We start from the raw sequence: 203,668 nt of genomic DNA on the forward strand, positions 1-203,668 counted from the left end.
TTTTTAGAGCCAAAAATAGCTATCTGGGTAACGGTGCTGCTAACTGTCTTCAGAAGACACCGGTCACAGCTTTACTGTAGTGAAGCAAAGAGAAAGACACTCCTTACCGTGACTCTACAGCAAAGCCAGACATGCTGTACATACACAAAACCTGGAGCTAGATGCTAACATCTGCATGCTAACACACTCACAATAACAAAGCTAACATGTGGATGTTAGTTTAGCTCAGTTTAGCTTGTTAGCATGCTAATATTTGCTAATTAGCACTAAAAAAAAGTATAAATGAGAATAATGCAATGTCATTAGTTCTGTAAGCATTTAATCTTAAATATATTTTAGTTGTTATTACTCACCGTGACTGGGGGACGGTATTGTTGACTCTGTGTGTCATCATGGTAAACATGGTACTGGTGTAAAGTAGTGGGAACTATCACAGAGGTGGTTATGAGTCATTTTGCCAGTTGTTTGTATGTCTGTCTGTGGAAAGATCTTATCAGCGTAATGTGCAAGATCAGTCATTAAATTTTACAGGTATGTGGTTGGTGGTTTAAAGATGGGTGTGGTGGTCCGAGCAAGGGGGGCATAAGTGAGGGGGGAAGGAAGTAGGAAAGGGGCCATTGCTCTCAACACTTTACGCCCCTGGATCACTAAAGTTTACAGGTGTGTTGTTGAGATCACAATGAAAGCTCATTTTGAGGATAGGTGTGGTCCGAGAATGGGCGCTGGAGATGCGGGGTTAGGAAGCAGGGAACTGGTCATTGCCCCCCAAGGAAAGAAGGCAATGAGCAACTTAAAAAGAAATTACCCTGAAATTAAAAAAGAGTAAAAATTTAAAAGAAAATGACCTAAGTTAGCCAAAAAAAAGACAAGTAAAAAAAAAAACGAAACTGAACAAGTAAATGACCTGAAAAAGTGATAAATCTTTTTTTAATAAATTATTTCTTTCCGTTTTTTAGACTACTTTAAGATTTGTGTGTATTTTATGAGTTTCTTGCTCATTGTCTTTTTTTAATGTTTTCAAAAAAATAAAATAAAATAAAAGATTTTTGAAAGTTTTAAAGGTTTTAATGCTTATGAAAAGCATGTAAATGCAGCACAAAAAAACCCCAAACCAAAACAAAACTGATGTCAACCCAAGTTTCAAAGGGTTAAAGGTCAGAGTATTTAAGTTATAGCATTTTATCCTTTAGGGATTATGAATTTGCAAGCCAAATTTCCCGGCAATTCATCTCATTGTAACCGCATGCTCCAAACTAAGGAAAAGGGGACAAAGAATTGTCAGATATCCTGTTATTAGAATTCATCCTCTGAATATCTGTAACAAACCACAAAGTCACTGTTTACCAGCTTCTTAAACTTTAATAGACTTGAGACAAATTAAAAAAGAAAACACAGTCCCAAATTGTGAAACACAAATATCAAAAACCGTAAGATAGAAAAGACAACAAATCTGAAAAAAGTCTCAAAGCTCTTGCATTGTTGGTTTAATAATAAAAGACCTGATATACAACCTGCAACATAAAGCGATAAAAATATAGTGTCTGTTGTGTTATAGGTTACACTGTAAACTCAAAGCTTGCATTCAGCTAGATTTATGTATCCAGTACAATAAAACAGGAGACTCTCCACAGTTAAATATATTCATCACACAGCAGTACTTGGGCAAACTAACACTTTCTTAATCACAATACAGTTAATACTCCGAGTCAATTTATTAATTAATGAACATTCGTGCATGGTTGAAATAGTGAAGTATTTACATGTTTGTTAAATATCAACACGGGCAGGTAAAAAAGAAAAACAATGGACACACCAGCATGTTTTTTTTAATCTGATCTACTGTGATGGTCTGTTTTCCAGCTTGGAGGTTGTTCTAGTGTTGAAACACAAGCAGGGCGTCCTCGGCCAGGATAATGTGGCGGGACACATTATGAGCTGTTGGATGAGGAGCTGCCATTATTGCCGGGCCACACAGTCACCAACGTGAACTCTGGGGTGCTCCAAAACATAATGCCGTCTAGTTGGGGGGAAAAAAAGGGTTACTCCGCATCTTTGTCTGAAAAGGTGTTGATGAACTGCCAGAGGAGGGAACCGTGGGTGTGTTGTGACGCTGTGTAGCCCTTTAGGTTTGCTGGTGAAAATGAGTAACCCTGCCTGCTTTCAATCACATTTGTGCTGAACTAGAATCATCAGAAATTTGTACAAAAATTGAAGATAGTGGTGCTTAAAATCATATAAATGAAAAAAAAAAAATCAGATGCAATTGTGGTTCTGGTTTGTATCAGTGCTCGCTGTTTTTCAGAAGTCTAATGCACAAAAGGAACAGTTGACAAAATCTAAAAACCACACTTTCTCCTGAGAATCAAGCGTAGTCATTGCCCTAATTTTAAGAATACAAATCAAATTAATTTAAAAATGGCTTACTTGAATCCTTAAAATGGCTTGGCCAAAAGATTTTCACAAAGCAATGTACAATAGAGGAACTAAAGGATGTATCAAAGACAGGACACTTGAAAGGGAAAACTGTGCTGATGAGGTGTAAACTGGGGCTTATGGTGGGGCGGACGTCCTTACTGTTTGAAGTAGCAAACTCAGACATCGCCCGTTCAAAGGTCTTTTACACACCTTTGATCTGAATCAAAAGTCATAAGCCAGGGAGAATGTAAAAAAGCCAACGAGTTGTTTATTGTAGGTCTATGGAGTTTAGGTTACAGGTTTGATACTGGGAACAAAAGACAAAATCATCTTGTTGCTTTGCTTTAAACTGTTTGACAGCAGACTCTAATGACATGTAAAGCCTAACAATATAATCAGCTACCATGCGTCTCGCTATAAAGCCAAGTTTCCTTTCAATCATTACCGTTTTTTGAACTTCCCATACAAACTACGCGAAAGAAAAAAATATTTACAATTTGTAATTTTAAAAAAAAGCAACAAAAAAAAAGCAAAATAATAATTAAAAAAGAAAAAAAAAGAAAAAAAAATCACAGCACAGATAAAATGCACAACCCTGAAAAAAAATCTCTCAACATCTGCCGGGAAATGTTTCTGTCTCCTGATATTACAAACATGAGATTTCCTTTTAAAAGCACGTCATTTAAAAGTGGTGGAAAAAAAATTAGAATGAAATATACAACAAAAATAAACTGATGATCAAATGAGACCGAACCCACGATGTACACGAGTATATTAGATATATAAAGCTTCAGTTACACTCAGGTCGTCTGGTCTCCCCCTCTGATGTGGAATGTTGTTGCTCCAAATCGTGTTAGTCGTTCATTGTCAGTTGGTGGGTTTTAGATTGTTAAAAGTGGGTTCAGGGAAAAGAAAGAAAAATCAAAAAGCGGGGTAGAGGGATGTTCCGTGGCTAGCGGTGGGTCTCAGTGTCGGCCACCAGTCCGTCACAACAAGTGTCTTAGTAATATCCAGGCTGGTAATGCTGGCTCCATGGCTTCTGGTTCCAGAACTGCACAGACACAAAAAAGACAAAGTTTATACTTGTCCACCTTCCAAATATTTACACAAGATTTAAATGATTTCAAATCACTGGCACTTCTACTCATTTCAGTAAATTCAAAATCTAACTGCTTTGTTTTGGAAAATGTTTTACACTGGTCATGTAGGTTTACAGTCTTACAGTTTTTTTAATACATTGTAAGGACCAGAGTGCTACATAAAAAGCTCTTTTTGACCTGATTGTTTTTGTTGGGATTTTAAAGGATCATGTGGAAAAATGATGAAGACTTTTAATCACAGTAATATAATCTTATTGTGCTTTTCCCAGAGGATAGTAATATAATCATTACTATCCATGCTAATCGTCTTTTCCATGTGCCCTGCAAACCGCGTTATAGGCAACTGAAATTTTAACTGAAATTTTCAGATGCGGGCAAAAATAGGTTACACTCAAGTCTGCGTTGTCTTTTGTAGTCGTTGTGTAATATCTAGTGTAATGTGCAAAAACTTTTCAGCTGCAAAGCAAATACTGACCCCTTGCTGCCAGCTCTGGTTGAAGGCTTGGGCCTTGTCCATGCCGTTCCTGTTGCCATAGTTACCAGCATTCCTGTTGTTACCAAAGTTACCATTCTTGTTTCCATAGTTGCCAAAGTTGCCACGGCTACCGCCTCTCGGCTGAAACTGTTGGGGGAGAGAGGCGGGAAAATGACGACCATGTAGCAGCCCACAAACGTCAGTATGCATCAACAGACTAAAAAAAAGAGTTGCAATAAAAATAAAGACTTCAGCCTTCTAAGAGCTATCGCAAACTGTGAGTTTAAACCCCTTAATACAAGAACAAACCCCGAAATACAGCTAATTCGTAAGAATGAGATGTATGCACGGTCAAAGTGACATTCGACCGCCAAATTCTTATCAGTTCATCCTTGAGTCCGAGCGGACGTTTGCGCCAAATGTGAAGAAATTTCCCACAAGGTGTTCTTGATATCACATTCTTGACAAGGGGACAGACTTTCCAACCAGATAACAGGATGCACAAGTGTCATGATCACACCCACCTGGTTGTGATGTCCCCTTGCTCCGCCACGATGCATGTTGGCTGCGCCTCCTCTGCTCATGTTCCCCCTGTTCATTGGGCCACCTCTGCTCATGGGTGCCCCTCTGGGTACCATGTTACCCCTCATTGGTCCGCCCCTGGGGGATCCGCCCAGGCTGGGAATGGGGCCACCACCCCGGCTGAAGTTTCCACGGTTATGGAAGCCTCCTCTGTAGGCTGGGGGAGGCAGGAAGCCGCGAGGTGGTCGGCTGAAGCTGCCGCGAGGGCCAGGAGCTGCGAATGATCAGAAACAGTACAAGTTAGCATGAATGCTAACTTATATATCATATATATCAACTGATATATATATCTAAACAAGAACAACATTTTAAATAAAGCTGCATAGATTACACCCCAAAAACGTCAATGCTACCTCCTCTGAAGTTGCCTCTGTTCTGGAAGCCTCCACGGCCACCACCTCTCTGTCCAGGTCCACCGCCACGGCCAAACTGGTTCTTGCCTCCCCGGCCACCACCACGCAAGCCGCCACCTCTCTTTGGTGTTGTGCTTCCCTGGTTGGGTTTCTTCTCAGCTGGCAGAGCGGCCTTGCTTTCTTCTTTGTACTGTTCCAGCAGCTTGCCGGCCTCCTCTTTCTGCAGCTCAGCATAGACGACTTCGTTGAAGCTCTCCCCCTCCTCAGGCAGAGAGTAGAAACCTATAATGGAGGGAAGACAAATCGGAACAAGATTTGAGATGCAAAAAGGGAAAGACCTGATTCTGAAAGAAAAAAGTTGATGTCTGAACTATTTTTACTGTATGAATGCGTTAAGACCCAAGGCATCTTTCTTACCTTTCATTTTGAGGACAGCGTGCTCAGGCACTTCTTTGCCGTCACTCTCAACCTTCTTCTGGACTCTCTCCTGGTAGCTTTCGTCAGAGGGGCAGACCACCACAGCTTTACGCTGGTAGCCTGCAAACAAGCACATTTTCCTCTTCTGGCCCGGGGCAGACAGGTTGGTCTGGAGGAGAGGAGGAGAAAGGAGCTCAGTGATACTGTCACTTATATTTTATACTAATCTGTGTAATATCACTGATGAGATTCAGCACTTACATGATCCAGGATGTAGTTTCTCTTCTTGCGGGCAGCAATCTCAATAAACTTTCCCAGGAAAAGTGGTGCTCGCTGGGAAATGGCATTCAGTTTTGTAATGTCCTTGGACTGGCGTTTCAGACTGTTGATCTGTATTAAATGAGGATAAAGTACAATTACAAATAAATCAATAATAGGACAGAGACAGTAAGACACAGTATGTCCAGGGTTCCAGAAAATATCGGCAGTACTGACCATCATCTTTTCCACAATGGTGTCACTACCCAGGATGTAGTATTTTCCAGGGTTCTCCTGGACATGGTTCTTAACCCATGTAGTCTTCCCTGAGCCTGGCAGGCCGACCATCACAATGATCTACAAAACACAAAAGGCAAAGAAAGAATTAGGATCACAGTTTAAATTCTCCTGAACATTATCAATTAAAGAAAAAAAATCGCTGCAAAACTAATTATAACCAAATGTCCACATTACTATGCTTACCTCGCAGTCAGCCTTGGTCTGTGGCCCCTTGAGTCCCCGCACTCTGTCATCCACAGGGATCTGCTGCAGGAAGGTGTAGCCCTGGGGCTGAGGGAAGTACGGAGTCTCCATCTGGCCAAAGTTGAACTCCACGGCACAGTTGTGGCAGATGACGTGTGGGAAAAGGGCCTGGCCGTTCAGAGTGTTCTTGTTGACTTGGAAAGCGACAGCCGGCTCGCCTCCATTCTTGGAGAAGGACATCACCACCTCATCCCCCTCAAAGTCCTGCGCAAAGAAAGCAAGATGCAATAACAACAAATGTAGCATACAAAAGTACACTTTTCAAAATAAGGGTGGAAGTTCATTCACATTTTAATTCTTGTACCTTTGTACTGATAATTACCATGTTTCTTCTTGTTTTGGGCATACAACAAATCAAGAGCTTGTAATATAGAGAATAATCCCTCATCTCTGCAAGCATCTTCAATCATTTAAAGTCTACCTTTACTTCGGCTTTCACCTGCTTTAATAAAGTGACAAAAAACAAAAAGCACTTATGTCTTACAATAAGGCAGCAGATGACATCATTCTCCTCATAGGTTTCTCCAAAGTCCTCTGTCACACAGTTGGTGGTCTTCTTGCCTTTTCCAGAGTATGCATAAGAATGCTCCTCCTCACCTAAACATTTATGAGAGAAAACATCAATAGACAAAAACATTTTGGGACAGCAAGCTGATGAAATTACATGTCTGAATCCAACACACAACAACTGAGTCCCTGGGACTCTTTAACGGTGTGTGAATCATCAACTTTGGCAACAGGCCAGCCACCATTACCATGCTGCAGCCAGAGCTGGAGCCATTTTAAATGAACATGTCATGCTGCTTATCAACCTCTAGAGGGAGCTGTTACGACCGCCTGCCTTGTCATGGAGGATTAGTGTCATTGTATTTGGCAGAACTTCAGGCACAAAACACTTAGTACAGTAAGTGTTGTTCAAGTTTTAATACAAGAGTTCACTTTCTCCCATTGAATGCAATGCACCATTAAGTCCATCCAAGATACTGCACAGTATGAGTTCTGCAGTATTCTGCATGAATGAATCATAGAGAATGACTGCACTGACTGATTTTATGTATCTGGGAGTTACTGATTTTAAATCATTATTGCACCTCAAAGGCTAAAGTTTGCTGTTCACCGCATGTGTGACGTGACTGGGCCAAGTGGAAATTATTCTGGCACAGAGTGGAGCGAATGCTATGGGTAAATGGAAAGTTACTGCTGCCCTCAACACTTCATTCCACTGATACCGAATGCCTGAATGACGCAGCCAACAGTCTAATACACAGAGGACTGTTGACCTAGAGCATGGAAAAAAACCCCACAAAAAACTGACCGAGGAGGAGGTTGCCAGTGGACAGGGACCAGCCGACCTGCACGTCATAAATCTCCATGTTCTTGTTGGAAATGTGCTTCACCAGGATTTTCTCTGCAATCTGTTGACATGAAGCAACACACATTAACTAATGTAGCTCCCAGTCCAATGTGCGTCTCAATATTAGCATTTTAAACACTTTTTGAAACAGACAGTAGTTTGAAGTTTTACCTCAGCTATGTAACATCCATACCTTCATCTCAAAGCAGGCTTTCCCTTTGTTCACTCCGTAGGTGGCCTTGCCTCCGGACCAGAGGTAAGCAAAACTCTCCATGGTGAGAGATGAGGCACTGTAGCGGTCCCGTGACACCTTAAAGTGCAGGTCGCAGTTGTCTACGGCAAAACAAACAAAAACCTTCAATACTAGATCCATGTATATGGCAATCATCACTTTGGATGTGAGATACCATCAACTTGTCTTAAAATATAACCTTATTATGTCGTTTTATTCTGCCATTCTTTTATTTTTCCCCAAGTCTCCTTTCAACGCTTACCAGAGTTTTTATGTGTATGTTTTATCTCTCCAAAATTATACAAAGTTCTTAATTTAAATGAAAAACAAACAACACTTACAGGTATCCAGGCAGACTTTTGTGTCATCAAACTCCTCATCTTCTTCCTCCAGGGGTGGCACAGGAGACTTAAATGAGGCCCTGAAAAGAGATGCCAACCAGTCAATCAGAGGATTCACACGTCAATGCAACTGCATGGAACATATAGATGCCTTTGGGTACCAGTGGCTGAAAAATATTTGGGGAGAAAAGTGGAAAGACAAACTAGGGGGGTAAAATAATACAAAATAGAAACAGTATTTTGAGAAAACGAGCCTCCAAAGTTTTGGGATTGTCAGCTGTGCTGTGGTTCTTGGCAGACAACACTTACCTTGCAGTATCCAGCGAAATCTAAAACGTGAGAGATACACAGAAAGAAAGCACCTGGGCTATCCCTAGCATACACGGCTATCCAGTGGTGAGAAAAGACCTCTCCCCTTTCAGATCAGAGTGTTTATGATCTCCAGGGTTGCTGTGGGGTAAGTCAAAGTGATAGCGGCTGCAGTTATATTTAACTTCTCATATGTGGAAATTGAAAGGTCATGATCAACTCATACTGATCTGTGCAACTATGCAGTACAAATTGTCACCATGCTTGGCTGCTTGAAATGAGTAATCACAAGATCCCAAGAGCTACAGCAACTTACCAACTCTGTAGCTGGAGATAAGGCACCCAAATCTCTCAGGTGACGTTTAACAAACTAGTCAAAATGTTGTAAGTAAGGTAAAGGCAATGATCCAGTAGCATCGAGTAATTAGTAAGAAGAAACAGATTTGGAGTCATCATCTGCAGCAGTCTTAACTTCATCTCCAGAGACATCTGTCATCGTACTCTTAAACAGCCATAAATGCTGGGCTGTGGGGGGAGATTTGTAGGGGCTTGGGAGAATTTACAGTCTGAGTTGGAGCATATGGTCAGTAGGTCACTGGCTGCTGCTCTTTAGGCCTGTTCACATAAGATAGCAAAACGCTCTGAAAAAATGTTGGGAGGAAAATCTGAAAAGGGGAAAGCTGGTCTTTCAACTGGAATCAAATGAACAATTATAATAAAATATTTGGCTGATCGAGTTGATTGGTATGATCGTGTACCAATCATTTTGGCAAAAGGAACATCCATGAAGATTCTCAGAATTTCCCCCAAAATACAAAAAATGTCCCCAAAAAAAAAAAAAAAAAAAAAGTATTCCGTTTTCTCCTGGTTGATCCTTAAAGTTGTGTCAACAGCGCAATGAAAACAAAACACTGAACTAGGAGTAGGTACATGTATGCACACACATGCGCTCACAAACACCCATGCACACCATGCATGATGTCACCTGTGCAGGGGAAGAATAGTCTTTCCAACCTCACACACATCCACACCATGATAACACGCACACACAAGACATGATACATGAGACAGAAATAGCATTTTGACGTCATACAACCAGTGAAATATAAAACAAAACGTAGGGAGAAAAAAAAAGAGAAAAAAAGACCATTGCGAGGCAAAACGATGGACGGTCAATAGCGAGCTCCTCCGTGGACGTTCCAAACACTTTTGGGGAATTTTGCTATGCATCCTTGTGTGCTACCCTGCAGCAGTGGACCCCTCCTCCCACGCCTCTCAGCTATTCCTCCCCACCCTCCCTCCATTCATTCAAAAGTGCACATCTGCTACTTTCTTCTTGGTTCTCTTTGAGCAGCCTCGATTCACCTTGAGGACACAAATGGGCTTTCCAAAACAATAAGTGGCATGAGGAACAGATGTGAAAATTCATAGAGACTTGATCGTTGCACTTCTGCTACAGAATGCAGTCCATTAAAAGACACAAATGTGAGTGGGCACTGTAAAAAGGTCAATGGTAAGGCTCTTTAAGTAGTCAGGGATGACCCTCAAAAGCATGTGTGAAAGTAAGGTTATTAATATATAGAATAATACTTGAAAATGAGGGTTTTCCTCATGCTAGTTATATGTGCATTGGCACTTAAAGCCAATACAGTTCAACAAAGCTATGGATGGCGCTTCAGGGATGCTGAAGGCCATTTTTGCTCTGTCCCATCCTTACCAGCTGTATTTGTTCTCTTCAATAAATTCAAAGTAGCCCCTTCCATGTTCCTCCCGGCGTCTCTTAACACCCTTCTTATTCTTCTGATCAGCATTCGTGTCTTTGTCCGCATCCCCTTTGAAAATAGAACAAAGATATAGAATGAGGTGCTCCTTTTTGTGTAAGAGAGAGGTCGGACTGGCAGTGGGGTTCTGGCCCACAAAGCCCGTTCATTAGTTACATTGTGTCGACCATAATCAGCAATATTAAGGTAACTGAGAGGCAACACCTCATGGTTACACTTAAATAAACACAATCATACTGCATGAATTGTAACAACTCTAATGACCAGATAGTAATTACAATGTGGGCTGGTCCAAATAAACATAGTGAACAGTGTTTGCTGGGGCTGGAAAACAAGTCTCTGCAAAGTAAAGGGATATTAACCCTGCAATAAAGGGCTTGGAATATATTGTTTTCAGTGTTATTGAAATATAATTAAAAGTATAAGTCTACAATTGTCTGGGGCAAATGCTTCATGCAAGGAAATGGGAATACCTACCTAAATTAGCCCTGAAGACCCCTCCCCTCCCCCGTGTCTTACCCTAAATGACCTAGGTGGCTAAGCATGGTAAACTCATATGTTCTATGTTCATCCAACAAGATGACAGTTTCTATTCAACGAAGGACAAACTAACCACGTGCTAGACAAGCAACGCCTGCCCCGGCTTCCGCACACCTTAAGGTCAGCTAGTTCAGGTGTTTCCAGTGCCGGCGGCCCTCAAATACATCTGGACTTTTACACAGGAGACCACAGTACTCCCATGAATAACTCTATACACTTAGTCCTAAGGAATTTGAAATTATAGTTTAATTTGCAAGGACAATGCTGAAGTCAGCCTCCCATTCAACAGTTAAGGGGAGCGTTAACATGCATTGCATTTTCACAAACCGAATAAAGGGTTTTACAAATCTGGAACAGTGTTTTTACTAACCCTGAGCCTCTTTGGGATAATCTTGTTCAGGTTTGATCTGTCTAAATATAGTGATTTATGACGGAGACCATGTCAGATGTGGTCTACTTTTGAAGGGGGGAAAAGGCTGATTTTTTTTTATTTCTTGGCATAGAATAAGGCTTTTACAAATCTGAACTGTGTTTGATCAACTTTTAGCCTCTTTTGGATAACCTAGTTCAAGTTTGACCTGTCTAGCTATAGTGATTGGCATTTATTTTTTTTATCTGTTACTATGCTGATATGGTCCACTTTTGAAAATCAAAGTGAAATCTCCATTTTTGCATTTTCACAAATAGAATAAAGGTTTCACAAATCTGAAACTGCATTTTTCTCACGTTGCGCCTCACTGGGATAATCTGGTCCAGATTTGACTGTAGTATTGACTATAGTAGTTTTTGACCTGGACCTGGTCTAATGTGGTCACAAACAGATTCGTTTTCACAAATTTGAAACTGTTCCAATACCATTTAGTTTCTCTGGGATAAACTACCCCACATTTGGCTTGCTCAGGCATAGTGGTTTATAGATCTAGCCCTGTTTTAATGTGGTCTACATAAAATGCAAACAGCAGAATCTTCCTTTTTTGAGCTTTTGCTGTTGGAATAAAAGGTATCTGAAATTTGATTTTACATATTATTACATATTATTTAGCCTCTTTGGAACAATCAAATCCAGATTTGACCTATCCAAGTACGGTGCTCATTGATCTGGACCTGGTTTAATGTGCCCAGTGTGTATTATAAACAGTGAAATCTACCTCTTTTTGCCTTTTCACAAATAAAATTGGCAAATGTTACAGTGGGCTTCAAACAGCGCGAAGGCTTTGCCGTAAGGGTCCGACATGGTTTCACCAAAGCAGGGGGTGCAAAAGGCCGAGGATCGGTCGTTAAGCAATGTACGTCAATTTCCTGTAACTCCACACATAACGGCTGAAGCTGAAGCTACGAATCGAAAGCTAACTTCAGCATTGTAAATCACAGTGCCATCGCTGCAGTCATAAAACCTTAACACATATTTCAAAGTTTTTAAAATGCAACGTTGAGTTATAAAGTAGTGCTAAAACATTACCTTTACGCACGTCCAACCTACAACGTGGAAAACCCTGAACTAGCTAACACGCTGACCTGCTAGTTAGCACTGCACCACAGACACAAAGAAAATGACGTTAGCCGGCAAGCTAACACGCTAACCAAAGCGGAACGAAAAGCCGGGTTAACCTAGTTTAAATAAATAGCTTGTTTCTCACTTCACTCGCGTATTAACTATCGCTAATGGCATTCAACTATTGACTAACATTGGTAAAGTTAAGATTTGTGGACTGAACTATCGATACATGGCAAACTACGGTGGTGACCGATGCTAACTTCAAATTAGCATGACCGGCTAATTTTTTTAGGCTAACGCTCGCTAGTTGAGTGAGGTCACGCTGTCTAGCTGAACATGGACGCCATACTGTATGGCAACGCATTCAAATTTAGTCATCCCCAGCCGGCTCCCTCCCTCTCGCGGTGGCGTTAACGCTACAGCAAACTCCGACACCCAGCCACAGTCCATACAGCCAGTCACGTTTTCTTTTTTTAAACCAGTCCAGTCGACTCACCCTCAGCAGCCTGGTCCGCGGGCTCACCGTCCTCCGTATCTATTTTCTCCATGTCGTCGACATCTCCTTTGAGCATGGGATCCATCTCGTCGTCCTCGTCTCCATCCTCTTCCCCCTCACCCATCTCTTCGTCAACGCCATCACCGTCGCCCCCATTTTCCGGCTCGTCTCCCTCCTCCTCCTCCTCCTCTTCCTCCTCGTTGGCCTCCATGCTTTCTTCTATCGGGCCCTCGCCTTCCTCTTCCTCTCCCATGCCCTCCTGGTCGGCTGCATGGCCGGCACCGTCGTCCGTCCCGGCTTCTTGGCCCAGCGAGTCTCCGGCCAGGGCCTCCTCGTCCAGCGCGGCCTGCAGGCGGTCCATCAGCTCGGCCTTCAGCCCCTTGTCCGAAAGATTACGCTTTTTCAGCTCGTCCTTCAGCTCGTTCACTTTCAGCTTCTTGACGTTAATTGAGCTCATGGTGAAACGCTTGTACGGCAAAATGTATCAAATAAAACTCACAAATGCGACGGTAAATAAATAACTGGGCGCCCTTTGTCGACGGATGTAGCTCAATACTGCGCCAAATGGCACCCGCGCTGTCCGACCAAGCTTTCACCGGCTAAAAAGCTGAGCTGAGCCCGGGGTGTGGGGGAGGAAGAGGACGTCCCCTACCGTAATTACCCACAGAGCAGCGCGGCGTGGTTATATAGCCCGCCAACCATCTGTCGCTGGCGTAACAACAAAACCAATCCCATAGAAAGCGGTGATGTGGAAAAACTGGGGCAAGATGTGAAGTAAAAAAGTGACTACACACAACAACAAGAACGGCACCCAGGATAATACGCAGCTTTTCAGTATTTAGCGGCACAATTCACATGTGTTTGGGGAAAAAGGTCAACATGTTACATATAACATTGATGATAATATTCGTCATAGTAGAAGTTTAAAATAGGCCAGAACTGCATGTTTCTAGCACGAGTATAGGACGATGATGACAGAGGCCTAGAATACCGTAATACACAATAAAAAAGCTATTAACCAAAATGTGGGAATAATGATCCTTGCGCAAACTCACAATATGTTATTTTGATTGATTTTTAAGTGTCTTCCAGGGGAAAAAAAGGAGAAATACACGATTTAAAAATAAATATGTATTAAATCAAATGCTGTTATGATTTTGAATAGCTTAATAGAATATTAAATCAATAAAATACTTTTCATTATTATATTTTTTAAGAATACATGGTTCTATTAGCTAGGGTCTACATAGGCTAATTTATATGTGTTTGGAGAAGAAAAGGTTAACATATTGCATATTGCATTTATAATATTCATCATATTAGAAGTTTAAAATAGGCCAACACTGCATTTCTAGCAAAACTATAGGATGATCATGTGAGCAAATATGGTAATGTTCAATATTAGGCTTTTAACCAGAATGTTGTAGTGATGGTCCTTGTGCAAACTCACTTTAGGTTACTTTGTATATATTTTTTAAATGTCTTCCAAGGAAAAAAAAAGAAATTATTTTAAATAAATATTTAGGTAATTAATACAGTTAGGATAAATAGAGCACTTAAGGTAATCAAATGATAATTTTTCTGAATATATGGTTTTATTTAGCTTGGGCCTACTTAGGCCAATTCATATGTGTTTAGGGGAAAAAAATGTTAACATCTTGTATAATACATTTTTGATCATATATATCATAATAGAAGCTAAAAATAGGCCAGCACTGGTGTTTCTAGCAAGAGTATAGGACGCTAATGAGATTAAATACAGTCATATTCAATATTAGGCTATTAACCAGATTGCTGGAATGATGGTCCTTGTGCAAAGTTACTATGGGCTATTTTGTTTATTTTTAAGTGTCTTCCAGGGGAAAAAAAAATAGATAAATGATTTAAAGTAAATGCTTATATAATTAAATACTGTTAGGATTTAGAAAAGCTAAATAGACACTAAGCCAATCAAGTAAAACTTTTAATTAATTGTTTTGAATACACATGGTTTTATTTTCATCTGCTCATACTGATAACAGAATAGTTGAGGACTTTAAAAATCTTCATATCTACAATGGCAACAACTTTGACACAAGAACAACTTAACAGCACAGCAACAAATGCTGCCATTTTCAGACGTCAGTCAATGTTGAAAATGTTCATGTTCAGCTCTCATCTTATGATGTGTAATGTTAAGTTGTGTAATGTCTTCAGTGGCTGGGAAGCTGTATTTTAATCCTGATGATGTCAGCAGATGTAGAAATATAGGTTCCTTCATTTATATATATATATATATGTGTGTGTGTGTGTGTGTGTGTGTGTTAAACTCCTTTATTCAATGTGTGAGATTTCAGAAGATTTAGTGGCATCTAATTGTGAGAATTGCAAATTGACAACCAGCTGAAATTTCTTCCGGTAAAATTTCCCTCAGTGTTTATTGTTCAGGAGGAATTCAGCGTGAATTGATTATATGCAGAGGTCTCCTTCTCTCCAAAACAAACAGACCCAATGATTTAAACTACTATGAACACTGCAAAAAGCAGTTTTATGTTAAAAAATGAACAAATAAATAAATAAATAATTTCAGAGTTTTTCTGATGTACTCATCATGGAGAGGCCGCTAACCACAGTGGGCAACACAAAACATTGAGAATGGGTCGATCTATGTTTGTTTTGTCTGCTTTGGGCTACTGTAGAAACATGGTGGTGCAGCATCTAGGCTATGTAGACCAGAACTTGCTCCATTTGTAAATATAAATGGCTCATACTAAGTTCATCAAATGTGACAATTCTTATTTTCAGGAGATTATTTACTGTATAAAACACACTTGTTATATTGTATTCAGTTTCAACCAATAGGCCTATATACCCCTAAATCACAGAGTCTGTTTGTTTTGTAGAGAAAGAGACCTCTGCGGATAATTCAACTCCAAACAATTAACATTGAAGAAAATCAGAATCGGAATACCTTTACTGCCATTTTACAGGTATACACAATGAAATTTAGTTGCACTAGAGTAAAGCTCAACAAAATAAGAATAAAAGACTAAAATCAATAGTAAAAGGTGAAAAGCGATTAAGTGAAAACCCCCCACATACTCTGATGCTCACACACCAGTTCAAACGTACATGCACAGTACCTATATATGCATAGATATGAAGCTATATACACAAAATAACTTAATAAATAAGTAATGCACATAAAGTGAGAATGTTGCACGAATTTAAGAGTCTTTCACAGTCAGGAAAGACTATCCTGAAGTCTATTTATGCATGCTTTGACTGACCTGTCGCTGGGAGAGGTTTCAGCTGGTTGCAGTTTGCAATTCTCACTACCAGATGCCACTAAATCCCCCTAAATTTTGCACATTGTTCCTTTAATTGTATGACTGAAATTTTCTGCAGTTCACTATAAAAAACATTCCTTTAGTTATAGTTACACTTCTATTTTTATCTCTTTTAAAAAAAAAAAATGCAGGCTACTTGGTTAAAATTTCTTCATTTTTTTAATCAAAATATAAAATGCACCCTCACTTTCTACAGTAATATAGATAGATAGATAGATAGATATACTTTATTGATCTCAAAACTGAGAAATTGGGGTGTAGCAGCGCCATACAGTAAGAACAAAGAGAATAAAGAGCAAACAATATTAATAGAATATAAAAGGAATACGCTTAAAAAACTAAAAACTAAGAGACTATACATATATACATATATACAAGTGTAAAGTGCGGAGTGACTGCAGTTGCAGAGGTACAGTAAGCTGAAGGTATTGTTATAGTGATTGCCTGTTTCCACATCCATGTGGGCAACTTTGTCTCAATATTCTGTTGCAATAACACTTTTACATTTGGATCTGTTATGGGGGATAGATATTTCTTCGAAATAATGTTATGAAATTAAATGATTTCTTTAAACAAACTGTGCAGCAGCCTGGTCATTTCACTATGTGTGAGCAATTGCTCTTTACTGCCTCCCTGAGGAGGTTTTAATAAATAGCCCAGTGGGTTCATGAAGTGATCTTCAGTGCGCTCACTCCTTCTCCACTGTGCCACTGTCATCAGTCCACCTCTGAGACAGTGTCTCCAGCCTCTTAGTTTGTCATATTTTTTATTTCAGCCTACCATGAGTGAAATATTTTTGCTTTTTATCCACAGGAGTTGGGCAAAATTAAATAAAAGTGCGCCCTGCCTTTGTTCGGATATCTTTTTAAATATTAACAAGTTGTCATGTCATCTCTGACTGGAAGAGGAGAGAGATTTCCTGCCTCTGTGCGAGGAACACACTGGGTAAGTCAGATATATTCACATTGAGCACATTGATTTCAAATTTTGCATGATTTTTACAGAGTTTTATACAAGAATAATATTGTTGCAATGCAAGACAAACATTAGGGTGTGGTTACAGTTGTCCACGTCGATTGATATCTAATTTCCCGCTGCCAGAGCCCACATACATCCTTCTGCTAATGATTTATTTCTTAGAGCTCAGAAGTGCAGCATCACTGTGAGTCTCTCGGCTTTTCTGCGAGTGTTACCGGGAAAGACTGCAAGGAGCGCCCCACTCCTGAGGGTGCCGGAGGGTCCAGAGGCGACCCACATCGGAATATGTGCCAGAGAGCAGACGCTGTCCCGTCATACAAGTCTCTCCCTGGATCCGTCGGAGATCGCATCAGGAGTACCCTGTCCTTTGGAAGTGGGACAATATGTAGAGGCACCATGTACGCGAACCCAGGCTTTGGGAGGTCCGACAGGAAAGTTGCGTGTTGCGAGAAGTGCTCAGCGACCCTTGTTGCTCTGAAGAAACAAGCGCTCACCCTGGCTGTGCACCATCACTTCTCGTGCAAGGTCAGTAACCACGGTGCTGTGATGGAGAGGCAGAGATGCGCTTTACATCAGTCTGCTTAATTTTAAGTCTGAAAGATATATTTGTAAGGGAAAACATGTTAAAGTGGGTGCTTTGGGGCAAATATAGATACAAGTGTAGGCTGACGTAAAGAACACATTTTGTGGCTTTTCAGCAGGTGGTGGCATAGGGATACAGTTAACAGATAATAAAAATATTTAAATTAATTTACAGAGATGTAGTTTTTTTTTTCTTTTTTAAACAAAAACCACCAATATTTAATGGTTTGAGCCAGTGCCGCACCTAGCATATTTGGCACTTTTATTGTTATTATTATTATTATTATTATTATTATTATTATTATTATCATCATCATTATTGTATTTATTACTAACAAACACTAAAATGTAATAGTTTGAGCTAGTGCTGAACCTCGCTCATTCTGTGACATGGACAAAAAAAAAATCCCAATTTTATTTATTTATTTATTTATTTAAAGTAGGCTAGTAGGCAGCAATTAAATTTAATGGTCTGAGCCAGTGCCGAACCTAGCACATTCAGCAAGGTAGGCAAGACCCCCCCTCACATCTTATTTAATGATTTATTTTTTATTTTGGGCTATTATTGTTATGTTATATGTATATAGGCTATTGTATTTAATACTAACAAAAACAAAAGCTTATTAGAAATCAACGTAACAAACAACTTAGCGAACAAACAATGATAATAAATCACAGTAACATAACTTAGAAGCCTATGTGCAAATTTGTTCATCTCCTTCTTGTTTTTATACCCATATACACTTCACTGCATCATTTCCCATGTGTTTGATTTCATCAAATATATTTTGAAGGAAAGGATATTGGAAAAAAAAGGAGGAGAGGGGGGTCTGCTCCCCTACCCATCTTCTGGGTGGTGGCACTGCCCATGTCACCTTTAGGAAGATCCACCACTGGTTTTAGCCCCTTAAATGTGAATATTTGCTGGTTTTCTTAGTCTGCTACATTATAAATTGTAAACTGTCTTTTGGGTATGAAGTGTTGGTCAGTCAAAAAAGCAATATGAATATGCCAGTTTGGGAAATTCTTTGGATTTTATGAAATAATTTACCAATTACTTGAGAAAAAAAGGTATCAGCAATAGAAATAATTACTAGTTTCTGTCCTAATATAATCACACACATGTGGACTTTGTTAATAAAGCTGCCACTTCTAACACAGTTTCTTTGGTGCAGTATGTGTAAGTCAATTAGATAGTGTTTTAATGTTTGTGTGGGCACATCAGTCTTTACAGTGGTGCCTGTGGGAGGAATGCACACATACTTTGCTGCAGCCATCTGTACATTTGTCACCACTAACATCCATCAGAAACACTCCAATCGACAACCAGTGCCATTCCTACGTGAGTGGTTCCAAATGGGCATGAATATTTCATCTCGACATCCCTGTGTCATCTCCACAGTCCTCTCCATTGAGAGAAGACTATTTATTTTTGTCCTCCTAAGTGGGATGGGGCACAGCTAGCATCATGTTTTTAGAGAGAGGCCACAGTACGAGCAGGAGAGAGATGGTATCTTGTGGCCATAGACATGGTCAGAAGAAATCTGATAAGCTGGCTAGCTCCTCGTAGGTTTATTGATCCGAGCATGATTTTTCAAAAGCATTTGGCCTCTGTACTGTCATCTTTTTAGATGGGCTTGTAATCTGGCTAAGATGGAGAGTTGAGTCATCCATCAGAGCAGATTCATACCTTTATGTATCTATGTATCTGTCATTATTTCTATTTGTGAAAAGAGACAGAAACCCCCCCCACAAGGAGACACAAATGACACAAACGGTCCAAAAAAAAAGGTGAAAGAATACCTCACAGAGACACAAAATTTCCCCAACAAGAAAAATTATTTTAAAGAGACCCAAATGACTACAAAAAGACACAAAACAACCTCACAGAGACACAAAATGACTACAGAAAGACTTGTAATGACTAAAAAAAGACACAAAATTACCTTGATGAGACACAAACAACCACAAAGAGACACAAAGAGGTGCAAAACCACTACAAAGTCTGTATATCTTGCTCCTAATTAAGAGCAGTGGTGGGGCTTTTTGCATATCTGTGTCCAGGGGCCCACTGTTTCATAATCCGCCATAATGGTCAGAGGCCAATATAGGATTTGACACAAGAGTGTATTTGTCAGGATGAAAAGCAAGGTGATGGTTTGATGTTTGTTTTGTTAGTTTTGCCAGCCCGGATCCATGTCTGGGAACTTTTTGATTGGTGTTATTAAAACTGTTTCATACATCATTCTGCCACACATTTTTAAAATTATTCTTGATTATTATTGTCTAGCTATATAACTGTCAATAAAACCAACACAGTTTCTAGACATGTTTCTACAAAGCAATTTCTAGCATTACTTTACAACCTGTGTTGTGGCCAAGAAGCAAAGAAATACCATTTTTCCTCAGCACTGAAAATTAAAATTAAATGCGGCGTGGTGACATGTTGTTCTTCCTGAGTTGGTGGTTTGCAACAGAGATTGATTGTATTTTCAGTTAATTTTAAAGGTGCCGTGAGTATTTTTTTTTTTGCTTACTGCACTTTTGAAGATGGCAATTGTAGTATTAATCAATACTACCGACTCAATGAATGCTGCACTAAGTGCTAAGATTGCTTGCAGTGCCTTCCCACAACTCAGTTTCCATAAACTCAGTGATCATTCATGTAATCCTCAAGCCAGAAATCAAACAAAGCAAATTAGCTTTGTTATTACATCTTCATCAGAAACCTGTGCTGAATCTCTGATCTCATTAGGTAGGTCTCTTTTGTGAAAACATAATTATAGTCGACTTCAAGTAACTTAAGCAAGAACTCCTAACACCTCACGGCTAATTTGTGTGCAATTTGTAAATGTAAAATATTTTTGCTTCTTTTTTTTAATTTTACAGGACTCTAGTGAGCTGTCTGTGTTTCTCCATGACAATCTTCGCGTCCACGGTCGGTCCACCCATGAATCCAGGGACAGAGAAAGGGATCAGGGCGAGTGCGGAGCCTGTGGTGTGAACCTGAACCAGCTCAAACAAGAGGCCGTCCACTTGGCTCTGAGCAGGGGTCAGTCATTAGCTAAGCCTCCCTTTGAACACAGCTTTAGCACCGGTACACTGCTGGGACAAAGTGAGACAAAGCATGGAGACAGAGCGCCAAGGGAAGCTGCAACGGCTGTGCATCAACCACGCAGTCGCACCCACAGTCCTCACAGTCCCAGAAGTCCGAGGACGCCTCAGAGGACGCCCCAAACCATCAGACGGAGGGGGCCCAAGCTCCCAAACCCCGATATGGACCGCTGGGTAGAGGAGCAGCAACAGCTGACCACCTCTAAATCTACGTCCAGCACTGATGGTGTCACCATGTACTCTTACCATAAGGTACCCCTAAAAGCCTTCTCTTACCACTAAATCACACATAACACATCCCCTAGTGTGCCTTCCCCTTTTAATGAGCTATATGGGTGAAGTACGTCTTTTACGGGTGCACGTGTCAGCAGAGCAATGATTCATAGTGCCTAATCACAGCCTACTTAGATCCCATGGCTGAGGACGTTGTTTAAAAGTACTTTTGCTAATGGAATGGAATTGGGTCATGATTTACCCCTTCATAAAAGCCAGCCAGTCAAAAAAAGCACTTGTGATCAATAGGGGGATGGTCATATTTAACAGGGCGGATGGTGAAGTGTGCATTACTGTGATGGAAGTCATACGTCCTCCGCCAAGTCCCCAATGAAAACGATTAGAAACCTGAACAAAGTGATTGTAAAAGTGTTTCAGTTGTGGTGTTGGATAAACTTTGGTGGGATTTTACTCCTGATCCATACGGACAAAGATTAATATGAATATCCATTGCTTGATCTACTACTTGAAGATATGTCACTTTGACAGAGAATCTTGATAGACACATCGCAGATAAATATAATAATAATAATTAATAATTCAAGTTGTGCAGTTATGACTTAAAAATGGTCAAACGATGTGTATGGTTTAAATGCAACACTGATACGAGGTATCCTAAGAGTCTGGAGAATGGAGTGTATTTTATCCTGTTCCCTAAACCTCACATAAACAGAGCAAAGTGTCTCCTTTGGATCAAACTGTGTGGCAGATTACACAGACGATGAACGAAGATGTCTACATTTTTTGTTTTAAAGTAAGGCAACATAGTGACAAGTATATATATATAAATATACACACGCACACACACACACAGTATATATATATATATATATATATATATATATATATATATATATATATATAACCTTATAACCTTCTACATTATGTCGGCAACATCGTGCATAACGTCACCTTGCAGCAAACTTTGCTAGGTAAAATTAGCTTGCGTTAGCTAATAGCAGCCAATGTTATGGCCGACTTTAGCTTCATAAAGTTAGCTCATCATGTCATCTGTTTAACTTAGTGTTGTTGTTCTCAGACATGAACTGTTAATAATTTTTTTGTTAAATATAGAAAAAGGTTGTAGTTAAGCCCACCAGACTGAAAACCATTAATGTTAACTTAGCTGTAAAGGCTGGCTAACGCTAACACCACAGCATAGTGAAGGACATTTTGATGGCTTTTGCATGAAGTATGGAACATCTGTCCCCAAAAGTTCTGCATAGCATCTTTAGATATGTCTTTGGCACTGGCAGGCACCATTGTTATTTTATGCAGTGCGCCGCTTGTTTGTCTGAGTGAGCTAAGGTGGCAGGGGGTTAGCGATTGGTCAATTAGCTATAAACTGTATTACAAGAACTCCATAAAGATGCTGACTTGTTCATTCATTTGTATCATGTGTAGAGCCGTAACGTGCATATTTTAGCGGGATCACAATTTAAAAGAGTCATCTTGAAACACAGAGTCAGCCAAAGAGCTAGCATTAGCTTAATTAGCCAGCGACAGCCGGCAAAATCAATGGTCCCCAAATGAGAAGCCGTCTATTGTCTAATACCGTCTGAAATTCAAGTACTCATTGATTAAAAAGGTACCAAGAATTCAAAGTGGTTTTTAAGCTGCCACCATTATCATTATGTGCTGCGTGAGAACGGGAACCTGGACAGGCCCAGCACCTGGAGGGAGTGCTGTTTTCTGAATGGCCACTTGAACTGGAAAGGCCCTGAGATCAATAATACCTGACATTCTTAATCGACCTGTCTAATCAAATTTGACTGTAACAATGCAACATTTTACTCAAATGTGCTTTGCAAGACTGCATGAGAAATTCGCCAGGTGGGTCCGCTACAAGAGCAGATCAATAGGTTTGTGCAGCTGAGTAGAAATAATGTGAAGGTAAAGAACGAAGAGTAAGAAGAGAGGAGACAAAAAGGAGGGTGGAGGACAAAGGGTTTGCAAGAAGAGAAAGGGAAATGGAGTGTTCAAGATGGGAGGCAGGAGAAAGGGCTGGAGAGAAATGATGAAGGAGAAGAGGGCGGAAGGGCAGAAAACAAGATATAATGAAAGACTACAAATACAGAGAGAAATCAGAGCAGAGAGAAAGATAAAAAAGGTTACGACAGAAGATATAAGTCAACAAAAGGACAAAAGGAGGGGCAGGGGAGTATCTATACGTAATCCATATTACCTCTGACTACATTAGCGTAGCCCCTGCCTTTTTTCTCCTCCCTGTCTTCTTCCAAACCAACGGCTCCTGCAGTTCTTCAATGGCACTAATTGGCAGTTTATAGTTGGACGTTATTAAAAGAATTGAGCTGGCATCCTGGCCTAAAAAAAAGACTGAGACACTGACGAGATTTGGAGCTTGAGAGCACTGTTATACAAAGATGTTGGCTTTGTGGCCTGCGGCGAAGCTTGCTGATTTCATGTTCAGCAGTCGCAGGTCTGCACTTCGAATAGGTCATGTTGCATACACTCAACACAGTTATGAATGAGTGCAAAACTCACGCCTCGCAGCTTCAGCTGTGTAAGATTTGCTTACATAAAGCTGCTTGACTGAGGGTGTGTGTGTGTCAGATGCAGTGACAGTATGTTTACTGGACCGCTCCAATTGAGTCATGTTTTGAGCCCAAACAGCAGTCACTACAGCCATCACAAACGATTCTTCACACTCCACATGCAGCTAGCCAGAGCTGTAATGGTGCATGTTTAACCCACTGTGCTCTCAGTCTAGATGTCCTACTTAGACAGACGCACCCAACAATTGTCCCCAGAGTAATTCCCATGATAATAGCCCCTTTTGGAGTGGGTGCAGGAGTGCAATTACAGATTTTGATTTTTATAATGAGCTTTCTCCCCGAGCAGGCTGCAGATGATGCTGCACTGAGCTGTGGTAATGTTGGGACTGTCCAGACAAGCTCAAAGATCCCTCACATATCCAGAGTAGTGACCATCGCCAACACTGCTGCAATGTCCCTTTTAGCCAGGTAAATGTATCTTTATTAATGTAAGTAATGTGTTTTATCTAAAGCATGTTTGTACTGGTTACACCATAAGTTTCACTGGTGTGACATGTCACCTCCCTTCCTCCCTGTAGGGCAGCCGAGAAGCTCAACCTGACGTCGAGGAAAAAAGGCCAGGCCTCTGATCCAGCTCCCGCTCATTTCTCCACCTGCTTCAGGGAGATCATCCAGAAAAACCCACCGCCCGTCCCCTCCTGCCTGCTCCAAGCTGCCACTAGAACCAAAGACTCGCCCAATGTTGGCAAGGTAGACCATTTGGGTTTCAAATTCCTGTAGATTAACAGAATATAAAGTCATTTGTTATAATTTCAAGCAATTTCTTCACAAATGATTCTGATTAAAATTTGATGAATGATTAATTGTGGAAGTAAATTTAAGTGCTCATAAAATTATACAAATTGGTTAAAGTGTTCCAGTTACAGATCAGTATACAGTGAAGATTTTACCAGTCAACATTTGCAATGCTTGTAACTGTCAAATATTAAGAAATACTTTGACATTTTAGGAAATACACGTTTTAACCTTGGTGAAGGTTAGATGGGAATATTGATAACACCCTGCGTAGGCTACAGTAAGTATGAAGCTACAGTTACTAGCGAATAAGCTTAGCATGAAAACTGCAGGAAAAAGCTGCAACTAATTCCCCTAAAACACACAACTTGCAGGTTTTATGTTTTGATTTGTTCATGGATTAAACAAAAGAAATATGATGTTTACAAGTAAAAGTTAGAGGTGTCAGGTAGATTCTAATCTCACTTTGGACAGATGTAGGCTAGCTAGTCCCCCTGCTTTTAGTCTTTATGCTAAACTAATCACCCACGGTCTCTAGATTAATATTTAGTGTACAGACATGAGAGTTGTATCAGAATGTCAATTTTTACACAAGTTTTAGCTATTTGCAAGGTGTTAAAACCATGGATATATTATTAAGTCTGGATAATGGACCCCATGATGGCACCTATTTACTACAATTAGAATTGCCTGTCTGGCACATACACCAAAAATGATATAATTTTTTTCTAGCTTCCAGGGTTACTTCTAGTGTATGCAACCCACTGAATATGCTATTGTGATGTCACCCAGTGGTTTGTGGACTTTTCATTTTGGCCGTTGTCATCTTGTTTTTTTGGAGCCAGAGGTGACCATATTTGGATGAGAGGCTGGTGCTGTACAGAATTGGGGGTTGATCTGACTGAGAGCCTGAGGACACTATCCGCATTAACATGGGGTCTGTGGGGATTGACTCTGTTTTGAAGCCAGCCTCAAGTAGCAAATTTTGGCACTTGTACAGAGAGCTGTACAGACAACAATGTTAACGCCCAGAGGAAAGGAAAATTCAAAATAAGATCTCTTCTTTGTCCATCCCGTGCCTCCTAGGTATAACTGAGCTCAGTGTAACATCAGTATGAGATTTTGACCATTTTCTGTTTCTCAAATTCGGCTCTTGTGAAACAGCCTTTTTCACACACCCTTGTCCCAGCCCAATCCAAATTTAAGAGTTTAAAATGCTTTTCTTTCCTCTAAATAATCTCCTCTTGACATAACAGTAATATCCAAAAGATAAATTGATTAGCTTATAAGTGAGCCCGTGCAATTCCAGAAATTTGTCTTAATGATTTTTTGCTCCTAATTTCTCAGAAACAGGTTAGAATTTATTAATGTCCAAAAAAGAAGCTCATTAATTTCTGATGAGACAAAGAAAAGACTATAATGAGCGGTAAATTTTTCCCGAGTGTTGCTAAGAGTTGTTACATCCCTACAACTGTCACTAAAAATGTTTTAATACCAAACACAATCCTCAAACTAAAGGTTAATATTTCACGACTAATTGGATCTAGTTTCAATAAAAAATGATGTTTACTTTCTTATAGTTATGCTCAGAAACATAATTTATACATTAATCCTCCATCTTTAATCACAACACAAGCAGTAGCCCTCAGCCATTAGCTGCACGCATGAACATCAGTGCAGCTACAGGGTTCAGAGTTCAATGCACTTGAACTCTTGACTGTGCGGCTCTTTGTAGCACGTCACATTGATCAGCGCAGGACAGTTGCAGGAAAGAAAAACACACCACATGCTCAATAATGGAATGGAAGAAAAGGCACATAACCTGTTTGTCTGCTATGATTTGTGTCATAAAGACATTTTTGTGACATTTACATTATCTAGTGTGCCCTTCACAGTGTACACATACATTTTATATAAGGGACTGGCAGATTATCGGCCTGGCCAATTATTAGGGCCGATATTTGGCATTTTGTCGCTTATCTGTATCAGAGTCTTATTTATTGATTAAAGTTTTGATTAATATTTGCTAAAGGCATTACTTTGGTGTTGGAGTTTGTTTTGTTCCAAATTTTAAATTGCGCCAGAAATAATTTCATTTGAATTATGTGCATTGTGTGCACATTGGTTCCAAATATTGCTTATCAGTATGGGTATTGGCCATAAGAAAACAGGTTGACCGCTATTTTATATCCTAGTATTTACTGATTGAGAAAATATACAGTAGTAATACTGTTTTACCAACATCATCTTAGTTGAAGTGTATCCTGAGACAGCTGTACAAGTACTACCAGAAGACTGACATGAAGATCATGTGTAAAAACAGAACAAAGCTGGATTGGTGGTGTATCTTTGAAAAATATCATTCTTGCCCACAACCACCACCTTGGAAGTGTTTTTACCACCACTGTTGCAGAGTAAAGAGATCACAGCCAATTTGGAGGAGATCCTATATCACGCCTTCTTCTTGATACACTGTAATCTGTTGCTAATGTCTCCATCTTGCTCCTCCCCTCCCCTCCACTCGCCTCCTCTGGGAGAGACTGGGGAGATCAATATGGCTGCCTGCCCTCCCCTCGTCTCAGATAGATGGACTCTTGGGTTTAGTCTAGAGTTACAGATAAGGGCTCAGATAGACCCCGCCGCCAGCCACACCTGCCCGAGCACTCAGCCCCGCTGTGTGCCTCTGCGTGCCAGAATACACATGTGTGTGAGAGCGAAGGAGGACTCTCTCCGCTTGTAAATGGGTCTCCTGAATAATTTAACCCTCATAAATAGAGTTTGACACATGTTCAATAGGGTTAGGGAGCCACTTCTTGCATAAGGTATTAAAATTATGATAAGGGGAGAGGAAAAAAAATCTTCACAGACACTGGAAACTTGCATAGCAGATGGAAAATGGCTTTCAGATATTCAAATTGTCAGCAATGATGATGTCATTGTGGTGTAATGCAGTCCTGGACAATTTCAAGAAAACCGCATTTGTCTGGGTGTCATGGTGCACAGGGCTATTTGCAATTTAGCAGAACTGAATCCTGATTAAGAACCATTTTATAATTGGTTTATGAACCTTAATACAGCTTATTGTCTTTTGTGAGGTAAATGTTGCAGCGTCTTCCTGCAGACTAAGACCTATGAGCCTTGTTAAATGGCTGTCAGTCAGACTCTAACTTAATTTAAGACCTTAAAGCCTCTAAATCTGAAGGCTTCCTGTAGAGAACTGCATTAAGGAATTAATGTCATGACATGCAGAAATATAGCAGGAGGTATGCATCGCCATGTAAGTGCATGTATGGTTTCTGCATGAACTGGATCAACTGACCAAAACACGTCATCAGTGTCAATTTAGCATTAAACAGAATATGGCTCATTTGGTATTTAGACAAATCATTTGATGGTTATGAAGCAAAAGAAGAGCTAGCTGGATAAGTTAAAGGGATAGTCTGGATTTCTGAACATGGGAGCTGCAGATCTACTAATGCCTCAATTAGTAAGTAGTTTGTGTTTTTGTGTGACATAAGTGAATCCAAAACTAGCCCTTTGTCGTGTCAAAGTCACAACAATAACACAAAGTAACTGATCAGGGCAGCTCCTTTGTTCAGCAATGTTAAATCACCGCTTTTCCCAATGGAGTCTGGCTTAGAAGAAAGCAATGACACGACTTCCGTTTTTTGTCAGAAATCACTATCATTAAGATAAAGCAGTGGAAATACTCACAATATAGCATACACTTAAACTGATATTGATTTTTTAAAGTTTTTTTAGGTGGGACTTTTTTTAGATAGCTAAAACGTGTTTTTTGTTGCTGGCCCCCATCCACAGCATTTCTTAGCTTCCATGCTGGATTCCAGCCTGCTTCTCCAAACTGGGGGGCATGCCAATTGAATCTATTATTTGTAATATACTGTCTGTGGATAACAACCCCACTTAAAAAAAATCTGAATTATTCCTTGAAAGGTACAAATTTCAGTTATGTCAGTTGGAGACATTTACAACAAAAAAGTACACCATCTTTGGCTTGCCATCCCAATGCTCAAACCTAATCATTTTTGACAGTTACCTCTTTGTTCTGCCAAGGCTTCCCATTTCCAGCCCAGGTGTCTTGCAACCTACATTGCATAAAATAGTATCTTGGCCTCCCGTGGCTGAGCAGCAGGGGCTCAGAGCTGAACAGCTACATTTGATGCCAGGTGTCTGAGGTAAAAACCCTGTTTTGGTTCACATAAACTTTTCAAAAGCAAGGTATAAAAAGAACTGCAACTAAAAGGCAGTGTGAAGATTTTGTGGCATATATACAGCCTGTACATATGTATGTTTTAGAGTTTTTTCACTCTGTGTGCTCATGATTTCGGGATGCAAAGACTCCATCATGGCTAAAACTCACTGAATTTGATATGAGGATATTTTTGAACCCTGTTGTTTTGAGACACATTCTTTTTTCATAAGTTTGCTACTGGCTTTTTTCATTTTCAAACGTTAAAGTTATATGCATGCCGCTCACATTTTTAGCTAAAGATCACAGGCGTTCTCTGAAATCACTTACATGGTTACACGTTGCCCTGTAAAAGCAGAGCACAGACTGACTCCTTGCATTTGATAAATAATAGAGTTTTCTTCCCAAGGTGTCTCGGGGTAGTCTAAAACGTTTACCCTTTTCCTGTATATATATGTATAGTTTGTATACAGGGTTAAGTGAAATAGAAGTGTACACTCAGCCCATGTAAAAGGCATTTTATCTTTCAGCCTGTATATGCTCACCAGCTAAGTTAGGCCGGGTACACAGTGGACACAGAAGCTCCCCGATGTTAATTGTTGTGCAGCCACCTGTCAGCAGGAGCACATTTCTCTGCTCCAGTCAGCGACTCTTCTTTTCTGCTCCTTTCTAATCACACGGAGAGTTCTGTCCCTGTCTCTCTGTCCGTGCTTGCTTCTGTGTCTGAGTGTGAGTTTCTGTAGGTGTCTGTCTTTGTCTGCTCATCCCTCTACGTCAAGTGTGAACCTGGCGTGAGAATAAGCTTGGTGCACTGGTATGCTAGTAGGCTAGTGGCAGGATAAGTACTGGAAACATAATTTGTTCTACCTGGTGATGCCAAAAAAGTAAAAGGTCTAGCAAAGATGTTCCAATTCATCCCCTGGGAACCATGAAAATGCGTACCGAATTTCTTGGCAATCCTACTGATAGAGTTATGGTTAGGAATGAGTCCTAAAACGCAGAAATGAATTAGCATTTCTGCACTTCCTGTTCCCTCGTCTCAAAGTCAAAGGAATTTTTGAAAAGGTTTTTGGTTTGCTGCCTGAAATAAGGTCTGTAGAAAACATTAGTGGAAGAGACTTTCACTTTTTGTCCTACAACATAATATACCCAACTTGTGAATTTTAAAGCTTTTATGTGTTTTAAAAGTGTTTTTTGCCAACAGTTGGCAGGATGAAACTACAGAATGTAAACATGCCAAAGATGGCTTTACAGCTTCATTTCGGTGGCGACAATAAGTCACGCAATCTTAGTGTAGCTCGTTTATAGTCTAATGTAGCCTTTTACATTTGGCGACTGCATTTATACCACAAAAATCCTAAAAGTGGTGTTCATTTGCAAAGATTATCTTGCTAAATAAAACAGTCAAGTATCATAGATGTTTGTTTGCCACAGAGCTTTTTTCTGCAATGATGCAAAATCCAATGGAAAAGTCCCATAGGCTTTTTGCCAAGGGAACCAGGGTATCAATAACCTAATCTAACCTAATCTACGAAAAAATAGTCATCCCAGCAGCACTTTATAGTTGTCAAGGTATTTCAGACTGAGCCAAAGTGGTTGAACAACAGACAGTCTGACACTGCCATCCCTAGAGCCAGGCCTCTAAAGTATGTTTACCCATCAAGTTTAAAATTTCAGTAGGTATTCAATCATTTATAACATACTGTGCTTTTCAACATGTGATCCATCCCCTTCCGCGTGCAGGTCAAAGTCGTGCTGAGGGTGAGCCCAATGCGGTCAGAAGGCCACGGCCATCCACCTGCTCTCCAGATTGACCCATCCAAGAAAAGAGTCACCATAATGGAACCAGTGAGCAAAAGCCAACAACATGCTACGATGACGCTTGGCAGAGATGGCAAAACTCATCTGAAGACCGTCAACTTCGACGCTGCCTTTCCTCAGGAGTCAAGCCAGGTTGGGTCTTTATCCTGATACTGACTAACATAATTCAAACATGGTTTTAAATAGGGTAGTACCCGACTCAGAGTTATGCCAGGTGAATCAGATTTGGCTGTTCAATATATTCTATGATTTGTTTTGTTTTCCATACAAAGTTTTCAAGTTTCATCGGGCTTCAGTGTGACAACAGCATTCACGTGCCAGCAACTATGAACAACATTTTTTTGCCAATAGTAGATATCAAACAATAGCTAGAGACTGTGCAGTATTTAGTTTCTGTGAGCTGTAAATTCAGTATTTCTAACCAGAAGCTCTCTCCTCCTTCATGCCGCTGCCTGCATGTCTGCAGCTCCTCTTTGTCAAAGGGTAGTGTGAAAGTCTACATTACTCACCCCACAGCAAAATCTGGGGACCAAAATGTCCCAGGAAGAACACTGCATAGAAAAAAAAGACCAAGACTGTTCAACTTGAAGCAATCTAAGTCAACTGCGAGTCTACTGTACAACAGATAATACGAATCTCTGAGTTTCAAGGGGCAGCCCTAGTTTGATATGCTTTTATTTGTGCTTGCATAATATTGATTTATGTTGACAGATACTTTAATAGAGAAATGTTAGTCCCACACATTCTGTTTTCTCAAGTAATAAAAGCATACTTTCCCCCTACGCACCACAGTTAGTTTGCTCTGTGTGTCTGATGACCTGAAAACTGATAGGGCATGGATAGCCACCACAATTACACACTCCATCAATTATCTTCAACCTTCTCCAGGCTCTGCTTACAGTATTTGAGCCCAAGGGAATCTACAGAATCAGTATGCATCTTTCGTTTCATTGGATGTACTATTTCAGTGCAGAGATGAATCATAAGATGCTCGCTGTCCTTTGTTCTCCCTGGCCAGGCCGAGGTGTGTGCAGGCGTCTTGGCTGATGTCATCCGCTGTGTGCTCAGCGGCAGCGATGGATGTGTTCTGGGTTTGGGATGTGCTGATGTGGGTGAGTAATCGGTCGCTGTGAGAGGGCACGGGTTAAAATCTTAAGACGAGAGTGGGACGCTTTTATCTGTGCTAAGGGGCCATCCAGCTCCCCCTCCTCCTGCTTCTCTGTCCCACTCTGGCTATCATTCACTCGTCCTTTATCACTTAAACTCCCTGTCTCCGTGTTCTCTCTTACCTATCTCGATACACATGTCCGGCCTCCTCGTTCTTTTGCCGTCTGTCTTTTACTCCATTTGTCTTTTCTGTCTTGCTGCCATTTCAACTCTTGCATTCATCTTTTACCTGTTACTTTGTAAATAAAAGCCTGTTCATTAATTATACAACATATGTGCTTTTTCAGAGGCTTCCCATTTTGCCTAATAGACATGTCACAATATTGCACAGAAAGACACAAATATTTTATTTTATTTTGCTGTAGTGCTGAGCTCAGAGGGGACTGTAAACAAAATGGACTGTAATACGTTGCTATTAGAGAGATGGAACCCTGCACTTAGCATCGGTGAAGGGGTTTAATAGATTTGCAGTGCGCACACACACACACACACACACACACACACACACACACACACACACACACACACACACACACACACACACACACACACACACACACATACGCACACACACATGCGTATACACACACAGGGTAAGGACAGGGTCTCCTTGGAGCTGCTTTTTCACATGACGCCACTCTCCGTAAATCTGATTGAATTAGTTGGCCAATAGAAACTACATGTGGCCCACAGCCAGAGGATATCAATCTCCTCCACAGAATACTATTCTCTCTGAATAACGGCAGGCAGCTTGGCCTTTAATTGGAGTAAACCAATTCTCTTATCCTCATTCAATTAGAGTTGGGCTAAGACAAGATATGGTAAAACAGGCCCATAACTCAATACCAATGTGGGGCAAAAGTGCACTCGGAGATACAGTATGGCACCAGTCCATGAAAAAAATCGGAATCTTTTTTTTTTTACGGGTGCGTTTCTGTAAATCCGCTCCATCTTTGTTTGTGCATTTTTCTGTATTGTGTCTTCTGATTTGTGTAAGCTAGAGCACTTTAGTTATTATGTACATTGATTTATCTTAGCATGAATTTGCTGCATGTGCTATATTGCCCCATACATATGTGTTCATCTAGAAGTGTAGCATGTGTGTGTGTATTTATGTGTGCATACCCAATTTTCCATGCACTGGAGTCCTTGTCATTGCAACTATTGAAACAAATAAAAAACAACTACAGTCTCCAGCCACACTAGCATGAGGTTGTTCTTAGGCACAGTGGCATTTTGAGCTAAATGCTAATATCTGCATGAACAGCTAACATGCTAACATTTGCCAATTAGCTCAACATACTGCTGAGTTGGGACATGTCATTAGTTTTGCAGATATTGATAGTGCTAGATCAGAGATGAAAGTCCCTACAATTCAGCCTCATGGGACCATGAATATCTGTAGTGCACATTTTGGTAATCCATCCAAAGTAAGTCAAAATATTTTGCTCTGAATCACAAAAAGTCAACCTCATGGTAATGCAAAATGAATAGTCACTGGATGAGAGTAATAAGGATTCACTCTCTGAATATCCCCATGAATATCTTTACAGAATTTCGTGGCAATCCATCCAGTATTTGTTGAGATATTTCAGTCTGGACCAAACCAAAGGTGGAAAAATCAACTGACAGACATTGAATGTCATACATAAATTATATAAAATTGTGGTTCTCAAAGTGTACATTGTATATGTGTTGATGGGGTGCCCATGTGTTTAAAGACTTGCGCACGTACTATACTGTATGTCTGTTGGTATGTAATGTAACATACATATGTTGTCTGCCCCAGGCTCCTGGTCCAGCATGGTGGGGAGTGGTGAGAGCATTGAGAAGCTCGGGGTGGTTCCCTGTGCCATCTCCTGGCTGTACAGCGCCATTGAGCGGCGGAGGGAGAAGACCTGGACTGATCTGACAGTATCGGTGTCTGCTATAGAGCTCTGCTGTGGAGAAGAGGACACGCTGAGGGATCTGCTGGGGGAGGTTGTCCCCTCATTAGGCAGTGTCCAGGACAGCCCAAAAGCCCATATTAAACTCCAGGAGGACCCCGTCTATGGGATACAGGTAGAAGGAAAAATGGGGCTTGTTGAATAAACTGCTGCATCTCTCTCGCTCTAAGCACAAGCACACACACTCACCCAAATGGTTGTTGTAATGAGCCTTTAGAGCCAAATTAAATTCTTATGATGATGTACAGTCTAAATACAGTCTACAGTCTTTGGAAACAAATAAAAGACTGTCGCAGATCTGGAAACCAGAGAGCCAAGGCTGCATTTTTTGTTGCTGACAAGTGACCATTTCTTGGCTGGGTTTTACTGGCAATGAATCAAAGGTTTTAATTCTTCACACACAAACAAGTGTTATTTTACAGTTGTCTTAGCAGCTCTGAACAAGAACAAAGGACCATAATACTAGAAAACCTGTCAGGTTATTTTCATTGTGGATAAAGCAAATTAATGACTTGTTCATTTTTCAGTAGGAGGTGTCAGTGATATAACAGATACTTTTATAGATATCTTGTTCGGGACATTACATTTTAGGCTTTGTCCTCTAGATGTATTTGGAATTATGTTAACATGTATTTAGATAGTTAGTCAGGATAATAATCTACACTGTATGTGTGAAAATGATTAGATGGCATCAAAAATTACATCTGATTGCATTATGATAGTGCAGCCGTCTCCACCCTCGCACTATTTTCCTATTGTAAGCCAGCTCCTCTCTAGTGTAGATGTGCATTTCTTAATGGATTACTAGAAACATGAAATATATTATATTAATGGAACTGTATTCCAAACATTCCCAAATGGCAGATATTTTAAGAATATTTAAAGTAATTTATTTGATGATTCCTATGAGATTCAATGACTGTCCTGTTTCCTCCCTTCAGCTACGTAACCACAATCGGGTGAAGGCCCCCACTGCTGAGCGGGCAGCCTCCCTCTTGGACGCGGCAATTGCAGCACGTCGACACAATGACTTCATAACATACCTGTCCCACAGCTCCATAATGTTCTTCACTCTCCACATCCAGCCCCCACGAACAGAAAGCAGCACCACTGGCAAAGGTTGTAATGAATTATTCAATTACAGCTTGTCCCTGGCGAATTCAGTGTTTCCACATGAATCATTTTCCATGGCTATCCCTAAATTCAATACTGATTTAATGCAGTTGAATATTTATCTTATAATTCACATTTTCTTTAAAACTTGCTTAACTTTTTTTGCATTTACACCCATCTCTCTGACTTCCATCCTTAGGTTCACGCGGTGCCACTAAGTTGACCATGATAGATGTGTGTAGTGGTATAAGGGGTATGAGCAAGAACAAACCTCCATATTCTGAGCTGGGCCCTGTTGTCTTGTCTCTACTAAGTGGACATAAAACCATCCCCAACAAGTAAGAGTATTACTCCAAAATATTGGTGTAAACATGCTGGCATGCAGTGCTGCAGAGTGAACTGCATTAATATTTATACAGTGAGCTAAAGTTGATTCTTGCTTTTGGTCTTTTAACTTTGTTTCCAAAAATAGTCCGATTTTTTTTGCTTGCAAACCTATTTTATACCAGCTTAAAACAAAGAGGCTACAATAACAACAACACGGAAATTAGTAAATTGATAGATTAAAATGACTGAAACATCCTTTCATTAATGTCTGAACATTTGCACTGTTTTTGCATAGGGGCAGTAAGTTGACTATGCTCCTTCGAGAGGCCTTGGGCCACGTGAACTGTCATACCACAGTGATCGCTCAGGTTGATGATTCATTGGCACATCTTCAAGAGACCCTATCCACCATCCAGCTGGCTTCTCGCATTCGCAGGACACAGAAGAGAACAAAGGTACCGCACATATACTGTAACATTTTTCTACCAATTCACCACCTTTTAATGGCGTCAGTGTTGGTGTTCATTTTATGAAGGAAGTGAGAGTGAGTAGTTCCAGTGCACACCAATGATTAATTAGATGATTTGTGTGTTGAATAGTCCAGGTCTAGAACTAACTCCAGAATTTATCTTTGTCCAACAGCAGTCCTCTTCATGTTCTCCTTGTGGAAGGAGTTTGAATAAAGAGAAGAGAGAGCCTCCATCTTTTTCCCTGCGGGCGTTCCACTCCACTGATGAGGTAGATGTCGATGTCCCTCGTTTCCGTTTGCGTGGAGAACTGGATGAGCGCTCCAGCAGTGACCAGTCCTGTGACACAGTCATCCAAATAGACTCGGATGGCTTGGTCCAGTCCAAAGGAGCCTCAAGACTGGCACAACCTGAATTTGTGCCCATCATACCCTCTTTGCATCCTAACAAGGCTGACATGGATGACCCAGAGTTTAGTGCTCTGCTCCAAGAGCTTCTGAGAATTCCTCAGCTGCAAGGAGAGAAGAAGAACGAGGAAACTGTCCAAGGGAATACTGAAGTGCTGAAAACAGACGTCAAGAAGCCAGGGAAGGACTGTCTTAAATGTGACACATTTGCTGAACTTCAAGAGCGCTTGGGGTGTATTGATGGGCGTGAGGCAACAATTGATGTGCTCCGGTCTACCTTAAAAGGCCGTTCTGTTAACAATGTCCCAGCCAAATCACAACCTCAAAAAGAAACAGGGAAACAGACAGACCCCGGATCAACTGAGAAGCCACAGACATTTTTAAATCAGGGGTTAGGCTGCAGTCAGACCTCTGTTGCAGAAAAGCAAACAGATGGTGCCTTCCCTGGAGACAGTTTTCAGAGAGAGGATTCAGGCCTGTATGACTGTGAGGAGTGCAGTGGAACCAGTTCCAGCGAAGAACTGCTAAATCAAACTCTCAGTCGTAACATGACCTGTCGACCCGATCAACCTAAAAATGCAACCCTTAAGTCAGAAAATAACCTCAGTTCTCAGGATTTTGATGTGGATGCTCAGGGCATGAATGCCACCAATTCCCTTGCACTTAAGCCTACAGGTAAACAGGAGTGTCCTGATGCTGCTGATTGGTTCAAACCAGACAAAAGGACCTCACCGGTTGGCAAGAGCTCCCCCATATCTCCTTCGTCCTCCTGCTCCTCTTCAAACTCCATGGCTAACAGTGTTATACTTGGTGATGTCTTACCTAATCGCCCTGCAGAGGACATTAAGGAAATGAAAGCCACTATCACAGTAACTGTTCAACAGCCATTGGACCAAAAAGGTCAAGATGAACTTGTCTTCTCAATGGTGGAGGAGGTGACCATCAGTGGAGCACTGGACAGAGGGAGGACAGGTGGAAACATTATTTGTATCAGAGACACCGCCCAATCACAGGCACATGTGCAAGGCTCTGCCAGTTCTCAACCAATCAGGATAATTAGCAATGTCAGTGAAGAAACTGGAGCCACAGGTTCCTCTTATACAAACAAAAGCTCGGCAGTTCAGTCTGTAGTCACAGAGGCTAGCACTGACAAGCCCCAGCATCAATTCAGAAGGGAAAAGAGGTTCTTACCTTCATTTATAAACCCCATGTTGATAAATACAGATGTGGATTGTGAATTGGATGGTGCAAAAGAAAGTCCCCATGGCACTTTTAAAGGAGTCAGGTCGCCGTCTGAGCTCCGACAGAATAATGCCAAATGTCCAGAAGACAGAGAGGCTCTTGAGAAGAGGAGTGGGGCTTTTGTTTCTGAGACAAATCCCAAAAAGTCTAACAAAGTAAACTCACCCTTTAGCCAAAGTTCTTATGGCCCAATGGTCTTGAAAGACTCAGCTTTCTGTTATGAAACTGCAGAAAATAAAATGTGTGGAAAGAGACAGAGACATTCAGACAAGACTAGAGAAAGGGAGCATGTTTATTCCACTAACACTCCAAAGGGCTCAGAGGGGGGGGGGATCAGTTCCAGACGTGTTGGGAATACCCCCAAGAGAATTGGTATTTCACCTGGTTGCCAGGAAACCGCCCCTGCTACCTTTAAAACAGGTAGTCTGCCTAGAGGCTGGCAACATGCCAACCACCAGGACAGTTACCATGGCACTAACATGGCAGACAACCACAGAGACCCAAGGGGGGTGACATCATCCACCCCGTGTAGCCCAAGAGTAACTCTAGAGAGGCGGCATGGCAGACAGCACTCTCCTGGGAACCACAGCCTCCATGTCTCTTCTCCTCGGAAATATGGATCCGAGTATAAACAGCATGCTAGTAGTGCTCCCAGAAAGGATGTTGAATCTTTGTTTGAGATGCCCAATCCAAGAATGAAACACATTAATATGAGTGGAAGGCCAAAGTCGCCCGTTGAGGACAGTAGCAGGCTTTTCAATGCCAAACTGGAGCAGCTGGCTACTAGAACTAACTCCCTTGGGAGAATTCCAAGAGACTTCCCAGCCCTGGACAGAGGCAGTAGTAACACCTCCGTCAGCTCGAAGGGGAGCTCCAAGGGAAGTATTGAAGGGGCTTGTAAGGGAGGTTATAAAGGAAATAATGAGGGTGATTGTACCTTGCCAAGGGCTAGCAGGAGCCCCAGGAAGAATCCTCGGACTGACCAGAGCCATCACTTCTTTATTTCTGAAAAACCTGCAACTCAGTCTGCTAGGCATACCCATTCCAAGCTCTCTGCTGTGGGGAAACTTAAGATGGCTAGCCCCAAAGTCCGTCGACTGTCTGCTCCCAGCATCAAGAACCTCAGTCTTCCCCACAAAGGCCTGCAACAGTCCCTCAACCGCAGCGCCAGTCTTTCTCCAGATAGTAAAACCGTTAGCTTTGAGAGGACATCGTCCTTTATGTCCTCTTCCCCTCCAAGATCTTTTTACTCCATTAGTCGGACTCCGAGCCAGAGCTCCACATGCTCATCCACAAAATCTGCCATCCAGGGATTTGTCAATGGCCGGTTCTCAGACCTCCTTAAGGAAAGGGCCTCCAGCCCTACAGCAGGAGGACTGGACCAAATGACTGCAATTCCCTCACCATACAGTCAGGTGACTGCTCCTCGCACCCCTGATCACCTGAGTGGGCATGCAAGTGACACCACCAGTGTGTTGAGTGGAGATTTGCCACCAGCTATGGGGAAGACATCGCTGAATTTCTCAAACAGGAACAGTATGGTGAGCAGTGGATATGACAGCATGGTGAGGGACAGTGAAGCCACAGGCAGCGACAGAAGCAGCTCTCTTCTCAGTGTTGCTCGAAGCACCCGGTCATCTCGGAGGAGAGGCAACACAGGTAAAACCTCCAGGAATTGGACTGTTATGAACTGAGCCGGATGACTTTCTCTTCTGGAAAGATCAGAATCTCATCCAAGTGTTGAGTGCTCATGTGTTGTTGGTGTTAGATGGTAGTGTTGCAAGTGTAGTCTGAAAGTCTAAACCTAGCATGTTGAGCATCTTACCTGTCAGTGAACATTTTAGATTAAGTCATACATTTTCCTTGTTTTTAAAGGATGGCCCAAAATCAAAAAAGTACATTTTTTTCTCTTACCCGTAGTACTATTTATCAATCTAGATTGTTTTGGTGTACGTTGCCGAGTGTTGGAGATGTTGGCCATAGAGATGTCTGCCTTCTCTCCACCTCTCCACCATAAAGGAACTAGATGGCACTTGACTTGTGGTGCTCAAAACACCAGAAAAAAAGCCAAAAAAACAAAACATTTGGAAAACTCAACAGCAGTGTTCTTTCCAGAAATCATGACCTGGTTCCTTCTGTGCTGTGATTTGTTTGACGAGTGTGTTTTGTAAAAAAAAAATGGTTCCTACATGAAACTGCTCACAACAAAGTCTGAAGTCTGACAATTATCTTGAGTAACTGGGTCATGATTTCTGGAAAGAGATATTGCTGTTGAGTTTTTCAAATGTATTTTTTTGGCACTTTGAGCACCACAAGCCGAATGCCATCTAGTTACATTATATTGAAGAGAAGGGGATAACTTGCACCAAAACAGTCTAGTTTGATAAATAACGCTACAGGTATGAGGGAAAATATGTACTTTGAGTGTGAACTGTCCCTTTGAAGCAACCTTATTTCTATTAATTTTAGTAAAGTATGATTCCTAGCTGGTGGATATTATAATGTATGCCATGTATTTATTTTATTTTTGTCAGTAGTTTATGATTGTTGCATGGTAATGCTGTTAAGTGCAAACGTTTATAATCTGATGTTTTGAAACTGCATTCCAACTAAATGCAAAAGTAAAATTGTCATTAAAGTGCTGAACCACATGTCATTTGAAATAATCTAATAGTAAAACCTATGGAAACTTCGGTCCAGTTTAGTAAAACTTCTTGCAATAATCTGCAATTTAATTTCTTCTCTACAAATGATATAGAATATGTTATTTCTAAACCATTAACCACACAATATTTATGAATCATAGCTTCATCATCATATCATTTGGTTTGTAATCTGACCGCATAACGTATTCATGTGACATTACATGGAGATGACACATGTCTGTAGAATGCATTAGAAGCATGATTGTGTAGGAGGTCACATCATTAATATATGAACTCAGTGATGGCACTCACTTAATGCAGCACAAGTGCAGAAAATGAAGAGGGTTTGGCTGGTACATTAAACTATAAAGATGTGCTTGTGCATTCCAACAACATTCTCTACAAGACTAATCTACATTGAGACATTTCAATAGCATTTTATTGAAAACGTGGTGAACGCTGGATATCTGCTAAGAAAAGACAGGGGACAAAGCTTTAGCTGGCTGAGTATATAAATTTAAAGTTCCTAAATATACACCACTGTTAACTGGGAAATTAAATTCTGTCTGCACTTAATCTCTCCTAAAGTGTTCCCTTACGTAATTTACTCCTATACATTTTGATTAAAGCCATATCTGTATCAGTGGAATTTAAACACATTCTAAAGGTTAGAAAATCCCAGTGACACAAAGTCTAAATATTTTTTCCTGTACTGGCAAACTGAGTTAATCCAGAAAGTTACAGAGACAGTGTCTTGACTTTTATGAATAATATGGTAGCTCTTGCAAGCTGCAATTGCCCTCAGGCAAGCTGTTTTCCCTGTTTCCCATTAGAGCACATGGCCCGGCATTAAAGGACACTTAGGGACACCAGCCTCCATTTATCACACATTTACTCCTACTGTCAGGTGTGATGCTTTTAGAGGAAAATGTTAGTTGACAACAGAAATGTAGCAGCTCAGGAGTAGTCTTTTTTTCAAGCGAAGAAGGATTGAGAAGGCTTGTACCCAGTAAATGTTTTGTTCCTTACATTAATGTACTTATTAATATTAAAGCTGTTTATTTGTCTATTTAAGGGAAGGGACAACCAACCTATGTGAAAATCAATAAATTGACCAACATATAAAGAAACACAAGACATTACAACAGCATTGTTGTGGAACCTGAGATGTACCAGTGTTAGTCTATACACTTGAGATAATTAGTAATACTAATTGTCAAATATAAGAAACCAAATTATGTATGTGATTACTTACCTGTCCAAACTGACATAGTTTTCGACTTGCCTATAGACTTAAACAGCATAAGCTTATTCCCGAAATTCAGTACTGGCATTTGGTTTTAGTGTTTCACCCCAAGATTTTCAGTGATCCCATCTGGCCACCCCTAATAAAGAATTCTGGTGATGCTGCTGTTTATAGCATTACCCACCTTGTAGATCCAGGATTCAACTCATTCCTTTGTAAAAAAAAACCAAAAACCTTTGAGCAAATCAGCGTAATCTTAGTCTGTTTCGTTGAATTTAAAGTAATGTCATGTACGGTACACCTATCACAAGAATAGTTTTTAAACTGGGTGTCAGTAAGCAGAGCCCTCTGTCTGACAAAACACTACAAGTCAGCTAAAATACCATCCTACATTACTACCTTGATAAGGGATTATTTTATTTTTTTTGTTGAACGCAGTAGAGTGTTTCAAAAACGAGAGGAGAGAAAGAAAACAGCTTGAGATATGCATTTCACTGCACTCTTTGCCTTACTCCGCTGTAGGTACCCACCAGCGTCGTCTTTCCCATGATACACCACTGTCCCTGAGATGCTCGACTAGCGGTCTACGGTCTGGCTGGGTGGATCGGGGAATCCCAGAGGCCTACGAGATCAAGGTCTATGAGATCGACAATGTGCAGAGGATGCAGAAAAGAGCAGGTGCTGGCAAACAGGTGCTGGGTTTATTTTGATTTTTAAGAGGTCAAAGGGCAATATGTTGTGGCATATGACCTTTATCAACCTCTATCGGCAACCAATGGTAATATTAACATTGGTTGAACATGTATGCACCCAACCTCCCTAAAGCCTCTTTTATTATATCAGTATCAGGTTTGAAAAAGAGTCAGTCCAGACAGATATTAGCCCCCTAGATTAGCAATTGTAGCTGACATTAAGGGATCTACTACAGGGGCGCTTGCACGCTAAAAAAACTAGTTTATAAGCTTAATAGATTAGCACATCCTAGATCTGGAGCATGACATGTAGCTTGTAAAAATGAAGGTGTAAAGTTCCCAATAAGTTACACTTTTTATTTCAGTGTATCAAGTAGATTCATGAACATTTCAGACTTTCAGCTGCTCAACTAATTTTAAGGTTGTAGCTAGCTGCAGATTTTGGACATTGGGTAGCCCCATGCTTTAGCTATTATAGCTAACTGTATTGAAATCGAAAGGAGCAAATTACAGGCTAAATACAAGAGCTTTTGTGCAAACTTCAGTGAAAAATGAGGTATAAATGATAGTAAGATACACCTTTTGTGTCAGTGTGCTGATCAGCATTTCAGATTTTGTGCTGCTCGTCTCACCTTCAGGTTGTAGGCTATAGGTTGAGAACATAAATTAGGCTAGGCCCACCACAAAAAAACTTTTAGTCATCAATCCATTAATTTATGTACTGGCAATTTGAAAGTTAAACCTATATTGATTTACCAAGGAATTCAAATGAGATTCAGTGAGCGCAATTAACAATTAACATTTCTGCCACGATAGTGAATTAACCCATCCACATTGCTCATTTCATGTTTAAAACGTCTTAACATGTTGATGAGATGGAGCAACGGAGCAGGTAATTAAAACTGGTTAAAATAGCCTACTGAGTATACAGCTGTTTCACTTGAAAATGAGTGTTTCTCTCAAGATGTTCAGCTCATTGCGGAGGGGCTGCTAGCCCAGCTTCTGCTTTGTTGGCTTACCTTTTTTCTCTGATAACTAAAGATTCAGACTTTCAGAGGGTCAGAGTATCTGCAGTGGTCTCCTCCTCTCTAAAACACACAAACCATGTGATTTAAACCAGTAAAAACACTTAATAAAGCAGTTTTATTTTAAAAATGAGTGTTTTTCCAATGCTGTTTGGCAGAGCAGCGGCTAAAGCCGAGCTGCCGCAAAGGTTTACTCAACTTGTTTCTCTTATCCTGATGTTTGATGTCTTAAGTTCTTCATCCAATAAAAAACATATTTAAAAACTACCAAGATCCCATTTGTATTGTTAAAATATGACTTAAAATTGGATAAAAAGTCAATTTATGACAGACAACCACAACCCTGACACTTGCACAAAGGAAATACTACACAAAAAAAAAAGAATAATTTGACTTACACTCTTGATTAACTTGGCGAGCTTCATTAAACAGACTTCAGATGAGATTTCATGGTTTAAACACTGATGGAAACATTTGTGATAAAGTAAGTACACAGCTGCAAAATAGATAACATTGGTCTGGTTCTAGGCTTTTTAATGAGGAAAGGTACACATTATATCTTTATGTACTAAACAATAAGATAATATAGCTTTAAAAATCTTACGGCTACCAGGTTTATATGTGAGATATAAGTAGATGCAGCGTGTTGCTGAAATGCTCAGTGAACTGATCTTGATTCTACCTTGCATTCAGAGTTGAAATGTGCTTGAAAACAAAATGTGGTGCTTGTGCTGACGCAATGTCCCCATGACGAGAGGTCTGGTCTCATGAGACTATATTCCCCGCCTTCACTCGTCTTAGGGACGGCAACTTTGATGCAATTTTAATGACCACATGGGGGAAATTGGGTCAATGCTGCAGCAAAGAACAAAGAAGGACATGGGACGTAAAACAAACAGATGTTAAAAGAAATAGCAGATTTATTATTTTCTTGAATTGTTTTTTTCATGGGGCATCATTGGAGGGAAAATATTAGTAAAATATAACAAGTTGTAAATGTATAGTAAAGGTGGTGTACTGCTGCAGCACTCCATGCCTCAAATTTTTTTGTCTCCCATTAAAATGTGCATGTACTGACCTTTGAAAATGCCCCTTATGTGTAATAAGATTAGTATAATATAATAATTCTATTTAGAAGCCTACAGACCTGTCTTGTCTCAATCCCAAGAGGTGTCGTCCCTGCCCTAACATGGTGTTTATGAGTGTGTGGGGAGGTGCTGTTGTTCATCCAACCACCAAAATACAATCTGTGTGTATGTGTGTGTGTGTGTGTGTGTGTGTGAGAGAGAGAGAGAGAGAGTGAGGGGTGGAGGATTCAACCAGACGCTGTGTTGCAGCCAAAACACCGCATGTTGTTAATTTTAATGAGAGCAGTAGCAACGGAAGTATTAAAAATACAAGCTTTTCGTAAATGATTACGAGCTCTAACATAACATAAATGAAAGTAGTGAAATTTGTGTGCATGTGTGTTTGTGTTTTCAGGGGCCTGCATGCTTCAGTGCCAAGCTAAAGTTTTTGGAGCACCGTCAGCAGAGGATCTCAGAGGTGCGAGCCAAATACAGCCACCTGAGGAGAGAGCTAGAGAAGGCCAAACACAACCTCATGCTGGAGCCTACCAAGTGGAACCAAGAGTGTCAGTCAAATTATTCTTTATTAGAATAAACAAGCATGCACAAAAAATATTTTTATGCTTTTTGAAAATCTCAATAAATTATTATATAAATGTTTAACCATTTTCTTTATACATTCTAAAGATAGTAAGTGGAGGATGTCACAAAAGCTTAGCTCAGAAATAGAATGTAAAAAAAATCTCTATGTATTAATTAGGTACAACAAATGGTTATTATAAATGATTTTTTAAAAATCAATTATTGATTAAATAATTATGGTATTTGCCAATGGCAACATCTTCAAATAGCTTATTTTGTACGACCCACAGACCAAAACCCAAAGATAGTAAATTCCCCTTCAGTAAATGGGGTGTTTAATAAATCATTCTGCCATTACTCTGGCGGTATCTGCAATACCTATTACCATCACTATTATCTTTACCAGCAATTGTAATTTTCCATTCAACGTCATCACAATATTGTCTACATATAATAACCGTTTACAGTAATAACTGTTACCTCCTCCTCCTCCAGTCGACCTCTGGCAGACCTTCGAGGTGGACTCCCTGGAGCATCTGGAGGCCCTCGAAGTGGTGACAGCCCGGCTGGAGAACAGGCTCAACCTCTGCAAGGCAAATGTCATGATGGTCACTTGCTTCGACGCCGGCACAAGGAGACGACATAAGAAGCGACGCCGAAAAGCTCCAGAGCATAGAGCCTTGAAGGGAATCAGAGTTGAATTATAGTGAGAAATGGTTAAAGCACCTATCAGACTCTTTATCTGTCGCACCTGGCTACCTATCACTGTGTTTTGGTTGATCAATTTAAAATGTGCCACACACTTTAACTAAACGCACACGTTATCTTCTCAACCACCACATTGCCTCCAGTCCCTTTAAATTAAGGTGCTAAAGACTGGAGTCTTTTACTGTAACATCTCACCTGTCTTTGCATGGAGGTAGGGGTCAATAAAGCCTGTTGTGGGGCTTCGGTCCTGCAGCTGGCAGGAGTTTTTCAGACACATTTAAAGGGCTCATTCCCAATGCAATTTGTGAACATTCTTTCAGACACATTTTGGAATCTCAAAAAAAAAAATAAAAATAACATCACCTTCTATAGCTGCTTTTGAACTTGCTGAAAACGCACCGTCCCAACTGACCCCGTTCTCCCCTTCTCTTTTTCTGCTATCTGTCATTAATCACACTACAGACATTAAAATTCTCTATTTGTCATTTAAGTAACCTAAAAAACAACTTCTTCAAGCTTTGCTTTTGTTTTTTTCACCATTGTACAGTATATGTATAGCAACCAGCTCAGTGCAGCATCTAATGCTGACAAGACATTTCAGTTGAGCTAAAGGTGCAAATATTGTAACTTTTCCTCTCCTGGCAAGGAATCTGCTGAGTATTCACACCATAACACTTTAGCTTTAAGGTGATAAAGGTGCAGAGACACCGCATCATTGATGTTGGATAGAACTACTATAGGAAACTTTTGTGCAGGGGTACTTATTGAGGTTTTCTTTTTAAACTAATGGTCTTATTTCACTCTTTTGAAGTTGTCTAATTCGTCCTGGAAGATTTAATGCATACCTTGATGTCTTCCTAACAGGCACTTTTTGGTCACATATAAATGTTGGAGCACTTTGCATTATCTAGAAAAGATTTCACCACACTAGTGTGATTTTTATATATTGTTTAGTAATATGTTGTAGTGACTACTGATTTGGTGATCAAATTACGTAGCAAAACTTAAAAGATTTCATTTTTATTTTTTATCTTTGATTTAGAGAAGGTTTGGCCATTGCAGTCATTTACATTTAGAGTGTTCAAAAAGAAATATGCCATTTTGTATATAGATTTTGGTGCTGAATACATCTATGAAAATACATTTGTTTATTTTAGACATTTTGACACAAATGTAAAAATGTGTCCAGTATTTTGAAGGAAATTATTTAGCAGGAAGCAAATTAGTTTCTTTGCGAGCTGTGGAAACAGTGACTGTCTGAAAAAATAAGTGAAGGACAAAGTTTCAAGAGGTTGTTCAGATTTTTGGAAGTGGGGTTGTATGTGCCACTTTTCCACAGTCAGTGTATTACATACAGTAGTTGGCACATCCCCAGTTTATAGAATCAGGCTGGAGACCGACACGGAGGCTAAGAAATGCACTGCTGTGGATGGGGTCCAGCAACAAAACATATTTTAAGCCCAAATCTATATCTTTCTGTATCTAATCTATATCAGTTTAAGTGTGCACTATATTTAGAACATTTTCATCAATGAACTTTGCTGTCAGACAGCAAATTTCTAACGCGAAAATGAAGCTGTTATATTGCTTTCTTTGCAGCCAGACTTCACTGAGAAAAGCAGGGATTTAACATCACTAAGCACAGGAGCTGCTGGTACCGACGCCTCAATCATTTTTTTTTTGTGTTATTGTGTGACTCTGGTGCTTAAAAGGGTAAAATGTGATTCACCAAAATCACCCAATAACACAAACAAACTAACTGATTAAAACAGTGGTAGACCAGCAGCTCTTGTGTTCAGTGTGCTAAAATGAGTGTTTTTCTTAATGGAGTGAGGTGACTTTGAGGACAACATAGATGGGCCATTAAAGGCTTCCCTATTACAGCAGGCTCTCTGACAAAAAGGTAAAGCTGTGAAAATATTCTCAATATCATGTTCACTTAAAATAATATAGATTTTTTTGTCAGTTGTGACTAATTTTAGGTGGCTAAAATACATTTTTTTGCTGACCCCTCCACAGCAGTACATTGTTTCCATATCACACTCCAGCCTGGTTCTCCAAACTGGGGGTGAACTGACTTTGGATGAGCTCCCCATACAACCCCACTTCAAAAAAACCCAGACGCTCCCTTAAGTTCTTTGAAGTTGCTGCCAACAGAAACACCATTGTGAATGTTTTAGTGTCTTCAGGGGTTGAGTGGCTGGCGATCAATAAGCTAGCTGCTAGAACACATTAGGAAATGATTGGCGGCAGAATAAAAATGTGGATTCTACTCTCGGTGTAATGGAGGAGTAATTACATTAAAGGAATCACGTCATCGTGTCTGAAGAGCCTCGTGAAGTCACTGAGCCAACAAGAGAGGCTGGACTGATGCAAAGCAATCGATGGAGGATGTTAGGTTTTCTACCTAGATCAATATGTATAAACGTAGAGGAAGGACACACACATACACACACACACACACACACACACACACACACACTGGACGTCTGTGTTGTGAAAGTTATTACTCAGCATGTTGTATGTCACTGTTAATAAATGACCAGAGCTCTCAGTTATTTTGTGTTTGTGCAAAATGATTAAAATCATTATGCAGCTCCTGCTCATGCTTCTGTCATGTTTTCTTTCATTATGTTTTGTTGTTGCATTTATTTGCAAAGAGAGAAAGATAATGAAAATGTTCCTGTTACGTTGTGATGCAATGTAACATCAACAAAAGGATGACTTTTCATGCCGTCCACAGCAAGTGAAAAGGTAATGAGAGCAAGCAAGAGTTGAGCCCTAAAGCAGCCCAATTATAAAGACACACACACACACACACACACACACTTCCTTCCCTGACTTTTCCCTTCCTCTCTTTCTGCTCCACTTCCTCATTGTTTAGCCTCATTTCAAGTTCCAGAAACCTCAACGCAGAAGTGAAAACTGCAGTCATGATTGATCTTCATGATCTGTGTGTGTGTGTGTGTGTGTTTGTGCAGCCTACTGTTATAGATGCTTCTTCTGAATAAACCCGCAGAAAGTCCACGGGTCATTTAAACCTGAATAATGCATGTGATTATATTTGAAGTGTGTGACGAGCTTTTCACTTTAATTGCGAGTATTTTCTTGCCACAAGGCTTACCTTGGAAATCATATCAGATCATATTTTGTGATTGGCTGCTAATATCTAAAGAGGCTCAGATGTAAGACCTCATTAGTCCCACATTACCTGATGTCCCACTTTACCTGACTTATCGCTTTCCTATTTTGTTTACGTAACAGTAACAATACAGCACCAAGACGATGCACGTTTCTACTATTTTCCTTGTAATCCGGTGCACGGTTTATCAGTTTAACACTCCATCATATGACCGCCTCATCTGCTGTTACATAACCGCTGATTCACAACCAGCAGCCAGTGCGACACATCTGCCACAAGATGGCAGGCTCCGCCACATGCTGTAATAAATAAATAAACATGCCTTAGAAGAAATGCATGGTTTGCAGCGAGGGGAAGCTGAAAAATCCCCGGATTGGACCGTAAACAAGAAGCATGAGAGAGTCCCGGAGACGGACAGATGACAGAGGGAGGTCTGCGAGGATCCAGCTGTGGACGGAGGAGGACAAACACCGCGACGCTGTTTCAGACGGCAAACTGTGAAACAACATCCAGCGGTGAGTGCATCCCTGCAGCCCAGCTCCCGTGCTCCGTGTGATCGTGTCACGTTAACTGACAGGACATATAGTCGCCTGTAGAAGCTTTGAATATAATTCAGCTTTGCCAGGAGGACCTACGATAACCACAGGGCAATTTTAAAATGGATGTCGCAGCAGAAATATAAGGTTAACAGGAGGAAAATACGCGGTGAACTCGATAGCTTATCTCAGACACATCAACATGCTAATGGTGTTTTGTATTTTCAGCTCAACATCTTTCCACCGTTAATGTTCGTGTGATTAGCAGCTTATGATAGACAGAAACAACCAAAAAATGTGTATATTTAACGTTCTGTTGAGCGCGAGTATACGTAGTGCACGAGAGCGTCAGCTGCACGCGCCCCTGATGCACATGTTCACTTTACCTAGCGCAGGCACGTGCACACGCACGCACGCACAATCAGCCACCCACTTGTGCGACATTAAACAAAAAAAAAAAACAAAAAACAGAACAGACAGGGGATGAAGTGAAAGCCCCAGAGTGTTAACACTGGAAACAAAATCTGTCTGTGTCTTTTAAAGTTGTAATTTAGTGTTCACAGTACAAGGATGTGCTAGACTGGGTGTGATACCTGTTAATGATGGGCTGACTGTAGTTGACAAGCTGGACTCTGAGCTGCACGTGGTTGATGTTACAGTAAGATAGCATAAGCCCCTGTTGTTAGGAAGTATTCACATAGGCCTGTATAATGATCACATTGTTCTGCTTTGCAGTACAATAAGCCTACGCTGTGAGGCAGTGGCGTGTTTAGACTTTTTTTTATTGGGGTGGCCCAAGTGGGGCACCAACTTAAACAGGGGTGGCATGTTTACCTTTTCTGCTCTTCTGCTTTTTATTTACATCATTAATTCTGTTCTCATCTGTCTGTCTCTTCTTAATTATATTTTTATTATAGCCTATACATATATTTAAAACCTCAGGAAGAGCGGTAGAGGATGATGAGGGATCCCTCTGCCAGGATGGACAGACAAGCAATAGATGTCGTAAATGACAGTTGAAATACAATGCAAGTATCTCCAATACCCATACCTACTTTAATTACAAACATTGCAGTGTCTTATATTCCTGTTTATAGTTTTGTTCAACAGATGAATAAATCTAACAATCAAATCACAAGAGTGACACCACACTGTAAAATTAAGCTTCCATACTTAAATAAAGAAGTTATACCGCCAAAAGTAAATTGTACAATAGCAAGAATAAAGTACCAACTAAATGAAAATAAATAAGCCTGTGTGAGCAACATTTTTAACAGTTATATCAGTTTATTTTTATGTAAAATTAATCAGGCTAGACACTGTTCTGGCACATTACTGCCTCTCGTGTAAGAATTGCACTTATAAAAAAAAAAGTTTATTTTCATTTATATCAACATTTCAAACTGACTGATAAGCAGATAGCCCAGGGGTTAAGCTGCTGAATTCAGTGTTTTTACTCATTGAAATCACCAGGTCACTTTCTTTTGGAGGAGAGCTCTGCGAATAATTCAGCTCACACTAAAAACCTCTTAAACATCTGGATCAGATAAAAGATGAGCAAACATTGGCATGTACTGGGTTAGTGGCTAAACACAGGGACTGATTTGTAACATCTGTGGATAATTTGACGACACGCTATGGAGAAATTTCAGCTGGTTGAAGTCTCCAATCATCACCACTAGAGGCCACTAAATCCCCCTAAATATGCTTCGCACACAGGAGACGTTTCAGTTCTGCAGCCGCACGGCTAGATGCCATTACTTTCTACACACTACTTTAAGTTGATCCATTATTGTTTAGTCTTTATGCTAAGCTAAGCTAAGACAAGCCTATTTTCATGTCTGAGCTATCCCTTCTCTGCAAGTCTCTGCACGTTTCCTGTCTTAAAGGAATTGAGACCACTGGAAAATGGTCAGCACTAATTTTAAATTTATGTAACTTGTAAATAGTATGAGAAAATACCAACCACCGAAAGAATCCACATGATTCCAAGGTACTGAATTAGGTAAAAGGTAAAGGGCATGAAACAGAAATGGGTTTAAATAGCATTTAGCAATTCACAGGAGAAACCTCAAAATGTAAATGCAAACCCAGTTCTGTCATAAGTGTTTTGGTTAAATTTACAAAGATTTTCATATTTAGCCTCACTTGCATATGAATCTTATACCACATCCTATGAGTCACTGTCCGCTCCCAGTGTTTGTACTTTGTGTCACATTCCATGTTGCAGAATTCACATCGTTCACATGACTGCTAACATGCTGTGTGAACACATGGCATCACACAGCTTTCATGCCCTCAGACCACTCAGGCTGAAAATGTAGGTTTCACGAGGCAGAAATATACTTATCCACAGCATGTCGGCCATTGTCTATCCAACATCTACCAAAGAGGTTTTGGAGAGGAGCTTGTGTGTAAGACTGAAAACCATCTCTGAAGCTATAATGCAGACTTAACTGAATACTTCACTATTTTTATATCAGCCACTCACACCATGTTATGTTATACGCGTGAAGAAAACTGTTTTTCCTCACATGCCTCCACGGTGAACGAAGAATCCAAAAAACGGAGAAAACTTCACGAATTAATGTCCCATAAAACACATTAAACAACAGCAAAGCTGTATCAAAACATCTGTATGCAAAGTCTCACTCAAGTCATGCAGAATAATCCAAGTCTTCTATATCCATACATATATGGATATATGGACAAATGCTCAGTACTTGCCAAACAGACAGCCCTTTACAACAAGGAAATAAAAGAAAAGGGATACTTTTCTGTGCTCCATACCACTGCCTCAGTCAGTTTGTTTCTTTTTGTTATTGTTTGATTTAGGTGTTTCAAAAGTAGTTCGGATTCGCCTACAGTTTTTGTTGTAAAGTGCTGTCTATTTGAGAAGTTCTGAGTGTTTCACTGGATAAATGAGACTTGGATTATCGTGCACGAGTAATGTGAGAGTTTGTAAACAGATGTTTTGATATTGTGCTTACCCCTATGGCTCCAACAACACATTTCCCAGTTTTTGGGACCCCCCCCCATACAACCCCACTTCCAAAAACCCCCATTTCGGGGGTTGAAATATTTCTTTAAGTAAAATATACATATAAACATAAGGACTTGACACCATGATGTCAGGTATCTCTATAATAATTACAGTGATAGTGACTGGTTATAGGTTAGAGCAACTGCCCTGCAAAAGAGCATTGATCTTGCTAATGTCAACCTTTTGTCGTTGGCCACATTAATTGCCCTCTTTGGGATCAATAAAGTTGTCTGAATCTGAATGTAAATCCTTGTCAGCTGCCTTTAGGGAAGAAACTAAATACCTTGTCAGGCACTGTCAGTCTGAATGAAAACACCAGCTCAAGACCTGTTAATGAACTCTTTCACCATCATATAGCCTACCTATCTATTTTATACAATTTATAGTATAAGACAAGGTTAAAAGTTTACTTTTTGCATCATTAGGTGCTGGATTTTTTGAGATATGAAAATAGGAGGTTTCTGCAACATGCAGAGAAAACTACCTACTTACAAAACTAATGACAGTCCCATCATCCTCAGCTGCATTGTTTTGTTGGAAAATGTTAGCATGTGAAGGTGCTAAACTGAAATGGTGAACACGGTAAACATTAAACACGCTGAACATTAGCATTTCAGGATTGTCACTGTGAGCGTGTCAGCATGCTGATGTTAGCATGTAGCTCAAAGCACTGCTTTGTACAGTGCAGCCTCGCAGAGCTGCTAACTTTTCTGTAGACTCTTTGTCTTGTCGGCTACAAGGCGGCATCTGTCAGAAGGGAAAATATATGTAATTAACATAAATGAGTGAATAAAATAAATGAATACATTTTAGTTGCAACATAACCCCCTCCTCGGTTGAAAAACGTGATAGTATGTTGTAGGAAATGCTGGAAAAATGTTGACTCACTGCTGGTTGATAGTGTCGCTGTCTGTCTGCACTTTAACATACTCATTACAGATTACTCTACTCCAAAGACTACTATGAAGTTATTTTCAACCCGGGAGTTATTCGGGATGGAGCACTCTGCCATGCCTCAATGAGCAGTCATGGTTTAGACACAAAGACGACCCTTTCAGTCAGTGACATAACTGCCATTTCACCGGAAATGCTGCTCCTCTTTGCCTTCAGTCTCTCTTCTTCCCCTTTTTTTACATGTCCTCTCCTTCTCAGGAGAATGCACGAAGGATCCATAATGTTATCTTTTTAATTTATACCTTTTTTCGACAGCTTGCTGGGGACAATGCAAGGAGGCTACACTGAATTGTGCATGTAAGAGGGAAGAGGAAAAAGCACAATACACCATACAGAGGACTGCAGAAAGTCTGCAAAGTCTGAGGGCATCATCCTCCGCTGCACAGCCTTCATAGACTAAAGTGGACATTTCAAATCTCCCTTTTCTTGACCACCCAGGAGAGGCGATGGAGGATTAAATCACATGCTCCGTCACGAGTGATAACAAACTGAACCTGCCGAAAACCTCATTCTCCAGCGCTCACCCTTAAATGCTTTCTGGGAGCTCAATGCAAAAGCACAAACGTCAGAATAAAAGTCAGAAACAATTAATGATTCACCAGTGAGGGGCTTGAAACAAAAGACCCAGCCACGGCCAACTGGAGGGTCTCAGACAAGCTTTTGGGAAACGCCAACTTTGAGGACACAACTGCAGCAGTGACGGAGGTGATGGGTAACAAGAACGCCATCCCGCCGAAAGGTGCGGACACTGGGGCAACGCAGAAGGAGGAAGGGGTGTGCAACGACAGTGTCACAGGTAAAAATAATTCCTCTCCATCTTGTTTTATCCAATATATGACTGCTGTGTGATTTTATATGTTTGCACACCACTGGAATTGTTGCTTTTCCTGCAGTATCACCTGATGTGGATGCTAATAATACTTCAACCTCTGAAATCTCAGATAAGTGGCTTGATTTCTATCAAAAAACATGGGCAATGAGCAACGAAAGAAGAAATGACCCCAAAAAATTGCAAGAAATTAATAAAAAGTACATAAGTAAGAAAATTACCTAAAAGTTAATAGGAAAAAAAGACAAAAAAAAATAAATAAATAACGTGAAACAACGTGAAACAACAACAACAACAACAACAACAAGGAAATGATCTGGAAAAAAGTGCGTAAATATTCCAATAATTTTGTAACATAATTTAAAATATGTTATTATGATAATTAGAAATATAGTTTTCTCCAGCTTTTTTCTTTATTCCCAGACATTTTTCCCTAGCTTCAAAGGTGTAAATATTGTGAAAGGCATCTGAAAGCAGCAGCACAAAAAAAATGCATGTCGCTTCAGGTTTCAAAAGGTTCATATGTACAGCTCATTGCAGCTCATTGACTAAAATGCCTCTCAGAGAGAGTTTATTGTCTTTAAACACACCAGACTGGCAGCAGACAGACACATTAGAACGATACCGCACATTATTCTGCGGACAACTGCTGATTGAAAGCTTTTCAGAACGACTCAAAGCTCATCATCCATCTGCAGACCACAAACTGCTGCGGTGCGACCAGAGCGAACAGAGCTTAAGTTGATCAGGATGATGTAAGGAAGCCGCGGCAAATACTCTTGGATGTTTGCAATGTTCTACAGAGCTGGAGCTGATACACTATGTTACATAAGAGTTGCACGATACCGCTGCAGTTAATAGTGACTAATTGTCACGGTAAGGCTGCAGGCGGGGGGGCTGACAGGCTGTCACCAGTAGCAGTCTGCTGAAGTGACAGCGTTTTGTCAGGTAGCATCAGCATCTAACTATGTCCTCAGGGGTTGCCATGACACACTCACACACACACACACACACACACACACACACACACACACAAGGTAAATACAAGCACATTGACATACTCTTTGCCAGTGTTTTCTGTCTTAATGCTAAGCTAAGCCAACTGGCTGTTGATGGCAGCTTCCTGTTTAGACAGTGGTGTCAATCTTTTAACTCTTAGCTATTTAGGCTGACTGAAAGTGCTTGTTTTTGCCACCGACAGGGTCAGATTGTTATTCTAAGTGTCTGACAACATTATGGAAATGATCCCTACAAAAGTAGAGCTTTTGTTGAGCACTACGATCTTTTTTTTTTTTTTTAACCAGAAACCGCCCCGAAATTGTTATCTTCAAACCCACGAGGCTCTATTAAGATAAACATTATAATAGTAAACTATTTTAAGATCAAAAAACGAACTTGATGCAAAGTCAGCTGAGGCAAAATAAAACTCACAAAAAAGCTGTTTTAGTTATTTTTTACAATTAAAAACCTTTTTTTGGTTGAAATTCACCCAGGTAGATATGAAGTCTGATGGGTTTGGCAATTGTGATGTCGGGTCTGTTTGTGCATAAACACAAAGGAACTTGCAACAAAATGTGTATCTCTAGGGATCCTTTCTGTAGTGTTGTCAGATGCTTAGAATTAAAACCTGAGTCTGTCGGTGGCAAAAACAAGCACTTTTAGGGGGCGTTTACACCAAAACGCGTCGCGCCAGATGCAACCGTTCCTACAATGCTTCGGAAGTGCAAAAGTGACATTGAGGAGCGAAGGGACTCCACACCTTGAGCGTAAAAGGTAAAAATATTTTATCTTTGATGTGCACCCAAAAACTGTCAGAAAATTGCGTTGCACAGCAGCTAGAGACTATTCTTGATGTTCGGTGTGATCAGCTCCTCACTTTTATGGTGCTCAGTTGTCTGCTGTGATTATAATACAGCCAGTTTCACGGCTGCTGGCTGCAGAGCTCCTGCTCAATACTAGACCATTTTAAAAAAAGAAACAACCTGTTATTCGAAACAGTCAAGTAGTCACTAAAACATAGGAAGATAATTAGAAACATTTCCCTTTAAGTTATCATTTCTGTCATTGATTATGTAAGAAATCCGGAGCAGAAACACCACAGCAAAGATACTGTGATCAGAATTCAGACATCAAGGCTGCACCATAACCACTCAAGCATTTGTTTGTGTTGTTTGTTTCTAGGAAGCATCTCCAGAGATGAACTGTCGGGCCCCAGCCCTGAGCTGCTGGCCTCCCTGCAGTCCCTCCGAGAAAACAGTGACTACACACTGCTGCCACACTCCCTGCACCAGGTGTGTGTGTAATGTTCAAGAGAAACTGGGAGGCTGTTCTTCTCCCATATCCAGAGGGAATTTGTGTCTTTATTTAGTCACGCAGAGTGCCTTTGTGTGGGGATGTGTATGCATATACATGTCACATCTACTGTGTGTGTGTGTGTGTGTGTGTGTGTGTGCGTGCGTGCGTGCGTGCGTGCGTGTGTGTATGTGTGTGTGTATGGCTGGTCCTCTGTGTGACCTGATTCCAAAGACTCTGAAATCCAAGTCTATTATTCTCCCTCCTGCCGCCTCCACTCCCCCAGATCTCAATTATGGGGTTCAAACAGGCATGCTAGTTAGAAGTGTGATAAATATAGTTTGATTCGGTCTTGGCGCAGTTGAAAAGGATCACGGCAAAAGCCAGAGGTTTCATGTTGCTCGTGCAACATTTTGTATTCCACTGTCTCCCAACAACAACAATATGATTAATTTGTCTCAGAGAAGCTTGTAGTTTGCCTCACTGCCAACTCCATTAATCACCAAAACCAAGGCTGTTTTTCCTCAAATACTAACAAAGGAAAGGAGAGGCGATACAGTGCAATCAGGCTCATTATTCATATGGCAATGATGTGTTACTGTAAAAGTCATGCACGATCAGTTATTATTTCATTATAAAAACACTTCAGATCAGAGGAATTTGGTTTCAGCTGCATTACACTCAACAGATATCTACCTTCAGCATGTGGACCCACTTTTAGTAGAAACATGATCCGTGTCTCTCATACTCTATCACACATGAAGGTCCATATTTGGTCATATCTGCGAGCACCTGCTTTAGTGCGGTACTAAATATTTCCTGATCTAAAATTCATTTGTTAAAGATACCCAAAAGAATACATATACATGCTTCTGCGGAGCGATTCGGTTAGTGGGTGTAGTTCGGTAGAAAGAAAATAGTTCCTACATGAAACTGCTCACAACAAGGTCTGTGGATTACCTGAGTAACCGGGTCATGATTTCTGGAAAGAGACATTGCTGTAGAGTTTTTTTCAAATATATTTTTTGGTGCTTTTAGCACCACAAGCAGGTGCTTTCTAGTTCCATTATATTTGAGAAAAGTCAGACGCCTCTACTCCCGATATCGCCCACATTCTGCAACTCATACCAAAACAACCTAGACTGATAAAAAGCACTACGGGTAAAAGACAAAGTATGTGTTTTTGATTTTGGGATGAACTGTCCTGTTAAGAAAACTAAACGAGGCTGATTATTTGATTGATTGATGGAAAATGAATCGCAGTGATTTTGACAACAGAATAATATTTTTTTTTTCACCAAAAAATAGCGCGGTTTTGGGTTCTCAAATGCTTGTCACATGATTTTACATTAAATATGAAGAGGTTAGAGACTAATCAGATAAATCTGAATAAGTTGTGTTTCGCTCTTGGATATCATATCGGGCCTTTTTAACAATTTTGCCATATTAAAGCTGTAATCATTTGGGCTAGAAAATCTAGAAAATAGTCAGCAGATTGATAATAATAATAATCATTACTTGCACCTCTAACAATTATGACCTATGACCTCTCCACACAACATCTCATTTCCCACAATGCCTCAGCTACAGTGGGGTGGTGTTACTCTCTGCATTAAGTACAGACCTCACATTAAGGTATTACACTTTTTAAGAAAACATTTTAAGGTTGTAGGATGTATCTTAAAGCAGTGGATCAGTGAGAGGCCTCCCTCAGTCAAACAGTGGCTTCATGAGACCTATAGTATCTTACCATTGGAAAGACTAACGGCACATGTAAAGGGCGATGATGAACTGTTTGAGAGATCCTGGTCAGCCTTCCTAAGGTATTTGCCTCCATCCTTACGTGACATCATTAAAAAGGGGAGATTTACACTGGATTGGAAGACTCTTTCTATCTCTTAGATCCTAGATTGTTTCTGTGACTTATCTGGTGTAAAGTGTCTATGCCTTATCCGTGGGACAGGATGTATTTATCTATTTATTTATTTATTTATTTATTTATTTATCTTTCTTCTACCTGAGGAGGCTGGGAATTTAGGAAACAGGTCTTAAAGGGAGTGTGGATTCGGCTGGATGAGTTACTTGACAGCCCATGTAAAAACTTGGAAGTGGGTGGTGGTGTTTTGTTTTGTTTTCCAAACAGGCATTTTATTTTCTTTATCATTTTTTATTACTTTATTTGTCATTACTAAGAATGCTGGGAATGTAAATGGCACTATGTTGTTAAATCTCATTTATGTTGAAAAGTCAATAAAAATATGTTTAAAAAAAAAAAAGAAAACATTTTAAGGTATCTTTGAGACACTCTTTTTATCCGACTTTTTTACCTTATTTATTACATTTTAAATGATCTTCTAATGACTTTTTGAACTTAAAGAATCAGTCATTAATAACTGAAACATATACGGTAACATATCAGTTAAATTGTGTCCGAGACAGTCACAGACTCGGTGTTGGATCTTAGCTGCTGCTGCTTTGTTAGCTCGTGCAAACTGTGCAGACGTTGAACTGACCGTTCGGAGTGCAGCTCTGGAGACGGCAGCAACAGAAAGTTGTTAATCCGGCAAGAACCCGGGATGGGTTAAACTCAAAGGCTGCTATGGTTATCTGCATACACTGCTGCTAAAAAGATGTTGGCGGTCCGGTGGCAACCACCACACAATCTTTCCATTCAACAGTGGATTTATTCTTTAATTGAGATTTTGTCTGTGGAGCTCTCTGTTGCTCGGATGAATGGTGCAGGACATGTTATGCTTGAGGCTATAGAGAACGCACTCACAATGTGATATAAATTTATACTCATTCTTCTTTGTTAAATCTGTTAATTTATTTATTTTAGAGTGCACATGTAAGAAACTGTATATGTATAATGGAAGTTGGAGAAAGACCCATGGGGAAGGGGTAGGTTAACTTTGGAGGAGCTTTGAAAAGATGCATGTGTATGTTATTTATATATTTATTTTGCCTCTTTGTATCTGTTGTTGTTTCTGTCATAGTAGTAAGTCTGTATAATATTTATTTAGATATTCAATTTGTCAAGGGAATGTAAAACAGGTATTTCATTTGGTACTATTGATATTTATATCTGTCATATTGACAGTGCTCATTGCTTGATTTATACCTGCAAGTTGTTTTGAAAATAAACTAAACAATTTGTCTAAAAAAAAAAAAGAACCCGGGATGATTCGGGATCAGACCCTTGACGCAGAAAAGACATTGCTTGACTGGAAAAGTTTCGGCACTACTTGGCACTTGCTTATTTTGGTTGATACTGTGAAAGTGTAAATTATACCCAGCTATAGTCGATAGTAGTCAGCGATATAAAAACCTGGCGTAATACTCAAAACTGAAAACAATATGAGCTATCTACATTGTAAATATCTGAGGAGGTGAAACTTCCATATATTCATATCATATATTGGACTAGTTGTGCAGAGTAAGGTATGAAGTGAACGGGGGAATAAAGCCCACAGACACACGTTAATCCGAACCATAATTGGTTTCATGTGACTTTTTGTCTCACAGGGTGTCTCCATGTCTCTGCCTCTTGGTATGACTCCGTCATGTGATCATCATCTTTGAGGGAATTTGGAGAATTGAGAAAAAAAAAATCTACATTTGGTTGAACACCCTAATTAGCGTTTGAGGACATCATTTTCAGTGCACGGCAGAGTGGTTTAGGGTCACATGACTTGTTTCACATAAATGGTGTACAGTTAGTATTCTGTGCTAGTATGTGTGGACGTGTTGTACCTCCTGTTAAATCAGTTATCTTTCTTTTTTCAGATTGCAGAGGCCTACTCGCTCAAAGAGGACTGTATCCTTCTAAGTGCACAGTGACCTCACGTGTTTCTGTTTTTATGCCTTGTGACATTTTGCCAGTCACTAATATTTTTCAGTCGTAACTGAGCCAGAAAATAAGAGCGTATAATCAACTCTATGGAGTCCATTAGAGGCCTGTGTTGGTCTGATGAAGGCAAAAGCATCACCCTAAAGGAACAAAAGTTTGTGTATCTTTTTTCCCCTGCTTTTTTGGCAGTCAGTCAGTCACTTCATTGCCTGTCTCATTTTTGTTTTCTATCTGTTCATTTGACTCTCAGTAACTGGGTGTTCCCCTTACTTTGGCTGAAAGCCCTAAAGGCTTGCAGGAGTAGTTTCCTCTGGCTCTGTTTGTGCTGTTGTTCTGGCAACAGCCGTGCGCCTGTCTTGCTGCGTAGAGTACAGTGTGTGTTTATGAGAGAGGAGAGGGAGGAAGAGAGGCGGGGAGAAAATGAGGATCCGCGCTGGAATCGGTCATGGCTTTTGTTGTTACTGCATTTAAGTACTTTTAGAACAACCTGTTTTGGTTTCTTGTTTTCTGTGTTCCTTTAGTCTGTCTTTTTATTTGTTATGCATAATCATAACATGGATACCTTCACATTTTGTCTGGACCTAAGATTTATCCTTAGTCATTAGTTCAAGGTCCACACACAAGATAAATAACCACATATTCAGTTTTATTTCACAAAATGTAAACAACACGCTGCCTTAGAACTCATTTTTCATACTGAAAAAATAACCTGAAACTGGACTTCAGTATAAAAACTCTGCAGCTCAATTTCTCTGCACTTCAAGATAAAGTTTTTTTTAATTTTTTACAAACTTGACACATTCACAAGTCACTTGCGGTCCATTCAGAATGGATTCGCGACCCAATTTGTGACTGCGACCCATCAGCTGGGAACCACTGCATTAAGGGACTTTTCGCTATCAACTTTTCACGATGGAAATACCAAAAAAAACCTCTAAAAAACTGAACTGAACTACCAAACTTAACTGAACTGAACTAACAGAAACTGAATGCGTGTTTTAATTCATTAATATGCTGTACAAGTTCTCAGTCTTTTGCTGCTTTACCCCCCCTTTTTTTTGGGAATAAGGTCTTGTGTGTGTTAACCCATCCCAGTCCATCCTCTCTAAAACACCACTAACTACATTCACATTTAAACTGGGAAGGCCTAATAGGCCATTTCCTCTTTCTCTGTTCTTGATGCTATCTGTCAAGTGGACATGTCCCTGTTTTTTCCCTCTTGACATTTTTGACGTGCATTTGCCCTCACTGACATAAAATGAGTGAGCAGGTTGATGTGTTTCACTCTTTTAACTTAACTTTTCATTATGAGGATCGTTCTAGTTGTTGATAATCTCAGTTATTGATTCATTTTCCCATATTAAGTAACAGACCAAATTTTTGCCATTACATGCTTGATGGCAGATAAAAGTTTACAAAAACAACAGACTTTATGGAATAAAACCAAAACTGCAAAAAACAGAAATGAGCGCTGTAGTTACTCAGAAATGTTAAAACTGAAGTTGGTGTCTTTTACTAATAATGCTACCAGACCAGTGGGCTATCCAGTTCCTCCAGCTAGAGAAGCTCTATCATGAACGTCTGCTCTCCAACATCACCGCCCTGCAGGAGAACTGGGGTACTGCATGCATGTCTTCCTTTTTTATATCATCTCTGATAAAATAAATACATATAAATATGAACTATTAAAAAAAAACATGAGTATGTGCATTTGTTTTGTGTGTGTACTCCACATGTGTTCCCAGAGAGCCAGCTGAGAGAGAAGAAGAACACTGAGAGCAGTTTGCCCGCTGAGACAGACGGCATCAGTCAGAAACACATCGAGACCCTGAGCCAGATCTGCAGGACACACCTCAGGTATGCTACAACACTTCAACATTTATCAGTTGAAATCAGGTGGTTATCTCTGGGGCCTGAACAGTGAAACCAGTGCAAAGGTGCCTTAAATATCCAACACATTGATAATGTAAGAAGACACACTGAGGATACAGACACACATGGGAATCATTTGGGAAAATCAATATTTCTGACAGGGCTTAAAAGATTTCCGCAGGATGGGCATTTCCATGAGACGCAGACAAATACCGCAGGTCTGCATGCCATGTCCCTCCAATCCTGTCCTGGTATGTTATTGCAGCCCACAGTCATTTGACGTAGGTGGATTTGATTTTGGAGAGCACAAGCCAACTCCTGCTGGAAAGGCTCTGAGAATATTTTAGCTTTTTAATATGTTAAGTGAGACTATTAACCTCGTCTCATCTTGCTCTTTTTGTCTCTCTCTCTTTCTCCTGTTGTCCGTCTGGTCTTCCTCTGTCTTGGCTTTCCTTTATCTCAGACCATGCATCAGTGTGGAACAGGTATGTGAAGCCCTTCTTTCGTTATTTATTTTAGCTCAATTTCAAAATGTTCAGACATGAGAAATGATTGTTTTGTGTTTTTGATTTCACAGAAGAAGCTGAATGCAACATTGAAAGACATTCAGAGCAAGAACGAGACACTGCAACCTTGTCACGATAAAGGTAAACGTGTTTCTGTGTAAATGGCTCACAAGTTGGGTTTCCATTAATGCTCAAATTGCTCAAATTGAAATTGCGAATGTAAAATACGCCTAATTGAATCATGCCAGTTTAAAAAAAACTCCTATTTATTGCAAAAAATCCTTTGAACTCCCATGAGGTGGTATTTGAAGCGATTCAAAAAACCCATATTTTGGAAAACTGCAACAGAAACACGTTTTTTCTCATTTTTATAGGTCAGATGATGCTATGGCTATGTGCTTGTTAGTAGGTACTGGCTCCCTCGGGCATGATGCAGCAGGGGCTACAAGGTGTAATCACATCGCATAACTCATACGTGGCTGCTCCCACGTATAAGGGGCTTGCCTTTCCATTATCGCTCACATAACACGCCTACGTCGCCTTTGAATAGAAAGAATTTCTTCAGTGTTTACTTATGTTTAAATGTAAAAACCTTGACCTGACTAGCTACCTAGAAGTCTGCAAAAGGAGAATGTACAGACTGGTGAGTTGATGTCCACATCCAGATGAATTACTTGCAGCATAATGCATTCACTGTCCAACGGTGACCATAAAAAGCATCAGTGACGAATGAATTTAACACAAATTTAGCTGAGCTGCGGGAGAGATGACTGGAAATCCTCTGAACAGAGTGGAGTTAGCACCATTACCCTCTACTCCACTCATGGACACAGAACCTCCATATCAATACACTATTAAAATTCACAGACGGTAAGGATTACGTAATAATCCATAATCAATGATCAATGTCTTGTGTTCTCCCACATCAGCCAACAGGCCTGAAACAACACACCAGGATGAAGAACAAAGCATGAACTCCGAGTCTGGGCTTTCCCCACAGGAGAGAGGTGAAGAGGAGAGAGAGGAAGAAGAGGAGACGTATGAGGAAGGACAGGAGGTAGAGGAGGAGGAACCATGTGAGGAGACGCCAGAGGAGGAGGAGGTGAAGGTGGAGTGGCCGACGGGAGTCCCTCAGGCTTCAGACAAGGACCTGGCCAAGCTGTCTCACACAGAGGGGGTAGGAATACACTTTGTTGGCCTGTTGTTTTTGGCGATTTTAATTATGTGTCCGTGCCCGAGATAGCAGAGGCCGGAGGTGTGATGTTTTCAGGTTGTCCGTCCATCCGTCCGTTTGTGCGTTGTCTGTTGTCTGTTTTTTCGTTGTCCGTCATTCGTTGAAGAGCACTTTCAGGGAATTTCTTCAAATTTAGCACAAACGTTCACTTGGACTCATTGATGAGCTGATTAGATGTTGGTGTTCAGAGGCCAAAGGTCAAGGTCATGATGACCTTGCGTCTGTCTCATTTTCCTGAACGCAATATCTGAAGATGGACAGGCGGTAGTTTCCTCAAATTTGACACAAACATCCACTTGGACTGAAGAATGGATTGATCAGAATCTGGTGGTCAAAGGTCAAAGGTGAAGGTCACGGTGACCTCATAAAACATGTTTTCAAACATGTTTCTCAAGCACTGATATGCTAAAATTTCAGACAAATGTTTAAAAGGATATAATGATGAAGTTCTGACATTCTGTATCCAAGAGGTCAGCTGTGACATCATAATGTTCTGCAAAAACACTTTTCTGGCCATAACTCAACGTCACAGGTCAAGAACAGAAGGAGAGACGTATAGAGACAGAGAGACAGATAACGAATTGTTGACTCTAATCTTGAAACGGTGCTGATTTCCAGATCTTGTGTGTGTGAAGCAGATACTTTTACACAGATATTGAAATAAAATATAAGTGCAGACTTACCGGTGCACGGAGGCATACAACCACGCTGCAGTATTTGTAGTTTTTCCAGAGGAGGTGATTTAATAACCGGCATTTTAGAATATGACATGAATGTATAAAAGAGAGTTGTTGTTATGAATACAGAAGGGTTGTGAATATCTTTTGGCAGCCCTTTGGCCCTTTCTTGATCTTTCTCATCTCCCCTTCCTGCCTTCTTTCCTTTCTCCTTACCATGCGTGTGTCATCTCCCGCATGCATCTTTCTTTCCTTCCTTCCTCTCTCTTATCTCTCCTTTTTTATTGCCCATTACACTTTTCCCCTCTGCATAGTCTGTATTTGTTCCATTCTCCAACCTGCAGCTCTTTGTCTTTGCTGGGACACTCCCATGAATGATCTCTGTGGTCTCATGGTGAGGTCATCACCAACTTCTCCATGTCCAAAAGCCTCCACCCATGTTCACTGGTGTGGCCTGACACTTGGGATGTTTACCAAATGTGCTAGATTACTGCGCCGGGGCCCGAGCCAAGACTTCATGTTCTGGCTCAAACGCTGAGCGGAGGGGAGGGCTGGTTCTTCCTAGAGGTGGAGATGAAATCAGAGCTATTCCAAACAAGCAGTACAGGCTGAAGGCCTCGCATCGATGGGCTCAGGTTCATGGCTGTTATATAATCCAGTGGAGGATCAGATGGGTGGGGCATGGGCGGTACTTGTTTTGCAGTGAGACACATTTCATTTGGGTTTTAGGCTTTGTTCTTTTACCAAGAAAGTTTCAATTTTTCCAGTTGATATTGTTGTTGATGATGTGGTATGACAAACTTCTCTTGAATTTAGAGGGCTAACTTATATCCCCTTAAAATTTAGCAGCGTTGGTCGATCTGTTCGTTATGAGCTGCCGTCAGATATAAAAGAGTCATTATTTCATTAACCCTTTAAAAACTGAGCAAATTGGTTTGATTTCTTTCATAAACATGGGGAAAAGGCAATGATCAGCTTGGTACAAAATGTCCTACAAATTGCAAGAAATTAGTGAAAGGTGAGGAAGAAAATCACATGAAAGAAAATTAGTTTCAAAAAGGAGGGAGGCTTATTAGAAAATTAGCAAAAATCAGGGAAAATTGTCCAAAAAACATATATATAATTCATATCATTATAGATTTAAAATTGTATTACAGAAAAAAAAGCAGAGGTTTGTTTTTTTTTTTTAATTTCTGCACTTTTTTCCAGGTCATTCTCCCGTGTGATATTTCATTATACAATCCGAGTTCTAGGTTTGTAGTGTTGTCGACATGCTACTGACCCACTGAGTAATTGACCTGTAAATGATGGCAGCAGATGAGGCTGACAGCTTGAGAATTGCATGCAGTCAGCATGTGAATGTGCGGTGTGTTTCCATGTGTGTTTAGCGATTAGGATTAGGGAGTTACTCTTGTTACTGACCTCTGTTGACTGTACAATGTAACTGCAGTTTAAAAATATCTCAGACATTCTTAATGCAATGCATCATAATGAGCACAGTGTCAGTAATATGTCTGTAGCTGTGGTCTGTCTAAATATTGATTTTGTCAGATCGTGATGAAACACAGAGGAATTTGTTTGTGCTTCTGTGTAGTTGCACCTGTGCTTCTGCAGCTCTGTGTTTACTTGCCTCAGCCAAGCTTCTGTGGCTCACGCCCAGGCCGGTCGTCTGTTGACTCATACAGAACATGATGGAGCCTGTTCACCCCTTCAGACTTTGAGATAGACTTTTAGTGCAAGTCAAATCTCGCAGTTAAACCAAATATTTATATTATATTTTATATTTAATGTATAAGCCTATTCTGTTCCTATCCCAACTATACATTTGCAATGCATTTGCATCTCCCAACCCCTTGTACCAGAGGACTTTAATTTTGACAGAATTAAAAGGAGGAAAGATAAAGTGACGCAGAAAAAGCATAAATTGGCATAACGATTCACCAGAATGCAGGATATTAAGTCTTTGACTTTGGAAATTTTCTGGCAGAGGACTAAAACCCCCCCTTGTTTTATATGCACCCCCATGCTGTAATTAAATTGTCGCTGACAGACTTTAAGCTTGCAAAGTATTTTGTAGGTATAGTAACCATTTTTTTTTACTGGCTAACCTCAATTTATGTACTTTAGTACATTTTTCTTTCATGCTCATATTGAAATGTAATATATGCACATATATTGAATTAGCATATATGAAAAATGCATGAATTAAAAACTTAAATGTAGAAAATATATATGAACTCTATGAGAAATTTGAACAATTTCATAATACATATTGACATATATGCTGAGCCTACTCAAGTATGTTTATCGAGGTATAACAAATTAATTGCAATATGTCACATATACAGTATAATTATTTATACATTTAATATATATGTATTTTTAAAATCACAAATCACACACACATGTATATACATTTTGTTAATAAAAATATGATTAGCACATGTTATATTTGGGAATCCAGAGACATCGTGCTGTATATGAATGTAATGCTGTATACACAAAATATTTTTGCAGTTATGAAGGAAATAATTCACAAAAAAAGGACACTTATCGTACATTTAACATGTATTCACTTCTTTATGTTGTATATATGATTACATATACATTTACAGTGTTGCAGTGCTAAATATATATTACACACGGCATGCCTTGAGCCTTAAATGAGTGTGTGTAGCCAGAAATTAAACCTCCGATATGTACTATTTTTATCGAATCATTTATCATTGACCTATAAAAATCTCCTGTGTAAGCTGTTTCATGTTAACACATATAAGAGATGCTTCTATTGTACTGCATATATGTATTCATCCCAAATCCCATCAATATATGTTGATACTATGTATGTAGACGTATAGATAGACATGCAGATTATATTAAAATGTAAAAGAAAACCATATACGTGCATACAGATTTTTTTTGTATGTATATATTCATAAACTTGCATATATAGATTAAATATATGTTGCTAACATGTATGTTAGCAACATATAACATTGCATGAAAATCCATCATATATATTCTTTGGAAATTACTTCACATTTACAAATGTTACTGTGGGTGTTTCAGATATGTTGTAAACTTGTATCCTCATATATCCAGAGGATGTAGCCTGTATGTGATAATTATATATTGACTTATAGGAAACATATATTGCAGTCTGGGTGGCTGTTGCCTATAGGAAGATCTGCCACTACTGCAGGTTCTGAGTATAGTGAGCCCAAAAACTTCCTTAAAACAAGAGGAAAACATTAGTGGTCATTTCTCTTGTTTCTGTGTCTCCTTCAGAGTTCCTCCCCAGATGGTCTGGTCTCCATCCTGAAGAGGAGGAGAGCGTCTCTGGATGGACTGCCTCCCCCGAGCGACATTGTTACCAAACAGAACTCCAAACGCAAAGTGCGCTTCAGTGAACCAGAGGACGGCATTGAGCAAGGTACAGTAAGACACTGGGGCGTCGTAATTGGGGGGAAAGGTGGGACTGATTACCCAAGGCCCCAATGGGAGGGGGGAGCTCAAAAAGCTTGGAATGAAAAGTTTGTCTCTGTTTGCAGTTTTTTTAAAATTATTTCTAAGAAATGACTTCCACAAATAAATAAAAATTATTTGAATAAATCAGTGGAAAGACTGAACTTTGTATTTTAAAAAAGGTGGCTTTCTGAGGCCCCTCTCCCCCAGGACCCAGTATTTGGTGCTGTGCCCATGGTTGAACTCATCAGTGAAGCTCGAGGACCGATGTCCAATTCCCACATTACATTTGTCCATTTCTTACTTGTAGAAGAGGTGGGCGGAGATTCCTGTCTGATCCTGCTGCTGCTGTGCCTGGTTACCGTGGTGATCAGCATAGGCGGGACGGCCCTGTACTGCACTCTGGTGGACACTTACTCCAACATTTGCACCGACTTCACTCACAATGTCGACTTCTACGTCATGACCGTGCGGAGGTTCTTTGAGGGGCTCGCACACTGGCTGCCCCTGCGGACTTAGACACGCTGTTTCAGACATCTGTACTGTGACGGACTGTAAAATAGAGGGTGAGGTTCCTCCAGTCTACAGTTTGGAGTCATTGTGACAGGCATGACATCTACGTGTGTTAATCTGATGCAGCCACCCGGAGCGTTTAAAGCTTTGATTTCCTCTCCAGTGACTGGACTTGTGTCAGAGCAGAGGAGCTCGGGTCCTAATGAATCTGAGCTATCAGCCTAAAATGTATCTCTAACTAACGGGTGCTTAAGGCACACTAAACAGTGACAACTGTTAAAAGCGTGCATGTTGTTGGATCAGAGTTCAAAAACTCCCGTTTACTACTGTCTTGTGTGGATATTTCCTTCGAAGCTGAACCTTACAGACACGAGGGCTCACAACTCTCAACAATATTTATATTTTAACAGAAGGAGTAGACTATCTGTGTACAGTTGTTTCCTTGTGCTGTGTGTACATTTGTCTTTTTTCCACTCTTGTTCTATCTGTTATATTTTGACTCATGCAGAGAAGCTGTCTTTAGAATTAAGGATTGTATATGTGTGTGTGAGTGTCTGTGTTGTTTTCTGAATTTCTGATTGGACAAAAGATGACTTTTAAATTCATGTTACCATTATCTTTTCCTCCGTTGACTGATATGTTAAGTTAATACAAATGCTTTACACCTTTATCATGCACATCATTCAGCACAATGACAAATTTATTATTTTGAAAAACCCTGAATCCAGATGCAGATGAGCCTTGATGATACTTTCACAGAAAAAGATAATTTTATGACTGTGTGTTTACCTCAATACAAGTGGTTACTCTCAACATTCCTCTTATCATGTTCACGTGACCAACTCAAAGAGAAACATTGTAGGGGAGAGTGGGGTCATTTGGAACGTTTCTGGATCAACATGAAATCCATCTCTCACAGACTACTTTGACTGTAATGAAAATAACTTGATTCCTAAACAGAAACAGGTGTTTACTCGCTGTTTATTACATTTATAGAGACCAACCCAAATGTGAAAGGAAACATTTTGTAAAATGCACAATGAGTGTATTTTCCCAACATTTCCCTGAAAGGTTAGGACAGTGGGTAGGGTCAGTTGGAACACCTTTTTCTGGGCTAAAAAAAAATTTTTTAATTTGAAAACAATTTGAGCACCTTATATTTACAGTTCGAAAAAAACATTTGTAAAATTGTTATATTTTTGTAAATTAATTTGCCTGTCCTCTGAGTATTTATCTTCAGTGGGACAGTGGGAATAAAACATTTTAAATAAATTATTAATTATTATAATAATTACTATTATTCTTATTATTATTCATTATTAAAATTCATATGCTAGCTATCAACAGAAATTCAGACAGCTAACACTAGCATGATCTAATAGGCCAGAAAATCAGCTTTACAACAATATATCTATATATATATATTTGTATACACATATATATAAACATTTTTATGCATGCTTCAGATTTCAGATCTGTGGATAAAATGTAAGGGATAGTCAGACAGTCTCCACTTTACGGCTGAAGGTGAAGCGGTCTGAGTATGATGAATGGCACAGGAATATTTGCTTTCTCAGTTGCTAAAAAGGCACTGTCCCAACCGACCTCACTCTCCCCTACTGTACGTGATACTGGTAAATGTACAAAGTGTCCTATTAGGCACAGCATCCTAAAACAATCTGCATGAATGGTGCTGTATGTGTAGATTCAGGAAGTGTGTTGCTCTTGGTTTAGAAATATCAAGTCTATAACACAATACATTTCAGTATAGTCATGGTTATCAGTATGCAATACAATAATTTAAGTCCACAAACTCAGGCCTTACCCTTTGTTTATACCTTTGGTGCTTAATGTTTTCATGTCAGCCCTTTAGTGAACTGTTAAACCATAAAATTCTTGTTTTACTTCTGGACTAATGATCATATCTAGACTCCTCCTGCAGTGAATAAACATCATGATAGTAAAACCCCAATGCAGAGATCCAATCTCCGCTATACATTTGGATCATGTGATAAAAGAAAAAGCAAGAACAAAATATCCAGCGTATGTAGATCATGCTGTCTTTGTATCATTTTGTCCAAAAGCAGAGCTTTATGGACCGACAGTTGTGTTTCCTGTCTGGCACAAGTCACACAACAGAAAATATGCCTGTTACTACATTTTATCAGACAGACAAAATGAAATTGGATCCGCATGTTCCTTTATTTCGTTTATTTGTATCGATGTTTTTACTGATTTTTATCTTTCCTTCTAAACTCCCGATGTTTGCAAAGTGATGAATGTTACTTCTGTATTGTCACTGTTGATATTGCATTATGCAGTCTACCTTTGTTTCAATATTTATGTTCATTTATGTCCACAAGGGAATACAAAAATATGTTGATTAAGAAACATATGCCATTGTGTTTTCTTTTTAAAGCATATTCCTATTTGAACTTCTGCTTGGCTGGTTTTAAAAAAAAGATTTTCTCAAGTGAATTGTGTCCCATTTCATTTTTGAATTATTTATTTTCATCTATTGATTTACTTTGACTAAAACTCAGTCAATCTGGCCACAAAAGTCCGAAGAGGTAATACCTCAACTTTTCCACCGGATGTCATTGAGTGCTACAGAAACACCAACTACTTTAGAGACATACTGCTGCAGTCTTGCCAATCAAAACAAACAGCGCAAAGCTAATATCTGAAAATTCTTTTTATTTTTTAATTTGTTTTTAATACAGTTTCTGGCATGACAGATAGTGTAATTTTGGTGATTGTTAAAAAAAATCCCATGCCTTTCAAACCCGCCTAGGGGATTGTCAGTTCAGAGACTATTTAAATTGAAATACAGTCATTTAAAGTTGTATGTAAGCAAATAAATAAATAAATAAATAAATATATATATATATATATATATATATATATATATATATATATATATATATATATATATATATATATATATATATATATATATATATATATATATATATATAAATCGAGTGACTGAAAAAAACTGAGTGGAAGATTATTAGATTTTCTCCAAAATAAAGGTGAGAAATATCCTAAAAAGCAGATTCATAATTCTTACAGTCATATATTTCAAATTTTGCTTCAGAAAAATATTTTTTCTTTCATTTTATTTTAGCATTTTAGGTAATTTTCTAGTCTATTTTTCAAACCTTTCTCCTTTTCTTTTTCTATTTATTTGTTTATTTATTCTTTTTTGTGGCATATTTTCATGTGATTTTCTTGTAATGTTTTCTTAATTTCTCGATAATTTTGGGGAAGTTTGTTGTTGGACTTTGGCTCACTGCAGTTGCTCATCGCCCTCCTCTTTTTTGGAAGAAATGAACCCCCTTTCATAAATATCAAATCACGAACAGTTCCTCATGTGACCTACTCATGTTTGCTCAATAAAGAATTAAGAAAAAAATGCGTCTCCAGCCAATCAGCTGACAGAACTGAACTAACGCGTTACCCCGCGGGATCCTGAACTAACAACGCAACAATGGCGGCTGTAACCTCCAGCAGACCGTACCATATCATCATTTTCGGCGCCACAGGGTTCACCGGACAGTTCATTGTGGAGGAGGTCGCCCGGTGCGCCGCAGAGAGCTCCCTGAAATGGGCGGTGGCCGGGAGGAGCAGACAGCGTCTGGAGGAGGTGCTGAAACGAGCCGCGGAGAGGCTGTGTGAGTGACTGAGACTGTTTCTGTCAGACTGTTTCTGTCAGACTGTTTACTGTCAGACTGTCTACTGTCAGACTGTTTCTGTCAGACTGTTTCTGTCAGACTGTTTCTGTCAGACTGTTTACTGTCAGACTGTCTACTGTCAGACTGTTTCTGTCAGACTGTTTCTGTCAGACTGTTTACTGTCAGACTGTCTACTGTCAGACTGTTTCTGTCAGACTGTTTACTGTCAGACTGTTTACTGTCAGACTATTTCTGTCAGACTGTTTACTGTCAGACTGTTTCTGTCAGACTGTGTACTGTCATACTGTTTACTGCCAGACTGTTTACTGTCAGACTGTTTACTGTCAGACTGTTTACTGTCAGACTGTTTACTGTCAGACTGTTTCTGTCAGACTGTTTACTGTCAGACTGTTTACTGTCAGACTGTTTCTGTCAGACTGTTTACTGTCAGACTGTTTCTGTCAGACTGTTTACTGTCAGACTGTTTCTGTCAGACTGTTTACTGTCAGACTGTTTACTGCCAGACTGTTTACTGCCAGACTGTTTACTGTCAGACTGTTTACTGCCAGACTGTTTACTGTCAGACTGTTTACTGCCAGACTGTTTACTGTCAGACTGTTTACTGTCAGACTGTTTCTGTCAGACTGTTTACTGCCAGACTGTTTCTGTCAGACTGTTTACTGTCAGACTGTTTACTGCCAGACTGTTTACTGCCAGACTGTTTACTGTCAGACTGTTTACTGCCAGACTGTTTACTGTCAGACTGTTTACTGTCAGACTGTTTCTGTCAGACTGTTTACTGCCAGACTGTTTACTGTCAGACTGTTTCTGTCAGACTGTTTACTGCCAGACTGTTTACTGTCAGACTGTTTACTGCCAGACTGTTTCTGTCAGACTGTTTACTGTCAGACTGTTTCTGTCAGACTGTTTACTGCCAGACTGTTTACTGTCAGACTGTTTCTGTCAGACTGTTTACTGTCAGACTGTTTCTGTCAGACTGTTTCTGTCAGACTGTTTACTGTCAGACTGTTTCTGTCAGACTGTTTACTGTCAGACTGTTTACTGCCAGACTGTTTACTGTCAGACTGTTTCTGTCAGACTGTTTCTGTCAGACTGTTTACTGTCAGACTGTTTCTGTCAGACTGTTTACTGCCAGACTGTTTCTGTCAGAGTGTTTACTGTCAGACTGTTTCTGTCAGACTGTTTACTGCCAGACTGTTTCTGTCAGACTGTTTCTGTCAGACTGTTTCTGTCAGACTGTGCGTTGTTATTGTGGTCTGTGCTGGTGTCATGGAGACATTGAACCTGACCCATATAAACAGCTGAAGTTCGTGTTTTGCTCAGCTGGTCGGGTTTTTGAGGAGGTGCAGCTCCAGCTAAGACGCAGCCTGACTGACCAACATGTTGTTTTTGTTTACAATGAGAAAAGAGGCATTTTGTGTTTGTGCTTTAGTCACAGTAGTTCACAGTATTTGGGTAAGCTATACTTCATGTCCCTCTCACGTTAGCACCAGAGCCCTGACACAGGTGACATGCAGCAAAAAGCATTAGGAAATAATTATATTTATATATTATTAATACCCGGTGGTGGAAGTATTCAGTAGTATTCAAATCCGTTACTTCAGTAAAAGTACTAATACCACTCAGTAAAAATACATTAAAAACATAACATAACATAAATTATTTTATTTTACTTAAGTAAGAGGAGGTAAGTATATTCAGGAAAAAGTACTTAAAGTATTACAAGTAAAATTACCCAATACAGAGAAATCTAAAAAACCAAAAAACAAGCAAACAAAAAAAACATGCAAACAAAGCACCCCAAACACTTAAAAATGTGAAAAAGAGAGAGAGATAAGGCAAAAACACCCCCCAAAACTCAAAATTCTTCAAAAAAGAGAAGAAAAAGAAATATTATAGGAAAAAACAGCCAAAACCTCAAAATGATTTAAAGGCAATCCTTTTATATAACAGTGGCTCAGAAATGCAGATTTTAGTCTGATATGAACACACACCCCAGATCAGGTTAGGGCTGTGTGTTAGAGTTACCCACTGTACAATTTCTTTTTTGGAGGCTTTTTTCACATTTATTTGATAGGACAGAGTTTACGAGTCACAGGGGGAGAGAGGGAACGACATGCAGCAAAGGGCCGAGGCCGGAGTCTAATCCGCGACCGCTGCAGCAAAGAGTCAGCGTCTGTACATGGGGCGCCTGCTCTATCCACTGAGCCGCCGCCGCTCCGTACGATTTCTGAAAAATAATCTCTTCTCCGCTCTTCTGTCAGCCATGCCAGAGCTGAGGACGGACATTGAAATCATCGTAGCTGATGTGACCATCGAGGAATCGCTAGCCATCATGTGCCAACAAGGTCTGGTGATTCTCAACTGTGTTGGCCCTGTAAGTAATTCGGACTCCGTCAGGGTTTGAAACAAGGGAAACCTTGACGTGACGTTGACACAGTTTTTTATAGTGGTTTATGTTGAAGTATTCTCTCTATGCTCTGTGTACTTTCAGTACAGATTTTACGGCGAGCCAGTGGTCAAAGCTTGCGTGGAGAATGGAGCTCACTACATAGACATCTGTGGGGAGCCTCAGGTAGGAAAATAAACGTTCGTGTCTTCATGTCTTCATGTCTCTTATTGTGTTGATTGATTCTCTGTGATGCTGTCCTCATGACTCTGTATCACTGTTCTTAAAGTAGACCGACTACATCAAATCCTTTTTTTTGCTACAGCTGTGATGTATGTTGTGTGTGTGTTCAAACAGTCAAAGGCCTTTTAATGGCTATCCATCCTCTGCAGTTCCTAGAGCGTATGCAGCTGGAGTACCACACGAAGGCGCTGGACAGAGGAGTGTATGTGATTGGAAGCTGTGGCTTCGACTCCATACCGGCAGATTTGGGTATTCTCTACACACAGAGGCAGTTTAAAGGTAGGTACCATAACACAGGCTGAGTCAGCCACCGGCAATCAGAAATCTGTTATTGGGTCAGTCACTGAAGAAGGTATAAAGTTTATAGTGCTGGCGGGTTGTTTGAACCCTCAATATATCAGAATATATATCGAATATATCTGCTTTTTTCAGACCCCTTTCACAAGTATTTAAATTGTTTTTTTTCCAAAAATGGAAAAAAAGGCAATGAACAACTTGGACAACTTAAAAAAAAAGAAAAAAGCCAGGGAAAAACTCTATTTATATTACCATAATTTAATATTTAAAGTTATGTGACAGGATTAAACATTTTAAGGACTTTTGCCAAACAATTTCCCTGTTTTTTTTAATTTATTTTTTCTTTTCTTTTCTTTTTTTTTTGTTTTGTTTTGTTTTGTTTGTAGTAGCACTAATTTTCAGGTAATTTTATCAGTCTCTCTACTCAAGTCTTGCTATTTTTTAGCTTATTTCTTCGCTCATTGCCATCTTCCCATCTTTTTGAGGAAAATCAAGCCAATTTACTCAGGGTTCAAAGGGTTAAAACCTGTTGCTTATATATTAGATTGTCAGTTTGTTTGCAAGGACTTTGTTTTGGTATGTTCTCACAATTTACACAAATAGGGCAAATTATGGAGAATTCAGTTTTAATAATGACTCAATACAACCATAAACGAATAAAATATTCAACTAAATGTATCAGCTGAAAGTGTCATTTCATTGTACAGCAACTAGAGAGGCTCAAATCTGTTTTGCTTCAATCTTTACAAAGTCTAACAGTGTCAAACTTAGTTGAATGAAGTTTGTTTTCTATACTGATACATTTGAGCTGGAACTTGGTCTGTAACATTGTCTGATTTCAGGAACGCTGACGGCTGTGGAGAGCTTCCTGATCATCAGCAGCGGGCCTCAGGTACCTTCAACAATTACTTTTTCTGCAGTAGTACTCTGATACTCATTCTCCAGCCTTTTACAAAGTGAAGCGATGTCTGTTTCGACTTTAGTTTACATAATTGAGCAATTAGTTTAAAAATACATTTGGTAACTTAAAAGAAATACCTTTTTGGTCGTATTTGCTAAAACTTTCTATAAGCACGACCCTAAATGAGACAGATAACGTGTGAAAAAGATTCTCGATGGCCTTGTAGCGCTTCTGTGTTTTTAGGAGAAAATGTCATAAAAACTCAGTGTGGGCACAGTGTTGTTTACTGTATTTCTACTACACATTGTGGAAAAGCAAAAACATATTCAGAGCAAACATTGGCTATTTTTAATTTCTTTTGAGAATAAATATGCTGATATGTAAGTGAAACGTGCTACTGGCTGTAGCAACTCGTGAAACTACACTGCAGTCTTAGTCATAAGTAAGTAGATCGAGAAAGAAACTAGATGCACTGGCGCTGGCTTTCTGCAGAGTTAAAAGCTATCTCAACCCTCGCAGGGCATGTCCGGACACGATGCCACGTGGCAGTCTGCTGTGTATGGTTTCGCAGACAGTGGATCGCTGCGCCAGCTGAGGAAGAAGTTTAACCAAAAGCCGCTGCCTGTGGTTGGAGCGAAAGTCAAAAAAAGGTTAGGCTAAAACCAAGCAAATTACTGTCTGGACTAAACACTTTAGTTTAAGTAATGAGATTTGTTTTGTACTGTGGGGCTCAGCAGAAGTTATCAAAGAGGGTGTTTTTCTTCAGTGCACAGCAGAGAGGGATTCTCCCAATTAAAAGCGATACTGTACTTACTTTTTTTTACATTTGGCCTACACTTCAATACTTTGATTCTAAATAGAAAGATGGAATATTTTAGGGATGCAGAGTAATCTGCAGGACATTGTAATAGGCTGATATTTGCCACAGATTCACAGATTTTTCTGATGTGTCTCAGTCATTTTGCTTAAAAGCAGGCTTTGAAACAAGCTAAAAATGTGTTAGGGACAAACACATAATATTAGCGATGCCTTTGGGACGAAAGATTCAGTAAACTGACCATAGACACATCAGAGGACACATATGTATATCTGTTTTTTCCCTGATAATGCTACGTTTTGAACAACAAATTATTTTTTTTAAATACTTTATTGTGTCATTACTTTACAAATCACAGGTACATTTACAGTTATTTATGTATTCTGACACAAACCTTCTCTTTTTAACTTTTTTGTGAACAACAAATCTGTGTTAAAACTGGCAGGATGAGAGCTTAACATAAGCTGCTGGTGGCCAGAGCTAACAGCTAACAGAGGTATGCTTTGAGTTACAGTATGATGCGTTCAAGCACTATTCAGTAAAAACGTATATTTCATGTATTAATATTAGAAACTTACATACAGTTGCCTGAAGGAAATAATGTTGATGTTTCCATAGCAACATTATATTTATATATATAATTTTTCTTTATATATGTTTTTCATGTGAAAAATTTTGTGTAAATGAATTTGTGATCATTCATTTTGAAACCGTTAATTTTTTTGTATCGAATATTTCTTTGTTTTACTGGCACCAAAGGGGAAACAAGTAACAACAAAAACGACAACATCCCCCAGCCCAGAATTTCACAATTGGTGCACCTCTAATTTTAATAACAACACCTTCATTTTTGTGATATTTAAGCAAACGCAGTCATCACCAAACAAATGTAATGTAATAAACATGTGGTGCAAACGGTATTTATAAAAATGTTTGGAATAAAAGCTCTGGAGATACAACGTTTCAACAAGATAGGTGTGTTTTGCAGATCTTCACTGCGTCTGGCAGACACACTCATGTTCAGTATAGCAAGGTCTGATTTTGGGCAGATCAGGGATGAAGGGACAAATTTACAAGTCCATCAATGGATGAAAGGTGCTCAAATACTGTAGTGCTGATGTGATGAATGTTAGCGACATTAACATGGTTTGTGTGTGTGTGTGTGTGTGTGTGTGTGTGTCCAGGGGATTTTTGTTTTTCAGCAAAGAGGTCGAGCAGTACGCCATCCCATTCATGGGTTCTGACCCCTCAGTTGTCAAGAGAACCCAGCGCTTCCTTTACGAGGAGGATCACCAGTCACCAGTAAGATTATATCAACACGATGACTGACATCCCGTTATTGATTGCAGTGTTGGTTAACAGCTTTTTAAACACGGTTACAGCTGCTGAATGCATTTTCTCCCTCATAAAACATTTGCGAAGCTCATTCTTTTTAATATCTTAAATTCCTCCTCACCTTTTTCTGGTGCATTGCTGACGTTTCCTGGCATTTCCGTCCACGCCACACATTACCTTCCCCCTGCAGGAGACAGGAATGTGAATCATGTCACTTGTTTTTAAGTAGTCAGTCTGCTTCGAGCTAAATGTCACAAAAAAATATTCCTCTTTCAGATAGAAGGAGGATTTCATAATTACTGATGAACCTGGGAATGTTTGACGCATTTTACACACTTTTTGTTCTTCTGTGTTTTAAAATTTTGGCAAGATTGTGTATTTTCCTTTAATCTTGGAATTTCCAGTTCAAACTGCAATTTTTGATCCCACAGCCATCAAAGCATAAAAACAAGTGTTGTATTATTTCTGGGTGTCATTCTTTGCTCTTGCCTTGGAATTTATAATCTTGACTATTATTTAGTCAAGATTATTTGACTATATACTATATTTGGCATATGGAGAAAAAACATGCTATTTCCACTAGATGCACTGTCACAATCAACCGTTATTTATTTATTTATTTATTTATTCAATCTAAAAAAAAAAGAGTGGGATCATGACAAAAAACTTGCACATAAAGGCTTAAAATTCTGAAAATTAATGAATGTTTGATATTTATGATTAGAACTTATGTTGATTAAAATAATTAACTTGATGAAAGTAGAAAATGATGTAAATGTATAATATTTTGTATTGTATTTTGAAAAGCGCATTTTCTGTGTAGAGCGGTGTGAGTGCGAGTATTTGACACTGCACAAAAAATAATAATGCATAAAAATCAATGTTGATGCTAATCATTGACATATCCCTGTCACTGTCGTTGACTGCCATCATTTGAAAGAATCTACTTAGCATGCTGTATATTGAAAATAATTAAATTTTTATGCATTTTTTTTTCTTATCTAAAAGCTTGGTGGCATCATGACTAAAAACATGGCATAAAGGGCTAAAATTCTGAAAATTAATGAATGTTTGATATATACGATTAGGACTGATGTTAAAAAATAGACTCCATAAAAGTAGAAAATAATACTAATACTCACCTTTAAATTCCCTTTTTATCATTCACACTGAGCCTTTAATGCTCTCTCCTCCCTCCATCCACAGGTGCAGTACAGTGCATACGTCGGGATTGGTGGCCTCTTCTCTGTGTTTAAGTTCCTCTGTGGCGGCCTGTTGTTCTGGTTCATGGTCAAATTCAGCCTGGGCAGGAAACTCCTCACCACGGTTGTTATATTGTTCATCAACCAAACTCTTTTTGTAACATCTACCCTTATTTGTATTGATATTTGCTGTCCAAAGCAGATTATTCGAGTCCCTTGTTAGTGGAGCTTATTTCAAGGAAGCTAAAGCTTCAGTACTCTTCAAGACTTAAGATGCTTTATCCAAGCATTTAAATGTGGATGAATTTTAAAGTCAGTTGTGGATATTTAGCCAAAAGGCTTATCCACAGCTGCCCATCAGAATCTGAATCAGAAATAATTTATTGATTCCTCTGGGAAATTTGTGGTTTTGTTACATTCACTCTAATGCCAGCATAAGGAATTATAGCAAATAGAAATAAGTACCAGCACAAGTGTATGAAAAGTAAAATAAAAAATGGAAATTCAGTTATACTGAAAAATTAAAATAAAATAGAATAAAATCAAATAAATATAATATAAATAAATTGTAAAGAAATGCAGTAATAGACAGTTAGCACTAGTGTGTGAATAGTATGTGAATATTTAAATTGTGGCAACAGTTACTACGTGATGCTTGAGTGTAGAAATGTTGCAAATCAGCACAGATCATACTGTGCTGACGCTTCATTTGTCCGCACTGCGATTCAAGAAAAAGCAGAGTCATGAAGTGCTTTTCCACTGGCACTATGGGTCGCTCCAAGTCAAACCATGCTGCGCCGATATGCGTTTCCTCTGTCAGTTTTAACATGCAGTGGAAACCTGAAGGCTTCTGATTCCAAAATCTTGTCCGGTAGCCCACAGACACCTACAGACTCTGCAATCATATGAAGACATCTGTTTATACAAGATATTTTGCTGTCAGCACAGTTTTGTGATAACTGCATGTAGATGATTGACATGTTTTTTTTTTTTTTTTGTCTTTCCCAAAGTTTCCATCATTCTTCTCCTTCGGCTTGTTCACCAGGTCTGGTCCAACCATGAAACAGGTAACTCAAATACTGTATGAGTTTTTTTTTTGTTTGTCAGTTTGTTTGTTTACAGGGTTAGGGTTAGGGTTAGGGTTAGATTTATTGTCATTTTTCTTAAATGTGGTTTAAGAAGAAACTAAATTAAAGTCTGTTCTAAATCCTGCTATATTATATATTATATATTGAATATATTTGTGTCATTTTTGCACAAGCTTGAGATGAGCTGAAAGGCAGCATGTGAAATGACTGTCAAACATCATCAAGTGATGTATCTGGTGTGGGAGATTTAGTTTGTGTTGTAAAAGTCCCTGAAAATGTGTTTCCTTACTCATCTTTTTACTATCAGTGATGTGGTCCAATAAAGAAGAGAAAACAATCTGCCAAAGTTCAAACATTTTGGGTTGTTTCTTACGAGACATTTCTGTTTATAGATTTGGGAGCACTGCAGAGGTACAGTGGGTTGGTACTGCCGCCTCACAGCGAGAGGGCAACAAGATTCAAGGATTTAGCAACATATAAATCAGTATACTGACAGCTGTCCTTATGCATTGGATCAATAGATCTTTGCATAACTAGAGTGTTCACCTCTTAACAAGTAATACCTTAGGACGTTCTTTTCAATTATCTTTTGTTATTTAGTCATGAATACTTAATGTTACAGAAAAAAGTAATAAAATAAAATAGAATATAAAAAAAATAATTTTAAAAATGTGACATCATTTTAAATATGAAATTATGAGATTTGCAAATAAAGTCTTCTGGACATATTCCCCTTTTTGATAAGATCTAATAATATCTAATCTCCTCAGAGCTTATTTTCATTTCATTTTCTTGTCACCTTATTTTTTTGCAATTTGCTGGACATTTCTTGCCAAGTTCTTCATTGCTTTTCGCCACATGTTTTCAGATGAAATCAATTCTTCTCAGGTTCCAGATGTTTAAATTGTGACACGCATCTGAATGCAGCACAAAAATTTTTTTTAAAAAAAATCAAGGTTTCAAAGGGTTAAAGCACTTTTTTCAAAGTTTTGAAGTTACAGTAGTACTTCATTAAATGCATTTGGATAACTATGAGATACTGTGAGTGATACAAAAACCTCTAATATAAGAAAACATATTCCAGTGCTCATTTTTTCAAGAAAAACGCTGACCATGAGTAATCTCTGATGCAGTTTGACTAAATATTCTCCAGGAAATTCCATTAAAATACCATGAAACTGTCTGCGAAAACTGTGACCAAAACACAAACTACACTGACTACATCTTTACTGCCACAAAACAAAAATAACAAGGCTAAAATGTGACTTTAAACCAACGACTGTTTTCAATAAAAGACTTAAAAACTAAATCCAAATTTCTTGTCAAACACTGATAAACTCTTTCTGTCTCCTACTTTAGTACTTATAAAGTAAGTTTTGCACTATGGTCATAGTAGATATTATGCACAGACTTTCTCGCTACATTGTGCTTACAACAAACATTTGATTCTGGTGACCTCAGCCATGTGCACTCAATATTTATTTTGTCAGAGTTTTGTGTCATTGCACAGTTTGTTGTGATTATTGTGTTTGATCATTATGGATTAGTCCCCTTATGGAGTTCCTCTCTCGTCATTCATTCTCTCCTCTCAGATAGAAGACACCTGTTTCAGCTTGACACTTTTTGGGGAGGGCTACTCTGAGGGTACAGACCCTGCACAGGGCCGACCCAACGCAAAGATCTGCACTCAGGTCATCGGAGCAGGTAAAATGCCACAACTACAGTCGCCTGGTGTATAATGCACCTGCAGGCACCAAGTTGTGTCAAATATGTAGGGATAGCGATCATACAGTTCCCTTGTAATTATTTTTCATTATTCATATTTTGTGTCACTACTTTGTTTTTTCTACTATGTAGTAGTGCTGTTAAAAAGACCAATTCAAATTTTAGCATCAAAGATTTGTTGTGTCTAAACCAATTTTTGACTGTTGCTTGTATTATATCCACATCTAGTCAGTCGTTTTAGTGATATTTTTTTTTTCTGTTGCGTGTGCGCGTATATGTGAGCATGTGTCTGTCTGCAGCTAATCTCTACTGGATCAATCAGCCTCATGTTTTGTCTACACATTAATGACTGTATGCTCAAAGAACCTCTCATGGTTGCAGCTGCTGTCAGTTGTTTAAAAACCTGTTTTAATGATCATCATCAGCTGCTGACGTGGCAGCGACCGTACATTTTCTGAGAATCAGCTCTACTAAAAACAATATTGACCATCTGTTGCTGCAGTGGCCAACTGGATTTTTTTTCACACTGCGACCAACAAGAAAATTAGCAACATATTGAGACAATCACGGAAAACATGAGAAATATATTTATTATATTGTAATTCATTCCTATGCATGCTTCCCAGAGTAATCACCATTCACACCTCTTCTGCTAGCAGTGTGGGGTGTCTCCCTCTTCTCTTGTGCCATGTTTATATATTATATATTGTTTACTTTATTGATGTATGCCATTGTCTATATTCAGTTTTTATTTGTTTTTAAGTTTTATTTTTTTTATATTCAAGAAAAGTCACTGTTAAAAGGACAAGTTATCTTAAGAGTTCAATCAGTGCATGATGTTTCCAAAGTCACAGAGAGTGATGCGTTATATGATTTTGTTGTCAGTATCGACCAAAACAGTGCTGCAGTTTCTGCCATGTCAGTAGGATGTTGTTGTTTTTTTAATGCGATTTATTGAATGTAAGAAAAGTATAGAACCTCACCAGACTTGCCCTTAAGGACTTGAACTATCAATGTGTTTTTGTGCTGTAAACAATGCTTTGCAACATTTAGACTCTGCAGCCTCTTATCTCAATATTTGTGTCTTTGCTGTGTTGACAGAGCCTGGGTATGTAGCTACAGTTTCTGCTATGGTGCAAGCAGCCGTAACGTTGCTGAATGAACTGCACTCTCTCCCCAGGAGGTTAGTTTAACCTGTTTTTTCTTTTTTGAGCCTTTTATCTTCTCTGTGTCAGTCTTTCCTTTTTCTTATAGTATTATCCCACATTCTCTCCCTGTCTGGTAATGCTGTTAACAGGGGAGGGGTGTACACACCAGGAGCTGCCTTCTATAAAACCAGCCTCATCGACCGCCTCCATAACCACAGCATCAAGTTCTCAGTCAGAAACTAGTCCTTTAACAGTGACACTACTGTAAAGATCACGCCACCTTTCAGTTACAGTGTAATGGTTTTGTATTGATGCTCACTAAAGATGTTGGCCAACCTTTCATCCAGTCAATATTACCACATTTTATGAGTGTCGCTGTAAAATCGCTGAACCCTGCATCTATTGCTTGTTTGTTAATTGGTTTATTAATAGTGACAGCTGGTAAAATAAATACTAAAACCTCGAGAGTTTCAATTTCCCCTTTTTTAAAACATCATATAAAGTTAAACCAAACTTATCAGGAAAAATTAACCCTTGAACCAAAATCTGAGTGACAAGAACTACTTAAATTGTCAGACTTTTTTAAAATTTGACTTTATAAAGGGGATGGGGGTTATGACCTATACTGCAGCCAGATAACAGGAGATTGAGACGTTTTGACTTCACATCTGTGGCGCTATCATGTCATCTGTCTTTGTCAACATCTTACGTTTTAGTCAAATTGGAGTGAATTCAAAGATCTCAGTCAACATGTGAATTTGTAATTTAAATGTAAAAAATGAAAAAACCTTATGTCAATATTCAAAGCACTCTATTGCAAAAAAAAATATTATTGAAAAGAAACTTTTAAAAGTACTGTGCATTTGTTTTGTTTTATATTTTGAATATTGTTTATAATCAATAATGTAGTAAGTACTGTTATGACACATGATAAAGCTCCTGTTCAGCTGCTTGACAAAGTCTCTGTCTATGATCCATGTTTTCTAATTTTTGTATGTAAGAGACAAATACCTCTAAGTGTTCTTACAAGCTGTGGGGAAAGGACATTATTTTCAGTTTTCTTAAAAATGTATTATTGTCTCAGTAGAGTACCAGAACCACAACTGAAAAAAGTCCCCGGTAAATGCACTATTTACTGCTGAGTAAAACTGGTAAAGACCACAAGAGGCATTTTTGACCCCTTTAAAAGAAAATTAAGCATTATTAGTGGGAACCAATATAATAGGGTAGAAAAGTCTCTAAGGACTGAGTGTTTTTGGCCTTTTCATGTGACTTGTTGAGTACTTTCAGGTCTTTGAACTTAATGTATAAAGTTAAATGCACAGAAGAAAAATTTAAGATTGTTTATTGATGGATTTTTTGTGTACATTTAACCAGTAACTGCAATTCAGTACAATTTTGAAGTAGTTGTGCTTTACTTGTGCATTTATTTATTAATATATTATACTTATTATAGTTATTATACCTATAATACAAATTGAATAAAATCAACAAATGACTGATGTATTCCTATGGATAAAGATAAGACTGCATTAATACCTTCTACATTGGAGCATGTAATTTAAAAAAAAATGCAAAGCAAAACAAACAAAAAAAACAAACAGTATAATACTATTATTAAGTCCCTTAAAAATAATGTACATATGAATGCATCTTTAATTATAATTTAATCGCTTACTATACAGTAAGTATGATTGTGAAATGGGCCAGTCTAGATGATGTATACTTTTACTTTTTGTATCTTACATATATTTTGATGATAGTATTGTTGTACTTTTACTGAAGTAAAATTTAATATGCAAGACTTATTTGTAATAGAGCACTAATACACTGCAGTTTAAATATGTGAGTAGTTCTATCAGTCCATTTTTAAATTAATTCAATTTTTAGGAGGTGGATATGGTGATCCTGAAGGTCAAAACATGACAAAATTTAAGAAAACTACAAAATTTCACAAACACAATATTTTATTAAACTCAACATATTTTTTGAGTTATGTGGTTTTTTTTTTTAAATGTTGTTGGCTTCTGGAAAGTTATTTGTTTTAAAATATTGTCTTTTGACCACCAGGGCCGCTGTAGTTTGATGAATATGAGCAATGATTTGTCAGCCTGATAGCAGTAATGGGTATAAGATGATGGAAAACCTCAAAGTGAAGTTTCTTTTGCATAAAGTCTGAAGCAAACACATTTCACATGCAAAGCTGTCTTTATTTTTCAAGCAGGAAATGTGCAGAATAAAGTGATACAGAGCCTCAATATTCAATACCTGATTAAAATCATTGTTGAAGAATAAAAGGGCAAGGAGCTTTATTGTGAGCAAATTAGTTTGAACAATGTATCCATGACATTTTATCTATTACTTTTTATTTTCTTGCTTTGGGTTTCAGTTTACTGTGCCCCCCCCCCACCTCTTGTGCTGCTTTTCCTCATTTGTTCATCTACACACCTGTCCTGCATCAGCCTCCTCAGTCCTTCCTGCTCCTCTGCTCCTCTCAGCCAATCAGCTCCCTGCCTGCTCCTCTGTCCAATCACCTTATTCTCCTCAGCTGAGCCTCTCTGCCTTTTTTCTCCAGCTGCACTTCATCCCCTCGTCAGTCTACTTTGTATTTAAGTCCAGGGTTTCACTTCAGTCTTTGTTGCATATTCGATTTGGTTGTGTGATTTTCTGTTTGAGTTTCTTAGTCTGATCTAGATTTCAGAATTATCTGTGTGAGTCCCAGTTGTCTGCCGTCACTCCCAAATTATGCAGGTTTTGAGTGGGCAGCAGAGAAAATAGGCCCAATACTTTGCATTATCAGGGGAAAGAACTTTTCTGGAGAACCTCCCTCTTTATCAGCATTGAGATGTAGGAAGTTTTCTACTGTTTTAACACGTATAGTGTTGAGGCAGTCGAGCCTATAACCTGAAAGATTTGATAAGATCAAATAAAACTTAATTAATCCCACACCAGGAAACTCACACGTTACAGCAGCTCAAGAGTCAGAATCTATAGAAAAATGCAAAAAGTGTTTGAGTGCTAAAAAACAATAAAACATTACAAGAAATATAAATTAGATATATACACATCTATATCTATACACACCTTATTTGACACTAGATGTCCATGGCTGATCATTGCGCAGAATAACTGAAAAACACACGTGGTGTGTCATATATTCACTTTTAATACCTATAAATTTAGCCCATAAACATTTTTGCACAGCCAGTGGTAAAATATTGTACAGCAGGAAATTGCACAGGCATGTCACACTGTAAACATAAGGATGCATATTTACATATAGATGACAATATTTATGATCATTGTTGAAATGAGCAGCAATAGCAGTTTGGTCGTGCAGATTCTTTTTATTGTGCAGGTTTCAGTAATCAGCAGTGGAAGAATGCAGTTCCTTCACTTGAACAAAGTACTAATTCAAAACTGTGAAAATACTCTGTTAGAAGTAAAAGTATAGTCAGAAAAAATTACTTCAAGTATTAAAAGTACCTTATGTAAGTAAGTGTCTAATCGATAAATAAATATAAAAAAAAACATACATAACTATTAAAAATCCAGTAAGAAAGAAGAAAATGCCTTAAACGTTTATTAAAATAGTTGGCAGTTCATTTTCTGTCAGTTTGCTACCTGCGTAAACTGTTTGGTGAGTTAATTTTTAACATAACACATCATATTTAATTAAAAAAAAACCTACGTATGACATACAGAATAAAATACGCAGTATGTTATGAATACAGTGAATGCACAGTGGACAAGATGTATAGATGGTAGTATGAATGTGAAAACAGGTGATACAGACACGAGTATAAAAAGTTAGGGTATGTGAGCATCGTCAGTACAACAATGTTGTACGGTAATATAATTCTCAGAACCCTCAAAATATTTACTGATATTTTCCAAAAGAAAACAAAAAGAGGCAGAGTTGTCTTTTAAATCCTTCTTTATTTAGTATAAATATACAGAGAAAACACATGTTGCCCAGACGAGCTGAGACGGTACCCAGTGTAATACAAAATAAACCTATTTAACCGCCTACAACTTCAACAAGAATTATGCAATCGGCCTCTGTATTACATACAGCATCGTAGTCTGAAGTAAGTGATTCCCAAATACAGCCTCTGATTAATAATTTTGCTGCTGAACACATGTAATCCCATGAAAGGTTTTGGTCAGTTCGGTGGAAGTCACGCCTCTGCTCTGAATTATAGAGATAACAGTGTGATTATCAGGAGGCAAAAACAACAGAATTTGGACACACACACACACACACACACACACACACACACACACACACACACACACACACACACACAGACAGAGTTTTATATCAAGTTAATCAGTTGTTACAGAATTTCAAAAAAATACTTTCCTTATTGCTGCATGAATTTTCTTCACATTCTGGCTTTAAAACTAATGAAACATCATTTAAATGTTTTTTTGATGGCTTAAACATTAATTTTGTGCCTTTGAGTGTGTTGGGTTGAAACAAGGCATCGGTTTAAAAAAAAGACCTTACACTTCAGAAATGTATATTAAACAAAGAATAATGCTGTTACATTTCCCCCTTTTTCATTCATTTAAACACAAAAATAAAGAATTAATCAAACAAATAATGTGCACTATCGTGTGCACACACAGTTTTACTAAATAGTTTCATTTATGTGGAAATGTGGGGCACGAAACGGGCTGTCTGGGGCTTTCTGCCAAAACACTGTGAGAGTTAAACACTTAACTTCCTGCATACTGCTGGATTTAATGCACCAATTTATTGTGTTGATGTCTACATATTGAGGAGGACATGTACCCTGCGTCACCCCCGAAATCTACACCTTTGACATTGTCTAATAATCTTTGACCAGTCATAAAAATCTGTCCTTTATGGGTTAGCTGACAGGACGACTCTGACTATGACCAGAGAGATATAAGTGTAAAGGCACTTCCAATTACATCACATATATATAACACAAGCATAATTTCATCAGATTATTTCTCTAAATGAAATTTGAAGGTTTTCCTGTTCAGGATGAGCCTCTCAATGTTTATGTCAAATATTTAAGTGATTTCACTGAAGAAAAATTTAATGGGAAAGTCACCTCAAATGACATCACTCATAATGCCCTCATATTTATCATAATCTCCCTTTGATTTTATCAGCTTGGGCACAATGACAACAGTATGAGGCAGTCTGTTGTAAGAGTTCATGTTATACTCTGTTTGAATATGAGCTGTTATAAATCAGCAGGTTAATCTGTAAATGATGCTGGTTTTTATAGTATTGTTTCATGTGTCCCCTCTTCAGCTTTGAGCAGCTGCCCTTTAAAGGTCTCTGTACGGCCCTGATCAATACATAAATGATGATGTAGTGTTACAGACAAAGATAAGACTTTACTGATCCCTTGCTACTTGGCAGTATAAAAAACTACAAAACAATATAAAACTACATTAAAGGGATATATATGTATAAATGAATCAGTAATTAAAATATAATCAGATAATATATTATTCTGAATTGGGCCATCCTTTATGAAGTGTGCTTTAACTTTTTGTACTTTAAATATATTTTGATACTAGTACTGTTGTACTTTTCTTCTGAGTAACTTAAGCACTTTGATAAATATGGGCGCTGATTTGTTGGCATGACAGTGATGGGAATAAGATGATGAAAACACTAAAATACTACAGTGAAGTTTCTATTGTGTAAAGACTGAAGCAAACACATTTCGCATGCAAAGTTGTCTTTATTGAAAAGCAGGAAACACTCAGAAGAAAGTGATACAGAGTCTTAATAATCAATCATTCATTAACATCATTGTTGAAAAACAGCCATTTGAAATTATTTGATTTCATTAACATGTTTAACAATAAATCCCATTCACCACTGATACTTTCTGATATTCCCAGTAGTATTACTGTACTATGATTAATCACTTTGTTTAATGTATTGAAGAAAAAGAAACAAAAGGTAAAGAGTCCATCACCAAAGCGATTTGACAACGTTGTTGGATTTGCTTTGTGCTTCAGAGAGTGTTGATAATTCTCAGCTCTGCTGCCATGAAGACGGCTTTCTCAGGCTTTACTTGAAACACAGGAACTCAGGGAAGCCTGAATTGCCTTGGTTGAGATTTCTTTCGATAACATTGAGACCAGCTTTGAGGTAATCTTTCATCAAAGCTTGGTTGAGAAGCAGAGTGAGGGTCTTGATGGGGGCGCCGCCTCCTTGCTTGAACCACAGGGTCACCTTGCTGCCTCCGGTCCCCTCGTTGAGGTTAACATTCACCGACTGGTAACCAACCGCTTGATAGTGCTCAAAGTCGTTGTTGGTGGTGGAGACAGCCAGATCAGTGATGGCACCCTCTTTGTCGGTGGACGGCAGGTACCAGATGAAGACTGGGTCCACTCCTGCAACACCCCTGTTGGTGTTTTCATCCACACGGATGTAACCTTCCTCGAAGAGGTCGGTGTCTGATCCGTACGAATCGGTGGCAAAAACTTCAGTGATGTAGGTTTTTTGCTTTCTCTTCAGCCAGATGTGGACCCAGTCCCCAGTAGGTCCACGGTTCAGATCACAGGACACTCTCTCATAACCAAATTTAAACTTGCTGGCTTCATTGTCTGGATCTGTAGTGACATTAATTCTGTCTATGGGACTGTGGTTCTCCCCCTCCCCTCTGAAGTACCAAAGGTAGAGGGAACCACGGGTGACCGATCCTGCATTGAGATTTCTCTCGACCCTTGTGAAACCTGCTCTTCTCAATCCATCAGCCATCTCATCATTGAATGAGACTTGAATCCTGGTGATTGCGCCCAGGCCAGAATCTTCTTTGTACCAAAGGAGGACACGATTTCCTCCACCTCCTTTGTTCAGATTCACATTGATTATTTTGAACCCTTTTGCTTGGAGATTATCCTCATCGGTTTGATTAATGGACACATCAATTTCTGAGATAGGCATTGTGGGTAACTGTATTAAAGAGAGAAGACAAATCATGAGTAAACGGCTGCATGACTGTGCCTTTTCAGGTGAGCTCCAATATAATTATGATTCATTATTTAATCAGTTGTCACACCAATGACAGACCACCAGAATGACATACAGAGTAAATTATATTTTGAATGTATAATACTGCACCAAAAACACTATTTACTCTGAATATAATTCATTCAGATGTGAAATAGACACAGGTACAGTTTCCTGCAAGAAAACTATAAATTCTTGAACACTTACTTGTCTGCTGACAGTCAGTGATCGTCAGTAAGAAGTCGAGTGATCTGCTGATGCCGGTCGTGCTTACCACAGGTAAGCTGCCTTTAAATAGAGAACTGAGATGCTGTAGCTCATTGCACAATCACTGTCTCTGAGGAGTCATATTCCAAAGAATTTTGTTATTCCGATTAACTCGTCAATTCAGACGAATGTGCTGATGGTCTTCGATTACATTTTCTCACACACAGCTTATTTGGCTCTTGGCCCATGTGTGCTTCTTATGTCCATGGCTCATTTCCACATAGCTTTTCAGAAAGGTGGGGAGAGGAGTTTTCAGATGCACTTTGACAATAAAACAAGCAACTCAATACTTCAATATGTGATAATACCACAGTTTCAAAGGAGTGGATTTGTAGTACAAGACTTTTATTTTGATAAAATCATAGATATTTACATCATAAATGGACAAAATAAAAATGACAAAATAACCAATTATATATGGTGTGTCAGATAACTGACTTGACTTAAGTTTCCTGGTTTGGTTTTCATTATAACAGTGACTCTCTCTTTGTCTGCTGGTAGTATGGTTACTTTTTTTCCAACCTCTAAAAAATTTTTTAGACATGATTGAATTATGATAAAATGTAGAGCCTGAATAACCAGTTAGTAGCAAAATGTCTGTACAGAATAGAATATAAGGTTAAAGACATCTTTGTATATCTGTACTGACCTCACATGTAACTACACTGATAGACAACTAAAACACCATAATCATGTGACGCTGCATTAACAACAAGAAATACAGCGAGCAGAGGCCAAAGTCTCTGTAATACATGCATCTTTGTATGGATGAAACCCACGTAAATAATACCAGTAAAGGTAAGATGAAAAATAAGGATAAAAATGAAATGCACGAAATGCATAACATAAGATGGAAATAAAACCCACTGAGACTATATTAGTAAAACATAAGGCTAAAAATAGAGTGTATAAAACACATTAAATAAGGGAAATTCAATATTTAAAAAAAGGCTTTGTACATGTTCTGTTTTAACCCATGAAAGACAAAAGTATTTCTTGAAATGAGATGTCAGGATACAAACATACAATACTACAGAAATTTAATTTAGTCATTTATCTTGAACATGTAAATTCTGCTTCATTCTCATTCTGAAACGAAAAAGTCAAAGCTGTGTGGACAAAAAGTCAGTGATGTTTGAACGTATTAGTACTTATATGTTGAGAACGTATGTTGGTGATGTACATACATCACTCAGGTTGATGATGCGTTACATATCTATTATGAACCAAATCATGAGATTTTTGGAAAAAAAAAAAAAAGTTTTGTTGCTTAACAACTTTAACCCTGTGATACGAGTTTACGAGGCTGTATACGTGGCAACGGTTCTTCCATCAATCAGTGAAGTTTTCCTGCGGTTTGGCCTTTCAGTCATACGACAGCATTGTTTTGGGAAATCTTAAAATACTCTTAAAATAGTTTTTTATATGTCTGCATTGTGATCACATTAAATTTCACAGATAGAAACCCAGAACGTAAACGGTTTTGTTGTAATCCTGCGTTAATCACTTTAACTACAAGAAATAGAGCGAGCAGAGGCTGAAATATTTGTTGTCTACAAATCCGCTCTGTGCCAGGTTTAACAGGCGAGAGAGGGCAGGGGATGTTTTCATATGTTTCTTTCACTTCTGTGGAAGTCACACCTGCACAATAATAACTGTTTTGTCACGACTTGACTTTGAGAAAGAGCAGCCTGTTTTCTTTCCAAGGTTGTCAAAAACGGCAGCTTTGTCACACCCCTGGCTAGTGATACGAACGCCAAAGGCAGCCTTTTGGCATCTGTTTGAGGCTGCTGGGAGCGGTGGTGGATGGGTCAAACAAACAGACTTTCAGCTGGGCTGTTTGTGACCTGTGTGACTCCAAAAGTCAAAGCTGTTTTCATGTAAAGTTACATATAATTTGAGGTAGTTGTATTGGGTTGTATATAAAACTGGGATAGTTGTCCATATCGTAACAAATGTATCTAAAATTTGGAAATTCGTTCATGTAGAATGTGAATGTATATATGGGAGTAGGAATGATTAAGTGTGTATTCCTCCTACTTCTTTTTGAACATGTGATATTTAAGCGGCATGAGTATTTGTTTTTTGATGTATAGGTTTTGTATAGGCCTTCTTTTTTATGATCTGTCTGTTTTTGTTCATTGCACTTTACTGAAAAGTCTGTTTGCTTTTATTTTTGTTTTGTTTTGCTTTGTTTATTTTAGATTTTTTTTTGGCATTTTTGCTGTTATTAGATGGGACAGATCAACAGTGTGAAAGGGGGGGAGAGAGGGGATGCCATGCAGCAAAGGGCCGCAAGCTGGACTACTACTACTACAAACCACAACTGTCTGACAACTTTAACCAGCCTTCAGTGTCAGTGTCGAACTACGTGACAAAGAAGAATATTTGATATCCTGGGATGAGAATCCGTTGGAACCACAGACTGTATCTAAAGATGGGTGATGCATCTCAAATATCCACAACTGTACAAAAATCAAGCCAAAATATCCAGCTGCTCACATCTTACGTCATTTGGATGCAGAGTCTACCACATGGAGACTTTTCCTGACGTGGCCCCTTCCTCTGGAATAACCTCCATGCTGACATGAAATACTTGAGGCCTTCAAATCTCAACTCAAAACTCTTGTAGCTGTTGGCTTCCGGCAGGTCGGTTATTGTGCAATCACTACGTGTGAGGAGGAATTTTTCTTCATCAAGGTACTGATGCAACCCGGTTTATGTTTTGATTACCGTGTGAAGCTCACCCTCTGGATTTCTGACACAACAAGGTACAAAGTAAAAATTAAAGTTGACCCTAAATCCTGCTGCATCTTTTGGCGTCGAAGGAGGAGTCGAGGAGTCTCACAGCCTGGGGAGAGAAGCTGCTTGGTACTCTGGTGGTTTGGCAGCGGATACGTCAGCATCTGTATCACCCACCACCGAAGCTATTTCTGCCCATTTGTGGATTTTACATCTATGACTCATTTTCAGGTGAAAACAATACGATGGGTGCAGCCACCCCAAATCTGTCACCAGATAGGTGTGGGTAGAGGAGTTTTCACATGCTGTTCAATGATAAGCCTTATGGGTTACATGAAGCCTATGGTTATCATGCTGAGCTGATCAGTCTCACTAAAATGAAGAATTGGATGATAATCAAACTCCATACCTTAAAAAAAAGTGTAAACAAGTCCATCCATCCATCCATCCATCCATCCATCCATCCATCAGTTTACGTTCGCTTATCCGAGATTATCCTGGATGTCCGAGTCCCTCACCCTATCTTTAAGGCTGAGCCCAGCCATGCACCCTCCGGAGGAAGCTCTTCTCGGCCACTTGTATCCACGATCTCATTCTTTTGGTCACTACCCAGAGCTCATGACCATAGGTGAGGATTGGAGCATAGATGGAGTGGTAAATCGAGGGCTTTGCCTTCCGGCTCAGCTCCTTCTTTACCACGACAGTCCGATGCAACTCCCGCATCACTGCGTATGCCGCAGCAAACCGTCTGTCCATCTCACGCTCCGTTCTACCCTCACTCGGGAACAAGACGCCAAGATACCTGAACTCCTTCACTTGGGGACCGAGCACAATCACCAGCTCATTTCACATTTTCATGTAGCTTATTTACAATGATTTATGTGGTTAAACAAAATAATACCTCAAAGTACAGCACTCATTAGAAGTTCAAATGTTTGTGAGCATCCAAAAAAAAGTTCTTGTTTCACTTTGGCCCTTTGTCGGTTTGGTGTCAGACAATGGGAGACACAGTGAGTCCAGGGGTTCTTCAGCCTGTGAAATAAGGTCAATACTAGCTTATGTGTTTATGTATTTATTTATACAGTATTATTACGATGAACAGAAATTTTAACTTAAAAATCACCACTAAAAATAGCAAAAGTGCAGATGTCCTGATGGTCCTGAAATAAAAAGATGATTTCAAATGATTTAAAATCAAGTTAAAATGAGTTTGAATAAGTTTTATATATGATGTTAATATGGGTGAAGTTTAATTATCTGCATTAACATCTCATTTGACCCCATTGATGGAGGTTGTAATCATCAGGTTGCAACACTGTGTTTACCGCAAGAAATACAGCAAGCAGAGACCAAAATATTTGTTCAATAAAAATCAGTTCTTGCGGTGGATTTGACAATTGTGAGAGAGGGCGGGGCAATATGTTCACACGTTTGTATCAGTTCTGTGGAAGACTCACCTGCAAAATAGTAATGGCATCTTTGGCAGGACTTTGAAGAGGATCTGAATATTAAGGAAAAAAAGCAGATCTTGAACACACATGCATGCACGCACACTCAAATCCTAGCGCCATTTATCATAGAATTTATAAGAAGAAATTCAAAATTACTGCCTGTATTTTCTTCACATTTTGGTTTCAAAAGTAATGAAGCATAAAATAACCTTTTGGTTTGGTGTTGTGCAATGGCAGAGTAGCTTTAGCATCATTTTTGTGCATTTTACTGTGTCAGCTTGAAACAAAGATAAAGGGTTAAATAAATCTCAAGCCTCACAATGTTTTGCACTACAAAGAATAATGTTAATATATGATTGTTTGAATGTATTTGAACTCCATCTTGTGTACACACAGTGTGGTACTTAAATATTCCCTAACATGAGTTATGGTTAATCATAAAGTTTTAGTATTCTGTATGATTTCTTTGGGCTAAATGCACCTTTATTGTGACGGTTTCCACTCCAGACTCTGTTCTCTCTAAAGCTAAATATAAAATCCAGAGATTTAAATATTTGTGAAAGGAGTTTGAACACATCATAAAAAAAGGTTGTTGATCCAACTAAAAAAGAAGTTAAAGACTCCATCATCAAATGAATTTAAGGACCTTTTTGAACAATGCCCCTTTACGTGTGTCTGATCTCATTCAGCCTGTTATTTCCTCACATGCTCTCCTGTCTCACAGCACAGGTCTCCTGTGTGTCCACAGAGTTCAACACAAGTCATCAGGCTGCAGAGACTTTTCCTGCCGTGGCCTCTTTCTCAGGGATAACCTGCATGCTGACATCAGACACACGAGGCCTTTAGACCCCAACTTTCAACTCATCTTTTTTATCAACTGTTCAAGTTGTTTGTTCGTTAATTGCTTCAGGCTTTGTAGCTGTTGCCGTTGTCCCTACAGCGAGTCAGTTATTGTGCAATCATTATGTGACTTCCAGAGAATCTTTCTTTGTGCCTGATGCCATTATCTTTTCAGTGGGTTGGTTATTGTGCATTTATGAATTTATTGATTTATTTATTAATTCCACTCTCTCACACTCAACCTCTGCCACAAGACCTGTTTCATTTCTTCTATCTGATTGAATGGTGGTGGATGGGTCAAACAAACAGACTTTCAGATGGGCTGTTTGTGACCTGTGTGACTCCAAAAGTCAAAGCTGTTTTGATGTAAAGTTACATATAATTTGAGGAATTAGTATTCTCGTATTACTACTTGTTTTTATCGTATACTATGACTTTATTCTCATAATGTTGTGACTTTTTTCTCATAATATAGCAACTCTATTTTTGAAGTCTAAAAAAGAGAAAAAAAGGTTCCTCAGTGTGGCCCTAAAACTCCACCATACCTGTCCACACAGCATCTATAAGATGTCTGTGTGTCCAGGAAGGTCTAAAAGACACCGGCTCCAGACGGTCTCTGGCGTTCTTGCTCGCCCACCACAGTTCTCCTCCACACAAAGCACATGAGAGGTTTCACATGGTTACAATCTGTAACCTTACCACTAGATGCCACTAAATCCTGCACACCAGACACACCTGCTCAGGCACTGTTTGATATTTATGACAGAGGAGGGATGGTGCAAAAAGAGGCAGGCATGTCCAATAATTGTCTTTTTGGGTTTAGATGTTTTTAAAGTAAATATGAAATACCACCATTTCAAGTTGCATTTGCCTCAATTAGGCCAAAATAAAAGCCCCTCCCCAGTGCGCAAGAAATTCATTAACATGCCTCCACTGTTATGCAGCTCCTAACTTTTTTGTGAGCGTCAAAGCACCCACGAAACACCTTCTTTTCTAGATTATAAAGGGAGCATTGACACATCTTTCCTTAATATTAGGAGAATTCGAACAGCTTTTTATCATGGCAGCCGCTCAGGTACTTCCGGTTCATCTCACTCAGTGAGGAACCTTCCCAAGCAAAATGAGGTATTCGACCGCAGCCTAAGACTCAAATAAGCGTCGTGATGAAACTCGCATCCGGAGATCTGAACACAGGCCGCCTCCTCCTCTGCCTCCTGCTAAGAACAAGCTCGCCGTCGCTGTCCGCATCAGAGAGTGAGTACTTTGACTCAAAGGTCAGAGTTCAGCTACATTTGGTTAAATGTAAATAAAGACAATATTCTCATTAAGCTGTTTACAATGAACATGAATATTCCCGTTTTACATGCAGCAGTGCATGCTTCGATTAACATTTCGCTTATCACGTCAACATGTGGAAAACTGGAATGGCTGTCACTTGTTTTCCTCTGGTGGTGGACGTATTAGACTGTGCAAATACAGCCTCCCTCTTTCAATACTTCAGCCTCCTTCTTCTTGAAAAGGGCAGCCTTGTGATATTTGTTCATATCCAAAAACCTGTTGATATCCAAGACATGTTTAAAAGTAGCAGTGTTTCTCCTTCTGACCAGAAATGTGGGCTTTTTTGGGGGGCATGCATCTCTAACTCTCTCTCATCTCTCAGTTGCTGTAAAAACCCCAATAGAGACAAATATTCTGAATGCGCTGTGTACATGTGCAGTGATTGCTGCTAAAACCTGAATTACCTCAGCATATCCCACATGTCTTAATCTGGAAATGCTACATTTTTTAAAAGGTCTTATTGTAAATATCTGAGACAAATATATTTTTTATATGACCAGTATGAAATTCCTAATATTGTCATATTTGGAATATGTAAATGCATCTGATATGCATTTAAAATAAAAATGAAAATCTTTCTCTTAATGTTCAGAGTTTGGATTGTAACAAACTCCAACAAAAAACTTTTGCAAGTTTTTAATCCAAACTGCACCTTTCAACATGAAATAGGCCTGCAGCAAGTTCACAGCACAGTTTTTTTTTAATATAAATTCAAGCTAAAATTTAAACAAAAGAAAAATTAAAAAAGCTCCCTGAGGTTTCACAGAGTAAAAGTTCCTCCCATGCTGACACATTTTTGCCCTATTTAATTAATTATGTTTCACCAACGGTCATTAAATAAAACGCAATTACAGATAATCAGCAAAATGCCAAATATCGTCTCTATTAGTAGGCCAGACCGATAATCTGTTGACCCCTAACATTTATTATATTTAATAACCTTTATCATATAGCATCTTTCAAAATACAGTTACAAATAAAACTGAACACATTTAAAGAAAACACTGGTCGACTGAAATAAAACTAAGATATATTTTTTAAAAAATCTCCAAAGCAAAAGATCAAAGAAGTGAAGGCCAAAGAATTAAAATCACTAAGATAGCAATAAAACAGACAGCTCAGATAAAATCAGGATATGCTTTAGGACATAAGCAGGAAGACACAAAGATGTTGAGTCAGACGACCTTATACTCTCAGGTAGATCGTTCCAGAGCCTTGGGCCCTTCATTTCAAAAGCTCTGTCCCTTTCACTCTTCAGCCTTGATTTGGGAACAAACCAAAGACCTCTGCTCAAGGATCTCAAACTATGCAAAGCTTCATAAAGAATTTAAAGGTCTGAAACATAATCTGGAGTCAGGCCATGAGGAGCCTTGAAAGTAATCTTTAAATGAATCCTAAACCAAACAAGGAGCCAAAGTCAAGTTTCTACAACTGTTTTGGTGTGAATGTACTTCTTGGTTAACAGCATAGCAGCTGAATTTGTTCACAATCTGTTGTTGTTTTAAAGTGTTTTGGTTTAGACAGGAATAATGCAATGCAAGTACAACAGTGTCTGCATGTCTAAAAGTTCAAGTAGATCTTATTTTTGCAAAATGTATTAGGTGATAAAAACATGACTGGACAAGCATAGTGATATGCTGCTCAGAACAAAAAATCCTACCAAACATGACAAGACTTCTTGCAATTGGCTTGTTGTGTTGATACAGGAAACCAGTAGATGGCAGTCTTTGTTCAAGTGAAAGATCACTGAGAGTCCAACATGTAACTTTTAGCAGTGAGATGACTGTGGGCCCAGATTTGTGAGCATGATAACAGTGATGGGGAAAAGATGATGAAAACCCATGAAAAAAATTAAAGTGAACATGATAAGGAAAAAAATCTTAAAGTAAATTTCCTGTTGTGTAGAGTCTGAAACAAACACATCTCACATGCAAAGCTGTCTTTGCTGACGAGCAGGACATATCCAGAATACAGTGATACAGAGCCTTAACATCCAATAATTTATTGACAACATCAATCACAAGCACACACATAGCTGTCAATCATGATGTCAATTCCTCCTTTTTATAGCATCAAATAACATTTAAAATCAAACTTATCAGAAAAATGAACTCAGAGTGACAAGAACTACAGAAACCATCTTTGGGGAAAAATTATTTGACTTTATGAAGGGGGTGGGAGTTATGACCTATACTGCAGCCAACAGGAGACTGAGATATTTTGGCTTCTCTATTGTGGAGCTGTCATGTCGTCTCTCTTTACAAACATTCTGTGTTTTAATCAAATAGAATCAAGTTGAAGAATCTCAGTCAGCATGTAAATTTGTAATTTAAATGCAAAAACTGAAAAACAGTATTGTCAATAATCAGAGCATTCTATTGCAAAAGAGAAATAGGATTGAAAGGAAATTTTGAACATTTTGCTGTGTATGTGTTTTGTTTAGTAGTTTAGATATTGTTAATAATGAATGATGTAAAGATACATGATACAGCTCCATTTCAGCTGCGAGACAGAGTCTCTTAGCACTCTTTAAAACATTTTGTTGTTTTTTAATTGGTGTACTTAAGAGACCAATGAAAAATACATTTCACGCCTTTAGGTGTTCTTACAAGTTGTGGGGAAAGGTCATTATTTAAAGTATAAATCTGTTCATTTACTTTACTTTTATTATTGTCGACAATTTCCTTGACCAGACCAAAACTAGCAGCTCTGAATGTAACACACTCACAAGTGTTATCTGTGCATTCAAAGCTTATTTCTCTGTGGCATAGACCTCCATTGTTGTCCAAAAACTATGAAAACAGAAGTGAACCTCACAGTGAGACATGTTCCTCTGTTACCATGAGCACACACACACACACACACACACACACACACACACACACACACACACACACACACACAAAAACAGCCTACAATATAATACAAATTCTTCCTTAAAGTAATGTACATATGAATGCATCTTTAATTCTAATTATATAATATACAGCAGGCCTATATGATTCTGACAGATTCTGGATAATGTTTACTTTTACATTTTGTAAGTTAAATATCTGAGGACTTTTTGAGCATAGCGTAAGTTCAGGCAGGCCACGGTGTCAAGCGCTGCTTCTGTTGATATCAGCTGATCATCATGTAAGCATCATCAGCTGATAGCCAGCTGATTTGCCTCTAAGCATCTGATTCACTTAACTCACTTGCGCCACCTTATTTAAGCTGCTCTAGCCCGCCTGCTCTTCCCTGTTCCCTCTGCATGCCACTTTTGCGCCCTCCTCCTCTCCACCTCCTCCTGTGTGCCGTTCTGACTTGATCTATGATGTTGTGTCATTGGTGCTTGCTCTGTGGGGGGTTTTGATCTTTTCTTTTTGCTGCTGCTGCTTCTCTCCCTGCCTCAGGAACGTGTGCTGTCCTGTTTAGCGCTTTCCACGTAAGCACGTGGAAGGGCAGGGGGTCCCCAGAACAGAGCCATACCGCCAAATACTAATAACTGCAATAAGCTAAATCTAAAAGCTCCTGAGAAGTGTTTTTCTTGACTAAAGGGGTCCTCGTAAGGGTCGTGGGGGGCTGGAGCCAATCCCAGCTGTCATTGGGCGGAAGGCGGGTTACACCCTGGGCAGTTCGCCAGACCATCGCTGGGCCGACACATATAGACAAACAACCATACACACTCACAGTCACACCTAAGGGCAATTTAGAGTCACCAATTAACCTGAGCTGCATGTCTTTGGACTGTGGGAGGAAGCCGGAGACCCCGGAGAGAATCCACGTGGACACGGGGAGAACATGCTAAATGTTAATGTTACTTTTGTAAATGTTTTTTCTAACAAGTCGTGCTTTCCAAAAAAATAAATTGTTTTCTGAAATGTTGTAGTGTTTTCTGAAATAGGTTATTCTGAAATGTTATGTTTTGACCACCAGGGCCGCTGTAGTTTGATGAATATGAGCAATGATTTGTCAGCCTGATAGCAGTAATTGGTAAAAGATGATGGAAAACCTCAAAGTGAAGTTTCTTTTGCATAAAGTCTGAAGCAAACACATTTCACATGCAAAGCTGTCTTTATTTTAAAGCAGGAAATGTGCAGAATAAAGTGATACAGAGCCTTAAGATTCAATCACTGATTAAAATCATTGTTGAAGAACAGCCACTCCATAATCTGATTGATTTCACCCACATTAAGTTCAACATTGGAGCCAATATCCAACTGATGCTTTTTCATATTACCTTTGGTATTACTGAAACATGATTAATCACCTTGTTTTGTATATTGCAAAGAAAGAAAGAAAGATAATGCAGAAAAAAAGTTTAAGGAGGCCATCACCAAAATACTTTTCCAGCATCGCTGGCTTTGCTTTCTGCTTCAGAGAGTGTTGAGAATTCTCAGCTCTGCTGCCATGAAGGCGGCTTTGTCAGGCTTCACTTGTAGAAACACAGGAACTCAACACGGCCATTATTGCCTTCGTTGAGGTTTCTTTCGATGACATTCAGACCAGCTTTGCGGTAATCTGCCACCAAATTTCGGTTGAGAAGCAGAGTGAGGGTCTTGATGGGCCTGACGGTTCCCCGCTTGTACCACAGGGTCACTTTGTTGCCTCCGGTCCCCTCATTGAGGTTAACATTCACCGACTGGTAACCTTTGGCCTGAAGGGACTCAAAGTCGTCTTTGCTGGTGGAGACGGCCAGATCATTGAGGGCCTCAGTGGACTCAGTGGACGGCAGGTACCAGATGTAGACATGGTCTGCTCCTGGAGCACCCCTGTTGGTGTCTTCATCCACACGGATGAAACCTTGCTTGAAGTAGTCGGCGTCTGATCCGTAGGAATCGGTGGCATCGAATCGCACTGATGTAGGTTTGTTCCTGTCTCTTCAGCCAGATGTGGATCCAGTCCCCAGTAGGTCCACGGTTCAGATCACAGGCCACTCTCTCATAACCAAATTTAAACTTGCTGGCTTCATTGTCAGGATCTGTAGTGACATCAATGTCCACGATGGGACTGTGGTACTTCCCGGACCCCCTGAAGTACCAAAGGTAGAGGGGATAACGGGCCGCTCCTGCATTGAGATTTCTCTCGATCTTTGTGTACTTTGCTTTTCTCAATCCAGCAGACGTCTCCTCGTCGAATGAGACTTGAACCCTGGTGATTGCGCCCAGGCCAGAATCTTCTTTGACCCAAAGGTAGATGGGAGATCCTCCACCTCCTTTGTTCAGATTCACATTGATCATTGTGAACCCTTGAGCTTGGAGATTATCCTCATCGGTTTGATTAATGGACACATCAATTTCTGAGATAGGCATTGTGGGTAACTGCATTAAAGAGAGAAGACAAATCATGAGTAAACGGCTGCATGACTGTGCCTTTTCAGGTGAGCTCCAATATAATCAGTTATATAATCATTATAATGTTATTATCATTACATCAGTGGTGAAATATGGATCACCATAATAACATCAGAAGTAAACCATATTTTCAATGTGTTGCATACTGCTCCAGTTACACTAATTACACTGGATATAATCGATTGAGATCTGAAGGAGAATAATTTCTGCTATAATGCTAGAAGACAACAAATGATTGAACTCTTGCGTGTCTGCTGACAGTTGATGATCGGCAGTAAGAAGTCGAGTGATCTGATGAATTCAGTTGTACTTACCACAAGTCAGCTGCCTTTTTATAGAGAAATGAGATGATGTAACTCACCTCACTTCTTTCCCCCCAAGTTCCAATGAAGTGTTTTCATCAGTTCAGTGTAAATTAAACTTGCTGGTAAAAAAGATAACAGGGGGTTTGGGGGCCCTCTGCCAGAAAACTTTCAGTCAATCACTAGTTTTCCTCCATTCTGGTAATTTTTTATGCACTAATTCATGATGTGAACCTATTACATTTTGTCAAAAATAAAAATCCTCTTTGGTTTTGGTGACAGCAGTATTTCATTTACCTGCATGCTATACTCAGATCCTAGAGCTCCAGTCGGGGTTAATGAGCATACCTCTGAGCCCTTAACTTTAGAAAGCAACATGCAAAGGCTGTCCATCATCACCCGTTCTCTTTGCCATCTGTATTGAGCCACTAGCACAAATAATCAGGGACAACACCCGGGATAAAGGCAAGTGACACAAAATATTGCTGTGTGCAGACGATGCACTGGACTTTCTCTTTCTTTCCTTCCTCGTCCTTCTTGAAATGGTCAGTGCTGCCATATTTGTGCATATCCACAAAGCTGTTGTTATCTAAGTCTTTCATAGAGTTTAAAATTAGATGTGTTTGTCCATCCGGTCAGAATTGCAGGATTGTCTTTTGCAGGCATCTCTACCACACAACTTTGCAAACTGTTATATTAATAATTTAATGTTATTTAAAAGGGACACAGCATATTAATGAACATCAGTTTAAAATATACATTTAAATATGTCAGAGGAAGGATGGCTAATTCACATCCATGGTCCAGGTAACAGAGGACAGTAATATCAAGAAAGACAGAAAAAGACAAAGAAAGATATAAAAAAAATTATAACCATTCATATAGAGGACAAAAGTGCAGCAACAGTAGCAACGTAAACTGTACAGTATCAAGAGCCTTATTTATGTGCAAGGTGAAACATTCAACGTGTGTTGGTTTTGCGCATGTTTCATGGAGCACTGGATAAAAGGGCAAGGAGCTTTATTGTGAGCAAATTGGTTTGTCAACAACGTATCCATCACATTTTTATCTATTGCTTTTTATTTTCCTGCTTTGGGTTTCAGTTTACTGTGCCCCCCCTCACCTCTTGTGCTGCTTTTCCTCATTTGTTCATCTACACACCTGTCCTGCATCAGCCTCCTCAGTCCTTCCTGCTCCTCTGCTCCTCTCAGCCAATCAGCTCCCTGCCTGCTCCTCTGTCCAATCACCTTATTCTCCTCAGCTGAGCCTCTCTGCCTTTTTTCTCCAGCTGCACTTCATCCCCTCGTCAGTCTACTTTGTATTTAAGTCCAGGGTTTCACTTCAGTCTTTGTTGCATATTAGATTTGGCTGTGTGATTTTCTGTTTGCTGTTTCTTAGTCTGACCTAGATTTCAGAATTATCTGTGTGAGTCCCAGTTGTCTGCCGTCACTCCCAAATTATGCAGGTTTTGAGTGGGCAGCAGAGAAAATAGGCCCAATACTTTGCATTATCAGGGGAAAGAACTTTTCTGGAGAACCTCCCTCTTTATCAGCATTGAGATGGAGGAAGTTTTCTACTGTTTTAACACGTATAGTGTTGAGGCAGTCGAGCCTATAACCTGAAAGATTTGATAAGATCAAATAAAACTTAATTAATCCCACACCAGGAAACTCACACGTTACAGCAGCTCAAGAGTCAGAATCTATAGAAAAATACAAAAAGTGTTTGAGTGCTAAAAAACAATAAAACATTACAAGAAATATAAATTAGATCAAACAAAAAAATAACAATTTAAAATCTATACACACCTTATTTGATACTAGATGTCCATGGCTGATCATTGCACAGAATAACTGAAAAACACACGTGATGTGTCATATATTCACTTTTAATACCTATAAATTTAGCCCATAAACATTTTTGCACAGCCAGTGGTAAAATATTGTACAGCAGGAAATTGCACAGGCATGTCACACTGTAAACATAAGGATGCATATTTACATATAGATGACAATATTTATGATCGTTGTTGAAATGAGCAGCAATAGCAGTTTGGTCGTGCAGATTCTAGACACTGAATGAATGTAAACAAAACTTTTGTTTGTCTATAAGAAAACTCCTCAGGGCACCTGTGAGGTGCAGCGCAGGTGTGTATCTTGTCCCTCGTTCTGGCAGTTTGAGTCGTAGTTTTGTTGACCATGAAGAGACACGAAACAGTTAAAATGTTTTGGATCTGTGAGTTATTATCAGACACAATCCAGCAGAAATGTTAGTGCATCTTCTCTCTGATAAATGAGATCCATTGTGGACAAACAGGACTGGCTGACACAAATTCCTGTCTTGGTAACAGAGCGGATGTGTCTGTGTGAGACAGGGCATCGGCGTTTGTCAGACACACACGATTCAGTTGTGTGTAGAGGGAGAAATTGGGCAGCGACGTGGAGAAAACAGCCCTGTGGGCAGTGAGCGGTGAGGACCCTGAAGCTTTCTGTGTTGACTGAAGTGGAGCTGCAGTTTGCCAGGCGCTGCAACTGTAGAGCTGCGTACAGTAGAGCTGTAAAACTTGAAGGTCAGGGGTTTCATGCCTGAAACAGAGGACACATATTCTTTTCTTGACCCCACAATGTTTACAATGTATTGCGTTTTCCTATTTCACATTACCTGTGTGTAGAATTTGTTTTTAAGGTTTTCCAAAGGTTTTTTGAGGTCTCAATGTCAGTATACAACACATGTTGCATGCAATAAAATGTAGTTGCTGTCCCCTCCATGCTACACATAAAGAAAATGCACAAACAGCTCATCAAATATTTAAAGGCAATAAAATAAATCTAAAAAAGTATCAATAAAGGAAAAAATCAGAAGTAAAGTTAATATATATTTAACTTTCATTTTATTTAGCTGGTATTTTTGTATAATTGATAGCATTTTATTCAGAAAAGGATTTCACTTTTTACACGTAGTCTAAAGATGGGTAAACTAGTAATGGTTAGTACTTGATAACAGTCGTATGTAAAGAGTCTCACCTCATGATCCATTTATTAGCTGTTTCCATCATATCACATGATCTTCAACAGCAGATAGACTTTGTCCTACTTGTCAGGGAATTAAATTTACATTTCTTCGGGAGCACTTAAAGGCTTCCTTGTTGGCTTATGTGCTGGGAGCAATTTGGGGTTTATTACAATATCTTGCCCAAGGACATTCAGACATATGGGCAGGACAAGCTTGGCAAAATTACCCACCAACCCTGTGTTTAGCGGATGTCCCGGTCCCGCTTTATCTACTGAGCTGCGGCTTTACAAAGTTCGTTACTTAATAAAAAGCAGACATTATGATCTCTGTACTTAAAGTATTAAACCAGATAAAATACAGCATTAGTCAATAAAACCCTTGATATATTTCCTTATGGTCCAGAAACCTGCTGCTTACACACCTGATGATTGCCTATTATTGGAGCAGCTGAGAGGGGTAGCCGAAGGTCGTGTTTAGATAGAGACACAGACCCATACTGAGTCCCTGCTGACTGACTGCCGGCTTTACAGCCCTCCATCTGGAAAAACTGCAAACCTACAACCTTCCACTCACTCTCTGTTCTGTCTGCCCCCTTTCACTCTTTCCATTTAGTCTCTATCTTAGTCTTGTGTACATCACCACTAGTCTAATAAACATCCTGTCGCGTTAACAATTTGCAACACTAATATTGGCATGTAGGTAAGGTGCATTGAACTGATGGACCTAGTGACATAGCGTTAGAAAAGGATTTCAGCGCCCTTTACCAGATGAAGGACAGAAGCCCAAACATGTTGGTCTTACAGTAAGGTTTTGTACTACAAATGTTATGGAAATTTTGTTGTGCTGTATCTCTGTGTGTTGTGTTCCTCTGCAGCCGGGGAACTACAAAAGGACGGTGAAGCGGATAGACGATGGTCACCGGCTGTGTAATGAGATGGTCAGCTGTTTCCAGGAGAGAGCGAAGATAGAGAAGAGCTACGCTCTGCAGCTGAGTGACTGGGCCAAGAGATGGAGGGGTGTCGTGGAGAAAGGTGAGTTTAAAACAAAAATCACAATTTAAACAAAAAAAAAAAACTGTGTTAAATATTTTACCTCTGCTGTGTTCTGGGGATTTTGATATTTCACTGCCAGAGTCTGCATACAAGTCAATTAATCTATCAATTAATTATTAGAATGAGAAACTTCTTTAAGCTCCATAAAATTTGTGTAAGAAAGGACTACGTGAATCGTAAGTACATCAGTTTATCCTGTAATTAGACCGCATCTTACAGAAAAATGTCTGCTGTTTTGAAACAAACATTGATTATTAATTTTGTTAATGTTTGCTTGGAAAGGGACAAGTGCATAGCATAAACCAGCGCTACACACCATAGAATTACAGCATGAGCTAATTTGCAGTGTCCATCCCTTGATGAACCTTAAAATACATAAAACTTAACAGCAAATATACAATAACAGCGTCTCCCACACACTTATTTATGTGTGGCGGTCTGCCACGATCAAAACATCATGGCCATAAGTAGATTTTCAATTTTTGGAGCTGGACCGTTCAATAACAGCACTGTTGAAATATAAACTCTTTGGTTATGTATTGCACCACTCCCTCAGAGCACAGAGTGTACCTTTGGCACAGATGAAGCAGCAGAACGCCAGGCGCAGTGAAAGTGAGCTTCATCAAGCTAGGGCTAAAAGTTTGCTTTCACTCGCATCAGCAGCATCTTCTCCTCTCATTCATTGATCTGATCAGCTCTGACTAGTTTGAAGGCTTAATGATTCACCCTGTGAGTCATACTTGACAATGTGCCGCTGAGTGAAATGTTGAGTTCTGCCTGCGCAAGGTTCAGGGCCAGGAAAAATGTCCGAATTTAGAGAGGGGACACATAATGATAAAAAAGGAACATACACGCAAGATTTAAACATAGACTTTAAAAGCGTTACTTGAACTTGAAATATAGCAAAACAGTCTACTTTTACAGGAGTTATTAACTTTGATGTATACACCCCTCATTTTCTAAGTTTGTTAGTTAAATTAGTGAAACTAATTTACAGAAAAATAATTTTGAAGTATTGACTGAAAGATTTTTGCCGAATTAAACTAATTCAGTTTGTTAGTACATAATTTTGACTTTGGGCCAGGAATTGACAGTCTTATGAACAGACAAACCAACAGAGATAACTGGTTGCAGTATTTTTTGGTTTCCACCTAAATGGAGTGGTGAGAATTTATCTCCTCTAACATTTGTCCCTCAGGTCCTCAGTACGGCACAGGCCTTTATGCAGGCGGCTGATCGGATCAGCGAGCTGCATCTTGAGCTGCGGGAGCGGCTGGCGTGCGAGGACAGCAAGAAGGTTCGAAACTGGCAGGAGGAAGCTTTCCACAAGCAGGTGATGGGAGGCTTCAGGGAGACGAAGGATGCAGACGATGGCTTTGGCAAAGCACAGAAACCCTGGGTCCGCAAATTGAAAGAGGTGAGGGCTTTTTGAGTGGTTTCTGATGTCAGTGGAGCTGCAAGTGCAAACGATAACTCATTAGTGCTTAACCCATTTGTTAATAAATAAATAAAAAAACATTCAATATTGCACACGACTGTGGTGCAACTTTTCAATAACAGGCTTACAAACATGAAATTATTTTGGGGGGGATTTATTTTTTAGGGGGGGATTTTTTTTAGAGGGAAATAGTCTAATAATGGGGAAATGAAATGGGGGTTTTCTGTTGCTGAAGATGTTTTACTAGGCCTAAAAGACCCAGATCAGCAACAGGTGCCCAGCCCGAGCTCTCTAAGAAGACGAGGAAAAACTCCCCATGATCATCAGAACAATCCGATGGACATGGGAAGAAACCTCGGGAGAGGCAATTCAAAGAGAGATCTCCTCTCCATGGATGGCTGGGTGTGCATTAATTGTTATTTACTTGTGAGGAACAACTTTACACCGCAAATTTACTTTGCGGTGTAAAGTCACGTCTTAATCCCCAAAAAATCACTTTCTGGGGGTCAAGAGTCATCCTCACAAGTAAACTAATGCACATGTGTGTGTCTTTTTCTGTGCATTAGTTGTCATATGTTTGTGAGGACCAGTCTAGTCAAGCCTTCACCCCCAGAAAGTCACTCTCTAGGGGTTAAGTGTAATGACCTTTATTAATCCTCACAAATATACAAGAACTAATGCATGCATGTGTGTGTTTTTGTCATTTCCGAGGTTGTCGTCCTGAGCCGAGAATCAGAAGAGTTTGTACCACTTCTTCTTCTTCTTTTTCTTATTAATTTGGCTCTGTAGTTCTTCTAGCTGGAGGGTCAGGGAGACCTCTGCCTGCTCTTTTCCTTGCAGAGTCTCTTTGAGGCTTTCCATGGCCTGGAGGAGTGATGTTTTTTCCTCCTGCCACACGTTTTGCTGACTCTGCAGGTCTTCCTCCGCGTTCTTCAGAGCGGCTGCCAGCGTGTCGTTGTCCTGTTGTAGAGCCTGGTGGGCTGCTCTTGAATGTTCCATCTTATGCAGCAGGGATGTCCTCTCATGCTGCCAAAGGTGATGGTCGCTCTCCAGGTGACACTCAAATTTATTCTTAAGAGCGGCGATCATGTCCTCGTGTTCCATTTCTTTGTCTTTGCGATGTTTCTCATAGACGGATCTCACTTTTTCCGAGACCTGCAGAAGGGCAGTCCGCTGTTTTTGCCATTGGTCATGGTCCTTCTGCATCTGGTTTTCATACTTTGTCTTCAAAACTGAGACAAAGTTTGCACTGTTGGTCTCTTGTTGCTTTAGCTCAGCTGCGTGCGTCTCCTGGAGTCTTTGCAGCTGAGCAGTGAGGGCGGATTTCTCCTCCTGCCATTGGAGCTGTTTCTTGTTGAGCTCCTCCTCTGCCTCCTTCAGAGCAACTGCCAGTTTGTTCCTTTCTGCGGTCTCACTGTCCAGTTGAGCCTTGGTTTTTTCAGCCTCCTGCTGGAGGGAGAGGCGCTCAGTCTCGTGTTGCTCTTTAGCCTTTTTCAAGGCTGCAGCAACCTTTCTCATCTGCTCTTCCAGCTTCGACTGATTGGAGGCCTGCACTTTTTCAAGCATGCTGGCAGCTCCAACCTTTTGATGCCAGAGAGCATCCTCCGCTTGCTTCAGTTTTTGCTTCAGCTGTTGAGTCTGAGCCCTCTCAAGTGCCAGATCCTTTTCCAGCACTTTTGCTCTTGAGAGAGTCTCGCATTTGGTGACTTTCTCGGCGTCAAGCTGTGACACTATTGTGTTCACTTCTCTCTGAAGGGCCTCTTTCTGGTCCTTCACCTGCTCCAACTGATGTTTCAGGAGCTTGATGGTGGAGGACTGCTGCTTTCGTTGTTTTTGAGCTTGGGTCCTCTCTCCTTGTAGGAGGCTCTCCAGCTCCAGCTCCACGTTGGTCCTGGCCGTAGCAAAACATTATGCGTTGGCACGAGCAAGCTCAAATTTAACTCTCTCAAGCTCTCTCAGAAGGGCGAGTTTATGGCCTTCCGCCTGCGCCAATGTCTGTTGGAGGTGCATGATGACATGGGCCTGGTGCTCAAGGTGTTTCTGAGCAATCGAAGTCCAGTTGGCTCTCGGGCTCAGTGTTGGTACTGGCCTCTGTGACTTTCCGGTCGCTGGATGCAAAGCTGTTTTGCTTAGCCGCAGCCAAACGCAGCTGGGCTCTGAGGCCACAGATCTCCCTCTGAAGCTTTTGTTTTTCTTTGCTCCAGTTGACACTCTCCCTCTTGTCCTGGAGGAGGTCCAGAAAGTTTGCCAGAACATCCTCCTGGATGTTCAGGAGGACTCTCCCCTCCGTTGGACTTTGGGTGAGTGTTGCACCCTTGTCACTGAGCTCGCACCGAGCCTGCTCCTCCAGTGTGCTCAGGTAGAAATTCATTTGAGTGTCCATGTTCTCCTCTGTGAAGTTGATGCGGTAACTTCTGCGATGTCGGTGTTGTAGGTTGTCTTCTCTGAGATTGATCTCCCTCTCGATCTTCTCTGAACTGAACTCCAACTGAAAAACTGAACTGAATCACCCCAATTTATAGACTCCCAACATTCTAGAATATGACATCATAAAGCCTTTAATGATGAGGTCGGCATGATGTCACAGACAGAACTTGCACTCGTCAAAAGTGCGACCTATGTTTACATGTTGCTATGGTAACCATGGATCCCCTCAGAGTAGCAGCCATATTTATGTTGGTGCAAGCCCTCTTCTCATGCTTACATTTACAACTACAGCTGATTTATTACATGGAGGAGCAGAGACGGATGAGTGTTGCTATTTTCGGGATTCTGATTGGCTAATGTGGGCTTCAGCTTCTCGTTACACTGCCACCTACAGTTTTGGAATGTCCTGGCAGCAGACATACACGGGTTCGTGTAAACGCAAAGTTTTCTGAAAACGGATACGTGTGCACGGAATTATTTTTGAAAACGGAGAGGGTGAAATGTCCGTTTCTAAAAATAACCGTGTACGTGTAAACGGGGCATAAGTTGTTTGATATTGCATATTAAATACTCTGGTGACACATATCCGGGTTCTATATTATATTGATGGAGTCCATTCTTTTATAACTGTACAATGCAATACACTACATTACAATTTTGTACAATTTAATGTAATACATCCCTCATTTTGGGAATATTATGGTGCAAATCACGGTGGCCGTGCATTAAAAACTGAAGTAGTCCATTCTTTGATTGCTGTACAATACAGCAGTGTACAATTTTCTACATTTTAATACAGTTGCTTAATGATATATTAATCCCTTATTTGGGGATATCATAGACTGAATCACTGTGACGTCCCTTTAACAACAGTCATCTACAGGGAGATGATTGGCAATTCATTTGAATTGCAGATATATGTGAAATAGGCAAACTTGTTTATTTTCGCTGTTATTTTCAGCCATAAATCTAATATTTAACCCTTAGGGACTGTTTGGGGCATTTTCACGTTTTTCAGTCGTGTTCATGCATACGGCATACATTTTGGGAAGACTGTGTATTTGTGTTCAATCATGGATATTCCATCTCAGCTCCTACAATAAGTCTTAAATACACTATCGAAGCTAAATTGTTGCATTCGTAGTGTGAACTGCAAAACAATGCACTGTTGAAACCCATTCAAACTGCAGTGTTTGATCCCACAGCCATCAAAGCATAAAAACATGCATTTTATTATAACTTGGTGTCATTCTAGGCATTGCCTTGGAATTTGTAATTTTTATTATTTTCCACTTTTTAATAATTATTAAAAAAACGAAAAAATGAGGTTTCGAGTGATTAAGATACATTTGTCACTGTGTCACAGTGATGTAAAATGTTAAGTTAATTTTAAAAATGCAGTATGTGCTTGCATATACCATTTAGCTACACTGGGCTATAGCGGGTTGATAGTGTTGCCACTGGCCAAGGAAAACTTTGCTGCACACAGGCTGCAGCCTTTGATCACAAATAATGTAAAATCCTGTATAAACTACAGGTGTTTCCAACAGATTGTAGCCCATGCAAAGACCGGTAACAGTAACACCACAGCACAGTGTGTGTGTGTGTGCGGTGTGTGTGAAGTGTGTAGCAATGACTTTTCACATTATTATTTTTTTGTAATTCTTTTTTTTTTTTTAAATTTGTTTGCATTTTCGTTGTCTCTAAAAAAAATTTTTTTTTTTGTTAATCTTTTAAAATTTTTGATTATTTTTAAAGAAAACATGCCCTCCAAACTCATGGGTCCACCAAAATAAAAATCATCTAAAATAACAACATTTATCACAGCCAGAAACTGTGAAAACAAAAATGATCATTGAATCACTAAACTCTGACACTCCTTGAACACATCATTTGGAATGAACTCTTGGTGCATTTTCCCTGAGCCACTCAGGGAGGCTCAAGAAAAATATTTTTAGCTTTGGGGAGGCAAAAGGGAAAAAACCCCCCAAAAAAACAGCCCGCTTCTCTGATAAATAAAGAACAGTCCCTTAAGGTTATTCTTATTTTTACAGGAAAAAAGCCCACATATCAAGAGCAGGGCAATGAAATAGTTTGAAAGAGTTCTCGGGGAAAAAAAACGTACAAAAAAAAATGAATAGAAAAGCTCTGCGCCACAAATTCACAGTGCTTCAAAATCAACTGTTTTTCACAAATTTGACTTGAGTGTTGTGAAGGTGTTACTATGGAAACATTGTACCCGCCTTCAGTCGTCCCCCAGGTTTCCTCAGTGATTAAAAGGCCAAATTTCAAACAGCATATAAAAACCCAATCAGCATTGCAAACTACAGTTTTCATGTTAGCTCTGTTAGTACCATTAGCAGGGTCACCACAGCAAAGTTAGTGGTTCTAATAGTAGTTAATGCTAAATTAAAGGCTTTTTGGCTCAAAATTAAGGCGCTTACTGAACTGGGAGAAGCCCTGAGGGTGGCCACCATGTTTCCATAGCAACACCATCCACCAGCGGTAATCGCAGAGTGGCCAGCTAACTGGTGGAGACTGGAGGTGGGCGGTGGGCACTATGTTTTCTCATAGGAGAGGAATTATGTATTACACGTCATTTTGTGGGGTTTTTTCCCTTAAAAATGAACCACTAAGTAACCATTTAATGAATGTGAGCTATCAGAAAAATAAAAAAAAATACCTGGGCGCGCCTGGTGGCTCAGTGGATAGAGCTGTCGCCCCATGTACAGAGGCTGTGTCCTTTGCTGCATGTCATCCCTCTCTCCCCCTTATACACTGGTGCTGTCGTATTAATTAAAGGCAAAAATGCACAAAAATTTTAAAGAAAAAAAAAAAACCTGACTTAAACCGTCACAAATGATTTCAATGGGAACAAAAAGTAAAATGATAATTGACCTGCACCAAGAGATTTGAAACTGATGCTACTTCAAGCCATTTTGAATATTTTTCTAACATATGATGAACATATTGTATATATTTCTTGTTATTTCTACTACATACTTTTATTGTGTTGTATGCTGGAGTATACAACAAAAGCTCCCATTTTTCTATGGAACACATCGTCTTTTGAATGTGGGATACATGTAAAATACCTATATATCTATATTCAACTCGAATATTTAAGTATTATGACCTTATTCCACTGTGTTTTAGTCAGAGCTCATTCTGTTATCCAGTTCATAAGTATGCACTTTCTGAAAAATTCAAATACAAGAGGAGGAGTGGTACCACATGTGTGAGACACAATGTGCATCAAGAAATTCATTAATATGGAGGGAGTTCTGCTGGAAAAATCGAACTCTAACTTCTAGGGTTAATAAACTGTTTGCATATGTGTTCTACCCCTAACAAAGTTTGATTCTTATTTAAGCTTACATGTTTTTAATATTTCTTTTTTCCAATTGTCAAATACAAACAAGAGCATCACCTCAACAATGCTGGAGGGCTATATTACAACATTATAACACGACTCAGGAAAGCTGCGGTCCAGATTTCAGCTTGTTAACGTCGCTGTGGTTCCAGAGAAGGCCCTCGGCTGTTCTCAAGGCAACTCACTGTACAACAAGAATGCTGGAGATTATGCGGGAGCGTGGAGGCAGACCATACACACATCTTCTGGAACTGTACAAAAATGAAGATATACTGGCAAAATGTTAACTCGGTTGTAAAAAATGTCTTGAGATATGAAATCCGAAACACTTGTCCAGTGATGTATCTTGGGAATATTGAGAAGTTCGTAATGAGAGAGGATTTGTGCCTGACTAACGTATTACTCGCAGCAAGTAAGAAAGCGGTCACAAGAAACTAGCTCGATGTGAACGCTCCAAAACAGGAGCAGTGGCTGGGAATTATCTTTGATATGGAAAAATTAACTAAAACAACGTACTTGTTGAGACTCAAGGAGAACGTATTTGAAATGAACAGGAAAAAATGGAACATCTATATGAGACATGACACCAACTGAACAAAAGCTAAATGCAACAGTGGACTGAATAGTAGAACATCTCCAGGCAGGTTGTTAACGTTATTATTACTGTTATTTGTATGCTGTTTTGATTTGTCTACATGCATGAGAAAACTCAATAAAAATTTAAGTAATAAAAAGAAAAGTATGCACTTTCTGTAAATCATGTTTCTAATATTAGACTGTTACGTCAAAATGTGTCACGGAGGAAACAACAAATCAATGTGTATCATTGTGTGTGTGTGTGTGTGTGTGTGTGGGTTTGTGTATGTGTTTATCAAGGTGGAGGCCAGCAAGAAGAGCTACCATCAGGCCAGGAAGGAGGAGTGGCCTGCAGTTACTAGGGAAACGCACGCCAAAGCCGACCCAACAAAATCCCAGGAAGAAGTCCGCAAATACTCGACCCGGGTGGAGCGCTGCAACCAGGAGGCCGAGAAAGTACAAAGCTTACACACACACATACACACGCGCGCACACACAAACACACACACACACACACACACACACACACACAGAGTTTTATATCAAGTTAATCAATTGTACAGAATTTCAAAAAAATACTTTCCTTATTGCTGCATGAATTTTCTTCACATTCTGGCTTTAAAACTAATGAAACATCATTTAAATGTTTTTTTTTTGATGGCTTAAACATTAATTTTGTGCCTTTGAGTGTGTTGGGTTGAAACAAGGCATCGGTTTACAGAAAAGACCTTAAACTTCAGAAATGTATATTAAACAAAGAATAATGCTGTTACATTTCCCCCTTTTTCATTCATTTAAACACCAAATAAAGAATTAATCAAACAAATAATGTGCACTATCGTGTGCACACACAGTTTTACTAAATAGTTTCATTTATGTGGAAATGTGGGGCACGAAACGGGCTGTCTGGGGCTTTCTGCCAAAACACTGTGAGAGTTAAACACTTAACTTCCTGCATACTGCTGGATTTAATGCACCAATTTATTGTGTTGATGTCTAGATATTGAGGAGGACATGTACCCTGCGTCACCCCCGAAATCTACACCTTTGACATTGTCTAATAATCTTTGACCAGTCATAAAAATCTGTCCTTTATGGGTTAGCTGACAGGACGACTCTGACTATGACCAGAGAGATATAAGTGTAAAGGCACTTCCAATTACATCACATATATATAACACAAGCATAATTTCATCAGATTATTTCTCTAAATGAAATTTGAAAAGGTTTTCCTGTTCAGGATGAGCCTCTCAATGTTTATGTCAAATATTTAAGTGATTTCACTGAAGAAAAATTTAATGGGAAAGTCACCTCAAATGACATCACTCATAATGCCCTCATATTTATCATAATCTCCCTTTGATTTTTTCAGCTTGGGCACAATGACAACAGTATGAGGCAGTCTGTTGTAAGAGTTCATGTTATACTCTGTTTGAATATGAGCTGTTATAAATCAGCAGGTTAATCTGTAAATGATGCTGGTTTTTATGGTATTGTTTCATGTGTCCCCTCTTCAGCTTTGAGCAGCTGCCCTTTAAAGGTCTCTGTACGGCCCTGATCAATACATAAATGATGATGTAGCGTTACAGATAAAGATAAGACTTTACTGATCCCTTGCTACTTGGCAGTATAAAAAACTACAAAACAATATAAAACTACATTAAAGCAATATATATGTATAAATGAATCAATAATTAAAATATAACCAGATAATATATTATTCTGAATTGGGCCATCCTGTATGAAGTGTGCTTTAACTTTTTGTACTTAAAATATATTTTGATACTAGTACTGTTGTACTTTTCTTCTGAGTAACTTAAGCACTTTGATAAATATGGGCGCTGATTTGTTGGCATGACAGTGATGGGAATAAGATGATGAAAACACTAATATACTACAGTGAAGTTTCTATTGTGTAAAGACTGAAGCGAACACATTTCGCATGCAAAGTTGTCTTTATTGAAAAGCAGGAAACACTCAGAAGAAAGTGATACAGAGTCTTAATAATCAATCATTCATTAACATCATTGTTGAAAAACAGCCATTTGAAATTATTTGATTTCATTAACATGTTTAACAATAAATCCCATTCACCACTGATACTTTCTGATATTCCCAGTAGTATTACTGTACTATGATTAATCACTTTGTTTAATGTATTGAAGAAAAAGAAACAAAAGGTAAAGAGTCCATCACCAAAGCGATTTGACAACGTTGTTGGATTTGCTTTGTGCTTCAGAGAGTGTTGATAATTCTCAGCTCTGCTGCCATGAAGACGGCTTTCTCAGGCTTTACTTGAAACACAGGAACTCAGGGAAGCCTGAATTGCCTTGGTTGAGATTTCTTTCAATAACATTGAGACCAGCTTTGAGGTAATCTTTCGTCAAAGCTTGGTTGAGAAGCAGAGTGAGGATCTTGATGGGGGCGCCGCCTCCTTGCTTGAACCACAGGGTCACCTTGCTGCCTCCGGTCCCCTCGTTGAGGTTAACATTCACCGACTGGTAACCAACCGCTTGATAGTGCTCAAAGTCGTTGTTGGTGGTGGAGACAGCCAGATCAGTGATGGCACCCTCTTTGTCGGTGGACGGCAGGTACCAGATGAAGACTGGGTCCACTCCTGAAACACCCCTGTTGGTGTCTTCATCCACACGGATGTAACCTTCCTCGAAGAGGTCGGCGTCTGATCCGCATTTAATCGGTGGCAAAAACTTCAGTGATGTAGGTTTTTTGCTTTCTCTTCAGCCAGATGTGGACCCAGTCCCCAGTAGGTCCACGGTTCAGATCACAGGACACTCTCTCATAACCAAATTTAAACTTGCTGGCTTCATTGTCTGGATCTGTAGTGACATTAATTCTGTCTATGGGACTGTGGTTCTCCCCCTCCCCTCTGAAGTACCAAAGGTAGAGGGAACCACGGGTGACCGATCCTGCGTTGAGATTTCTCTCGACCCTTGTGAAACCTGCTCTTCTCAATCCATCAGCCATCTCATCATTGAATGAGACTTGAATCCTGGTGATTGCGCCCAGGCCAGAATCTTCTTTGTACCAAAGGAAGATGCGATTTCCTCCACCTCCTTTGTTCAGATTCACATTGGTCATTGTGAACCCTTTTGCTTGGAGATTATCCTCATCGGTTTGATTAATGGACACATCAATTTCTGAGATAGGCATTGTGGGTAACTGTATTAAAGAGAGAAGACAAATCATGAGTAAACAGCTGCATGACTGTGCCTTTTCAGGTGAGCTCCAATATAATTATGATTCATTATTTAATCAGTTGTCACACCAATGACAGACCACCAGAATGACATACAGAGTAAATTATATTTTGAATGTATAATACTGCACCAAAAACACTATTTACTCTGAATATAATTAATTCAGATGTGAAATAGACACAGGTACAATTTCCTGCAAGAAAACTATAAATTCTTGAACACTTACGTGTCTGCTGACAGTCAGTGATCGTCAGTAAGAAGTCGAGTGATCTGCTGATGCCGGTCGTGCTTACCACAGGTAAGCTGCCTTTAAATAGAGAACTGAGATGCTGTAGCTCATTGCACAATCACTGTCTCTGAGGAGTCATATTCCAAAGAATTTCGTTATTGCAATTAACTCGTCAATTCAGACGAATGTGCTGATGGCCTTCGATTACATTTTCTCACACACAGCTTATTTGGCCCTTGGCCCATGTGTGCTTCTTATGTCCATGGCTCATTTCCACATAGCTTTTCAGAAAGGTGGGGAGAGGAGTTTTCAGACGCACTTTGACAATAAAACAAGCAACTCGGTACTTCAATATGTGATAATACCACAGTTTCAAAGGAATGGATTTGTAGTACAAGACTTTTATTAAAATAAATAAAACCCACTGAGACTATATTAGTAAAACATAAGGCTAAAAATAGAGTGTATAAAACACATTAAATAAGGAAATTCAACATTTTAAAAAGGCTTTGTACATGTTCTGTTTTAACCCATGAAAGACAAAAGTATTTCTTGAAATGAGATGCCAGGATACAAACATACAATACTACAGAAATTTAATTTAGTCATTTATCTTGAACATTTAAATTCTGCTTCATTCTCATTCTGAAACGAAAAAGTCAAAGCTGTGTGGACAAAAAGTCAGTGATGTTTGAACGTATTAGTACTTATATGTTGAGAACGTATGTTGGTGATGTACATACATCACTCAGGTTGATGATGCGTTACATATCTATTATGAACCAAATCATGATATTTTTGTAAAAAAAAAAAAAAAGTTTTGTTGCTTAACAACTTTAACCCTGTGATACGAGTTTACGAGGCTGTATACGTGGCAAACGGTTCTTCCATCAATCAGTGAAGTTTTCCTGCGGTTTGGCCTTTCAGTCATACGACAGCATTGTTTTGGGAAATCTTAAAATACTCTTAAAATAGTTTTTTTATATCTGCATTGTGATCACATTAAGTTTCACAGATAGAAACCCAGAACGTAAACGGTTTTGTTGCAATCCTGCATTAATCATTTTAACTACAAGAAATAGAGCGAGCAGAGGCTGAAATATTTGTTGTCTACAAATCCGCTCTGTGCCAGGTTTAACAGGCGAGAGAGGGCAGGGGATGTTTTCATATGTTTCTTTCACTTCTGTGGAAGTCACACCTGCACAATAATAACTGTTTTGTCACGACTTGACTTTGAGAAAGAGCAGCCTGTTTTCTTTCCAAGGTTGTCAAAAACGGCAGCTTTGTCACACCCCTGGCTAGTGATACGAACGCCAAAGGCAGCCTTTTGGCATCTGTTTGAGGCTGCTGGGAGCGGTGGTGGATGGCTCAAACAAACAGACTTTCAGCTGGGCTGTTTGTGACCTGTGTGACTCCAAAAGTCAAAGCTGTTTTAATGGAAAGTTACATATAATTTGAGGTAGTTGTATTGGGTTGTATATAAAACTGGGATAGTTGTCCATATCGTAACAAATGTATCTAAAATTTGGAAATTGTTCATGTAGAATGTGAATGTATATATGGGAGTAGGAATGATTAAGTGTGTATTCCTCCTACTTCTTTTTGAACATGTGATATTTGTAGCTTATAGCTATAGCTGATAGCTTCCTGGTGTCTTTGAACAGACCTGAACCACATGACCTGCTCTGCACCATGGAGACCTGGAGACAGGACAGACAACACAGACACACAAGAGACAAAACTGAAGCTCGCCATTCAGTCAGATAGAAGAAACGAAACAGGTTTTGTGGCAGATATTGAGCGTGAGAAAGTGGAATCAACGAATGAATCAGTTAAATAATGATCGCTTATTAACCGACCTGCTGAAAGGATAATGGTATCAGGCACAAAGAAAGATTCTCTGGAAGTCACATAATGATTTCACAATAACTGACTCGCTGTAGGGACAACGGCAACAGCTACAAAGCCTGAAGCAATTAACGAACAAACAACTCGAACAGTTGATAAAAAAAGATGAGTTTAAAGTTGGGGTCTAAAGGCCTCGTGTGTCTGATGTCAGCATGCAGGTTATCCCTGAGAAAGAGGCCACGGCAGGAAAAGTCTCTGCAGCCTGATGACTTGTGTTGAACTCTGTGGACACACAGGAGACCTGTGCTGTGAGACAGGAGAGCATGTGAGGAAATAACAGGCTGAAGGAGATCAGACACACGGAAAGGGGCATTGTTCAAAAGGTCCTTAAATTCATTTGATGATGGAGTCTTTAACTTCTTCTTCTTATTTTTATTATTATTCATTTTTGTGATGTGTTCAAACTTCTTTCACAAATGTTTAAATCTCTGGACCCTGAGCAAATTGATTTGATTTCTTTCAAAATAGGAGGGAAAAGGCAATGAGCTACTTTGCAAGAAATTATTAAAATTAGAAAATTGTATTTTAAAAAAAGTAATTTTACCTTTAAAAAAAAAGTGTAAACAAGTCCATCCATCCATCCATCCATCCATCCATCCATCCATCCATCCATCCATCCATCAGTTTTCGTTCGCTTATCCGAGATTATCCTGGATGTCTGAGTCCCTCACCCTATCTTTGAGGCTGAGCCCAGCCATGCACCCTCCGGAGGAAGCTCTTCTCGGCCACTTGTATCCACGATCTCATTCTTTTGGTCACTACCCAGAGCTCATGACCATAGGTGAGGATTGGAGCATAGATGGAGTGGTAAATCGAGGGCTTTGCCTCCCGGCTCAGCTCCTTCTTTACCACGACAGTCCGATGCAACTCCCGCATCACTGCGTATGCCGCAGCAAACCGTCTGTCCATCTCACGCTCCGTTCTACCCTCACTCGTGAACAAGACGCCAAGATACCTGAACTCCTTCACTTGGGGACCGAGCACAATCACCAGCTCATTTCACATTTTCATGTAGCTTATTTACAATGTTTTATGTGGTTAAACAAAATAATACCTCAAAGTACAGCACTCATTAGAAGTTCAAATGTTTGTGAGCATCCAAAAAAAAGTTCTTGTTTCACTTTGGCCCTTTGTCGGTTTGGTGTCAGACAATGGGAGACACAGTGAGTCCAGGGGTTCTTCAGCCTGTGAAATAAGGTCAATACTAGCTTATGTGTTTATTTATTTATTTATACAGTAATATTATGATGAATGGGCTCTTGCTTTGCAAAATAATAGCTGTTAAATAAAACTCAGTACTTTTTAAGGCAAGGTAAGGCAAAGCAGCTGTATTTGTATAGCACATTTCGTACAAGAAGGCAATTGGAAGTGCTAATCATAATTCATTACTAAAATTTTAACACAAAAATCACCATTAAAAAATAGCAAAAGTGCAGATGTCCTGATGGTCCTGAAATAAAAAGATGATTTCAAATGATTTAAAATCAAGCTAAAATGAGTTTGAATAAGTTTTAAATATGATGTTAATATGGGTAAAGTTTAATTATCTGCATTAACATCTCATTTGACCCCATTGATGGAGGTTGTAATCATCAGGTTTCAACACTGTGTTTACCGCAAGAAATACAGCAAGCAGAGGCCAAAATATTTATTCAATAAAAATCAGTTCTTGTGGTGGATTTGACAATTGTGAGAGAGGGCGGGGCAATATGTTCACACGTTTGTATCAGCTCTGTGGAAGACACACCTGCAAAATAGTAATGGCATCTTTGGCAGGACTTTGAAGAGGATCTGAATATTAAGGAAAAAAAGCAGATCTTGAACACACATGCATGCACGCACACTCAAATCCTAGCGCCATTTATCATAGAATTTATAAGAAGAAATTCAAAATTACTGCCTGAATTTTCTTCACGTTTTGGTTTCAAAAGTGATGAAACATAAAATAACCTTTTGGTTTGGTGTTGTGCAATGGCAGAGTAGCTTTAGCATCATTTTTGTGCATTTTACTGTGCCAGCTTGAAACAAAGATAAAGGGTTAAATAAATGTCAAGCCTCACAATGTTTTGCACGACAAAGAATAATGTTAATATATGATTGTCTGAATGTATTTGAACTCCAGCTTGTGTACACACAGTGTGGTACTTAAATATTCCCTAACATGAGTTATGGTCAATCATAAAGTTTTAGTATTCTGTATGATTTCTTTGGGCTAAATGCACCTTTATTGAGACGGTTTCCGGAGTTCAACACAAGTCATCATTGCTTCAGGCTTTGTAGCTGTTGTTGTCCCTACAGCGAGTCAGTTATTGTGCAATTATTATGTGACTTCCAGAGAATCTTTCTTTGTGCCTGATACCATTATCCTTTCAGTGGGTTGGTTATTGTGCATTTATGAATTTATTGATTTAATTATTAATTCCACTCTCTCACACTCAACCTCTGCCACAGGCCTGTTTTATTTCTTCTATCTGATTGAATGGTGGTGGATGGGTCAAACAAACAGACTTTCAGCTGGGCTGTTTGTGACCTGTGTGACTCCAAAAGTCAAAGCTGTTTTGATGTAAAGTTCCATATAATTTGAGGAATTAGTATTCTCGTATTACTACTTGTTTTTCTCAAGAAAGTATTACTTTATTCTCATAATATTGTGACTTTTTTCTCATAATATTACAACTCTATTTTTGAAGTCTAAAAAAGAGTAAAAAAAGTTCCTCAGTGTGGCCCTAAAGCTCCATCATACCTGTCCACACAGCATCTATAAGATGTCTGTGTGTCCAGGAAGGTCTAAAAGACACCGGCTCCAGAAGGTCGCTGGCGTTCTTGCTCGCCCACCACAGTTCTCCTCCACACAAAGCACATGAGAGGTTTCACATGGTTACAATCTGTAACCTTACCACTAGATGCCACTAAATCCTGCACACCAGACACACCTGCTCAGGCACTGTTTGATATTTATGACAGAGGAGGGATGGTGCAAAAAGAGGCAGGCGTGTCCAATAATTGTCTTTTTGGGTTTAGATGTTTTTAAAGTAAATATGATATACCACCATTTCAAGTTGCTTTTGCCTCAATTAGGCCAAAATAAAAGCCCCTCCCCATTGCGCAAGAAATTCATTAACATGCCTCCACTGTTATGCAGCTCCTAACTTTTTTGTGAGCGTCAAAGCACCCGCGAAACACCTTCTTTTCTATATTATAATGGGAGCATTGACACATCTTTCCTTAATTTTAGGAGAATTCGAACAGCTCTTATCATGGCAGACGCTCAGGTAGCCTACTTCCGGTCCATCTCACTCAGTTAGGAACCTTCCGAAGCAAAAAGAGGTATTGTGATGAAACTACACTGTTCACATGATGGACTACAAAAAGCACATCTTCCCTGGATTGGTTTTAAGTGAAGCTATATAGCTTCAGTTTCAGGAGCAGGACCACACCTCTACCGCACCTCAACCGCGCCTCTTCCGGCTTAAATATCCTCCTAACCTGATCTCCCCCTTTCGTTCTCGTTATTCTGCACGAGCGCGTACCGACACACCACGTAGCGTTACGCTCTCAGTCGACTGCGGTTCGCTCACTCGCCCCTATTATGGATTCTGTCTCTCTGTCCCCGTCGGATGACGACCTGTTCGGTCGAAGCCGTGACGATGGCCCTCGCCGTCTCCATCTGGCCGTGCAGGCGTCCTCAGGGTCCGACACCGACAACTTCTCTGTCGCATCCGTGCCGGAGACGCTGACTTCGGCAGTGCAACCGGCCGCCGGCCCCTCGGTTCCCTTCTTGGTCCTTGTTCCACCTGGCTCCTCTCTGCTCACCATCCAGATGTACGGCTCGGCCGATGGTTCCTCTGCATCTCCTGGTCCGCCACCCTCAGCGGAAAGAAGAGGACGTGGTCACCCCCGTGCAGCCCTGCGCCGCTGCGGTTCTCCTACTCCATCGCTGCGGAGGATGGTGACGGCCTCCCGCCGTTGTCTCGACTCTGCCAGCTTGGCAGCTCGATGTCGAGCGATGAGCGCTGGAGCGCGGCGTCACCACGCTCCAGCGATGTCTCCCGATTGCTGGCTGCCTTTGCAGACCGGGGAATACCGTTTCGCAGAACTGACAACAAGCTTTTTGACATCCTGACATCTGAGTGCTGCTCTGTCAACATCGGCGCTCTTCCGGGTGACGTAATCGCGGCGGCTCCCATCGTGCACCATGACGTCAGCACCTCTGTTAAAGGGCCGGTTCGTTTTCAACCACTTCCGGTGGTCCGTGCTGAATAGGAAGCGGGGACATGCTGCCTCGGGCGAGTCAAGTCAGTTACTTACTTACTAAGGGTTTTTTCCTTAAGTCTGAATTCTTGCTTGTGTTGTACGTTGCTTTGGATAAAAGCGTCTGCTAAATTAAATTGTTGAATTGTACAATTGTAGAATCTGGCACCGGGCTGCCAGTGCCCTCTACTGCTTAACATCGATGCCTACAGTGGTTCGCTTTTGCTGGGGAGTCTGGCATTGGGATACCATTGCCCCCGGCTGTGCACGCTCGGCAACCACACCACTTCGCTCTCACTGGGGCATCTGGCACCGGGGTGCCGCTGCCCCCAGTTGTACGTCCAGTGACTTCGACAGTTCGCTCTCGCTGGGGCATCTGGCACCGGGGTGCCGCTGCCCCCAGTTGTACGTCCAGTGACCTCGACAGTTCGCTCTCGTTGGGGCATCTGGCACCGAGATGTCGGGGGCCCCCTGATGTACGACATCGGCTACTGCACCGGTTCACTCTCCTTGGGGCTTTTGGCACCGGGCTGCCAGTGCCCTCTACTGCTTACCCTTGAAGCCTGCATCCGCATTGTTCCCCAGGGGAGGGCTTCCTTTCTCATCTGTTGCCTGTCGCTTCTTCCGTCCCGTCGCTCATGGCCTCCGTCTCTCTTGTTGCGCCCAGCCGCACCGAGCTCTGGTTCTGGCTCCGTCTGCTTGGCATTGGAACGATTCTCCTTCTTTATGACGATCACCTGTCTCATCCTCAAGACGTCAACCTTTTCGATGACGCGGCTCCATCTGCCGGTTTTGGGGTTTTTTTACGATGAAAGATGGTTCGTAGGCAAATGGCCCCAAGAGTTGGAAGGAGACTGCCAGGTCACTTTATCTGCTCTCTTTGAGATCTACTCCATCATCGTCGCCACCATGTTATGGGGCCGTGAATGGAGTCGCCTATCTGTCCTCATCTACTCATCTTCGCAGTAGTTTGACATCATAAATAAAGAAGTTCAGAATCTTGGCTCCTCATGTAGACGCACACCCGACTCAGGTTCCTCCATATTCGACCTTGCCTTTCAACATCTAAACCCAGCTTTCATGCCCCTGATGTGGAATCTCATAACACCATCATCAATAGCCTGTCCCCATGCAACTCTCTCTCCATATCGGTCGGCTTGGAATTGTTTCCACAACTTTCACGACATGCATAACATCACTTTTCCTTCGTTTGATCTCATCACCTTAACCTGCTTCATCACCCACGCCCATTCTGTCTTGGGAAATTAAAACCCAGACAATCAAAGTCTACCTCAGCGGCATTTCGTTCATCTCTAAACTCCTAACCGGTAGTCATGGCCAGCTCATGGTCATCCCCAGATCACCTCACTGCTCAGAGGCCTCTCACGCTAAGAACCATCCCAAAATCCTCGTAGACTCCCATTAACCACGGATCTGCTGTCACGCTGTATCCACACCATCCGCTCCAGATATAGCATATCTCACGTCAACCAAACTCTAGAGACAATGTTCATTCTCGCCTTCTTCCGTTTCCTCAGATGCTCAGAATTCACTGCTTCGACCCTTCGATACGATCCACGTCGACACGCCTGCCTCTCGGACCTTTTTTCTCTAACGACACCATAGTTATTTTTAAAAAAGAACCAAAACCAACTAATCTTGCCCCACTCCCGTCTTCTACTTTAACATTCAATCAGTTCTAAACCCCTTCCTTATTCTCTCCAATTACTTACATTTCCGGATATCACAAAGCAAATCCCAAGATGACCCTTGCATCTGAATCCGGCCAGGTGGTTACCCGCTTCTGGTTCCACCAACACTTCCGTCAGGTCCCGTCATTGTCAGGCATCTCTCCCATGCATTACGCCGGACATTCTTTCAGAATCGGAGCTGCCACGGCGGATTCCCACCGAAGCTTCCCCACACCGCACTCAACCATCCATTCCAATAATCCAACATCAATGTTTATACCAAATCTACATTCACGTCAATAAATTGTTAAAATTAATTCCGATTGAGGTGTGGTCCTTGCTAGTGAATGCAGCAAAAAGGTTTTTGTAATTGTTTTATTTGTGTTTTCTTTTATAAACACCGGTGAAAAATATTACATCATTACCAAGGTGAGAAATAAAAATAAAGAGGAATATAGGCTGCCAGTCACAGAAGTAAAATGTGAGATGGTTGCTCACACTCACGCTCCTTTCCCTCATATTTATTGTCATGAATACTTATATGATTTCATGAAATTAGCCTCATAACTATGAAAATATGTAGGCATACGATGTGTTAGATCCACTACTCTGTACATACGATCATTCTTACGTTTCAAACGTGATAAATTGGAAACATCATTTGTCTTAAAACAATCCCTGGTGTTGTGGTTAATGTGCTGATGCTGATCTTATAGGCTACAGATGTGTATTGTCACTATATTTTCGCTAGAAGCTCTATTAGAGAGAACAGTCAGTAGTAAATATTAAACACACATAAAACATGATGAGAAAATAATAACAAAATAAAATATACATATATATATGTATGTGTATATATATATATATATATATATATATATATATAACAAATAGCATAATATGTAATAACAAATGTGGGGTTTTTTTGTTTTTTTTGATAAATATAGGCCTGTAGTCTGAAGTCAGGGCACAGATGTGACTATAAGCCTGTGTGTTTAAAAGCTTAGGAAGCAGCACACAGCTCAGTAAACAGCTCCATGTTCACATGACAGTGTTTTGAAGTTGTTTGGGCTCATACAGACTGTGCATCTGTGATGTCATGAAACAGCTGATCTCCCAAATAGCGGCCGACGTCGCGCCTCACTTTAAAAGTTGTGGCCGCAAAGAATTGTGGGCGGATTCTCTCCTTTCCTTTGGTATAGGATGCTCCAGCATTGACGCACCTTTCCTTAATTTTAGGAGAATTGAACAGCTTTTTTATCATGGCAGCCGCTCAGGTACTTCCGGTTCATCTCACTCAGTGAGGAACCTTCCCAAGCAAAAAGAGGTATTCGACCGCAGCCTAAGACTCAAATAAGCATCGTGATGAAACTCGCATCCGGAGATCTGAACACAGGCCGCCTCCTCCTCTGCCTCCTGCTAAGAACAAGCTCGCCTTCGCTGTCCGCATCAGAGAGTGAGTACTCTGACTCAAAGGTCAGAGTTCAGCTACATTTGGTTACATTTTGCATTCATCTCTTCAGGAGTTCAGTGAAACGCTGACTGTGGTTACTGGCACAAAATATTCATTTTGGCCCTTGGTTCAAATAAAGACAATATTCTCATTAAGCTGTTTACAATGAACATGAATATTCCCGTTTTACTCGCAGCAGTGCATGCTTCGATTAACATTTCGCTTATCACGTCAACATGTGGAAAACTGGAATGGCTGTCACTTGTTTTCCTCTGGTGGTGGACGTATTAGACTGTGCAGATACAGCCTCCCTCTTTCAATACTTCAGCCTCCTTCTTCTTGAAAAGGGCAGCCTTGTGATATTTGTTCATATCCAAAAACATGTTTAAAAGTAGCAGTGTTTCTCCTTCTGACCAGAAATGTGGGCTTTTTTGGGGGGCATGCATCTCTAACTCTCTCTCATCTCTCAGTTGCTGTAAAAACCCCAATAGAGACAAATATTCTGAATGCGCTGTGGACATGTGCAGTGATTGCTGCTAAAACCTGAATTACCTCAGCATATCCCACATGTCTTAATCTGGAAATGCTACATTTTTTAAAATGTCTTATTGTAAACATCTGAGACAAATACCTTTTTTATATGACCAGTATGAAATTCATAATATTGTCATATTTGGAATATGTAAATGCATCTGATATGCATTTAAAATGAAAATGAAAATCTTTCTCTTAATGTTCAGAGTTTGGATTGTAACAAACTCCAACAAAAAACTTTAGCAAGTTTTTAATCCAAATTGCACCTTTCAACATGAAATAGGCCTGCAGCAAGTTCACAGCAACTTTTTTTTTAATATAAATTCAAGCTAAAATTTAAACAAAAGAAAAATTAAAAAAGCTCCCTGAGGTTTCACAGAGTAAAAGTTCCTCCCATGCTGACACATTTTTGCCCTATTTAATTAATTATGTTTCACCATCGGTCATTAAATAAAACGCAATTACAGATAATCAGCAAAATGCCAAATATCGTCTCTATTAGTAGGCCAGACCGATAATCTGTTGACCCCTAACATTTATTATATTTAATAACCTTTATCATATAGCATCTTTCAAAATACAGTTACAAATAAAACTGAACACATTTAAAGAAAACACTGGTCAACTGAAATAAAACTAATATATATTTAAAAAAATCTCCAAAGCAAAAGATCAAAGAAGTGAAGGCCAAAGAATTAAAATCACTAAGATAGCAATAAAACAGACAGCTCAGATAAAATCAGGATATGCTTTAGGACATAAGCAGGAAGACACAAAGATGTTGAGTCAGACGACCTTATACTCTCAGGCAGATCGTTCCAGAGCCTTGGGCCCTTCATTTCAAAAGCTCTGTCCCTTTCACTCTTCAGTCTTGACTTGGGAACAAACCAAAGACCTCTGCTCAAGGATCTCAAACTATGCAAAGCTTCATAAAGAATTTAAAGGTCTGAAACATAATCTGGAGTCAGGCCATGAGGAGCCTTGAAAGTAATCTTTAAATGAATCCTAAACCAAACAAGGAGCCAAAGTCAAGTTTCTACAACTGTTTTGGTGTGAATGTACTGTTCTTGGTTAACAGCATAGCAGCTGAATTTGTTCACAATCTGTTGTTGTTTTAAAGTGTTTTGGTTTAGACAGGAATAATGCAATGCAAGTACAACAGTGTCTGCATGTCTAAAAGTTCAAGTAGATCTTATTTTTGCAAAATGTATTAGGTGATAAAAACATGACTGGACAAGCATAGTGATATGCTGCTCAGAACAAAAAATCCTACCAAACATGACAAGACTTCTTGCAATTGGCTTGTTGTGTTGATACAGGTAACCAGTAGATGGCAGTCTTTGTTCAAGTGAAAGATCACTGAGAGTCCAACATGTAACTTTTAGCAGTGAGATGACTGTGGGCTCAGATTTGTGAGCATGATAACAGTGATGGGGAAAAGATGATGAAAACACATGAAAAAAATTAAAGTGAACATGATGAGGAAAAAAAAACAAAACGTTGTGAAACAAACACATCTCACATGCAAAGCTGTCTTTGCTGACGAGCAGGACATATCCAGAATACAGTGATACAGAGCCTTAACATCCAATAATTTATTGACAACATCAATCACAAGCACACACACAGTTGTCAATCATGATGTCAATTCCTCCTTTTTATAGCATCAAATAACATTTAAAATCAAACTTATCAGAAAAATGAACTCAGAGTGACAAGAACTACAGAAACCATCTTTTGGGAAAAATTATTTGACTTTATGAAGGGGGTGGGAGTTATGACCTATACTGCAGCCAACAGGAGACTGAGATATTTTGGCTTCTCTATTGTGGAGCTGTCATGTCGTCTCTCTTTACAAACATTCTGTGTTTTAATCAAATAGAATCAAGTTGAAGAATCTCAGTCAGCATGTAAATTTGTAATTTAAATGCAAAAACTGAAAAACAGTATTGTCAATAATCAGAGCATTCTATAGCAAAAGAGAAATAGGATTGAAAGGAAATTTTGAACATTTAGCTGTGTATGTGTTTTGTTTAGTAGTTTAGATATTGTTAATAATGAATGATGTAACGATACATGATACAGCTCCATTTCAGCTGCGAGACAGAGTCTCTTAGCACCCTTTAAAACATTTTGTTGTTGTTTTTAATTGGTGTATTTAAGAGATCAATGAAAAATACATTTCACACCTTTAGGTGTTCTTACAAGCTGTGGGGAAAGGTCATTATTTAAAGTATAAATCTGTTCATTTACTTTACTTTTATTATTGTCGACAATTTCCTTGAACCAAAACGAGCAGCTCTGAATGTAACACACTCACAAGTGTTATCTGTGCGTTCAAAGCTTATTTCTCTGTGGCATAGACCTCCATTGTTGTCCAAAAACTATGAAAACAGAAGTGAACCTCACAGTGAGACATGTTCCTCTGTTACCATGAGCACACACACACACACACACACACAGACACACACACACACACACTATATTTTATATGATCTCAACCCCACATACATTGTCCTGCTGGGAAAATATTCACTAGAGTACCAGATCCACAGCTGAAAAAAGTCATCAGTAAATACACTATTTACTGCTGTTTTGAGTAACACTGGTGAAAACTACAACATATATTTTTGACCCTTTAAAAGAAAATTAGACATTGTCAGCGGGAACCAAAAGGACAGCATAGAGAGGTCTTAAAGAATTTAGTGTTATTTATGTTTCAACCATTTCATGTGACTTGTTGAGAAAACTCTTTTGGTACTCTCTTGAAAGTACCAAAGAAGTATTGAAATGTTTTTATTGATGGACAGTTTGCAAACATTTAGTCAAATACTGTAATTCAGTGCCATTTTGAGGAACTTGTGCTTTACTCATGCATTCATTTATTATACTTATCATACCAATAATACAAATAAAATGTAATCAGCATATGAATAATACATTGTTATGGATAAAGATTGGACTGCATTAATACCTTCTACCCAGGTCTATAAACCATTTAACAAAAAAACAGCCTACAATATAATACAAATTCTTCCTTAAAGTAATGTACATATGAATGCATCTTTAATTCTAATGATATAATATACAGCAGGCCTATATGATTCTGACAGATTCTGGATAATGTTTACTTTTACATTTTGTAAGTTAAATATCTGAGGACTTTTTGAACATAGCGTTAGTTCAGGCAAGCCACGGTGTCAAGTGCTGCTTCTGTTGATATCAGCTGATCATCATGTAAGCATCATCAGCTGATAGCCAGCTGATTTGCCTCTTAGCATCTGATTCACTTAACTCACTTGCGCCACCTTATTTAAGCTGCTCTAGCCCGCCTGCTCTTCCCTGTTCCCTCTGCATGCCGCTTTTGCGCCCTCCTCCTCTCCACCTCCTCCTTTGTGCCGTTCTGACTTGATCTATGATGTTGTGTCATTGGTGCCTGCTCTGTGGGGGGTTTTGGTCTTTTCTTTTTGCCACTGCTTCTCTCCCTGCCTCAGGAACGTGTGCTGTCCTGTTTAGCACTTTCCACATAAGCACGTGGAAGGGCAGGGGGTCCCCAGAACAGAGCCATACCGCCAAATACTAATAACTGCAATGAGCTAAATCTAAAAGCTCCTGAGAAGTGTTTTTCTTGACTAAAGGGGTCCTGACTCAACGATTATTACTGTAGGTCCAAATGTAACTTTTAGGAGTTGGATACAGTGACTCTCGGGGTCAAAACATGAAAAAAAAAAACAATTCAGAAAACTCTACAAAATTTTTACAAACACAAGATTTCATAAAACACAACATATATTTTTAACTCTGTGTTTTTTGAAATGCTGTCATGTTGTGTTAAATGTTAATGTTACTTTTGTAAATGATTTTTCTAACAAGTTGTGCTTTCCAAAAAATTGTTTTCTGAAATGTTGGAGTGTTTTCTGAAATAGGTTATTCTGAAATGTTGTGTTTTGACCTCCAGGGCCGCTGTAGTTTGATGAATATGAGCAATGATTTGTCAGCCTGATAGCAGTAATGGGTATAACATGATGGAAAACCTCAAAGTGAAGTTTCTTTTGCATAAAGTCTGAAGCAAACACATTTCACATGCAAAGCTGTCTTTATTTTTCAAGCAGGAAATGTGGAGAATAAAGTGATACAGAGCCTTAATATTCAATCACTGATTAAAATCATTGTTGAAGAACAGCCACTCCATAATCTGATTGATTTCACCCACATTAAGTTTAACAATGGAGTCAATATCCAACTGATACTTTTTCATATTACCTTTGGTATTACTCAAACATGATTCATCACCTTGTTTTATATATTGCAAAGAAAGAAAGAAAGATAATGCAGAAAAAAAGTTTAAGGAGGCCATCACCAAAATGCTTTACCAGCATCGCTGGCTTTGCTTTCTGCTTCAGAGAGTGTTGAGAATTCTCAGCTCTGCTGCCATGAAGGCGGCTTTGTCAGGCTTCACTTGTACAAACACAGGAACTCAACACAGCCATTATTGCCTTCGTTGAGATTTCTCTCGATGACATTCAGACCAGCTTTGTGGTAATCTGCCACCAAATTTCGGTTGAGAAGCAGAGTGAGGGTCTTGATGGGCCTGACGGTTCCCCGCTTGTACCACAGGGTCACTTTGTTGCCTCCAGTCCCCTCATTGAGGTTAACATTCACCGACTGGTAACCTTTGGCCTGAAGGGACTCAAAGTCGTCTTTACTGGTGGAGACGGCCAGATCATTGAGGGCCTCAGTGGACTCGGTGGACGGCAGGTACCAGATGTAGACATGGTCTGCTCCTGGAGCACCCCTGTTGGTGTCTTCATCCACACGGATGAAACCTTGCTTGAAGTAGTCGGCGTCTGATCCGTAGGAATCGGTGGCATCGACCGCACTGATGTAGGTTTGTTCCTGTCTCTTCAGCCAGATGTGGATCCAGTCCCCAGTAGGTCCACGGTTCAGATCACAGGCCACTCTCTCATAACCAAATTTAAACTTGCTGGCTTCATTGTCAGGATCTGTAGTGACATCAATGTCCACGATGGGACTGTGGTACTTCCCGGACCCCCTGAAGTACCAAAGGTAGAGGGGATAACGGGCCGCTCCTGCATTGAGATTTCTCTCGATCTTTGTGTACTTTGCTTTTCTCAATCCAGCAGACGTCTCCTCGTCGAATGAGACTTGAACCCTGGTGATTGCGCCCAGGCCAGAATCTTCTTTGACCCAAAGGTAGATGGGAGATCCTCCACCTCCTTTGTTCAGATTCACATTGATCATTGTGAACCCTTGAGCTTGGAGATTATCCTCATCGGTTTGATTAATGGACACATCAATTTCTGAGATAGGCATTGTGGGTAACTGCATTAAAGAGAGAAGACAAATCATGAGTAAACGGCTGCATGACTGTGCCTTTTCAGGTGAGCTCCAATATAATCAGTTATATAATCATTATAATGTTATTATCATTACATCAGTGGTGAAATATGGATCACCATAATAACATCAGAAGTAAACCATATTTTCAATGTGTTGCATACTGCTCCAGTTACACTAATTACACTGGATATAATCGATTGAGATCTGAAGGAGAATAATTTCTGCTATAATGCTAGAAGACAACAAATGATTGAACTCTTGCGTGTCTGCTGACAGTTGATGATCGGCAGTAAGAAGTCGAGTGATCTGATGAATTCGGTTGTACTTACCACAAGTCAGCTGCCTTTTATAGAGAAATGAGATGATGTAACTCACCTCACTTCTTTCCCCCCAAGTTCCAATGAAGTGTTTTCATCAGTTCAGTGTAAATTAAACTTGCTGGTAAAAAAGATAACAGGGGGTTTGGGGGCCCTCTGCCAGAAAACTTTCAGTCAATCACTAGTTTTCCTCCATTCTGGTAATTTTTTATGCACTAATTCATGATGTGAACCTATTACATTTTGTCAAAAATAAAAATCCTCTTTGGTTTTGGTGACTGCAGTATTTCATTTACCTGCATGCTATACTCAGATCCGAGAGCTCCAGTCGGGGTTAATGAGCATACCTCTGAGCCCTTAACTTTAGAAAGCAACATGCAAAGGCTGTCCATCATCACCCGTTCTCTTTGCCATCTGTATTGAGCCACTAGCACAAATAATCAGGGACAACACCCGGGATAAAGGCAGGTGACACAAAATATTGCTGTGTGCAGACGATGCACTGGACTTTCTCTTTCTTTCCTTCCTCGTCCTTCTTGAAATGGTCAGTGCTGCCATATTTGTGCATATCCACAAAGCTGTTGTTATCTAAGTCTTTCATAGAGTTTAAAATTAGATGTGTTTGTCCATCCGGCCAGAATTGCAGGATTGTCTTTTGCAGGCATCTCTATCGCACAACTTTGCAAACTGTTATATTAATAATTTAATGTTATTTAAAAGGGACACAGCATATTAATGAACATCAGTATAAAATATACATTTAAATATGTCAGAGGAAGGATGGCTAATTTACATCCATGGTCCAGGTAACAGAGGACAGTAATATCAAGAAAGACAGAAAAAGACAAAAAAAAAAAGTTTTTTAAATTACAACCATTCATGTAGAGGACAAAAGTGCAGCAACAGTAGAAACGTAAACTGTACAGTATCAAGAGCCTTATTTATGTGCAAGGTGAAACATTCAACGTGTGTTGGTTTTGCGCATGTTTCATGGAGCACTGGATAAAAGGGCAAGGAGCTTTATTGTGAGCAAATTAGTTTGTGAACAACGTATCCATGACATTTTTATCTATTACTTTTTATTTTCTTGCTTTGGGTTTCAGTTTACTGTGCCCCCCCTCACCTCTTGTGCTGCTTTTCCTCATTTGTTCATCGACACACCTGCATCAGCCTCCTCAGTCCTTCCTGCTCCTCTGCTCCTCTCAGCCAATCAGCTCCCTGCCTGCTCCTCTGTCCAATCACCTTATTCTCCTCAGCTGAGCCTCTCTGCCTTTTTTCTCCAGCTGCACTTCATCCCCTCGTCAGTCTACTTTGTATTTAAGTCCAGGGTTTCACTTCATTCTTTGTTGCATGTTAGATTTGGCTGTGTGATTTTCTGTTTGCTGTTTCTTAGTCTGACCTAGATTTCAGAATTATCTGTGTGAGTCCCAGTTGTCTGCCATCACTCCCAAATTATGCAGGTTTTGAGTGGGCAGCAGAGAAAATAGGCCCAATACTTTGCATTATTAGGGGAAAGAACTTTTCTGGAGAACCTCCCTCTTTATCAGCATTGAGATGTAGGAAGTTTTCTACTGTTTTAACCCTTATAGTGTTGAGGCAGTCGAGCCTATAACCTGAACGATTTGATAAGATCAAATAAAACTTAATTAATCCCACACCAGGAAACTCACACGTTACAGCAGCTCAAGAGTCAGAATCTATAGAAAAATGCAAAAAGTGATTGAGTGCTAAAAAACAATAAAACATTACAAGAAATATAGATTAGATCAAACAAAAAAATAACAATTTAAAATCTATACACAGGTTTCAGTCATCAGCAGTGGAAGAATGCAGTTCCTTCACTTGAACAAAGTACTAATTCAAAACTGTGAAAATACTCTGTTAGAAGTAAAAGTCTTACTGAAGTAAAAGTATAGTGAGAAAAAATTACTTCAAGTATTAAAAGTTACTTTTGCAAAAGTACCTTATGCAAGAATTAGAAAATGCCTTAAATGTTTATTGAAATAGTTGAGAATTCATTTTCTGTCAGTTTGCTACCTGCGTAAACTGTTTGGTGAGTTAATTTTTAACATAACACATCATATTTAATTAAAAAAAACCTACGTATGACATACAGAATAAAATACGAGGTATGTTATGAATACAGTGAATGCACAGTGGACAAGATGTATAGATGGTAGTATGAATGTGAAAACAGGTGATACAGACACGAGTATAAAAAGTTAGGGTATGTGAGCATCGTCAGTACAACAATGTTGTACGGTAATATAATTCTCAGGACCCTCAAAATATTTATTGATATTTTCTAAAAGAAAACAAAAAGAGGCAGAGTTGTCTTTTAAATCCTTCTTTATTTAGTATAAATATACAAAGAAAACACATGTTGCCCAGACGAGCTGAGACGGTACCCAGCGTAATACAAAATAAACCTATTTAACCGCCTACAACTTCAACAAGAATTATGCAGTAGGCCTCTGTATTACATACAGCATCGTAGTCTGAAGTAAGTGATTCCCAAATACAGCCTCTGATTAATAATTTTGCTGCTGAACACATGTAATCCCATGAAAGGTTTTGGTCAGTTCGGTGGAAGTCACGCCTCTGCTCTGAATTATAGAGATAACAGTGTGATTATCAGGAGGCAAAAACAACAGAATTTGGACACACACACACACACACACACACACACACACACACAGAGTTTTATATCAAGTCAATCAGTTGTTACAGAATTTCAAAAAAATACTTTCCTTATTGCTGCATGAATTTTCTTCACATTCTGGCTTTAAAACTAATGAAACATCATTTAAATGTTTTTTTGATGGCTTAAACATTAATTTTGTGCCTTTGAGTGTGTTGGGTTGAAACAAGGCATCGGTTTACAAAAAAGACCTTACACTTCAGAAATGTATATAAACAAAGAATAATGCTGTTACATTTCCCCCTTTTTCATTCATTTAAACACAAAAATAAAGAATTAATCAAACAAATAATGTGCACTATCGTGTGCACACACAGTTTTACTAAATAGTTTCATTTATGTGGAAATGTGGGGCACGAAACGGGCTGTCTGGGGCTGTCTTCAGGATGAGCCTCTCAATGTTTATGTCAAATATTTAAGTGATTTCACTGAAGAAAAATTTAATGGGAAAGTCACCTCAAATGACATCACTCATAATGCCCTCATATTTATCATAATCTCCCTTTGATTTTTTCAGCTTGGGCACAATGACAACAGTATGAGGCAGTCTGTTGTAAGAGTTCATGTTATACTCTGTTTGAATATGAGCTGTTATAAATCAGCAGGTTAATCTGTAAATGATGCTGGTTTTTATGGTATTGTTTCATGTGTCCCCTCTTCAGCTTTGAGCAGCTGCCCTTTAAAGGTCTCTGTACGGCCCTGATCAATACATAAATGATGATGTAGTGTTACAGACAAAGATAAGACTTTACTGATCCCTTGCTACTTGGCAGTATAAAAAACTACAAAACAATATAAAACTACATTAAAGGGATATATATGTATAAATGAATCAGTAATTAAAATATAATCAGATAATATATTATTCTGAATTGGGCCATCCTTTATGAAGTGTGCTTTAACTTTTTGTACTTTAAATATATTTTGATACTAGTACTGTTGTACTTTTCTTCTGAGTAACTTAAGCACTTTGATAAATATGGGCGCTGATTTGTTGGCATGACAGTGATGGGAATAAGATGATGAAAACACTAAAATACTACAGTGAAGTTTCTATTGTGTAAAGACTGAAGCGAACACATTTCGCATGCAAAGTTGTCTTTATTGAAAAGCAGGAAACACTCAGAAGAAAGTGATACAGAGTCTTAATAATCAATCATTCATTAACATCATTGTTGAAAAACAGCCATTTGAAATTATTTGATTTCATTAACATGTTTAACAATAAATCCCATTCACCACTGATACTTTCTGATATTCCCAGTAGTATTACTGTACTATGATTAATCACTTTGTTTAATGTATTGAAGAAAAAGAAACAAAAGGTAAAGAGTCCATCACCAAAGCGATTTGACAACGTTGTTGGATTTGCTTTGTGCTTCAGAGAGTGTTGATAATTCTCAGCTCTGCTGCCATGAAGACGGCTTTCTCAGGCTTTACTTGAAACACAGGAACTCAGGGAAGCCTGAATTGCCTTGGTTGAGATTTCTTTCGATAACATTGAGACCAGCTTTGAGGTAATCTTTCGTCAAAGCTTGGTTGAGAAGCAGAGTGAGGATCTTGATGGGGGCGCCGCCTCCTTGCTTGAACCACAGGGTCACCTTGCTGCCTCCGGTCCCCTCGTTGAGGTTAACATTCACCGACTGGTAACCAACCGCTTGATAGTGCTCAAAGTCGTTGTTGGTGGTGGAGACAGCCAGATCAGTGATGGCACCCTCTTTGTCGGTGGACGGCAGGTACCAGATGAAGACTGGGTCCACTCCTGAAACACCCCTGTTGGTGTCTTCATCCACACGGATGTAACCTTCCTCGAAGAGGTCGGCGTCTGATCCGTACGAATCGGTGGCAAAAACTTCAGTGATGTAGGTTTTTTGCTTTCTCTTCAGCCAGATGTGGACCCAGTCCCCAGTAGGTCCACGGTTCAGATCACAGGACACTCTCTCATAACCAAATTTAAACTTGCTGGCTTCATTGTCTGGATCTGTAGTGACATTAATTCTGTCTATGGGACTGTGGTTCTCCCCCTCCCCTCTGAAGTACCAAAGGTAGAGGGAACCACGGGTGACCGATCCTGCGTTGAGATTTCTCTCGACCCTTGTGAAACCTGCTCTTCTCAATCCATCAGCCATCTCATCATTGAATGAGACTTGAATCCTGGTGATTGCGCCCAGGCCAGAATCTTCTTTGTACCAAAGGAAGATGCGATTTCCTCCACCTCCTTTGTTCAGATTCACATTGGTCATTGTGAACCCTTTTGCTTGGAGATTATCCTCATCGGTTTGATTAATGGACACATCAATTTCTGAGATAGGCATTGTGGGTAACTGTATTAAAGAGAGAAGACAAATCATGAGTAAACAGCTGCATGACTGTGCCTTTTCAGGTGAGCTCCAATATAATTATGATTCATTATTTAATCAGTTGTCACACCAATGACAGACCACCAGAATGACATACAGAGTAAATTATATTTTGAATGTATAATACTGCACCAAAAACACTATTTACTCTGAATATAATTAATTCAGATGTGAAATAGACACAGGTACAATTTCCTGCAAGAAAACTATAAATTCTTGAACACTTACGTGTCTGCTGACAGTCAGTGATCGTCAGTAAGAAGTCGAGTGATCTGCTGATGCCGGTCGTGCTTACCACAGGTAAGCTGCCTTTAAATAGAGAACTGAGATGCTGTAGCTCATTGCACAATCACTGTCTCTGAGGAGTCATATTCCAAAGAATTTCGTTATTGCAATTAACTCGTCAATTCAGACGAATGTGCTGATGGCCTTCGATTACATTTTCTCACACACAGCTTATTTGGCTCTTGGCCCATGTGTGCTTCTTATGTCCATGGCTCATTTCCACATAGCTTTTCAGAAAGGTGGGGAGAGGAGTTTTCAGACGCACTTTGACAATAAAACAAGCAACTCGGTACTTCAATATGTGATAATACCACAGTTTCAAAGGAATGGATTTGTAGTACAAGACTTTTATTAAAATAAATAAAACCCACTGAGACTATATTAGTAAAACATAAGGCTAAAAATAGAGTGTATAAAACACATTAAATAAGGGAAATTCAACATTTTAAAAAAGGCTTTGTACATGTTCTGTTTTAACCCATGAAAGACAAAAGTATTTCTTGAAATGAGATGCCAGGATACAAACATACAATACTACAGAAATTTAATTTAGTCATTTATCTTGAACATTTAAATTCTGCTTCATTCTCATTCTGAAACGAAAAAGTCAAAGCTGTGTGGACAAAAAGTCAGTGATGTTTGAACGTATTAGTACTTATATGTTGAGAACGTATGTTGGTGATGTACATACATCACTCAGGTTGATGATGCGTTACATATCTATTATGAACCAAATCATGATATTTTTGTAAAAAAAAAAAAAAAGTTTTGTTGCTTAACAACTTTAACCCTGTGATACGAGTTTACGAGGCTGTATACGTGGCAACGGTTCTTCCATCAATCAGTGAAGTTTTCCTGCGGTTTGGCCTTTCAGTCATACGACAGCATTGTTTTGGGAAATCTTAAAATACTCTTAAAATAGTTTTTTTATATCTGCATTGTGATCACATTAAGTTTCACAGATAGAAACCCAGAACGTAAACGGTTTTGTTGCAATCCTGCATTAATCATTTTAACTACAAGAAATAGAGCGAGCAGAGGCTGAAATATTTGTTGTCTACAAATCCGCTCTGTGCCAGGTTTAACAGGCGAGAGAGGGCAGGGGATGTTTTCATATGTTTCTTTCACTTCTGTGGAAGTCACACCTGCACAATAATAACTGTTTTGTCACGACTTGACTTTGAGAAAGAGCAGCCTGTTTTCTTTCCAAGGTTGTCAAAAACGGCAGCTTTGTCACACCCCTGGCTAGTGATACGAACGCCAAAGGCAGCCTTTTGGCATCTGTTTGAAGCTGCTGGGAGCGGTGGTGGATGGGTCAAACAAACAGACTTTCAGCTGGGCTGTTTGTGACCTGTGTGACTCCAAAAGTCAAAGCTGTTTTCATGTAAAGTTACATATAATTTGAGGTAGTTGTATTGTGTTGTATATAAAACTGGGATAGTTGTCCATATCGCAACAAATGTATCTAAAATTTGGAAAGTCGTTCATGTAGAATGTGAATGTATATATGGGAGTAGGAATGATTAAGTGTGTATTCCTCCTACTTCTTTTTGAACATGTGATATTTAAGCGGCATGAGTATTTGTTTTTTGATGTATAGGTTTTGTATAGGCCTTCTTTTTTATTATCTGTCTGTTTTTGTTCGTTGCACTTTACCGTAAAGTCTGTTTATGTCTGTTTGCTTTTATTTTTGCTTTGTTTTGATTTGTTTATTTTAGATTTTTTTTGGCATTTTTGCCGTTATTATATAGGACAGATCAACAGTGTGAAAGGGGGGGAGAGAGGGGATGCCATGCAGCAAAGGGCCACAAGCTGGACTCGAACCCGCGGCCGCGGCGGCAAGGACAGTGCCATTATTCATGGGGCGCATGCTTTATCCACTAAGCCACCCGATGCACCTGCTTTGTTTGTTTTACATGTTTAAAATAAAGAGTCATTCATTCCATATTTATGACACATTACATGCTTATTTTAACCCAGAGCATGCTTTTTTCTAAACCTAACCAAGTTTGGTTGTCTAAATCTAACCACAACTGTCTGACAACTTTAAGCAGCCTTCAGTGTCAGTGTCGAACTACGTGACAAAGAAGAATATTTGATATCCTGGGATGAGAATCCGTTGGAACCACAGACTGTATCTAAAGATGGGTGATGCATCTCAAATATCCACAACTGTACAAAAATCAAGCCAAAATATCCAGCTGCTCACATCTCACGCCATTTGGATGCAGAGTCTGCCACATGGAGACTTTTCCTGACGTGGCCCCTTCCTCTGGAATAACCTCCATGCTGACATGAAATACTTGAGGCCTTCAAATCTCAACTCAAAACTCTTGTAGCTGTTGGCTTCCGGCAGGTCGGTTATTGTGCAATCACTACGTGTGAGGAGGAATTTTTCTTCATCAAGGTACTGATGCAACCCGGTTTATGTTTTGATTGCCGTGTGAAGCTCACCCTCTGGATTTCTGACACAACAAGGTACAAAGTAAAAATTAAAGTTGACCCTAAATCCTGCTGCATCTTTTGGCGTCGAAGGAGGAGTCGAGGAGTCTCACAGCCTGGGGAGAGAAGCTGCTTGGTACTCTGGTGGTTTGGCAGCGGATACGTCAGCATCTGTATCACCCACCACCGAAGCTATTTCTGTCCATTTGTGGATTTTACATCTATGACTCATTTTCAGGTGAAAACAATAAGGTGGATGCAGCCACCCCAAATCTGTCACCAGATAGGTGTGGGTAGAGGAGTTTTCACATGCTGTTCAATGATAAGCCTTACGGGTTACATGAAGCCTATGGTTATCATGCTGAGCTGATCAGTCTCACTAAAATGAAGAATTGGATGATAATCAAACTCCATACCTTAAAAAAAGTGTAAACAAGTCCATCCATCTATCCATCCATCCATCCATCAGTTTTCGTTCGCTTATCCGAGATTATCCTGGATGTCTGAGTTCCTCACCCTATCTTTAAGGCTGAGCCCAGCCATGCACCCTCCGGAGGACGCTCTTCTCGGCCACTTGTATCCACAATCTCATTCTTTTGGTCACTACCCAGAGCTCATGACCATAGGTGAGGATTGGAGCATAGATGGAGTGGTAAATCGAGGGCTTTGCCTTCCGGCTCAGCTCCTTCTTTACCACGACAGTCCGATGCAACTCCCGCATCACTGCGTATGCCGCAGCAAACCGTCAGTCCATCTCACGCTCCGTTCTACCCTCACTCGTGAACAAGACGCCAAGATACCTGAACTCCTTCACTTGGGGACCGAGCACAATCACCAGCTCATTTCACATTTTCATGTAGCTTATTTACAATGATTTATGTGGTTAAACAAAATAATACCTCAAAGTACAGCACTCATTAGAAGTTCAAATGTTTGTGAGCATCCAAAAAAAAGTTCTTGTTTCACTTTGGCCCTTTGTCGGTTTGGTGTCAGACAATGGGAGACACAGTGAGTCCAGGGGTTCTTCAGCCTGTGAAATAAGGTCAATACTAGCTTATGTGTTTATGTATTTATTTATACAGTATTATTACGATGAACAGAAATTTTAACTTAAAAATCACCACTAAAAATAGCAAAAGTGCAGATGTCCTGATGGTCCTGAAATAAAAAGATGATTTCAAATGATTTAAAATCAAGCTAAAATGAGTTTGAATAAGTTTTAAATATGATGTTAAGACTGGTGAAGTTTAATTATCTGCATTAACATCTCATTTGACCCCACTGATTGAGGTTGTAATCATCAGGTTGCAACACTGTGTTTACCGTAAGAAATACAGCAAGCAGAGGCCAAAATATTTGTTCAATAAAAATCAGTTCTTGCGGTGGATTTGACAATTGTGAGAGAGGGCGGGGCAATATGTTCACACGTTTGTATCAGCTCTGTGGAAGACTCACCTGCAAAATAGTAATGGCATCTTTGGCAGGACTTTGAAGAGGATCTGAATATTAAGGAAAAAAAGCAGATCTTGAACACACATGCATGCACGCACACTCAAATCCTAGCGCCATTTATCATAGAATTTATAAGAAGAAATTCAAAATTACTGCCTGAATTTTCTTCACGTTTTGGTTTCAAAAGTAATGAAGCATAAAATAACCTTTTGGTTTGGTGTTGTGCAATGGCAGAGTAGCTTTAGCATCATTTTTGTGCATTTTACTGTGTCAGCTTGAAACAAAGATAAAGGGTTAAATAAATCCCAAGCCTCACAATGTTTTGCACTACAAAGAATAATGTTAATATATGATTGTTTGAATGTATTTGAACTCCATCTTGTGTACACACAGTGTGGTACTTAAATATTCCCTAACATGAGTTATGGTTAATCATAAAGTTTTAGTATTCTGTATGATTTCTTTGGGCTAAATGCACCTTTATTGTGACGGTTTCCACTCCAGACTCTGTTCTCTCTAAAGCTAAATATAAAATCCAGAGATTTAAATATTTGTGAAAGGAGTTTGAACACATCATAAAAAAAGGTTGTTGATCCAACTAAAAAAGAAGTTAAAGACTCCATCATCAAATGAATTTAAGGACCTTTTTGAACAATGCCCCTTTCCGTGTGTCTGATCTCCTTCAGCCTGTTATTTCCTCACATGCTCTCCTCTCTCACAGCACAGGTCTCCTGTGTGTCCACAGAGTTCAACACAAGTCATCAGGCTGCAGAGACTTTTCCTGCCGTGGCCTCTTTCTCAGGGATAACCTGCATGCTGACATCAGACACACGAGGCCTTTAGACCCCAACTTTAAACTCATCTTTTTTATCAACCGTTCAAGTTGTTTGTTCGTTAATTGCTTCAGGCTTTGTAGCTGTTGCCGTTGTCCCTACAGCGAGTCAGTTATTGTGCAATCATTATGTGACTTCCAGAGAATCTTTCTTTGTGCCTGATACCATTATCCTTTCAGTGGGTTGGTTATTGTGCATTTATGAATTTATTGATTTATTTATTAATTCCACTTTCTCACACTCAACCTCTGCCACAAGACCTGTTTCATTTCTTCTATCTGATTGAATGGTGGTGGATGGGTCAAACAAACAGACTTTCAGCTGGGCTGTTTGTGACCTGTGTGACTCCAAAAGTCAAAGCTGTTTTGATGTAAAGTTACATATGATTTGAAGAATTAGTATTCTCGTATTCCTACTTGTTTTTCTCATAAAACTATGACTTCATTCTCATAATGTTGTGACTTTTTTCTCATAATATTACAACTCTATTCTTGAAGTCTAAAAAAGAGAAAAAAAGGTTCCTCAGTGTGGCCCTAAAGCTCCATCATACCTGTCCACACAGCATCTATAAGATGTCTGTGTGTCCAGGAAGGTCTAAAAGACACCGGCTCCAGACGGTCGCTGGCGTTCTTGCTCGCCCACCACAGTTCTCCTCCACACAAAGCACATGAGAGGTTTCACATGGTTACAATCTGTAACCTCACCACTAGATGCCACTAAATCCTGCACACCAGACACACCTGCTCAGACACTGTTTGATATTTATGACAGAGGAGGGATGGTGCAAAAAGAGGCAGGCATGTCCAATAATTGTCTTTTTGGGTTTAGATGTTTTTAAAGTAAATATGAAATACCACCATTTCAAGTTGCATTTGCCTCAATTAGGCCAAAATAAAAGCCCCTCCCCAGTGCGCAAGAAATTCATTAACATGCCTCCACTGTTATGCAGCTCCTAACTTTTTTGTGAGCGTCAAAGCACCCGCAAAACACCTTCTTTTCTGTATTATAAAGGGAGCATTGACACATCTTTCCTTAATGTTAGGAGAATTCGAACAGCTCTTATCATGGCAGACGCTCAGGTACTTCCGGTTCATCTCACTCAGTTAGGAACCTTCTGAAGCAAAAAGAGGTATTGTGATGAAACTACACTGTTCACATGATGGACTACAAAAAGCACATCTTCCCTGGATTGGTTTTAATGCAGCAAAAAAGGTTATTTTGGAATTGTTTTATTTGTGTTTTCTTTTAAAAACCCTGGTGAAAAATATTACATCATTACCAAGGTGATAATTAAAAATAAAGAGGAATATAGGCTGCCAGTCACAGAAGTAAAATGTGAGATGGTTGCTCACACTCACGCTCCTTTCCCTCATATTTATTGTCGTGAATACTTATATGATTTCATGAAATTAGCCTAATAAATATGAAAATATGTAGGCATACGATGTGTTAGATCCACTACTCTGTACATACGATCATTCTTACGTTTCAAACGTGATGAATTGGAAACATCATTTGTCTTAAAACAATCCCTGGTGTTGTGGTTAATGTGCTGATGCTGATCTTATAGGCTACAGATGTGTATTGTCACTATATTTTCGCTAGAAGCTCTATTAGAGAGAACAGTCAGTAGTAAATATTAAACACACATAAAACATGATGAGAAAATGATAACAACATAAAATATACACACATATATATATATAAAACAAATAGCATGATATATAATAACAAATGTGTTTTTTTGGATAAATATAGGCCTGTAGTCTGAAGTCAGGGCACAGATGTGACTATAAGCCTGTGTGTTTAAAAGCTTAGGAAGCAGCACACAGCTCAGTAAACAGCTCCATGTTCACATGACAGTGTTTTGAAGTTGTTTGGGCTCATACAGACTGTGCATCTGTGATGTCATGAAACAGCTGATCTCCCAAATAGCGGCCGACGTCGCGCCTCACTTTAAAAGTTGTGGGCGCAAAGAATTGTGGGGCGGATTCTCTCCTTTCCTTTGGTATAGGATGCTCCAGCATTGACGCACCTTTCCTTAATATTAGGAGAATTCGAACAGCTTTTTATCATGGCAGCCGCTCAGGTACTTCCGGTTCATCTCACTCAGTGAGGAACCTTCCCAAGCAAAAAGAGGTATTCGACCGCAGCCTAAGACTCAAATAAGAATCGTGATGAAACTCGCATCCGGAGATCTGAACACAGGCCGCCTCCTCCTCTGCCTCCTGCTAAGAACAAGCTCGCCTTCGCTGTCCGCATCAGAGAGTGAGTACTCTGACTCAAAGGTCAGAGTTCAGCTACATTTGGTTACATTTTGCATTCATCTCTTCAGGAGTTCAGTGAAACGCTGACTGTGGTTACTGGCACAAAACATTCATTTTGGCCCTTGTTTCAAATAAAGACAATATTCTCATTAAGCTGTTTACAATGAACATGAATATTCCCGTTTTACACGCAGCAGTGCATGCTTCGATTAACATTTTGCTTATCACGTCAACATGTGGAAAACTGGAATGGCTGTCACTTGTTTTCCTCTGGTGGTGGACGTATTAGAATGTGCAGATACAGCCTCCCTCTTTCAATACTTCAGCCTCCTTCTTCTTGAAAAGGGCAGCCTTGTGATATTTGTTCATATCCAAAAACCTGTTGATATCCAAGACATGTTTAAAAGTAGCAGTGTTTCTCCTTCTGACCAGAAATGTGGGCTTTTTTGGGGGGCATGCATCTCTAACTCTCTCTCATCTCTCAGTTGCTGTAAAAACCCCAATAGAGACAAATATTCTGAATGCGCTGTGTTCATGTGCAGTGATTGCTGCTAAAACCTGAATTATCTCAGCATATCCCACATGTCTTAATCTGGAAATGCTACATTTTTTAAAAGGTCTTCTTGTAAATATCTGAGAGAAATATCTTTTTTATATGACCAGTATGAAATTCATAATATTGTCATATTTGGAATATGTAAATGCATCTGATATGCATTTAAAATAAAAATGAAAATCTTTCTCTTAATGTTCAGAGTTTGGATTGTAACAAACTCCAACAAAAAACTTTAGCAAGTTTTTAATCCAAATTGCACCTTTCAACATGAAATAGGCCTGCAGCAAGTTCACAGCAACTTTTTTTTAAATATAAATTCAAGCTAAAATTTAAACAAAAGAAAAATTAAAAAAGCTCCCTGAGGTTTCACAGAGTAAAAGTTCCTCCCATGCTGACACATTTTTGCCCTATTTAATTAATTATGTTTCACCAACGGTCATGAAATAAAACGCAATTACAGATAATCAGCAAAATGCCAAATATCATCTCTATTAGTAGGCCAGACCGATAATCTGTTGACCCCTAACATTTATTATATTTAATAACCTTTATCATATAGCATCTTTCAAAATACAGTTACAAATAAAACTGAACACATTTAAAGAAAACACTGGTCGACTGAAATAAAACTAATATATATTAAAAAAAATCTCCAAAGCAAAAGATCAAAGAAGTGAAGGCCAAAGAATTAAAATCACTAAGATAGCAATAAAACAGACAGCTCAGATAAAATCAGGATATGCTTTAGGACATAAACAGGAAGACACAAAGATGTTGAGTCAGACGACCTTATACTCTCAGGTAGATCGTTCCAGAGCCTTGGGCCCTTCATTTCAAAAGCTCTGTCCCTTTCACTCTTCAGCCTTGATTTGGGAACAAACCAAAGACCTCTGCTCAAGGATCTCAAACGATGCAAAGCTTCATAAAGAATTAAAAGGTCTGAAACATAATCTGGAGTCAGGCCATGAGGAGCCTTGAAAGTAATCTTTAAATGAATCCTAAACCAAACAGGGAGCCAAAGTCAAGTTTCTACAACTGTTTTGGTGTGAATGTACTGTTCTTGGTTAAAAGCATAGCAGCTGAATTTGTTCACAATCTGTTGTTGTTTTAAAGTGTTTTGGTTTAGACAGGAATAATGCAATGCAAGTACAACAGTGTCTGCATGTCTAAAAGTTCAAGTAGATCTTATTTTTGCAAAATGTATTAGGTGATAAAAACATGACTGGACAAGCATAGTGATATGCTGCTCAGAACAAAAAATCCTACCAAACATGACAAGACTTCTTGCAATTGGCTTGTTGTGTTGGTACAGGTAACCAGTAGATGGCAGTCTTTGTTCAAGTGAAAGATCACTGAGAGTCCAACATGTAACTTTTAGCAGTGAGATGACTGTGGGCCCAGATTTGTGAGCATGATAACAGTGATGGGGAAAAGATGATGAAAACCCATGAAAAAAATTAAAGTGAACATGATGAGGAAAAAAACAAAACGTTGTGAAACAAACACATCTCACATGCAAAGCTGTCTTTGCTGACGAGCAGGACATATCCAGAATACAGTGATACAGAGCCTTAACATCCAATAATTTGTTGACAACATCAATCACAAGCACACACACAGTTGTCAATCATGATGTCAATTCCTCCTTTTTATAGCATCAAATAACATTTAAAATCAAACTTATCAGAAAAATGAACTCAGAGTGACAAGAACTACAGAAACCATCTTTGGGGAAAAATTATTTGACTTTATGAAGGGGGTGGGAGTTATGACCTATACTGCAGCCAACAGGAGACTGAGATATTTTGGCTTCTCTATTGTGGAGCTGTCATGTCGTCTCTCTTTACAAACATTCTGTGTTTTAATCAAATAGAATCAAGTTGAAGAATCTCAGTCAGCATGTAAATTTGTAATTTAAATGCAAAAACTGAAAAACAGTATTGTCAATAATCAGAGCATTCTATTGCAAAAGAGAAATAGGATTGAAAGGAAATTTTGAACATTTTGCTGTGTATGTGTTTTGTTTAGTAGTTTAGATATTGTTAATAATGAATGATGTAACGATACATGATACAGCTCCATTTCAGCTGCGAGACAGAGTCTCTTAGCACCCTTTAAAGCATTTTGTTGTTGTTTTTTAATTGGTGTACTTAAGAGATCAATGAAAAATACATTTCACACCTTTAGGTGTTCTTACAAGCTGTGGGGAAAGGTCATTATTTAAAGTATAAATCTGTTCATTTACTTTACTTTTATTATTGTCGACAATTTCCTTGACCAGACCAAAACGAGCAGCTCTGAATGTAACACACTCACAAGTGTTATCTGTGCGTTCAAAGCTTATTTCTCTGTGGTATAGACCTCCATTGTTGTCCAAAAACTATGAAAACAGAAGTGAACCTCACAGTGAGACATGTTCCTCTGTTACCATGAGCACACACACACACACACACACACACACACACACACACACACACACACACACACTATATTTTATATGATCTCAACCCCACATACATTGTCCTGCTGGGAAAATACTCACTAGAGTACCAGATCCACAGCTGAAAAAAGTCATCAGTAAATACACTATTTACTGCTGTTTTGAGTAACACTGGTGAAAACTACAACATATATTTTTGACCCCTTTAAAAGAAAATTAGACATTGTCAGCGGGAACCAAAAGAACAGCATAGAGAGGTCTTAAAGAATTTAGTGTTATTTATGTTTCAACCTTTTCATGTGACTTGTTGAGAAAACAAGTATTGAAGTGTTTTTATTGATGGACAGTTAGCAAACATTTAGTCAAATACTGTAATTCAGTGCCATTTTGAGGAACTTGTGCTTTACTCATGCATTCATTTATTATACTTATCATACCAATAATACAAATAAAATGTAATCAGCATATGAATAATACATTGTTATGGATAAAGATTGGACTGCATTAATACCTTCTACCCAGGTCTATAAACCATTTAACAAAAAAACAGCCTACAATATAATACAAATTCTTCCTTAAAGTAATGTACATATGAATGCATCTTTAATTCTAATCATATAATATACAGCAGGCCTATATGATTCTGACAGATTCTGGATAATGTTTACTTTTACATTTTGCAAGTTAAATATCTGAGGACTTTTTGAGCATAGCGTTAGTTCAGGCAGGCCACGGTGTCAAGCGTTGCTTCTGTTGATATCAGCTGATCATCATGTAAGCATCATCAGCTGATAGCCAGCTGATTTGCCTCTTAGCATCTGATTCACTTAACTCACTTGCGCCACCTTATTTAAGCTGCTCTAGCCCGCCTGCTCTTCCCTGTTCCCTCTGCATGCCGCTTTTGCGCCCTCCTCCTCTCCACCTCCTCCTGTGTGCCGTTCTGACTTGATCTATGATGTTGTGTCATTGGTGCTTGCTCTGTGGGTTTTTTTGATCTTTTCTTTTTGCCGCTGCTGCTCTCCCTGCCTCAGGAACGTGTGCTGTCCTGTTTAGCACTTTCCACATAAGCACGTGGAAGGGCAGGGGGTCCCCAGAACAGAGCCATACCACCAAATACTAATAACTGCAATAAGCTAAATCTAAAAGCTCCTGAGAAGTGTTTTTCTTGACTAAAGGGGTCCTGACTCAACGATTATTACTGTAGGTCCAAATGTAACTTTTAGGAGTTGGATACAGTGACCCTCGGGGTCAAAACATGAAAAAAAAAAACAATTCAGAAAACTCTACAAAATTTTACAAACACAAGATTTCATAAAACACAACATATATTTTTAACTCTGTGTTTTTTGAAATGCTGTCATGTTGTGTTAAATGTTAATGTTACTTTTGTAAATGTTTTTTCCAACAAGTTGTGCTTTCCAAAAAAAAAAAAAATTGTTTTCTGAAATGTTGTAGTGTTTTCTGAAATAGGTTATTCTGAAATGTTGTGTTTTGACCACCAGGGCTGCTGTAGTTTGATGAATATGAGCAATGATTTGTCAGCCTGATAGCAGTAATGGGTATAAGATGATGGAAAACCTCAAAGTGAAGTTTCTTTAGCATAAAGTCTGAAGCAAACACATTTCACATGCAAAGCTGTCTTTATTTTTCAAGCAGGAAATGTGGAGAATAAAGTGATACAGAGCCTTAAGATTCAATCACTGATTAAAATCATTGTTGAAGAACAGCCACTCCATAATTTGATTGATTTCACCCACATTAAGTTCAACATTGGAGCCAATATCCAACTGATACTTTTTCATATTACCTTTGGTATTACTGAAACATGATTAATCACTTTTTTTTGTATATTGCAAAGAAAGAAAGAAAGCTAATGCAGAAAAAAGTTTAAGGAGGCCATCACCAAAATACTTTTCCAGCATCGCTGGCTTTGCTTTCTGCTTCAGAGAGTGTTGAGAATTCTCAGCTCTGCTGCCATGAAGGCGGCTTTGTCAGGCTTCACTTGTAGAAACACAGGAACTCAACACGGCCATTATTGCCTTCGTTGAGATTTCTCTCGATGACATTCAGACCAGCTTTGCGGTAATCTGCCACCAAATTTGGGTTGAGAAGCAGAGTGAGGGTCTTGATGGGCCTGACGGTTCCCCGCTTGTACCACAGGGTCACTTTGTTGCCTCCGGTCCCCTCATTGAGGTTAACATTCACCGACTGGTAACCTTTGGCCTGAAGGGACTCAAAGTCGTCTTTGCTGGTGGAGACGGCCAGATCATTGAGGGCCTCAGTGGACTCGGTGGACGGCAGGTACCAGATGTAGACATGGTCTGCTCCTGGAGCACCCCTGTTGGTGTCTTCATCCACACGGATGAAACCTTGCTTGAAGTAGTCGGCGTCTGATCCGTAGGAATCGGTGGCATCGACCGCACTGATGTAGGTTTGTTCCTGTCTCTTCAGCCAGATGTGGATCCAGTCCCCAGTAGGTCCACGGTTCAGATCACAGGCCACTCTCTCATAACCAAATTTAAACTTGCTGGCTTCATTGTCTGGATCTGTAGTGACATCAATGTCCACGATGGGACTGTGGTACTTCCCAGACCCCCTGAATTACCAAAGGTAGAGGGGATAACGGGCCGCTCCTGCATTGAGATTTCTCTCGATCTTTGTGTACTTTGCTTTTCTCAATCCAGCAGACGTCTCCTCGTCGAATGAGACTTGAACCCTGGTGATTGCGCCCAGGCCAGAATCTTCTTTGACCCAAAGGTAGATGGGAGATCCTCCACCTCCATTGTTCAGATTCACATTGATCATTGTGAACCCTTGAGCTTGGAGATTATCCTCATCGGTTTGATTAATGGACACATCAATTTCTGAGATAGGCATTGTGGGTAACTGCATTAAAGAGAGAAGACAAATCATGAGTAAACGGCTGCATGACTGTGCCTTTTCAGGTGAGCTCCAATATAATCAGTTATATAATCATTATAATGTTATTATCATTACATCAGTGATGAAATATGGATCACCATAATAACATCAGAAGTAAACCATATTTTCAATGTGTTGCATACTGCTCCAGTTACACTAATTACACTGGATATAATCGATTGAGATCTGAAAGAGAATAATTTCTGCTATAATGCTAGAAGACAACAAATGATTGAACTCTTACGTGTCTGCTGACAGTTGATGATCGGCAGTAAGAAGTCGAGTGATCTGATGAATTCGGTTGTACTTACCACAAGTCAGCTGCCTTTTTATAGAGAAATGAGATGATGTAACTCACCTCACTTCTTTCCCCCCAAGTTCCAATGAAGTGTTTTCATCAGTTCAGTGTAAATTAAACTTGCTGGTAAAAAAGATAACAGGGGGTTTGGGGGCCCTCTGTCAGAAAGCTTTCAGTCAATCACTAGTTTTCCTCCATTCTGGTAATTTTTATGCACTAATTCATGATGTGAACCTAATACATTTTGTCAAAAATAAAAATCCTCTTTGGTTTTGGTGACAGCAGTATTTCATTTACCTGCATGCTATACTCAGATCCGAGAGCTCCAGTCAGGGTTAATGAGCATACCTCTGAGCCCTTAACTTTAGAAAGCAACATGCAAAGGCTGTCCATCATCACCCGTTCTCTTTGCCATCTGTATTGAGCCACTAGCACAAATAATCAGGGACAACACCCGGGATAAAGGCAAGTGACACAAAATATTGCTGTGTGCAGACGATGCACTGGACTTTCTCTTTCTTTTCTTCCTCGTCCTTCTTGAAATGGTCAGTGCTGCCATATTTGTGCATATCCACAAAGCTGTTGTTATCTAAGTCTTTCATAGAGTTTAAAATTAGATGTGTTTGTCCATCCAGCCAGAATTGCAGGATTGTCTTTTGCAGGCATCTCTACCGCACAACTTTGCAAACTGTTATATTAATAATTTCATGTTATTTAAAAGGGACACAGCATATTAATGAACATCAGTATAAAATATACATTTAAATATGTCAGAGGAAGGATGGCTAATTTACATCCATGGTCCAGGTAACAGAGGACAGTAATATCAAGAAAGACAGAAAAAGACAAAAAAAAAAGTTTTTTAAATTACAACCATTCATGTAGAGGACAAAAGTGCAGCAACAGTAGCAACGTAAGCTGTACAGTATCAAGAGCCTTATTTATGTGCAAGGTGAAACATTCAACGTGTGTTGGTTTTGCGCATGTTTCATGGAGCACTGGATAAAAGGGCAAGGAGCTTTATTGTGAGCAAATTAGTTTGTGAACAACGTATCCATGACATTTTTATCTATTACTTTTTATTTTCTTGCTTTGGGTTTCAGTTTACTGTGCCCCCCCTCACCTCTTGTGCTGCTTTTCCTCATTTGTTCATCGACACACCTGTCCTGCATCAGCCTCCTCAGTCCTTCCTGCTCCTCTGCTCCTCTCAGCCAATCAGCTCCCTGCCTGCTCCTCTGTCCAATCACCTTATTCTCCTCAGCTGAGCCTCTCTGCCTTTTTTCTCCAGCTGCACTTCATCCCCTCGTCAGTCTACTTTGTATTTAAGTCCAGGGTTTCACTTCAGTCTTTGTTGCATATTAGATTTGGCTGTGTGATTTTCTGTTTGCTGTTTCTTAGTCTGACCTAGATTTCAGAATTATCTGTGTGAGTCCCAGTTGTCTGCCGTCACTCCCAAATTATGCAGGTTTTGAGTGGGCAGCAGAGAAAATAGGCCCAAAACTTTGCATTATCAGGGGAAAGAACTTTTCTGGAGAACCTCCCTCTTTATCAGCATTGAGATGTAGGAAGTTTTCTACTGTTTTAACCCTTATAGTGTTGAGGCAGTCGAGCCTATAACCTGAACGATTTGATAAGATCAAATAAAACTTAATTAATCCCACACCAGGAAACTCACACGTTACAGCAGCTCAAGAGTCAGAATCTATAGAAAAATGCAAAAAGTGATTGAGTGCTAAAAAACAATAAAACATTACAAGAAATATAGATTAGATCAAACAAAAAAATAACAATTTAAAATCTATACACAGGTTTCAGTAATCAGCAGTGGAAGAATGCAGTTCCTTCACTTGAACAAAGTACTAATTCAAAACTGTGAAAATACTCTGTTAGAAGTAAAAGTCTTACTGAAGTAAAAGTATAGTGAGAAAAAATTACTTCAAGTATTAAAAGTTACTTTTGCAAAAGTACCTTATGCAAGAATTAGAAAATGCCTTAAATGTTTATTGAAATAGTTGAGAATTCATTTTCTGTCAGTTTGCTACCTGCGTAAACTGTTTGGTGAGTTAATTTTTAACATAACACATCATATTTAATTAAAAAAAACCTACGTATGACATACAGAATAAAATACGAGGTATGTTATGAATACAGTGAATGCACAGTGGACAAGATGTATAGATGGTAGTATGAATGTGAAAACAGGTGATACAGACACGAGTATAAAAAGTTAGGGTATGTGAGCATCGTCAGTACAACAATGTTGTACGGTAATATAATTCTCAGGACCCTCAAAATATTTATTGATATTTTCTAAAAGAAAACAAAAAGAGGCAGAGTTGTCTTTTAAATCCTTCTTTATTTAGTATAAATATACAAAGAAAACACATGTTGCCCAGACGAGCTGAGACGGTACCCAGCGTAATACAAAATAAACCTATTTAACCGCCTACAACTTCAACAAGAATTATGCAGTAGGCCTCTGTATTACATACAGCATCGTAGTCTGAAGTAAGTGATTCCCAAATACAGCCTCTGATTAATAATTTTGCTGCTGAACACATGTAATCCCATGAAAGGTTTTGGTCAGTTCGGTGGAAGTCACGCCTCTGCTCTGAATTATAGAGATAACAGTGTGATTATCAGGAGGCAAAAACAACAGAATTCAGACACACACACACACACACACACACACACACACACACACACACACACAGAGTTTTATATCAAGTCAATCAGTTGTTACAGAATTTCAAAAAAATACTTTCCTTATTGCTGCATGAATTTTCTTCACATTCTGGCTTTAAAACTAATGAAACATCATTTAAATGTTTTTTTGATGGCTTAAACATTAATTTTGTGCCTTTGAGTGTGTTGGGTTGAAACAAGGCATCGGTTTAAAAAAAAGACCTTACACTTCAGAAATGTATATTAAACAAAGAATAATGCTGTTACATTTCCCCCTTTTTCATTCATTTAAACACAAAAATAAAGAATTAATCAAACAAATAATGTGCACTATCGTGTGCACACACAGTTTTACTAAATAGTTTCATTTATGTGGAAATGTGGGGCACGAAACGGGCTGTCTGGGGCTTTCTGCCAAAACACTGTGAGAGTTAAACACTTAACTTCCTGCATACTGCTGGATTTAATGCACCAATTTATTGTGTTGATGTCTACATATTGAGGAGGCCATGTACCCTGCGTCACCCCCGAAATCTACACCTTTGACATTGTCTAATAATCTTTGACCAGTCATAAAAATCTGTCCTTTATGGGTTAGCTGACAGGACGACTCTGACTATGACCAGAGAGATATAAGTGTAAAGGCACTTCCAATTACATCACATATATATAACACAAGCATAATTTCATCAGATTATTTCTCTAAATGAAATTTGAAGGTTTTCCTGTTCAGGATGAGCCTCTCAATGTTTATGTCAAATATTTAAGTGATTTCACTGAAGAAAAATTTAATGGGAAACTCACCTCAAATGACATCACTCATAATGCCCTCATATTTATCATAATCTCCCTTTGATTTTATCAGCTTGGGCACAATGACAACAGTATGAGGCAGTCTGTTGTAAGAGTTCATGTTATACTCTGTTTGAATATGAGCTGTTATAAATCAGCAGGTTAATCTGTAAATGATGCTGGTTTTTATAGTATTGTTTCATGTGTCCCCTTTTCAGCTTTGAGCAGCTGCCCTTTAAAGGTCTCTGTACGGCCCTGATCAATACATAAATGATGATGTAGTGTTACAGATAAAGATAAGACTTTACTGATCCCTTGCTACTTGGCAGTATAAAAAACTGCAAAACAATATAAAACTACATTAAAGGGATATATATGTATAAATGAATCAATAATTAAAATATAATCAGATAATATATTATTCTGAATTGGGCCATCCTGTATGAAGTGTGCTTTAACTTTTTGTACTTTAAATATATTTTGATACTAGTACTGTTGTACTTTTCTTCTGAGTAACTTAAGCACTTTGATAAATATGGGCGCTGATTTGTTGGCATGACAGTGATGGGAATAAGATGATGAAAACACTAAAATACTACAGTGAAGTTTCTATTGTGTAAAGACTGAAGCAAACACATTTCGCATGCAAAGTTGTCTTTATTGAAAAGCAGGAAACACTCAGAAGAAAGTGATACAGAGTCTTAATAATCAATCATTCATTAACATCATTGTTGAAAAACAGCCATTTGAAATTATTTGATTTCATTAACATGTTTAACAATAAATCCCATTCACCACTGATACTTTCTGATAGCCCCAGTAGTATTACTGTACTATGATTAATCACTTTGTTTAATGTATTGAAGAAAAAGAAACAAAAGGTAAAGAGTCCATCACCAAAGCGATTTGACAACGTTGTTGGATTTGCTTTGTGCTTCAGAGAGTGTTGATAATTCTCAGCTCTGCTGCCATGAAGACGGCTTTCTCAGGCTTTACTTGAAACACAGGAACTCAAGGAAGCCTGAATTGCCTTGGTTGAGATTTCTTTCAATAACATTGAGACCAGCTCTGAGGTAATCTTTCGTCAAAGCTTGGTTGAGAAGCAGAGTGAGGATCTTGATGGGGGCGCCGCCTCCTTGCTTGAACCACAGGGTCACCTTGCTGCCTCCGGTCCCCTCGTTGAGGTTAACATTCACCGACTGGTAACCAACCGTCTGATAGTGCTCAAAGTCGTTGTTGGTGGTGGAGACAGCCAGATCAGTGATGGCACCCTCTTTGTCGGTGGACGGCAGGTACCAGATGAAGACTGGGTCCACTCCTGCAACACCCCTGTTGGTGTCTTCATCCACACGGATGTAACCTTCCTCGAAGAGGTCGGCGTCTGATCCGTACGAATCGGTGGCAAAAACTTCAGTGATGTAGGTTTTTTGCTTTCTCTTCAGCCAGATGTGGACCCAGTCCCCAGTAGGTCCACGGTTCAGATCTGGGACACTCTCTCATAACCAAATTTAAACTTGCTGGCTTCATTGTCTGGATCTGTAGTGACATTAATTCTCTCTATGGGACTGTGGTTCTCCCCCTCCCCTCTGAAGTACCAAAGGTAGAGGGAACCACGGGTGACCGATCCTGCGTTGAGATTTCTCTCGACCCTTGTGAAACCTGCTCTTCTCAATCCATCAGCCATCTCATCATTGAATGAGACTTGAATCCTGGTGATTGCGCCCAGGCCAGAATCTTCTTTGTACCAAAGGAAGATGCGATTTCCTCCACCTCCTTTGTTCAGATTCACATTGGTCATTGTGAACCCTTTTGCTTGGAGATTATCCTCATCGGTTTGATTAATGGACACATCAATTTCTGAGATAGGCATTGTGGGTAACTGTATTAAAGAGAGAAGACAAATCATGAGTAAACAGCTGCATGACTGTGTCTTTTCAGGTGAGCTCCAATATAATTATGATTCATTATTTAGTCAGTTGTCACACCAATGACAGACCACCAGAATGACATACAGAGTAAATTATATTTTGAATGTATAATACTGCACCAAAAACACTATTTACTCTGAATATAATTAATTCAGATGTGAAATAGACACAGGTACAATTTCCTGCAAGAAAACTATAAATTCTTGAACACTTACGTGTCTGCTGACAGTCAGTGATCGTCAGTAAGAAGTCGAGTGATCTGCTGATGCCGGTCGTGCTTACCACAGGTAAGCTGCCTTTAAATAGAGAACTGAGATGCTGTAGCTCATTGCACAATCACTGTCTCTGAGGAGTCATATTCCAAAGAATTTCGTTATTGCAATTAACTCGTCAATTCAGACGAATGTGCTGATGGCCTTCGATTACATTTTCTCACACACAGCTTATTTGGCCCTTGGCCCATGTGTGCTTCTTATGTCCATGGCTCATTTCCACATGGCTTTTCAGAAAGGTGGGGAGAGGAGTTTTCAGACGCACTTTGACAATAAAACAAGCAACTCGGTACTTCAATATGTGATAATACCACAGTTTCAAAGGAATGGATTTGTAGTACAAGACTTTTATTAAAATAAATAAAACCCACTGAGACTATATTAGTAAAACATAAGGCTAAAAATAGAGTGTATAAAACACATTAAATAAGGGAAATTCAACATTTTAAAAAAGGCTTTGTACATGTTCTGTTTTAACCCATGAAAGACAAAAGTATTTCTTGAAATGAGATGCCAGGATACAAACATACAATACTACAGAAATTTAATTTAGTCATTTATCTTGAACATTTAAATTCTGCTTCATTCTCATTCTGAAACGAAAAGTCAAAGCTGTGTGGACAAAAAGTCAGTGATGTTTGAGCGTATTAGTACTTATATGTTGAGAACGTATGTTGGTGATGTACATACATCACTCAGGTTGATGATGCGTTACATATCTATTATGAACCAAATCATGATATTTTTGTAAAAAAAAAAAAAAAGTTTTGTTGCTTAACAACTTTAACCCTGTGATACGAGTTTACGAGGCTGTATACGTGGCAACGGTTCTTCCATCAATCAGTGAAGTTTTCCTGCGGTTTGGCCTTTCAGTCACATGACCTCAGTGTTTTGGGAAATCTTAAAATACTCTTATAATAGTTTTTTATATATCTGCATTGTGATTACATTAAATTTCACAGATAGAAACCCAGAATGTAAACGGTTTTGTTGTAATCCTGCATTAAACACTTTAACTACAAGAAATAGAGCGAGCAGAGGCTGAAATATTTGTTGTCTACAAATCCGCTCTGTGCCAGGTTTAACAGGCGAGAGAGGGCAGGGGATGTTTTCATATGTTTCTTTCACTTCTGTGGAAGTCACACCTGCACAATAATAACTGTTTTGTCACGACTTGACTTTGAGAAAGAGCAGCCTGTTTTCTTTCCAAGGTTGTCAAAAACGGCAGCTTTGTCACACCCCTGGCTAGTGATACGAACGCCAAAGGCAGCCTTTTGGCATCTGTTTGAAGCTGCTGGGAGCGGTGGTGGATGGCTCAAACAAACAGACTTTCAGCTGGGCTGTTTGTGACCTGTGTGACTCCAAAAGTCAAAGCTGTTTTAATGGAAAGTTACATATAATTTGAGGTAGTTGTATTGGGTTGTATATAAAACTGGGATAGTTGTCCATATCGTAACAAATGTATCTAAAATTTGGAAATTCGTTCATGTAGAATGTGAATGTATATATGGGAGTAGGAATGATTAAGTGTGTATTCCTCCTACTTCTTTTTGAACATGTGATATTTGTAGCTTATAGCTATAGCTGATAGCTTCCTGGTGTCTTTGAACAGACCTGAACCACATGACCTGCTCTGCACCATGGAGACCTGGAGACAGGACAGACAACACAGACACACAAGAGACAAAACTGAAGCTCGCCATTCAGTCAGATAGAAGAAACGAAACAGGTTTTGTGGCAGAGGTTGAGCGTGAGAAAGTGGAATCAACGAATGAATCAGTTAAATAATGATTGCTTATTAACCGACCTGCTGAAAGGATAATGGTATCAGGCACAAAGAAAGATTCTCTGGAAATCACATAATGATTTCACAATAACTGACTCGCTGTAGGGGCAACAGCAACAGCTCCAAAGCCTGAAGCAATTAACGAACAAACAACTTGAACAGTTGATAAAAAAGATGAGTTTAAAGTTGGGGTCTAAAGGCCTCGTGTGTCTGATGTCAGCATGCAGGTTATCCCTGAGAAAGAGGCCACGGCAGGAAAAGTCTCTGCAGCCTGATGACTTGTGTTGAACTCTGTGGACACACAGGAGACCTGTGCTGTGAGACAGGAGAGCATGTGAGGAAATAACAGGCTGAAGGAGATCAGACACACGGAAAGGGCATTGTTCAAAAAGGTCCTTAAATTCATTTGATGATGGAGTCTTTAACTTCTTCTTCTTATTTTTATTATTATTCATTTTTTGTGATGTGTTCAAACTTCTTTCACAAATGTTTAAATCTCTGGACCCTGAGCAAATTGATTTGATTTCTTTCAAAAATAGGAGGGAAAAGGCAATGAGCTACTTTGCAAGAAATTATTAAAATTAGAAAATTGTATTTTAAAAAAAGTAATTTTACCTTTAAAAAAAGTGTAAACAAGTCCATCCATCCATCCATCCATCCATCCATCCATCCATCCATCAGTTTTCGTTGGCTTATCCGAGATTATCCTGGATGTCTGAGTCCCTCACCCTATCTTTGAGGCTGAGCCCAGCCATGCACCCTCCGGAGGACGCTCTTCTCGGCCACTTGTATCCACGATCTCATTCTTTTGGTCACTACCCAGAGCTCATGACCATAGGTGAGGATTGGAGCATAGATGGAGTGGTAAATCGAGGGCTTTGCCTCCCGGCTCAGCTCCTTCTTTACCACGACAGTCCGATGCAACTCCTGCATCACTGCGTATGCCGCAGCAAACCGTCTGTCCATCTCACGCTCCGTTCTACCCTCACTCGTGAACAAGACGCCAAGATACCTGAACTCCTTCACTTGGGGACCGAGCACAATCACCAGCTCATTTCACATTTTCATGTAGCTTATTTACAATGATTTATGTGGTTAAACAAAATAATACCTCAAAGTACAGCACTCATTAGAAGTTCAAATGTTTGTGAGCATCCAAAAAAAAGTTCTTGTTTCACTTTGGCCCTTTGTCGGTTTGGTGTCAGACAATGGGAGACACAGTGAGTCCAGGGGTTCTTCAGCCTGTGAAATAAGGTCAGTACTAGCTTATATGTTTATTTATTTATTTATACAGTAATATCATGATGAATGGGCTCTTGCTTTGCAAAATAATAGCTGTTAAATAAAACTCAGTACTTTTTAAGGCAAGGTAAGGCAAAGCAGCTGTATTTGTATAGCACATTTCGTACAAGAAGGCAATTGGAAGTGCTAATCATAATTCATTACTAAAATTTTAACACAAAAATCACCATTAAAAAATAGCAAAAGTGCAGATGTCCTGATGGTCCTGAAATAAAAAGATGATTTCAAATGATTTAAAATCAAGCTAAAATGAGTTTGAATAAGTTTTAAATATGATGTTAATATGGGTAAAGTTTAATTATCTGCATTAACATCTCATTTGACCCCACTGATGGAGGTTGTAATCATCAGGTTGCAACACTGTGTTTACCGCAAGAAATACAGCAAGCAGAGGCCAAAATATTTATTCAATAAAAATCAGTTCTTGTGGTGGATTTGACAATTGTGAGAGAGGGCGGGGCAATATGTTCACACGTTTGTATCAGCTCTGTGGAAGACACACCTGCAAAATAGTAATGGCATCTTTGGCAGGACTTTGAAGAGGATCTGAATATTAAGGAAAAAAAGCAGATCTTGAACACACATGCATGCATGCACACTCAAATCCTAGCGCCATTTATCATAGAATTTATAAGAAGAAATTCAAAATTACTGCCTGAATTTTCTTCACGTTTTGGTTTCAAAAGTGATGAAACATAAAATAACCTTTTGGTTTGGTGTTGTGCAATGGCAGAGTAGCTTTAGCATCATTTTGTGCATTTTACTGTGTCAGCTTGAAACAAAGATAAAGGGTTAAATAAATGTCAAGCCTCACAATGTTTTGCACGACAAAGAATAATGTTAATATATGATTGTCTGAATGTATTTGAACTCCAGCTTGTGTACACACAGTGTGGTACTTAAATATTCCCTAACATGAGTTATGGTCAATCATAAAGTTTTAGTATTCTGTATGATTTCTTTGGGCTAAATGCACCTTTATTGAGACGGTTTCCGGAGTTCAACACAAGTCATCATTGCTTCAGGCTTTGTAGCTGTTGTTGTTGTCCCTACAGCGAGTCAGTTATTGTGCAATTATTATGTGACTTCCAGAGAATCCTTCTTTGTGCCTGATACCATTATTCTTTCAGTGGGTTGGTTATTGTGCATTTATGAATTTATTGATTTAATTATTAATTCCACTCTCTCACACTCAACCTCTGCCACAGGCCTGTTTTATTTCTTCTATCTGATTGAATGGTGGTGGATGGGTCAAACAAACAGACTTTCAGCTGGGCTGTTTGTGACCTGTGTGACTCCAAAAGTCAAAGCTGTTTTGATGTAAAGTTCCATATAATTTGAGGAATTAGTATTCTCGTATTACTACTTGTTTTTCTCAAGAAAGTATTACTTTATTCTCATAATATTGTGACTTTTTCTCATAATATTACAACTCTATTTTTGAAGTCTAAAAAGAGTAAAAAGTTCCTCAGTGTGGCCCTAAAGCTCCATCATACCTGTCCACACAGCATCTATAAGATGTCTGTGTGTCCAGGAAGGTCTAAAAGACACCGGCTCCAGACGGTCGCTGGCGTTCTTGCTCGCCCACCACAGTTCTCCTCCACACAAAGCACATGAGAGGTTTCACATGGTTACAATCTGTAACCTTACCACTAGATGCCACTAAATCCTGCACACCAGACACACCTGCTCAGGCACTGTTTGATATTTATGACAGAGGAGGGATGGTGCAAAAAGAGGCAGGCGTGTCCAATAATTGTCTTTTTGGGTTTAGATGTTTTTAAAGTAAATATGATATACCACCATTTCAAGTTGCTTTTGCCTCAATTAGGCCAAAATAAAAGCCCCTCCCCATTGCTTAGAAATTCATTAACATGCCTCCACTGTTATGCAGCTCCTAACTTTTTGTGAGCGTCAAAGCACCCGCAAAACACCTTCTTTTCTATATTATAATGGGAGCATTGACACATCTTTCCTTAATTTTAGGAGAATTGGAACAGCTTTTATCATGGCAGACGCTCAGGTAGCCTACTTCCGGTCCATCTCACTCAGTTAGGAACCTTCCGAAGCAAAAAGAGGTATTGTGATGAAACTACACTGTTCACATGATGGACTACAAAAGCACATCTTCCCTGGATTGGTTTTAAGTGAAGCTATATAGCTTCAGTTTCAGGAGCAGGACCACACCTCTACCGCACCTCAACCGCGCCTCTTCCGGCTTAAATATCCTCCTAACCTGATCTCCCCCTTTCGTTCTCGTTATTCTGCACGAGCGCGTACCGACACACCACGTAGCGTTACGCTCTCAGTCGACTGCGGTTCGCTCACTCGCCCCTATTATGGATTCTGTCTCTCTGTCCCCGTCGGATGACGACCTGTTCGGTCGAAGCCGTGACGATGGCCCTCGCCGTCTCCATCTGGCCGTGCAGGCGTCCTCAGGGTCCGACACCGACAACTTCTCTGTCGCATCCGTGCCGGAGACGCTGACTTCGGCAGTGCAACCGGCCGCCGGCCCCTCGGTTCCCTTCTTGGTCCTTGTTCCACCTGGCTCCTCTCTGCTCACCATCCAGATGTACGGCTCGGCCCGATGGTTCCTCTGCATCTCCTGGTCCGCCACCCTCAGCGGAAAGAAGAGGCGTGGTCGCCCCGTGCAGCCCTGCGCCGCTGCGGTTCTCCTACTCCATCGCTGCGGAGGATGGTGACGGCCTCCCGCCGTTGTCTCGACTCTGCCAGCTTGGCAGATCGATGTCGAGCGATGAGCGCTGGAGCGCGGCGTCACCACGCTCCAGCGATGTCTCCCGATTGCTGGCTGCCTTTGCAGACCGGGGAATACCGTTTCGCAGAAATGACAACAAGCTTTTTGACATCCTGACATCTGAGTGCTGCTCTGTCAACATCGGCGCTCTTCCGGGTGACGTCATCGCGGCGGCTCCCATCGTGCACCATGACGTCAGCACCTCTGTTAAAGGGCCGGTTCGTTTTCAACCACTTCCGGTGGTCCGTGCTGAATAGGAAGCGGGGACATGCTGCCTCGGGCGAGTCAAGTCAGTTACTTACTTACTAAGGGTTTTTTCCTTAAGTCTGAATTCTTGCTTGTGTTGTACGTCGCTTTGGATAAAAGCGTCTGCTAAATGAAATTGTTGAATTGTACAATTGTAGAATCTGGCACCGGGCTGCCAGTGCCCTCTACTGCTTAACATCGATGCCTACAGCGGTTCACTTTTGCTGGGGAGTCTGGCATTGGGATACCATTGCCCCGGCTGTGCACGCGTTCGACAGCAAACCACTCCGCTCTCACTGGGGCATCTGGCACCGGGGTGCCGCTGCCCCCAGTTGTACGTCCAGTGACTTCGACAGTTCGCTCTCGCTGGGGCATCTGGCACCGGGGTGCCGCTGCCCCCAGTTGTACGTCCAGTGACTTCGACAGTTCGCTCTCGTTGGGGCATCTGGCACCGAGATGTCGGGGGCCCCCTGATGTACGACATCGGCTACTGCACCGGTTCACTCTCCTTGGGGCTTTTGGCACCAGGCTGCCAGTGCCCTCTACTGCTTACCCTTGAAGCCTGCATCCGCATTGTTCCCCAGGGGAGGGCTTCCTTTCTCATCTGTTGCCTGTCGCTTCTTCCGTCCCGTCGCTCATGGCCTCCGTCTCTCTTGTTGCGCCCAGCCGCACCGAGCTCTGGTTCTGGCTCCGTCTGCTTGGCATTGGAACGATTCTCCTTCTTTATGACGATCACCTGTCTCATCCTCAAGACGTCAACCTTTTCGATGACGCGGCTCCATCTGCCGGTTTTGGGGTTTTTTTACGATGAAAGATGGTTCGTAGGCAAATGGCCCCAAGAGTTGGAAGGAGACTGCCAGGTCACTTTATCTGCTCTCTTTGAGATCTACCCCATCATCGTCGCCACCATGTTATGGGGCCGTGAATGGAGTCGCCTATCTGTCCTCATCTACTCATCTTCGCAGTAGTTTGACATCATAAATAAAGAAGTTCAGGAGCTTGGCTCCTCATGTAGACGCACACCCGGCTCCGGTTCCTCCATATTCGACCTTGCCTTTCAACATCTAAACCCAGCTTTCATGCCCCTGATGTGGAATCTCATAACACCATCATCAATAGCCTGTCCCCATGCAACTCTCTCTCCATATCGGTCGGCTTGGAATTGTTTCCACAACTTTCACGACATGCATAACATCACTTTTCCTTCGTTTGATCTCATCACCTTAACCTGCTTCATCACCCACGCCCATTCTGTCTTGGGAAATTAAAACCCAGACAATCAAAGTCTACCTCAGCGGCATTTCGTTCATCTCTAAACTCCTAACCGGTAGTCATGGCCAGCTCATGGTCATCCCCAGATCACCTCACTGCTCAGAGGCCTCTCACGCTAAGAACCATCCCAAAATCCTCGTAGACTCCCATTAACCACGGATCTGCTGTCACGCTGTATCCACACCATCCGCTCCAGATATAGCATATCTCACGTCAACCAAACTCTAGAGACAATGTTCATTCTCGCTTTCTTCCGTTTCCTCAGATGCTCAGAATTCACTGCTTCGACCCTTCGATACGATCAACGTCAAGCACGCCTGCCTCTCGGACCTTTTTTCTCTAACGACACCATAGTTATTTTTAAAAAAGAACCAAAACCAACTAATCTTGCCCCACTCCCGTCTTCTACTTTAACATTCAATCAGTTCTAAACCCCTTCCTTATTCTCTCCAATTACTTACATTTCCGGATATCACAAAGCAAATCCCAAGATGACCCTTGCATCTGAATCCGGCCAGGTGGTTACCCGCTTCTGGTTCCACCAACACTTCAAATCAGGTCCCGTCATTGTCAGGCATCTCTCCCATGCATTACGCCGGACATTCTTTCAGAATCGGAGCTGCCACGGCGGATTCCCACCGAAGCTTCCCCACACCGCACTCAACCATCCATTCCAATAATCCAACATCAATGTTTATACCAAATCTACATTCACGTCAATAAATTGTTAAAATTAATTCCGATTGAGGTGTGGTCCTTGCTAGTGAATGCAGCAAAAAAGGTTTTTTGTAATTGTTTTATTTGTGTTTTCTTTTATAAACACCCGGTGAAAAATATTACATCATTACCAAGGTGAGAAATAAAAATAAAGAGGAATATAGGCTGCCAGTCACAGAAGTAAAATGTGAGATGGTTGCTCACACTCACGCTCCTTTCCCTCATATTTATTGTCATGAATACTTATATGATTTCATGAAATTAGCCTCATAACTATGAAAATATGTAGGCATACGATGTGTTAGATCCACTACTCTGTACATACGATCATTCTTACGTTTCAAACGTGATAAATTGGAAACATCATTTGTCTTAAAACAATCCCTGGTGTTGTGGTTAATGTGCTGATGCTGATCTTATAGGCTACAGATGTGTATTGTCACTATATTTTCGCTAGAAGCTCTATTAGAGAGAACAGTCAGTAGTAAATATTAAACACACATAAAACATGATGAGAAAATAATAACAAAATAAAATATACATATATATATGTATGTGTGTGTATATATATATATAACAAATAGCATAATATGTAATAACAAATGTGGGGTTTTTTTTTTGTTTTTTTTTGATAAATATAGGCCTGTAGTCTGAAGTCAGGGCACAGATGTGACTATAAGCCTGTGTGTTTAAAAGCTTAGGAAGCAGCACACAGCTCAGTAAACAGCTCCATGTTCACATGACAGTGTTTTGAAGTTGTTTGGGCTCATACAGACTGTGCATCTGTGATGTCATGAAACAGCTGATCTCCCAAATAGCGGCCGACGTCGCGCCTCACTTTAAAAGTTGTGGCCGCAAAGAATTGTGGGGCAGATTCTCTCCTTTCCTTTGGTATAGGATGCTCCAGCATTGACGCACCTTTCCTTAATTTTAGGAGAATTCAGACAGCTTTTTTATCATGGCAGCCCGCTCAGGTAGTTCAGTTCATCTCACTCAGTGAGGAACCTTCCCAAGCAAAAAGAGGTATTCGACCGCAGCCTAAGACTCAAATAAGCATCGTGATGAAACTCGCATCCGGAGATCTGAACACAAGCCGCCTCCTCCTCTGCCTCCTGCTAAGAACAAGCTCGCCTTCGCTGTCCGCATCAGAGAGTGAGTACTCTGACTCAAAGGTCAGAGTTCAGCTACATTTGGTTACATTTTGCATTCATCTCTTCAAGAGTTCAGTGAAACGCTGACTGTGGTTACTGGCACAAAATATTCATTTTGGCCCTTGGTTCAAATAAAGACAATATTCTCATTAAGCTGTTTACAATGAACATGAATATTCCCGTTTTACATGCAGCAGTGCATGCTTCGATTAACATTTCGCTTATCACGTCAACATGTGGAAAACTGGAATGGCTGTCACTTGTTTTCCTCTGGTGGTGGACGTATTAGACTGTGCAGATACAGCCTCCCTCTTTCAATACTTCAGCCTCCTTCTTCTTGAAAAGGGCAGCCTTGTGATATTTGTTCATATCCAAAACATGTTTAAAAGTAGCAGTGTTTCTCCTTCTGACCAGAAATGTGGGCTTTTTTGGGGGGCATGCATCTCTAACTCTCTCTTATCTCTCAGTTGCTGTAAAAACCCCAACAGAGACAAATATTCTGAATGCGCTGTGTACATGTGCAGTGATTGCTGCTAAAACCTGAATTACCTCAGCATATCCCACATGTCTTAATCTGGAAATGCTACATTTTTTAAAAGGTCTTATTGTAAACATCTGAGACAAATACCTTTTTTATATGACCAGTATGAAATTCATAATATTGTCATATTTGGAATATGTAAATGCATCTGATATGCATTTAAAATGAAAATGAAAATCTTTCTCTTAATGTTCAGAGTTTGGATTGTAACAAACTCCAACAAAAAACTTTAGCAAGTTTTTAATCCAAATTGCACCTTTCAACATGAAATAGGCCTGCAGCAAGTTCACAGCAACTTTTTTTTGAATATAAATTCAAGCTAAAATTTAAACAAAAGAAAAATTAAAATAGCTCCCTGAGGTTTCACAGAGTAAAAGTTCCTCCCATGCTGACACATTTTTGCCCTATTTAATTAATTATGTTTCACCAACGGTCATTAAATAAAACGCAATTACAGATAATCAGCAAAATGCCAAATATCGTCTCTATTAGTAGGCCAGACCGATAATCTGTTGACCCCTAACATTTATTATATTTAATAACCTTTATCATATAGCATCTTTCAAAATACAGTTACAAATAAAACTGAACACATTTAAAGAAAACACTGGTCAACTGAAATAAAACTAATATATATTAAAAAAAATGTCCAAAGCAAAAGATCAAAGAAGTGAAGGCCAAAGAATTAAAATCACTAAGACAGCAATAAAACAGACAGCTCAGATAAAATCAGGATATGCTTTAGGACATAAGCAGGAAGACACTAAGATGTTGAGTCAGACGACCTTATACTCTCAGGTAGATCGTTCCAGAGCCTTGGGCCCTTCATTTCAAAAGCTCTGTCCCTTTCACTCTTCAGCCTTGACTTGGGAACAAACCAAAGACCTCTGCTCAAGGATCTCAAATTATGCAAAGCTTCATAAAGAATTTAAAGGTCTGAAACATAATCTGGAGTCAGGCCATGAGGAGCCTTGAAAGTAATCTTTAAATGAATCCTAAACCAAACAGGGAGCCAAAGTCAAGTTTCTACAACTGTTTTGGTGTGAATGTACTTCTTGGTTAACAGCATAGCAGCTGAATTTGTTCACAATCTGTTGTTGTTTTAAAGTGTTTTGGTTTAGACAGGAATAATGCAATGCAAGTACAACAGTGTCTGCATGTCTAAAAGTTCAAGTAGATCTTATTTTTGCAAAATGTATTAGGTGATAAAAACATGACTGGACAAGCATAGTGATATGCTGCTCAGAACAAAAAATCCTACCAAACATGACAAGACTTCTTGCAATTGGCTTGTTGTGTTGGTACAGGTAACCAGTAGATGGCAGTCTTTGTTCAAGTGAAAGATCACTGAGAGTCCAACATGTAACTTTTAGCAGTGAGATGACTGTGGGCCCAGATTTGTGAGCATGATAACAGTGATGGGGAAAAGATGATGAAAACACATGAAAAAAATTAAAGTGAACATGATGAGGAAAAAAAAACAAAACGTTGTGAAACAAACACATCTCACATGCAAAGCTGTCTTTGCTGACGAGCAGGACATATCCAGAATACAGTGATACAGAGCCTTAACATCCAATAATTTATTGACAACATCAATCACAAGCACACACACAGTTGTCAATCATGATGTCAATTCCTCCTTTTTATAGCATCAAATAACATTTAAAATCAAACTTATCAGAAAAATGAACTCAGAGTGACAAGAACTACAGAAACCATCTTTGGGGAAAAATTATTTGACTTTATGAAGGGGGTGGGAGTTATGACCTATACTGCAGCCAACAGGAGACTGAGATATTTTGGCTTCTCTATTGTGGAGCTGTCATGTTGTCTCTCTTTACAAACATTCTGTGTTTTAATCAAATAGAATCAAGTTGAAGAATCTCAGTCAGCATGTAAATTTGTAATTTAAATGCAAAAACTGAAAAACAGTATTGTCAATAATCAGAGCATTCTATTGCAAAAGAGAAATAGGATTGAAAGGAAATTTTGAACATTTAGCTGTGTATGTGTTTTGTGTAGTAGTTTAGATATTGTTAATAATGAATGATGTAATGATACATGATACAGCTCCATTTCAGCTGCGAGACAGAGTCTCTTAGCACCCTTTAAAGCATTTTGTTGTTGTTTTTTAATTGGTGTATTTAAGAGATCAATGAAAAATACATTTCACACCTTTAGGTGTTCTTACAAGCTGTGGGGAAAGGTCATTATTTAAAGTATAAATCTGTTCATTTACTTTACTTTTATTATTGTCGACAATTTCCTTGACCAGACCAAAACGAGCAGCTCTGAATGTAACACACTCACAAGTGTTATCTGTGCGTTCAAAGCTTATTTCTCTGTGGCATAGACCTCCATTGTTGTCCAAAAACTATGAAAACAGAAGTGAACCTCACAGTGAGACATGTTCCTCTGTTACCATGAGCACACACACACACACACACAGACACACACACACACACACTATATTTTATATGATCTCAACCCCACATACATTGTCCTGCTGGGAAAATATTCACTAGAGTACCAGATCCACAGCTGAAAAAAGTCATCAGTAAATACACTATTTACTGCTGTTTTGAGTAACACTGGTGAAAACTACAACATATATTTTTGACCCCTTTAAAAGAAAATTAGACATTGTCAGCGGGAACCAAAAGGACAGCATAGAGAGGTCTTAAAGAATTTAGTGTTATTTATGTTTCAACCATTTCATGTGACTTGTTGAGAAAACTCTTTTGGTACTCTCTTGAAAGTACCAAAGAAGTATTGAAATGTTTTTATTGATGGACAGTTTGCAAACATTTAGTCAAATACTGTAATTCAGTGCCATTTTGAGGAACTTGTGCTTTACTCATGCATTCATTTATTATACTTATCATACCAATAATACAAATAAAATGTAATCAGCATATGAATAATACATTGTTATGGATAAAGATTGGACTGCATTAATACCTTCTACCCAGGTCTATAAACCATTTAACAAAAAACAGCCTACAATATAATACAAATTCTTCCTTAAAGTAATGTACATATGAATGCATCTTTAATTCTAATGATATAATATACAGCAGGCCTATATGATTCTGACAGATTCTGGATAATGTTTACTTTTACATTTTGTAAGTTAAATATCTGAGGACTTTTTGAACATAGCGTTAGTTCAGGCAAGCCACGGTGTCAAGTGCTGCTTCTGTTGATATCAGCTGATCATCATGTAAGCATCATCAGCTGATAGCCAGCTGATTTGCCTCTTAGCATCTGATTCACTTAACTCACTTGCGCCACCTTATTTAAGCTGCTCTAGCCCGCCTGCTCTTCCCTGTTCCCTCTGCATGCCGCTTTTTCTCCCTCCTCCTCTCCACCTCCTCCTGTGTGCCGTTCTGACTTGATCTATGATGTTGTGTCATTGGTGCCTGCTCTGTGGGGGGTTTTGGTCTTTTCTTTTTGCCACTGCTTCTCTCCCTGCCTCAGGAACGTGTGCTGTCCTGTTTAGCACTTTCCACATTAGCACGTGGAAGGGCAGGGGTCCCCAGAACAGAGCCATACCACCAAATACTAATAACTGCAATAAGCTAAATCTAAAAGCTCCTGAGAAGTGTTTTTCTTGACTAAAGGGGTCCTGACTCAACGATTATTACTGTAGGTCCAAATGTAACTTTTAGGAGTTGGATACAGTGACCCTCGGGGTCAAAACATGAAAAAAAACAATTCAGAAAACTCTACAAAATTTTTACAAACACAAGATTTCATAAAACACAACATATATTTTAACTCTGTTTTTTGAAATGCTGTCATGTTGTGTTAAATGTTAATGTTACTTTTGTAAATGATTTTTCTAACAAGTTGTGCTTTCCAAAAAATTGTTTTCTGAAATGTTGGAGTGTTTTCTGAAATAGGTTATTCTGAAATGTTGTGTTTTGACCACCAGGGCTGCTGTAGTTTGATGAATATGAGCAATGATTTGTCAGCCTGATAGCAGTAATGGGTATAACATGATGGAAAACCTCAAAGTGAAGTTTCTTTTGCATAAAGTCTGAAGCGAACACATTTCACGTGCAAAGCTGTCTTTATTTTTCAAGCAGGAAATGTGGAGAATAAAGTGATACAGAGCCTTAATATTCAATCACTGATTAAAATCATTGTTGAAGAACAGCCACTCCATAATCTGATTGATTTCACCCACATTTAGTTTAACAATGGAGTCAATATCCAACTGATACTTTTCATATTACCTTTGGTATTACTCAAACATGATTCATCACCTTGTTTTATATATTGCAAAGAAAGAAAGAAAGATAATGCAGAAAAAAAAAGTTTAAGGAGGCCATCACCAAAATGCTTTACCAGCATCGCTGGCTTTGCTTTGTGCTTCAGAGAGTGTTGAGAATTCTCAGCTCTGCTGCCATGAAGGCGGCTTTGTCAGGCTTCACTTGTACAAACACAGGAACTCAACACGGCCATTATTGCCTTCGTTGAGATTTCTCTCGATGACATTCAGACCAGCTTTGCGGTAATCTGCCACCAAATTTGGGTTGAGAAGCAGAGTGAGGGTCTTGATGGGCCTGACGGTTCCCCGCTTGTACCACAGGGTCACTTTGTTGCCTCCAGTCCCCTCATTGAGGTTAACATTCACCGACTGGTAACCTTTGGCCTGAAGGGACTCAAAGTCGTCTTTACTGGTGGAGACGGCCAGATCATTGAGGGCCTCAGTGGACTCGGTGGACGGCAGGTACCAGATGTAGACATGGTCTGCTCCTGGAGCACCCCTGTTGGTGTCTTCATCCACACGGATGAAACCTTGCTTGAAGTAGTCGGCGTCTGATCCGTAGGAATCGGTGGCATCGACCGCACTGATGTAGGTTTGTTCCTGTCTCTTCAGCCAGATGTGGATCCAGTCCCCAGTAGGTCCACGGTTCAGATCACAGGCCACTCTCTCATAACCAAATTTAAACTTGCTGGCTTCATTGTCTGGATCTGTAGTGACATCAATGTCCACGATGGGACTGTGGTACTTCCCGGACCCCCTGAAGTACCAAAGGTAGAGGGGATAACGGGCCGCTCCTGCATTGAGATTTCTCTCGATCTTTGTGTACTTTGCTTTTCTCAATCCAGCAGACGTCTCCTCGTCGAATGAGACTTGAACCCTGGTGATTGCGCCCAGGCCAGAATCTTCTTTGACCCAAAGGTAGATGGGAGATCCTCCACCTCCTTTGTTCAGATTCACATTGATCATTGTGAACCCTTGAGCTTGGAGATTATCCTCATCGGTTTGATTAATGGACACATCAATTTCTGAGATAGGCATTGTGGGTAACTGCATTAAAGAGAGAAGACAAATCATGAGTAAACGGCTGCATGACTGTGCCTTTTCAGGTGAGCTCCAATATAATCAGTTATATAATCATTATAATGTTATTATCATTACATCAGTGGTGAAATATGGATCACCATAGTAACATCAGAAGTAAACCATATTTTCAATGTGTTGCATACTGCTCCAGTTACACTAATTACACTGGATATAATCGATTGAGATCTGAAAGAGAATAATTTCTGCTATAATGCTAGAAGACAACAAATGATTGAACTCTTACGTGTCTGCTGACAGTTGATGATCGGCAGTAAGAAGTCGAGTGATCTGATGAATTCGGTTGTACTTACCACAAGTCAGCTGCCTTTTTATAGAGAAATGAGATGATGTAACTCACCTCACTTCTTTCCCCCCAAGTTCCAATGAAGTGTTTTCATCAGTTCAATGTAAATTAAACTTGCTGGTAAAAAAGATAACAGGGGGTTTGGGGGCCCTCTGCCAGAAAACTTTCAGTCAATCACTAGTTTTCCTCCATTCTGGTAATTTTTTATGCACTAATTCATGATGTGAACCTATTACATTTTGTCAAAAATAAAAATCCTCTTTGGTTTTGGTGACTGCAGTATTTCATTTACCTGCATGCTATACTCAGATCCGAGAGCTCCAGTCGGGGTTAATGAGCATACCTCTGAGCCCTTAACTTTAGAAAGCAACATGCAAAGGCTGTCCATCATCACTCGTTCTCTTTGCCATCTGTATTGAGCCACTAGCACAAATAATCAGGGACAACACCGGGATAAAGGCAGGTGACACAAAATATTGCTGTGTGCAGGCGATGCACTGGACTTTCTCTTTCTTTCCTTCCTCGTCCTTCTTGAAATGGTCAGTGCTGCCATATTTGTGCATATCCACAAAGCTGTTGTTATCTAAGTCTTTCATAGAGTTTAAAATTAGATGTGTTTGTCCATCCGGCCAGAATTGCAGGATTGTCTTTTGCAGGCATCTCTACCGCACAACTTTGCAAACTGTTATATTAATAATTTAATGTTATTTAAAAGGGACACAGCATATTAATGAACATCAGTATAAAATATACATTTAAATATGTCAGAGGAAGGATGGCTAATTTACATCCATGGTCCAGGTAACAGAGGACAGTAATATCAAGAAAGACAGAAACAATTCATTACAACCATTCATGTAGAGGACAAAAGTGCAGCAACAGTAGCAACGTAAGCTGTACAGTATCAAGTGCCTTATTTATGTGCAAGGTGAAACATTCAACGTGTGTTGGTTTTGCGCATGTTTCATGGAGCACTGGATAAAAGGGCAAGGAGCTTTATTGTGAGCAAATTGGTTTGTCAACAACGTATCCATCACATTTTTATCTATTGCTTTTTATTTTCCTGCTTTGGGTTTCAGTTTACTGTGCCCCCCCTCACCTCTTGTGCTGCTTTTCCTCATTTGTTCATCGACACACCTGTCCTGCATCAGCCTCCTCAGTCCTTCCTGCTCCTCTGCTCCTCTCAGCCAATCAGCTCCCTGCCTGCTCCTCTGTCCAATCACCTTATTCTCCTCAGCTGAGCCTCTCTGCCTTTTTTCTCCAGCTGCACTTCATCCCCTCGTCAGTCTACTTTGTATTTAAGTCCAGGGTTTCACTTCAGTCTTTGTTGCATATTAGATTTGGCTGTGTGATTTTCTGTTTGCTGTTTCTTAGTCTGACCTAGATTTCAGAATTATCTGTGTGAGTCCCAGTTGTCTGCCATCACTCCCAAATTATGCAGGTTTTGAGTGGGCAGCAGAGAAAATAGGCCCAATACTTTGCATTATTAGGGGAAAGAACTTTTCTGGAGAACCTCCCTCTTTATCAGCATTGAGATGTAGGAAGTTTTCTACTGTTTTAACCCTTATAGTGTTGAGGCAGTCGAGCCTATAACCTGAACGATTTGATAAGATCAAATAAAACTTAATTAATCCCACACCAGGAAACTCACACGTTACAGCAGCTCAAGAGTCAGAATCTATAGAAAAATGCAAAAAGTGATTGAGTGCTAAAAAACAATAAAACATTACAAGAAATATAGATTAGATCAAACAAAAAAATAACAATTTAAAATCTATACACAGGTTTCAGTAATCAGCAGTGGAAGAATGCAGTTCCTTCACTTGAACAAAGTACTAATTCAAAACTGTGAAAATACTCTGTTAGAAGTAAAAGTCTTACTGAAGTAAAAGTATAGTGAGAAAAAATTACTTCAAGTATTAAAAGTTACTTTTGCAAAAGTACCTTATGCAAGAATTAGAAAATGCCTTAAATGTTTATTGAAATAGTTGAGAATTCATTTTCTGTCAGTTTGCTACCTGCGTAAACTGTTTGGTGAGTTAATTTTTAACATAACACATCATATTTAATTAAAAAAACCTACATTATGACATACAGAATAAAATACGAGGTATGTTATGAATACAGTGAATGCACAGTGGACAAGATGTATAGATGGTAGTATGAATGTGAAAACAGGTGATACAGACACGAGTATAAAAAGTTAGGGTATGTGAGCATCGTCAGTACAACAATGTTGTACGGTAATATAATTCTCAGGACCCTCAAAATATTTATTGATATTTTCTAAAAGAAAACAAAAAGAGGCAGAGTTGTCTTTTAAATCCTTCTTTATTTAGTATAAATATACAAAGAAAACACATGTTGCCCAGACGAGCTGAGACGGTACCCAGCGTAATACAAAATAAACCTATTTAACCCAGTGATTCCCAAATACAGCCTCTGATTAATAATTTTGCTGCTGAACACATGTAATCCCATGAAAGGTTTTGGTCAGTTCGGTGGAAGTCACGCCTCTGCTCTGAATTATAGAGATAACAGTGTGCTTATCAGGAGGCAAAAACAACAGAATTTGGACACACACACACACACACACACACACACACACACACACACACAGAGTTTTATATCAAGTCAATCAGTTGTTACAGAATTTCAAAAAAATACTTTCCTTATTGCTGCATGAATTTTCTTCACATTCTGGCTTTAAAACTAATGAAACATCATTTAAATGTTTTTTTGATGGCTTAAACATTAATTTTGTGCCTTTGAGTGTGTTGGGTTGAAACAAGGCATCGGTTTACAAAAAAGACCTTACACTTCAGAAATGTATATAAACAAAGAATAATGCTGTTACATTTCCCCCTTTTTCATTCATTTAAACACAAAAATAAAGAATTAATCAAACAAATAATGTGCACTATCATTGTGCACACACAGTTTTACTAAATAGTTTCATTTATGTGGAAATGTGGGGCACGAAACGGGCTGTCTGGGGCTGTCTTCAGGATGAGCCTCTCAATGTTTATGTCAAATATTTAAGTGATTTCACTGAAGAAAAATTTAATGGGAAAGTCACCTCAAATGACATCACTCATAATGCCCTCATATTTATTATAATCTCCCTTTGATTTTATCAGCTTGGGCACAATGACAACAGTATGAGGCAGTCTGTTGTAAGAGTTCATGTTATACTCTGTTTGAATATGAGCTGTTATAAATCAGCAGGTTAATCTGTAAATGATGCTGGTTTTTATAGTATTGTTTCATGTGCCCCCTCTTCAGCTTTGAGCAGCTGCCCTTTAAAGGTCTCTGTACGGCCCTGATCAATACATAAATGATGATGTAGTGTTACAGATAAAGATAAGACTTTACTGATCCCTTGCTACTTGGCAGTATAAAAAACTGCAAAACAATATAAAACTACATTAAAGGGATATATATGTATAAATGAATCAATAATTAAAATATAATCAGATAATATATTATTCTGAATTGGGCCATCCTGTATGAAGTATGCTTTGTACTTTAAATATATTTTGATACTAGTACTGTTGTACTTTTCTTCTGAGTAACTTAAGCACTTTGATAAATATGGGCGCTGATTTGTTGGCATGACAGTGATGGGAATAAGATGATGAAAACACTAAAATACTACAGTGAAGTTTCTATTGTGTAAAGACTGAAGCAAACACATTTCGCATGCAAAGTTGTCTTTATTGAAAAGCAGGAAACACTCAGAAGAAAGTGATACAGAGTCTTAATAATCAATCATTCATTAACATCATTGTTGAAAAACAGCCATTTGAAATTATTTGATTTCATTAACATGTTTAACAATAAATCCCATTCACCATTGATACTTTCTGATATTCCCAGTAGTATTACTGTACTATGATTAATCACTTTGTTTAATGTATTGAAGAAAAGAAACAAAAGGTAAAGAGTCCATCACCAAAGCGATTTGACAACGTTGTTGGATTTGCTTTGTGCTTCAGAGAGTGTTGATAATTCTCAGCTCTGCTGCCATGAAGACGGCTTTCTCAGACTTTACTTGAAACACAGGAACTCAGGGAAGCCTGAATTGCCTTGGTTGAGATTTCTTTCGATAACATTGAGACCAGCTTTGAGGTAATCTTTCATCAAAGCTTGGTTGAGAAGCAGAGTGAGGGTCTTGATGGGGGCGCCGCCTCCTTGCTTGAACCACAGGGTCACCTTGCTGCCTCCGGTCCCCTCGTTGAGGTTAACATTCACCGACTGGTAACCAACCGTCTGATAGTGCTCAAAGTCGTTGTTGGTGGTGGAGACAGCCAGATCAGTGATGGCACCCTCTTTGTCGGTGGACGGCAGGTACCAGATGAAGACTGGGTCCACTCCTGCAACACCCCTGTTGGTGTTTTCATCCACCACGGATGTAACCTTCCTCGAAGAGGTCGGCGTCTGATCCGTATTTAATCGGTGGCAAAAACTTCAGTGATGTAGGTTTTTTGCTTTCTCTTCAGCCAGATGTGGATCCAGTCCCCAGTAGGTCCACGGTTCAGATCACAGGACACTCTCTCATAACCAAATTTAAACTTGCTGGCTTCATTGTCTGGATCTGTAGTGACATTAATTCTCTCTATGGGACTGTGGTTCTCCCCCTCCCCTCTGAAGTACCAAAGGTAGAGGGAACCACGGGTGACCGATCCTGCGTTGAGATTTCTCTCGACCCTTGTGAAACCTGCTCTTCTCAATCCATCAGCCATCTCATCATTGAATGAGACTTGAATCCTGGTGATTGCGCCCAGGCCAGAATCTTCTTTGTACCAAAGGAAGATGCGATTTCCTCCACCTCCTTTGTTCAGATTCACATTGATCATTATGAACCCTTTTGCTTGGAGATTATCCTCATCGGTTTGATTAATGGACACATCAATTTCTGAGATAGGCATTGTGGGTAACTGTATTAAAGAGAGAAGACAAATCATGAGTAAACGGCTGCTTGACTGTGCCTTTTCAGGTGAGCTCCAATATAATTATGATTCATTATTTAATCAGTTGTCACACCAATGACAGACCACCAGAATGACATACAGAGTAAATTATATTTTGAATGTATAATACTGCACCAAAAACACTATTTACTCTGAATATAATTAATTCAGATGTGAAATAGACACAGGTACAGTTTCCTGCAAGAAAACTATAAATTCTTGAACACTTACGTGTCTGCTGACAGTCAGTGATCGTCAGTAAGAAGTCGAGTGATCTGCTGATGCCGGTCGTGCTTACCACAGGTAAGCTGCCTTTAAATAGAGAACTGAGATGCTGTAGCTCATTGCACAATCACTGTCTCTGAGGAGTCATATTCCAAAGAATTTTGTTATTCCGATTAACTCGTCAATTCAGACGAATGTGCTGATGGCCTTCGATTACATTTTCTCACACACAGCTTATTTGGCCCTTGGCCCATGTGTGCTTCTTATGTCCATGGCTCATTTCCACATAGCTTTTCAGAAAGGTGGGGAGAGGAGTTTTCAGACGCACTTTGACAATAAAACAAGCAACTCAATACTTCAATATGTGATAATACCACAGTTTCAAAGGAGTGGATTTGTAGTACAAGACTTTTATTTTGATAAAATCATAGATATTTACATCATAAATGGACAAAATAGGCAAAATAACCAATTATATATGGTGTGTCAGATAACTGACTTCACTTAAGTTTCCTGGTTTGGTTTTCATTATAACAGTGACTCTCTCTTTGTCTGCTGGTAGTATGGTTACTTTTTTTCCAACCTCTAAAAAATTTTTTAGACATGACTGAATTATGATAAAATGTAGAGCCCAAATAACCAGTTAGTAGCAAAATGTCTGTACAGAATAGAATATAAGGTTAAAGACATCTTTGTATATCTGTACTGACCTCACATGTAACTACACTGATAGACAACTAAAACACCATAATCATGTGACGCTGCATTAACAACAAGAAATACAGCGAGCAGAGGCCGAAATATCTGTAATACATGCATCTTCGTATGGATAAAACCCACGTAAATAATACCAGTAAAGGTAAGATAAAAATAAGGATAAAAATGAAATGCACGAAATGCATAACATAAGATGGAAATAAAACCCACTGAGACTATATTAGTAAAACATAAGGCTAAAAATAGAGTGTATAAAACACATTAAATAAGGGAAATTCAATATTTAAAAAAAGACTTTGTACATGTTCTGTTTTAACCCATGAAAGACAAAAGTATTTCTTGAAATGAGATGCCAGGATACAAACATACAATACTACAGAAATTTAATTTAGTCATTTATCTTGAACATGTAAATTCTGCTTCATTCTCATTCTGAAACGAAAAAGTCAAAGCTGTGTGGACAAAAAGTCAGTGATGTTTGAACGTATTAGTACTTATATGTTGAGAACGTATGTTGGTGATGTACATACATCACTCAGGTTGATGATGCGTTACATATCTATTATGAACCAAATCATGATATTTTTGTAAAATTAACTTTCACAGATAGAAACCCAGAACGTAAACGGTTTTGTTGTAATCCTGCGTTAATCACTTTAACTACAAGAAATAGAGCGAGCAGAGGCTGAAATATTTGTTGTCTACAAATCCGCTCTGTGCCAGGTTTAACAGGCGAGAGAGGGCAGGGGATGTTTTCATATGTTTCTTTCACTTCTGTGGAAGTCACACCTGCACAATAATAACTGTTTTGTCACGACTTGACTTTGAGAAAGAGCAGCCTGTTTTCTTTCCAAGGTTGTCAAAAACAGCAGCTTTGTCACACCCCTGGCTAGTGATACGAATGCCAAAGGCAGCCTTTTGGCATCTGTTTGAGGCTGCTGGGAGCGGTGGTGGATGGGTCAAACAAACAGACTTTCAGCTGGGCTGTTTGTGACCTGTGTGACTCCAAAAGTCAAAGCTGTTTTCATGTACAGTTACATATAATTTGAGGTAGTTGTATTGGGTTGTATATAAAACTGGGATAGTTGTCCATATCGTAACAAATGTATCTAAAATTTGGAAATTCGTTCATGTAGAATGTGAATGTATATATGGGAGTAGAAATGATTAAGTGTGTATTCCTCCTACTTCTTTTTGAACATGTGATATTTAAGCGGCATGAGTATTTGTTTTTTGATGTATAGGTTTTGTATAGGCCTTCTTTTTTATTATCTGTCTGTTTTTGTTCATTGCACTTTACTGAAAAGTCTGTTTGCTTTTATTTTCGTTTTGTTTTGCTTTGTTTATTTTAGATTTTTTGGCATTTTTGCCTTTATTAGATAGGACAGATCAACAGTGTGAAAGGGGGGGAGAGAGGGGATGCCATGCAGCAAAGGGCCACAAGCTGGACTCGAACCCGCGGCTGCGGCGGCAAGGACAGTGCCATTATTCATGGCGCATGCTTTATCCACTAAGCCACCCGATGCACCTCCTTTGTTTGTTTTACATGTTTAAAATAAAGAGCCATTCATTCCATATTTATGACACATTACATGCTTATTTTAACCCAGAGCATGTTTTTTTCTAAACCTAACCAAGTTTGGTTGTCTAAATCTAACCACAACTGTCTGACAACTTTAATCAATCAATCAATCAAATCTTTATTTGTATGGCACTTTTCATACAAAGAGTAACACAAAGTGCCTAACAGAGATTAAAAACAATAACAGAAATGAAAAACATCAAAGAAAATCAAGAAAAATACAGACAGCCTGACCCTCCCACCCCCACATATACGTATGCAACAAAACACACACATTCATGTAGATATTCCCACACATTTAACCAGCCTTCAGTGTCAGTGTCGAACTACGTGACAAAGAAGAATATTTGATATCCTGGGATGAGAATCCGTTGGAACCACAGACTGTATCTAAAGATGGGTGATGCATCTCAAATAACCACAACTGTACAAAAATCAAGCCAAAATATCCAGCTGCTCACATCTCACGCCATTTGGATGCAGAGTCTGCCACATGGAGACTTTTCCTGACGTGGCCCCTTCCTCTGGAATAACCTCCATGCTGACATGAAATACTTGAGGCCTTCAAATCTCAACTCAAAACTCTTGTAGCTGTTGGCTTCCGGCAGGTCGGTTATTGTGCAATCACTACGTGTGAGGAGGAATTTTTCTTCATCAAGGTACTGATGCAACCCGGTTTATGTTTTGATTGCCGTGTGAAGCTCACCCTCTGGATTTCTGACACAACAAGGTACAAAGTAAAAATTAAAGTTGACCCTAAATCCTGCTGCATCTTTTGGCGTCGAAGGAGGAGTCGAGGAGTCTCACAGCCTGCGGAGAGAAGCTGCTTGGTACTCTGGTGGTTTGGCAGCGGATACGTCAGCATCTGTATCACCCACCACCGAAGCTATTTCTGCCCATTTGTGGATTTTACATCTATGACTCATTTTCAGGTGAAAACAATAAGATGGGTGCAGCCACCCCAAATCTGTCACCAGATAGGTGTGGGTAGAGGAGTTTTCACATGCTGTTCAATGATAAGCCTTATGGGTTACATGAAGCCTATGGTTATCATGCTGAGCTGATCAGTCTCACTAAAATGAAGAATTGGATGATAATCAAACTCCATACCTTAAAAAAAGTGTAAACAAGTCCATCCATCCATCCATCCATCCATCCATCAGTTTTCGTTCGCTTATCCGAGATTATCCTGGATGTCCGAGTCCCTCACCCTATCTTTAAGGCTGAGCCCAGCCATGCACCCTCCGGAGGACGCTCTTCTCGGCCACTTGTATCCACGATCTCATTCTTTTGGTCACTACCCAGAGCTCATGACCATAGGTGAGGATTGGAGCATAGATGGAGTGGTAAATCGAGGGCTTTGCCTTCTGGCTCAGCTCCTTCTTTACCACGACAGTCCGATGCAACTCCTGCATCACTGCGTATGCCGCAGCAAACCGTCAGTCCATCTCACGCTCCGTTCTACCCTCACTCGGGAACAAGATGCCAAGATACCTGAACTCCTTCACTTGGGGACCGAGCACAATCACCAGCTCATTTCACATTTTCATGTAGCTTATTTACAATGATTTATGTGGTTAAACAAAATAATACCTCAAAGTACAGCACTCATTAGAAGTTCAAATGTTTGTGAGCATCCAAAAAAAAGTTCTTGTTTCACTTTGGCCCTTTGTCGGTTTGGTGTCAGACAATGGGAGACACAGTGAGTCCAGGGGTTCTTCAGCCTGTGAAATAAGGTCAGTACTAGCTTATATGTTTATTTATTTATTTATACAGTATTATTACGATGAACAGAAATTTTAACTTAAAAATCACCACTAAAAATAGCAAAAGTGCAGATGTCCTGATGGTCCTGAAATAAAAAGATGATTTCAAATGATTTAAAATCAAGTTAAAATGAGTTTGAATAAGTTTTATATATGATGTTAATATGGGTGAAGTTTAATTATCTGCATTAACATCTCATTTGACCCCATTGATGGAGGTTGTAATCATCAGGTTGCAACACTGTGTTTACCGCAAGAAATACAGCAAGCAGAGGCCAAAATATTTGTTCAATAAAAATCAGTTCTTGCGGTGGATTTGACAATTGTGAGAGAGGGCGGGGCAATATGTTCACACGTTTGTATCAGCTCTGTGGAAGACTCACCTGCAAAATAGTAACGGCATCTTTGGCAGGACTTTGAAGAGGATCTGAATATTAAGGAAAAAAAAGCAGATCTTGAACACACATGCATGCACGCACACTCAAATCCTAGCGCCATTTATCATAGAATTTATAAGAAGAAATTCAAAATTACTGCCTGTATTTTCTTCACATTTTGGTTTCAAAAGTAATGAAGCATAAAATAACCTTTTGGTTTGGTGTTGTGCAATGGCAGAGTAGCTTTAGCATCATTTTTGTGCATTTTACTGTGCCAGCTTGAAACAAAGATAAAGGGTTAAATAAATCTCAGGCCTCACAATGTTTTGCACTACAAAGAATAATGTTAATATATGTTTGTTTGAATGTATTTGAACTCCATCTTGTGTACACACAGTGTGGTACTTAAATATTCCCTAACATGAGTTATGGTTAATCATAAAGTTTTAGTATTCTGTATGATTTCTTTGGGCTAAATGCACCGTTATTGTGACAGTTTCCACTCCAGACTCTGTTCTCTCTAAAGCTAAATATAAAATCCAGAGATTTAAATATTTGTGAAAGGAGTTTGAACACATCACAAAAAAAGGTTGTTGATCCAACTAAAAAAGACTCCATCATCAAATGAATTTAAGGACCTTTTTGAACAATGCCCCTTTCCGTGTGTCTGATCTCCTTCAGCCTGTTATTTCCTCACATGCTCTCCTCTCTCACAGCACAGGTCTCCTGTGTGTCCACAGAGTTCAACACAAGTCATCAGGCTGCAGAGACTTTTCCTGCCGTGGCCTCTTTCTCAGGGATAACCTGCATGCTGACATCAGACACACGAGGCCTTCAGACCCCAACTTTCAACTCATCTTTTTTATCAACTGTTCAAGTTGTTTGTTCGTTAATTGCTTTAGGCTTTGTAGCTGTTGCCGTTGTCCCTACAGTGAGTCAGTTATTGTGCAATCATTATGTGACTTCCAGAGAATCTTTCTTTGTGCCTGATACCATTATCCTTTCAGTGGGTTGGTTATTGTGCATTTATGAATTTATTGATTTATTTATTAATTCCACTCTCTCACACTCAACCTCTGCCACAAGACCTGTTTCATTTCTTCTATCTGATTGAATGGTGGTGGATGGGTCAAACAAACAGACTTTCAGCTGGGCTGTTTGTGACCTGTGTGACTCCAAAAGTCAAAGCTGTTTTGATGTAAAGTTACATATGATTTGAAGAATTAGTATTCTCGTATTCCTACTTGTTTTTCTCATAAAACTATGACTTCATTCTCATAATGTTGTGACTTTTTTCTCATAATATTACAACTCTATTTTTGAAGTCTAAAAAAGAGTAAAAAAAGTTCCTCAGTGTGGCCCTAAAGCTCCATCATACCTGTCCACACAGCATCTATAAGATGTCTGTGTGTCCAGGAAGGTCTAAAAGACACCGGCTCCAGACGGTCGCTGGCGTTCTTGCTCGCCCACCACAGTTCTCCTCCACACAAAGCACATGAGAGGTTTCACATGGTTACAATCTGTAACCTTACCACTAGATGCCACTAAATCCTGCACACCAGACACACCTGCTCAGACACTGTTTGATATTTATGACAGAGGAGGGATGGTGCAAAAAGAGGCAGGCGTGTCCAATAATTGTCTTTTTGGGTTTAGATGTTTTTAAAGTAAATATGAAATACCACCATTTCAAGTTGCATTTGCCTCAATTAGGCCAAAATAAAAGCCCCTCCCCAGTGTGCAAGAAATTCATTAACATGCCTCCACTGTTATGCAGCTCCTAACTTTTTTGTGAGCGTCAAAGCACCCGCAAAACACCTTCTTTTCTGTATTATAAAGGGAGCATTGACACATCTTTCCTTAATGTTAGGAGAATTCGAACAGCTCTTATCATGGCAGACGCTCAGGTAGCCTACTTCCGGTTCATCTCACTCAGTTAGGAACCTTCTGAAGCAAAAAGAGGTATTGTGATGAAACTACACTGTTCACATGATGGACTACAAAAAACGCACATCCTCCCTGGATTGGTTTTAATGCAGCAAAAAAGGTTATTTTGGAATTGTTTTATTTGTGTTTTCTTTTAAAAACCCTGGTGAAAAATATTACATCATTACCAAGGTGATAATTAAAAATAAAGAGGAATATAGGCTGCCAGTCACAGAAGTAAAATGTGAGATGGTTGCTCACACTCACGCTCCTTTCCCTCATATTTATTGTCGTGAATACTTATATGATTTCATGAAATTAGCCTAATAAATATGAAAATATGTAGGCATACGATGTGTTAGATCCACTACTCTGTACATACGATCATTCTTACGTTTCAAACGTGATGAATTGGAAACATCATTTGTCTTAAAACAATCCCTGGTGTTGTGGTTAATGTGCTGATGCTGATCTTATAGGCTACAGACGTGTATTGTCGCTATATTTTCACTAGAAGCTCTATTAGAGACAACAGTCAGTAGTAAATATTAAATACACATAAAACATGATGAGAAAATAATTATATAAAATATGCATATATATATATATATAAAACAAATAGCATGATATATAATAACAAATGTGTTTTTTTTGATAAATATAGGCCTGTAGTCTGAAGTCAGGGCACAGATGTGACTATAAGCCTGTGTGTATAAAAGCTTAGGAAGCAGCACACAGCTCAGTAAACAGCTCCATGTTCACATGACAGTGTTTTGAAGTTTTTTGGGCAAAAAAACAAGCATGAAACAGTTGATCTCCCAAATAGCGGCCGACGTCGCGCCTCACTTTAAAAGTTGTGGCCGCAAAGAATTGTGGGGCGGATTCTCTCCTTTCCTTTAGTATAGGATGCTCCAGCATTGACGCACCTTTCCTTAATATTAGGAGAATTCGAACAGCTTTTTATCATGGCAGCCGCTCAGGTACTTCCGGTTCATCTCACTCAGTGAGGAACCTTCCCAAGCAAAAAGAGGTATTCGACCGCAGCCTAAGACTCAAATAAGAATCGTGATGAAACTCGCATCCGGAGATCTGAACACAGGCCGCCTCCTCCTCTGCCTCCTGCTAAGAACAAGCTCGCCTTCGCTGTCCGCATCAGAGAGTGAGTACTTTGACTCAAAGGTCAGAGTTCAGCTACATTTGGTTACATTTTGCATTCATCTCTTCAGGAGTTCAGTGAAACGCTGACTGTGGTTACTGGCACAAAATATTCATTTTGGCCCTTGGTTCAAATAAAGACAATATTCTCATTAAGCTGTTTACAATGAACATGAATATTCCCGTTTTACATGCAGCAGTGCATGCTTCGATTAACATTTCGCTTATCACGTCAACATGTGGAAAACTGGAATGGCTGTCACTTGTTTTCCTCTGGTGGTGGACGTATTAGACTGTGCAGATACAGCCTCCCTCTTTCGATACTTCAGCCTCCTTCTTCTTGAAAAGGGCAGCCTTGTGATATTTGTATCCAAAAACCTGTTGATATCCAAGACATGTTTAAAAGTAGCAGTGTTTCTCCTTCTGACCAGAAATGTGGGCTATTTTGGGGGGCATGCATCTCTAACTCTCTCTCATCTCTCAGTTGCTGTAAAAATATAAATAGAGACAAATATTCTGAATGCGCTGTGTACATGTGCAGTGATTGCTGCTAAAACCTGAATTATCTTAGCATATCCCACATGTCTTAATCTGGAAATGCTACATTTTTTAAAAGGTCTTCTTGTAAATATCTGAGAGAAATATCTTTTTTATATGACCAGTATGAAATTCATAATATTGTCATTTTTGGAATATGTAAATGCATCTGATATGCATTTAAAATGAAAATGAAAACCTTTCTCTTGATGTTCAGAGTTTGGATTGTAACAAACTCCAACAAAAAACTTTAGCAAGTTTTTAATCCAAACTGCACCTTTCAACATTAAATGGGCCTGCAGCAAGTTCACAGCAACTTTGTTTTTAATATAAATTCAAGCTAAAATTTAAACAAAAGAAAAATTAAAATAGCTCCCTGAGGTTTCACAGAGTAAAAGTTCCTCCCATGCTGACACATTTTTGCCCTATTTAATTAATTATGTTTCACCAACGGTCATGAAATAAAACACAATTACAGATAATCAGCAAAATGCCAAATATCATCTCTATTAGTAGGCCAGACCGATAATCTGTTGACCCGATAATCTGTAGGACATAAGCAGGAAGACACAAAGATGTTGAGTCAGACGACCTTATACTCTCAGGTAGATCGTTCCAGAGCCTTGGGCCCTTCATTTCAAAAGCTCTGTCCCTTTCACTCTTCAGCCTTGACTTGGGAACAAACCAAAGACCTCTGCTCAAGGATCTCAAACGATGCAAAGCTTCATAAAGAATTTAAAGGTCTGAAACATAATCTGGAGTCAGGCCATGAGGAGCCTTGAAAGTAATCTTTAAATGAATCCTAAACCAAACAAGGAGCCAAAGTCAAGTTTCTACAACTGTTTTGGTGTGAATGTACTGTTCTTGGTTAACAGCATAGCAGCTGAATTTGTTCACAATCTGTTGTTGTTTTAAAGTGTTTTGGTTTAGACAGGAATAATGCAATGCAAGTACAACAGTGTCTGCACGTCTAAAAGTTCAAGTAGATCTTATTTTTGCAAAATGTATTAGGTGATAAAAACATGACTGGACAAGCATAGTGATATGCTGCTCAGAACAAAAAATCCTACCAAACATGACAAGACTTCTTGCAATTGGCTTGTTGTGTTGATACAGGTAACCAGTAGATGGCAGTCTTTGTTCAAGTGAAAGATCACTGAGAGTCCAACATGTAACTTTTAGCAGTGAGATGACTGTGGGCCCAGATTTGTGAGCATGATAACAGTGATGGGGAAAAGATGATGAAAACACATGAAAAAAATTAAAGTGAACATGATGAGGAAAAAAAAACAAAACGTTGTGAAACAAACACATCTCACATGCAAAGCTGTCTTTGCTGACGAGCAGGACATATCCAGAATACAGTGATACAGAGCCTTAACATCCAATAATTTATTGACAACATCAATCACAAGCACACACACAGTTGTCAATCATGATGTCAATTCCTCCTTTTTATAGCATCAAATAACATTTAAAACTTATCAGAAAAATGAACTCAGAGTGACAAGAACTACAGAAACCATCTTTGGGGGAAAATTATTTGACTTTATGAAGGGGGTGGGAGTTATGACCTATACTGCAGCCAACAGGAGACTGAGATATTTTGGCTTCTCTATTGTGGAGCTGTCATGTCGTCTCTCTTTACAAACATTCTGTGTTTTAATCAAATAGAATCAAGTTGAAGAATCTCAGTCAGCATGTAAATTTGTAATTTAAATGCAAAAACTGAAAAACAGTATTGTCAATAATCAGAGCATTCTATTGCAAAAGAGAAATAGGATTGAAAGGAAATTTTGAACATTTTGCTGTGTATGTGTTTTGTTTAGTAGTTTAGATATTGTTAATAATGAATGATGTAACGATACATGATACAGCTCCATTTCAGCTGCGAGACAGAGTCTCTTAGCACCCTTTAAAGCATTTTGTTGTTGTTTTTTAATTGGTGTACTTAAGAGATCAATGAAAAATACATTTCACACCTTTAGGTGTTCTTACAAGCTGTGGGGAAAGGTCATTATTTAAAGTATAAATCTGTTCATTTACTTTACTTTTATTATTGTCGACAATTTCCTTGACCAGACCAAAACTAGCAGCTCTGAATGTAACACACTCACAAGTGTTATCTGTGCATTCAAAGCTTATTTCTCTGTGGTATAGACCTCCATTGTTGTCCAAAAACTATGAAAACAGAAGTGAACCTCACAGTGAGACATGTTCCTCTGTTACCATGAGCACACACACACACACACACACACACACACACACACACACACACACACACACACACACACACACACTATATTTTATATGATCTCAACCCCACATACATTGTCCTGCTGGGAAAATACTCACTAGAGTACCAGATCCACAGCTGAAAAAAGTCATCAGTAAATACACTATTTACTGCTGTTTTGAGTTACACTGGTGAAAACTACAACATGTATTTTTGACCCCTTTAAAAGAAAATTAGACATTGTCATGGGAACCAAAAGAACATCATAGAGAGGTCTTAAAGAATTTAGTGTTATTTATGTTTCAACCTTTTCATGTGACTTGTTGAGAAAACAAGTATTGAAGTGTTTTTATTGATGGACAGTTAGCAAACATTTAGTCAAATACTGTAATTCAGTGCCATTTTGAGGAACTTGTGCTTTACTCATGCATTCATTTATTATACTTATTATACCAATAATACAAATAAAATGTAATCAGCATATGAATAATACATTGTTATGGATAAAGATTAGACTGCATTAATACCTTCTACCCAGATCTATAAACCATTTAACAAAAAAACAGCCTACAATATAATACAAATTCTTCCTTAAAGTAATGTACATATGAATGCATCTTTAATTCTAATCATATAATATACAGCAGGCCTATATGATTCTGACAGATTCTGGATAATGTTTACTTTTACATTTTGCAAGTTAAATATCTGAGGACTTTTTGAGCATAGCGTTAGTTCAGGCAGGCCACGGTGTCAAGCGTTGCTTCTGTTGATATCAGCTGATCATCATGTAAGCATCATCAGCTGATAGCCAGCTGATTTGCCTCTTAGCATCTGATTCACTTAACTCACTTGTTTCACCTTATTTAAGCTGCTCTAGCCCGCCTGCTCTTCCCTGTTCCCTCTGCATGCCGCTTTTGCGCCCTCCTCCTCTCCACCTCCTCCTGTGTGCCGTTCTGACTTGATCTATGATGTTGTGTCATTGGTGCCTGCTCTGTGGGTTTTTTTGATCTTTTCTTTTTGCCGCTGCTGCCCTGCCTCAGGAATGTGTGCTGTCCTGTTTAGCACTTTCCACGTAAGCACGTGGAAGGGCAGGGGGTCCCCAGAACAGAGCCATACCACCAAATACTAATAACTGCAATAAGCTAAATCTAAAAGCTCCTGAGAAGTGTTTTTCTTGACTAAAGGGGTCCTGACTCAACGATTATTACTGTAGGTCCAAATGTAACTTTTAGGAGTTGGATACAGTGACCCTCGGGGTCAAAACATGAAAAAAAAAACAATTCAGAAAACTCTACAAAATTTTACAAACACAAGATTTCATAAAACACATAATATATTTTTTACTCTGTGTTTTTTGAAATGCTGTCATGTTTTGTTAAATGTTAATGTTACTTTTGTAAATGTTTTTTCCAACAATTTGTGCTTTCCAAAAAAAAAAAAATTGTTTTCTGAAATGTTGTAGTGTTTTCTGAAATAGGTTATTCTGAAATGTTGTGTTTTGACCACCAGGGCTGCTGTAGTTTGATGAATATGAGCAATGATTTGTCAGCCTGATAGCAGTAATGGGTATAAGATGATGGAAAACCTCAAAGTGAAGTTTCTTTAGCATAAAGTCTGAAGCAAACACATTTCACATGCAAAGCTGTCTTTATTTTTCAAGCAGGAAATGTGGAGAATAAAGTGATACAGAGCCTTAATATTCAATCACTGATTAAAATCATTGTTGAAGAACAGCCACTCCATAATCTGATTGATTTCACCCACATTAAGTTCAACATTGGAGCCAATATCCAACTGATACTTTTTCATATTACCTTTGGTATTACTGAAACATGATTCATCACTTTTTTTTGTATATTGCAAAGAAAGAAAGAAAGCTAATGCAGAAAAAAGTTTAAGGAGGCCATCACCAAAATACTTTTCCAGCATCGCTGGCTTTGCTTTCTGCTTCAGAGAGTGTTGAGAATTCTCAGCTCTGCTGCCATGAAGGCGGCTTTGTCAGGCTTCACTTGTAGAAACACAGGAACTCAACACGGCCATTATTGCCTTCGTTGAGATTTCTCTCGATGACATTCAGACCAGCTTTGCGGTAATCTGCCACCAAATTTGGGTTGAGAAGCAGAGTGAGGGTCTTGATGGGCCTGACGGTTCCCCGCTTGTACCACAGGGTCACTTTGTTGCCTCCGGTCCCCTCATTGAGGTTAACATTCACCGACTGGTAACCTTTGGCCTGAAGGGACTCAAAGTCGTCTTTACTGGTGGAGACGGCCAGATCATTGAGGGCCTCAGTGGACTCGGTGGACGGCAGGTACCAGATGTAGACATGGTCTGCTCCTGGAGCACCCCTGTTGGTGTCTTCATCCACACGGATGAAACCTTGCTTGAAGTAGTCGGCGCCTGATCCGTGAGGAATCGGTGGCATCGACCGCACTGATGTAGGTTTGTTCCTGTCTCTTCAGCCAGATGTGGATCCAGTCCCCAGTAGGTCCACGGTTCAGATCACAGGCCACTCTCTCATAACCAAATTTAAACTTGCTGGCTTCATTGTCTGGATCTGTAGTGACATCAATGTCCACGATGGGACTGTGGTACTTCCCGGACCCCCTGAAGTACCAAAGGTAGAGGGGATAACGGGCCGCTCCTGCATTGAGATTTCTCTCGATCTTTGTGTACTTTGCTTTTCTCAATCCAGCAGACGTCTCCTCGTCGAATGAGACTTGAACCCTGGTGATTGCGCCCAGGCCAGAATCTTCTTTGACCCAAAGGTAGATGGGAGATCCTCCACCTCCATTGTTCAGATTCACATTGATCATTGTGAACCCTTGAGCTTGGAGATTATCCTCATCGGTTTGATTAATGGACACATCAATTTCTGAGATAGGCATTGTGGGTAACTGCATTAAAGAGAGAAGACAAATCATGAGTAAACGGCTGCATGACTGTGCCTTTTCAGGTGAGCTCCAATATAATCAGTTATATAATCATTATAATGTTATTATCATTACATCAGTGGTGAAATATGGATCACCATAATAACATCAGAAGTAAACCATATTTTCAATGTGTTGCATACTGCTCCAGTTACACTAATTACACTGGATATAATCGATTGAGATCTGAAAGAGAATAATTTCTGCTATAATGCTAGAAGACAACAAATGATTGAACTCTTACGTGTCTGCTGACAGTTGATGATCGGCAGTAAGAAGTCGAGTGATCTGATGAATTCGGTTGTACTTACCACAAGTCAGCTGCCTTTTTATAGAGAAATGAGATGATGTAACTCACCTCACTTCTTTCCCCCCAAGTTCCAATGAAGTGTTTTCATCAGTTCAGTGTAAATTAAACTTGCTGGTAAAAAAGATAACAGGGGGTTTGGGGGGCCTCTGCCAGAAAGCTTTCAGTCAATCACTAGTTTTCCTCCATTCTGGTAATTTTTATGCACTAATTCATGATGTGAACCTATTACATTTTGTCAAAAATAAAAATCCTCTTTGGTTTTGGTGACAGCAGTATTTCATTTACCTGCATGCTATACTCAGATCCTAGAGCTCCAGTCAGGGTTAATGAGCATACCTCTGAGCCCTTAACTTTAGAAAGCAACATGCAAAGGCTGTCCATCATCACTCGTTCTCTTTGCCATCTGTATTGAGCCACTAGCACAAATAATCAGGGACAACACCCGGGATAAAGGCAGGTGACACAAAATATTGCTGTGTGCAGACGATGCACTGGACTTTCTCTTTCTTTCCTTCCTCGTCCTTCTTGAAATGGTCAGTGCTGCCATATTTGTGCATATCCACAAAGCTGTTGTTATCTAAGTCTTTCATAGAGTTTAAAATTAGATGTGTTTGTCCATCCAGCCAGAATTGCAGGATTGTCTTTTGCAGGCATCTCCAGAGCACAACTTTGCAAACTGTTATATTAATAATTTAATGTTATTTAAAAGGGACACAGCATATTAATGAACATCAGTATAAAATATACATTTAAATATGTCAGAGGAAGGATGGCTAATTTACATCCATGGTCCAGGTAACAGAGGACAGTAATATCAAGAAAGACAGAAAAAGACAAAGAAAGATATAAAAAAAATTATAACCATTCATATAGAGGACAAAAGTGCAGCAACAGTAGCAACGTAAACTGTACAGTATCAAGAGCCTTATTTATGTGCAAGGTGAAACATTCAACATGTGTTGGTTTTGCGCATGTTTCATGGAGCACTGGATAAAAGGGCAAGGAGCTTTATTGTGAGCAAATTGGTTTGTCAACAACGTATCCATCACATTTTTATCTATTGCTTTTTATTTTCCTGCTTTGGGTTTCAGTTTACTGTGCCCCCCCTCACCTCTTGTGCTGCTTTTCCTCATTTGTTCATCGACACACCTGTCCTGCATCAGCCTCCTCAGTCCTTCCTGCTCCTCTGCTCCTCTCAGCCAATCAGCTCCCTGCCTGCTCCTCTGTCCAATCACCTTATTCTCCTCAGCTGAGCCTCTCTGCCTTTTTTCTCCAGCTGCACTTCATCCCCTCGTCAGTCTACTTTGTATTTAAGTCCAGGGTTTCACTTCAGTCTTTGTTGCATATTAGATTTGGCTGTGTGATTTTCTGTTTGCTGTTTCTTAGTCTGATCTAGATTTCAGAATTATCTGTGTGAGTCCCAGTTGTCTGCCGTCACTCCCAAATTATGCAGGTTTTGAGTGGGCAGCAGAGAAAATAGGCCCAATACTTTGCATTATCAGGGGAAAGAACTTTTCTGGAGAACCTCCCTCTTTATCAGCATTGAGATGTAGGAAGTTTTCTACTGTTTTAACCCTTATAGTGTTGAGGCAGTCGAGCCTATAACCTGAAAGATTTGATAAGATCAAATAAAACTTAATTAATCCCACACCAGGAAACTCACACGTTACAGCAGCTCAAGAGTCAGAATCTATAGAAAAATGCAAAAAGTGATTGAGTGCTAAAAAACAATAAAACATTACAAGAAATATAGATTAGATCAAACAAAAAAATAACAATTTAAAATCTATACACAGGTTTCAGTAATCAGCAGTGGAAGAATGCAGTTCCTTCACTTGAACAAAGTACTAATTCAAAACTGTGAAAATACTCTGTTAGAAGTAAAAGTCTTACTGAAGTAAAAGGATAGTGAGAAAAAATTACTTCAAGTATTAAAAGTTACTTTTGCAAAAGTACCTTATGCAAGAATTAGAAAATGCCTTAAATGTTTATTGAAATAGTTGAGAATTCATTTTCTGTCAGTTTGCTACCTGCGTAAACTGTTTGGTGAGTTAATTTTTAACATAACACATCATATTTAATTAAAAAAAACCTACGTATGACATACAGAATAAAATACGAGGTATGTTATGAATACAGTGAATGCACAGTGGACAAGATGTATAGATGGTAGTATGAATGTGAAAACAGGTGATACAGACACGAGTATAAAAAGTTAGGGTATGTGAGCATCGTCAGTACAACAATGTTGTACGGTAATATAATTCTCAGGACCCTCAAAATATTTATTGATATTTTCTAAAAGAAAACAAAAAGAGGCAGAGTTGTCTTTTAAATCCTTCTTTATTTAGTATAAATATACAAAGAAAACACATGTTGCCCAGACGAGCTGAGACGGTACCCAGCGTAATACAAAATAAACCTATTTAACCGCCTACAACTTCAACAAGAATTATGCAGTAGGCCTCTGTATTACATACAGCATCGTAGTCTGAAGTAAGTGATTCCCAAATACAGCCTCTGATTAATAATTTTGCTGCTGAACACATGTAATCCCATGAAAGGTTTTGGTCAGTTCGGTGGAAGTCACGCCTCTGCTCTGAATTATAGAGATAACAGTGTGATTATCAGGAGGCAAAAACAACAGAATTCAGACACACACACACACACACACACACACACACACACACACACACAGAGTTTTATATCAAGTCAATCAGTTGTTACAGAATTTCAAAAAAATACTTTCCTTATTGCTGCATGAATTTTCTTCACATTCTGGCTTTAAAACTAATGAAACATCATTTAAATGTTTTTTTGATGGCTTAAACATTAATTTTGTGCCTTTGAGTGTGTTGGGTTGAAACAAGGCATCGGTTTACAAAAAAGACCTTACACTTCAGAAATGTATATTAAACAAAGAATAATGCTGTTACATTTCCCCCTTTTTCATTCATTTAAACACAAAAATAAAGAATTAATCAAACAAATAATGTGCACTATCGTGTGCACACACAGTTTTACTAAATAGTTTCATTTATGTGGAAATGTGGGGCACGAAACGGGCTGTCTGGGGCTTTCTGCCAAAACACTGTGAGAGTTAAACACTTAACTTCCTGCATACTGCTGGATTTAATGCACCAATTTATTGTGTTGATGTCTACATATTGAGGAGGCCATGTACCCTGCATCACCCCCGAAATCTACACCTTTGACATTGTCTAATAATCTTTGACCAGTCATAAAAATCTGTCCTTTATGGGTTAGCTGACAGGACGACTCTGACTATGACCAGAGAGATATAAGTGTAAAGGCACTTCCAATTACAACACATATATATAACACAAGCATAATTTCATCAGATTATTTCTCTAAATGAAATTTGAGAAGGTTTTCCTGTTCAGGATGAGCCTCTCAATGTTTATGTCAAATATTTAAGTGATTTCACTGAAGAAAAATTTAATGGGAAAGTCACCTCAAATGACATCACTCATAATGCCCTCATATTTATCATAATCTCCCTTTGATTTTATCAGCTTGGGCACAATGACAACAGTATGAGGCAGTCTGTTGTAAGAGTTCATGTTATACTCTGTTTGAATATGAGCTGTTATAAATCAGCAGGTTAATCTGTAAATGATGCTGGTTTTTATAGTATTGTTTCATGTGTCCCCTTTTCAGCTTTGAGCAGCTGCCCTTTAAAGGTCTCTGTACAGCCCTGATCAATATATAAATGATGATGTAGTGTTACAGATAAAGATAAGACTTTACTGATCCCTTGCTACTTGGCAGTATAAAAAACTGCAAAACAATATAAAACTACATTAAAGGGATATATATGTATAAATGAATCAATAATTAAAATATAATCAGATAATATATTATTCTGAATTGGGCCATCCTGTATGAAGTATGCTTTGTAATTTAAATATATTTTGATACTAGTACTGTTGTACTTTTCTTCTGAGTAACTTAAGCACTTTGATAAATATGGGCGCTGATTTGTTGGCATGACAGTGATGGGAATAAGATGATGAAAACACTAAAATACTACAGTGAAGTTTCTATTGTGTAAAGACTGAAGCAAACACATTTCGCATGCAAAGTTGTCTTTATTGAAAAGCAGGAAACACTCAGAAGAAAGTGATACAGAGTCTTAATAATCAATCATTCATTAACATCATTGTTGAAAAACAGCCATTTGAAATTATTTGATTTCATTAACATGTTTAACAATAAATCCCATTCACCATTGATACTTTCTGATATTCCCAGTAGTATTACTGTACTATGATTAATCACTTTGTTTAATGTATTGAAGAAAAAGAAACAAAAGGTAAAGAGTCCATCACCAAAGCGATTTGACAACGTTGTTGGATTTGCTTTGTGCTTCAGAGAGTGTTGATAATTCTCAGCTCTGCTGCCATGAAGACGGCTTTCTCAGGCTTTACTTGAAACACAGGAACTCAGGGAAGCCTGAATTGCCTTGGTTGAGATTTCTTTCGATAACATTGAGACCAGCTTTGAGGTAATCTTTCATCAAAGCTTGGTTGAGAAGCAGAGTGAGGGTCTTGATGGGGGCGCCGCCTCCTTGCTTGAACCACAGGGTCACCTTGCTGCCTCCGGTCCCCTCGTTGAGGTTAACATTCACCGACTGGTAACCAACCGTCTGATAGTGCTCAAAGTCGTTGTTGGTGGTGGAGACAGCCAGATCAGTGATGGCACCCTCTTTGTCGGTGGACGGCAGGTACCAGATGAAGACTGGGTCCACTCCTGCAACACCCCTGTTGGTGTTTTCATCCACACGGATGTAACCTTCCTCGAAGAGGTCGGCGTCTGATCCGCATTTAATCGGTGGCAAAAACTTCAGTGATGTAGGTTTTTTGCTTTCTCTTCAGCCAGATGTGGATCCAGTCCCCAGTAGGTCCACGGTTCAGATCACAGGACACTCTCTCATAACCAAATTTAAACTTGCTGGCTTCATTGTCTGGATCTGTAGTGACATTAATTCTGTCTATGGGACTGTGGTTCTCCCTCCCTCTGAAGTACCAAAGGTAGAGGGAACCACGGGTGACCGATCCTGCGTTGAGATTTCTCTCGACCCTTGTGAAACCTGCTCTTCTCAATCCATCAGCCATCTCATCATTGAATGAGACTTGAATCCTGGTGATTGCGCCCAGGCCAGAATCTTCTTTGTACCAAAGGAGGACGCGATTTCCTCCACCTCCTTTGTTCAGATTCACATTGATCATTATGAACCCTTTTGCTTGGAGATTATCCTCATCGGTTTGATTAATGGACACATCAATTTCTGAGATAGGCATTGTGGGTAACTGTATTAAAGAGAGAAGACAAATCATGAGTAAACGGCTGCATGACTGTGCCTTTTCAGGTGAGCTCCAATATAATTATGATTCATTATTTAATCAGTTGTCACACCAATGACAGACCACCAGAATGACATACAGAGTAAATTATATTTTGAATGTATAATACTGCACCAAAAACACTATTTACTCTGAATATAATTAATTCAGATGTGAAATAGACACAGGTACAGTTTCCTGCAAGAAAACTATAAATTCTTGAACACTTACGTGTCTGCTGACAGTCAGTGATCGTCAGTAAGAAGTCGAGTGATCTGCTGATGCCGGTCGTGCTTACCACAGGTAAGCTGCCTTTAAATAGAGAACTGAGATGCTGTAGCTCCTTGCACAATCACTGTCTCTGAGGAGTCATATTCCAAAGAATTTTGTTATTCCGATTAACTCGTCAATTCAGACGAATGTGCTGATGGCCTTCGATTACATTTTCTCACAAACAGCTTATTTGGCTCTTGGCCCATGTGTGCTTCTTATGTCCATGGCTCATTTCCACATCGCTTTTCAGAAAGGTGGGGAGAGGAGTTTTCAGATGCACTTTGACAATAAAACAAGCAACTCAATACTTCAATATGTGATAATACCACAGTTTCAAAGGAGTAGATTTGTAGTACAAGACTTTTATTTTGATAAAATCATAGATATTTACATCATAAATGGACAAAATAGGCAAAATAACCAATTATATATGGTGTGTCAGATAACTGACTTCACTTAAGTTTCCTGGTTTGGTTTTCATTATAACAGTGACTCTCTCTTTGTCTGCTGGTAGTATGGTTACTTTTTTTCCAACCTCTAAAAATTTTTTAGACATGATTGAATTATGATAAAATGTAGAGCCCGAATAACCAGTTAGTAGCAAAATGTCTGTACAGAATGGAATATAAGGTTAAAGACATCTTTGTATATCTGTACTGACCTCACATGTAACTACACTGATAGACAACTAAAACACGATAATCATGTGACGCTGCATTAACAACAAGAAATACAGCGAGCAGAGGCTGAAATATCTGTAATACATGCATCTTCGTATGGATAAAACCCACGTAAATAATACCAGTAAGGGTAAGATAAAAATAAGGATAAAAATGAAATGCACGAAATGCATAACATAAGATGGAAATAAAACCCACTGAGACTATATTAGTAAAACATAAGGCTAAAAATAGAGTGTATAAAACACATTAAATAAGGGAAATTCAACATTTAAAAAAAAGCTTTGTACATGTTCTGTTTTAACCCATGAAAGACAAAAGTATTTCTTGAAATGAGATGCCAGGATACAAACATACAATACTACAGAAATTTAATTTAGTCATTTATCTTGAACATGTAAATTCAGCTTCATTCTCACTCTGAAACGAAAAAGTCAAAGCTGTGTGGACAAAAAGTCAGTGATGTTTGAACGTATTAGTACTTATATGTTGAGAACGTATGTTGATGTACAAACATCACTCAGGTTGATGATGCGTTACATATCTATTATGAACCAAATCATGATATTTTTGTAAAATTAACTTTCACAGATAGAAACCCAGAACGTAAACGGTTTTGTTGTAATCCTGCGTTAAACACTTTAACTACAAGAAATAGAGCGAGCAGAGGCTGAAATATTTGTTGTCTACAAATCCGCTCTGTGCCAGGTTTAACAGGCGAGAGAGGGCAGGGGATGTTTTCATATGTTTCTTTCACTTCTGTGGAAGTCACACCTGCACGATAATAACTGTTTTGTCACGACTTGACTTTGAGAAAGAGCAGCCTGTTTTCTTTCCAAGGTTGTCAAAAACGGCAGCTTTGTCACACCCCTGGCTAGTGATATGAACGCCAAAGGCAGCCTTTTGGCATCTGTTTGAAGCTGCTGGGAGCGGTGGTGGATGGCTCAAACAAACAGACTTATATGTAACTTTTTTAAAGTTACATATAATTTGAGGTAGTTGTATTGTGTTGTATATAAAACTGGGATAGTTGTCCATATCGTAACAAATGTATCTAAAATTTGGAAATTCGTTCATGTAGAATGTGAATGTATATATGGGAGTAGAAATGATTAAGTGTGTATTCCTCCTACTTCTTTTTGAACATGTGATATTTAAGCGGCATGAGTATTTGTTTTTTGATGTATAGGTTTTGTATAGGCCTTCTTTTTTATGATCTGTCTGTTTTTGTTCATTGCACTTTACCGTTTTTTTGCCTTTATTAGATAGGACAGATCAACAGTGTGAAAGGGGGGAAGACAGGGGATGTCATGCAGCAAACGGCCTCGAGCTGGACTCGAATCCGCGGCGTCAAGGACAGTGCCATTATTCATGGGGTGCATGCTTTATCCACTAAGCCACCCGATGCACCTCCTTTGTTTGTTTTACATGTTTAAAATAAAGAGTCATTCATTTCATATTTATGACACATTACATGCTTATTTTAACCCAGAGCATGTTTTTTTCTAAACCTAACCAAGTTTGGTTGTCTAAATCTAACCACAACTGTCTGACAGCTTTAACCAGCCTTCAGTGTCAGTGTCGAACTACGTGACAAAGAAGAATATTTGATATCCTGGGATGAGAATCCGTTGGAACCACAGACTGTATCTAAAGATGGGTGCTGCATCTCAAATAACCACAACTGTACAAAAATCAAGCTAAAATATCCAGCTGCTCACATCTCACGCCATTTGGATGCAGAGTCTGCCACATGGAGACTTTTCCTGACGTGGCCCCTTCCTCTGGAATAACCTCCATGCTGACATGAAATACTTGAGGCCTTCAAATCTCAACTCAAAACTCTTGTAGCTGTTGGCTTCCGGCAGGTCGGTTATTGTGCAATCACTACGTGTGAGGAGGAATTTTTCTTCATCAAGGTACTGATGCAACCCGGTTTATGTTTTGATTACCGTGTGAAGCTCACCCTCTGGATTTCTGACACAACAAGGTACAAAGTAAAAATTAAAGTTGACCCTAAATCCTGCTGCATCTTTTGGCGTCGAAGGAGGAGTCGAGGAGTCTCACAGCCTGGGGAGAGAAGCTGCTTGGTACTCTGGTGGTTTGGCAGCGGATACGTCAACATCTGTATCACCCACCACCGAAGCTATTTCTGCCCATTTGTGGATTTTACATCTATGACTCATTTTCAGGTGAAAACAATACGATGGGTGCAGCCACCCCAAATCTGTCACCAGATAGGTGTGGGTAGAGGAGTTTTCACATGCTGTTCAATGATAAGCCTTATGGGTTACATGAAGCCTATGGTTATCATGCTGAGCTGATCAGTCTCACTAAAATGAAGAATTGGATGATAATCAAACTCCATACCTTAAAAAAAAGTGTAAACAAGTCCATCCATCCATCCATCCATCCATCCATCCATCCATCCATCAGTTTTCGTTCGCTTATCCGAGATTATCCTGGATGTCCGAGTTCCTCACCCTATCTTTGAGGCTGAGCCCAGCCATGCACCCTCCGGAGGAAGCTCTTCTTGGCCACTTGTATCCACAATCTCATTCTTTTGGTCACTACCCAGAGCTCATGACCATAGGTGAGGATTGGAGCATAGATGGAGTGGTAAATCGAGGGCTTTGCCTTCTGGCTCAGCTCCTTCTTTACCACGACAGTCCGATGCAACTCCCGCATCACTGCGTATTGCCGCAGCAAACCGTCTGTCCATCTCACGCTCCGTTCTACCCTCACTCGTGAACAAGACGCCAAGATACCTGAACTCCTTCACTTGGGGACCGAGCACAATCACCAGGGGCCTCATGTACAAAGACTTGCGTGGATTTCCTACTGAAACATGGCGTACGCTCAAATCCAGAAAACGTCGTACGCACAAAAAAATCCTGATGTATGAATCTGTGCACACGCATGAATCCAAGCACATTCCCTTTGTACATCCCAATCAGCGTGGAATTGAGCGCATATGTTGGAGTACCCGACCACTCCCTGTCCACGCCCCCATTTAAATACGCAAATCATATTTAAATAAGCCCTGCACCTGAGATTCCCCTCTCTGCACGATCAGAAAATAAGAAACAAAAGATGAGTAAGACGGGATTTTAAGCTCCCATTCATTAAGTTCATACACTTACAAGGATCACACACTATTGTTGCAAATTAGTGCAGAAGTGCACCGGGGAGAAGGTGAGGCTGATAAGTCTTTAGGCACACTTTACGCACGGGGTTATTAACATGAGTACGTTGCGCACAGTGACAAACAGGGGCTTGTTAGAAAGATCTGAAACTGTAGTTTAACCAGCAAAACACAGCAAGTCACTAACTCTAACCGCTGACTAGTAATGATGTGGTGAAGACGGGATATGATTTGGGGGCGCACATGCTCAATGCGCATCACAGGGACTAATATTAGGACAATTACACGACAAATTTACTTACCAAGAAGCCACCCATCGCGCACAGTGCCAGCTTGTAGTCTGTTCCCAACCATGCTGTTACTCAGAATGCGTGAATCGTGCGTTGAACCAGGCCACCTCGCCACAATGTTGGTTAACTGCATTTGCGCATCACATATGATCTGTACATTGATGGAATGAAAGTGTTTCCTGTTCACGTATACAAATTCATCATGTGACGGTGCTTTTATAGCAATGTGTGTGCAGTCGATAGCTCCGATTACATTAGGGAAACCGGCTCTCGCTGCAAATTGCGCTTTAATGTTGACCTGTTCAGCTGCATGGTATGGGAATTTGATATATCTGGCTGACATGCGGATAATTCCGTCCCACACGGCTGGCATGGCTCGGCTGAGGGTCGACTGGCACGGTCCCGATCAGTCGGCCAGCTCCCTCTGAAATGCCCCGGTTGCCAGGAACCCCAGTGTGGTCAGCACCTGTATGGGCACAGGCAGCGCATGGCTCCTGGCTGTGTTGCGCTCCAAGGCTAGCCGCAGCTCTGCGCACAGTTCCACGAGGATTGCCCTCGGGAACCTAAAGCGGCTGATGAGCCAGTCGTCATCGTGTGCCAGTACATCGTCTCTGTCTCGAAACACATGCTCTCTTCTAATTGCACCATTTGCAATGTCCTCTAATGCTGCTAAAGCTGCCATTGTTTTCAGCGGTACTTTTTGCACCACTTTGCGCACACTTTTATATCCACTCATGTTTCCCAGGATCACCTCTAAGTGTCGCCAAAGTATCAACGGCTGTAGAAACGTGCGTACGCCAGCTATGAAGTTGGCGTGAGGCACCGCACATTTCCATGGTCATTTCACTCTTGATACATCTGAACTTTGCCGTGAGAAAGAGTGTACGCCACGTTTTTGTGCGTACGCACCCTTTGTACATGAGGCCCCAGCTCATTTCACATTTTCATGTAGCTTACATACAATGATTTATGTGGTTAAACAAAATAATACCTCAAAGTACAGCACTCATTAGAAGTTCAAATGTTTGTGAGCATCCAAAAAAAAGTTCTTGTTTCACTTTGGCCCTTTGTCGGTTTGGTGTCAGACAATGGGAGACACAGTGAGTCCAGGGGTTCTTCAGCCTGTGAAATAAGGTCAATACTAGCTTATGTGTTTATTTATTTATTTATACAGTATTATTACGATGAACAGAAATTTTAACTTAAAAATCACCACTAAAAATAGCAAAAGTGCAGATGTCCTGATGGTCCTGAAATAAAAAGATGATTTCAAATGATTTAAAATCAAGTTAAAATGAGTTTGAATAAGTTTTATATATGATGTTATTAGGGGTGAAGTTTAATTATCTGCATTAACATCTCATCTGACCCCACTGATGGAGGTTGTAATCATCAGGTTTCAACACTGTGTTTACCGCAAGAAATACAGCAAGCAGAGGCCAAAATATTTGTTCAATAAAAATCAGTTCTTGCGGTGGATTTGACAATTGTGAGAGAGGGCGGGGCAATATGTTCACACGTTTGTATCAGCTCTGTGGAAGACTCACCTGCACAATAGTAATGGCATCTTTGGCAGGACTTTGAAGAGGATCTGAATATTAAGGAAAAAAAGCAGATCTTGAACACACATGCATGCATGCACACTCAAATCCTAGCGCCATTTATCATAGAATTTATGAGAAGAAATTCAAAATGACTGCCTGTATTTTCTTCACATTTTGGTTTCAAAAGTAATGAAGCATAAAATAACCTTTTGGTTTGGTGTTGTGCAATGGCAGAGTAGCTTTAGCATCATTTTTGTGCATTTTACTGTGCCAGCTTGAAACAAAGATAAAGGGTTAAATAAATGTCAAGCCTCACAATGTTTTGCACGACAAAGAATAATGTTAATATATGATTGTTTGAATGTATTTGAACTCCAGCTTGTGTACACACAGTATGGTACTTAAATATTCCCTAACATGAGTTATGGTCAATCATAAAGTTTTAGTATTCTGTATGATTTCTTTGGGCTAAATGCACCTTTATTGTGACGGTTTCCACTCCAGACTCTGTTCTCTCTAAAGCTAAATATAAAATCCAGAGATTTAAATATTTGTGAAAGGAGTTTGAACACATCACAAAAAAAGGTTGTTGATCCAAGTAAAAAAGAAGTTAAAGACGCCATCATCAAATGAATTTAAGGACCTTTTTGAACAATGCCCCTTTCCTTCAGCCTGTTATTTCCTCACATGCTCTCCTCTCTCACAGCACAGGTCTCCTGTGTGTCCACAGAGTTCAACACAAGTCATCAGGCTGCAGAGACTTTTCCTGCCGTGGCCTCTTTCTCAGGGATAACCTGCATGCTGACATCAGACACACGAGGCCTTTAAACCCCAACTTTAAACTGATCTTTTTTATCAACTGTTCAAGTTGTTTGTTCGTTAATTGCTTCAGGCTTTGTAGCTGTTGTTGTTGTCCCTACAGCGAGTCAGTTATTGTGCAATCATTATGTGACTTCCAGAGAATCTTTCTTTGTGCCTGATACCATTATCCTTTCAGTGGGTTGGTTATTGTGCATTTATGAATTTATTGATTTAATTATTAATTCCACTCTCTCACACTCAACCTCTGCCACAAGACCTGTTTCATTTCTTCTATCTGATTGAATGGTGGTGGATGGGTCAAACAAACAGACT

The 203,668-nt window shown here is 39.5% G+C and overlaps 9 protein-coding genes and 8 pseudogenes across 14 annotated transcripts in view; 5 read left to right on the plus strand and 12 right to left on the minus strand.

Annotated features, from left to right (window-relative positions):
- Positions 1-1,339: 1,339 nt before the first annotated feature.
- On the minus strand, positions 1,340-13,334 carry hnrnpub (heterogeneous nuclear ribonucleoprotein Ub). The gene is made up of 14 exons (XM_042503015.2): positions 12,692-13,334; positions 10,097-10,211; positions 8,071-8,150; positions 7,691-7,830; positions 7,459-7,558; positions 6,628-6,740; positions 6,084-6,347; positions 5,838-5,957; positions 5,604-5,732; positions 5,343-5,511; positions 4,926-5,207; positions 4,515-4,786; positions 3,991-4,137; positions 1,340-3,466 (listed from the first exon to the last, which is right to left on the minus strand). Exons 1-14 carry the CDS (start codon positions 13,146-13,148, stop codon positions 3,416-3,418), a joined length of 2,439 nt encoding a protein of 812 aa, XP_042358949.2. The 5' UTR covers positions 13,149-13,334; the 3' UTR covers positions 1,340-3,415.
- Positions 13,335-16,704: 3,370 nt separating this feature from the next.
- On the plus strand, positions 16,705-47,539 carry LOC121955887 (kinesin-like protein KIF26B). Of its 2 annotated transcripts, none has more exons than XM_042503970.2 (15): positions 16,705-16,965; positions 17,161-17,523; positions 20,470-20,946; positions 23,830-23,951; positions 24,062-24,233; positions 30,232-30,441; positions 31,328-31,421; positions 33,266-33,537; positions 34,364-34,541; positions 34,735-34,873; positions 35,158-35,317; positions 35,505-38,637; positions 41,392-41,561; positions 44,069-44,219; positions 44,731-47,539. In XM_042503970.2, exons 1-15 carry the CDS (start codon positions 16,906-16,908, stop codon positions 44,940-44,942), a joined length of 5,913 nt encoding a protein of 1,970 aa, XP_042359904.2. In that variant the 5' UTR covers positions 16,705-16,905; the 3' UTR covers positions 44,943-47,539. The 2 variants fall into 2 exon arrangements, with proteins under 2 accessions (XP_042359904.2, XP_087945766.1); XM_088089640.1 differs by having other exon boundaries at positions 41,392-41,547.
- Positions 47,540-48,374: 835 nt separating this feature from the next.
- On the plus strand, positions 48,375-69,879 carry cnstb (consortin, connexin sorting protein b). Its single transcript, XM_088089483.1, has 11 exons — positions 48,375-48,600; positions 52,874-53,414; positions 55,629-55,738; positions 59,526-59,556; positions 61,121-61,207; positions 61,335-61,446; positions 61,925-61,946; positions 62,039-62,108; positions 62,897-63,144; positions 67,167-67,311; positions 67,654-69,879. The coding sequence occupies exons 2-11, from the start codon at positions 53,327-53,329 to the stop codon at positions 67,860-67,862; spliced, it is 1,122 nt and encodes a 373-aa protein (XP_087945609.1). The 5' UTR covers positions 48,375-48,600; positions 52,874-53,326; the 3' UTR covers positions 67,863-69,879.
- Positions 69,880-71,304: 1,425 nt separating this feature from the next.
- LOC121938358 (saccharopine dehydrogenase-like oxidoreductase) lies at positions 71,305-84,888 on the plus strand. Its single transcript, XM_088089562.1, has 12 exons — positions 71,305-71,533; positions 73,819-73,931; positions 74,049-74,129; positions 74,336-74,465; positions 75,326-75,375; positions 75,904-76,034; positions 77,386-77,503; positions 78,743-78,862; positions 79,749-79,805; positions 81,419-81,530; positions 82,653-82,734; positions 82,849-84,888. The coding sequence occupies exons 1-12, from the start codon at positions 71,350-71,352 to the stop codon at positions 82,940-82,942; spliced, it is 1,272 nt and encodes a 423-aa protein (XP_087945688.1). The 5' UTR covers positions 71,305-71,349; the 3' UTR covers positions 82,943-84,888.
- Positions 84,889-88,414: 3,526 nt separating this feature from the next.
- Positions 88,415-89,648, minus strand: LOC148186920 (uncharacterized). The gene has a single exon (XM_088089434.1). The coding sequence runs from the start codon at positions 89,646-89,648 to the stop codon at positions 88,770-88,772; it is 879 nt and encodes a 292-aa protein (XP_087945560.1). The 3' UTR covers positions 88,415-88,769.
- Positions 89,649-100,766: 11,118 nt separating this feature from the next.
- LOC148186921 (uncharacterized) lies at positions 100,767-101,627 on the minus strand (annotated as a pseudogene).
- A 4,032-nt stretch (positions 101,628-105,659) lies between these two features.
- On the plus strand, positions 105,660-114,363 carry LOC148186922 (protein kinase C and casein kinase II substrate protein 3-like; annotated as a pseudogene). The gene is made up of 3 exons (XR_015779201.1): positions 105,660-106,033; positions 107,253-107,471; positions 114,169-114,363. The product of XR_015779201.1 is annotated as a protein kinase C and casein kinase II substrate protein 3-like (transcript).
- Positions 114,364-115,804: 1,441 nt separating this feature from the next.
- LOC148186923 (uncharacterized) lies at positions 115,805-117,394 on the minus strand (annotated as a pseudogene).
- A 13,789-nt stretch (positions 117,395-131,183) lies between these two features.
- On the minus strand, positions 131,184-132,486 carry LOC148186924 (uncharacterized). Its single transcript, XM_088089481.1, has one exon. The coding sequence runs from the start codon at positions 132,484-132,486 to the stop codon at positions 131,608-131,610; it is 879 nt and encodes a 292-aa protein (XP_087945607.1). The 3' UTR covers positions 131,184-131,607.
- A 4,126-nt stretch (positions 132,487-136,612) lies between these two features.
- On the minus strand, positions 136,613-138,241 carry LOC148186925 (uncharacterized). The gene is made up of 2 exons (XM_088089418.1): positions 138,120-138,241; positions 136,613-137,855 (listed from the first exon to the last, which is right to left on the minus strand). Exon 2 carries the CDS (start codon positions 137,844-137,846, stop codon positions 136,968-136,970), a length of 879 nt encoding a protein of 292 aa, XP_087945544.1. The 5' UTR covers positions 137,847-137,855; positions 138,120-138,241; the 3' UTR covers positions 136,613-136,967.
- An 11,826-nt stretch (positions 138,242-150,067) lies between these two features.
- LOC148186926 (uncharacterized) lies at positions 150,068-151,043 on the minus strand (annotated as a pseudogene).
- A 4,457-nt stretch (positions 151,044-155,500) lies between these two features.
- Positions 155,501-157,088, minus strand: LOC148186927 (uncharacterized; annotated as a pseudogene). Its single transcript, XR_015779139.1, has 2 exons — positions 157,007-157,088; positions 155,501-156,742 (listed from the first exon to the last, which is right to left on the minus strand). The product of XR_015779139.1 is annotated as an uncharacterized LOC148186927 (transcript).
- Positions 157,089-171,271: 14,183 nt separating this feature from the next.
- LOC148186928 (uncharacterized) lies at positions 171,272-172,153 on the minus strand. Its single transcript, XM_088089497.1, has one exon. The coding sequence runs from the start codon at positions 172,148-172,150 to the stop codon at positions 171,272-171,274; it is 879 nt and encodes a 292-aa protein (XP_087945623.1). The 5' UTR covers positions 172,151-172,153.
- Positions 172,154-176,195: 4,042 nt separating this feature from the next.
- LOC148186929 (uncharacterized) lies at positions 176,196-177,785 on the minus strand (annotated as a pseudogene). The gene is made up of 2 exons (XR_015779143.1): positions 177,704-177,785; positions 176,196-177,439 (listed from the first exon to the last, which is right to left on the minus strand). The product of XR_015779143.1 is annotated as an uncharacterized LOC148186929 (transcript).
- A 3,404-nt stretch (positions 177,786-181,189) lies between these two features.
- Positions 181,190-203,668, plus strand: part of rpl7l1 (ribosomal protein L7-like 1) — a 27,021-nt gene continuing 4,542 nt past the window's right edge. Inside the window, exons 1-2 of the mRNA XM_088089753.1 lie at positions 181,190-181,316; positions 185,116-185,224. Of these exons, the coding sequence (XP_087945879.1) occupies positions 181,190-181,316; positions 185,116-185,224 (236 nt within the window). The remainder of the gene's footprint in view (positions 181,317-185,115; positions 185,225-203,668) is intronic.
- Positions 189,920-190,881, minus strand: LOC148186930 (uncharacterized; annotated as a pseudogene).
- LOC148186931 (uncharacterized) lies at positions 195,329-196,892 on the minus strand (annotated as a pseudogene). Its single transcript, XR_015779145.1, has 2 exons — positions 196,834-196,892; positions 195,329-196,569 (listed from the first exon to the last, which is right to left on the minus strand). The product of XR_015779145.1 is annotated as an uncharacterized LOC148186931 (transcript).

The sequence above is a fragment of the Plectropomus leopardus genome, chromosome 16 (assembly GCF_026936395.1).
Source record: "Plectropomus leopardus strain MGB_pleo_1.0 chromosome 16, ASM2693639v1, whole genome shotgun sequence".
Taxonomy (NCBI): domain Eukaryota; kingdom Metazoa; phylum Chordata; class Actinopteri; order Perciformes; family Serranidae; genus Plectropomus; species Plectropomus leopardus.

What these genes read in the sequence shown, in the direction of transcription:
- LOC121955887 (XM_042503970.2), top strand. Translation starts at nt 16,906, where the DNA reads ATGTCATCTCTGACTGGAAGAGGAGAGAGATTTCCTGCCTCTGTGCGA. An exon ending in ACTCGCCCAATGTTGGCAAG is followed by an intron (nt 24,234 to 30,231) that starts GTAGACCATTTG and finishes TTCCGCGTGCAG; the next exon opens with GTCAAAGTCGTGCTGAGGGT. An exon ending in TTTGGGATGTGCTGATGTGG is followed by an intron (nt 31,422 to 33,265) that starts GTGAGTAATCGG and finishes TGTCTGCCCCAG; the next exon opens with GCTCCTGGTCCAGCATGGTG.
- cnstb (XM_088089483.1), top strand. Translation starts at nt 53,327, where the DNA reads ATGGGTAACAAGAACGCCATCCCGCCGAAAGGTGCGGACACTGGGGCA. An exon ending in CGCCCTGCAGGAGAACTGGG is followed by an intron (nt 61,208 to 61,334) that starts GTACTGCATGCA and finishes ATGTGTTCCCAG; the next exon opens with AGAGCCAGCTGAGAGAGAAG. An exon ending in GCAACCTTGTCACGATAAAG is followed by an intron (nt 62,109 to 62,896) that starts GTAAACGTGTTT and finishes CTCCCACATCAG; the next exon opens with CCAACAGGCCTGAAACAACA.
- LOC148186928 (XM_088089497.1), bottom strand. Translation starts at nt 172,150, where the DNA reads ATGCCTATCTCAGAAATTGATGTGTCCATTAATCAAACCGATGAGGAT.
- hnrnpub (XM_042503015.2), bottom strand. Translation starts at nt 13,148, where the DNA reads ATGAGCTCAATTAACGTCAAGAAGCTGAAAGTGAACGAGCTGAAGGAC. An exon ending in GAAGAGAACAAATACAGCTG is followed by an intron (nt 8,151 to 10,096) that starts GTAAGGATGGGA and finishes ATCTCTTTTCAG; the next exon opens with GGCCTCATTTAAGTCTCCTG. An exon ending in CGCTGTCCTCAAAATGAAAG is followed by an intron (nt 5,208 to 5,342) that starts GTAAGAAAGATG and finishes CCTCCATTATAG; the next exon opens with GTTTCTACTCTCTGCCTGAG.
- LOC148186925 (XM_088089418.1), bottom strand. Translation starts at nt 137,846, where the DNA reads ATGCCTATCTCAGAAATTGATGTGTCCATTAATCAAACCGATGAGGAT.
- LOC148186920 (XM_088089434.1), bottom strand. Translation starts at nt 89,648, where the DNA reads ATGCCTATCTCAGAAATTGATGTGTCCATTAATCAAACCGATGAGGAT.
- LOC121938358 (XM_088089562.1), top strand. Translation starts at nt 71,350, where the DNA reads ATGGCGGCTGTAACCTCCAGCAGACCGTACCATATCATCATTTTCGGC. An exon ending in ACGAGCCGCGGAGAGGCTGT is followed by an intron (nt 71,534 to 73,818) that starts GTGAGTGACTGA and finishes CTCTTCTGTCAG; the next exon opens with CCATGCCAGAGCTGAGGACG. An exon ending in ACATCTGTGGGGAGCCTCAG is followed by an intron (nt 74,130 to 74,335) that starts GTAGGAAAATAA and finishes CATCCTCTGCAG; the next exon opens with TTCCTAGAGCGTATGCAGCT.
- LOC148186924 (XM_088089481.1), bottom strand. Translation starts at nt 132,486, where the DNA reads ATGCCTATCTCAGAAATTGATGTGTCCATTAATCAAACCGATGAGGAT.